We start from the raw sequence: 246,783 nt of genomic DNA on the forward strand, positions 1-246,783 counted from the left end.
GTACCAGAATAATATGTTTCAATTTCATTCAAGGTTAGTGTAATCAAACTCACTTAATGCTGTCACTTAACTCTCCTTGAACTATATGTTGATGTTTATAAATTGGAAGCTTATAATTGCTGAAGGATAATGATTTAATTTGTGGGAGATATTAGCAAAAGACTATTGTTGTGCCTAATCTTGAGCTGCCTGAATGAAAGATTTATTTACTCTAGTTACAGGAGGCAGTAGGCTTATATACCAGCAGATGGCTGGATAGGATGAGGAACATCTGCTAACGTCCATCATTTTCCAGTTCCAGTCTTTTGAAAATTCCTATTTATACTTAGATGCACTAGGGCCTCTTTTTGGGATCTGTGAGAGAGTCCAGAGACATTACCGGCTATAAACTCAGGTTTTAACACAGAATACAAGGTGGCTTGGCTGAAAATTCTTCCGTCCACCACTTTATCATGACCATTACCCCATTCAGCATTCCACTTCTGATGATCTTCCTGATGGGAACCGGGAGTTTGATTGACGGGACTCTTCCCAAAGGTTTGCTTCAATTGTCGAACTGTTCTGGTTAATAAAATTGCTTTTTAGTTAGGGCAGAATTTCATGTGCTGTTTCTCGACGCGCTTTCTTTGTAAACAGCTAGAAGTGATCATTTAATTATTCTGGTTAATTGTAAATTTACTTTGAATGAAACAAAATTCAACTGTTTGTGAAAACAACCCAAAACTATCAACGAGCATGACACTGGAGCAGGATTACTTAATAGCTCATATTTATTGCTCAGGTTTTGCTTTGTTAGAATTGTAGCGATTTATTATCGTTATGTCTATGCATTATTTATAGGGCAGGATGCCATTTCGTTTTTGCCACGAATGAGCCATATAATCATTCCTTTTAGCAATTAATCGCAAATCTAATAATTAAAAGAAACCGTCTTTGTTTTAGCTGACTGCTGATTGGATCAGGAAATGTCAGAGATGGGTGTCAGTGGAAACTGCCCATGGTGCAGCTATAGAAAAGCAAGTTTGTTGTTTATGATAGCTTGTCTTGCCTTGTTTAAATGTGATTCATTCAAAGTGAATGCTGAGTAATTACTGGGGCAATGAAGATGGGAGATAAAGCTGCTGAGGGGGTCTCTTGTGGTGCAGTGGTAGTGTTCCTACCTCTGGGCCAGAAGTTCAAGTCTCACCTGCTCCAGATGTGTGTCGTAATTTGTCTGACCAGGTTGGTTAAAAATATCTATAAATGAGCTGGATGAGGTTCCAGCCATTGACATTAATCCCCTGCATTCAATGAGATGGGACAGAGTCCAGGGGTGCTGATGAAAGCATTTAAAATGTGCTCCCAATCTACACACGTGTTGCTGTGGTTTTTATGACAATGGCTATCGTGGTTTCAGAGATTTCTGTGCTTTGGAGAGGCACAATACTTATAATATATTTAAATCAGAATCCCACGGAGTAGTTGGAATAAAACTCACTATCGGTAAGCAGCTTTCCTAGTAGTTAGCAGGGAATCAGAGGCAACACCTATCAATGCCACAAGTTAACAGCTGCTTTATAGCAATGCTCCTCTCTCCCTCAGCACTTCCCACCTCCCCATGCAGACTCTTCAAGTAAACTTCTGGTTTATTCCCAAGATGCAAGGTAGACTGGTTAGCAAGGTTAGATCACATGGAAAACAGGGACAACTAACCATTTGGATGCAGAACTGGATCGAAGGTAGAAGACAGAGGGTGGTGGTGGAGGGTTGATTTTCAAACTGGGGGACTGTGACCAGTGGAGTGCCACACGGATCGCTGCTGGGTCCGCTGCTTTTCATCATTTATAAAAATGATTTGGATGTGAATATAGGTGGTATGGTTCGTAAGTTTGCAGCTGACATCAAAATTGGAGGTGTAGTGGAGCATGAAGAAGATTACCTCAGGATGCAACAGGACCTTGATCTGATGGCTCAATGGGCCAAGAAATGGCAAATGGATTTTAATTTAGATAAATGTGAGGTGCTGCATTTTGGAAAGGCAAATCAGGGCAGGACTTATACACTTGTGGGCAGCACAGTGGTTAGCACTGCTGCCTCACAGCGCCAGAGACCCGGGTTCATTTCCCGCCTCAGGCAACTCTCTGTGTGGAGTTTGCACATTCTCCCCGTGTCTGTGTGGGTTTCCTCCAGGTGCTCCGGTTTCCTCCCACAGTCCAAAAATGTGCAGGTCAGGTGAATTGGCCATGCTAAATTGCCCGTAGTGTTAGGTGTCGGGGAATGGGTCTGGGTGGGCTGCGCTTCAGCGGGTCGGTGTGGACTTGTTGGGCCGAAGGGCCTGTTTCCACACTGTAAGTAATCTAATCTAAAAAAAAACTTAATGGTAAGGTGCTAGGGAGTGTTGCTGAACAAAGAGACCTTAGAATGCAGGTTCATAGTTCCTTGAAAGTGGAGTGACAGGTAGATAGGATAGTGAAGAAGGCATTTGATATGCTTTTCTTTATTGGTCAGTGCATTGAGTACAGGAGTTGGGAGGTCATGTTGTGGCTGTACAGGACATTGACTAGGTCACTTCTGGAATACTCTGTTCAGTTTTGGTCTCTCTGCTATAGGAAGAATGTTGTGAAACTTGAAAGGGTTCAGAAAAGATTTACAAGGATGTTGCCAGGTTTGGAGGGTCTGAGCTATAGGGAGAGGCTGAATAGGCTGGGGCTATATTCCTGCAGCATTGGACACTGAAATTTATAGAAATTTATAAAATCTTGGGGGCACGGATAGGGTAAACAGACAAGGTCTTTTCCCCAGGGTGATGGAGTCCAAAACTTAAGGACATAGGTTTAAGGTGAGAGGGGTAAGTTTTAAAAGGGACCTAAGAGGCAACTTTTTCATGCAGAGGTGGTGTGTGCATGGAATGAGCTGTCAGAGGAAGTGATGGAGGCTAATGAGACATTAATGTTACAACATTTAAAGGGCATCTAGATGGATATTTGAATAGGAAGGGTTTAGAGTGATATGGGCCAAAAGCTAGCAAGTGGGGCCAGATTAATTTCGGATACCTGATCGGCATAGACGATCAGGTGTGCTGTATATTTCTATGACTCTATGTCCTGATTCAGTGAATTGTAGAATTGTGGGGAAGTGATTGTCTCATAATATTATTGCTAGACCATTAATCCAGAAACTCAGCGAATGCTCTGGGAACCCGTGTTCGAATCTATGCCACAGTAGATGGTGGAATTTGAGTTCAATTAAAAATATAACTACTGATTAAGAAACTACTGATGACCATGAAATCATTTTTGATTGTTGGAAAACCCATTTGGTTTACTAATGGCCTTCAGGGAAGGAAATCTCCCATCCTCACCTGGTCTGACCTACATGTGACTACAAACCAACCACAATGTGGTTGGCTGTCAATTGCCCTCTTAACTGACCAAGCAAGTCATTCAGTTGTACCAATCCATAAAAAGTCTCTTCAGAGGCACCTAGGGATGAGCAATAAATGTTAACCAGTCAGTGGCGCCCACATCCCACAATTGAAAATCATTCAGTACAAAAGAGGCCTTCAACCCATCAGATCTGCTGTTGGGCCAAATGGCCTGATACTGCACTGGAAGATTCTATGCAACCCAAGCTGTGAAGAAACATTGCAATTTGAAGATTAAGTGGACAATTCTGCTGTGCAAATATTTTACACATATTCTGGAATGAAAGCCATGAAGCATGGAAATATTTCATTGTTTGTGCGTGGGGAGTGGAGGATTGGAAATGTTATTCTGATAAACTGAATAATGTGAGACATGAACCAAAAGCTGACTGGATGGGGATGGGGAGCTAGTAAGGGAGAAAAATGGATTAAATGAGGGGAAAATCTGTCAGGAGGTAAAGTTCAAAGTGGGGGAAGGTCATCCATGTTTTCTTCTAAGATAAGTAGCACAGCGTATTTTCTTAACGGTGATCTTGCAGGAGCTATGGGGCACCCAAAGGATTTTAATGTCTAGGTACAGTAATCACTAAAATCTGGTTCACAGGCAGAAGCAGTAATTAGAGTTAGAATTAGATTAGGTTTTTTTTATCATGTGTACTAAAGTACAGGAGTGCTGGTAAACTGTACAAAGTCACAATTCTCAGGTGCCATTTTAAAATACAAATTAAAGACAAAAGCAGAAGTAAAAGAAACAGAGCTAAAAGGAAAGGCTAAAAGATCACTCCCATCCCCTCTGTCAAGAGTCCTGACCCACCACTCCAACCATGGCCTCACTGCCAGAAACATAAAAAGTTTATTTTATCTCAATAAAGATCAGTGGTCTCTGAAACACTCAGCCCTGGACCTCCATCCTGCTGCCTCGAGTCCCTGCCCGCTGCTGCCAATGAAACGTTGCCACCTCCGCTATAGCCATGGTCAGGAGCCTTGGCTCAGCCTGCCAGTCTGGATCAGGTGACCTCGGGCTGAGATGGAGCCACATCCGCCTCATCCTGGCTTTGTATTGCTGCCACTGCCACCTCCTGGGACTTGCTCCTCATTCGCCAGGAGACCTCAAACTGAGGTGGAGCCTCACCCTGGCGTTGCTACTGATGCCAATTCTGCCTCAGTCTGCCATTACATTCAGGGCCTGGATATCATTGTCACGTTAGTACTACAACAGTGGGAATGTGCATTTGTAGAGCACCTTTAATATAGCAACTTAATATCGTTGCTGTTGCAGTATAATGGGAATTAGTACGTTAATAATGACAATGTAGATGAAGATATGACAGTTGTCAACAGTCAAATGCCATCAACACTCTGAGAAGCAAAGAATGGAAGAACTGTACTGGAGAATTACAGTCAGTATTCTGTACATTAGAATATAAGTAAGGAGTTTATAGGAACTCCTGAGAAGCACTCAATAGTCTTAGACAAGGTAGAGACAGAGAAGCTGTGATCAGAATAGGGACAATCTCACTACGCAGAGAGTATATTCAAATACTCAGCAGCCAGAACTCATGGTAGGCAGACACCATGAGGATAGAGTATTGCAGATGTGGGTTCAAAGGTTCAGCACACAGTCCATGGAAACAGTAGCCCTAGCACAACTCTATATTTGCTTCTGTGGTTTCTCACTGACATTGTGTGGATGCATTTGAAGAATCCTATCAGAAATCTCACTATGTGTGGAGTCCAAAAGATATTTTCCAGATTGTAACAGAGTCTTCACTGAAGTGGAGGGGATGTAGAAGTTGATGATGTTCTCCTGAGAACAGGAGGAAGTTGAGGAGGTTTTATGGAAGAGAAAATAATGAGGCACTTAGATTGAATTGTTTGCCTCACTGGCAGGATAGTCAGTAACCAAAAGGAACCGATACAAGGTAACAGGCAATTGAACTGATGTTTGATGTAATGCTTCTCAAAAGAATAATACAGTCTGCATTGAGGTAGACCCAATCTGATGATATCATAAGTACCCGAGTGGAAAAAGGCAGAATATCTTTATATAGCAAAATGGTCTATATAAGAGAAGACCTGTTGAAAGCACATGACCAGTAAGTTGTGCAAAGTCAGGAAAGAGTGAGACACAGCCCAACTGAGTATACAGTTCAGGAACTTTGGATGCAGCATGGGCATTCAGTGCAGAGGGGAAGAGATGCTTCTTGTTTATTTTGATGGGTCACAGTTTGTAAGGTTTTTGCATGGGATGAAGTCCAGGATTGGGGACCCAGCACAAAAGACAGAGTGACATCACAAGGAAACCATAAGTTCATCGGTTGCTAATAGTTGCTAATTTGACTATTATAGTTTACTTTCAGATTGAAGATAAATAGGGAAAATACTTATCGGTAATAAATTAAAAGACCTGTAGGAAATTTGACAAAATCAAATTAAGAACAAAGTTGATGAAATAGAGAAGCCTGTCAAGGTTGTGTTGTGTTGTACCTGAATGATATGGGAGCCCCATTGTTGTTCATAGTGACCACATCAGCAGCAAGTGTTGGTTGCTTACGAGTTGATGAGCTGGAGTGGGAGGGGGAAAGTTACCTAGATGCCATGTTTCAGGAGTCAGTCACACCCTTTATATTAACTACTCTAAATTCAGTCAGTGGGGAGGGACAGGAGGGTGTGAGTCTGACTATGAGTGAGGCAGGTAGAGGGATCTAGGAAGCAGTGCTGACTTGAACTTGTTTAACAGGTTTGAGATTCCTGCTCCCTGTGTGGATGTGAGCGTGGGCTGTAGGGAAGATGGGCAAGCTACCACAGCACCATGATACAGGGAGCATTCATGTAGAGGGGAGAAAGAGAAATTTAGTTGTAACTGGGGATAGTACAGTCAGGGGAAAGGATATTGTTCTCTGTGACTAGGATCATAAGTCCTGAAGGCTATATTGTTTGCCTGGTGCCCGGGTTCAGGGTAACTCATCTGGGCTGCAGAGAAAGTGTCTGAAAGTGGATTAATACAGCCAGACCAGATGGACTGCACACTAGGGTTCTGAAGGAGATAGCTGAAGAGATTGTGGAGGCATTAATGGTGGTCTTTCAGGAATCACTGGAGTCAGGGACAGTGCCAGAGGGCTGATAAATAGCTAATGTGACAGCCCTGGTTAGGAAGAGATGGCGACAGAAGACGGGAAATGAGAGGCCAGTTAGCCTGACCCCGTCATCGCTAAGATTTTAGAGAACATTATTAAAGATGAGATTGTGGAGGACTTGAAAGTGTATAATGAAATAGGGCCAAGTCAGTACGGCTTCATAATGGGGACGTCATGCCTGACAAATTTGATGGAATTGTTTGAGAAGATAATGAGCAATTTAGACAAAGGAGAAGCAGTGTAAAATGATCTGTTTCAAGTTTCACAATATTCCAAATGCAGTGTGACCAGACTCTTACACAACCTCAATAGTACATCCTGCTCTTGTATGCTAACCCTCTTAAAATGAAAGCTAATATTGCATTTGACAAGGTGCTGCATAGAAAGCTGCTAAATAAGAAAAGAACCCATTTTGTTCGGGGCAGGTTACTGGCATGGATAGAGGATTGGCTGACTGGCAGAAGGCAGAGAGTGCAGATAAAGGCATCTCTTTTAAAATGGCAACTGGTGACTCGTGGAGTTCTGCAGTGGTCAGCGTTATGACCACAGCTATTCACATTATACATTAATGATCTGGATGAAGGAACTGAGGGCATTGTTGCTAAATTTTCAGATGACACAAAGATAGGTGGATGGACAGGTAGTGTTGAGGAAGTGTGCAGGCTGCTGAGAGTGGGCAAAGAGAGTGAGCAGATGGAACACTAATGTTATATAGTTTGATAGGAAGAATTGAGCAGGAGACCATTTTATAATGGCAAAGACTTTGGAAATCTGAAGCACAAAGGAAATTAGGCATCCTAGTCAGGATTCTCTTAAGGTAAATATGCAGCTTCAGTGGGCAGTTAGGAAGGCATAAGCAATAGTAGCATTCATTTCAAGAGGGCTAGCATGCAACAGCAGGAATGTACTGTTGAAGCTGTAGTAGAGTCTGGTCAAACTGCATTCGGAATATTGTGAGGAGTTTTGTGCCCCCTATCTAAGAAAGGATGTGCTGACCTTGTAGGGGCTTCAGAGGAGGTTTACAAGAATGATCCCGAGAATGATGGGGTTTGTCATGAGGAGTGATCGAGGAATCTGGCTTTGTATTCGCTAAAGTTTAAAAAGGTGGGGGGGATATCTCATTGAAACTTGTAGAATACTGAGAAGACTGGATAACGTGGACATGAACAAGATGTTTCCACTAGTAAAAGAGACTAGGATCTGAGGGCCCATCCTCAGAGTGAAGGGGCAACCCTTTAGAACTGAGATAAGGACAAATTTCTTCAGCCAGAGGGTGGTGAATCTGTGGAACTGTTTGCTGCAGGAGGCTATGGAGGCCAAGTTATCGGGTATGTTTAAGACAGAGATGGGTAGGTTCTTGATTAATTAAAGAATCAAGGGTTATGAGGAGAAGGCAGGAAAATGGGTTTGAAGAACATCATTGAATGATGGAGCAAACTTGATAGTCTGAAAGGCCTCCTATATCCCACAGTCTTATGGGGCAGTTCTGTTATCCTAAATGCTCCAAATAATCTTATTAACAGTATCTGTTTTACCAACTTGTACCTGCTTGCTATCATGCATGAAACTACATCATTTTTAAGGAAGTAGCCTCTTCTCATTAAAATATCTAATGGTTTTCCTCTACCTCTGTAGATTAAATAGGCACCATAGACCCAGATAGAAAAGGAGTGTGGTGGCAGCTATCTGCTCAAGCACATTGGCATCCCATACTCAAATGACAAAATCTGTGGAATAGTTGAGGTGAATCCTTTTTGATGCAGTGTGGTGTTATGATCTGGAATGTACTGACCAAAAGGTTTGTTGAAACAGATTCCATCATATCTTTCTAACAAAGACAATTGGATCCATATGTAAAAATGAACACTTTGCAGGACTACAGTGACAAAGCAGATGAGAAGTTGTACTATTTATTTCCTAATCATTTCCCTTGCCGCAAATTCCATCTCTCTTGCTGCAACCCTGTGTCTGAACTGGGCAGTTCACACCCTTGGTGTCATACTTGATCCCAAAATGTGTTCCCAACCATATATTTGTGGCATCATTCAGAACACACATTTCCACCTCTGCAACATCATTCGACTTCATCACTGAATCAACTGCTTTGCGGCTAAAACCTTCACCCATGCTTCTGTTACCTCAAGGCGCAACTATTCCAATACACTTCTTGCCAAACATCCACCCTCCATAATTGCTGCTAATGTCTAAGTCAGAACAGTGGTGCCTATTACCTGGCTTCCCTGTGCTTGCTGACCTACATTAGGTTCCAGTTAAATAATGAGGAGAAAGTGAGATCTGCAGATGCTGGAGATCAGAGATGGAAATGTGTTGCTGGAAAAGCGCAGCAGGTCAGGCAGCATCTAGGGAACAGGAGAATCGACGTTTCGGGCATTAGCCCTTCTTCAGGAATCTGAAGAAGGGCTAATGCCTGAAACGTCAATTCTCCTGTACCCTAGATGCTGCCTGACCTGCTGCGCTTTTCCAGCAACACATTTCGATCCAGTTAAATAATGCCTCAATTTTAAAATTCTCATTTGTGTTTTCAACTAAATACATGTTCTTGTCTCCAAATGTAAGGAATGGCTGAAACCCCTAATCCTCTGAGATATCGGCTTTCCTCTAATTCTGACTGCTTGAGCATCCATGATTTCCATACTTCCACCATTGGTGACTGTATCTTCAATTAGCAAGGTCCCAAGATCCAGAATTCAATCTATACTCACCCCCCTCTCCACTTTGCTTTCCTCTTTTAAGACATAGCTTTAATCCTAACTCTATAACTAAACTTTTGGTCATTTGTCCTTGTATCTCTTTTTGAAGCTCAGTGTGAAATTTTACTCCATAAAGCTCCCATGAAGTGCCTTGATACTGGGGGTATTCTGGCTGAGTGTGCAGATGATACAGAGATAGGTCGAGGGACAGGGAGCATTGAGAAGTTGGGGAGGCTGCAGAAGGATTTGGACAGGTTAGGAGAGTGGGCAAAGAAGTGGCAGATGGAGTACAATGTGGGAAAGTGTGAGGTCATGCACTTTGGTAGGAAGAATAGAGGCATGGACTATTTTCTAACTGGGGAGAAAATTCAGAAATCTGAAGCGCAAAGAGACTTGTGAGTTCTAGTCCAGGATTCTCTCAAGGTAAACTTACAAGTTGAGTCAGTTTTTAGGAAGGCAAATGCAATGATGGTTTTTAATTTGAGAGGACTTGAAAATAAAAGCAGCGATATACTTCTGAGGAGCTATAACACGCTGGTCAGACCACATTTAAAATATTGTGCACTATTTAATATTGTGGGTCCCATATCTCAGGAAGGATGTACTGGCCTTGGAGCATGTTCAGAGGAGATTCACAGGAATGATCCCAGGGATGAAAAGCTTAACATATGAGGAGCATTTGAGGACTCTGGGTCTATACACAATGGAGTTTAAAAGGATGAGGGAGGGATCTAATTGAAATTTATAGAACACTGAATGGCCTGGACAGAGTGGATGTTAGGAAGATGTTTCCATTGGTAGACTGGGACCCGAAGGCACATCCTTAGAGTCATAGAGTCATAGAGATGTACAGCACGGAAACAGACCCTTCGGTCCAACTCATCCATGCTGACCAAATATCTCAACCTAATCTAGTTTTATTTGCCAGCAACCAGCCCATATCGCTCCAAATCCTTCCGATTCATATACCCATCCAGATATCTTTTAAACGTTGCAATTGTACCAGCCTCCACCACTTCCTCTGGCAGCTCATTCCATACACACACCACCCTCTGTGTGAAACATTTGCCTCTTAGGTCTCTTTTATATCTTTCCCCTCTCACCCTAAACCTATGACTCCCCCACCCCAGGGAAAAGACTTTGTCTATTTACCCTATCCATGCCACTCATAATTTTATAAAACTCCATAAGGTCACCCATCAGCCTCTGACGCTCTAGGGAAAATAGCCCTGGCCTATTCAATCTCTCCCTATAGCTCAAATCCTCCAACCCTGACAACATCCTTGCAAATCTTTTCTGAATCCTTTCATGTTTCACAACATCCTTGCAATAGGAAGGAGACCAGAATTGCACACAGTATTCCAACAGTGGCCTAACCAACATCCTGTATAGCCCCAACATGACCTCCCAACTCCTGTACTCAATACTCTGACCAATAAAGGAAAGCATACCAAACGCCTTCTTCTCTATCCTATCTACCTGCGACTCTAATTTTAAGGAGCTTTGAACCTGCACTCCAAGGTCTCTTTGTTCAGAAACACTCTCTAGGACCTTACACACATTAAGGTGTATCCGGACAGATGCATGAGTAGGTGGGGAGCAGAGGGACACAGATCCTTAGGAATTGGGCGATAGGTTTAGACAGTGGATTGGGGTTCGGCACAGGCTTGGAGTGCCGAAGGGTGGGTTCCTGAGCTGTAAATTTTCTTTGTTCTTTGTTCTTTGTGGTACAGCATGTTGGGCTTGGTGGTCTCCTTTCATGTTGCAAGTCCTGAAGAATGGCACTCGTATCTGATTTAAATAGCAAATATTGTGCAGGATATCTGACAATAAGACTACAGTTGATAGGTCCAACCTTTTCCTTCTGTAACTTCCTCAGGTGTATCCATTCACCGAACTGTGACTCCAGTTCTGATCAGATGTGGAAATTTGACTAGATTTTCCCAATTTTGAACTCAGATGCTGAAACCAAGCTTGATAAATGGGGCGCATTGGAGCTAGTCTTTGTTTGAAACAGCTATTGGAGGAACAATGGGGTCCACCTCCCAATATAACTGGCCAAAGCCAATGTTTAGCTTTATTAACAGATGTTTGAATATGTTGAATGCTGTTATATAAATGCAAGCAGTTGTTGTTTTAAATGCCACACAGTCAGTTCCCTGTCGAAAGAGAGGCTTGCATCTGCCCCTGACATATCACAATATCAGGACACCTCACATCTTTCCACATCCAGTAAAGTGCTCTGCACGTCTATCTAAACATCCCTCTAAGAACCAAAAGTTTGGATCTGATTTCAAAAGACAGCACTTCTGACAGTGCTACACTCCTTCAGACAGCACTCGGAGTTCTAGTTTGGACTATATGCTTAAGACCAGGAAATGGGATTAAATCATGAATGGCCAGCTGCAGGGTGAGACGGCCACACATCGAGTCATCGTGGTCAAAGGGCATTGGCTATTTGGTAGAATCATAGAATCCTACAATGTAGAAGCCAGCCATTCGGCCCATCAAGTCCACGTCGCATCCATCGAGTTTGGGAAGGCTGAGAACACAGTAGAATGGAGCTTACCTTTAAGCAGTTTACAGCCCCTGAAAGGGGCAATACATTTTCCCATCAGTTATCAGATAGTGTCCAAGATGCCATGATGCAGTCAGCAAGTATCTCCAAATCAGAGAGATGAGGATGTCAGCTCCATTTTTACCAGAAAAATCGCAAGAAGGAGCTTCATGCTGAAGAAAAAAACTGCATTGCTTGAACCCCCTTAAGAACTCAACAGAAGTGCATCAATGAGGGTTAGGGAAGGTGACGGTAGGATATTGAGAAAGAGGTTAGCTCATTCTTCAATGTACTGGCAGGGGTCTGGCCAAATTCCGTTTGATCTTCAATTGCTTTTAAGCCCAATTTTATGGCATGCAGTGAGAGTTAAACTAGTCTCAAAGGTGCTTTCCTTGAGCATTGTGAGAATGTGGAACACATTACCACAAGAAATCGTTCAGATAGATTCAAGTGAAAACTAGATAAACACTTAATGGAGAAAAGAATAGAATGTTTGGCTAATCGGGTTAGATGACGTGGCTTGTGAAGAGATTTGTGAGTGCTGTAAATACCAGCAAAGACCTGTCAAGGCTAATTGCCCATTTCTGCATTGTAAAATTCTATGGAAAACCTGAGACTTTGTTGTTCAGCTGCTCAGCAAGTGGGAATGATCACTAATCAATCCACTGAAGGACCTCTGACCCACTGAACTCGGTGAAGAAGCCAGGAATGACTTCCACATTTTTGTAGCAGGTCATCTATATTCCTGTCAAAAATCAAACAGCTCGTGTATCATCCTTTAATTGGAAGCAAGATGTGAGGCTAAAAAAAGTTTCATGAAAGTTGGACATCAATAACTATAGACTAGTCTAGGGATTTTGTTGGGAACTGTCTGATTTTTGTCTGCTTTCTTAAACCACTACAAGGCCTCACACAGGAACTTACCCCGAATACCATTTGTAAAATAAATAATTTGACATGTCAATGTGTCCCTCCCACAGAAAAAAAACCACTGTATTTTTATGTTGTTAGTATAATACTTTGTGAAAAAAATATATATGCTGTTAAATCATTTCTTCTTGCACTTATCAGGCTAGCTGACAGGAATACCAAATCTCAACAGGAATAACAATTTATACTGCATGAGAAAGGGGACAGATTTGTTGGCACGTTAAATCTGACTGGAGAGGTGATGCTATGGAGAATGCATCAGGGAACAGTTATTCCCCAGGCTTTTGTTTAAATTCAAGTCAGTTTACCTTCAAAGCATTATCATGGCGAATGTATTAAGGAAAAGTTGTCTGGCTTTTGTTTAAGTGAAAAAGGTTCAAAGCACGCACATGTTTTTTCTCTTGCAAAGAACAGCACTATGTATCTGAATCCATGTAGCTTCTAGCTGTCTGAACACATGCAGTTTGCTACTACATATGATACAAGGCCACCACTTTCGACCTTGAAAAGCGCCCAGTCTAGCTCAGATTTTCCTGGAAGGATAAAGTGTCTCAAAATATGAGGAACAGGTGAAACAAGCCATTTCACACTGATACCATGAAGTAGCAAAACAAATGATATTCTCCACAAACACGATGTTGTCATCAAACCAAAGACACACTGCCTACCACACAAATGAACATAGCGCTGTAAGAATTTTATTGTTCTAGGATATATGTGCCAATGCCTGTTGGACTGTCTCAAACGTCATGTTCCTTTGTCTGTTCACAACAGGCAGAATACTGATTGCATTCAACTGGATTGCACTTGCCAAACCTAAAACATAGTGTGCAATCTTAGATAGTACTCTAAGCTTAGACAACACTTACTAAACAATTTAAGATTATCATCTGTATATCTGAATGTGGCTCAATCACATGTGCTAGCAACTATATGTATTTATACACCAAGCTTTATCCTTTGCAGTCAGAGCATGTAACTTAGGATATAGAACAGTATACCATCAGAACAGACCCTTCAGCTCATTGTGTCTAGGCCGATCATGATGCCATTCTAAACTGATCTCATCTGGCTGCACATGGTCCGTACCCCTTTATTCTCTGTCTTTTCAGGTAATTGTCTAAATGCCAGTGTCCTGACTGATGAAGGCAAGCACAGCATTGGCCTTCTTTACTACCTTATCCACCTCTGGTGCCATTTTCAGGGAAATATGGACTTGTACCCCAAGATTCCTTTGTATATCAATTGTCCTAAAGGTCCTGCGATTTATTGTATACTTTCCTCTTGCATTCAACCTCCCAAAGTGCAACATTATCTCACACTTGTCTGGATTAAAGTCTATCTGCTATTTCTCTAGTGAACTATCCAACTGATCTATATCCTGTTGTATCCTTTGACAACCTTCCTCACTATCCACAACTCAACCAATTTTCATGTTGTTCCACAAACTTACTAATCAGACCACCTACGGTTTTCATATAAATCATTTATAAATATTACAAACGTTAGAAGTCCCAGCGCCTTGCGGAACGCCACTGGTCACCAACCTTCAGTCGAAAAAATTACCCCTCCACAACTACATTCTGTCTTCCATGATCAAGCCAAATTTGCATCCAACTTACTAACTCACTATAGATCTCATGTTTCTTAATTTTCTGGTCCAGCCTACCATGCCTATGTATTGTCATTTATTTCAACTAAACAAAATCTTGAGGAATAGCTATTCTCTGAAGTGTTTTTCATGGCAATCCATTGCCAAAGTTGGCTTGAAAGCTTTGAATATAAACAAAAGCCTGAGGTGTAGTTGCTTCTTGATGTATTTTCTATGGCAAGGCCTGTGCCAATCAGAGACTTTACCAACCAATCAATAACTTTCCTTGGTCATTAGAAATTGCTATTCCCTTGAAATTTGGTTTTCTTGTGATATGTCTTGATGAGTGCAGGAGAAAAAAAGTTGTTGCAATCTCTCTTTTTGCAACAGCATTCAAGTTCTATACTATTAAAAGATCATTTATATTTTTCTTTGTTCATGGGATGTGAATGTCAGTGGCAAAGCCTGCGAAGATTGTCCACCTCTAATTATTCTTGAGATGGTATTTTGAATGTTGCCAGGCATATCTTCTAAGTATATGGCTTCTTTAAGGCTTAAGTTGTATAGTGTTGGCCAGGATAGCCACCTCCTGTTCTAATGTGAAGTGTCTTGTAGAGTAAGCAAGTTGCTGCTTATCCCATGTCTGCAAACATTTGCAAGTTAAAAGAATAGATTTTACAGTAATGCAAAGACTATTAGGAATCCCTAGCTTCCATGACCCTACCTTTTTTATCCACTGAATTATATCCTGTTGTATCCTTTGACAATCTCCCTCACTATCCACAACTCTCCCCATTTTATGACATCATTGTGGATGGTTCTTATTGCACTCAAATTTCTTATTCTAACCAATCATAGGGGAGTCTGCTTTTTTGTTTAGGTTCCACCATGACTATAGAGCCCAGAAGAACCTTCTACTGCCTGTTTCTTGACAGGAAATGGACCCGCTGTTCCTAGACTTTTTGCTATTTAACTCCTTGCACTTTTGCATGAGACTGAGATCAATCTGCACCCTTGTACTCAGAAGTAAGAATTCCTTCTTGTGAAATATATATAAGCTTTCTAGTATTTGGTGCCCCCTATGTTGGAGTGTTGTCTGTGGCATACTTTTACCATTAAGTGCCATGCCTTTTGAACTATGAAGTCATGCATTTTGTCAACTGAGGCTTGCTATCTAGAAATATCGTGTTCCCATTTCTAACTTGAAATCCATGAAATGCCTACGGGCATAAATGGCAGCATGCCAAAATGTTTGGTTTGGGTCATGAATTTCCTCAGGAAAATCTTGGGCTTGTCTTCTGCTTCAGACTGTTCTAATTTATTTATTGCTTTATAAAGTGGTCTTTTGCTTCTCTCTGACTGTGTCCTACCATGCTTCGGAAGCTTTTCTGAAAGTGGCCTATTACTTTACAATAAAAACCTTCAGTTTTACTAACTGGACATTGCTCATATCTGTGGGATATTTTGCTCCACAATCTTGATGAAGAGTTTTAGTATCTGCTAACTATCTTAACTAACATGGTGGGTTATCACCTATCTCTTTTGGGGTTCAATACCATTAGAATTGACTGAATTTCAAACATCTCTGTGTGAAATTGATCTTATTCCCTTAGGATTGAACTATGTTGTTTCTTTGACCGCAGCTTCACCCATCTAAATAGCCATTTCCAGAATTATCTTCTTTGGACTGTAGCAAATCTGACAAAGTTTCAGCAGTAATAGCTATAATAATTCTGTCCCTTATGAATTCTAATATTAAGTCAACGTTGTTATATGGTTCCCTTTGTCTGCAGTGATAATGAAGGATCATCAATGGATTCTCCAGGATTTTCTGTTCTTCTATTAAATCTTGTTTATTCAAGAATTTTGTTAGTACTAAAGTTGAAATATTTCAAAAGCTTTCAGCATCACTTCACATCTCTTACTTCTTGGTGAACAGTAACTATTATCTGCTGTACTCCCAATTTACTTGTTTTGCTTCTGATTTAGTATCCAATTTAGAGTTTTTTTTAGATTAGATTAGATTACAGTGTGGAAACAGGCCCTTCGGCCCAACAAGTCCACACCGACCCGCCGAAGTGAAACCCACCCATACCCCTACATTTACCCCTTACCTAACACTACGGGCAATTTAGTAAGGCCAATTCACCTGACCCTGCACATCTTTGGACTGTGGGAGGAAACCGGAGCACCCGGAGGAAACCCACGCAGACACGGGGAGAACGTGCAAACTCCACACAGAGAGTCGCCTGAGGCGGGAATTGAACCCGGGTCTCTGGCGCTGTGAGGCAGCAGTGCTAACCACTGTGCCACCGTTATTCTACAATTGATTCCAGTCTTGGACAACTGTGTGTGTCGAGTTTGCACTTTCTCCCAGTGTCTACATGGGTTTCTTCTGGATGCACTGGTATCCTCCCACAGTCCAATGATGTGCAGGTCAGGTGCATTGGCCACACTAAATTGCCTATAGTGTCCAGGGATGTGCAGACTAGGAGCAGGAGTCATGGGAAGTACAGGTTTACATGGATAGGGTAGGGGGGTGGTTCTGGGTGGGATGCTCTTTGGAGGGGTGGTGTGGGCTCAATGGGCCGAATGGCCTGATTCCACACTGTAGGGATGTGATTATTCAGGAATTTTCTCCTGGATGTATTTTCTTTTTTCTAAACCGGTTACACGAGTTCGTCTTTTGGACCTGTTAATTATGTTCTAGCTGTACTTTGCAGACACTCAAAATGATGATGGCAAACAGAGTTACAACATAAACTATTTTGATTCTTATCTTTTATTCTGAATTACTGTGCCTTTTAAAGCTTTTGGTTGTGCCAAGGATTTTTGTACCATTGTACCATCTCATCCGCGCTGATCTCGCTCTCCTCTGCCCAGGTCTCGCTCTCCAACTTGCTGATCTTGCTGTCCAACATGCTGGGCTCACTCTTCTGCACGACACACTTAATCTCCTCAGTGCTGGTCCCATTCTCCTCCATGCTGCGCTCACTCTCCCCCACGCGGGTCCCATTCTCCTCCGTGCTGCACTCACTCTCCCCCATGCGGGTCCCATTCTCCCCCACACTGCGCTCACTCTCCCCGATGCGGGTCCCATTCTCCCCCACGCTGTGCTCACTCTCCCCCATGCGGGTCCCATTCTCCCCCACGTTGTGCTCACTCTCCCCCACACAGGTCCCATTCTCCCCCATGCTGCGCTCACTCTCCCCCACGCGGGTCCCATTCTCCTCCGTGCTGCACTCACTCTCCCCCACGCGGGTCCCATTCTCCTCCGTGCTGCACTCACTCTCCCCCATGCAGGTCCCATTCTCCCCCACACTGCGCTCACTCTCCCCGATGCGGGTCCCATTCTCCCCCACGCTGTGCTCACTCTCCCCCATGCGGGTCCCATTCTCCCCCATGTTGTGCTCACTCTCCCCCACACAGGTCCCATTCTCCCCCATGCTGCGCTCACTCTCCCCCACACGGGTCCCATTCTCCCCCATGCTGCGCTCACTCTCCCCCACACGGGTCCCATTCTCCTCCATGCTGCGCTCACTCTCCCCCACGCGGGTTCCATTCTCCTCTGTGCTGTGCTCACTCTCCCCCATGCGGGTCCCATTCTCCCCCACGCTGCGCTCACTCTCTCCCACGCGGGTCCCATTCTCCCCCACGCTGCACTCACTGTCCCCCACGCGGGTCCCATTCTTCTCCGTGCTGCGCTCACTCTCCCCCATGCGGATCCCATTCTCCCCCACGCTGTGCTCACTCTCCCCCACACGGGTCCCATTCTCCTCCGTGCTGCACTGATATACTGACCATGAGACATAATAACAGAAGACAATGTTGTTTCCTTTCATTCCTTTACAATATCAGTGAGTCCACACATTTCCTGATTTCCCAAAGGTCAAAGTTGTGATTTCAAAATTCAACTGCTGGCGAAATTGATTGTTTATGACAATAATATTAAATATTTGTTGTATCTGGTGTTCTACAATTAGATTCACTTAAGCCATATTTTTATTGAATGCATTAGTCTCCACGAAGGCAAAAAGGGTACTAAAACAAAGAAAGGCAGAGTCTCCAATTCATATGGCTAAGAATTTGCTGTAGTTTTTGTAAAATGATTTTGGGATTGTATTTCTTCAACCTGTGTTACTTTGCCAGCTCCTCAGATTACCAGCCCCTTGGAAACAGTGGACGCTCTGGTTGAAGATGAAGCTTCTTTCCTGTGTGGTGTGGAGTCATATCCAGCAGCTGAGATAACTTGGACTCGTAATAACATTCCAATAAGGTGAGAGCACCCTAAAGTTTGAAAGAAGCAGATTTTGGCCTCCATCACTGCAAAGATTCAAAAATAGGTCAAAATAATACAGTACATTAGAGCCATATTATGGCCATAGATTTTTGCCTTATATGAGATGGTACTGTGATCCAGTAGTTCACTGACAGGAGTATACACAAGACGATGAGAACATAAGTGCTAGGAGATGATATAGGCCATTTGGCCTCTCGCCCCTGCTGCCCCATTTAACAAGATCATGAGTGATATTCCACTCCCCTACCCTATCTCCACATCCCTCAATTCCCTCAGTGCTCAAGAATCTAACAATTTTGATCTTGAATAGATGCAAGGACTGAGCATCCACAGCTCATAATGATAGAGGATTGTTAGCAATTCATAATCGCTTAACTAGAAAAATTGTTCCTCATCTCAGCGCTAAATAGCCGTGATCTTTCACCCTCCTAATTCCAGACACTCCTGCTATGGGAAGAAAAGTGTCTCGGCACCAAACCTGTCAAAACATCCAGATTTGTATCCATTTCAATGAGATTTCATTATTCAAGCTCTAGAGAATGTAAGTTCTGTTGACTCAATCTCTCCTCGCAGGACAGTTGGTTCATTCTAGTGTGGATTATGCAATGACAAAAATATGGTGTTTTTAAAACTTCAGATTTTCTACTATATGCTCCTTTGTCTCATTATATATGACCCCACAAAAGGGAATGCTGTTAGCTTGGGCTTGCACACCAGTATCTCCCTAATAAGAAATGGGGGTGAGAAATAAAGAAACAAAAAACGTCCAGTGCAAACAAACACTTAGAAATTGAGGAGAAAAATGAGAACAGATAACCATCGAGCCACCCCTTGCGATCCAAAGGGACAGTCTCATGTGGTTCCAGCCTCCAATCACCAGCTACTCGTGTGAATATTGGCAGTCTATCTGACCACAGGAGAATATCCATACCCTTGTAGTAACATTCCTGTAAGGTGAGAACACCCAACTCCTCAGGTCACTGGATAATAGTCAAGTGTAGGAATTCTAGCCAATTTTCCTTTCTCCAATCCAGAGAAAAGAAAGGTTACCTCAGTGCAGGCTGGGATAAATGTTTTCATTGGAATTTCTACTGTCGAGTATTACCAATGAATGAAAAATGCCTTTACTTTTATGATTTTGAATCATGGATTTTCTAAACTTTTAGCATTTTTAAAAATATTACTGGTTCTTAATACCACACCGATCAGGGAGGTTGAAATCTTATTCTTCAAGTGCAGTGAATATACGCAGCACTCCCTACCTTTGTCCTCAACATTCCTATCTTAAGGAGAGAATCAATCAACCAGGGGCCTCACCACTGACTACCATGCAGAGAACCCTGTTGAAATATTCACATACATATCAGCCATCAGGTGAGCCCGGGTTGGATTTAGCTTCAATGACCACCCAAGATTAAGTAACATTCATATCAGGCAGGAGAGAGTGGGGATTGCAGATGCTGGAGATCAGAGTTGAGGGGTTCCTCGGATGCTGTCTGACCTCCTGTGCTTTTCCAGCACCATGCTCTCAACTCTAACATTCATACCACGCAGGATAGTGAAGAAGGCGTTTGGTATGCTTTCCTTTATTGGTCAGAGTATTGAGTACAGGAGTTGGGAGGTCATGTTACGGCTGTGGAATATTGTGGAAAGATGTTGTGAAATTTGAAAGGGTTCAGAAAAGATTTGCAAGGATGTTGCCAGGATTGGAGGATTTGAGCTATAGGGAGAGGCTGAACAGGCTGTGGTTGTTTTCCCTGGAGCGTCGGAGGCTGAGGGGTGACCTTATAGAGGTTTACAAAATTATGAGGGGCATGGATAGGATAAATAGACAAAGTATTTTTGCTGGGGTGGGGGAGTCCAGAACTAGAGGGCATAGGTTTAGGGTGAGAGGGGAAAGATATAAAAGAGACCTAAGGGGCAACTTTTTCACGCAGAGGGTGGTACGTGTATGGAATGAGCTGCCGGAGGAAGTGGTGGAGGCTGGTACAATTGCAACATTTAAAAGGCATTTGGATGGGTATATGAATAGGAAGGGTTGGAGGTGCTGGCAGGTGGGACTAGATTGGGTTGGGATATCTGGTCGGCATGGACAGTTGGACCAAAGGGTCTGTTTCCATGCTGTACATCTCTATGACTCTATGACTCTATAAGAGCCAAGCAATGCCCACCCCCAACAAGTGAATCTACCCTCTCGCCTGACGTTTATCAGAATCATCAGAATTAAAACCCTGCCAAACAGTATTAACCAGAATGGAACTGGGAGAGCGTGGAGAGGAGTGCTATTGCAACATTTGTTTGTAGCAGAGTAAATAGTAAGGCTCGAGGGACTTCAGAGAGCAGTGGTTCAGCAAAATGTACGGATAAGCTCAGGTAAAGTCCTTTTAACTTTTCTCTTTAGTCTTACAGCAGTTAAGATGGCAGTTAGAGCAGTTGCATATTCCTCCTGTAGGTTGTGGAAGCTCAGGGAGACTTCCATCATCCCTGATGACTACACCTGCGAGTAGTGCAACTCCTGGGAGACTGTGTTCTGGAGCTGGATGCACTCAGGATCATCCGAGATGCTGAGTGCTTCATTGATCAGAATTTTAGTAAGGTGGTTACACTGAAGGTGCAGGCAGAGAGTAGCTGGGTGACCACCAAGAAAGGCAAGCTGAGTAAGCAGAGAGTGTAGGAATCCCCTGTGGCCATTCCCCTTGAAAACAAATATACCATTATGGATATTGTTGAGGGGGGGTATGACCATTGAGGGGAAGGCAGCAGTAGCCAGATCGGTGGCACTACGACTGGCTCTGGGGCACAGTGAGAAAGGGTAAAGGTAAACAGCAGCTTAGTAATAGGATGCATGATAGTTAGGGAGACAGACAGGAGATTCTGTGGCCATAAACGGGAATCCCAGGTGCCAGGATTCAGGATGTCTCAGAGTGGCTGCCAAACATTCTGAAGGGGGAGGATGAGCAGCCAGAAGTCATTGTGCACTTTAGCACTAACGACATAGGTAGAAATAGGGATGAGGTCCTGCAGAATGATTACAGAGCACTAGGGAAAAAGTTTAAAACCAGATCCTCGTCAGTGGTCATCTCCACATTACTTCTAGTGCCATGTGCTAGTGAGGGTAAGAACAGCAGAATATGGCAGATGAATGCGTAGCTAAATAATTGGTGCAGGGGGCAGGGATTCAGATTTTTAGATAATTGGGATCTTTTCTGAGGTAGAGGCGACCTGTTCAAGAGGGACGGTTTGCATTTGAACTGGAGGGGAACCAATATCTTGGCGACCAGGTTTGCTAGGGCTGCAAGGGAGGGGTTAAACTAGATGGGCAGGGGGGTGGGATCCTCAACAGCAGAGAGGCAAGTGTGAGGCTCAAAGGAGATACAGTAATCAGAAATAGTAAAGTGAAAAGACAGGAGAGGCTAGAACATGGCAGGGAGCAAGGAATGCCTGTTGGATTAAATTGCATTTATTTCAATGCAAGAGGATTGACAGGTATGACTGATGAACTCAGGATGTAGCTAGGTACATGGGACTGGGGTATTATAGCCCTTAAAGAAACATGGCTAATGGAGGGACAGGACTGGCAACTTAATGTACCAGAGTACAGATGTTTTAGGGGGGACAGGTGGTGGAAAGAGGGGTGGGGGAATTATGTTTTTGATTAAGGTAACTGTCACAATAGTAATCAGAGATGAAATAACTGAAGAAAGAATCATCCAGTGAGGCTTTATGGGTGGAGCCAAGAAATAAGAAGGGGATGGTGACATCATTGGGGTTATACTACAGGTTCCCAAATAGTCAATGGGAATTAGGGGAACATATGTGCAGGGAGATTGGGGAACTTGCAGGAACAATTGGGTTGTCATAGTAGGAGATTTTAATTTTCCAAAAATACACTGGGATTGCCAGAGCATTAAGGGCTTAGGTGGGATGGAATTTGTTAAGTCTGTTCAGGAAAGTTTCCTCAAACAATATATAGAGGGTCTACTCAGGAAGGTGACAGTGAGGGAGCACTTTGGGACCAGTGACCATAGTTCTATTAATTTTAAAATAGTTATGGAGAGGGACAAAACTGGCCCACAGGTTCAAGTTTTAAACTGGGCCAAGGTGAATTTTGATGGAATTAGCCAGGAGCTTGCAGAGGTTGATTGGAGTAGTTTGTTTGCAGGCAAAGGAACCTCCAGCAAGTGGGGGGCCTTTAAAAGTGAGATAGCTAGAATTCAAGGCCTAAATGTTCCTGTGAGAGTGAAGGGCAAGGTTGACAGGAATAGAGAACCCTTGATGACAAGAGATTTTGAGACTTTGACCAGGAAAAAGGAAGTATGGCTCAGATACAGGCAGCTGGGATTAAGGGGAATGATATATCAAAGGAGATATATAGGGAATGCAGGAATTTATTGAAGAAGGAAATCAGGAGGGCGTAAAGGGGGCACAAGATAGTTTTTGCTGAGAAGATTAGGGTGAATCCAAAGAGGTTCCTTAAGTATATAAAAGGAAAAAGAACAACTAGAGAGAGACTAGGACCCCTCAAGGACCAAAGTAGACATGTATATGTAGAACCGTAGGAGATGGGTAAGGTCTTCAATGAATATTTCTCCTTTGTGTTTACTGTGGAGAAAGACATGAAGACTTGGGAACCTGGGGAAGTTCGTGGTCATATCTTGGGGACAATCCATATCACAGTAGAGGAGGTGTTGAATGTATTAGAATGTGTGAAGGTGGATAAATCTCCTGGTCCTGACCAGATATATCCAAGAACACAGCAAGAGGCTATAGAAGAAATTGCAGGGGCCCTGGCTGATATTTTTGCATCATCCTTAGCCACGTGTGAAGTCCCAGAAGACTGGAGGGTAGCGAATGCTGTGCACTTATTCAAGAAGGGCTGTAGTAGTCCTTTTTTTTAAAGAAAAGCTGTCCTTGGCTCAAGGATACTCTGTTCTTGATTTTTTCAGAGGAGTAATAAACTGGGCCGGGCTCTGATCAGTCTGGTTTGGTACAGAGATGAAAAAGATTTTGAGAGGCCTTTTGTTTATATGTAAACAGATGAGACTTTAGGCCAAAGTAGTCGTGTTTTAGAAGAGACCTGTATAATGAAAGAGAAGTGGTCAGCCCTCAAGCTGAGCTGAGCAGTTCAGTCCAGAACTGGTTGGGATTTCAGCAGTGAGCAGTTTGGAAACTCTCTCTCTCCTTCTAACTTCAACCTGTAAGCATGTGTTCTGTTTGTGTTGGTTTCTAAGGGGGTTTGCTTATTGGGACTGTTGTGTATATTCACAACAGTATAATTAAGTCTACTTTGGATAGACTGAGTTTTGTAGGGGTTCTTTATTCTGTTCTTTGTGTTTCATTGTGTAATTCTGTGAATATGTTTCTGTCTGTTTTAAAATTTAGTAGTCAACCTAGCTACCTTACTCTGGGTAACTTTCACTGTACACTTACCAAAACAAATTGCAAAGTTATGGTCTGGGTTGCCTGCTCAAGAATGTTTTGAGTGGTCTGACCTAACAAAAGAAAAACTTGGGAGTTATAGACCAGTAAACCTAACATCTGTGGTAAGTAGGTTACTTGAGAAGATCCTGAGAGATAAGATATGCATGCATTTGGAAAGATGGTTTGATTAGGAATAGTCAATGTGGCTTTGTGCATGGGGGATCATGCCTTACAAACGTATTAGAAGTGACTAAGAAGGTTGGCGAGGGCATGGCCGTAGATGTAGTCTATATGGATTGCAGAAAGGCCTTTGATAAGATTCCACATGGTAGGCAGCTCTGAAAGGATAGATTGCATGGAATCTAGGGCGAACTGGAAAATTGGATACACAGTTGGCTTGATGGTAGGAAGCAGAGGGCAATAGTGGAAGGATGCTTGTCGGACTGGAGGTCTATAACTAGGGGAGTGCCTCAGGGGTCGTTGCTGGGCCCATTATTGTTTGTTATCTATATCACTGGTTTGGATGAGAATGTACAAGGCATGATTAGTACATTTGTTGATGACACTAAAATAGGTGGTATCATGGACAGTGAGGAAGGTTCTCAGAAATTGCAGCAGGACCTTGATCAGCTGGGGAAGTGGGCTGGGAAATGGCAATGGAGTTTAATATAGATACGTGTGAGGTCTTGCATTTTGGGAAGTCAAATCAAGGTAGGAGTTTCGTGGCAAATGGTAGGGCCTTAAGGAGTGTAGTGGAACAGAGGGACCTTGGAGTTCAGGTACACGGTTCTCTGAAAGTGGAGTCACAGACAGACAGGGCAGTGAAGAAGGCTTTTGACACACTGACCTTCATCAGTCAGGGCATTGAGTATAGAAGTTGGGAAATTATGTTGCAGTTGTACAGATGTTGGTGCAGCTGCACTTGCAGTATGGTGCACAGTTTTAGTCACCTTCCTATAGGAACAATGCTGTTAAACTGGAAAGAGTGCAGAATAAATTTACAAAGACATTTCCAGGCCTCGATATTCTGAGTTAAAGGGAGAAGTTGGACAAGTGAGGATGTTTTTCTTTCGAGCGTAGGAGACTGAGGGGGTGACCTTATAGAGGTGAGTAAGATAATGAGAGGCATGGATAAAGTGAATGCACTTAGTCTTCCCAGGGTTGGGGAATCAAGGACTACGGGGCATCAGTTTAAGGTTAGAGGAGAAAGAATTAAACAGAACCTGAGGGGCAACTTTTTTATACAGAGGATGGTACCCACATAGAATGAGCTGCCAGCAGAAGTGGTTGAGGTGGGTATATTAACAATATTTAAAAGGCATTTGGACAAATACATGGATAGGATAGGTTTAGAAGGATATGGGCCAAGTGCAGGGAAATGAGGTTAGCATGAATGGACTTTTTGGTTGGCATGGACCAGTTTGGGCCAAAGGGCCTCTCTCCATGCTGTAGGAGTCTATGACTCCCTAGAACCAGCTCACATTGACAATATTCCCAAACTAAATTAGTCCCACTTGCTTGTGTTTGGCCTACATTACTCCAATTACTAATTATGCACATATCTAAATGTCTTTTAAATGTTGTAATTGTACCTGCATCCATCACTTTCTCTGGCAGACCATTCGACACACAAACCACTTTCTCTGTGTATAAAAGTTGCTTCTCGTGTTCTTTTCAAACTTTTCTTCTCTCAACTTGAAAATATGCCCCCTAATTTTGGACTCCCCACCCTAGGGAAAAGACCCTTGTCATTCACCTTAGCTATGGCCCTCATGATTTTATAAACCTCTATAAGATCACCCTTTAATCTCCTACACTCCAGTGAAAGAAGTCCCAGACTGTCCAAATTTTTATATCTCAAACCCTCTAGGCAACACTCTGGTAAATCTGTTCTCAACTGTGTCCAGATTTATAATAACTTTCCTATAACAGGACAATGAGAAATGCACAAAGAAATGCTCCATCAGATGCTTCACCAACATCCTGTGCAACTTCAACATGCTGTTCTTCCAACTCCTTGTCTGAGCCATGAAGGCAAACGTGCTAAACACCTTCTAAATCACCCTTTCTACCTGTGATGCAAATTTCAAAGAATTATGTACATGAACCCCCAGGGTCTCTCTGTTCTACAATCCTACCCAGGGCCATACCGTTAGCTGTATAAGTCCTGCCCTTGTTTGTATTACCAAAATTACTGAAATGTTTGCTTTGGAAGAGTCATACAGCCTGGAAACAGACCCTTCGATCCAACCAATCCATGCTGAACATAATCCTAAACTAAACTAGTCCCAGCAGCCTGCTTCTGACCCATTTCCCTCCAAACCTTTCCTATTCATGTATCCATCCAAATGCCTTTTAGACATTGTAATTGTACCCACATCCACCATTTCCTCAAGAATTTCATTCCACAAGCAAACCAACCACTGTGTAAAAAAATTTACCTCTCATGTCCTTTTAAAATCGTTCTCCTCCCTCCTTAAAAATGTGCCACTAGTCTTGAAATTCCCCATTCTAAGGAAAAGACAACTACTATTAACTCTACCTATACCCCTCATTATTTTATCAAATTCTATCAGGTCAACTCTCAACCTCCTCCACTCCAGTAAAAAAAGCTTCCAGTCTATCCAGCCTTTCTTCATAAATCAAACCTCCCATACCTGGCAACATCCTGGTAAATCTCTTCTGAACTCTCTCCAGTTTGATAATATCCTTCCTATAACTGGGTGACCATGATAATACACGATGAAAAAAACGTTTGAGGAAATATTAAAATCATATTACTCCAGAAATGCTATCACATATTATGTTCCTTGTCAAACAAACTGCCACATGGGGTACATGTTCTGTACAAAAATAAATATGTCTGAAGCAATTTGAGGCAGCACATGGCTCAGTGGTTAGCACTGCTGCCTCGCAACAACAGGGACCTGGGTTTGATTCCAGCCTCGGGTGACTGTCTGTGTGGAGTTTGCACATTCGCTCCATGTCTGCTTGGGTTTCCTCTGGGTGCTCTGGTTTCCTCATGTGATCCAAAGATGTGCAGGTGAGGTGAATTGGCCATGCTAAATTGCCCAGAGTGTTCAGGGATTTGTAGGTTGAGGTGTATTAGTCAGGGGTAAATATAGGATAATAGGGTAGGTGATTGGGTGCTGGTGGGTTACTCTTCGGAGGGTCAGTGTGGACTTGTTGGGTTTTGGGCCTATTTACACACTGTAGGGAGCCTATGATTCAATGTAAAACAGATTGAGAAAGGAAGTTATAAATATCAGAAAAGATTGAACAAGCTGTGCTCTAATTCTCGAGAAAATAAAAAAGCTTAGGAGTGAATTGATAGAGATTGATGAAGATATGATTGGGTGGATGTAAAGAAGATGTTTCCACTTGTGAAGAATTCAAAACTAAGAATTATCAGTGGAACTCATCAGCAATACATTCAAATAAAAATTTCAAGAGAAACTTCTTTACTCTGAGCAGTGAAAATGTGGAACTAGCTCCCGCACAGAGTAGTCAGGGAGAATTGAGGGTTGGTTAAAGTCAGAAGTCATTATGTTTCTGTGGACCAATGACATGGAAGGATATGGTCAGAAGTCACATGATAGCATGTTATAGTCCAACAGGTTTATTTGAAATCACAAGCTTTCGGAGTGCTGTCCCTTTGTCAGGTGAAATGAAGAGAGCATCCAGGCACAGACTTTATAATCAGACAGATCAAAAGATCATATAAATGTTGTGAGTGGAGTGTTGATGACTGAATAACAGGTCTCTGCAGGTCATCAAGGGTGTCAGACAGTGCGAGTAAAGTGTCAACAGCTGCCTAGCAAGACAAGGGATGACGTACAATCCCATTAATTGAGACAGAGAGATCATTACAAAAAAATTAAAAATAATATAGTGCTGGACACAAATCAAATGACTGGAATACCGTGCTACATCGAAGAGTCACATGCCAAGGGTCTAACCAAAGTAACAAGTAATCCAAAACTGTAAAAACTAATTAATGTAAAGAGATCATAACAAGTTATCAAGTGATAGTGTCAAAACAGGACCATAAGGAAGATATTACAAAACAGTGTGGTAGACAACACTACCTGGATCACATGAGTGGTCCCCATGGCTGTTCCGTGTGTCTGGATGAAGAGTTGGTTGTTGAAGGTGGCCCAGAGCAGGGAAACTATGCAATGTTTGTCACAGCCTTCAACATGCCATCAACGAAAACAAACATCCCATCAAGAGCATCCCTATACCTCCACTTCCTACCTTCAAACCTTAAACAAACCATCATTTGCAGCAAACTTCCAGGACTTCAGGACAGCATCAACCACAGCACCATACAACTCTGCCATGGCAACCACTGCAAGACATGCCAGATCATTGACATGGATACTACCATCACACATGCAAACATCACTTACCACGTACATGGCAGGCACTCATGTGACACGGCCAATATTGTCTATCTCATATGCTATGGGCAAGGATGCCCTGAGGCACAGTATATTGGCGAGACCAAGCAGATGCTATGACAACAGATGAATTTACATCGTTTAACAATCGCCAGACATGGATGTTCTCTTCCAGTCAGGGAACACTGCAGCGGTCAGGGACATCCAGCCTCCAATATTCGGGTAAGCACTCTCCAAGGCAGCCTTCAAGATACACAACAATGCAGAATCACTGAGCAGAAACTGATAGCCAACTTCCATACCCATAAAGGCAGCCTCAACCGTGATCTTGGGTTTGTGTCATTCTAAAGCTGACTGCACCATACTGTTCTATAAAATCTTCCCTACAGTCCTGTTTTGACACCATCACCTTGATAACATGTGATGGTTAATTAGTTTGTACAGTTTTGGATTACTTGTTCTTTTGGTTAGACCCTTGGCATATGACTCTGATGCCTAACATGTTATTCCAATCATTTGGTTTGTCTCCAACACCACTTTATTTTTATATTTTTTGTAATTATCTCTCTGCTTCAATCAATCAGATTATAGGTCATCCCTTCATGTGTTACTCAGCTGTTGACATTTTACTCACACGGTCTGATACTCTTGATCACCTGCAGAGACCTATTATTCAGCCTGTCAACACTCCACTCATACCATTTGTATAATCGTTTGATCGCTCTGTTTATAAAGTCTATGCCTGGGTGCTCTCTTCACTTCACCCGACAGAGGGGCAACATTTTGAAAGCTCGCGATTTCAAATAAACCTGTTGAACTATAACCTGATGTCATGTGACTTTTGACCTTGTCCACCCCACTCCAACACAGCACCTCCATATCATAAAAGGAAACGGAGTTTGTGTGTGGAAATGACATTGAAGAAATGATCATTCACAATCGCAAAAGGCAGGGCAGGCTCAAAGGCAGAATGGCTTATTCCTGATCCAACGTTCCAATCCTCCTAAAATGTAGATACATTTAAGGAAAAGTTAGCTACGTTTAGATGTGAAAGGAATGGAAGAATAAATGAAGTAAGGCAGGAGGAGGCTTGTGTGGAACAGAAACAATGGTACAAATCACTTGGGCTGAATGGTCATTGTTATGCTATGGTTGGATTGTACAAGAGGAATGATATTGAAACTTACTGTTTTCTGTCATCGTTCTTTTGAAGTTGACTATTTCCAGAGTCTGTACATATATTGTTAAACATGAAAATCCATAAGTTATTGCCAATAATTCTATGTTTCTTCCCAAGCTACACTGTTGAAGCCCATGCATACTGCAATCAATTATAAATCACTGAACTGACAAGAGATTATGTTTAATGCTATTAGTCTCTCTGTAAAACTCTTGATCGAAGTATAGCTAGATATTTACTTTCATAATCGTTCCTGAGCAACCTCTCTGCATTCAAAAATGGTAATCTCCTTCCACTCTACTGGTGCAGCAGGTCAGAGCCATTGATGCCATCAATGTTGTAATGATGCTGTCACTTTAATAAGGTTATTTTGTCCTTTTTTCAAGAGAGGTGGTAAAGGAAGCAGTGCCGAAATGTCTTGAAATGTCTACTTTAACAATGACAAGGGAGTGGCCAGTTCTCCCAGTTCAGGTTCTTCTAGTTTGGTTTAGTTGAAGCAAAGAAGCTGCTTGTAGCTGTAGCAGAAGCTACTAGAGTGCAAAAGGGTCCCACACTTCAGCAGATGATCGTTGGCTCACTTTTCTTTCTGAAATCTCTCGTGCCTGTAAGGACCTGTGTTTGAATTTACCTTTTCCCAAGGGGTGTGTTTATGGGATGTTACAGGAATTGGAACAGCTCCTTAGTTAAGTTGCTGTGTTGGGGTCAGTTGAGTTTTCTAATAGTTAAGTTATTCTAAATTCCGCTTTCTTTTGCTCATGTTTCAACTGTAGAGCTTAAATAAACTTTGTTTTGCTTAAAGCCGAGTGGTTTGACCAGCTGCATCAAACCTGGAACATCCACTTCACACCTGCCCATAAAATAAGAAAAAGTTAGGGTTTGGGCTATGTCCTGAAAATATTTTGAAGGGGTCTGGTCTGGTCCATAACAATGTGTAACTAGAACCAGAAGCTGGCATCAACACTGCCCTTCTGCACACACTACTGTCCCATTTCACTTAGTGATCATTCTTCCTTTTAACCCAGTCTCCTCTTCAGCTCACCACACACTTAGCGGTCCACTCCCCCATTTGGTACCCTACTCACCACCCACTCCTTGCTACCTCCATCACACCCCCACTCCCAAGGATGAAAATTACTTAATTCTGATGTTTTAAATAAGATGAGAAATTTGCTCACTGTCCCACTCCATTTAGGAGTAGTACCGTGGCTCAGTGGTTAGCATTACTGCCTAACAGTGCCAGTAATCTGGGTTCGATTCCGACCTTGGGTGACTGTCTGTATGGAGCTTGCATATTCTCCCCGTGTCTCCATGGGTTTCCTCCGGGTGCTCTGGTTTCTTCCCACAATCCAAAGATGTGCAGGTTAGGTGAATTGGCCATGCTAAATTGCTCATTGTGTTCAGGGATGTGTAGGTTAGGTGCATCAGTCAGGGGAAAATAGAGAATAACAGGGTAAAGGAATGGTTGTGTATGGGTTACACTTTGGAGGGTCAGCATGGACTTGTTGGGCTGAAGGGCCTGTTTCCACACTGTGGGGATTCTATGATTCATATACTTGTCTACCTACTCCCTCACTCCCAGGGATGATACACAGCACAGGAGCACAGTAGTAGTTGGGAGGATGGTAGCATAGTGTTGGGAACAGGACAGACAAGTTTTTGGTGTGGGGCAAATTGATTAGTTCATTCTAAATGTTTGCCAAAACACTGACATTATTGCTCCTATTCTCTGATGTAGCCAGTGTTGCTGTCAGTGATATCTAATGCATTTGTGACGACATGGATGGCAAGTATGTGATGGCAATAAACTCAGCCAATGAGAAAGCAATTTTATATTTGTGACATGACAATATTTTCCATCATGGAATAAAAAAAAATTATACTTTTAAAAAATGGTAAAGTTTGTTTATGATGTACCTTCATCCTATGTGTATGTTGCAATATTTTTGTCACATTTAAGTTAAAATGTGAAGGATAACTAGTGCATTCTACTTACTGTTTCGTTGTCCATGAGACTACTTCAATGCGATTAGCTGCTTAATGACATTAAGGCTCAGAGGTCCCTTTGGCTTGGCTCTAGATTCAACCTGGTGTCAAGAATGGGGGAAAAGCATGCCACACAGATCATTAAATCTCTGTGGGCATCTTTTCTTTTCAAATAGCAGTAAGCACAGTCAATTCACTTGAGACTGAAAGATCTGGGCAAATTTGATATCTAAATCTAGAGATTATGTTAAATGATCCACTTTAGAGGCATTTCTGTTTATGGGTTCATTAGTTGACAAATACATTGCCTTGATTTTTCTTGTCATAATTTACAGACCGTTTGACACACGCTACAGCACTAAAGAAAATGGCCAGATATTAACTATCCTCAGTGTTGAAGATACAGATAATGGAGTGTATTGCTGCACGGCAAACAATGGTGTAGGGAGCTCTGTGCAAAGCTGTGGAGCTCTGCAGGTGAAAATGAGTAAGTTGAACACTTAAAACAGCTCAGTTCCCATAATACAAAGACATCCATTTACATAGCATCTTTCAAAAAGGGCATCCCAGAAGTGATTTACAGTCATTGAAATACTTTTGAAGTTAAGACACTTACACCCGACATTGCACAATTGATTTGCAGTTGTTATCCAAAAGTACTGCAATAATAGACAGCATTCTGTGTTTAATTGATATTAATTAAGAGATAAATACTGGTCCACACACCAGTGTCGCTTCCTCTGGTCTTCTTTGAAATAGCATCATGGGTTTTTTTTTCTGTCTATTTGAGAAAGAAGGCAGGAATTCATTTTCACAGCTTGCTGATAGGACAGCCCCTCTGGCAGTGTAGCACTCCCTCCGGGACTTCAACGTTGATTTTGGGCACAAGTCTCTCGAGTGGGATTTGCCCACATAACCTGAATCAGAGGCAAGACTGCTAGCCAGCTGGTCACAGTAATAGGAAATTGCAAGGTTACCAGGTATAAACTCAGTTGTTTCCAAATGATATGCTTCAAAATTATTCTAACTATAGAACTTTTTTTTAAGATCTGAAGGGGTCAATGTTCACATTACATTGGCTCCACCCAGTTTTTTGATGTCACAGAGACAATGAATGGAGACAAGGAGTTCTCCTCTAGCTGTCAGAGGTAACAGTATATCTCTACTGTTTCTATAAGGTCCTATCAATTGTACATGACCAACTATGATTGTGCTTATTGCTACCTCCTTGTTCATTCTTCTGCCAGTCATCATTAGATAGCCACAATACAAAGGTAAGACAAAGGAGGGCTACTTTAAACAAGCCTTATCCAGTACCATGTACTGATCAAGATGGCAAATACCATTCAGTACCAAGGTGGTCATCTGGGAAACTACCTCTATCTTCTCTTCCCATTTTCATGGACATCCCACTCTACAACACAACATCACTAAATGTGAAGCTTAGCAATAAAACCTCATTTTCCAAAACAACACTCAAGACAGCCATTCATAATTAATCCTGGCTGAAAATGTGTTGCTGGAAAAGCGCAGCAGGTCGGACAGCATCCAAGGAACAGGAGAATCGACGTTTTGGGCATAAGCCCTTCTTCAGGAATTCCTGAAGAAGGGCTTATGCCCGAAACGTCGATTCTCCTGTTCCTTGGATGCTGTCTGACCTGCTGCGCTTTTCCAGCAACACATTTTCAGCTCTGATCTTCAGCATCTGCAGTCCTCACTTTCTCCTTGATAATTAATCCTGGCCCCGCTCTTTCTCTTCTTCTCGCTCTCACATTTTGCGATAGCTTGATTTTTGGAAGCTAGCATGCAGGATATTAGGGTTTGCTGTAGTTTCCAGTGATGCCAGTGCTTGGACAAAATAGAATTAAAAATATGAGCTATAAAGTTAATGTGTTTGAATACTTGATTCATTATACAATCACATCTGATATTTGATCAGAGGTTTAGCTGAAAACTTTTAATCCAGTTCTTTGAAACTAATTAACTGTTCTGTTAAAATAACAGCAGGCAAGTTAAATATTCATAAAGAGTTTATCAAAAAGTTGATCTATGTTAATCTAGTTGATTCCAGATGGTTGAGAAATATGAGTTGAGGAATGAGCAAGGAATCCCATTCATCACAAATGCAGGTCCGACTCTCAGATGAAAAGGCATCATAAGACTTCTACTTTTGAATGAGTTGTCAAATTTCACTATCTTAATTTACACACAAGAACAGTGAGTTGGGAAAGATATTGAAAGCTCCTGGCACAAATCCTCAAAGACTCAGTAGCTGTAGTTAAAGGGGAGCAAACGTTGGATGAATCAGCTTGTCATAAAATAGAGGAAAAGGAAGTGAATGTGGCCATTCAGCCCAACATACATGTACTGCTTCTCTGAAAGTTCTTCGAATTCGGCCCATTCCTCTTGCTCTTTCCCCATAGGCGTCAAACTTTTCTTTTTCAATTATATATCCAATTTGAGTTTGAAGTATGACATTGAATCTGCTTCCACCACTTTTCCAGGTAGCACACTCCAGGTTAGAATTGTACAAAATCATTTCCCTCCGAACATTTTCCAATCATTGTAATTCTACATTTGAGTACCAATTCTACTGCCAGTGGAAACAGTTTTATCCTTTCAAGTCTTTAAGCCTCTTTATAATTCAAACACTTTTATTAAATCTCCTGCTTGTCCTTTCTGCTTCAGAACAATGCGGCGACCCCAGTACCTCCAGCTCCACCATCTAATCCTGCTCTGATTCTGGCAAATACCATTCTGTAAACTGAACAATTATTGTTTTTTTTTCATAAAGCTATGTAAATGGAAGTTTGACTTCACTGGTGTGAAAGCCGCCACAGGCCCAGAAAGCTGCTCTCTTACTGGAGTGGTGAGTTTAACCTCAGAGTCAACATCCCTCAGATTAGGAGACAGGTCAAGAAGGCAAGGCCTTCATGGTAACCTCAATCCATGTGGGAATTGAACTTGTGTAGCTGGTATTACTCTGTGTTGCAAACCAACCATTCAGCCAACTGAGCTAACAGGTCCCACTCACTGACATACACCGTTGGTGAACTTATTAAGGCTTTAATTTAGATCAACAAATACATCAATCATTTCTAACAAATTTAGATCAACAAATACATCAATCATTTCTAACAATTTTGTAGTAATATTGCTCAAATGTCATTTTGTTTACTTTTTAATCCTCTCAGAACCAAAGATCACTCGACCACCCACTGATGTCAGAGTGTTGCTAGGATCAAAGGTTGTGTTACCTTGTAGTACAATGGGCAACCCAAAGCCAGCCATTTCATGGATTAAAGATGAAACTGCACTCAAAGTAAGTGAATAAATGTCCTCCATAGATATGAACAATTTATAAGGACCAGATTTTCTGTCATTGACTCAGAATTGATAGACAATAGGCTAGTTCAAGGATTGTCTTGATCAGAATTGTTCACGCAATATTTCTGTGTTACTACTCCATTTTATATGCAGTCTGAAAACTTCTAAAATACAGGGACATTTGAATTAAGTCATATTTAGGTTCTGGATCAGCTTCAATTGGAAAATAACTTTCCAACTCTCCGTTTAAACCAGAAGCAAAAAGAAGTTGCTGGAAAACTCAGCAGGTCTGGCAGCACCTGTGAAGAGAACTCAGAGTTAATATTTCAGATCCGGTGACCCTTCCTCAGGATCTTCTTTCAGTTACTATTTAAAACACTTGTACTTAAATAACACATTTTATGACCTGTGCGTTGTGTGGTCATTGGTTATAATATAGGAAAGGTGACAGCCATTTTGTGCACAGTTGGCTTCCAATAACAAAAAAATGGAATGGTCAGATTATCTCCTTTAATGATGTTTATTGAGAGAGAATTATTGGCCTGGATACTGTGTGAACTCCGGCAAGACTCTTCCGATAGCACCTTTCAAACACATGACCACTCCCAAATGGAAGGACAAGGGTAATAGGTATATGGGACCACCATCATCATGTGCAGGTTGCCTCCCAGCCACACACCATCCTGATTTGGAACCATGTCACCGTTCCTTCACTGTCACTGGTTCAAGTCCTCAAACTCCCTTCCTGACAACACTCTGGGTATCCCTACATCACAAGGATTGCAATGGTTCAAGAAGGCAGCTCACCACCACCTTCTCCCAGGTAATTAGAAACATGCAATAAATGTGGCCTAGCCAGTGATGTCCACATCCCATGAATGAAAAATAAACTCTTATGACATGCTTTGAAATATGCCATCAGACCATTGAGAGAGCAGCTTGGGCCTTTATTAAACAACTAAGATGAGAGATGACACCTCTGACAATAAGGTGCTCCCTCAGCAACGCACTGGGAACTCTGAATTCTCATTTAACTGTGGAAAACCTCCAAATCATTGATTTTAAACTTCCTATTAAAATTGTGCTTTGCAGAGCCCAGCTAATAATGAAATGTATTCTGCTCATAGAAAGATCGCCCTCGAACATCTGTCCTTGAGTCTGGGAACTTAAGAATTCGGAGTGTTCAAATTGAAGACGCAGGACAATATCGTTGCCTGGCACGGAACAGTCTGGGCTTGGAGTATTCCAGATCAGTAACTTTGGAAGTTCAGGGTAAGACAGGTACTTTGAGGAAGAAGTAGCCATATGAATACAGATATATTCAATAACATTCAGACTAATCTATAAAATGGAATTGATATCTTTCTGCAAACATCACCTATTAATGACCACATAAGAAATATGATTATCCCTTGTTTTAATGAAGATGTCAAATTACTTGAAATAAATACATTAATTCTTTGTTTAAAATGGAAGGACAAAGGAGTTTTGATGGTTTTGTTATTCACATGGTTCAGGGTCATTTCAATTTAAATAAGCCTAAATAATTAGTTCACAAACACACAGCTAATTACTCTGAGGATAGACGTTACATGACTGATCAAGACATTAACACATTGACAAGACTGGTTAAATAATCAATCTTTAACCTTTGGAAAGAGAACGCCAGGTTTGCCTGAAATGACGACTTAATTCTAAATCCCAAAAGGCAAATGAGAGATAACAGTTTTAACACAAGCCTCAAAGACTACATCATCTGATTGGGCTTTCTCAAACAATCAAATCCATTTGCAAAGCAATAAGCAAGAAGGCCATCACATCTATAAACTTCCAGATCAACACAGCATTTTTTTCTGCTAGTGTGATTATTTTGTTTGCATGTCAAATTATTTTCCGACACTTATTTGCTTTTCTCCCTCATTGTGCAGATTTTAATATGACAAATGCAACCGAGAGAGGTATTTTGCCAATTAAGATTGCTGCATGTGTGTTGTGAGTGGTGCTACTAATAACTGTGAGAACAACTTATTGAGAGACTTCTTAATAGATGGTCATTTTTTTCACTAAAATCTACTTTATGGAAATATCGTAGAAAGAATTGGATGAAAGAGGCATTTTTGTCATTACAGGGGCTCCTCTCAGTAAGAGGTTTTTGCTAAAGGCTGCTACAGCTCTTATAAATTGGAGGCACAGGGGTAGGGCTACTGTCTTTGTGCTGGAGCTCTGGGTGCAAATCCATTCCAGGATTTTATGGGGATGATGCATTTCTTACAGGGGTTGAGAAGCTTCAATATCAACCTGTACATCCCACCAAAGCACCTCAATGACAGCTGGTAAAAGCAGGAGAGATTCCTAGAAGTTGGAGCTTCTACCATCACTACCCACAATTCTGGAATACAACATGCATGGAAAAGTGCTTATTGCCAAAGTAACTTGGACTCCCTAAGAGGACTGTCATGCAGTTCCTATACTTATTGTGTTTGCTGTCACCTGCTATGTTGATGTGCAATTTGCAAGGGAGGCCATTAACAGTCTGGAGTTGTATAGTTTATGCATGATCGGAGATGTGTTGTTCATATTCTTGCGTATTCATTGTGGAAAATGCCTTTATTATAGAAGTTAATGTGTTCCACCCGACACCATTTTCTGTATCGTCCACAAATATGTTGCTTCTGAAAAAGTTTAAAAGCACAGAGTAATTGCTCTGGGTGTATGTAAGATCAGGTCAAGTACATCATGAGCTAGGGATGCATAAGAACAGTTACCTGACCACCGAAAATAAAATAATTATATTCAATTCACAGGACAGAGACACAATAATCTTTGGCCTAATTGCTCCATACAAGCCTTCTCTAACCTACATCATCCAATCTTATGAGGGCATCTTTCTATTCCTTTCTCCTCATGGCATTATCTAGTTCACCTTAAGTACATCAAAGACAATCACTTCGACCAATCCCAGTAGTAGCAAGTTCCATATTCTCACCATTCTCTGGATGTTGAAGTTTCTTCTGAATTTCTTATTGAGTTTAGTAGTGATTAACCTTTTGTAGCATGTAGTCTGAGATTCCCTCTGAGGTGGAAACATCTCTGTGGCTCCAGTCTATTTTGGACCCCTGCAAAATTATAATGAGCTCCATCAAGTCATCACTTTGCCTTCTCTTTGACAGAGGAATAGTATTCAGTAAAGCAATTTCGGGAAAACAGATGATTTCACAATGACATGAAATATTTCACTGTTTCAATGATGAATTTAGTCAGAAGTCTTTAATGGATATTGCAATCTTCTCAAGTAATGGGATGTAAGCATGGGACACATTTCAATGCTTTCTTAAAATTATCTCTGAAAAGAAAGCATTGAGGAAATAAATACACAATGTGGCTGAATGTGCTAATCTGTTGCATTGAATCTTAGGTACCTAACCATATGTCAGTAAATGGGTCATTTAGTCCAATAATTAGATGGCAATCTTTGGGAAGAGAAAACGTTCCGAAAGGTGCAGCCCTTTGGAATAGCAACACTCAGTATCATAAAATTAAAGGAAGCTAAAGCAAAATATTGCAAATGCTGAAGATCTAAAACAAAAACTGAGCATGCAGGAGAAATTCAGCTTGTTTGGCAGTATCCATGGACAAAGTGAGGTCTGCAGATGCTGGAGATCAGAGTCGAGAGTGTGGTGCTGGATAAATACAGTAGGTCAGGCAGCATCCGAGGAACAGGAGAATCGACATTTCGGGCCAGAGCCCTTCATTAGGAATTTGACTCCTGATAAAAGGCCCTGGCCTGAAACGTCGATTCTCCTGCTCCTCGGATGCTACCTGACCTGCTGTGCTTTTCCAGCAACACACTCTTGACCCAGCATACATGGACAGACAAAAACAAAGTTAACATTTTGAGTCTACTTCAGAACTCAGTTCAAAAGAAGAAGCACACCAGACTTGATGTTGCCAGACCTGCTGAGTTCCCCAGCATTTTCTGTTTTATTAAAGAACCAAGGGATGCAACCTGAATTTCAGCAGCATCTTCTTCACATGAGCATTAATCAATGTGAGGTAAAACTTCCCAATAGGGGCAAGCCAAAATCCTGGACGCATTTTAAAAAAGAATTGGATTTACAGTGGGGGAATACTAGAAACAGTTCCGGATTAGTAAATTAAGAGAGGCCGAATGTGCCTCATCTGTAATTATCTTGTGATTTAAGCCTCCATTAAAGTAATCACTAATGTACAGTTCTTAATCTTCATATTGAGCTGACCCTTCTCACTGACTTGGCCAGTTATACCTTCAGGTTCATCTTAAAATAACTGATCAGAATAGCTCACAGTGCAAGTTCTCATTTTCCACTGGATGTACTTTGACTGTCAGGCACCACTCATTGGCCCATTACTGAAAATTCTTACTATTTTGGACCTCTTAGACATTAATTCTGATCTGTGTCTCTGCACCTTCTCTGCAGCTGTAACATTGTATTCTGCATTCTGTTCTGTTACCCTGATGCTCGTTGTATTATACAATCTGCCTGCAGAGCATGCAAAACAACTTTTCATTGTATCTTGGTATATGTGACAACAATAAATCAAACTCAAATTGAAATGTTAAATCTGCTTGTTGTAATCATGGCTGTGTTCTGCAGCAGTTCTGATATTCCTGCTACATCTTAATTTTTGACAGTCACAGCAACATTAATCTCTGGCAGCTTAACCCCAAAGCTTTCACCATTGACAATTACGATAATCACCCTGTCAGTGACCTCCTCCACATCTGCAACTAGGAAAGCATGTGCCTCATGTTGGATAACTGGTACAAGTGGAGAGGCAGTTGGAACAATAGACCCACTGTGAGGAGGTTTTAACCATGATACAGCTATGGTTTGAGGTCAGACAGAGGATTAAAATTTTAATACCCTGAAAGCAGAATCTGAGCTACATTCGGTTATAAAGAAAGTGGGTCCGGGGGTGCATCCAACCAGCTATTTGTCTACATGTTAATCCTTGCTCCTCAGCCTCTTTTTCCCTATATCTTAGGCATCTGCCCCTTCAGAGTGGAAAAAAAACTGCACAAAGGTTTAAGGGAAGATGTGGTATAGGGGTAACGTTACCAGACTAGTAATCCAAGTACCCACGCTAATGTTTTGAAAACATTGGCGCAAATCCCACCACCACTACTGGTGAATTTTAATTAATTAATAACTCTGGAATATAAAGCTGGAGTCAGTAATGTTGACCATACTAACTATCATCAATTCTTTTAAAAATTAATTTGACTCACTAAAATCCTTCAGGGAAAGAAATCTGCCATCCTTGTATGGTGTTGCTTATATGTGACTCCAGACCCACAACAATGTTGATTAATTCTAAACTACACTCTGAAATTGCAAAGCAAACCATTCAGTTCAAAGGTAATTAGGTTTAGGCAACAATTGCTGGCCTGGCCAGCAAAGTCTATATCCTATGAAAGAATAAAAATAAAATACATGTTTGGGTGGCAGAGTGGATCAGTGGTTAGCACTACTGCCCCTTAGCACCAGGGACACGGGTTTGATTCCAGCCTTGGGTAGAGTTTGCGTGTTCTCCCCATATCTGTGTGGGTCAGCTGCTCTGATTTCCTCCCACAGACCAAAGATGTGCAGGTTAGGTGGATTGGTTATGCTAAATCTTTCCATAGTCTTCAGGAACATGTAGGTTAGACGGATTAGCCATGGTAAGTGCAGGGATTGAGTAAGATGCTCTTTGGAGAGTTGATGCAGACTTGGTGGGCCAAATGGCCTCTTTCTACATTGAGGGATTCTATGAAGTGTTCGAACTGTCAAAAATTTCATATCCAGCCTCGAATTATCCTTACTACTACAAACATTATTTATGTACAATTTTGCATGCCCACTTTTATGTTTCTATTCCACATCCCTGATCTACAATAAAATCTTTTTTTATAAATATTTTTATTGAAAAGCTTTTTAAAATCTTTTACAAAATATTTATATATAAAGAAAAAAAAACCATCAAAACAGAAAAAAAAGTACAAAGAACAAGGCCGTAACATAGTACCATTGTTACTAAACAACCCACTATTCTACCAAAACAAACCTATCTACTTAACTAAAACTAAACTACAAACATATTGACTAAATAGTAGCTTAAATTACATTCAAGTTACTTAAATTAGATAATGTCTTACTACTTTATTCTCTTACTCATCACACTTCCACTGAGGGTCCCATCCCTAGGAGTACCCCTACAGTATCCATATTCTTTTCCTTCCAGTCTCCTCCTCCCCGGGTCCCACAGGTGCCCATAAAGATTCCTACGGCTGTACCACAGCCCTGACTAATATTGCCGCCAGGTCCGTTTCAATATAATTTAAAAATGGATGCCAAGTCCAATAAAATTGTTCCATTTTATGCTCCATCACTAGCTTACACCACCCCATAAGACCTGATGGTTTTTCTGACGTCCAATTTAGTAAAATGTTCTTCCTCGCACAATGGGTAAGGATATTACACAGTCTCTTCCCATGTTCCCCCAGAAAGGGCAAGTTTGTCAGCCCCAAAAGAAGAATTACTGGATCCATGTTAATTCCAGTCCCCAGAATGTCCTTTAACTACAACAAAATCTGAACTTTATTTGTGGTTTTAAATCCCTCCATGGACTGATCCCCCTCTATTTCACACCACTCCTGCAGTTCCATTCTGGGTATTCTGAGTCCCTAGATAAACGAGTTGGTGACTGTTAAATTTAGATCAGGTTCCTAATTACGCCACTGGTGCTCAATTTAAATATGTTAATGAAGGGCCCTGCCTTTTCGAGATGTCCCACAAACCACTCAAACTCATGTCCTGTTGTTAAAACAGCAACAAAAGCTGCTGATGGAAATGTGTCGCCTAATGTCTTAAGGTTTATCCCATTGATGGGTGTGAAAGGATGGGAAAATGTGGTTGGTGGTTCATCTCTCTGCCATTATTAACATGCTGTCACTAACATTGCCTTGTGAAAATATTCATGTGTGATTTTTTAGCTTGACAAAGTGCTTGCTTGTTCTCCATCAACTCAAAGTGTCAGCATTGACTGCTTGACTACATGCTAACTGGCAAAGTTTGTGGCAAGAGGGGATCACAATCAGCATCACAACACTTAACATGATCAAAAGCTTCCTAAGAACATAAGAAATAGGAGCAGGAGTAGGCCAATTGGCTCATCAAACCTGCTCCACCATTCAATAAGATCATGGCTGATCTTTTCGGGAACTCAGCTCCACTGAGCCACCTGCTCACCATGACCCTTATTTCCTTTATAGTGGAGAAACAGAGCTGAGTCCACAAGGCGATCCACCATGAATCTATTGAATGGCGGAGCAAGGTCCAGATGACCTATTCCTGCTCCTATTTCTTATGTTCTTAAAACGCTAAGTGCTCTTCTACTCTGTCAAATTTAATTTAGACTGAGAACCATTATTGATTATGTGAGCTTCAGGACAGTATCAACTCCTCCAACATCACACACAAAAGGATTTTAACAACATGCTAGCAAGTCCCTGATGTCACTGACCAAGATCATCAGATCCTCCCACATTGTATACCAATCCCAAATTCTTAATGAGCATTGAGTCTTGCAGGCATTAGCAAACTACAGTCCCATCTCCTTAGTCCAAGTGTATATTGTAGTTACAGATGAATATCTATTAAAATAGTAGATGACGGTGTGTGATCTAATGTTCCATTTACTGATTTGCACATTGTTCCTGTGGTTTGATTAACAATATTGATTCTGATGCCCGCTGTTGAATTTTTGTTTTTTTGCCATCCTGGAAGCTTTTGTCATTTTAACGTGCTTCTTGTTTCTTTATGGTGATAGAAGGAAATGAAACTCAGCAGGACATCAAAGGTATCCTCACCTCCTCCGCTACAAATGTGTCTTGTGGAACTGGAATGTCATGACGGGTATAGCCCTCTAAATGAATTAGGATCTGTTTTCTCGGGACAGACATTCAGAGAAATCCCTCTTTCTTGATCTAAATCAGAATCATCAAAAAATTGGATATTTCAAAATAAATGATAGAAGTGAAAACGGGTACCAGAGCAGAGAGAACCCTTCAGTCAGGGAAGTGGCAAGGAACAGTGAGATACCTGCCATTGACAGAATTATTGCATTTTACGTGCACTTGCCACCAGGTGAAAGCTGTCTAAACGCACAGGATGAGGCCACTCAGCCACTTGAGCATGTTCCACCATTCAACTCATAGATGTTTACAGCACAAAATGTAGCCATTCAGCCCATCATGTCTGTACCAGTCAACAAAGGCTACACTAATCCCATTATCCAGCTCTTGGCCCATAGTCCTGGTGGCTGTGGCAATGCAAGTGAATCTAAATACTGCCTAAATGTTGCAAGAATTTCGGACTCACATGACCTTTCAGGCCATGAGCTCCTGGCTTTCATCATCTGGGTAAAAAATTATATATTTTGCCTTCCTCTTAGTCTTCCTCATCTTATCCTTAAATCTGTGTCTCCTGGTTATTGGCCCCTCCACCAATGAGGAAAAAAAAGTGCCTTCCTATCTTTGCTATTGATGTCCCTCATAAACTTATGCACCTCTTTCAGGCCTCCTCTCAACCTTGACAGCTCCAAGAAAAACAACTCCAGCCTATCCAATCTTTCTCAAAGCTCAGTCCCTCCAGCCCAGGCATCCTCAATGCAATTACTTCCTTCCTGTAATGTGGTAATCAGAACAGCACTCAGTACTCTGGCTGTGGCCGAACTAGAGTTTTGTGTCATTCCAGCATAACCTCCCTGTTCTTGTTTTCTAAGCCTCGGCTGATAAAGGAAAGCATCCTTTATGCCTTCCTAATCATTTAAACAAAAGACCTGTGTTATTAATTTGATTTCTCCACAACTTGCCTGCACACAGTCAATCTCAACTTGAAATGTTTTGGCTGCAATAGGTTTTTTTTGAGGAAGTGGTGGAGTGGTGCAGGGGGCATGGGGGTTGAAATAGTTCCAGATTTCCATGACCCTTTGGGTGAGGAAACACAGCCTGTTAATAGCATAGCTCTAACTTAAGCTCTGCTCCCTTGACCTGGTCTTTTTCCATGGGAGAAAGTAGTTTCTTTCTGTCTACCCAATCAAATTCTTTAAACATCTTAATCACTTCAATTAGATTACTTCCTATAGGCAAGGGCATACAAACCCAATCTAGGGGCTCTTGTGGTGCGGCACGGTGGCACAGTGGTTAGCACTGCTGCCTCACAGCGCCAGAGACCCGGGTTCAATTCCCGTCTCAGGCGACTGACTGTGTGGAGTTTGCACATTCTCCCCGTGTCTGCGTGGGTTTCCTCCGGGTGCTCCGGTTTCCTCCCACAGTCCAAAAATGTGCAGGTCAGGTGAATTGGCCATGCTAAATTGCCCGTAGTGTTAGGTGAAGGGGTAAATGTAGGGGAATGGGTTTGGGTGGGTTGCGCTTCGGCGGGTCGGTGTGGACTTGTTGGGCCGAAGGGCCTGTTTCCACACTGTAAGTAATCTAAAATAATTAGATTAGTAATCTAATCCCTACCTCCACAAGTATGTCATAATATGCCTGAACAGCTTTATTAAATTATCTACAAACCTAGTCCTTACAACTTGTGCTCATAATTGAACAATTACATCCCCAGTATATCATTCTGCATTCACTACATCCCATTCAAGGTCAATATCACTTACCTGAGACACAGTCCCTAGAACCAGAGGTACTCCAGATATAATGCAATTGCTATGGGTTATGACTCACGACGGTTACAAACAGGTCACTAGAATTTCAGGCATCAAAACAAATTTCAACAGGAAAGCAATATATATTCGTCTAAGATTAATTAAGGGAAAGGTTTTACTAGTAAATGCTGACACTTGCTTCAAAACCCATCTAATACGTATAGAACATATATGAGTGTCTAATCAAGGCACTTGTTTATCAGAGCTCATTCAGCCTCAGTAACATCTTGGAAAGTGTTTTCCAATTAGTCCTACGCTTCTTCGCTTCCTCACAGCCATTCCACTTTTGGAAGTTATTATTGAACCTGCTTCCACTAACTCTCCAAGCAGCTCATTCTAGATCACAACATCTCACTGTGCAAACAAAAGTGCCCCTGTCAATCCTCTGGCTCTTTTGCCAATTAACTTAAATCTCTGCTCTCCAGTTCCGAACCTCAGCCTTTTACCAGTGAAAACAGTTTCTCTTTGAGGGTTTGATTGAGGAAATAAATTTGAACATCTCTATTAAATGCCCCCTTATCCATCTTTGCTCTAATGAGATAATTTATTACTGATTCCAAAGACCTGTTTATTATTCAAGGTTTTCAACATCGGAGGTAGCTAAATTTGGCTTCTAGTTAACAGCTCACCTGAGTTGTTTCTGCCATTTCTGAAGAATCAATACAAAATATTTCCTTAAAAGTATGTGAATGGTAAAGGTTCTAAATTCTAGCCATGTAATGAGTGTGTTTATTTTCCCAGAGGGTGTGCACATTCTGTCCCTACGCTCTAACTATCAGTGTCTCACTTTGGGTCACTCACATGAGGTTAATTAGACATCAGTGGCTTGGAAGAGGATCTACCAGATACATAATTACACACAGAATGTGACCAACTGAAATTATACTCTTGGTATAGCACAAAATACATGACGTGTTTCACTGCCCAGGCTATAGCTTTGTAGAAACAATGGACTTAAGGGATATTGAAAATTATTATGATTTTGTTAATTTAATAGTAGGTTGAGATATTTAGCAGAAAAAAATAGTTGCTCGTTTTATCTTTTCAAGGAATAGAAAGTGTCAGTCACATCCTGGGGTCTTGGACATGGACCTTCTTACTCAGAAGCCAGGACACCACCAACTGATATGTTCATAATCTGGCAGAAAAGGTTGAGTTTTAACTTGTAATTTCCTCCAACATATGCCAGGTGGTAAGAGTGGAAGGTAGAGGTTCCATATGATGGATAGAGAAACAGAGCTCCTATCCATAGCTCTAGGCCTCAGCATGCAGGTTAAAGTGCATGTTCCACAGGAAACATGGTTAGGAGAAGGGAGATGTTGGTTTGCTGGATGGTTAGTCTGGATCAGATTGGTGCCAATAGCACATGATTCCATCCCTGTCCCATTTGGGATGGCTTTGGGATCTGCTTCCTTACCCTACCATCGGGATAGACCTGTACTCAGGCAGGGAAGTGAAGATGAAACTAAGCATGAATTTTTTTCACCTCCCTGGATCAGTCCATGGAGGATTTTTTTAACTTGCCAGAAATTAAAATCCTCAAGTGGTGCATTAGTGGCCATCTAAGGATAGTGTCACTCCCTCTATCTCCAGCTTACCTGGCGGGTGGGAAAGGTGACTAGTTTCCCAAATGGGAAACCATGGTGACCCCCCTGTTGAGTTGAGGGGGGAGCCTCCAATTCCCGAATGGGGGGGAGAATGGAAGCATAGATAGGGGATTATGGGTTGTCCCCGAAAGCCATACCTTTGCCCTGACCTCTGCCCATCTCTCCCAATCCCCATCTTGTGAAGCGAAGAATAAAAGATACTTATTTTCTTGGCCTTGGATTCCCCTAGGAGTTGGCCTCAATCCACAGACTTTAAAATGTACCTGCCATGCACCAAAAAGTACTTGCTTCTGATTGGATGGCAGTTTTAGGCAATCCAGGTCATTGGTGTCAAGACCTGCTCTACGGCCCAGTACTCACCCGTGCTGTCTGTCAGGTCTTAATGAGATGATTTGTGGAGTTGGCATGCTCATCATCACTGAACACACTCAGCCTCACACTTCGAAAAGAATGGGAAAATTCCACACACACTGTGTAATTCTGACAGTAGTTACATCAGCAAGAATTTAGAGAAGGGAGAAACAGCAGAAGAGACAACACCTTCAATTTACATAGGAAAAGAATGCCCTAAGGCACTGCAGAAAGATAGAATCATACAACTCTTACTGTGTGGAAGCACATTTCAGCCCATTGAGTCCACACCAATCCTGCAAAAAGCATCCCACCCTATCCCTGTACTTCCCATAGCCAATCCACTTAACCTGCACATCTTTGGACAGCAAAACAAAACCAGAGCACCTGGAGGAAACCTACACAGACACAGGGAGAATGTGCAAAATGCACACAGACAGTCGCCTGAGGGTGGAATTGAACCTGTGTCCCCAATGCAGTGAAGCAGCAGTACGAGCGACTGAGCCACTGTGCTGCACTGAAAGGGAAACCCATCCTGTGCTCAGGAGATTTTAGGAAGGCTGACTGCAAGCTGAGTCAAAAAGCTGGGCCTTGGAGGAAGGGATGGGGACTATTTGTTTGAATTTGCACAGAGTAACCAATATCTGAAGGTTGTGCCACAATGCCAAGCAGTCAATCTGTGTATCTGTGACAATCTGCTCAGGTGATGATGTAACCTTCCTGGTTGTGGTATTGTCTGGATTCAGTTTGCCAGTAATTCTTGTTTAATGTATTCCTGGAGGTTTCTTCAGGACTGTTCAGCCTTCATTCTCCATTCATTGGTTGCCTGACACATCCAATATTATATTAGCTTGCTTCCCTGCAGCCCATTGGACAACAAACAGCCTCTTGAGTACCTGATTGGATGATACTTGACTGCAGTTGGTCATCTGGTCATCTCCAACGTTTTTATGATTAGTCAATTGAAGTGTTCATAGAAAGTTAAAAGCGCATGTTTTTTTAAAATTCATGCCTCATAACAGTATCTTGGAGAGCAATTTTGAATTGGTGGAGAATCCAGATCAACTCCAAAGAGTTGCAAACCCTAGCCCATGACCTGTACTTAATATGACATGTTGAATCGACCAGTACCAGGCAATATTGATATCATCGAAACTAAGTTCAAAGTTAACCTGTCATCTCGTGGTATAAGGATTAAAATTGAGACACCAGTGTCATGAACCCATCCATTTACAAGCTGGGCTAGCATTAATCTATTCCTTTTTTCCTCTGGGAAATAAGTGAATCCTCTTTTGGTCCTAAGATCGGACAAAAATGTGGCTTGCAAGTATTTTGGATCAGTCTTCATTCTTGATGGTGAAGTGTAACCGATCATATTAAATATTGTTGATAATAATACAATTGTTAACATTGTGATAGTAGAGGATAAATCATTTGGAAAGAATTAGGAACCTTGAATAATTGGACCTGGATAATGTCCACTCAGAACTTCTTTTGCAAACCTACAATCAAATATAAGAAACCCTGCATCCATGTTCAGTTATTGGACTCCATCAATCAAACATAAGAAAAAGGAAAGGAGAAAATAGCATATCATATCAGGTTTCAGTGTTCTAAATTCTGTTCTAGGTTGGTCGCAGGTTGGTGATTAATTGTTAATTCCAGTTAATTGTGCAGTTCCACTCTCTGCATTTACAGAGAGGTATAGACCCCAGAAGGATTCAGCTCTCGTTCTAAATTGGCTCGACTCAGTTGAGGACATTTGTAGTACCCGGAAACTGATCTCAATGCCCCAAAAACTAGGGATAGGACAAAATTGGGCAGGATTTGTTCTTGTAGTCACTGACATCAGGCAGGATCTGGCTCAAGTTGTGATGCTCCCATTCATTGTTTTAAGAGCTTCCAGCAGTTTCTAGCTTCATACAAGAACTATTTAAATAAAGTACCACAAACAGTTGGAAATGCATACCAGCCTGAGTCAGTGCTTTCAGGAAATGGGAGGAGAAAATTGAATAGAAGTCAACTTGCTAAAACTTCAGCCATGAAATTATAGGGGATGATGAGCAATTTTTGTTTTATAATTCCCTCATGCTGTAACACAGTTATGACAAAATTGGCAGAATCTGAGACTCACAGCAGAGGCCAGGGAAATTAAAGGAAAGTCCCTTTGTATCGAGTGGAAAGAGTAGAACGGAAGATAAATAATGAAAAATGAGAGCGTGTTTGAGGGCTTGTTTGGAACATTGGACAGGTCAATGGGAGCAAATGGCTGGTTCCAGGAAGCAGATTAACTCAGCCTCACTCAGAAGGGAGGAGGAAGAAGAAAAGAGGGAGGGAACGGAAAACAAAACAAATCTCAACTTTGTCATTTATTTCAATGGCAGATGTGCAGCAGTATCTTAGCACTTGGCCCTTGGGAAATTGTACAGTGAAGATCTTGCAGATTGTTGGGATTGTTGTTGCTGTTTCAAAGTAGAAAACAAAGATTGAACTTTAAAAGTCTGCGACTTCAGCAGAAACAATATCTGATTTTCAGTGGACTGTTTATGATCAAATTCAAACGGGTGCCAAAGGACAGTTGTTTATACCACTTTGATTTAGTCAATCCCATCTTACATCCACACCCATCAAAGCTGCTGATTCAAAGTTGGGTTCATCCTTTATGTTGTGTTGACCCTGGGCAATATGTGAAATCAAGAACTTTTAGCGTTGAAATATTTTTTCAGTTTACTGACAACCTCAAATCAATGGCAATTTCTTTAGTACTGGACTGTACCAAAGCTGGAAAGAGTACAAGAAAAAGTAGATAAATAAACAAGTAGTAGTTTGACAATGCTAAGCTTGGGATTTGATCCCATGACGATAATAAGAGACACAAAAGACAGAGTAGTCATGAGTGTGAAGGTAATTAGGGAAGATAATGAGGGGGGGGGGGTGGGGGGTGGGGGATGGAGGTGGTTACGGTGGCTCAGTGGTTAGCACTGCTGCCTCACAGCACCAGGAACCAGGTTCAATTCCAGCCTCGGGTGACTGTCTGTGTGGAGTTTGCCCATTCTCCCCATGTATGCGTGGGTTTCCTCCAGGTGCTCCGGTTTCCTCTGACAGTCCAAAGACGTGTAGGTTAGGTGAATTGGCCATGCTAAATTGCCCACACTCTTCACAGATGCCTAGGTTGGGTGCATTGGTCAGGGTAACTCTTCAGAGGGCCAGTGTGGACTTGTTGGGCTGAAGGGCATGTTTCCACACTGTAGGGATTCTATGATTCGAAAAAGAATAAATGGACAAGGGTGTTGTCTAGACTTGAGAATTTTAATTTTGAGGAACAGTTGGACAGGTCAGGGTTATTTACTTTACAACAGAGGATGCTGACATCAGATTTGAAATGCATAAAATTCTGAGGGGTCTAAATAGAGTTGTTCAGAAGGAGATATTGCCTTTGGTTATGACCAAAGGAATAGATTTAGTATAATCGTTAGGAGGTTGAGGGGATTAAAGGAGAAATCCTTCCATGATGAATTTACTGCGTAAAAGGGTATAGTGGCAAACATCCTTCTGAATATACATTTGAAGTATCAAAATTTATAGCATTACAGTCCAAGAACTGGAAATTAGAGTCAGGATGGATGACTATGTACTGACTGGTCCTGACCTGATGGATGAATATGCTCCTTCTTTGCTGTAGGTTCCAAAGATTTCAATGAATGGTTTAAGAAACAACATAAAATCACTGGGACCTTAATTTCCAGGAGCAGGGAACTTCCTTATATAAATGTTGATTAAAAAGTAGAAAAACTGTTCCCTCTAGAGCATGGATCCAGATCAAGGACTTATAATCATTGACAAAAAAATTGAGAAAGAACATGGGGAGATTTCTTTCTAGTCATTTAGGGATGGTGGAAGTTAATTCTATAATTAATTGTAAAAGGTTGTTGGTCAGGGACTTGAGTGTGAAAGATTATAGCATTATCAACAAATAGTTGGGGTTTCAAAGAGCCAGCACAAACATGTTAGGCCAAATGGCCTCCTTCTGTGCTTTAAGCTTTTATTAGTCTATGACTAAATAAAGTATTTAGCAATTAAGACATATACTGATGTCCTCTCTTTGTGATCTCCAGCCCCACAACCCTCTGATGTCACTGTATGCCTCTTGAGCATCTCCAGTTGAAACACACCACTCACAGCGGCTGTGTCTTTAGCTGTCCGGAAGTTGCTCCATAAACCTTTCCATCGCTTGAACTCATTATCATTCTTTAAGACATTCTTTAAAACCCACCTCTTCAAACAAACTCTTGGCAATCTGCTCTAATATATTATTATGTGGTTCAGTATCATATCTTGCTTTATAATTTTCATGTGAAATGCCTTTGGATGCCTCATGTATAAAAGTTACCTATAAATATAAGTTGTTATTGTTGTGAAAAGTAATATATGAACAAGTTAAAATATGTGCACTTCAGCTTCAGGATAAGCTCATTCACTCTATCATTTTTGTGTAATCTGCAGAGTGTGCTGTCATGCTTGAGAAAAATACTCTTCCTGTACCATATTCAGTTTTCCCTTTCATCACTAGATTGGTAATTTATTGGAGGAAATTTCTGTTTACTGTTTGACCTGAAAGCAATTATCAGCCAATGCCATATTAGAGACAATATGGCATAGTAGACTTGTGTCTATTGGATTTGAAATTGTCCAAATTCATCCCAAAGGAATCTTTGAGCAAAAAGACAGGAAAGTCTTCATCCTATTAAGCTGGCAAGAATTGAACTCAGAGGGAGGGGATGTCGAGCTCATTGTGCAACTAAATATCTCCCCAGTCAAACCTCCGTCCACATTTTCAGTATAGCATTTTACATATAATGTCTATTGACAAATTATGTGACTTCGCATTAAGACTATCTGTTGTACTTAATATACCATGCAGTGTTAGAGAGCTACTTGTCCCCTGACAGCCCAGATTCCCTTTAATTGAGGAATAGTGAATGTGCTTTGTACATTTTCCTATCTTATGAGCACGCCAGCATTAGATAATTGGGATTCTTACTCACAAGTATCCTTCAGGGAAGATTGGGTCACCATCAGATGTCAGATATCATGTGAGAGATCCACATTTTTTTATTAAACCAATTACATTGCAAATTGATGGCAAATATGTACGCATGAAGCTGTGAAGTGAAGAAAGATCCACCTATGCCAACTACTACCTTGGCAAGAAGCAGCAAGATGATGCCACTTCCCATGAATGAATCAAAGAAAACTATTCAATCCCTTCTAAGTGGTGACACACATGACTAAACTCACTGTCAGATAGAAGAGAAAAAATGTTCCAAAGGGAATTGCAATCTCAGAATGCTGGTGTTAAGGGTTTGTTTACAGTATGTAGTCTCTCTTACTCATAGAGAATTGCCTGCCTTTCTATTAGGAACATTAATGAGCAATTAGATTAGGAACTGTGATAAGTATCTGAGCATCACTTTTGCTACTGTACCAATGCAGGCCCTTTAAATACAGCTGCATTTCCTCCAGCAAAATAATTAGCCACGGAGTGAAGGTTTGATATTACCATTCAGGTATTTGGTATAATCCTGTGACATCACCAAGCCCCTGTGTTTAAGAGTCAATGTTTCCATTAAATAGACACGGGTATGAATGTACAAACTAATAATATTCCCAAATGGTTATTGCCGTAAGCAATTCAGGTTTATGAAAGGATGAATGCTGTGGGTCAGGGAGGAGCACTTTCACCACCATATAAGAAGCTTTTGGATTCAATTCCCATTCCAGAGAATTGACCACAAAAGTCAAGGCTGACATTTCCCAATTCAGTTTTCATGATCATGAAATTAGGAGAGACATGGTGGTACTGCCATGTTTGAGGAGCTCGCTGCGCACAAATTAGCTGCTGTGCTTCCCATATTACTACAATAGTCACCCTTCAAAAGTACTGCTAGAAATTCTGAAGATGTGAAAGGTGGTATTTAAATGCAAGTTCCTTTTTCTCAGAAAGCAAAAATTGCAATAAAAATGAAGAGCTCTCTAGGGTATTTAGGAGGTGACTGTCATTGCTTCAGTGATAGATTTTTAAGGTCGGTGGTATTCTCTATGTCTGTTTTGTTTCTTCCTAGTCCCTGCCAGAATTGTGAAGGCTCCTACATCGCAGAATGTCAGTTTTGGGTCTGAGGTGACTCTGCAATGCAAAGCCACAGGTGTCCCTATTCCCACAATCAAGTGGTTAGAGAATGGAAAACCAGTGAGTATCATTCATGTATCTTTCAGTTGGATGGTCATGAAACTGAGGGATAACATGGTGTGACGGTGTTGTTATTGGACTAGAGATCTTGAGGCCTCTCATTGCCTCAAGACTATACCTCCATTCTAAGAGATCACGGCCGATCTATGACCTGACTAGATATGCTTTGAATTTTCCCATTCCCCTTGCTTCCTTTGGTTAAATAAATCTGTCAATCTCAGATTTTAAAGTAATAATACATCCAACATCAACTGACATTTGGGGAAGAATGTTTGAAATTTCTACAATCCCTTATTGCCTACCTTACACTTCATTGATTGTAAAGCAATTTGAGATGTCAAGTAATCATGATAAGTACCGTGTAAATGCATATTTGTTTTCTCATGTGCTTGCAGAAACGTTCCTAATTGCACTCGTGGCTTTAGTCCCTTAGGGTGGAATCACTGGGCCTAGATGTGGGACAGGAACTTATATAGGCTGGATCCTGCCACTATCACAGCTCTGCCCAAATTAAGATTTGAGTTGGAAGGCCTAAGTTCCACCTTCCCCAGCAGTTGGGACCTCCTCGTCCCAGATCCCCGTGCCAATCGAATAGCCAATCAGCTGCCTGAAGGCTGCAAGAGCTGGCAGGTTATTTCACACCAAGACAGGTTGTGGGGTCCTCTCCTTCAATCTTTCCTGCTTATGGGAAGATACTTTCAGTCTTCGACCACTGGAAACATGTTCACTCTTTTATGTTATCAGTTCCCCAAATCAATGCTTAAACTTCAAAATTCCATTGAATACAACAAGTAGTTGTAAACTCTCCATGCTATTTCATCCTTGCAATCCAGATACCATTTTGGGAAATCCATGATGCTGTTCTTCCAAGAGGCCACATTTAGCACAGTTAATCCAGACATTGTTATATGTAGTACATTGTAGAATTTAGGCACTCCCTTACCTTCCTCTGTTGCTTTTGTGTTGTTTATCCTTTCTGATTTCTCCTTTCTTCTCTTCTATCTCCTCCATCATTGTCTCCCATTAACATTTACTTTCATTTCTCTGTTTGCTTATTCTTTCTTTCCTTTCAAGTGGCAGGTGTTGGCTGTAAGGACATTATATAGGAAGGAGAAATGGCCACTCCATTCATTTTCTCAAATGTTAGTACTTCCAAACTCCTAGACCTTACTTATATCCTGTGACCTTGACTTTCACTAATTCTCCTACTGTGAAGTCTTGGGAGAGAAACTGGTTTATATTTAGCCAGAAACATTCAGAATTAGAACTGTGTGAGGTGTTGAATTTTAAACCTTTACTGTATCTTCTGACCAGACTCGTTGTGTTACACATATGGTTATAGTACCCTCCAATTGATAAAATGCACAATGATCTTTTCAATACTCTACTCACCAACCCTTCACATGCAACTCCTTTTCCTCCACACTTCTCCTTTGAACACAGAACATTACAACACAGTACAGGCCATTCGACCCTAGGTGTTGCGCTGACTGTGAATAACTCCATATTCTCCTCTTCCCCTTTTTTGACCAATAATCAGTTACTCTTAACCTTTCATCTAATCCTTGGAGTCTCAATCACTTCAGTCCCAAGTATTGGTACTGAGAAGTTGTAACAGTTTTTGAAATTCCTTTTCCCCTCATCCGTTCAGGTCTGGTTCCTTCAAAAGGGATTTCCTTACCAACTTCTGCATTAGGAGCAGAAGTAGGCCATTTGACCCATTCATCTTGTTCTGCCACTCAATATGATTGCAGCTAATTCCACATGCCTATTTATCACCAATAGCTCTGATTCTCTTGTCTAATGAGAATCTATCGAACTCTGCCTTGAAGATATTCAGTGATCTTGATCTAAAAAAGAACGCATAAAGGTGAATAAATTCCCAAGACCTGATCGGGTGTATCCTAAAACTTTGTGGGAAGCTAGGGAAGTGATTGCTGGGCCCCTTGCTGAGATATTTGGATCATTGATAGTGACAGGTGAAGTGCTGGAAGGCTAGAAGTTGGCTACCATGGTGCCACTATTTAAGAAACGTGGCAAGGAAAAGCCAGGGAACTATAGACCGGTGAGCCTGACTTCAGTGGTGGGCAAGTTGTTGGAGGGAAACCTGAGAGACAGAATTTATATATATTTTGAAAGGCAAGGATTGATTAGGGATAGTCAACATGCTTTGTGAGTGGGAAATCATGTCTCACTAACTTGATTGAGTTTATTGAAGCAGTAACAAGGAGGATTGATGAGGGCAGAGTGGTGGACATTATCTATATGGCCTTTAATAAGGCATTTGACAAGGTTCCTCATGGTAGACTGGTTAGCAAGGTTAGATCACATGGAATACAGGGAGAACCAGACATTTGGATACAGATCAGGCTCCAAGGTAGAAGACTGAGGGTGATGGTAGAGAGTTGCTTTTCAGATTGGAGGCCTGTGACCAGTGGAGTTCCACAAGGATCGGTGCTGGGTCCACTGCTTTTCATCATTTATATAAATGATTTGGAGGTGAACATAGGAGGTATATTTAGTAAGTTTGCAGATGACACCAAAATTGAAGATGTAGCGGACAGTGAAGAAGGTTACCTCAGAGTACAATTGGATCTGGATCAGATGGGCCAATGGGCCTAGGACTGGCAGATGGAGTTTAATTTAGGTAAATGAAGGTGCTGCATTTTGGGAAGGCAAATCAGGGCAGGACTTATACACTTAATGGTAAGGTTCTGGGGAGTGCGGTTGCACAAAGAGACCTTGGAGTGCACGTTCATAGTTCCTTGAAAGTGGAGTCACAGGTAGATAGGATAGTGAAGAAGGTGTTTAGCATACTTGCCTTTATCGGTCAGTGCATTAAGTGTAGGAGTTGGGAGGTCATGTTGTGGCTGAACAGAACATTAGTTTGGCCACTTTTGGAATATTGAGAACAATTCTGGTCTCCCGCCTCTCAGAAGGATGTTGTGAAATTTGAAAGGGTTCAGAAAAGATTTACAAGGATCTTGCCAGGATTGGAGATTGAGCTATAGGGAGAGGCTGAATAGACAAGGGGCTGTTTTCTCTGGAGCATTGGAGGCTGAGGGGTGACCTTATGGAGGTTTATAAAATCATGAGGGCCATTGTTAGGATAAATAAACAAGGTCTTTTCCCTGGGTTGGGGGAGTTCAGAACCAGAGAACATAGTTTTAGGGTGAGAGGGGAAAGATTTAAAAGGGACCTAAGGAGCAACTTTTTCACGCAAAGGGTGGTGTGTGCATGAAATGAGCTGCCAATAGGAGTGGTGGAGACTGGTACAATTACAACAATTAAAAGGCATCTGGATAGGTATATAAATAGAAAGGGTTAGAGAGATATGGGCAAAGTGCTGGCAAATGGGACTAGATCAATTTCGAATATCTGGTCAGCATGGACAAATCAAAGGGTTTGTTTCTGTACTGTACATCTCTATAGATTCTACAAATTGGTCAATGGGCTGAAAAATGGCAATTGGACTTCAATCTGGTTAAATGTGAGGTATTGCAGTTTGGAATAAGAAATAAGGGTAGGGCTTATACAATTAATGCTAGATCCATAGATAGTGTTGTAGAAGGGTGCTGCTACATAATTATTTGAAGTTTGTGTCACATATAGACAGGGTGGTTAAAAAGATGTTTGACACACTTGCGTTGGTTGCTTAGTCGTTTGAGTATAAGAGTTAGGAAGTCATGTTGAGGCTGTACAGGGCATTGGTGAGGCCTCTTCTGGAATACTGTGTCCAGTTCTAGTCACCCAGTTATAGGAAAGGTAGTATTAAGTTGGAGAGGATTCAGAAGAGATTTACCAGGATGATGCTGGGCATGGAAGATTTGAATTATAAAGAAAGGCTGAATAGGCTGGGAGTTTTTTCACTGGAATGTTGGAGGTTGAGAAGTGACCTGATAGAAGTTTATTAAATAATGAGAGGTATAGATAAAGTAAGTTGTACATGCATTTTCTCTAGTATGGGGGATTTGAAGACGAGGAGGCATATTTTCAAGATGAGAGGAAAGAGATTTTAAAAAGATATGAGAGGCAAATTTTTTTGCACAGAGGGTGGTTCACACGTGTAATGAACTTTCTGGGAAAGTGGTGAATGTGGGTGCAATTAACAGCATTTAAAAGACATTTGGATAGATACATCAATAGGAAGGGTTTGGAGGGATATGGTCCAAGACAAGGCAGGTGGGACTAGTTTAGTTTGGGATTATGTTCAGTATTGACTGGTTGGACCGAAGGGTCTATTTCCATGCCGTATGACTCTGTGACTTTATTCCCTATATTTGCGCTTGCCCACAAGTGTAAATATCCTTTCAGAGTCCACCTTGTCAAGACCATTCAAAATCTTAAAAACTTCAATTAAATCACTCCTTGCTCTTCTAAATTCTAGTGTAAACAAGCCCAGCCTATGCAACCCATTCTCATATGATATCGATTCTGGCTAAATATCAATCTAGTGAACCTTCTGTGACTTATGCATTGGAACAACAATATCCCTCTGCACCTCACAATTCTGCAGTCATTCTCCATTTAAGGAATACTCTACATGTATTCTTCTTGCCAAAATGAACAACTTTGCATTTTCAAATATAATATACTATCTGCCAGATTATTGAGCACTTGCTTAACCTATCTACAGTAGACCACTCCTTGTTACGTCTTCTTCACACCGAATGTTTCTACCTATCTTTGTATCATTTGCATATTTAGTCAACAGAACTTCAATCATAATTCATCTAAGTCACTGCTATAAATTGCAATGAGGGCCCAGCACAGACAAGTCAATTTGCTTTCTTCAGTTCAGTGAAGCTTGTTTAAGAATTAAAAATCCAAGAATGAAGAAGACTAAAAGAGACAATTGCCAAATGATTTCTAGTTCAGTCTTTCTCACTCATTCTCTCTTCAGCAATCTGTGGTGTTAGTAATTAAACTCCCCTAAGTTAAGCGATCAATGTTCCCCTCGTAGCTGTGTTGGAGACTTACACCCATCATTTAAACTTTCTCTAAAATACAAAATTAAAAACAATGCTACAATAAGAAATTAGAACTATGCCATTTTCTCATGTAGTCACAGACATTGTCTTAAAAAAACACTTTATCTATATTTTACCTCAGTTCACTTTTTGTGATACAGATCTGTTGCTTTCTTCAACAAATGGCCCCATCAATAAGAATCATAGAATCCCTGCAATGTGGAGGCAGGCCATTCAGCCCATTGTGTCCACACCAACCCTCCAAAGAGCATCCCACCCAGACCCAACCCCCCCCCAAACTATCCCTGTAACCCTGCATTTCCTGTGGCTAACCCACCTAGCCTACAAATCCTGGACTTTATGGGTAATTTAGGAGGGCCAATCCACGTAGTCTGGATATTTTTGGACTGTGGGAGGAAACCAGAGCACCTGGAGGAAACCCACACAGACACGGGGGAGCATGTGCAAACTCCACACAGCCAGTTACCCAAGGCTGGAATCAAACCTAGACTCCTGGCACTGTGAGGCAGCAGTGCTAACCACTGATATGTTTCAAGTAGTTTACACAAAGTTTTTGAACCCAGAGTGTTTTGGCAAAATGTGTGGCATCAACCCATGGTTTCCTTGGTGTTTTCTCCAGGTTTCCATGGTCTTGATTGAGAACCGCATTAAGGGGGAAGTGATGGAGTCGAGGTTGCGAGTGCATGTTACCAGGCCTTCACTGTTCACTTGCTTGACAACAAACAAACACAATGAAGGGAGTACAACGGCGAAAGCCACTGCTACACTCGGCATCACAGGTAAGTTAGGGACGTTACTAAGTTAGGAATTGCTGTCTTCCTGTTCTTCCTAACAATTTTCTTAATGCGAAATATTATGAGCATGTGAATCTTCAAAATAGGAGCAGAACTAAAATGGTGGACTGAGAGCAGCATGGATCTTGCAGCTGCTCCTGAGAGATTCAGGCTTATTTCTAGATTTACTTCTAGACTTTTTACAGTTATTACATTTCAGTCATATAAGATTTTTATTTTGATTCATTTTAGTTCTTTCATGAATAAGAAATGTTTGGAGGGATATGGATCAAGTGCAGGCAGCTGGGACTAGTTTAGTTTGGGATTATGGCTGGTTGGACCAAAGGGTCTATTTCCATGCTGTATGCCTCTTTTCCCCTATTACTAGCCCATTTAGTCACTCAGGCCTGCTCTGCCATTCATTAATATCATGCTGATCTCTTTGTATTTCAAATTCCACATTTACATCCACCTTTACGAACTCTTGATTCCCCAGCCGAACAAAAATCTATCCACCTCTGTCCTAAAAATATTCAATAACCCACTTCAATCGCCCTCTGAAATGAAGTTACACAACCTTCTGAGAGAAAAGAAATTCCCATTATCTCTGTTACAAAAGGTACTAATATTTCAAGTTGACCTTGTCAAAATAATTCAGGATCTTAAACACTTCAATAAAGCCACACTTACTCTTCTAAAGCCCACTGAAATCAAGCCTGGCCCGTCCAGCTTATACACAGCAGACAATCCACTCATTCCACATAGTATAGAATCCCTATAGCGTGGATTCAGACCCTTCAGCTCAGCAATTCCACATTGACCCTTCAAACAGTAACCCATCCAGACTCATTCCTCTATCCTATGTTTACCCCTGACTAATGCACCTAACCTGCACATCTTTGGCCTTTGGGAGGAAACCCACACAGACACAGGGAGAACATGCAAACCCCACACAGACAGTCACCCGAGGCTGGCATTAGACCCAGGTCCCTGGTGCTGTGAAGCAGCAGTGCTAACCACTGAGTTACCGTACCATCCCTGTTCTGAACCATCTCCAATGCGTTTACAACCTTTCTTAAATGAGACTAAAATTACATGCAGTATTTGAGTTATGGTCTTAACAACACCCTAAATAAATAAAACAATATTTTTACTTTGATGTTCGATTTTTCTTGTACTAAAGGATAGCATTCCATTGGTTCTCTTGATTAAATGCATACTAACCTCTTGTGTCCCAAGCACTAGAACACCTAAATCCCTCTGCATCTCAGAATTCTTCAATCATTCTTCGTTTAAGTAATACTCTGTTTTTATTATCTTCCTGCCAAAGTGAATAACTTCACATATTTCCCACATTAAACTCCATTGGCCAGAGTTTTGCTCACTCATTCAATCTATCTGTATCTGCTTTCAGCTTCCTTATGTCTTCTTCACAACACACATTCCTACCTATATCGGTGAGTTTAGCTACAATGTATTTGCTTCCCTCACTAAATTCATTGATGTAAACTGGAAAACTTGAGACACAGACCCAGATCTATGTGGGACTCTAGTTATCACTCCCTGCCAACCAGACAATGGCCCATTTATCAATACTGTCTGTTTTTTTGCCTGCCAGCTGGCCAATTCACTATCCTTGCTAATATATTATCCCCTAAACCTTGAGCTTTTATTTTCTTTAACCTATGTCTTTTGAACTAAAACCTTCCAGAAATACCATCATAGGTTCATCTTTATCTATGGACCAATTTCATAGAAAACACAGATCAGGTTTCTGTACTGAATAAGAATTACTATTTATTACAAGTAATTAGACTTTCGTAACAGCTAAGCAGTTATAAACCATCATTACTGACACTAATAATTATAACTTCAATCCCCTGATAACTGCCCCTTACACACAGACCAACAAACAAGGAAAGTGGGTTATAGTTGGAGAGGTAAAACAGGAAAAACAGCTCAGAAGTCTTTGTTCCCAGATTTTGTTGTTGAGATGGTCTTGATGACTCTTCAGCTGACCAATATGTTACTTCAGTTGTCTTTCTGTGGCTGCTTCTACTGGTTGGAGAGACACAAAAGGTGACTGGTTCCCTGATAAAAATTCTCTGACTTATCAGTTCAGTCACAGCATATAACAATTGTTGCACGAAGATAAACTGATTTCTCCAGATTTACAGTGAGTTTTGACAACGGAGAACAGAAAGACTGCTCCTCAGTCCGGAACAACTGTATACTCCTTTGTTTTCGTAATATGTTCCCAACTCCAAGCTGTTCAGTTAACTGAGAACCAATCACACAGTTGATAGCAGGCAAAAGGTCAATGATAACTGGTCACCAATCCATAGACCAATCAACATCTTGTTGCCAACAAAAACTGTGTCAGTACATCCCCTCAGCTTCAAATCATTTGCAACTTATGCTGCACTTAATGCTTGCTCAAACAATTGTCTATGGCACTTGTCATGGGTGCCAGGTGATCGGCCCCAAAACTGCAGTCACCCTTTCAAACACTGGGATTCTCAATCAGTAAAGAAATAAAAATAAGTTATGATTCAGGGGCATATTTGTAGTTTGGGTTATGATTCAGGGAGACTACTTTAATTTGGAACAGACATTGCTATCATTTTGATCATGAGTCGGAGACACTTTTTGTGGTAATGTGGGTCAGAGACACCATTTGCTGTAGTTTTGGTTATGATTCAGAGATGCTGTTTGCTGTAGTTTGGGTCATGAATCAGTGACGTTGTTTACTGCAGTTTGTTGTATATATCATATGCGCTGTTTACTCTACAGTGGGTTAAAATTCAGATCCACTGTTGCTGTTTGAGTCATGAGTCAGTGATGCTGTTTTGCTGCAGTTTGAGTTAAGATTCAGAGATACTGGATGCTGTGTTTGGGTCAACAATAAAGAACCACCGCAGTAGTCGATGTCGTGAATCAGAGACACTTTGTTCCATCCCTAGCTCCGTTGGTTGGTTAATGCATCTTTTCACTCTGAAAATAACAAACATTTTCTATCTCTGATAGCTGAGAAGGTGAACTGAAGTCTAACAGCTGGTAACGATTATCTGGGAGTTGAGAATGGCCATTGTCAATGCTTTTTCCATTTTGTTAGCAGCTTCATTAAACCTGACCTTCTTTCTGGCACTACTTCATGCTACATCATCATCTTTTCATGAAGACAGCCTAAGGATGAGTGCTTATAATGGAGAATTTACACCAATACAGAGTACTTTCCTGAGTATTTTCATCCATACTGGCCTAGTCTGAGCCTGAGAGTTGCATCTAAAGTACATATCTACATTATACAGTGTTTACAGCACAGATACTGTTCATACTCATTTTTATCTTCCACATGGGCGTCCACACTCATTTTCATCTGACCCTCGATTCCCCTGCCAAACCAAAATAAGTATCCAGCTTTGTCTTTAAAAAATCTTCAACAACCCCATTTCAATTGCCTTCTGAGGTGGAGAATTCCTAAGTCATCCTATCACCATAGCCCTGCAACTCTTTCTTGTATGTTTATCCAGTTTCCTCTTAAATGCATCCGTGCTATTGACCCCGACCACTCCCCATCGTAACGACAACCTGATTTTATAAAAAGATTCTTTTCAATTCTCTACTGGAATTTTTAGTGACTGTCTTATATTGACAGGCCTTAGTTCGGCCTCTCCCAAAATGGAAACTCCTTTCCCATGTCTGCCCTATCTATTCCTTCCAGCGTCTTAAATAATTTATGCTGTATCACCCCCATCACCATCTTCTAATATTTCTGATGAATACAGGCTCTCTCATTTCTGATATCTTCCTTGTAAATCTTCAGTGACCAGAAAGGAAATCGGATGCTCTCAAGGATCTATATATTAGCTTAGTGTGTGGCTTTATGATGGATTGTCCCCTTTAACATCATCTTAAAATTGTCCCAAAATACTCATGATTGTTGACACAAAAATTAAGAAGTTGTGTCCGTCAGGAATTATTCAACAGGCTGGGATTCTTCTGTCTGGAACAGGAGTCATCAAACTACAGTTCATTAAAAAATGCAAGTGTGTCTCTACACCAATCAGCTGAACAGCAAAAATCACTATAAAGTAACAATATCTTTCCCTTTCTGTTTTTTGCATTCATTTTCTTGTTTATACAAACATAATTACACCCAGCTTCTGTTGTATTCACAAATGATTTGCATTTTTAGCCACCATATTACCTTCAATTTTAATTAAATTTGCTTTAAAAATGAAATATTTGATGCTAATTCCAATCAAACTTGAACAAATAGATAACAAAATAGATACTACTATTTTTTTAAGGAACTAAAATACATTCATATATATAAAACTACTCAGGGAAAGACAAATTTTAGTATTTAGTTGCTTGGTAGGAGGTAACATAAGAGACATGTTTATCAGGACGGACCGTGAGACCATATGATAAAGGATCAGAATTAGGCCATTAGCCCACTGGGTCTGCTCCACCATTTGATCATGGCTGATATGTTTCTCAATCCCATTCTCCTACCTTCCCCCCATAGCCTTTGATCCCCTTCCTCATCAAGAACCTATCTAACCCTCTGTTAAAGAAACTCAATGATTTGGCCTCCACAGTCTTCAGTGGCAATGAGTTCTGCAGATTCTGGAATGACTTCTGTCTGAAGAAATTCCTTCTCATCCCTGTTCTAAAGGATTCTCCCTTCACTCTGAGGCTGTGCTCTCGGGTCCTAGTCTCTCCCATGAGTGGAAACATTTTCTCCACTTCCACTCTAGCCAGGCTTCTCAGTATTCTGTAGGTTTCAATGAGATCCCCCTCATCCTTCGAAACACCATCAAGTACAGACCAGGAGTTCTCAAATGTTGCTCATATGGTGAGCCCTTCATTCCCGGAATCATTCTTGTAAAACTCCTGTGGAATTCCTCCAATGCTAGCACATCCTTCCTTAGATATGGGGCCTAAAACTGCTCATAATATTCCAATTGCAATCTGACCAGAACCTTATACAGCCTCAGCAGTACATCCCTGCTCTCTATCCTTCTCAAAATAAATGCTACCATTGCATCTGCCTTCCTAACTACCAATTAAACCTGCATGTTACCCTGAATTAGGATTCCTAAGTCATTTTGTGCTTCAGATTTCTAAAGCCTTTCTCCATTTAGAGAATAGTCTATATCTCAATTCTTCCTAACAAAATGCAAGACTTCACTTTTTCCCACATTATATTCCATCAGCCACTTCTTTGCCCATTCTCCCAACCTGTCCAAGTCCTTCTGCAGCCTCCCCGCTTCCACAACATGACCTGCCCCTCCACGTATCTTTGTGTCATTCTGCAAACTTAGCAAAAATGCCCTCTGTTCCTCCATTTAGATCGTTGATGTATAACACAAATACTTGTGGTACCAACACTGACCCGTGCAGAACTCTACTAGTCACTGACTGCTCACCTGAAAAAGATCCTTTTATCCCCATTCTGGACATTTTGCCAGTCAGCCAATCTTGTAACCATGCCGAATGCCTTGCTTTTAACGCCATGAGCTCTTATTCTATTTAGCAGCCTCCTGTGCGGCACCTTGTCAAAGGACTTCTGTAAATCCAATTAGATTCTGTCCACTGGCTCTCCTTTGTCTAAATTGTTCGTTACCTCCTCAAAGAATTTTATCAAGTTTTTCAGGCATGACTTCCCCTTGACAAAGCCATGCTTACTTAGCCTATTTCACCATGCATTTTTCAGTACCCTGCAAGAACATCCTTAAAAATGAGCAAAGTCTGAAGTCAGGCTCACTTCTTAAACAGGGGTGTACATTAATTGTTTTCCAATCCTCTGGGATCCTCCCTGATGCTAGTGATTCCTGAAAGATCCACCACTGATGCTTCTACAACCTCCTCAGATATCTCCTTCACAAACCTGGAGTGTACTCCATCCAGCCTGAGTGATTTATCCACTTTCAGACGTTTGAGCTTCCCCAACACCTTCTCCTTAGTACACTCACCTCTGCCCCTGACTCTATGTTGAACTTCTATAATGCTACTGGTGTTTTCCAACTTGAAGACTGATGCAAAGTACCTATTCAGTTCCTCCACCATTTCTTTGCTCCCCATTATTATTTGTCCAGCCCCATTTTCCACCAATCCAATGTCCACTTTTGCCTCTCTCTTACCTTTTATATATTAAAAAAACACTCTTGCAATCTTCTGTTATATTACTAGCTAGCTTAACCTCATGCTTCATCTTCTTCCACATTATTGCTGTTTTAGTTGTCATCTGCTGATTTTTAAAGGGCTTCCCAATCCATGGCTTCCCACTGGTCTTCACCACTTTTTTCTTTTGCTTTTATGTTGTCCCTGACTTCCCTCATTAGCCATGATTGCCTCGTCCTTTCCTTAATATGTATCTTCTTCCTGGGGATGTGTTTCTGCCGTGCCTCCCATATTACCGCCATAAACTCTGGCTGTTGCTGCTCCACCATCTTCTCTGCGAAGCTGCCCTTCCAAACAACTCTGGCATACACAAGAATACCAAATTGCAAAGGGAGAAATTTTACAGGGGTCCAAGGAATGAAGGCTATGTCGAGACTTGTGGCAGAATCGGACAATGAGTACAGTGAGGCCGATCTCAACATCAGGAATATATCGCTTCAACTTTGATGCTTTTGTGGAGCTACGTGATGGGTTTCTCATGAGTTGCCAGTGAGGGACAGTTAAAGCTTGTTAAGCACTTTATTAATATTTAGCTTCCTATCTTACCAAACACGCCAAATAAACTAGACGTTGAGAAATCTTGAGAGAGATGTCAAGCTTACTGCTTGCTGGAGAGAAGCCCAGGGTTAGACACCAGGCACCAACATCTCAGGAACTGCTCGATAAGCACTGGCCACATATACCCCACATCCAAGACATTGGCATACAACATGGGCCAACCTGTAAAAATTCTCATGGCACGTCTCCAATCCACTTCCCATATGGACCATTAATAAGGTGCTTCTGCAATTCAATGTCGCACCTCAGGCTACAACAGCTACTAATGTTTTAATGCTGCAGCTAAGATACCATGTGCCCGTGGACGTATACCCAGCTCATAGACTGCATCAGACTGTATCTCAGAATTACCTGGATGCTCAAAGCATCCCTGTCTTGTATTGCCTTGCCTTGCCTGTTTGGACTTTACCTCTTCAGCAAGAGATACCTGGTTCATATTAATCCTGACTTGCCTTGCTTTTTGTTACAGGGAAGTTAAAGGAGATAATTTTCATACAGGGATCCTGGCATTGTAAGGGAAGGTGGTCAGTGTCAGAATGCTCTCCACATATAAAGTGAGGTGCTGAAATTCAGGCAGCCTATCTTGATTCTTTCTGTCCTCTTGAGGCGGGCAGGGTGGAGAGGATGCAGCTGTCTTCCTCCTGAAATGAGAGAGAGGCAGGTATTATAGGAGATGGCTGTTATTCTTGGTGCAAGTGTCCCGAGCTAGTGAATGGGCAACACAGAGGGCATGCAGGGTCAATGGAGTGAAGGATCGGGGTGGATGAGGGTGAGTAAGGAAATGCAGACAACAGTGAGAGTGACAGCACAGGGGCTTTGGTGGGAAGTGGGTTCAGGACCAGAGAGAGAGTCAGCGTGAGGTAATGGATAGAAGATAATGACACCTACCCTGGCAGACTGGAGAATAGCATTCACCTTCTTCCTACATCGCTCAGTAATCCTGAAGGAGGATGAAATTGCATTGACCCATATGACAACATTACATCAAGCTGCATGATGTGGTACTGTGGGCTCCATTGGTAGTCCTGGGTGATGAGGGAGTCTGACAGCTGTACCACCAATCCCACAAGGCCTCCAGATTCCTGCCTCAAGTTGGAATGTCAGTTTCCCCTTATCTGGTATGTCCGGGGTATGTCAGGAACCATGCAGAGGAGACAAAGAGTGGAGCTCGAAAAGTACAGCAGGTCAAGCAACATCAGAGGAGAAAGAGATCAACGTTTCAAATCACAACATTGCATTAGGACTAAACAGCAGCTCTGGACAGACCGTGCTTATATGATGCGTTTTTTAAGAGTGCCAGTGTTTTGGGAATATCGATGACTGTATCAGCGCTGCCTCGTGCTCCCATGAGGAGGTTGAACAGTCCATCCACTTTACCAACACCTTCCACCCCGACCTCAAATTCACCTGGACCGTCTCAGACTCCTCCCTCCCCTTCCTAGACCTTTCCATTTCTATCTTGGGCGACCGAATCAACACGGACATTTACTATAAACCGACCGACTCCCACAGCTACCTAGACTACACCTCCTCCCACCCTGCCCCCTGTAAAAACGCCATCCCATATTCCCAATTCCTTCGTCTCCGCCGCATCTGCTCCCAGGAGGACCAGTTCCAAATCCGTACAACCCAGATGGCCTCCTTCTTCAAGGACCGCAATATCCCCCCAGACGTGGTCGACGATGCCCTCCACCACATCTCTTCCACTTCCCGCTCCTCCGCCCTTGAGCCCCGCCCCTCCAACCGCCACAAGGACAGAACCCCACTGGTCCTCACCTACCACCCCACCAACCTCCATGTACAGCGTATCATCCACTGTCATTTCCGCCACCTCCAAATGGACCCCACCACCAGGGATGTATTTCCCTCCCCTCCCCTATCAGCATTCCGAAAAGACCACTCCCTCCGTGACTCCCTCGTCAGGTCCACACCCCCCACCAACCCAACCTCCACTCCCGGCACCTTCCCCTGCAACCGCAAGAAATGTAAAACGTGCGCCCACACCTCCCCCCTTACTTCCCTCCAAGGCCCCAAGGGATACTTCCATATCCACCACAAATTCACCTGCACCTCCACACACATCATCTATTGCATCCGCTGCACCCAATGTGGCCTCCTCTATATTGGGGAGACAGGCTGCCTACTTGCGGAACTTCAGAGAACACCTCTGGGACACCCGGACCAACCAACCCAACCACCCTGTGGCTCAACACTTCAACTCCCCCTCCCACTCCACCAAGGAATTGCAGGTCCTTGGACTCCTCCATCGCCAGACCATAGCAACATGACGGTTGGAGGAAGAGCGCCTCATCTTCCGCCTAGGAACCCTCCAACCACAAGGGATGAACTCAGATTTCTCCAGTTTCCTCATTTCCCCTCCCCCCACCTTGTCTCAGTCAAATCCCTCGAACTCAGCACCACCTTCCTAACCTGCAATCTTCTTCCTGACCTCTCCGCCCCCACCCCACTCTGGCCTATCACCCTCACCTTAACCTCCTTCCACCTATCGCATTTCCAACGCCCCTCCCCCAAGTCCCTCCTCCCTACCTTTTATCTTAGCCTGCTGGACCCACTTTCCTCATTCCTGAAGAAGGGCTTATGCCCGAAACGTCGATTCTCCTGTTCCTTGGATGTTGCCTGACCTGCTGCGCTTTTCCAGCAACACATTTTCAGCTCTGATTTCCAGCATCTGCAGTCCTCACTTTCTCCTTTTGGGAATATCTGTTGAGCACTGTGTTGTTCCAGAAATGTCCTGTGTTAATGTAAGTCATTTATGGGGGGTGCCATAGGAGTTGGGTGGCTACTTAATGGGGGCAGGCTTGGTGAAATAATGCAAAACATCTCACTGAGCCACACAGCAAGGATCCCTCCAAAAACCCTAACACCTAAACAAAAAACATAAGACTCAGCCCTGTGTGGCAATGAGAAAAAGGTGCTGATTGGTTAACAACTCAGCTCAGACTTGCTGAAGAGAATGCATTATGGAACTATTGTCATCCACAATTCACAAAAGGCCCAAAGCCTGATACATTCCTCTGCTGTTCAGTGGACAGCTTTCAGTGTACCAAAATCTGAAACTTCTATTAAGCATATTGTGAACCCTACAAATAACCTTAAATTGGTTGTTAGGTAAAAACAATGACTGCAGATGCTGGAAACCAGAGTTTAGATTAGAGTGGTGCTGGAAAAGCACAGCAGCTCAGGCAGCATCCGAGGAGCAGGAAAATCGACGTTTTGGGCAAAAGCTAGCACCACTCTAATCTTAAATTGGTTGTTATTCAACCAAGTGTCAGGAACAGAACTTACCTGTTTGCATGCATTGTGATCAGCATGTCTTGTGGCATTAGAGGTGTGTATCTCTCACACTGAAAATTAAATGCAGCACCTTGCACACATTCTTGTACAGGTGAATATTAGAACCAAGTGAAATAGTACAAGAGTGAAATATTACACAGTTGCTAATTACGCTTAATCCAGTCTATGGTTTACAGTCTAAGTCTCCCTCATGTCAGAAATGCAGTTTTTAAAAATAGTTTCTTAGACGATTTTGATGCTTTAAAGTTGAAATTAAGGTTATGTAAAGCAAAGGATTCACAGCAGCTTTTAAGGCTTCTTATAGTTGAATTATTTGGAGATTAGTTCACAAGTGAAGTCAGAACACATTGCTCTGTTAGAACCTCCTGCTTTCAAGGTATCACTGATAATTACCTTGTCTGCTTGAAATGCACATAGCCAATTTGATGGATTTTGGAGAAAGTCCTGTACGCAGCTGCGAGTTGATTTCCAAAGCAGACAAACGAAATCTTTCTCACTAAGTGACCTTTCACGAGTTCAGTGGTCTTTCCAAATATGGCAGGTAGTTATGTTGATTACACATTTTGTTGTGAGTCAACACTTCTAAGCATCTGAGACAGCTAATGATGCTTCTGAATGAACCATTCAGTCAGGTAACAAGCCCCTCCCCCATCCCCCCAACCAATTGGTTTGAGCTGAGGGCATTGACGCACATTAGATTGGAATGTTACTGTTATCCTTCCTGAGAGTGAGTGATTTCAGTTCACGAAAAAAGTCAGGTTACATGTCAGTTCCAGCCTTTTGTGTCCAGATTCAAAATATTAAAATTAGTTTGAAGTTCAAAATTGATATGGTGGTAATGGAATACTGCAGATATTGGAAATCCAAAATAGAAATAAAAAGAAAAACCCAGTGGATCTGACAGCATCTGGAGCGGTAAACATTTTGAGTTCAATATAACTTCTTCAGAGCTAAATTATGATGCGGTGAGGCACAACTTAGGATGCGTGGTTTGGAAAAGTAGGCTTCAAGGCATGGGCACAATTGATATGTGGAGCTTGTTCAAGGAGCAACTATTGAGTGTCATTCATAAGTATGTACCTGTCAGGCAGGGAGGAAAGAGTTGTGTGAGGGAGCTGTGCTTTAATAAGGAATTGGAATCCCTTGTTAAATGGAAGAGGGCGGCCTATGTAAAGATGAGGCGTGAAGGTTCACTTGGGGCAATTGAGAGTTATAAGGTAGCCAGGAAGGATCTGAAGAGAGAGCTAAGAGCAGCAAGGAGGGGACATGAAAGGTCCTTAGTTGGTAGGATTAGGGAAAACCCTAAGGCTTTCTATAGGTATGTCAGGAATAAAAGAATGACTAGGGTAGGAATAGGTCCAGTCAAGGATAGTAGTGGGAAGTTGCGTGTGGAGGCTGAAGAGATTGGGGAGACACTGAATGAATACTTTTCATCAGTATTCACTCAGGAACAGGACATTGTTGCCGATGTGAATATTGAGTCACAATTAATTAGAATGGACGGCTTTGAGGTATGTAGGGAAGAGGTGTTGGAAATTCTGGAAAGGGTGAAAATAGATAAGTCCCCTGGGCCTGATAGCATTTATCCTAAGATTCTCTGGGAAGCAAGGGAGGAGATTGCAGAGCCATTGCCCTTGATTTTTATGTCCTCGTTGTCTACAGGAATAGTGCCAGAAGACTGGAGGATAGCAAATGTGGTTCCCTTGTTCAAGAAGGGGAGTAGGGATAACCCTAGTAACTATAGGCCGGTGAGTCTCACTTCTGTTGTGGGCAAAGTCTTAGAGAGAATTGTAAGGGATAGGATTTATGAACATCTGGATAGGAATAATGTGATCAAGGATAGTCAGCATGGTTTTGTGAAGGGCAGGTCGTGCCTCACAAACCTTATTGAATTCTTTGAGAAGGTGACTAAGGAGGTAGACGAGGGTAAAGCGGTAGATGTGGTGTATATGGATTTTAGTAAGGCGTTTGATAAGGTTCCCCATGGTAGGCTACTGCAGAAAATACGGAGGTATGGCATTGAGGGTGAGTTGGAGGTTTGGATTAGGAATTGGCTGGCTGGAAGAAGACAGAGGGTAGTAGTTGATGGTAAAGGTTCATCTTGGAGTGTAGTTACTAGCGGTGTTCCGCAAGGATCTGTTTTGGGACCATTGCTGTTTGTCATTTTTATAAATGACCTGGAGGAGGGGCTAGAAGGTTGGGTGAGCAAGTTTGCGGATGATACGAAAGTCGGTGGAGTTGTTGACAATGAGGAAGGATGTGTCAGGTTACAGCGGGATATAGATAAGTTGCAGAGCTGGGCAGAAAGGTGGCAAATGGAGTTCAATGTAGGTAAGTGTGAGGTGATTCACTTTGGTAAGAGTAACAAAAAGATGGGGTACTGGGCTAATGGTCGGATACTTGATAGTGTGGATGAGCAGAGTACACAGATCTCTGAAAGTGTCCATGTACACAGATCTCTGAAAGTTGCCACCCAGGTAAATAGTGCGGTAATGAAGGCATATGGCGTACTAGCTTTTATTGGTAGAGGAATTGAGTTCCGGAGCCCTGAGGTCATGTTGCAGTTGTATAAGACTCTGGTCCAGCCGCATCTGGAGTATTGTGTGCAGTTTTGGTCACCATACTATAGGAAGGATGTGGAGGCACTGGAACAGGCGCAGAGGAGGTTTACCAGGATGTTGCCTGGTATGGTAGGAAGATCGTATGAGGAAAGGCTGAGGCACTTGGGGCTGTTTTCATTGGAGAAAAGAAGGTTTAGAAGTGACTTGATAGAGGTGTACAAGATGATTAGGGGTTTAGATAGGGTTGACCATGAGAACCTTTTTCCACGTATGGAGTCAGCTATTACGAGGGGGCATAGCTTTAAATTAAGGGGTGGTAGGTATAGGACAGATGTTAGGGGTAGATTCTTTACTCAGCGAGTCGTGAGTTCATGGAATGCTCTGCCAGTAGCAGTGGTGGACTCTCCCTCTTTATGGGCATTTAAACGGGCATTGGATAGGCATATGGAGGATAGTGGGCTAGTATAGGTTAGGTGGGCTTGGATCGGCGCAACATCGAGGCCAAAGGGCATGTACTGCGCTGTATTTTTCTATGTTCTATGTAAATGTTACTCAGCTGACTTGGTTTCTCCTGTAGTTTGTGTTTATATTATGAGCTGGTACTGGATTTTATATGAGAATATTGTAGTTTGAATTATTTCTCCTTTTGAAATTGAATGACCAACAGCATTATGGCTCTTCAGGTTCTGTGTTTTTGAATAAGTTTTAAAAATGGATCTTGTTTATTAACATTGCCAGTACCTAGTCTCTAAAAAGTAAAGGCTCTGGGCTGGCCTTGCTACCTCATGAGGGGTTGAAATGAATACCATAAGTATTTAAAGGGAATCTAAATGAACACACGAGAGAGAAAGAAATGGAAAGATAGCCTGATCGGGTTAGATGAAAAAGGATGAGTTGAGGCTCCCATAGGTTGTTTGGAGTGTGGGTTGGGTGTAGGTGATGGTGGCGGTGGTTGTGGTGTGGTGATAATGACACTTCGTTAGTAAATGAGAACATATGGGTTCAAATCTTACAATGGCACCTGGTGGAATTCAAATGCAATTAATAAATCTGGTATATAAAAGTAGTCTCCTTAATGGTCACTATGACAATTATCATTGATTATTGTAAATACTTACTTGGTTCGCTGATGTCCTTTGGGGAAGAAAATCTCCTATCTTTACCTGGTCTGTCCGAAATGTGACCCCAGACCTGTAGCAATGTGGCTGACTCTGAACTGTTTTCTGAAATAGTCAAGCCACTCACAGATTTCAAAACCATTTGGCTGTAGACAACAAATTGTGATCTTATCAGCAACACCCACATCCCACTGAAGCCATTTGAATAAAAATAAAACAACTTGGATCTTTGAGCTAAATAGTTTGCATTGCTTTTTGCTGTAAATTCTTTATCATGTCCTTGTCACATAAATGCCAGATAACAACCAGTTAAGTGAATCAAGATGGAGATAAATGAATTGCTGAAATTCATCCCAATTCTTACCCTGAGGCCTAAGTGTTTTTGAACAGGGCAACTTTTTTTTATAAAGTATTTTTTAATGGACTTTTTAAAAGAGTTTTGAAAACTTGTTTGGAGCCGCACATCCAAGGCCAAATTCCACAGCTAGGAGCAGTAGGGCTCAATTCCATGTCTCATAAATCTCAACACAACAAACACTTAGGAAGTGGAGACCAGAACATTTCAGGGCAGCTAAGAGAAATATTTAAATAAATTGAGCAATTCTTCCCCATCCCTTACAACAGTTGCTCTCACCTCATAAAAGGTCAATTCAGAAGTAACATTGGCTGAAGCCTGGGCTGAGATTGGCCTCCTGTATTATGTATATAGCAGTAATGACTCTGCCATAACATTAAATCATTTGGTGGGATGTATTATGGGACATGCTGTTAAGCGGCTGTAAAAACACATATTCTTGTCTTCTTGTTATGTTAGTTCAGGTTCATCTAAGGAAAAGAAAAGAATAAAATGTACTAATATGATATGAGGTATGGAACATTGTTCAGTTCCTTACCTGGGAAAATTTTATCCTTTTATTGGATATGAGGGTGCGCAGATTTGGCAGAACAACATCAGCTTGAGGACTTCAGTCGGTGGATAGACTGGAGAAATTGGCTTGACCTCCGGAGGTGGAGGAGCAGAAAATTAAGGCAAAGTTGATTTGGCTTTTGTTAGAGAACATGGCAAGAATCCGACTGGCAAGAGGGTCAATAATCAAAGAATGCCGATTCATGATAATTGACAAAAGAACCATGGGAAGATGTTTCATTTTTTTAAAAAAAATAAAGGAATTAAGGGATATGGTGGGAATGCAGGTAAGTGGAGTCCACAAAAAGATTAGCCATGACCCTATTGAATGGTGGAGCAGGCTCGAAGGGCCAGATGGCCTACTCCTGCTTCTAGATCTTATGTACTTATGTTCTTACAGAGTAGCTTGTTCGGATCTGTAATGGACTGCCTGAAGGTGTGGTGAAAGCAGGAAAGGGAATTGTATAAATATCTGTAAAGGAGAGATTTGTAGGACTATAATACCGTAAGCTATCGGGTCAGAATTAGGCCCCTTAGACCATTGAGTCTGCTCCATCATTTGATCTTGGCTAATGTGTTTCTCAACCCCATTGTCCTGCCTTCTCCCCATAACCTTTGATCTCCTTACTAATCAAGAAGTTATCTATCTCTGTCTTAAATATACTCAATGATTTGACCTCCACAGCCTTCTGTGGCAATCTGTTCCACAGATTCATCATTGTCTGGCAGAAGATATTTCTCCTTATCTCAGTTCTAAAGGGACATCCCTTCACCCTGAAGCTTTGCCCTCACGTCCTAGTTTGTCCTGCTAGTGGAAACATCTTCTCTATATCCACTTTAATTAGGCCTTTCAGTATTCTGTAAGTTTCAATGAGATCCACCTCATCCTTCTAAACTCATTGAGTCCTCAACCACTCCCCAACGACAAGCTCTTCATTCCTGGGATTATTCTTGTAAACCTCCCATGGACCACCTCTAAGGTCAGCACATCCCTGCTTAGATACGAGGCCCAAAACTGCTCACAATATTCCAAATGCGTTCTGGCCAGAGTCTTGTACAGCCTAAGCAGTACATCTCTGCATTTGCATTCTAGAACTCTCAAAACGAATACTAACATTGCATTTGTTTTCCTAACTGCTAATTGAGCCTGCATATTAACCTTAAGAGAATCCTGAGCTAGGACTCCCAATAGCGTTTGTGCTTCAGATTTCCTAAAGCACTATAGCAATACAGCAGAGTTAAGTTGGAAAAATTGGATAGTTCTTTCAAAGATCAGCACAGGCACAATGGAGCCAAATGGCTTCCTTCCTCACTGCACAAGCCTAAGATTTGGTTGTGAAGATATTAAAGCAAAGTTGAACTGCACAAATGTAATTGTCATACATGAAGAATTATAAGAGATCATACAAGCAAGAGGTCAAAGATTTGCAGCAAACCACATGAATGCACTACATGATGATAAACTAGCCTACGCCAGCCTCCAGTTGTACATCAAGCGCTGGATGACCCAGCAAGTAACTAGGTGCACAATGACTGTAATGAAATGGAGAGGTTACAACAATTAGGAAAGATGGATCAGGCTGGGACTCTTGTAAGAAATAGAACACTGAGAATGGGAATTGAGGGTCTCAAAATTAAGAATGGGTTTGATAGGAAAGCACATGGAGTTTTTTCGTGTTGTGGGGCAGACTTGAACCATGAACACATATATAAGATAGCCACTAGTAATTCCAATAGGAAACTCAAGATATGTGTCTTTACCAAGATAATGGTGAAAATGTGGAACTAGACTGATTGAAAAACACATGTTTGGATAAGAAAGAGATGATTATGATGATAGCAATAAATTAGGAACAGAGACTTGTGTGGAGTATAAATTCTAGCACGATCACTTTCTGTGCTTTGCTATAAATGGCAAATAGTGACCATCTCAAATAGGAGAAGAAGCAGCCATCTCCCATTGGATTTCAACAGCACTAACAACACTAGATTAGTCATCAACAACATGTTGGAGGGGGGCAGCATTAACCCGAAATATAACTGGACCAGGCACATCAAAGCATTAATACAAGAACAGAGTTTAGGATGAATACTCTGATGCATGATTCAGCTCAGGAATGTTCATAAAGTTCTCCATCATAAACAGGGTTCATCATTGAGTCATAGGGTTAGAGATGTAGAGTGTAGAAATAGACCCTTTTGTCCAACTCATCCATACCGACCAGATATTCTACATTAATCTACCTACTTTAGGAAAGATGTTATTAAACATGAAAGGGTGCAGAAAAATTTACAAGAATGTTGCCTGGGTTGAAGGTTTTGAGCTATTGGGAGAGGTTGAATAGGCTGCGGCTATGTTCCCTGGAGCCTCAGTGGCTGAGGGGTGACCTTATAGAGGTTTATTAAATTAAGAGGGGCATGAATAGGGTGAATAACCTTTTTCCCAGGCAAGGGGAGTCCACAACTACAGGGCATAGGTTTAAGGTGAAAGAAGAAAAGTATAAAAGGGACCTACAGGACAACTTTCTCATGCAGAGAGTGGTGCATGTATATAACGAGCTGCCAGAGGAAGTGGTGGAGGCTGGTACAAATACAACATTGGGTATATGAATAGAATGCTTTAGAGGGATATGGGCCAAATGCTGGCAAATGGGACGAGATCAGTTTAGGATAACTTGTCGGCATGGATGAGTTCGACCAAAGGACCTGCTTCTGTGCTGTACAACTCTATGACTTTATGAGTAAGAGACAACTTGATTGAAATGTGTAAAATGCTGAACAATCCTGGTAGAGTGGGTGTGGAGAGGATGTTTACCCTAGAATTAGGGGTTACTGGTTAAAAATAGGGTGGGATAGGGTGGCCCATTTAAGACAGAGATGAGGAGAAATCCTTTCTCAATGAGGGCCATGGGTTTTTGGAACCCTCTACCTCAAAAGGCTGAGTGTTTAAATACTTTTTAGGGCGGATGTAGATAGATTTTCTGAAGGAAGGTATGAAAGGTCATTGGAGATAGTGTGGAGGGATCAGATCGGTCACAACCTTACTGAAAGGCAGAACAGGATCAGGAGGAGGCTGAGTGGCCTGCTCCTATTTCATGTGATTGAGTTCCATTTTTGCTGAAGTTCAGTGCTCCCTCAAATACTGCATTAAAATGGCAGCCTAGATATTAAGCTCTACCACCTACTGGAGTGAGTCTGGACTTCACATACCTATTGCCTTGGAGGCACAATTGCTTCCCACTGACAATTAGCTCAGTGGACTTGAAAAAATGCCACATTATTTGCTCAGCAGAATTTTGCCAAGTAATGCCTCTTTGCTCCAATCTTCTCCTTACTTCAGTACTGAATCTGGATTATTTCCCATCGGATGTGTTGCCTAACTCTGGAATTTCCCGGCTCTCAAGTAAGATATCTGAATCACTTCCTCATCACATTCCTCGACATGAAAGCGACCGTTAAGACTTGTTGGCTGTACCAACTCTAACAGTTTAAAAGTCATTAAATGAACAAACCCCATTTGCCCAACGGTGGAGCACTAACAGGAAATTCACATGTAGTTCATCTCTTTTCTTTCTCCATTTCAAAGAAGCAACTGGATGTTTTCCTAAACCAGATCTGGGCAATGCTTTCACCTGAAGATTGCCAATTGGAAAATTTTTCAAATTATAAGGAATTTACTGCACAGAAACTGCTGAATGCCAATGTTCATTCCCCCTACACAGTTCCTGCCTCCCCAGCCTAGTTTACTTGCACGTCCTTCTCTTCCTTTTCACATCATGCACTCATCTGAACTCCAATCCCCTCTCAAATTCATCTTTGCTGATCACCTCAGCTACTTTTGAACTAATCTCAAGTGGCAGTTACAAGTGGTTTAATTTTCAGGTATCACTCCACACATACCTCCAGCCCAGGGTTGGAAAGGGAGGCTGGAATTTTCCAGTTTCCTGATGCAGACCAATGACTAGAGGTGGTAGGCCAGGGTCCCCCGTGCTTTACAGAGAAATGCATTAAAAGCCACCCACTACGATAAGGTCATGTGGAAATATGGGCAGAACAGCTTCGGGTCTCAAAGGAGTGAGTCTTAGTATCTGGTTCTCCTCAAAGTCTTGCAATAATGTCTATCATATCAATATAGCTTTGAACTTATTCCTAACATGCGATAAGCTATATTTTGGTATCCACAGGCAACTCTGATAGTTAGACCAGTTGGTCTGGTAGTGTTACTGCTAGACTATTAATTCGGAGACCTGGTAATATCCTGAGCACCCAGGTTTGAATCCGGCCATGGCAAATGATGGAATTTGAATTCAATTAAACAAAATCTGGAATTGAGACTCTACTAATAATAATGAATCTGTTGTTGATTGTCGGGGAAAGCCTCATCTAGTTCGTTAATGTTACTTACGGAAGGAAACTGCCTTTCTTACCTGGTCTGGCCTACATATGACTTCAGAGCCACAGCAATGTGGTTGACTCTTAAACTAACCTCTGGGCAGTTCGGGATGGGCCAGCCACACTGTCATCTCATGAAGGAAAAAGGCAAATGATTTCTACCAGACATTGTGATTTCCTTAATGGTAGAAGCAACTTTTACCCTATAACATTTGTTAACCTATACAATAGTTCTCCCTGCCTTCACGCTCAGCTCCCCACCTTGGTGGTTGTGTTGCTTTTTCAAATGTTTCTCAAAAATAGCTCAGCGGGCACCACCTTAACGAAGCACTGTGCACTGACTGAACTTGCATTGCCATCAGGTGTTCCCAACTGGAAGAAATCTCATCTACTACACTTAAGTAGGTGAGGAACCTGTCTCTATGCTCACTCAATTATATGCTCACCCATGTGAGGAATCCTTACTTTAGTCCATTTTGCCCTGGGTTTATGTTCTGAAAACAAGCCCAGTTCCTGTCACCAACCTTATGATGAAAAATCAGCCCAAGGAGTCTGAAGTTCTAGATTTGCCTTACTGGCTGACACGATAACAGTGTATGGATTCCTGTGGAAGTAACCACAGGTACCTAAATTATGAGGACGTGCTCAGTAAATCCTTGAGGTGAGCTATCATCATCGTTATAAGAACACTTCAGCATTGACCATCCCAACAAAAACCTATATCAGATTGAAGTAGAAGATCTGAGAAGAGTTCCCTCAGCCACAGACTAATTCCACAAAGTGAGCAGTGTGTACCCTCTCTGGAAGTCACCGTTCCCTCCAGGGTCACTCACTGACTCCCTCCTTCACTCTGGATGCTTTTATTAAAATTGATTTGGGTGTCACCAGATATATTGCCCATCTTGAACTGCCCTGGAAAAAAGGGCAGTGTCACTGGACATTGGTTCCACTGGATCTCAGAAGGCTGACTTTGGATTGAATTCCCTAAAAATGCACCCAGCTGCAGCTCCTCCCACCCGATGTCCGAAAGGGGGCACTGGGTCAACTCAAAGCCCATGTAATGGGGTTTTCCACTCTCCTACCAGAGTAGAGAGAGAGAGAGAGAGAGAGAGAGAAGAGGGGTGGTTTAACCTGAGGGTCACAACACCTCAAGCAAGGGGAGAGGTTGAGAATGAGAATTCTTTATGGAAACCTCAGCCAGTGCAGGAATTGAACTCATGCTGTCGATGTTCTTATACAGTAAACCAGCCATGCAGATGACAGGGCTAACTGACACACCTACCCCTCATGAGCAGCTCTTTTTCTTATTTAAAACATTCCACAATAATAATTTACATCTGTGTAAGATCTTTCAGGTTATGAACATCACATGGCACTTCACAGAGTCATTTTAAACCTAGATTTGACACCAAGCCACACAAGAAGCTGTTGGATCAGGTGACCAAGTGCTGGTGATAGGAGTTGCCTTTAGGAGTGTATTAAAGCAGGGTAAGGGTGAAGCAAGATAGAGGTGGGAAGGTGGAAGGAGACAATTCAAGATCTCAACAACTAAAGACCATCGGTGAGCAGTTAAAATCAAGGGACTGTCCAGAGGCTAGAATTAGAACAACCTTTGACAGTTAAGGAGTTGAAGGAGATAACAGAGAAAGGGAAGGATGATACCATAAAGGGATTTGAAAACAAGGATGAGAATTTTAAATTTGCAACATTGCTTGACTAGGAGCCAATGGAGATCAACAAGTATTAAGTAAACTGGACTTGGAGTAAAGACACTGGGGGCAACAGAACACTCCACAATATTTTCACCTTTAGTATATAATCCCACTGTTGGCAGGGATCAACATTGACAGAACGGGAAATATTCAGTGTCCAACCCTCTTTTTTAACCTTGTCAGGTAGGTAACTAATTCATTGCAAGATCACAAAATGCTTTGTTTTCCCAAGTAAGCAGCTTGACCAGATAATAGAAATCTGAATGTAAATTCTCGAGGCCCTGGCACTGGGTCTGTGCTTGTTAAGGGGCTGTCTGCGGCTAGACATAACAACGATTATTTGTTTTTCCTCCATTGTGTTTGATCTCTGGATTTTGTGCTACTTCAGCTCTTACAAGAGTTGAACTGCTCACAGACTCCATTGCAAAACAGATGCAGTGAAACCTTTTGTGTTGGCAGCTGTCAGCTCTGTTTAAGGGATTGTGGACTCGAAAGAAAGAGACCCAGATCTATTTTGATTTTAATACCAACCTCACAATGACCTTAACCTATGATATTGATGTAGTCTGTTCAAAACCCTGTCAAATTCCACTGCATCTTATCTTTAAATATCAGTAAAACAATGTCCAGTGTTGTCTTAACAGCACAGAGATTTGTATTAATTCCATTTGCAGTCACAATATGAATACTGATGGAGCTTTCTCTGGCAATGAAAATACACTTACTGCACTTTGCCACTCTTTCATTTCAAGTTTAAAGGACAGAAAAAGTCAATTTGGCCCCTCAGGTTCCATGCTTTGTCTTCTCGCTCTACTTAATATCAACATATTGATCCTGTGCTCCTATTGCTTTCTCCCGTATGTGTTAGTAAGGTACCCTAGTGCGATCATGCTCTCCCACTGATCTCATCCCAATATATTCATTATCACACCACATTCTTGTCCCCTGTCGATTGGGAAATTAATTAACCAATTGGATGATTCCTGACTATCAGTCAAACAACATCCTTCTTTTCTCCTGTTCCCTAGATGCTGCCTGACCTGCTGCGCTTTTCCAGCAACACATTTCCATCTCAACATCCTTCTTTCCCCATTTGGAACGTTTTTATTCCTGATAAACAAATGTGTTCAAAGATAATACTTCATTAAAACACAAGTCTTTAGCATGCCTCTGTTTTTCCCTCTCGGTTACTTGCACCTGGGTCTTGAAGATTAATCTTAGAACCCATACAGTGTGAAAGCTGGCCATTTGGCCCATCTAGTCCACACCAACCCTCTGAAGTGCATTATACCCAGACCCACTCCATCCCATCCCTGTAACCCTACATTTCCCATGGCCAATTCACCCAACCTGCACGTTTTTGGATTGTGGGAAGAAACCAGAGCAGCCAAAGGAAACCCACACAGACACAGGGGGATGGTGCAAACTCCAGACGGACAGTCACCTGAGGGTGGAATCGAGCCCGTATCCCTGGCAAAGTGAGGCAGCGGTGTTAGCCACTGAGCTGTCCCAGACCAACCCTAGTTCTAGAAAATCCTAGTTCTGACCCTGATCAGATAAAAAATTACCCACTTACCTTCTGATGTCTTCTGCATTGGTGATTTTGGGATAGGTACCTCCTGTTACAAATCCATCTGGGAATCCAACAGCAAAGGAAATCTTTGGAGAAGCCAATCCTCCTTTTGCAGCAGTCATTTGCTGTGTTCTGTGACTTAAACATTCAGCAGCACAGCCAGACACTCTGACACATCCTGTGAAAGTGTAAGTATGTGGTGTAAGTGTAAGGTTAGGCATGTAGTTGATTAATTAGTATACCAGTTGGGTGAGAGGTTAAGTGCACCAGGTCAATAAACTGGGAATTGTGCCCAGTGGGTGAGGTCAGAAGGGTGCCAGGTGGGTGAGGTCAGTAGGATGCCAAGTGAGTAAAGTCAATAGGATGCCAGGTGGGTAAGGTCATTAGGGTGCCAGGTGGGTGAGGTCAGTAGGGTGCCGAGTGGGTGAGGTCAGTAGAGTACCAGGATGATGTTGTGTCTGGCAAGTGGGAGGGGGGATTTCAGACCAGCATGGTCTGGTCAGATGGGTCTCGTCAGGGGTTGTTTGTCAGAGGGCAGGTGGTGTAAGGGATTGGTAGAGGTGTAGTTGGAGGGGAGGAGTCAGTAGTGAGTCAGGGGTCAGTTTAATAATTACCCAGGAATTAGAATAGTTTATAATCCTCCAACCTTTCCTCAGTAAATATTAAGCTTTACAGAGTCAGAACCCTCTGGAGTTTCTGACTTTAAAGGGTTTCTTGGCAGTTTCTACATAGAGGGGAATGGTCTGTCAGAACTTTAAATTCCCTGGACAATTGCAATAAAGTGAGCTGGTCAGGGATAACACCAGTACAAATGCACAATATCAGTATAGGCGACCAGTTTTCTGGTCATTGGTATATCTGCCCATTAATTCCTGCAGAGTTGGTAATTTTGACTTACCTTTCCCTTAAAGGCATCTATACTATTCATTTGAATCACTTCCAGTAGCAACTGCCAAATTCTCACTGCTCTCTGAGTAAGAGGCTTATTCTGTATTCCCTACATTCATATTATCCATACATTCACAGCTGACAGATTCGGACACTCTATAAGTGGAATCATTGGGCTAGATTTGACGCTTTCTTCTCACTGAGTTTGAAGGTGCAGGCACATTAAATCCTGTAGACAGCCTATTTGTCATCTAACCTTCTGCTCAAGCTTCCACTGCAGTTGTACCAGCGATATGTGGCTTTGAGCACCCCACCCACTGGTGTGCCATTTGAGACACTTCAGTCAGCAATTAAATTCTGTTGAAAACATTTAACCATGATGGAAGCAGTTGCTGTCAAATGACCTGCCCAGTACGTTCGTCTGTGTGGGATGATGGTGGGCTCCTGTACCTTTGTTGGCCCTCAGTATCTATTGAAGGCATCCCCAAGATAGGAATTTCCTCACCCTCACTCCCCCCACCACCCTCAGGTAGATTGCTGTCCACTCATATCTTTTCAAACCCCAGCCTCTCATAGATCTTGAAATGCTTAAAAGGTTCCAATCCATTGCATTAACCTCCCGTCATCAAAGGTTGGCACGGTGACTCAGTGGTGAGCACTGCTGCCTCACAGCACCAGGGACCTGAGTTTGATTCCACTCTTGGGCAACTGTCTGTGTGGAGTTTGCACATTCTCCCTGCGTCTGCGTGGGTTTTCTCCAGGAAAGGATAGAGGGGTGGGTCTGGATGGGATGCTCTTCAGAGGGTCAGTGTGGACTCGATGGCCTGCAGGGAATCTATGATCACCCAAGTGCAGTACTAGCATCGGCCACTACTCCCGTTGGTGCTGTCAATTATTTGAACAGCAGGTTAAGCATGCAATTTCATGCTGCTATTATGAAGTAATTATACGAGAACAACATTTATTACTAACTCGAGATTCTGCAATTAGTCCAACAAGCTGCCGTAGCACAGTTGATTAATGCTGTGTATGAATTTCAGTGCCAGTGTGAGGCTGGGTACAGAGGCCTTGCGTCTTGATAATTGGCTGATCGAATCTAACACCATGCTCCTTCGGTTTTTCATAAGAGGCAGAGAATGGACCATATTCAATAATTGATAAACTAACAAACATTGTCTGCTGTTAGACGTGATTCTGTGTCTGAGAAGCATGTACAGAATAATCCTGAGTGTGTTATTGACTGCAGTGATGACTGATTTAAAACATCAAACTAGTCATATGGCTCCTTTACTCCATTAGACGTGATCATGTGCAGGAGCTCATTCTCTCCATACAAAAGGAATGCAGCTTTTTTGAATTATCTGGAAGTCTGGTAGCTTGGGGAGTCTACAGTTTCCCATTTCCTTCTCAACGGCAGCCAAACAGAGTTGACTTGTCAGCCAATCAGCACCCTTTGCTCCTGCAGAGTCAGTTGTTGTGATTGTTTGGCACTTGGCATTCTCACGCCTGTCCTGGTGAGTGGAAGATAAAACTCTTCAGCAATGTGCCTTTCCTTTCAAGTTTGACCAAGCAGCTATTTCCTTTATCAAATCTCCCCCTAAGCTTTAAAAACATGGCAACTTCTCTGAGATAAGTTCAGCAAATATCAGACAGCATATTCATGGGGTAAACACAACCACGAAGTGAAGAAAAATAACTTTCCTGAAAACTTATTCACAGACCTGAATCAGAGAGATGGAGTGGTGCATGATCGTTTGATTGCCACCCCTCTGAATTCCCAGCTGGGCTACAGATGCAGTGAAACGAACGGTGAATGAGGGGAAAGATTAAAGAAAAAAGAAGCTTTTAATATAAATACAGAGGCCTCTGAGAATCTGTTATACCCAGTCATAAATCAGAACAGAATTCATTCTTTGAATCCAAAGCCGAAACCAGATTTTTTTATACAGCAAGATGGTGCAGGAACATTACTTTCATAGAACCCCTCAATTTCAAGTCCATGGCTTTCAGGAAAGTTATTTTTCTTCACCTCATTATCGTGTGTATCCCACGAGTATACTGTCAGATATTTACTGAACCTACACCACAGAAGCTGCCATGTTTTAAAGCAAGAAATTAAGGAGAGATTTGATAAAGGAAGTAGTCACTTGGTGGAACTTGAATACTCAAATCATGCTGAAAGACGTAGGCTCCTCCCAGCCCACCGTGTGAATTTATAGTGGGTGGGATTTTACTGCCCAGATCACCATGTGTCTGTATGGTTGACCATATTAAGAAATATTCATCGCTTGTGGTGTTACCTGATGCTTAATTGTAACTTGGCTTCTTTCCAAGTGAAAACTGCCAGCTTTCTCAGTCAATCCTTGGTCTGTGCCTGCAAACTGTAAACGCATTCTGAAATGATTGTTTGAGTGGTGTGCAAGTTATTGGAAACCTGATAATTCAACTCAAACAATATTTAATTTTTCTTCCCTTTAAATATTCCCTAACAATTTAAACTATTGCACTTGACCTTGCATTTCTTGGATAAATAAGAGCTGGGCAAATGATCTGTAATCAATAAAGTTAGCTGATAGCCGCAAGGTACAAAGGTGGAGGGGAATTGCCGGTTCTAATTGCCTTGGCCAAGAATAGACAGTAAAGGATGAAAGGATAGTTGCCTGGCGACAGATCAGAGAGGTGAGTATCCTGTAAATCATGTTGAGGACCTCAATTGAAAGATTTATTCATTTAGTCAGCCCTGAGAGGTGTGTTTTAAAAACTTTAATCTCATATTTTGAAACTACCTCATTGATTTCCAAAATAACCCAGCAAAATATCTGGTTCTGTCTGGTTTCAACGCAGCAACCAATCTGAAAAATGTTAAATTCTGATGAGGATTGGTGTTTCTAACTTTAAACCTCAATTTTGTCACCAGGCAGGACTTTCCTGTGAGATCTGTTTCATAATTATTTGCATGTTTAAGAAGTTGTTAAGATATTGCAAATCTGACACTTAGTTTTCTGTCTCTCAAGACTCAGCAATATTAAGGCTGTCTGATTTCCTGCACACCTGTCTAACCCAGAACTTGGGCCCCTCAGACACACACTGGGTTTTGACGATTGAGAGCAGTGAAAAACTCAGTCAAAAGAATCAGTTCGCAGTCTACACAACTCTCTCTCACACACACATATTCACACACACACTCTCACACAGCACAGCTGTTAAACAGATCCATGCTCAGGCTCACAGAAGCACCCACCCACATTGTGAAGTCTATCACAGCTTTTGCACACCCACAGATCTCAGTGGATTAGAGTGCAGACTATCATTGCTCTCCCTTTGTCTCACGTGCGCACTAGAAGATATGTACATTCACACGGCAAACACATAAGAGTTCAGGGGACAGTCTAACACGGCTCTCCCACACATTTGTAGGATTGGGGTACAGTCAAACCCGGTTCATAGACATACAGAAAGCTGAGCTGCAGTCACCACAGCTTCCTCACATTCAGAAACAGGATTGGGGAGCAGTTCCACACAACTCTGTCACACACTCTCCCTTACATTGATGGACAAATATCTAACTCTCCTCTTTTTTCTCTTTCTCTCTGATTCATTCCACCCGACCTCCAATGGAACCTGCTATTTCCCCATAGAGTGGAGGTAAGACATTTGAATTATTCTGAAAGGTTCACTTCAACCTTCTTGTTTTGTTTTATTCCTTGTCTAAACAGCGGCTATGTAAGTTTGCATTTACACAGTAAGCAACAAAAACGGCAAATGTTGTCTTTGTCAAAGGATAAAAGTTTAATTCTGGAAAGTGCTTATGTTTTTGAAATCAAAAAACAAGAGATAAAATATTACCCACCCAGATGCAATAAAAGTTAAGATTTTGCTAATGTTGCCTACTTTACATTCCCCAGCCTACCATATTACATGGGTTCACCTTGGTGACACACCTTTCTGCTGGCCTCATGGGACTTGGTGTTTTCCAGGGTTGGCCACAATAAAATAAATAATTTTTTAAGGGGAAATAAATCTTTGAGCCAGCGGTCACATGTGTTTTTTTGGTATATTCTCCTTGTTATTGTTCCACTTTTGGAATAAAGGTTATAGCCAGGGCAGGATGTTGCTGACACAACTACAACTTGTTCGAGCCGCCCGGAATGCTTTACCTCCCATAGCGTAGCTGGTGGGGGGTTACTAGCTCCTGAGTTTGCACATGGGTGTTTATTTGGTATGATTCTGGACTGTACAAGAGTAAACTTCAGGAGCAACTTATTCCAGATGCTGGAATCTGTACTGTAAACAAAAAAATGCTGGAAATCACAGGCTGCATCATAGGCAGAGAGCAAGCTAACGTTTCGAGTCGAGATGACTATTCATCAGAGCTGCCTTGAAGTGTGGACTCCAGTGGGACTGTCTGTTCTTTCCAGTCTGGCAGTTAGACACACCATTGTTCTTTATTCTCACCTGTCAACTGTCAACTTTAACTGTCAACACCTTTTCTCCCCCAGCATTCCACCCTTCCACTAATGCATAAATGCTGCCCCCTCCACACTTCCCATCAGCTCTGATGAGGAGTCATCTAGACTCAAAATGTCAGCTTGCTCTGTCTCCACAAATGCTGCCTGATCGACTGTGATCTCCAGCATTTTTTGTTTGCATGAGTAAACTTCAGCATGGGCATGGAAAAACTGATGGATCTGCTTTCACAATTTCAGTGGGATGGAGCACACCTTACCACTTTTTGTCCCACTCCCAATCAGATTGTATTCTAAAGTGCTGTGCCTTCCCTTAGGGGGCCAATTAATTTCTTAAACACCTTTTGCTCCTTTGGAGAGCCAGACATCACAGGCTGAATGGGTGATGTGCTGCAAACCATTCTATGATTCTGATAGAGGCATGAGATGCTTGAGGTCCCTCCATAGTCTTTCTACTCCCTATCTCCAAATCTATTGTCTAGCTCCACAACTCTCCAAATTCTCTGCTCTCCTCCTATTTAGCTTGCCCAATCATTTTCATTGCTCGATCATTGAACATAGTGTCCCCAGTTGCCTGGGCTCCTGGCTCTGATATTCTTTCTATAAACCTTCCTACGCCTCTCTACTCTGTTAAGATTAGTTTATATTCCCTACAGTATGGAAACAGGTCCCAACAAGTCCACATCAACCCTCTGAAAAATAGCCCACCCAGACTCATTCCTCTACCTTATATATACCCCTGACCAATGTACCTAACACTATGGGCAATTTAGCATGGCCAATTCACCTGACCTGCACATCTTTGGATTGTAGGAGAAAACTGGAGCACCTGGAGGAAACCCACGCAGACAGTCACCCGAGGCGGGAATTGAACCCGGGTCCCTGGTGCTGTGAGACAGCAATGCTAACCACTTTGCTGCCCAATGGTTGAGATGCTGGTTGAGAACAACCTCTCTGACCAAGCTTTTGGTTACCTGCCTTAATATTTCTTTATAAATGATCTAATGGCTTTGAAGACAATGTAAAACTGTAAAGAATGGGTGGTCTGTGCCACCCAACCACACTTCCTTTCCAACCAGCCACCGTAATTTCTCCACCCTGCATAATTGAAAAACTCTTTCAGAAAGCCAGTTTAGCCTAAAGGGACTGCATTGCCTCACAATTCTAATAACAGTATTGTGCATATGCCTTTACTGATAGAATAATTTTGTTTATCTTCTAACAATTCCTTTCTAGTTATTTCTCAAATTCATGTCAAGACAAGCAAAGAGACAAATTTCAATAGTTTTACCTAGGAAAATATTCTAGGAAGAGTGCATGTACGTATAAAGACAGCAGACATTGATAAGGCTCTTTTTGAAACTTTAATTTGTGTTTGATAAGTTCAGGGAGGATATTAAACAAAGAGAGAGAGACTTTCTTAATCATTTGTTCTCTTTACTTCAACAAAGGACTTTGGTTTTGATTTCAGACTGTACAAAGGTGACTTGGGCTATTGCAGTATCTATCGTGGTGAGGTATGCAAAGACATACTGGGCAAAGACAAACTCGTTTTCTTCAACTCTTCTCATGCTGACGCAGAGGGGACACAAGAGTCAATGACCAAGAGCACCTGGACGGAATTGGATGGTGTGAGCTTGCTGTGCAAACCAGCTGCTGAGGCATTGTTGTGTCACTACATTTACCAGGATTGCAATCCATCTGGTCTGGGGCCTGCTCCGAAACCGGTGTGTCGGTACGTCAGCTGCAGGACTGTTCTCAGCCTGGAAAGTTGCAGGGTTCCAGGGAAAGAGCTGCATAATTGAATAACTCGTTCAAAAAGCCAGTTTAGACTAAAGGGGCTGTATTGCCTCCCTCTAGGCACCAGATTTTATAATTCTAAATTACTTTTGCAGGTATTAAATGAACACAACAGACATTTTACTCCAGCAGTTTAAGGCAGCTAGAAACCCATTGCTTCAAAATAGATTAGTATCTCCACTAAAATAAATTAATGTAGGTATGGTATCACAAGTCCAAGTGACTATAAAGCATAGATTATCTGAAACTGGGTGTTTTAAAATCTTTTAAGAGCCTAAGCACAGTGTCTGTAGGTTGTTATCAGCAATGAAATATGTAAGCTAATAAACATTATGAAAATTAATCCGAAAAAACTAATCGGTCAAAGATAAAATTGTTGTGGAAGATAGGGCAATGACTTATTTTACTACCAAAATTAAACACTGTTGTGTTTGTGAACTGCAAGAAGAGATTAGCCATGGATTTAAGATACTTTCATAATTCAGATCAGAAAGTTTGAGAAAGCAGTCTACAGTTCCCAAGTATTGACACCAAATACTCAATTTGCATTGAACTATAAGACTATATGTCTTATAGACATAAGAATAAAAATAGGCCATTCAGCCCATTGAATCTGCTCCACCATTCAATGAGACCCTGGCTGATCTGATACTCCTCAACTCCACTTTCCTGTCTTTTCTCCACACCCTTACCTGATTAAAAATCTGTCTCTCTCAGCCTTGAATATACTTAATGGCTTGGCCTAAGCAGCTCTCTGTTACAAAGAATTCCACAGATTCACTGCCCTCTCAGAGAAAAAATTGCTCCTCATTTCTATCTTAACAATATGGGCCCTTAATCTGAGGTTATGTCCTCTGGTGCTGGACTCTCCCCCAAGGGAAACAGCCTTTCCACATCTGTCAAGCCCTCTAAGAATTTGATATGTTTCAATGAAGTCACCTTTCACTCATTTATAATCCAACAAGTACAGGCCCAAACCACTCAACCTCCCCTCTTGAGATGATTCCTGCACACCTGTTATAGACCTAATGAGCCTTACTTGTACTGACTCTTATGCCAGTGTCACTTTCCTTTGATAGCAAACCTGTTCACAGTACTCCACCTGTGGTCTGATTAAGGCCTTGTACAGTTATAGCAAAATATCTCTGCTTTTATACTCTGAGATAAAGTGCAACGTTCCATTTGCCTTCGCTGTTACCCACTGAACCTGGATGCTAGCTCTTTGTGATTCATGGATGAGGGCTCCTAAATCTGTTTGTTCTATAGTCTTTTTCCATTTAAATAATACTCGGCTGCTCTATTCTTCCTGCCAAAGTGCATAGCCTCACACTTCCTCACATTATATGTCATCTGCCAAGGTTTTTCCCACTTGCTTAACCTGTCCATATCCTTCTGCAGACTCTTTGAATCATCCTCACACTTGCCTTCTCACCTATTTTTGTGTCATCCACAAACTTGGCTGTTGTAAATTCACTTTCCTCATCTAAATAATTAACATTTATTGGAAATAACTATGGCTCCAGCACTAACCCTATGGCACATCAGTAATTTCATTTTGCCATCCTAAAAATGTCCTCTTATCATGCATCCCTGTTTTCTATTAGTTAGCCAACCCTCTGTCCATAATTATATATCCACCTCCAACAACATGGGGTCTTATCTTTTTCAGTGTGGTCCCTAATCAAATACCTTCTGAAAATCTACATATATTACATCCACTGCTTCCCCTGCATCTCTCCTGCTTGTTAACTCCTTGAAGAATTCTGCTAAATTTGTCAGGCATGATTTACCCTTCAGCAAGTTGTGCTGACTCTGCTTGACCATATTTATTTCTAAATGCTATTGACTTCTTTATTATAGACTTTAACATTTCTCAATATCAGATGTTTAGCTAACTAGCATATATGATTTGGAGATACCAGTGTTGGACTGGGGTGTACAAAATTAAAAATCACATGATACCAGGTTGTAGTCCAACAGGTTTAATTGGAAGCAGTAGCTTTCGGAGCACTGCTCCTTCATCAGGTGCTCCTTCATCCTTCATCATCCACCTGATGAACTATAACCTGATGTTGTGTGGTTTTTAATTGGCCCATAGTTAACTATTTTTGTCTCCTTTCCTTTCTTAAGTAAAAATATTACATTGACCGTTTTTGAATTCTCTGGGACTTCTCTAAAATCTAATGATACCTCAAAGATTATTAAGGAGAAAGTGAGGTCTGCAGATGCTGGAGATCAAAGTTGAAACTTTATTGCTGGAACAGCACAGCAGGTCAGGCAGCATCCAGGGAACAGGAGATTCGACGTTTCGGGCACAGGCCCTTCTTCAGGATTCCTGAAGAAGGGCCTGTGCCCGAAACGTCGAATCTCCTGTTCCCTGGATGCTGCCTGACCTGCTGTGCTGTTCCAGCAATAAAGTTTCAACTCAAAGATTATTACCAGAGTATCCACTATCTCTGTAGCTACTTCCTTTAGCATCCTAGGATGTATCCCATCAGATTTAGGAGCACATCAGTCTTTAGCCCAATTGGCTCCCCTAGCACCTTTTCTCTAATGATAGTTATTCTATTTATTTCCTGTCCTTGCGCCCCTTGAATATTTAATAATTTTGAAATGCTATCAATGTCTTCTACCATAAAGACTGATGCAAAGTATTTATTCAACTCCTCTAGCATTTTTTGGATCCTCCTTTATTATTTCACAAACCTCATTCTCTTAGGGGAGAATGTTCACTTTGGCTTCTCTCTTTTCTATATATTTAAAGGAGCACTTGTTTTTTTATCTTGATATTATTTGCAATTTTACCCCAAAGACTATTTTTTCATTATTATTTCCATTGTTGTTTGTTGGTTTTTAAAACTTTCACAATCATTTGGCTTACCACTAATCTTTGCCAAATTGTATGTTTTTTTCTTTTCATCTGATGCTGTGCTTAACTTTCCTGGTTAAACATAGTTGGCTTATTCCCTTTCTAGAATCCTTCTTCATCACGGGAATATGTCTTTGCTGTGAGTCATGAACAATTTTCTTAAATGCTTACTATTGATTCTCAACCACTTTTGCTGCTCAACTCCTTTCCCAGTCCATTCCAGCCAGCTCTGCCCTCAATTTGGCATAAGTACATCGTGTTGAAAGCAGTTATTAGTGCAGAGAAAGCAAATCTAGTTGTTCCAATGTATGACAAAACTATATCTGCCTGACCTAAAGTCCCATACAGTCGACAGTGCCAAATACATTGGATTTTGGATATCATTCCTGTAATTAAGTCTTAGCAACCTTAAGAACCTGCTGTGTTCTCCATCTTTTACCTGTTTGCAAATTCTTACTGAAAGAGAAAGAATTTATATTTCTATAGTATCTTTCGTGGCCTCAGGACATACCAAAATAGTTAACATTTGACAAAATACTTGGCCAGGGGTAACTGTAGTGTAGAAAATATAGCTGTTAACATATACATAGTCAGATCCCATGAATAGTAGTGAATTAACTGGACAGGCAATCTATTCTCATGATGATTCTTGGGTATGCCCAGAAAAATGAGGAGGACTAGCCTACTGTGCTTCAAAGATCACACTACAGGGTCTACTTAAGAGTGCAACTGTGGCCCTGGTTTAACATCTTGTCTGAAACATGGATCGGATCAGCACAGGTGGCCTTTAATTCCAAACTGCGATCCCATTTCCATCACATTATGGTTATGATGAGATGGGGATTGTCATCGCTAAAAATAGGATGATTGAGAAGGCAATTGGCTTCAGTACTGTGCATAACACAAGTCTGGTCTCCATGGAGCTAAGAGGCCTTTTGACCTGTGAAATTGTGAGGACTTACAGAGATCAGATTACCTATAAAATGTTGCTTGTAATTACCAAAGTCAACCATGTTTCATTAGGAATGGTGAAAGTTCATGAATTTTATGTTCAAGTTGAACTACGTCACCACTGAAGAACCAAACATTTTTCTACTTTTTACAGCCAGTCTCAGGCCAGTAAGACCATGAGCAATGTAGAACAACATTGCTCCAACCATGTACTATAGATAGGTGCTGTGGTAAAGCATTCTCTTGCTTTTTAGATCAGAAGATTATGGGTTGATCAAACAGGTACTGGGGGAGTGCAGAGCTGGCAAGGATGCCACCTTTCAGGTGAAACATCAAAGCTCCAACTACTCCGTTCAAGTAGATATAAAAGATCATATGACTCTATTTGAAGAAGAGCACTTCTGTTTTAGGGGTTTTTCGCAGTGTCCTGGTTAATATCATCCAGCCAACACTTAGAAACAGATAATCTGATGTTTGTCATATTGCTGTTTGTGGGATCTTGCTGCATCCAAAATGGCTGCTGTGTTTTCCACATTACCAGAAGGAGTAGGCTTTAAGTGTATTTCATTTGCTGCAAACCTCTCTGGATGTCCTGAGCTTCTGGAAGATTTGTTTCTTTAACACGCCTGTAGTTCATTGAAAGTTGCGTCACAGGTAGACAGAATGGTAAAGAAGGTATTTGCCTTCATTGCTCAGATCATTGAGTTTAGGAGTCAGGACGTCATGTTGTAGTTGTACAGGACATTGATGCGGCCATGTTTTGAGTACGGTGTACAGTTCTGGTTGCCCTGTTATAAAGAAGGATGTTATTACATTAGAGACGGTGCAGAACATATTTACAAGGATGTTACTGGGATTGGAGGGTTTGACTTATAAGGAGAGGCTGAATAGGTTGGGACTTAGGAGGTTGAAGGGTGAATCTATGGAGGTCTGTAAACTCACAAGGGGCATAAAAAAGGTGAATAGCAAAGGTCTTTTTCTCTCGCATTAAAGTGTTCAAAACGAGAGGACTAATTTTAAGGTGAGAGGAAAGGGATTTAAAAAGGGTCTGAGGGACAACATTTTCACATAGAGGGTGGAAGGAACTGCCAGAGGAAGTGATAGATGCAAGTACAGTTACAACATTTAAGAGACATTTGGATAGGTATATGAGTAGGAAAGATTTAGAAAGATATGGGTCAAGTGCAGGCAAATGAGACTAATTCAGTTTGGGAAACTTGGTCAGCACAGATGAGTTGGACCAAAGGGCCTTTTTCCATGCTTTATGGCTGTATGACCCTAAGAGCACATCCTCTCATTGATGCAGTAAGACCATGGAGGGGAAAGTGAGGACTGCAGATGCTGAAGATCAGAGTGGACAGTGTGATGCTGAAAAGCACAGCAGGTCAGGCAGCATCTGAGGAGCAGGAGAATCAACGTTTCAGCATAAGCAATCATTAGGAATCATGCCTGGTGTAGGGTTATGCCTGAAATGACAATTCTCCTGCTCTGAGGATGCTGCCTGACCTATTGTGCTTTTCCAGCACCACACTCTCAACTGCAATAAGAGTATGTTGATTTTCCACATCTACCATTCCCTCTGAATGTTATCACCAATTTACTGTCAAGTCTTCCCAATTAGGTTTTATTCCCTTTTGAATTGGACTGAAGACCAGATCAAAACTGCAACAGGCCTAATTTGAACTATGGCTCTTGTAGCTAACATGAAAGGAAAAAATGAGAGACACATCCCATCAGTCTGGATTACATTCATGTCTTGGTCCCAGAGGAGGAAACCACAAGCTTCAGTCCGCTATACCATCGAGGGCTTTGGCCACATCTGTTTCCCATTCATTACACACCAGCAGAATAATCTTCTCTAAATGTACAGCATGTACATTATTAAACTGTACTTCCGAGTGAATGAGATGTTTTTCCTGAATAAATGATATAAATTGTCTTTTGACTCTATTGGTTACAGCATATCAGACTGGAAGAATGGGGTTTTGTTGCTTTCCTTCCTAAGTATTTAGGTGGCTCAGTTACAGGTCCCATTCCAGGGACCAAAAACACACTACCTGGGCTGACACTCCAATGGCAGAGCTCAATAGGGCTGCCATTTGGGTGAAATGTTAAGGTATTAGCTCATTCAGATGGATGTAAAATCCCTCACAGTACTATCCATAGAGTGGGCTAATTCTCTCCAAAGACCTCGTTATAAAATTATGGCCTCAAATCAAATTATCTCATCCTTATCACACTGCTGTTTGTGGGATCTTGCTATACAAAAAAAGTGACTACCATGTGTCCTGCATTACAACAGTGACAGTAAGTATGTCATCAGCTATAATGAACATTGGGCTATCCTGATGTCTGAAAGATACTATGTAAATTCACTCCTTTTTATCCACCTATCTAGGAGTTGTGGAGGGTTTTTTTCCCACATGAATTCCAAACAAAACTTGTTCCTTTTTTAGGGTCACTTTTTTTCTGATGCAAAGATTAAACATTGGATATTTCTTTGTTACAGTGAACACTGTCTGGCAGTGAAAGAGCTTTATTGCTACAAAGAGTGGCTCTCTATGGAAGAACATTCACGCAAAAGAATTTACTCTGCAAGTCTGAAGCTACCTGACTGCGACAGGCTTCCTAGCCTACACCAAGATCCTGATGCATGCACCAAAGTCTCATTTCTTGGCAAGTATTATCTGTTTGGAGGGAAATAGTTGCCAAATATATCATTGCTAATTTTCAAGTTAATATCAAACATTAGATGAAGATTCTAGCTTGTTAATTATTTTTCCATTATGTTTGCAGACATAAAGCGAGGACTCATTACCAGTGAGTGAATGCCATTCTATTTTATACTGAACTACTTTCAAATTAATTTAAATGAATGTATTGAATAGTGTTAATTAACACATACAGTGCATTCTATTCATAGGTTTTCTTCCACCTTTCTTTTGTAGTGGGTTAATATAAGAAATTATTTATGAGCATATTTTGCAATTTTGCATTCCTGGCCCAAATCCTAGAGATTCAAGTTGCGAATTCATTGTGACCCAGAACTGTTTTGGTTGTGTTGCCATAACTTCACCAAAGTCGAAGTTCTGCTTCAGGTTTTACAGTGGGTTCCATCTTTTGTACATCAAAACGATGGTGTGGGAGAGAATTCGTGACCAATATTGTCTTCCGAATTGTGGAACTCAGGATGCAAACTAGCAGCATCTATTGTCGCTGTTTACAATCATAGAATCACAGAATTCCTACAGTATGGAAGCAAGTCATTCAGCCCATCAAGTCCACACCAACCCTCTGAAGACAATCTCAACCAGAGACAATCTCCACCCCATCCCTGTAACCCGGCATTTTCAATGGCTAACCCACCGAGCCTGCACATCCCTGGACACTATGGGCAATTTAGCACGGCCAATCTACCTAACATGAACAGCTTTTGGACTGTGGGAGGAAACCAGAGCACCCAGAGGAAACCCACGCAGACATGGGGAGAATGTGCAAACTCCAAACAGACAGTCACCTGAGGCTGGAATCGAACTTGGGTCCCTGGCAGTGGCAGACAGTAGTGCTAACCACTGAGCCACCAAAGTTTTACCACCAGAACTGACCTGCTTACAATTAAGCAATGCACACATTTACTAATGGGTTTGACTGCAAATGTTTCCCTCTCAACCATGAATGTTAATGTCACCATTTGAAGGAATCGTTTAGAAGGAGTGAGGTGTTGAATCAATATGCGTAGAGACAAGCATAGATAAATTCTTGGCAGTAATATCCTTGTGTATCCTTGCAAATTCAACTCAGAGTTTCAACTGTCTGGAATTTATGTGTGACTGATGTGTGTCATTCCAAATGGGTACTGTGCACTGGACCAAGGTCTTAGTTAGTACAGAAATATCTTGGATAAGTGAACTAAAGGCATAAGGCATTCCAATTAGCCTGAGTCCAAGTGCTTCTAAGATCAGCCACTTACAGACACAATCTGGACCCTTGGCTAGATCTCCCATTGCTTACTTAGATACCCGTCTTTACTCACTGGAGTTGCTCTTTCACACTGTTCCTCAGATGAAACCTTTTGGATTCAAATCCTACTTCCGAGAGATGATCCCAGGATTTTGTACACGGTGTAGTCTTTTGGATGAGATGTTAAAATAAGGGCATTTCTGTCTCTTGTCTAGTACATAAAACATTCCAAGACTATTGAGAAAAAGAGCAGAAGACTTCTTCTTTGTCTTAAAAAACATTTATTCCTCAAAATATATCACTGAGACCAATTTTCATAATTACAAAGGAATGAGGGCAGAGCTCGCTGCAGTAAACTGGGAAAGGAGTTTAGCAGCAAAAGCAGTTGAGAATAAATGGGAAATGTTTAAGAAAATTATTCATGACTTGCAGAAAAGATATATTTCAATGAGGACAAAGGATTCTAAAAAGGAGATAAGCCAATTATGGTTAACCAGTGAAGTTAAGCACAGCATCAGACTGAAAGAAAAAGCATACAATTTGGCAAAGGTTAGTGGTAAGCCAAACAATTTGAAAGGTTTAAAAACTAACAAAAGCCAATCAAAATAATAATAATATCATGGAAGCAAATAAACTTTGGGGATAAACTCAGAAGTAACATCAAGGTAGAAGGCAAATGCTTCTTTAACTACATAAAAAGAGAAGTGAACATTGACCCCTTAGAGAATCAAGCTGTAGAAATAATAATGGGGAACTAAGAAATGGCAGAAGAATTAAATAATATTTTGCACCAGTCTTCACAGTAGAAGACATTGATGGCATTTCAAAATTACTAAATAATCAAGGGGCAAAAGGAGGAGAGGAAAGAAATAGACTAACTAGCACTGGAGAAAAGTGCTGGGGATACATATTGGGATAAAGACTGTTAAGTCCCCTGGACATGATGGGATGCATCCAAGAATATTAAATGAAATAGGTACAGAGATAATGGATACACTGGTAATTTTTGAGCAATGCTCAGATTCTGGAGAAGTCACAGAGGATTGGAAAACTGCCATTGCCTTTATGGAAACAAGGGAAAGAGGCAAAAACAGATCACCATAGGCCAGTTAGTTTATTGTCTGATTTTGGAAAATGTTAGAGTCTATTAAAAAGATTGTAGTAGCAAAGCACTTAGAACTACAAAACTATGTATATAAACAAGTAGAGTCAGCGTAGCTTCATAAAAGAGAAATCATGCCAAACCAATTTATAAAAATCCTTTGAAGACATAACACACAGAATCAGTCAAGAGAAATTAGTGGATGTAATATATGTGGATTTCCAAAAAGTATTTGATAAAGGACCACATTTAATAAGATAAGAGTGTATGATGTTGGAGGTAGTATATAAGCATGGACAGAGCATTGACTAACTAATCAAAGACAAAAGAGGTACAATAAAGGAGCATTTTTAGGATGGCAAAGTGAAATTACTGGTGTACCACAGGGATTAGCATTGAAGCCATAATTACTTACAATATATGTTAATTGTTTGGATAAGGAACATGAATGTGCAATAACCTGGTTTGCAAAATAGGTGGGAAAGCAAGCGGTGAAGATGATACAAAGGGTCTGCCAAGGAATGTAAAGAAGTGAAGGAAGCAGATGTGGAGAAGTGTGAGATTATGTACTTTGACAGGATGAATAGAGGAGCTGAATATTATTTATATGATAAAAGAATGTTAGAAGCTACAGAAGAGAGGGATTTGGGTGACCATGTCTGTGAATCACACAAAGCTAGCAGTAAGTGTTGTTTGGTAACATGGAAGATAAATGGAATGTTAACCTTTATTTCAAAGAGAGTGGAATATAAAAGTAAGGAGATAATGCTAAAACTTTACAAGGCTCAGCTGGAATATTGGGAAAATGTTTGGCTCCCTTATCAAAGGAAAGACATCCTGGCATTGGAGGCAGTCCAGAGACGATTCACTCGGTTGATCCTGCCAATGGTGGAACTGTCTTTTAAGGAGAGTCGTAAAGAAATACAGCATGGGAATGTTCCAATTCATCCATGCTGACCAGATATTGTAAATTAATTTATTCCCATTTGCCCATATTTGGCCCATAACCCTCTAAACCCTTCCTATTCCTATACCCATCCAGATGCCTTTTAAATGCTGTAATTGTACCAGCCTCCACCACCCTCTGGCAACTTATTCTATACACATGCCAGCCTCTACCTGAGAAAGCTGCCCCTTGGGTACCTTTTATATCTTTCCATCTCACCCTAAACCTATGCCCTCTGGTTCTGGACTCCCCCACCCCAGGGAAAATACTTTGTCTATTTACCTTATCCATGCACCTCATGATCTTATAAACCTCTGTAAGGTCACCTCTCAGTCTTTGATGGTCCAGGGAAAATAGCTCCAGTCTATTCAACCTTTCCTCATAGCTCAAACCCTTCAACCCTGGCAACATCTTTGGAAATCATTTCTGAACCCTTTCAAGTTTCACAACATCCTTCCTATAGCAGGAAGATCAGAATTGCACACAGTATTCCAAAAGTGGCCCAACCAATGTCCTGTACAGCTGCAATATGACATCCCAACTCCTACACTCAATGCACTGATCAGTAAGGGCAAACATACCAAATGCCTTCTTCACTATTCTATCTACCTCCAACTCCACTTTCAAGGAGCTATGAACCAAGGTCTCTTTGTTCAGCAACATGTGATCTAACCTCGCTAACCAGTTTACCACTAGGAACCTTGTTGAATGCCTTACTGAAGTCCACATATATTATATCCACCGTTCTGCCCTCATCAATCCTCTTCATTACTTCTTCAAAAAACTCAATCAAGTTAGTGAGACACGATTTCACATACACAAAGCCATGCTGACTATCCCTAACCAACCCTTGCTTTTCCAAATATATGTAAATCCTGTTCATCAGGATTCCCTCCAACAATTTGCCCACCACCAATGTCAAGCCGTTTAGTAGATTTGGCCCGGTCTTGTTAGATTGTAGAAGAATGAGAGGCAACCTTATTGAAACATATAAGTTTCTTAGGGAAATTGACAAGGTTGGTGTGGAAAGGTTATTTTTCCTTGTAGGAGAATCTAGGACCAGAGGACATAATCTCAGAAAAACGGACCACACATATTTAAGACAGAGATCAGGAGGAATTTCTTCTTTCAGAGGTGAGTGAATCTTTACTGCAGAGGGTTGTTGATACCCAATCCTGAAATATGTTCAAGGCTGAGGTAAACAGATTATTAATCAGTGAGGGAATTGAGGATTAATGGGAAAAGACAGGAACATGGATTTTAGGATTATTAGATCAGCCATGATCATGTTGAATGGTGAAGCAGACTTGATGGGCTGAAAGGCCTACTTTTGCTGCTACATTGTATAGTCATTACCTTCATTACCATTTATGGTAGCTATTTGGGAGGTAGAAATAGACTGATATCTTGTCCATGTTACACCTCAAAAGTACTTTACTGACTTTAAAGGATATTGGAACATTCGGAGATCATAATAGATCCAATATGAATGCAGTCTTTCTTACCTTTCAACATGAAAATATATTTGCAATCTGCAGCAATAGAAAAGCAAGAATGAATATTGATCAGATATAAAGTAATTGCATTTGATTGGGGAACTTTCATTACAGAAACTATCTGCTCAACTAAACAATCAATTACTCATTGGGTATTGCAAAATGGCGAAGATGAAGGTGGATGGAAATCTGTTCAGAGTGAAGTGAGAATATGGAATTTGCTACCACCCAGTGTAGCATTGATGTGTTTAAAAGGAAGCTTGGTAAATGCACGATAGGGAAGAAAATAGAAGGCTTTGCTAATATGGGAATGAGAGGTTGTGCAGATCATGAACAACAACATGGACGAATTGGGCCAATGATCTGTTTCTGTGCTGTATAGTTCTACGTAATTGATGTAATGCCCACTCAAGTACCATTTGGGTTGTCACGTAACTTCCCTGAAATTAGGTGACTTCCCTGAAATTTATTCTCCAACATTACACTGATAGCAGCACCCACAAGTGCAGGACCTCATAGAAATGATGCATGGTTTCTCAGGGTCAATATATTACAGATGCTGTATTGCCAGCATAGAATGTGCTGCTGATTGTAGACAGACGTAGAAGTACTTGTACAATATCTATAAACATTTCTAAGGCTTACAACCAGTCCACAAAGACTTATAAAAAAGACAACTGCACTACATTCCACCTCTTCAAGTGCATTGGCCTCAAAACCAACCTCAATTTTGCCACTTTAATGGTCTCCCTCCCCACTTCTGCAAACTTCTCATGCTCCATCTTACACTCCATCTCTTATAATTCCATAAAATGTTCATTCCCCCATGTTGTAAGTAAACTGTGATTCCTGCTTTGATTTATTATTGTCACATGTACCTAAGTACATTGAAAAGTTTTGTTTTTGCATGAAGTACAGGCAGGTCATAACATTCAAAGACATACAAATCGTGGGATGATTGAACAGAGCAAGACACACAAAGTTACAGCTGCACAGATGCAAGATCAACATTAGATTTGAAAGTTGGGAGGTTCATTCAACAGTCTAATAACAGTGGGGAAGAAGCTGGTTGTGTACCTGTTGGTACATGTTTTTAAGCTTTTGTATCTTCTGCCCAAAGAAGAGCTTGGAAGAGAATATAACCGGGATGGGAGGGGTCTTTGATAATGTTAGCTGTCTTTCCACAGCAATGGGAAAGGTAGATAGATCCTTGCTTAGCCCAGGTTGACAATAGGCTGCATGGTTTTTTTTCCTCAAAGATATGTGTTAGCTGTTTGAGAAATGCTGCCTGATGTATACCAATTCATCCTTATCATGGCCAATTTAATTGACAACTGCACTACATTCCACTTCTTCAAGTGCATTGGCCTCAAAATCAACCTCAATGTTGCCACTTTAATGGTCTCCCTCCCCACTTCTGCAAACTTCTCATGCTCTATCTTACACTCCATCTCTTCTAAAATTGGATTACTCTGTGTTCCTCCCCTTCCCGTCACTTCATCTTAAGCAATGATAGTATGATGGTAATGCAATCTGAATCCTTTTTTGCCAGTGGATTACTAACCGTCAAAAACTTCCATGGAATCTCTCACATTGATTCTTTTCCAATTTCCTGCTCTCAATTCCTTCTTGGTATCTCTCTATCAATTTATTTGCGAAGTTTGATTCCACCAATGGCACTACACTTGTGTGAGTTGTCATTGTTACTTGAATATAAAATATAATAAAATAGGATCTTGGAAGCACTGCCTGACAGGAATACAATGATAGCTTTCAAAGGAGAATTGGATCAATGAAGAAGAAACATTTAGGGAGCTATGAGCAAAAGGAGGGAAGATGACTGAGGTGAGTCACTAAGGCAGAGAATCAGCAAAGATCTCATAGGCCAAATTATCTTCTTCTGGGCTACAATCATTCTTTGATTCTAGATTGTCAACAGAAAATCTGTGGGAATTTGACTGCGTGCATTTTATAATCAATTGCTTCATTCCCAGTTTCCTTTTGTGGGATGGGAATCTTGTTGGGCTGCTTCATACTGGGGATAGGAACTCATTAAACAACTTCAGAACAATAATTTCTTGTATATATTGTTGTTTTACAATTCTCGATCTTGTTTTCAATACCCCCTCCCGCCGTGGCTCTGCTCTGGTGGGTGGCACGGTGGCACAGTGGTTAGCACTGCTGCCTCACAGCGCCAGAGACCCGGGTTCAATTCCCGCCTCAGGCGACTAACTGTGTGGAGTTTGCACGTTCTTCCCGTGTCTGCGTGGGTTTCCTCCGGGTGCTCCGATTTCCTCCCACAGTCCCAAGATATGCAGGTCAGGTGAATTGGTCATGCTAAATTGTCCATAGTGTTAGGTAAGGGGTAAACATAAGGGTATGGGTGGGTTGCGCTTCGGCGGGGCGGTGTGGACTTGTTGGGCCGAAGGGCCTGTTTCCACACTGTAAGTAATCTAATCTCTTCCATGTATCTGTAACTGTATTCAGCTTGACAATATTCCAAGATATTTGGGTCTCTCCAGTTCTGGACTCTTGAACATCTGCAGTTTTCATCTCTGTACCATTGGTGGTCATATCTTCAGATATCATCACCCCAGGCTCTGAAAATCCCATGTTAAACTTTCTACCTGTCTCTGTTCCTTTAAGACTTATCTGAAATCCTTCTCTTTGACCAAGTTTTTGGTCACCTGTCATTCTATCTTCTTATGTGGATCAATGTGCTGTTTCCATTGAGACCCTTTATTGCATTAAAGGCACTATATAAATGCAAACTACTGTTTGCTTTGTAGCCTTGCTTTATATTCATTACATGGTGTGTAATAAATAGCAAAACTAGCAAAAAAGATAAACTCAACCGACTGGATACATTTGATCATGGAGAACTTGCCAAGCCTATAAATGGGACGAATTACATCAATTCAAACTATTTTTTCCAATTCAACTGCAGGAAATAATTGGACAAGTGAGGCAGGTCTTGAACCTAACCAGTTACTTTCCTGACACTGTTATAGGAATGATAGGATAGTATGTAGGGGCATGTGTATTCATCAAGGTATGGATGTCAGAACTGAGGGATAGAATATGTTTGTCCAAGACAGCAAGTGTTCCCAGACATCAATAGTCAGATGGACATAAAAATTAACTAACTCAAACAACATGGTAACCTCAGCCAGTGAGGATTTTAAAATAAGCCTCAAAGGAAAGAGAGAGAAATTAACTACAGATGACAAGCTGCAAAAGACACTGTGAAAACAAAATTGATGTATTCTAACGATGAGTACAATTTTAATCTAAGTAGTCCTAGAGGTATTTCTTTGGTAATTGAAATGTTAATATCTTTCTGTAATTTTAATTTGTAGTTCTGTGATTCTTATTTAGGGTGCAGCTTAGTTCACAATGTAATTTTATTTGTCTTGTCTTCATTTCTATGATCTGCCTGTTTTGCTCTGCCATTTTAATCCACTGCTTTTAGATTTTCCATATTTGCTTTAATCAATTATAATCAGGTCACATTTCAGGACCAGGTCTAAACAGAACTAACTTCTCAGCAAGAGAACTGAAACACAATAGAGATACTTTCTGTGTGTCGATTGTACACATACACTTAATTTTGGCTCCATGAAAATTTCAATTCATTTCAGCAATAAAACAAACAAATAAATTTTGAATTGACCTCAAGGTAGAAAACGAGAGATTGTTTGAACCAAAATATTTTTTTCACACTTTGTAGAAGCTACCCAATAGGATTGTGTCAAAATCTAGAACTTCCTTTCAAATTAAATAATGATGGGCATCTTTTCTAACCAGTCAACTAATGGTGATATAAAACAAAGAATGCGGATGCTGGAGATTGAAACAAAAATAGAAATTGTTGGAGAAACTCAGCACATTAGGTAGCATCTGTGGCAAGAAAACAGAATTAACATTTTTAGTTTGATGACTCCTCATCAGAACTGTTAACAGCTCGGAAAAAGTGGTATTTACGCTGAAGTGGAAAGGGTTTGGTGGGTAGAGGAGAGGTGAGCAGATAGGTGATGGACCAGAGACAGAGAGAGACATGAAAGGGGTAAGAAAATAAGAAGATTGTGGATAGCAGGTCAGGAGAAAAAAAGCTGAATAAATGATAATAACAGCTAAGAGTTAGATAATGGGTGAGCTGTGCTGAGTGCAGTACATATGATGTTATAATGGGCCTGATGGTACATAGAGTCAGAGTCATAGAGATGTACAGCACAGAAACAGACCCTTCAGTCCAACTTGTCCATGCTGACCAGATATCCCAACCCAATCTAGTCCTACTTGCTAGCACCCAGCACATATCCCTCCAATCCCTTCCTACTCGTATGCCCATCCAAATGCCTTTTAAATGTTGCAATTGTACCAGCCATAACCACTTCCTCTGGCAGTGTGAGAATGGGTGACTGTTCTAAAAGTACAGGAAAAAATGATCAATTTCACTTTCAATTTCCACCCTGCCCTCACCTTCAGTTGGTCTATCTCTGACTCCTCCCTTCCCTTCCTTGCCATCTCTGTTTCTATTTCTCAGGATAGGCTGGCCATCGATTTCCACTACAAACCCACTGACTCCCTAAGTTACCTCAACTATACCACTTCCTGTAATGACTCTATCCCACTCTCCCAATTTCTCTGCTTCTGTAACTTCTCTTCTGATGATGCCACTTTCCGCAAGGGGGCCTCAGAAATATCCACCTTTTCTCTCAACCAAGAATTTCCATTATCACGGCCGACAGGGTCCTTAGCCGTGTTTGACCTATCTCCCACACTTCTGCCCTCAGCCCTTCCCTTCCCTCCTGCAACAATGATAGGGTTTCCTGGTCCTTACTTGCCACCCCATCAGTCTCTGCATCAAAGGACTGTAAGCTGCCATTTCCATCACCTCCAACTGGATTCCACAACCAGACACACATTCCCCTCCTCTCCTTTGCCAGCTCTCTGTAGGGACTATTCGCTCTGGGACACTCTGATGCAGTCCTCTTCCATTCCTGCTACCACCTCACCGTCTCGCAACACCTTGCCATGCAATCGGAGAAGGTATAAAACCTGCCCGTTTCCCTCCTCCCTTTTCACTATCCAAGGTCCCAGACATAGCTTCCAGGTGACGCAGTGATCTACCTGTTTTTCATTTGATCTGATGTACCACATTCGCTGCTCACAGTGTGATCTCCTTTACAATGGGGAGACGCCATGCAGACTGGGTGACCACTTCGCCGAACACCCACGCTGTGCCCGCCAAAATGACCTTGATATTCCAGTTGCCTGCCACTTCAACACACCACCTTGCTTCCTGCCTAACATTTCTGTCTCAGGCTTGTTCCAGCGAACCTCCGCGCAAACTCAAAGAACAACATCTTATTTTGTACTTTGGGACCCTGCAGCTTCTAGGACTCAACATCAAGTTCAATCATTTTAGAGCCTGATTCCATCTTTCCATGTTTTTCATCCATCACATATAGTCATACGCCATGACATATGGATGTAGGTTTGCTCGCTGAGCTTGAAAGTTCATTTCCAGACATTTCGTCACCCTACCAGGTAACATCTTCAGTGGGCCTCAGGTGAAGCACTGCTGAAAATTTCTGCTTTCTATTTATATGTTTGGGTTTCTTTGGGTTGGTGATGTCATTTCCTGTGGTGATGTTATTTCCTGTGGTGAAGTCACTTCCTGTTTTTTTCTCAGGGGGGTGGTAGATGGTGTCTAATTCAATGTAGACCCCTTCTACCATCAACCTGAGCTATAAATCTTCTCAAAACTAGCTAAGATCATGACATATGTACTGTTAAGCCATGGGTTGCTTTTAGCACAGTCACCCATCTCCCACCTACCCCGAGGTCGTCTATATGAATTGCATTCAGTACAGCTCACCCATTTTTTTCACTCTTACTCTTATTATCACTTGTTCAGCTTTTCTTCTGTCCTGGCCAGCTATCCAAATTCTCTTTGTTTATCTGCTCCTTTCATATCTCTCTCTCTCTCTCGGTCTCTCTGGGCTCCATCTCCACCTATCTGCTCATCTCTCCCCATCCCTCCTCCCCACCCCACCTTCTCCACTCCCCCCACTTCACCTTCAGCATAAATTATACTTTCCCAGTTACTAACAGTTCTGATGAAGAGTCACTGGTTAACTCTACTTTCTCCCCACAGATGTTGCCAGAGCTTGCTAAGTAATAGTGATGGCCTTTGGGGCTTGATAGTAATCATGCAGGACTCAAAGATACATGTCCAGTTAGTTAAAGAGTTTATGCTTGCTTCTGCCTTCCAACCGTAACATTGAGACTCAGATAAATTTGACCATTGTAGAAACATTTCAATGACTGTACAGGTGTGTGAACATTAACGTTCTAATTTTTAAGTGATTGTTTTTGATTGATGTTAATGATTTGAGGGGTTTTTTTGTATTATTTTTATCTGTATCTTTGCAGAAGTGTGTTACAGTGACAACGGAAGGTTCTACCAAGGTATGGTAAATGTAACAGCATCTGGTATCCCTTGTCAGAAGTGGAGTGAACAGGTCAGTATTGGCAGGTACCAAGTTATTGCCATTTACAGATTTAAAATAAATAGTATTTAATATTCTTCAGTTTCCATCGTACCACTGACCCCTTTCTCTGTGATTAATGTCAACAACTTGTCCAGACTGTAGCATTCCCATTATTTATGTTGGCACCATGGCTCATGTTCTCCGAGGGGTATAAGGTTCTTAGTGCAGGTTCCACATCATGGATTGAGTGAAAACGTCAATGCTGAATGTAACATTAAATGCTGCATTGTAGGTGGTGCTGACTTTCGGAGGAGATTTCAATGAGGCTTCATCTCTCTGCTTGTCTGGAGGTACTCTTTCAAAGAAGTGCAGGGGAGTCCCTCCCTGGCCAACATTTTTCCCACCTTCAGAACAAGCACAGACTGGACATGAAAAGTGCTATCAAAATGCAACACGTTTTTTTTGTTGTCCAAATTGAACCCTATAATACACTGCAACATTATCCAACTAGCATCATGAATCTGCAATGTGTATCAAAAGGAAATAATAAGTTTCAGAGTCAATTAATTATATGGCAAATTAAGAAGGCCTTCTATGCTTGACTCAGATTGTATCCCATGCTGCTGTCCTTTCCCCTTTAACAATTTTTCCCAGTATTCCTGTTAAAAACTGTTCATGGATTCTGCTTCTATCACTCTTCCTGACTGAGCATTGGAGATAATTAACCAACCAGTGAAATCACACATAACTTATTGAAAACCATTCTAGTTCGAAACATTTCTATTAGCTATCAACAACTTGAATTTAAGTTTTAAAGAAACCTTGATATTGTAAAACACTTCATGTCACTTCACATGAGCATTATTTAACAAAGATTGACATCAAGCCATGACATGATTAGATTAGATTACTTTACAGTGTGGAAACAGGCCCTTCGGCCCAACAAGTCCACACCGACCCGCCGAAGCGCAACCCACCCATATCCCTACATTTACCCCTTACCTAACACTACGGTTAATTTAGCATGGCCAATTCACCTGACCTGCACATCTTTGGACTGTGGGAGGAAACCGGAGCACCCGGAGGAAACCCACGCAGACACGGGGAGAACGTGCAAACTCCACACAGTCAGTCGCCTGAGGCGGGAATCGAACCCGGGTCTCCAGCACTGTGAGGCAGCAGTGCTAACCACTGTGCCACCGTGCCGCCCACTGTCACCGTGCTGCCCACTGCCACCGTGCCGCCCACATGGGGAGATGTTAGGACAGATGACCAAAGTACTGGTCATGGGAACAGGTTTGGAAGAACACTTTAATGGAGAGAAAGGCTGAGAGGTGCAGGGAAGGAATTGAGAGCCTGAAACCTAGGCACCATTAAACACAACTGGGAATGTTGAAATGAAGGTAATCAGGGATGCACAAGAGGCCAGAATCGGATAAACACAGATACTTCAGAGGGATGTAGTTTTGGAAGAGATTAAAAACAAAAGATAGGGAGTGGCCGTGGAAGAATTTGAAACTAGGCAGAGAATTTACCTAAGTTATTCCTTTTAGTTGTTCTGTACGTCAAGTCTTTCATCTTCGGTCTCGACTTATCAGATCTCTTCTATTTCCTTCCCATGTCCCTAGACATCCTTCCCATTGTAAGACGCCCAGAATTGAATAAGATGCTCGAAATGTGACATGACCAACAATTTTTGTTGGCTCAGCATTTCAATCAGAACTTTGCTGGAGTCACTGTTAGGTCAGCTAGATGGGTTGAAGTCTAGAGCCATCATGTTTCAGGTTGCATTACTGCAAGATATTGAAACCAGCCTGATTATGTCTTGTGGATTTCCATGTAATTATTGGATCCTTAGCTTTCCAGTAGCAACCTGGCTGGTTTTATTTGTGTCAAATGCTCAGAAAGCAGGGATAGAAGAATTTACAGATACTTAGTCAGAAGAGGAAAAAAATGTCCAACTGCTATTGATGATTTGATTTTGTTTGATTTATTATTGTCACATGTACAGAGATACATTGAAAAGTATTATTTTGCATGCTAACCAGGCAAATCATACCTTATATAAGTACATCAGGGTAATAGAACAGAATGCAGAATATAGTGTTACAGCTACAGAGAAGGTGCAAGAAAGATCAGCTCTAATATATGAGAAGTCCATTTGTAAGTCTGATAACAGCAAGGATGATGCTGTTCTTGAATCTGTTGGCACAAGTTTTCAAACTTTTGTATCTTCTACCCAATGGGAGGGGCATTTGATTACGTTGGCTGCCTTCCTGAGGCAGCTGAATGTGTATGTTGAGCCAGTGGAAGGAAGGGCTGAATGATGGTGGTTAAGGGAGAGAAATTGCCAGTCAGTGGATACACTCAGATCTCTGGAAGACTAAGGACAATACCTTTTGCAATCACACACCTTTGAATATTTTGTTTATAAGATCTAAATTTGAAATGCGTTTAAAGATCAATAGTCACTGAATGGTCCTGGTTAACATGTATTATCGCTTTGGTATGTAGCATGGTCTCCATATCTGAGCAAAATTAAAAAGTAACAAGTACTGTAGTAAGAAGTATAGTAGCACCCACAATCTGTGCGCCTAGAAAGAAAAATGAGGTTCCATCTGTGGCCTGGGGGATATAGAGAGTAATGTGATCTCCAAGTGATGTGAGTGGATCATTTGGTTCTATCCCAAATGTGCCAGTCATTCCCATTCCATTGCTCAACTTTGACTGGCAGATTTTCCAATGACAGAAAGCTTTACCCATTGGAGATTGAGTGCACTTAGGCTCAATCAAAGACTGAGATAGTTAAAGACAAACTTGCATTTCTGTAGCACCTTTCCAGACCCAATAACATTTCAAAGCACTTGATGACCAATGAAGTGTTGACACTGCAGAATTTAGGAAGGGTAGCAGTCGATTAATGCACAGTAATCTCCCACAAGCACAAATGTGAGAACAAGCGTCTGTTTTTCAGTGATGTCTGAGGGATATATATTGATCAGGACACTGGGAAGAAATGCTCTGGCTTTCTTTGAGGTAGTGCAACAGGAAACTTTACATCCACCCAACAGGGCAGACAGGCCTGAAAGACATTGTCAAGCTGTTGAATCTGGCTGATTGGCTTTGCACTCCTCCTGCTTTTATACCAATTTGAAAGAAAATTCAAGATGAAAATCTTTGAAGGGGAAGGAACGTGATGAAAATAAAGCAATTGTGAGTGGGACACAAAGGCTTATTTTGTTTTATAACTCCACTCCCTCCTGCAGTCACTGCACTGTCGGGGACATGGGCATTTTTCCATCATCTACAGGTTGCATGGTTGAATATTTCTGAATTTTTTATGTCTTTTTGAGAAAATCTGGCATCGATGAATTTAAAAGCCAAATAAATACATGTCACAAAAAAAAGAAAGTAAATTGATAGAGTGAATGAAGTGGGATGGGAGGAGGCTCATAGAGACCTTAAACCTTGGCCCAGACATTTAGGCTAAAAGGCATGCTTTTTTTTAAACTGGAGACTCTTTATGAGAGTCTTTGTAACATATCCAATTTAATTGAAGTCTCCGTTCCCTCAGAAGCATTCCTCCAAGGAATTGCAAAACAATGGCATAAATATAATTGTTTTTGCACTTCAAAACTCCATGTCTGGTCCCATGAGAAGTACATATTCAATTCACAGACAATGCTATTCTTTACCTTTCCTAAGGCTCCCCATTTCCACAGGCGTATGCCAGAGTTATTCCCAGAGCTGACCAACTCGGACAACTACTGCCGTAACCCAGGAGGTGAGAGTGAGCGCCCTTGGTGTTATACCATGGATCAAACAGTCAGATGGGAATTCTGCAACGTGCCTCTCTGTACCAATGGTATGTATGTTGACATGTATCAGAGATTTGTGGGAGCCGTGATCATGATTGGAAACACATTTGAGTGTCAGCCAAGGACTTGGGCTAAGATCTGAGTAACCCTTTATTAGCTCATGGGAAACAATTTTGTATATTTGTTAAAATAAATAACCTTCACAAACATTTGCAATGAATTTTGCACAATGTGGAGATCTGGCCTTATCATCTCTGGGTCAAAAGCCTGATGGTTCATGTCCCCCTTGAAGATTTGAATACAAAATCTGGCATGATGCTCCGTGCAATATTAAAATGCTGCATATTTGGAGATGACAATTTGCAAATACAGCATCAAACCAAAGTTCTATCCATTCTCTCAGGTTGGATAAATGTGGCTCTATTTTGAAGAAAAGCCTGGTTTCGCTGATTCCCTGGACCACTACTTGTCCCTCAAACAGCATCACTAAAAAGACCTGTTTATCTAATGGGCTTTTCTGTATTGATTGTGGGATCTTGGCTTCACTGTTTCCACACACCATAAAAGTAACTAGACTTCAAAACTGCTTGAATAAAACAAAAAAACCATTGTGCTGTAGATCGGAAACATACAAAACCACAGAGCTGACAGAACTGCTGAGTTTTTCCAGCAATTTGTTTTTGATGTGTGTTTCAAAACTGCTTAATTGGCTAGAAAACGCTTTGGGATATAATGAGGTCATGAATTGTGCAACATGAATGCAAATATTCCTTTTCCTATGTTCTGTACAAACAGCCTTGGCCAAAGCAGTTAGCACTTTAGGGTAAGCTTTGGACAGCCCTCCTCATTTGCCTGTGGCAACAGCTCACAGCTCAGGTTGCCCTGTGGAGGTGTTCCCTCTACATCACGGTAGCTCAGCAGCTGCTGCCACCCTTTAAATTGGAAAGGTTTTAAAGTTGTTAAGAGATGCTTCAAGATAGAGGCACCCTCTCTCTCTTAGCATGTTGTAGCTTATTCCAGTTTCCCCATCAATCTTCCAGCATCCGCAGCTTGCCCACTAATCTTTAAACAAATGACAACCTTGTCTTCTGGCCACTAATTGGTCAATTAAAATAAAATTCACTGCTTGATGACAGTTCCCGAAACTTTATTTGACCCCAATTTCACAGTCTTGACTCAAAACATCCATTTACAAACAAACTCCTCACGTATAAATAAGCAACCCTCTGTTAGATATATACTGACATTATGGCGTGAGCTGAGTGCCTCAGGATTCATGTTGACAGCTCTGTAGTGAGTGAGCTCTGAGTGATATATTTAAATTAGTCAAGTTACTCAGTACAGGTGCATCAACTGTGGGCGGCGCGGTGGCATAGTGGTTAGCACTGCTGCCTCACAGCGTCTGAGACCCGGGTTCAGTTCCCGCCTCAGGCGACTGACTGTGTGGAGTTTGCACGTTCTCCCCGTGTCTGCGTGGGTTTCCTCCGGGTGCTCCGGTTTCCTCCCACTGTCCAAAGATGTGCAGGTCAGGTGAATTGGCCATGGGAAATTGCCCGTAGTGTTAGGTAAGGGGCAAATGTAGTGGTATGGGTGGGTTGCGCTTCGGCGGGTCGGTGTGGACTTGTTGGGCTGAAGGGCCTGTTTCCACACTGTAATGTAATCTAATCTTAAAAAAAAACTGCCAGTTTCCCATGTGGCAATGAACATTCCAGTCCTTTCACTAACGAGGACAGAAATAATCTGCAGTAATCATGTGTAAGTCATGTAATATGTTCTATTACTAAGCATTTTGAGTCAATCATAGTCAGTTCACTTGGGAAGTACCAAGATACTTGTCAAAAGGGCGGAAGGACTGGTCAAAACTAAGGAATGACCAGTTCTTACCAGTTGGCAGTACCATGAAAATACATCAAATTACTTCTTTACTCAAGGAAAAGAGCAAGTCTGCAATTCTCTTCTCCCAGAAAGCTACCACCGAGGATGTCAGTTGGAAAATTCAAAAACTGAGGTTTATACACATTTTAATCAACCTATTCAGCCATTTTACAACACACCTTATGGAGCACGTGGGACTTGAAACAGGCCTTCTGGCTCAGAGGGGTAAAAACAATGACTGCAGATTCTGGATTAGTGGTGCTGGAAGAGCACAGCAGTTCAGGCAGCATCCGAGGAGCAGTAAAATCCACTTCTGGCTCAGAGTTGAGACACTATTACTATTGGGTGTTAAGGGTAATGTAAGCAAGGCAGGTAGATGGAATTAAGTTGCAAATCTGCCACAATCTACTCACATGGTGGATCAGGCTCACGGGTTGCTTGGCGTCCTCTTGTGTCTAGATTAGAATGGTGTTGGAAAAGCACAGCAGGTCATGCAGCATCCGAGGAGCAGGAAAATCAATGTTTTGGGCAAAAGCCCTTCATCAGGAATGGGAGGCAGGGAGCCTCCAGGGTGGAGAGATAAATGGGGGGTGGGGGGCTGGGGCTGGGGAGAAGGTAGCAAAGAGTACAATAGGTGAATGGGGGTGGGGATGGAGATGATAGGTCAGAGAGGAGGGTGGAGCGGATAGGTGGGAAGGGAGATTGCCAGGTAGGACAGGTCATGGAGACAGTGCTGAGCTGGGAAGTTTGGAACTGGAGTAAGGTGGGGGGAGGGAAAATGAGGAAACTGGTAAAGTCCTGGTGTCCTCTTGTGCCTTTGAATTGGCATTTGAGTTAGTCCAACTTCTACTGGGAAATCATTCATGACAAATGTTCAGAACATTAAAGCATCAATGCTGTTGTTCCTTCCCATCCTTTTTTGAAGGCATTAATTTGCATTGGGCACCACCGCTGCTTTTGGTCTTTCTGTTCACTTGCAAGGCAGTGTTTATACTTTGGTTCAGAATGCCACCCTGTTCTGGTCCTCACTAACTGTCCAGAAACACACTGGAATGCAAATGGGGCAGAGTTTTTCTGTTTGTATGGCACACAATGCCATCAGAGGAGCTGTCATCACTAATTAATGGAGATGCACTTTTCTTGTATGTGCTCCAGGGATCCAGTTTAATGCAGTAGGTTTTAATCTTATCTTAAGTGTTTGAACATGGACAGTGTTGAAATAGTATTGTGTTAAGGGGATTTTTCAATGTCTTTTTCTCTTTCAGCTACCTCAGTAATGGGTGTGGAGCCTAAAGCAGGAACATTAGATACACCCACTCTCACTTCTGCAACCTATTCTATGACTATCATCATTTCCATAATCTCAAGCATCGCAGCTTCTGTTCTCTTGATAGTTATAATTTTTACTTGTCACCGTCGTCAAAAGGAATGGCAGAACAGGAAAAGGTAAAGATTGTCTTTTTATTTTGTTTCCTACATACTGTGATGGCAATGGGTACCTAATCTTGTAACCCCTAATAAAGGAAGTTACAGCAATTTTATACAAATCCCGAATCAGAGCTCAGATAGAATACTCTGCCCAATTCCAGGCACTGGACATCACAAAATATGCTAATATTTTCGGACGGGCACAGAGGAGATTTACCAGAATGCTAACAGGTATTAAGAAATAAAATGAAGCAGACAGATTGGAGAATTTGGAGAGCAGAGAAGCTGAGGCATGATTTAAATTGAGGTGTTGCAAATTATATGGTGTTTTGCAAGAGAAACAGTAACCAGAACACCTTGATTTAAGATAATTTGCAATAAAATAAAATTGCAGTAAAGTAAAAACAAATTGGGTTGAAGAGGCAAGAAGTATACAATTAAAAGTAGGGCCTAGTGTAGTGTTGTAGAATAGAGACCTAGGGGTCCAGGTACATGATTCTTTGAAATATGCATCACTTATAGGCAGGGTGGTTAAGAAGGCATTTAGTATGCTTGCCTTCATTGCTCAGACCTTTGAACATAGGCGTTGGGATATTATGGTGATGTTGTACAGGATGTTGGTGAAGCCTCTTCTGGAATACTGTGTGCAGTTCTGATCTCCGTATTATAGGATGGATTTTAGTAAGTTGGAGAGGGTTCAGAAGAGGTTTACCAGGATGTTGCCATAAGTGGATGGTTTGAGTTATAGGGAGAGACTGGATAAGCTGGGACTTTTTTTCACTGGAGCATAGGAGGTTAAGAGATGACCTTATAGAGGTTTATAAAATCATGGGGGGTATGGATAAGGTGAATGGTAGGTGTTTTCTCCCTAGGATGATGGATTTCAAGACCAAGGGGCATATTTTTAAGGTAAGAGGAGAAAACTTTTGAAAAGACACAAAGAGTATTTTTCTTACATGGAAAGTGGTTCGCGCGTGGAATAAATTTCCAGAGGAAGTGGTGGATGCAGGTACAGTTACAACATTTAAAAGACATTTGGATACGTACATGAACAAGGAATATTTGGAGAGAATAGGGCAAGTGCAGGCAAGTCAGATTAGTTTAGTTTGGGATTTTGCTTGGCATGAACTGGTTGGACCGAGGCATCTGTTTCCATGCTGTATGACTCTATGACTCTATAAAACACAGAGGGGAGATGAGGAGAATTTTTACTTTGCTGAGTGAGTGGTTATGATCTGAGATGTGCTGTTTGAAAAGTGCATGAGATTCAGTATTAACTTTAAAAAAGGGAATTGGACACATACTTAAAAAGGAAGTATTTGTACAGGTAATGTTCAGGTAAATCTTCTTTGTAACCACTCAATGATATTGACATCTTTTGTAATGGGTGATTCCAAGGACTGGATACAATATAATACTCTACCAGATATGACCATAGAGAAAGAGGAGGTATTGGGAATAATCAACACCTGCTTCTGAGAGGCAATGGACGCATTATGGGCTAAATGGTGATTCACTGAATGATTCAGTTTACCTTGATGACCTGGCACTTTCATGAAGAACAAAACAATATTAGAAAAATGTTATAGCCTTGACCTGCTGTAGGGGTGTAATGTCTTGGAGAATTGAACCACCTTCATGTGGGTTCTCCTCCACTAACTTTTGTTTTGTCCAGTAACTACCAAATATATTCTCACACTTTTTTTTTTAAATCTCCCAGCTACAGAGGAACTGAAACACCTACTCTGACAGCTCTTCCATCAGAGCTGCTACTGGATAGACTTCATCCCAACCCAATGTACCAGCGGCTTCCCCTCCTTCTAAACCCTAAACTGCTGAGCCTTGAGTATCCAAGAAATAATATCGAGTACGTGAGGGATATTGGAGAGGGAGCTTTTGGAAGAGTGTTCCAGGCCAGGTGAGCAAGCATTTGATCTCTGGAACAGTTATAGAGGAATATAATAACTATCAGGAATGTGGCTTCATTTATAGCTCTCTTGGCTCCAAGTCACAAGTTTCCAGGTTCATCCTCCACTCCAGGGCTTCAGTATAAAAGTTAAAGCCAGGATTTCAGTGCAGTACAGTGGATGCGCTGTACCATTGGAGGTGCTGTCTTTTGGATAGGATGTTAAAAGGAGGTCCTGTGTAATTTGTGATTTCTTGCGCTAATATTTATCTCTCCATTAACTCCACAAAAAAAGGGTCAGTGCCACATTATTAGCTGTGGGATGTTTGCTGACTGTACATTGGCTGCCATGTTTCCAACAATACAACCACAACAATACTTAAAGAAAATTCACAGTCTTTAAAATATAATATAAGGTGATTGTGAAAAATGCCTTGCAAAAGCTAGCCATTTTTAAACACTTAATGGAATGACATGTTTCTGTTGCCCCTTTAATAACTTCAGGATCTCTCAATGTGCTTTATGTTGAAAAAGGGTACGATGGTCTGAAAGGGTTAATGCTGAGGAATGCCTTAAGCACCACCCATTATGATGATGTTACATAAACCTGGTTGGAGAATAGCTTCGGATCTTGAAGGAGTAAGAACTACCATCCAGATCCTCCATAGTCTGTAATAATTTCCATAATATCAGTAAACATGCATTTAAATGCTAACAAGCAATAAACCACATCTTATTTAAGACAAGGGCCTATTCTCAACAGAAAGTACACTGGACCAAGAAGGACATTTGGATTTCAAGCCTAAAAGAAGGTGGAGAAAATAAGCCTACCCCAATGTAAGCCATAGCGCAGTCAGCTTGATAAGACACGGGAGTCAGCAGTGAAGATTGCTTATGGTGAGCAATGATATCAATCCTATTTAGCTGCCTTATACCACATGCTAGACAGGCAGGAGGCTGGAAGAACACAGCAGCATCAGAAGGGAGAGAAGTTGACATTTCAGGTGTAACCCTTCTTGAGGACTGTAAGGGTTATACCCGAAATGTCAACTTCTCCACCTCCTGATGCTGCCTGGCTTACGGTGTACTTCCAGCTTCCTGCCCTGTCTATTTTGGATTTTGGCATCTACAGTTTTTTTTTGTCTCTTATGCCGAATGCTGGCAGCAATGGAAGTCTGAAGATTTCTTTGGATACAGCTTAAAGCATCCTGCTCATGCAGTCAGTTAGCATCAGGAAGAGCTGATCATTCAAGAACCCTACAGAAGAAACCCCGGGGAACCATGAAAGATTATTATAAGAACCCAGACTGCAGAAACAAACCAGAACAATTAACTCAGATCTTGTTATTGAAGCTGCAGGCAATAGATTTCATTTAACAAACCCTTTAAGGAAATGGGAACCATTAATTTACATTGCAAATAGCAGGACTTATCTAGGGAACTTCGGAAAAGATGAGAGTCCTTTATTTCACTAATGAAAGCTGGAAATCCTCGATTTTAGCTGTAAGAGTTGGCCTTGCAGTTTAGCTGAGAAAAATGAACAATGAGACCCACTGATACCCACTCCATTCGCCATCAGATCATGACAGCATGTGGGCATAGAGCCATTCATATTTGATGGAAGTCTAACCTTATTGGTATAGACTATTTTCACTATGGCTTGAGGGGTGTATGAATGTCACTGTCAAGGTGTTTCAAGAGGGGACTGCAACACATGACATCTGTGATGTGGTCATATCAGGCTTACACCAAAATTTGTTCATCAGTACTTCAACTAGCTTGCAGCCAATTCTGGATTTGAACAAGTCACCAAGATACTGACAATTGAATGGGGACACCAAGTGTGGGTCAGACAGCTATAAAGAAGAATGCTGACTTTTAGACAACATTGCTAAATTACCAATCCACCTCACTCCAATGAAATCTATCACCATCAGAATTTCAGATAGGCAGAAAGCTGAAGAGTTAGCTTCCTACCCTATCAAAGAGGGGACTGCGCATCTGCAACCACAGGTTCAAGATGTATGTCAGAAGGAAGAACACAGCAGGCCATACACAATAATAAACTACATGTGCCATATGGTTGACACAATTGAATGAGGACAACAGGTCTGGATACTGGACGTTAAGAAGAAAGGTACGGTCACTTAAGGAGCTTCGGACTACCAGCAATCCTATATCGCTTGTCCAGCTAAAGGAACTGCAGGAACATTGTCCCATTGCAGATCAATCATCCTCCGCTGTTTGACTGGGCTGAACCTAATGAGGAATGTCATAACCACAGGGACTTTCAGACCTCACACAGTCACAAACCAAATCAAAGCCAGGAGCCTTCAACCCAGCGGTCTTGCAAGTCCAAAGAGAACACAAATTCCAGGGAATTGTACAAACTCCAGACTGCCTTAATTTGTGAACTCAAGGACCTGGATCACGTGGGGAGATAGCAGAGTTATAAATGTGATTTTATGCACAAATGCATATTAGTAACAGAAAAAAAAACCTCAGAGGAGATGTTATATGAAGGCATAAGGATCTAAAATGGTTAATCCTGAGGATTACCTTAAACAGCACCTTTTAAGTTAATATTGACCTGGTTAGAGAGCAGCTCAGGATCTTGAAGAAGTAAAATGTTCCATTCAGGTTCTCCTCATCGTCTCTGTAACAATGTCTATTACTTCAAAGTAAGTTGTGTCAAATTGTTATCATGCAATAAATTACATTTTGTTTAGGATCAGAGTTCCTCTTCTCATTAGATTAACAAGTATTTATCTCTAACTTACTAGACAAGTGGGCCCTGTAGATCCCTACTTTGTACATGGTGGCAGAAAATCTACCCCCTGGTGAACAATATTGCAGACAGCCACATGCAATGTCATGGACAATGGGGAAGATTGTTCATCCAATGCTTCCAGCCACTTCATTACTTTTGAAGTGGAGTCACCACGGTAATTTTGGCAACTCGGCATCGCCCTCTTGACCTGTTCATCTTCCTTCCCACCTATCCACTCTACCTTCCCACTGACCTATCACAATTACCCGCCATGTGCATCCACCTATCGCCATCCCATCTACTTTTCCCCCAGCTGCACACCCACCCCCTATTTATCTCTCATTCCCCTTCATCCCCCACATTCCTGATAAAGGGTTTATGCCCAGCCTGATGACTCTCCTGCTCCTCAGATGCAGCCTGACCTGCTGTGCTTTTCCAGTATCACACTTTTCAACTTTGGCAATGCAGCAGCCAATATACATACGGCAGGTTCCAATAAATAGCAATATGACAACGACCAGGTAATCTTTTTTTTTGCGATGTTGGTTGAGGGATAAATATCATCCAGGAGACCAGGGAGAGCACCTCTGCACTGCTTTGAAATAGTGGCCATAGAACTTTCTATATCTGCCTGAGAGAGGACATCAGATTAATGATTCATCTAAAAGCCGGCTCTTCTGACAGTGCAGAAGAGTATCAGTCTGTCAGGCAAGAATTTGTGCTCAAGTCTCTAAAGTGAGACTTGAATGCAGGACCTGCTGATCCAGAAGTGAGATGAGAGTGTTAAAAAACACAGGAAAGATCAATGCTTCCTCATGGCTTATTAAATGGAATAATGCCCCACTGAACTGGACTAAAATAATTGTGAATTAAATTACCATGTCACCGACAGAATAATTCGACTGGCTATCTGTTATGTCCGATCAACACTAGTCAAATATTCTTAGGCAATGACCCATCTTCCAGGGGCAGGTTGCCAATGAAGTCACTGAGTGCATCAACTGGTTTGCATTACAACTCAAGACATCATAACCTCTGGTGTTCATAGCTTTGCAGAAAATGAATCTACTCTGTCTGTCATACCCTGCTTCCAGTTACTGTGTCACTTCAAGAGATATCACTGTGCAATATTTAGTTATGATCTTCTTTCAATGTTGTTGATCCAATCCTGTGGCTGCAGTAATATTTAGGAAGACACTTAATTTCTCACCATTTATACTTCACTGCTTGTATTTATTCATCAGATTTGCTGGCTAGGCCAGCATGTATTGCATATTCTTATTTGGTCTTGAGAAGGCAGTGGTGAGTTGTCTTCTTGAAGCACTGCAAGTTATGAGAAGGGTAAGTCCTCACACAGTGCTGTTAAGGAGCAAACTCCAGGTTTTGACACAGTGACTCTGAAGGAACAGCAATATATTTCCAAGTCAAGATGGTAATTGACTTGGAGAGAAACCTGCAAGTGCTGGTGTCCACATGCATCCACTGTTCTTGTTCTTCTAGGTGATAGAGCTCAGAGTTTTGGAAAGTATTGACAAAACAGTCTTGGTGAGTTACTGCAGTACATTAAGTAGGTAGTTCACACTTCTGCTTCTGTGCATCACTGGTCAAGGAAGGAAATATTTAATGTGGTGAATGGGCTGCTTTATCCTGGATGGTGTTGATCTTCTTGAATGTTGTTGGAGCTGCATTCATCCAGACAATTGGGAAGTATTCCATCACTCTCTTGACTTGTGCCCTGTAGATGTTAGAGAGGTTATGGGGAATCAGGAGATGAGTTATTTGCTGCAGAATTCCTAGCCTCTGGCCTGATCTTGTAGCTACTGAATTTATATCAGTTTTTGGACAAAGGTTATCCCTATGGTGTTGACAGTGGAGGATTCCTTTGCTGTAATGTCAATTAACTTGAAGTAAAATGGCCAGATTCACTTTTGTTGAATATGATCATTGCTGATCTTTGCTTGACACAAATTTGACTTATGATTATTCAGCACAGGCTCGGAAATTGTCTAGTTCTTGCTGCAATGGGTATGGACAGCTTCAGAGTCCAAGGAGTTACAATGGTGTTGAACATGGAGAAAGTGAGGACTGCAGATGCTGGAGATCAGAGTTGAGAGCTGGAAAAGCACAGACGGTCAGGCAGCATCCAAGGAGCAGGAGAATCAGGAATGAGGCTTGTGAGCAGGGGGGCTACGAAATAAATGGGAGGAGGGGTGGGACTGAGGGAAGGTAGCTGGGTATGTGATAGATAGATGAAGATGGGTGGGAAAGGTGATAGGTCGGAGAGGAGGGTGGAGTGGATAGATGGGAAGGAAGATGGACAGGTCAAGAGGGCAGTGCCAAGTTGGAGGCTTGGGATTGGGATAAAGTGGGGTGAGGGGAAATGAAGAAACTGATGAAATCCACATGGATCCCGTGTGGTTGCAGGATCCCAAGGTGGAAGATGAGGCATTCTTCCTCCAGATGTCGGGTGGTTAGAGCTTGTCGATGTAAGAGGCCCAGGACCTGCATGCCCTTGATGGAGTGGGAGGGGGAGTTGAAGTGCTCAGTCATGGGGCGGTGGGTTTGGTTGGTGCAGGTGTCTCAGAGCTGTTCTCTGAAATGATCCGCAAGTTGGTGTCCTGTCTCCCCAATGTAGAGGAGACCACATTGGGTACAATGGATACAGTAGATGACATTAGTGGAGGTATGGTAAATTTCTGAGGTAAAAACAATGACTGCAGATGCTGGAAACCAGATTCTGGATCAGTGGTGCTGGAAGAGCACAGCAATTCAGGCAGCATCCGAGGACAGGCAAAATCGATGTTTCGGGCAAAAGCCCTTCATGGTAAATTTCTGTCAGACGTGGAAGGATCCTTTGGGCCCTTGGACACAGGTGATGGGGGAAGTGTGGGCGCAGATTTTGCACTTCTTGCATTGGCAGGGGAAGGTGCCAGGAGTGGTGTGTGGACTAATAGGGGGCATGGATCTGACAAGGGAGTCGTGGAGAGGATGGTCTCTCCGAAACACAGATAGGGGTGGGAAGGGAAATATATCCCAAGTGGAAGTATCCATTTGTAGATGGCGGAAGTGGTGGAGGAAATTGCGATGTATCCGGAGGTTGGTGGGGTCGAAGGTGAAGACTGGAGGGTTCTGTCCTTGTTGCGTTTGGAGAGGTGGGGTTCAAGGGCGGAGGTGCAGAAAGTGGAGGAGATACCCTGGAGGGCATTGTCGACCATGTGGGAGGGAAAATTGTGGTTTTTGAAGAAGGAGGCCATCTGGGATGTTCTATGGTGGAATTGGTCGTCCTGATAGCAGATGCAGCGGATCCCCACTTCCAGCATCAAGCTGGGTGTAAAGTCGTTGATGAAGCAGCTGAAGAAGGTTGAGCCTTGGACACTGCCCTGAGGAATTCTACCTTCAACAGATAGATCTTTAAGGGAAAATTCAAGTAAAATTACCACTCTTGCTCTTTTTCTCTTCCTTGTTGCCGGCCCAGTCTGTTCACTATATCCATGAGAACCTTTCCAACTCCATCAGTATTGGTGCTACTGAGCAATTCTTTGTTATGGACATTAATGTATCTCAGCCAAAATACACTCTGTAACTTCCCATGGCCTTCAACATGAAGGAACACTGATTCCATAAATATGATACCCTGACCAATCCCTCAACGTTTGCACAATCCCCACCAATGTTACTGAGCAGGAGTTTGCAGGCTAACTGAGCAGGAGTGCCATTGCTATTCCAAAGCTGAGGTCAGTGTCAGGGGAACTGCTCACTTTGTTTTCATTACACTTTACATCAGAGTTGGCACACAACTGGCTTGGCCATGTCAGAATCAACCATATCATTAGGTCTGGAGTTACCTATACACCATACCGGATATGTTCCTTCCTCAAGCGAGCAATATTGAAACTATTTTTTTGGCAATAATCAAGTAGTCACACAATCACCATTATTGATGTAAGTATTTTATTGCAAATTTGGTTAATTACCTAAATTTAAGTTTATCAACTGTAGTGACTGGATTTGAACTCCTATCTATAATCAGTCTAGAGTTCTAAATCATTGCACCAGCAACCAAACCACTATACCACTATCCCTTATTCCTCTGACTGACCTTCAGCTCACCTTATCAACATATAAACCAAAAAAATGTATGATGGCATCATTCATCTGCCACAGGTCACAGAATGCTGTAATTCAGTTTTATGACACATCCTGTTTATCTTTAACATTTTTTTGCATGAATATAATGGTAAATTGCCTTTCTGTAAGAATAAGATAACCCCTTACATTTAAATCAACAAATCTCTACAGGCCTCATGTTCTCTGAGACAGCTGACAGTTTCTGTGCAAATAGGTTGTGAACACAGATGTACAGTAAAAGTGTTTTGAGATACTTGTCATTTTGGAACAAACTCGAAGCTTCCTCCAGATTACAAATCTTCACTGTGGTTAGCACTGCTGCCTCACAGCGCCAGAGACCCGGGTTCAATTCCCGCCTCAGGCGACTCTCTGTGTGGAGTTTGCACGTTCTCCCCGTGTCTGCGTGGGTTTCCTCCAGGTGCTCCGGTTTCCTCCCACAATCCAAAAATGTGCGGGTTAGGTGAATCGACCATGCTAAATTGTCCGCAGTGTTAGGTGAAGGGGTAAATGTAGGAGTATGGGTCTGGGTGGTATACGCTTCGGCGGGTCGGTGTGGACTTGTTGGGCCGAAGGGCCTGTTTCCACACTGTAAGTAATCTAATCTAATCTAATCTAATCTTCACAAACCAGTTATTAGCATTGGCGGAACAGAAACAGGCCATTGGATCGATGCTGGTGTCTCTATTCTGCACGAACCTCCTCCTTCTCTGTTTACCTCCTTACACTATCCATCAATCATCTCTTATCTAGTTTCCAATTAAATGCATCCCTGCTCATTGGCACAACCACCTGAAGTGATAGCATGATGCACATTCTCACCACGTAAAATGTTCTCCTCAGTTCCATCTGTAGAGTAATGAAATTGTGTTGTGTGTGATAGATGGAACAATCACATTAGCAGTTATTGCTTGAGTCCAAGAAGAGAAGGAACAGTCTGCACAAGAGAGAGAGAACCTCATAGTAGAGCATGTGTAAACAAGAGGAGTGCTGCAAAGATCTACAGTAGTAAGACAACAGTCATTCTTAGGTAATATTTATCAGGCTGCACATTACCCAGGGTAACATAGAAGCCCTATAGTGTGGAAAGCAGTTGGCCCATCAAGTCCACACCAATCCTCCAAACAGCATCCCACCCAGACCCATCCGATTCTTGTAACTCTGCATTTCCCATGACGAATCCACCTAGCCAGCACACATATGGACTGTGGGAGCACCCAGAGGGCATCCACACAGACGAGGGGAGAATGTGCAAACTACACAAAGACAGTCGCCTAAGGGCGGAATCATACCCGGGTCCCTGGCATTGTGAGGAAGCAGTACTAACTGCTGAGCCACCATGCCACTCCATCTACATAGCGCCAGACGTAGAATGCAAATCACTATGACGACCAGATTCCACGCAAGGTTCCACAAATTATTATAGTGTCAGACAGATACTCTAAATTATAGTGTCAGACAGATACTCTCAGGTGAGGAGGGCTGAATTGGCTCCCCTTTCTCATTCAGCAGCTAGTTTATTTGGTTAAAACAAGGTTAATTTGAAAGGATCCCTCCCTTATCTCCCAGATAAGATGAATTTATTTTTCAAAACAAGCTAAATTAACCAGGCTCTCTTGAGTTAGCAAAACAGTGAGTCTTTTCATTGCTAAAGCAAAAATAAAAAGAAACACAATACAAGTAAATACAGATTTAAAATGAGAAGGGAGTCTAGAGAAAGGTAAAAGTTGAAAAATGTATAGATCAGTTTCTGTGAGCAGTTCATGAAGAGTAAATGGTGGAATGTAAGAAAACATTCCTATGAGCCAACAATTATTGAGCCTGAAATTAGGAACATCAGCCAGAATCTGATAATTGAACATGTGATTTTGGGATTCTTGGCTTTGCAATTAGTAGAAATTCTTTTATATTGTTTTCTTCGATGTTGGGTGGCTGACAGCAACCAGAATGAAAGGACTCTTCTGTTGTCCTGTTTCCTTCTGACTGGCTTACTGACCAGTTGGCTTGTAGAACTATGAACAAGAACATGTTTTTACCTGTAACACAGAATGACAAGTGGGTAGTTCTTTGACTGTAAACTTCACAGCTCACTCATGCTTGAATGGAAGCCAGTAAACAATAAGGCCTCAGTTCATTAGCACATCTTCTTCCACGAGCACGCATAGACCAGAGTTGAAGTTAATTTTTAATCACTTTTTTGTATATTCTTGGCAAGGCAAAGCAGAAAACAATGTCTATAAGAAGTGGTTTTCAGTTGAGAGGAGGGAGGCAGTCAGCCTGTCAATAGCTCTTCCTACCATGTCTCTGTCTATTTGAAACTTCCCTGACACTTTACTGGTGTAACATTTCATGTGTCCCACACAGGACTGAATTTACGCCTGCAATCTTTTTTGGTCCTTTTCCAAAGTATGTATTTCAAACAAAGTGAGTGCTTTGTTAAATGATTATTGGAGGGTATTTGCTAATGGATAGGTAGGGGAGACCAAAACTAGACAGTATAGTTTAAGGTGAGAGAGGAAAGTTTTAAAAGGGATCTGAGGAGTACCATTTTCACGCAGAATTTGGTGCATGTATAGAAGTGATGCAGGTCGTACAATTGCAATACTTATGAGGCATGTGGATGGGTATGTGAATAGGAAAGGTTTAGAGGAATCTGGGCCAAGTGCTCACAAATGAGACTAGATTGAATTAGGATATCTGGTCAGAAAGAGTGAGTTGGACCAAAGCGTCTGTTTCTGTGCGGTACAACTCCATGACTATGATTGTATAAATGGATGAGGCATAAATTCACCTCCTTCTAGTGATCCCAGATGACTGCTGTTTCCAGTCTGTGCTACATATGGTTTTACAGTTGGAAGTTCTACTGAACCCATGTGGACTACACAACATGCATGTTAAGTTATGCATTTGGAGTCTGGCTTTTAGATTGAAGAACATCAATTTGAAAGTGGTGAGTTTATGCAGTCTACCTCTACCATATATGCATCAGAACTGGCTGCAGAGTGACTGCACAACCTAGCCAGGCCTCACTATGAATAAACTACAGAAATGGTCCAGAATTCTGAGAAACTGTGTAGAATATGCAAAATCTTGAAAATAGGAGTCATAAGAAAACTAACTGAGTCACTCTAAATATTCAAGGCTGTAATGCAACTGTGTGGTTTGCCTGGTCAGTACCATGTGACCTGCTTCTTTAGATGGGCCATTAGAAGACAGAACAGCTATTTCTTTTGCAGAACTCTTCAGAGTCAGTAACTTGTTGGAAATCGTTGCAATCAAGTATTCCTACCTGGATTACGTTAAAAATCAAACAACACCAGGTTGTAGTCCAACAGGTTTATTTTGAAGTACTAGTGTTCGGAGCTTACTTCCAAATAAACCTGTTGGACTATAACCTGATGTTGTATGATTTTTAACTTTGTCCACACCAGTCCAACACTGGCACCTCCACATCATGGCTACCTGGATTATGTGATTGCAATGTAAATCTCAGATCTCAATTCAGATAAAGTAAATACAGGGGAATGGCTGATGGATCATAAAGCACCACATTTTTTTTCTGTTTTGTGAGCTCTTCACTACATCTAATATCTGATGAATTTTCTTCAAATTGGGGACAGCTCTTCCGAAACTCCAAATGTCTCACACCAAATTTCGAACAACTCTGTGTTCCTGGATCACTTGCTGAAAGTCACTTAGAAACTGGCATTTAGATTACGCAACATGAGGGTGGTGGAGATTTTGTGATTCATATCTTCGTTCCATAGAAAAACATCCTACCAGAATATTCATGCAGGAACCTGTGGAAAATAAACAGAAAGACGGCATAAAATAGTTGTACCAGATCTGTCACAGATAAATGGTGCCATATTACAGCTGGCTGCATTCTTAACAACAGTTACGGGTGCTCTAATGAATTAATGAGACATGAGTATTGAGCCAACTATTATTGAGCCTGGAATTAGGAACATTAAACTGAATCTGAAGGAGGGGAGACAGCTTGACACTGCCCCCCACCCCCCACCTCCCCCACCTCCTATGTCTGGTAGGCTGCAGATTGAGTTGCATAATCTGGGCAAACAGTCTCCATATGGCGAAGCATGTGGCCCATGACACTAATAAACTACATGAAGCAAGCAGATGGAAGTGAGTTCCAGCACCTTTATTATAATAAAACATCTCCATAAATGCCACCTCAATGTTGTCATCCAAATCTCACCAAGCAAGAAGGTATTCTGACAGGCAAGAAAAAAATCTGCTCAAAAAGATAGGTCTTACAAAGCACCTTAAACCAGGAGGAGAGAGAGTGGGCAGAGGGATTTAGGCAAGGAATTCCCGAGCTTTGGGTTTTAGTGACTGACGGGACAGCCAGTCAATGGAGACACAAAGGAATTGGGAGATGTTCAAGAGGCTTGGATCGGAGCAGCGCAGGGATCTCTCTAGGTTATAGGATTCAGAGAAAATTACAGCGATAGAAGAAGCCAGACTACTGCGTCATGCAGGGAAATAACAACTGAACAAAAGGAGGAAGGCATGAGGATAAGAAATGGAGGCACAGCAGCCAATGAAAGTTAGCGCAGAGTAAAATACACTGTTGCTGGCATTTTGCATTTATCATTGGCCTGAAATGGCAAACTGGTCAAAAGGAGCAGCCAGGAGTACCAGGAAATATTAGATTCTGGGCAAACTCACATGAGACTGGAGAGAGTAAAGAGCAAAATAATCTCTCGTTATTTTATTTTATAACACGCAGTGTTAATGTCCCTACTTCTGAAGCAGAAGGATATAGGTTCATGCCCAAGTCTAGGCTATGTGCAAAATGGAGCTAAAAATGTCAGTTAGCAACTTGCAAATCATTCCAATGACAGGCAGTAAGTACAGAAGAGATGTGTGGTTAGCCATGTGATACAAAGAAATTGTAGAAGCTCCCATCATTCTGCAAAGCTCTGAATTGTAACATGCATGTGAAAACGCATGTTGCAACAGCAACCTGGACTCCTTGGGGGCTGGATGGTGGCTCAATGCCTGGTATGAACCAGGTTGGTGTCAACTGCATGGGGTTCAGGCCTTGTTCTAGCTTGTATGGAAATGGCAATGCTGCTGGCCGGACCTGCAGTTGTGCAGAGACCTGATTAAGACAATGTATTCTTGTGCATGAAGTTGAATGCATTTTAAAAATAAAAGTAGAATCCCTAGGGTATTAGCATATTTGACTGATTTCAAGAGCAATTTACCTTAATGTTGTAAAATGTCCCAAGGTGTTTCACAGCAGCACTATCAAACAGTGCCACATAAAGTGATATCAGGACAGATGAGCAAAAGTTTATTCAGAAGTGATTTTTAAGGAGTATCTTAAAAGAGAGGCATTCAGAGGTTCAGGAAGGGAATTATGTGGCTGAGGGCCATCACAATTGATTGGGGCTCAAAGTAATAATGGAAGAACATCTGTTTAATTCTACAAAAGCGAGAAGTTGGCAACCTGCCACTCAGCAACAATGATAACATCAGCATCACTCTTTCCAAAGCAGAAGGCTTAGCTATTAATGGCTCAGTAACCATTTCCCCGGTTGCACAGACTCACTTTCCATTGATCCTGTGCTAATGTGCTCTCTCAATATTCCCATTTTCCAAAGTAAAACCCTCTAATTGTCTGGCACTTTGAAATGAGGTCAGTTTCACGTGCGAATCAAAGCTGAGAATGAACATTCAGGATCCCTGTGCCACTGATGAGATGGCCAAACACCATTCCTGACACTTTACCTTTATGAATTCTCTGGATTCAAATATATATTGCACAATTAAGATGGTATTGCACCTAGTTTTGGCAGATTGGATTTGTGCCCATTAAATAATTTGTTAAATATCTGATACTGCAGACACAGCAATGTTTTATATGAACTGTTCTAGTAGGAATATCCCTGCAGTCAGATTCCTGTCAACAGCCCTGAACACTTCTGCCAATTTAATTATTTATAACTATGTATGTAAACCAGAATCATTGACCTGACAATTATTTATTCTTGTGGAAGCTCCAGATCGAATTGCAAATACAGGAAGTTCTTCATTTTGACATTTTGTGAGTGAATGCCTCTTTTCATTCTCCCTGAATACTCCTCAGAAATTGTAAGCTCCACTTTCCAGGCCAGAGGTATATGAGTAAGCTACATTTTGTAAGCTTCTTACTGCAACACAAAACTGATCCATTGTACGTCAAGCAACAAATAGCCATTTTTTTCAATTTAGATTATTATCTTATTCCTCTTAAAAACCATGATTGAATCTGACTCCACCACCTTCTCAGAAAGAGCGTTCCGGATCCAAACTTGTTGCGTTAACAAGTTTTTCCATGTATTGCCATTGGCGCTTTGCAATAATTTTAAATCCGTGTGCTCTGTTTCTGCACTCTTCAACCAATGGGTGGAATATGATCAGATCTTGGTTGCTAATAGAAGATGGTCCAAACCCATATCAGTGAATATTAACAATCTTTATTAAATGTAAGTATATGCATTTACATATACACATGAAATAGGAAGAGACGATATCTCTGGAGTTCCTACACACTCAAGTCTCAGTTCTGTGTGACCTGAAATGTCTGTGGTATAGCTCTTAACACAGGATTCAGTAACAATTATTAGAGTTAAGAAATAGTTAACCCTTTGCTCTCTATCATTTCTGCCCAATCCATCAGGATTTTAAAAACTTCTATCAAATCATCTCTTGATCTTCTCTACTTTAAAGCAAACATCTCCATTCTATCCACATGACTGAAGTCTCTCATTTTTGGAGAAATCTTTTCTGCACCCTTTCTAATGTTCCCCTGTCAATGACACTAGTCATGGCCATATCTGGAAAGATCACTTTGCCTTTTTGAGAGTACAATGTTAGCAGTGCAATGTGTTCTAACTTTGTAATCCCAAAGATTCTCACCTGCTGATGCCATGCACTGGATATAATTTTCCATCCATACAGAATGGTATAGCATAGAAGGTGACCATTTGATCCATTATGCTCTCCTCATTCTGCACAACTGTCCGACCCAGCAGTAAACCTGCACAGCTGTGTGACCCAGCAGTAAATCTGCACAGCTGTGTGACCCAGCAGTAAATCTGCACAGCTGTCTGACCCAGCAGTAAATCTGTAAAGCTGACTGACCCAGCAGTAAATCTGTGCAGCTGTCTGACTCAGCTGTAAATCTGTACAGCTGTCTGAACCAGCAGTAAATCTGCAGAGCTGACTGACACAGCAGTAAATCTGCACAGCTGACTGACCCAGCAGTAAATCTGTACCGCTGTCTGAGCCAGCAGTAAATTTGTACAGCTGTCTGAACCAGCAGTAAACCTGTACAGCTGTGTGACCCAGCTGTAAATCTGCACAGCTGTCTGACAAAGCTGTAAATCTGACCAGCTGACTGACCCAGTAGTGAACCTGCACAGTTAACTGACCCAGCAGTAAATCTGCACAGCTGTGTGACCCAGCAGTAAATCTGTACAGTTGACTGACCCAGCAGTAAATCTGCACAGCTGTCTGACCCGGCAGTAAATCTGTACAGCTGTCTGACCCGGCAGTAAATCTGTACAGCTGTGTGACCCAACAGTAAATCTGTACAGCTGTGTGACCCAGCAGTAAATCTGCACAGCTGTCTGACCCAGCAGTAAATCTGCACAGCTGTCTGACCCGGCAGTAAATCTGTACAGCTGTCTGACCCAGCAGTAAATCTGCACAGCTGTCTGACCCAGCAGTAAATCTGTACAGCTGTGTGACCCAGCAGTAAATCTGCACAGCTGTCTGACCCAGCAGTAAATCTGCACAGCTGTCTGACCCGGCAGTAAATCTGTACAGCTGTCTGACCCAGCAGTAAATCTGCACAGCTGTCTGACCCAGCAGTAAATCTGCACAGCTGACTGACCCAGCAGTAAATCTGCACAGCTGTCTGACCCAGCAGTAAATCTGCACAGCTGTCTGACCCAGCTGAAAAATCTGCACAGCTGTCTGATGCAGTAGTAAATCTGCATAGCTGACTGACTCAGCTGTAAATCTGCACAGCTGACTGACCCAGTTGTAAATCTGTACAGCTGACTGACCCAGCAATAAATCTGCATAGTTGACTCACCCAGTGGTAAATCTGTACAGCTGTCTGACCCAGTAGTAAATCTGCACAGCTGTCTGACCCAGCAGAAAAATCTGCAAAGCTCTGTGACCCAGCAGGAAATCTGTAGAGCTATGTGACCCAGCTGTAAATCTTCACAGCTGACTGACCCAGCTGTAAATCTGTACAGCTGACTGACCCCGTTGTAAATCTGTACAGCTGTATGACCCAGCAGTAAATCTGCATAGTTGACTCACCCAGTGGTAAATCTGCACAGCTGTGTGACCCAGCAGTAAATCTGTACAATTGACTGACCCAGCAGAAAATCTGCACAGCTGTCTGACCCAGCAGTAAATCTGTACAGCTGTCTGACCCAGTAGTAAATCTGCACAGCTGTCTGACCCAGCAGTAAATCTGTACAGTTGACTGACCCAGCAGTAAATCTGTACAGCTGTCTGACCCAGCAGTAAATCTGCACAGCTGACTGAAATAGCAGTAAATCTGTAAAGCTGACTGACCCAGCTGTAAACCTGCACAGCTGTCTGACCCAGCAGAAAATCTGTACAGCTGTCTGACTCAGCTGTAAAACTGTACAGGTGCCTGCCCAGCAGTAAATCTGCACAATTGTGTGACCCAGCAGAAAAATCTGCACAGCTGTCTGACGCAGTCGTAAATCTGGACAGCTGTCTGAGCCAGCAGTAAATTTGTACAGCTGTCTGAACCAGCAGTAAATGTGTACAGCTGTGTGACCCAGCTGTAAATCTGCACAGCTGTCTGACACAGCTGTAAATCTGACCAGCTGACTGACCCAGTAGTGAACCTTCACAGTTAACTGACCCAGTAGTAAATCTGCACAGCTGTGTGACCCAGCAGTACATCTGTACAGCTGTCTGACCCAGCAGTAAATCTGCACAGCTGTCTGACCCAGCTGAAAAATCTGCACAGCTGTCTGACGCAGTCGTAAATCTGGACAGCTGACTGACATAACAGTAAATCTGTACAGCTGTCTGACCCAGCAGTAAATCTGCACAGATGTCTGACGCAGTAGTAAATCAGTACAGCTGACTGACCTAGAAGTAAACCTGCACAGCTGTCTGACCCAGCAGTAAATCTGCACAGCTGTCTGACCCAGTAGTATATCTGTACAGCTGATTGGAATAGCAGTAAATCTGTAAAGCTGACTGACCCAGCTGTAAACCTGCACAGCTGTCTGACCCAGCAGAAAATCTGTACAGCTGTCTGACTCAGCTGTAAAACTGTACAGGTGCCTGACCCAGCAGTAAATCTGCACAATTGTGTGACCCAGCAGAAAAATCTGCACAGCTGTATGACCTGGCAATAAATCTGTACAGCTGTCTGAGCCAGCAATAAATTTGTACAGCTGTCTGAACCAGCAGTAAACCTGTACAGCTGTGTGACCCAGCTGTAAATCTGCACAGCTGTCTGACACAGCTGTAAATCTGACCATCTGACTGACCCAGTAGTGAACCTGCACAGTTAACTGACCCAGTAGTAAATCTGCACAGCTGTGTGACCCAGCAGTAAATCTGTACAGCTGTCTGACCCAACAGTAAATCTGTACAGCTGTCTGACCCAACAGTAAATCTGCACAGCTGTCTGACCCAACAGTAAATCTGCACAGCTGTGTGACCCAGCAGTAAATCTGCATAGTTGACTCACCCAGTGGTAAATCTGTACAGCTGTCTGACCCAGTAGTAAATCTGCACAGCTGTCTGACCCAGCAGAAAAATCTGCAAAGCTCTGTGACCCAGCAGGAAATCTGTAGAACTGTCTGACCCAGCAGTAAACCTGCACAGCTGTGTGACCCAGCTGTAAATTTGCACAGCTGTCTGACCCAGCAGTAAACCTGCACAGCTGTGTGACCCAGCAGTAAATCTGCACAGCTGTCTGACCCAGCAGTAAATCTGCACACTGTGTGACTCAGCAGTAAATCTGCACAGCTGTGTGATCCAACAGTAAATCTGCACAGCTGACTGACCCAGCAGTAAATCTGCACAGTTGTGTGACCCAGCAGTAAATCTGTACAGCTGTGTGACCCAGCAGTAAATCTGCACAGCTGTCTGACCCAGCAGTAAATCTGCACAGCTGTGTGACCCAGCAGTAAATCTGCACAGCTGTGTGACCCAGCAGTAAATCTGTACAGCTGTGTGACCCAGCAGTAAATCTGCACAGCTGTCTGACCCAGCAGTAAATCTGCACAGCTGTCTGACCCAGCAGTAAATCTGTACAGCTGTGTGACCCAGCAGTAAATCTGCACAGCTGTCTGACCCAGCAGTAAATCTGTACAGCTGTGTGACCCAGCAGTAAATCTGTACAACTGTCTGACCCAACAGTAAATCTGCACAGCTGTGTGACCCAACAGTAAATCTGCACAGCTGTCTGACCCAGTCGTAAATCTGCACAGCTGTCTGACACAGCAGTAAATCTGCACAGCTGTCTGACACAGCAGTAAATCTGCATTGCTGACTGCCTCTGCTGTTCAGTTTCAAGTACCTCTGGACATCAGACTTCCTTTTAAGGAAATTAAACAAAGGGTTAAACTCAAATCTGCACTTTGACAAACCTATGTAGGGGAGTTCATATGAGGGAAGCAGCTTAGTGGTTTTTTAAAGTGTAACTTTACTCTGTTATTTTTTTGTAAATCTAAGTTGAGTGTTGTTTTCTTTTAATTATATGTTTTATTAAGATCTGTGTCTTGATGAAATTTTAAAAATATAAAACATAGATACTAAGTGATACTGGAGCAGTGTTTTTGGAGCAGTAAAACTGTGCTATTTTCTGGGTTTTTAGATTGTTAAGGTGCAAAGATGGCTTTTTCTAGAATGATGTGCTCTTCCTGTCGGATATGGGAGATTAGGGAGAATTTCAATATTCCTGATGTTTATTACCGCAGGCAGTGAATTTGGTTGCAAATCCTATTGGATCACATGGATAAGTTAGCACAGCAGTTAGAGGTAATGAGGAATTTACAGGAGCTAGTGGGTGTCATGGATGGCAATTATAGGAAGGGAGAAAAACTGCAGATACAGTCAAAGATAGGAGAGGGAAGTAGGTAGTGCAGGAATCTCCTGTGGCTATCTCCATCTCAAACAAGTACACTGTTGTGGAAAATATGGGGGGTATTGGAGTTTCTGGGGAATGTGGCACTGACAGCCAGGGTCTGGTACCGAGATTGGCTCAAAGGTATGAGGAGTATGTCAGGTTCCAAGCAATCAATTGTGATAAGGGACTGTCTAGTCCGAGGCACAGACAGACATTTCTGCAGCTGACAGCGAGAAATCAAAATGGTGCCAGGATCAAGGATACTTCAGAAAGGATGTGGAATATTTTCAAAGAGGAGATGGACCAGCAGAAGGTCATTGTACACATTGTAATTTTTATGCTAGGATGAGAAAAAGATGAGATTCTGAAGGTAAAATAAAAGAAATTAGGCAGGAATTGAAAAAGTCAGTTCTCGAGGGTAGTAATATCTGGATTACTCCTGATGCCACGAGCTAGTAAGAGTAGGAATAAGAGGATAGAGCAGATGAATGTGTGGCTGAGAAGCTGGTGTAGGGAAAAAGTGTTCACATTTTTGGATAATTAGAATCTGGGGTAAATGTGATCTGTATAAGAAGGACAGGTCGCACCTGATTTGGAAGTGGACTGATATACTGGCAGAGAGATTTGCTAGAATTGCTCAGGAAGACTTAAGATGGTAAGGTGAAGTATTGGAACCCAGGGAAATTGTGAGCAAAGTGATCAGTCTGAGACTGATACAGTTGAGAAAAGGAGCAACTCAAACAGTCAGGGAAGGCATGAACAAAGCAGAGAATGGGGTAAGACTGATAAATTAAATTGCATTTATTTCAATGCAAGAGGCCTAATAGATAAGGCAGATGAACTCAGGGCATAGAAACATGGGACTGGGATATCAGAGCAATTACAGAGACATGACTTAGGGATGTTCCGGGGATAGATGCTACAGGAAGGATAGAAAAGGGAGTAATAGAGGAGGGGGAGTAGTATGTTTGACTAGGGATAACATTATGGCTGTACCTAGGGAGGATATTCCTGGGAGTACATCCAGGGAAGTTATTTGGGTGGAACTGAGAAATAAGAAAGGGATGATCATCTTATTGGGATTGACTATACACCCCATCCTCAATAGTCACCAGGAAATTGAGAAGCAAATTTGTAAGGAGATCTCAGTTACCTGTAAGAATATTAGGGTGGTTGTGGTAGGGGATTTTAACTTTCCAAACATAGACTGGGACTGCCATAGTGTTAAGGCCTTGGACGGAGAGAAATTCATTAAGAGTGTACAAGAAAATTTTCTGATTCAGTATGTGGATGCACCTATTAGAGAAACTGCAAAACTTGACCTACTCTTGGGAAATAAGGCAGGGCAGGTGGCTGAGGTGTCAGTGGGGGAGCACTTTTGGGCCAGTGATCATAATTCTATTAGTTTTAAAATAGTGATGGAAAATGATATACTGGATCTAAAAGTCGAAGTCCTAAATTGGAGGAAGTCCAATGTTGACAGTATTCGGCAAGAACTTCCAAAAGTTGACTTGGGGGGAGATGTTTGCAGGTAAAGGGGTGGCTGGAAAATGGGAAGCCTTCAGAAATGAGATAACAAGAATCCATAGACTGTATGTTCCTGTTAGGGTGAAAGGAAAGGCTGGTAGGTATAGGGAATGCTGGATGACGAGAGAAATTGAGGTTTTGATTAAGAATAAGAAGGAAGCAAATGTCAGGTATAGAAAGGATAGATCAAGTGAATCCTTAGGAGAGTAGAAAGACAGTAGAAGCATATCTAAGAGGAAAATCAGGAGGGCAAAAAGGGAACATGAGATATCTTTGGCAAATAGGGTTGAGGAGAATCCAAATGCATTAAGGAAAAAAGGGTAACTCAGGAGAGAATAGGGCCACTTAAAGACCAGCAAGGCAGCCTATGTGTGGAACTGCATGAGATGGGGGAGATGCTAACTGAGTATTTTGCAAAAGTGTTTATTTGGAGAAGGATATGGAAGATAGAGAACTTGGGGAAATAAATAGCAACATCTTGAAAAATGTCCAAATTACAATGGAGGAGGTTCTGGATGTCTTAACACGTATAAAGGTGGATAAGTCGCTGGACCTGATGAGGTGTACCCTAGAACTCTATGGTGAGCTAGGGAAGTGATTGGTGAAATATTTGTATTATCGATAGCCACAGATGACGCGCTAGAAGACTGGAGGTAGGTTAACGGGTTGCTACTAATTAAGAAAGGTGGTAAGGAAAAGCCAGGGAACTAAAGATCGGTGAGCCTGACACCAGTGGTGGCCAAGTTGTTGGAGGGTATCCTGAAGGACCAGATTTCCATGTATTTAGAAAGACAAGGACTGATTAGGGATAGTCAGCATGGAAATCATTTCTCATTAACTTAATCAAGAAGTAACTTTTGAAGAAGTAACAAAGAGTATCGATGAAGGCAGAGTGGTGGATATGATCTATATGGACTTCATTAAGGCATTTGACAAGATTCTGCACAATAGATTAGTTAGCAAGATTAGATCACAAGGAATACAGGGAGAACTAGCCATTTGAATACAGAACTGGCTTGAAGTTGGGGGACAGAGGGTGGTGGTGGAAGGTGGTGGTGGAGGAGGCCTGTGACCAGTGTTGTGGTCACAAGGATTAGTGCTGGGTCTACTGCTTTTCATCACTTATGTAAATGATTTGGATGTGAACATAGGAGGCATGGTTAGTAAGTTTGCAGATGACACCAAAATTGGTGTTGTAATGAACAGCCAAGAAGACTACCTCAAAGTATAATGGGTCCTTGATCAGATGGGCCAGTGGGCTAAGGAGTGACAGATGGAGTTTAATCTAGATAAATGTGAGGTGTTGCATTTTGGAAAGGCAAATCAGGGCTGATCTTATACACTTAATGGTAAGGTCCTGGGCAGTGTTGCTGAACAAAAAACCTTGGAGTGCAGGTTCATAGTTCCCTGTAAATGGAGTCGTAGGTAGATGGGGTAGTGAAGAAGGTGTTTGGTATGCTTTCCTTTATTGGTCAGTGTATTGAATATAGGCCCTGGGAGGTCATGTTGTGGCTGTACAGGACTTTGGTTAGTGCACTTTTGGAATACTGCATTCATCTGATCTCCGTGCTATAGGAAGGATGATATGAAACTTGAGAGGATTCAGAAGAGATTTACAAGAATGTTGTCAGTGTTGGAAGGTTTGAGCTTTAGGGAGAGGCTGAATAGACTGAGGCTATTTTTCCCAGAGCATCAGAGGCTGAGGGGTGATCTTATAGAGGTTTATAAAATCATGAGAGGCGCAGATAGGTTGAATAGCTAAGGTCTTTTCCCCAAACTAGCAGAGTCCAAATCTAGAGGGCATAGGTTTATGGTGATAGAGGAAAGATTTAAAAGGGACCTAAGGAGCAATGTTTTCACACAGAGGGTGGTACGTGTATGAAATGAGCTGCCAGAGGAAGTGGTGGAGGCTGGTTCAACGACAGCATTTAAAAGACATCTGGATGGGTACATGATTAGGAAAGGTTTAGAGGATATGGGCCAAATGCTGGCAAATGGGACTAGATTAATTTAGGATATCTGGTCAGCATGGATGAGTTGAACTGAAGGGTCTATTTCCATGCTGTACAACTTATAACTCTTTGTGCTTTGCGGAAATATTGTAAGATACAAGTCCATCAGGGTAACAGAAAATGCAGGATACTATGTTACAGATGCAAGAAGATTCACTAATGTTCTTTTGGGAAGGAAATTTAGTGTCTTTAACTGGCTTGGCCTATGTGTAACTCTAAAACTACAGCAACTGACTCAACTGCCCTCTGAAATGGCTGAACAAGCTGCTTAGAGCAATTGTGGGTGAGCAATTAACAACGCTGTGGTCAGCAACACTCAAATTTTGAATGAATAAAAATGTCAGGAACAATACCAGGCATATCTAAAAATAAGGTGTCAACTTGGTAAAAATACAATACTGAACTGCCTGCGTACTACACAGCTTATGCTGTGAGTGATAGAGTAAAGCAATTCCACAGTCAACAGATCGGATGAGCAACAATCCTGCCACATCCAGTTATGAATGGTGGTGGACAATTAAACAATTCATTGGAGGAGGAGGCTCCACAAATATCCCCAACCTCAAGCCTGGTACAAATGATAAAGTTGATGTATTTGCAACAGTCTTCAGTCAGAAGTGCCGAGTGGATGATTTATCTTGGCCTCCTCCAATGGTTCCCAGTATCACCGATGCTAGTCTTCAGCCAATTTAGTTCACTCTTCATGATACAAAGAATTGCTTGAAGGCATTGGATCAGGCAAAGGCTGTGGTCCCTGACAACATTCTGGCAAGAGTACTAAAGACTGGTGCTCCAGGACTTGCTCCACTCCTAGCCAAGTCATTCTAGTACAGTTACAATGCTGGCGTGTAACCAACAATGTGGAAAAGTTCCCAGATGGTTCCTGTGCATTGGCAGCATTAAGACAAATCCAACCCAGCTAATTACTACCTGCCCCATCAGTTTACTCTCGATCATCAGTAAAGTGATGGAAGGTTCAACTACAGTGTTATCAAAATGCTATTCACTGATGCCCAATTTATCTTCTGCCAGGGCCCTCAGCTCCTGATGCCACTACAACTTTTCTTTGTCCAACCATCTTCAACTGCTTCATCAAGGACCTTTTCTCCAACATAAGGTCAGAGGTGGGAATGTTCACTGAAGATTACATAATGTTTAGCAGCATTTGTAACTCTTCAGACACTGAAGTAGTCCATCCACAAAAGCAGAATACATGAACAATATCCAGGCTTGGGTTAACACGTAACAACCAATAGTCACACCATGCAAATGCCAGGGAATTACCACATCCAAAAAGAGAGAATCTAACCATTGCACCTTGACATTCAATGGCATCACCGTCATTGAAGTTTGCATGATCAATATCCCGGGTTAGCACTGACCAGATGCTGGACTGGACTAGCTATATAAATACTGTGGCTCACCAGCAGGTCAGACTCTAGGAACCCTGCCATGAGTAACTCACTTCCTGACTTCCTAAAACATGTCCACCATCTACAAGGCTCAAGTCAGGAATGTGGTCAAAAACTATCCAAATTCATGGATGAGTGCTGTTCCAACAACATTCAAGAAGCTTGATACAGCCAGGATAAAGCAGCCCATTTGATTGCAACTTTATATATAATCAATCAATCCTTCTACCATCGACGCTCAGTAGTAGTAGTGTGTACCATCCACAAGGTGCACTGCAGAAATTCACCAAGGTTCCTTTGTCAGCACCTTGCAAACGCTGGATACAAAAGTTTAAAAGCACCTACCAACAGATTTAAGAACAGCTTCTTCCCTTCTGTTGTCAGACATTTGAATGGACCTCTCATATATTAGAGTTGATCTTTCTCTGCACCTTGTCTGTAGCTGTAATATATATTCTGCATTCTGTTCTATTACTCTGATGTACTTATGTAAGGTATGATTTGTCTGAATAGCACATAAAACGATACTTTTCACTGTATCGCAGTACATGTAACAATGATAAATCAAATCATATCACTCCCATTTTCAAGGATAAGAGCAGTAGACACATGGGAACAACACCATGTTCCCCTCCAAGCCACTCACCATCCTGACTTAGAAATGTATCACCGCTCCTTCAGTGTTATAACAATGCAAGAAGACAGCTCACCACACCTTCTCATTGGCAGCTCAGATTGGGTATTAAACACTAGCCCAGCCAATAATGCCCACATCCCATGAATTATTTTCTATAAAAATGTTGGTTAACACTGCACTGAAATGACATTAAATTGCAGTGCACGGTGTGTATCAATGAACCATTTTCTTTTTACATTTAGTTAAAAAGAGTTGTAGCTATTGTTTTATAATATCCAGTGTATAGCACAATAAAGGTGATTTGCCCAATCGATCTATGCTATAGTTTACTGCCACATGAGTTTCCACACATCCTACTTTGTCTCACCTTCCTAGCATATCCTTCAATCGCTCTCATTCATGCCTTTATCTAGCATCTCAATAAATGCCATTCATATGATATCAAATTCCACCTTCTACTCAAGCACTAAGTAAAGAAGTTTTTCCCTGATCCAGTACTGGATTTATTAGCAACTGTAAGATATTTACAGCCGTTAGTTTTGATCTGTCCTACAGGTAGAAACCTGTTCCTTACATTTATCCTATCAAATCCCTTCATAATCATACAGCCTTCTGCCAGATCACCCCTCAGTCTTCTAGAGAGAAAACAAATCACTGCCTCTTCTAAGACAGATGTATTCTAAGTTTGTGCTCATTTAAACTGACTAATAGCAGCTTTTATCCCCTTTATGGCTCTTACATCTCAATTTTTTTAAACCATCTTCACGTTTACATCATTGTCTGTGCATTCTCAAATAAGGCATTTTTCCACGTGGAAATATTGAACAACTGGAAAAATACTGAAAGCTTTAAGAACCTTTCTGGAAAAGCTAATCATAGGAGCAGGATCAAAAGGTGTGAAGGATGAAATGGTGTCAACAGAAAACATTGTCAATGTAATAGTCATATGGATCATTATGCTCAGCTGCGACTGCTCTTTGAAGTTACTCTAGTCGGGAGAACTGCTGCCATTCTGTATTACACATACCTGTCTAATGCCAATCACAATAGGTCATCTGCACCTACTCTCTGACATTCACCATCTATTTACATAACTCAGCCCCACTTCCTACTGACTTCCAATTTGCTCTTTAGAAGAGATCACTGTAGCTTTTTATCACTCATCAATTGGCCAAATTACTGACATTCCCTTGTCTGGATGTCACTTTTTAATGTTCCTTTTTAACTCTTCAAATTTCAAGCACCTCTTCATTTGTCTTATGTCTATATGTGGTGGTATAGTCTATGTCACAGCATTTACATTTTAAAGACTTTTATTTGCTTCCTTTGATCTTTACTTATTGTGCAGGACGCTGAGGCAAATGGGGAATGGAATTCGACATTGGCATTAGACAGGTAAGTGTAATACACTGTGACAGCAGCTCTCCTGGCGAGAGTAACTTCAAGGAGCAGCAGCAGCTGAGCATAATGATCCATAGACTATTACATTGACAAAGTTTTCTGTTGATACCATTTCATCCTTCATGCCTTTAAGTGTTTTGCTTGTTACCAAGCTTGAGTTTTCTTGTTAGCACATCTTCCAGCTTCCCTTCTGGCTATCCTTTTGACTTTGGTATTGCATCTACCATTTTCGGTTGTCATTTGTCCTATACAGACAAATTATGTACTTGATCCAGAGTGACACCATCCACTTTAATCTCCAGTCTCATTTATTCCAGTGGTGTGCCTCCAATTATTACCCATGAAAGCACATTTGACTGTGAATATCTGTTCCGTGTATAGGTTGAATAATTTTGACAATAGCATGCAGCCTATCATAGTTAGGATTATTGTTGTGATAGCCTGTGCCAAAGGGAGAATCAATTCACAGATCAGAACTCTGTGAAGAGGGATAAAATTAAAAAATTGTATTATAAGTGCTCATTGAGTCAAAATGTTACTCTGTAGAAACTAGCATGGCATTTCTGCTCAATAGGAGTGGTATTTAAGGTTGCCAGCAGGCTGAAATAGTGTCCACACCATACTCTGGACAAGCCCTATGCTAATTTAATCTGTTAATGCATCATATTAATTATTGGTTATTTTGAGTGACACCATGTTTGTCAGTATTCTGTTCCTGGGTCAATCAAGAACATTTTGTTAGACACACTTTGCTGTTTCTCCTTTAGTTCCCCATTGCCTACCCTCACTTGACATTAAGCAATGAAGCTTGACTTTGGATCTCAGAAGGAAATTCTGTGGATAGTTTTAATGAAAAGTCAATGTAAGCACAAAACAGGATTAGCTTTCTCTACTTTGGCAACGTTTTGGTGAAGGGTACCAAATGGAGGACGCACACTCCATGGGATAAAAGAACACTGAAGCAATGATTTAACCCAACTGTTTGGGGGTGTAAGAAAGTACCAGCAGAATTCTTACTTCATAAAGTGGTTTCAATGAAGGAATTTTGATGAAAGCTATTACTAGATTCGACAGCATCAGATCAAATGGTGCCAGATTTTGCAGCTGCAAATCAATTGGGAATCTGCAGCCCCTCATTGTCCCAACACCCTCCCCCACACACTTGATGTAAAATAGGATGAGACGTTGCAGAATTGGCATTAGCATTGCAAAACCTAGGTGGGAGAGGGAAGCTGAAGCCTGGCTGCCACTTTGAAGTATCTAAGTAAGAAACCATTGGGCTTGTCAGAGAGCCAATTATATGCAATTCCACATTTTGGTCAACAAGTGGGAAAAGTTTGAAGTGTTAGATGGCAGCAACAAGGAGGCGACACAATGTGCCACCAGGACCACAGCTGGGTGCAGCATCAAGATTCTGGTGGAGAAGGTGGCAACAACTTTATGCTTTTTCCACTTCATTTATTCATTTATTTTTTAAACTGACATAAGATATAAGATGGGAGTGAGAGGGCAGGAGTTCTTTAAATTGGCAGACACAACCAACTTCAGACTCAACCATTAGCTTTCTCTCCTATTTGACGTCTTGACTTAGGCACCTGATTGGGAGATAGAGCCTTTTCCACACCCACTGGCCTGCTTTGCATCAGGTGGCTGCCCAATGCTTGATGCTCCGAAATGAGATGGTGGCAGTGGGGGCAAATGGGACACTCACTGTCGGTTCTAGCCTCCCTATCCTCACCGAAAACCATTAAACCCAGCCACAGGCGATAAATGACCAGGAGCCTGCTGAGGCAACAAGGTTTTGAAAGCTTTTGGGGAGAATTTTATAGAGGTCTGAGGGATGTGGTCTACGTTGAGGTGTGAGGCAGAATCGGGTGATGATTGTGGAGCGGCCTATCTCAACATTGGGAGCAACCTGTGCCATCTTTTATACTTTTCACAAACTCTCTAGTGAGGTTCTCATTGGAGAAAAGAGAAATGGAAGGTTGCCATTTGATGCTGATTGTTATCTTTCAGAAGCCTTGTTACAACCTCATTAATATACTGCCTCGCATCTTAATAGACTCACCAAATTAGCTCAAGTCGAGAAACCACTACAAGGAAAGTGCAGATTAGTGCAGACACGAATCCAGGAACTTGTCATGGTTGTCAGCTGTCTTCTATCAGATAAGGGCCTTCTTGGGGCTGTCAGAGTCAGGATCACATCCTCATAAAGGGATGAGGAGATGAATGATGGACAGCCCAACACCCACCTTGAGTCTTTCTGCCCGCCTGTCGGATCCTCCTGAAATGAGAGCAAGGAGCATGTAATAAAGGAAATGAAAGTATGTGGCACAGCTGGTGCTGTTGGTGCAAGTGGATAGGTGTCCTGAGTGACTGAGTATGCAGCGCAGAGGCATGAGGGGTTAGTGGTGTCAGGGGTTGGGGCAACTGAGGGAAGATGTTGCAGGCAGTAGTGAGAGTGGTAGAACATGAGCCTTGGTAGGAGGTGGATACAGTAGTGGAGATAGAGTTAATGTGACGTATCAGAGAGAAAATGGTGGCACCAACCCTCGTAAGGTGGGGAAAGACACTGATCTTCTTCCAACAGTGCTAGGCATTCCACAAGGCAGCCGAGACTGCTTTAAGTAAGTGGAAACTATGGATCAGGTTGGTATGATCGGGTCCTGGTCTCTACCACTGGTCCTGGAGGTAAAGGAAAACAGGTGTTGGCACATCCCGCTGATTCCTCTCAGCCAAGAGTAAATGCAAACAACCATGAACAGCACCTCCGGACTGACAGTGTTCATCCAGGTCTGGCACGGCACATAGCGTGCCAGTATATTTGCAGATATCAAGCGAGTGGCAACTAGTTCTGGGATGCGGCAGAAATCAGACATAAGAGAGACATCACAGGTGCGTGGTAAGTATTTAATGAGGCAAGATAGTTAAGAAGTGGTGGGAAAACTTTTCAGGCCTTGCAGTGTCAAACCCTCCGGAAAAACTCGACATAACTGGAACTTCGCCAAAAAAAAGGTAAGGTTGAAAGGTTTAGGAGGCTGGATGATGGGTGGTTCACCAGGAGAGCTTTGGAATTATCAAATTTAACTCTGACAAGAGAGGCTGTGGCAACAGAACCAAAGAGAACAATATTTAGTTGAAGAAACTTTCCACTCGTCTCGTACTCAATGTCCGACCAGCAGCCTGGCAAATCAGAAACAGTGGAGTGACCGACAGAGTTACAGGGTAGTTAAGAATAGAGCAGGTGAGGGTGGAGGGGTATGTTTACTGCAAACCAACTGACGGAAAGTGAAAAATGAATTGGATTTGATTTAGTCTCTGCCATACAGAGGATGCTTCCATTGAAAGAGCAATTTGGCTTTTAAAAATGCAGCATTATTCGCTAAACTACTGCAATCCATTGTAACTTTGAAAAAGAAACCTCCTGGGAGATATATAAGCAGCTGCTAAGCTAAAACTTAAGCATATTTTAGTGACCGCAGCAAAGGGTTTGGAAAGGTTTCTCTTTATATTTCACACCTAGAAACATCTGTCTCCCTGGTCATGACCCAGATTAAATCAAACAAGATCAAATAAAGAAAAATGTGTCGGCCACGTTAGTCCTATTCTACTGTTCACTGAATGCAATTGGGCTCTTAAAACAGCTTCAAGGAACTTTGAGTCTGATACAACTCTTGTCACATACATTCTCACTTTGTTCCAAACACTGACCTGTTACGTGAACTCAGGCTTTTCCTGCACCTCTATCTCACTTCCTAAAATGTTTTTCATGTTTCTTAACGTTAATGTTACAGAGAGGAGCTGGACGTGGACTCCACTTTCAACATAGAGTGACACAATACAATTTCCCTCCTCAATTAGTATCCAGCAAACAATGTACAGCTTCATTATGTGAAACCTTTGAGAATGAGGTTTCATTTGAAGCCAATTAATTAGAGAGAATATCCAAAGTGTCCCTTGTAATTCATTAAAATTTCATGAGGGCAATGCTTGAATGAAGACAGTCCTTATATCCACCAAGTTGCTCCCTCTTCTATTTATAAGGTGCTGCGGCCAGCACTTGTTGCCATGGGAAGGCTGAAAATGTTGTGCGTATCTTCCAAACAGACAGCTGTGTTCTTTTGCTGAGCTGCAGAGTGAGCTGCCTGAGAGCATGGTACTCCCTTCCTTCTTTACAATCTCCAGCCACAGGAAGGATCTTGGCAGTGAGATCTATCTTTGAACACCACGCACTGAGCAGCCTGTTCCCCCAGTTACATACGGATTTTTGGATATCCTATTGCTTTGCGATCAGGGATCAGGAATTTCTTTTTAATGTGGATCATTTCTTGCCGCTTGATTTTCTTCTTGTATCAATCAGAGACTTCTAATTATGTCTTTTGCCAGGGGCAAGAAATGACAAAATCAGAGTGGGATCAAATAAAAAGCAGTCCAAACCCCATTGGCAAATAGCATAAATGTTTACGAGCTGATTTGACCCTCCACAATTTGCCCTTCACTGTACAATCACGGAAAGGTACAACAGAACAAGAACAGAATTCAGCCCATGATGTCTTTGCCAGTTGTCCAAATGAACAATGCACCTCCTTCCATTTTCCTACTTTCTCATCCTGACTCTGCACACAATCAGATTACTCTTCCCATTCAGATTACAATCCAGTTTCCTCTTGAAAACCTCAATTGAATAGTCTTCTACCACAATCTCAAGCAATCGTAGTCCAGATCTTTACCACTAACTCAGTGAAAAAGATTTTCCTCATGTCTCCATTGCATCTTGTGCTTGTTGCCTTAAAACTGTACCATCTTGTTCTCAACACTTCCACTGATTGGGACAGTTTCTCTCCAGTCACTCTGTCCAAACCCCGCATGATTCTGAATACCTCTATCAAATGGCTTAGGGATCATGAATTTATGATTGTCACTAAAAGATCCAAAGTGGAATTCAGGCAAAACACCTTTACCTAGAGAGTGGTGAAAATAAGGAACTCGGATGAAATGGAGTGCTTGAGGGTTGAGTCAAAGACAATCAGCACCTGATCAAAAGACTGGACATCAAGCATGGGGGAAACCACAGGGAGCCAAGCCCCTTTCATTGGTTCAAACCCACCTGCCCTCCCACCACCTGTGACAGCAATGATTTCCCCGGCGATGCTTCAGAGCGCAAGTACCATCAGCTTGTAATTGATTGACAGTGGTCACTCTGGGGCCTTCATTCCAGGACAGGGCATACCATTGCCTCACCATTGCCTGATTGCAAGTTGTTTCCCTGGAAGAGGTAGCACAGGTCCCTCAGCAGCTCTCAGACCTGCAGGGCCACACAATTCTGACCAATAGCCCAGATTTTGCAGCAGGAATGGCAGTAAGATTGTCGATGTTCATTGTCATTATTACTTTAAGACTGACTGCATTTCTGGCATTTACACATGCGTAGTTAAATGTGGAAATTCAGTCAGTGCTGTCAGTGATTTCCTTGCTGCTCCGTAGGGTGTGCTTTTCAAATTCCTGCAGACGATCTTTTAAAAACTATTTGCTTTGACATGAATTTCAACTTTGTACATATGGTACTAGTCTCACTTGATAAAACTTTGAAAAAAATTCAACATTGTTGACTGAGGTGTCACTCAGTTTTTAACAGTATATTAAGTCAGAATCACTACTAAAGATTCTTGAGTCTTGAACATTTAACTTTACATTTATGGAACGTCGTATTTCTCCGTTACGATGAAAACATTTCAAAGAAATATGAAGTCTTCTTCAAAGTTTGGTTTTAACATTACAGTTTCTACCTTACTGTCACTTGTAGGTCCCAGTCATAGACTCATGGAGTTAAAGAAACATGACAGAAACAAACTCTTCAGTCCATAAGACCATAAGACATAGGAGTGGAAGTAAGGCCATTTGGCCCATCGAGTCCAACCCGTGCATACCAACCAGATATCCTAAATTAATCTAGTCTCATTTGCCAGCACTTAACCCAGATCCCACTAAACCCTTCCTTTCATATACCCATCTAGATGTCTTTTAAATGTTGTAATTGTACCCACCTCCACCACTTGCTCTGGCAGCTCATTCTACACATGCACTACCCACTGCGTGAAAAGTTGCCCCTCAGGTCCTTTGTAAATCTTTCTCCTCTCACCTTAAACCTATGTCATCTAGTTTTAGATTCCCCCACCCTGGGGAAAAGACTTTGACTATTCACCCTTTCTATGGCCCTCACGATTCTATTAGGTCACCTCCCAGCCTCCATTGCTCCAGGGAAAATCATCCCAGCCTATTCAGCCTTTCCCAATAGCTCAAATCCTCCAATCCTGGCAACATCCTTATAAATATTTTCTGAACCTTTTCAAGTTTCACAACATCCTTCCTATAGCAGGGGGAGACCACAACTGAACACAGAATTCTAAAAGTGGCCTAACCAATGTCTTATACAGCCACAATATGACCTGCCAATTCCTGTACTCAGTGCAATAAAGGCAAGCACACCAAATGCCTTCTTCACTATCCTGTCTACCTGCAACTCCACTTTTAAGGAACTATGAATTTGCACTCCAAGGTCTCTTTGATCCGCAACACTCCCCAGGACCTTACCATTAAGTGTATAAGTCCTGTCCTGATTTACCTTTCCAAAATGCAGCACCTCACATTTGTCTAAATTAAATTCCATCATCCTTTCTCTAGCCCATCTGATCAAGGTCCTGTTTTCCTCTGAGCTAATCTTCTTCACTGTCCGCTACACCTCCAATTTTGGTGTCATGTACAAACTTACTAACCATATATCCTATGGTCACATCCAAATTGTAGAGATGCTGCTGTTAGACCAAGGTGGACAAAGTCAGAAGTCACATGACACCAGGTTATAGTCCAACAGATTTATGTGAAATCACAAGCTTTTGGAGCACTGGTCCTCCATCAGGTGAAGTGTGATTTCATCAAGTGACTTCACCTGACAAAGGAGCAGCGCTCCAAAAACTTGTGATTTCAAGTAAACCTGTTGGACTATATCCCGGTGTTGTGTGATTTCCGACTTTGTCCACATCCGAATCATTTAAATAAATGACAAAAAGCACCGATCCTTATGGCACACCACTGGTCACAGGCCTCCAGTCTGAAAAGCAATCCTCCACCACCACCCTCTGTCTCCTACCTTCAAGTCTGTTCTGCATCCAAAAGGCTAGCTCGCCCTGTATTCCAAGTGATCTAACCTTTTTAACCAGTCTATCATGAGGAACCTTATCAAATGCCTTACTGAAATCAAGATAGATCACGTCCACCGCTCTACCCTCTTTGTGAATTCTTCAAAACACTCAATCAAGTTAGTGAGACACGACTTCCCACGCACAAAGCAATGTTGACTCTTCATTTTTTTGTGTAAAATGATTGAAGAGTGCAAGTTATTCTGTGCTTTTCACTTCTTGGACTGTGGTCTATGAGCATTCTTCAACGTGATTGGCTTCTTGATGTCATCACTATTCCTGGAGAGCCAATATTCCCTTGAGCTGATAGCAGAATCAAATTGTAGGCAGGAGAAGGTGAGTACTGCAGATGCTGGAGATCAGAGTGGAGAGTATGGTGCTGGAAAAGCACAGCAGGTCAGTCAGCATTCGAAGAGCAGGAGAATTGACATTTTGGGCATAAGCCCTTCATTCTCCTATTCTTCAAATGCTGCCTGACCTGCTGTGCTTTTCCAGCACCACACTCTCCACTCAAATTGTAGGCAGCTTTCTAAAAATTCAGCACAGTCTATGCATTTTCTTTAATGTAATGTGAGCCCTGATTGAAATCTGAACCAAATTGTAGTATTCTGGTCCGAAATGCAGGCGCACTTGTTGTGATTGCCCATAGTGTAGCAAGTGGCTTTGCTAATTCTCAATATGGTAAGTGAAACCATTTTACCTGACTATGCTCCAGGCATACTGTGCCCTGAGGCCTTAGCTTTTTGGGTGTAGGTTTGCTCACTGAGCTGGAAGGTTCATTTTCAGATGTTTCGTCACCATACTAGGTAACATCTTCAGTGAGCCTCCGGACGAAGTACCACTCGTATTTCCTGCTTTCTATTTATATGTTTGGGTTTTCTTGGGTTGATGATATTATTTCATGTGGGGATGTCATTTCCTGTGGTGATGTCATTTCCTGTGGTGATGTCATTTCATGTTATTTTTCTCAGGGGGTGGTAAATGGGGTCCAAGTCAATGTGTTTGTTGATAGAGTTCCGGTTGGAATGCCATGCTTCTTGGAATTCTCGTGCATGAAGGTGTTACCTAGTATGGTGACGAAACATCTGAAAATGAACCTTCCAGCTCAGTGAGCAAACCTACATCCAGAATCTCAACCTGAGCTACAAATCTCAAAACTCGCCTTAGCTTTTATCACATTGAAATGGGGATCAGAAAATTCAGGGATGAAGTAGTTTGCTTGAGTCATTGTTAAAAGGGGGAAGCTGTGTGGGGCAAATGTGGAAAGATTAGCTGCACGGAGAGAGGTCAGTGCAGTCACAGAGCTCCTTTCAGCTTGGACATTTCCTCAAGAACTGTGCTGATATCAGGATCAAGATGTATTTGATACCATTATCTTACTTCCTTGGAGATATTTCCTGTGGAATCCTTGAGATTAATGTGGCCACCTACCAGGTTAGAGGTCTATGGGATGAGGTGGAAGACAAATTTTACATTACACCTAATATCACTCACTGACTTCACGAAATCAGATGAGGTGCCAAACGAACACTGCACGCAATTCCGTTTGTTTCCTGATTGACATGAGAGGTTAAATCAGCCCTCTGTGTTTTTCTCTAAAGTGACATGTAAAACTGCAGTACAGCACTCTAATCATAGGTTTGTACAAGTTTATCATTGCAGCCTTACAATTGTTCTGTTTATAAAACACAGAATGCTATTTTCCACTGTTGTTACTTTGGGTAACCTGCACTTGTGCTTTCAATTAATTATGGAAGTGAACTCTCAGAGTCTCTCCTTTTTTTCTTAAAACTTCATTAATTCTGCCCTTGTTCTGCAGTAGCGTTAAGCCTAGACAGCTCTCAATGCTTCCCATTCAATACCAGCTCTGTACTCCTCTGGTTAGCCTCGCAGTGGGTGTTCACTTTTAGTGAAGATTATCCTTTTGGTGTACTCTCCTTTGTCCAAGATTTGTCTTGAATGGCCAATGGCTCCCTTGTCCTCCCCCACCATCACATTTTCCCCTACTTAGTCTTCTCCATCTATTCAGCATAAGACAAAGGAAGTAATCAGGAGATTACCCTGCCTTGTTTATCAATCTAGAACCTCACTCTTTAAAGTCCCTCTGTTGTCCTTTCTTCATCATGGACCTCCACCTTAAGGGACTTTCTCCTCCTTTTCTAGAAGTTCTTCTACTCATTCTGTCATCTCTATCAATCTGGCACCAGGGAATCTGGCAGGAATTTCTTCGGACACTTGGTCGCAACAACATCAACATTTCCTTTCATACGCGAGGCGGAGGAACAACAGAATGCAGTTGGAAACAATTATCGGGACAGATGTCTGACAGATTTGACTCTGCGTGCTGCTAGGAACACAAAAGAAAGGCTTGGACAAACGAGGCTTCTGGAGAGATTCCAGCCATTTCCCATAGCCTAACGGAGTTCCAACAATCTTGACTCACCAGCCAATGGTTAATTTAAGCAATGTGTGCTTACAAACATTATAGCCTCGATTTTAGCTCACCCTCTTCAATGGGCAGGGTAGGTACCGAAAGCAGGCCTGAACCCATCCTCTATCTATTAAAACATAGACCTCCTGAAGCTAGATTCTGCTCCCATTTGCAGGAAAGGTAGTCAATCTGGTCTGCTATCCATCAGGAGTCAACACAAATTTATTAAATATATGTTGCAAGCCTTGCCTCACAACTTTCCCCTCTCCATGTTAATCGCGGGACAGGTTCCTGCGTTCCTTTACAAGACATTGTTGCATCAAGTATCATTAACCTTCAAATTGAAGAGACCAAGTTAGGGACATATTTTCAGGAACATTAATTCTGTTTCTGTCTCCACAAAAACCTCTTGACCTGCTAAGTGTTTTTATCCTTCTTTGAGATCTAGCTTCTGCAATATTTAGCCATTGTTAAGTAGCAACAAGTTTGTTATTGATCATCCTCGGAATAACTTCAGGATCTGATGTTTAAATTTGGCTGTTTTTGAAACCAAACCAAATACAATGTTCAGATCACTTGATAATGAGGCTGATGTACACAACTGAATCAGAGATGAAGAACAGATCCAATTTCCATTGAATAATTGGAAGCCAGATTCTGAAGGCAACCACCATTCCTATCATCACAACTTCTCATTTATTATTTCTCAAGATGTGGCAACACAGTTAAGCCCAAAATGTATTACATCTTAGCTGCCTGAGAATCTGAGAGTGGTACAGTTGAGAACAGAAGCAAGTCAAACAGTCAGGGCAGGCAGGGACAAGGTAGGACTAATAAAATAAACTGCATTTATTTCAATGCAAGGGGCCTAACAGGGAAGGCAGATGAACTCAGGGCATGGTTAGGAACATGGGATATCATAGCAATTACAGAGACATGGCTCAGGGATGGGTAGGACTGGCAGCTTAATGTTCCGGGATACAAATGCTACAGGAAGGATAGAAAGGGAGGCAAGAAGGGGAGGGGGGGGGTAGCATTTTTGATAAGGGATAGCATTACAGCTGTGCTGAGGGAGGATATTCCTGGAAATACATCCAGGGAAGTTATTTGGGTGGAACTGAGAAATAAGAAAGGGATGATCACCTTATTGGGATTGTATTATAGACCCCCTAATAGTCAGAGGGAAATTGAGAAACAAACTTGTAAGGAGATCTCAGCTGTCTGTAAGAATAATAGAGTGGTTATGGTAGGGGATTTTAACTTTCCAAACATAGACTGGAACTGCCATAGTGTAAAAGTTTTAGATGGAGAAGAATTTGTTAAGTGTGTACAAGACAACCTTCTGATTCAGTATGTGGATATAGCTACTAGAGAAGGTGCAAAACCTGACCTACTCTTGGGAAATAAGGCAGGGCAGGTGACTGAGGTGTCAGTGGGGGAGCACTTTGGGGCCAGCGACCATAATTCTATTAGATTTAAAATAATGATGGAAAAGGATAGACCAGATCTAAAAGTTGAAGTTCTAAATTGGAGTGAGGCCAATTTTGATAGTATTAGGCAAGAACTTTCAAAAGCTGATTAGGGACAGATGTTTGTAGGTAAAGGGACGGCTGGAAAATGGGAAGCCTTCAGAAATGAGAAAACGAGAATCCAGAGAAAGTATATTCCTGTCAGGGTGAAAGGAAAGACTGGTAGGTATAGGGAATGCTGGATGATGAAAGAAATTGAGGGTTTGGTTAAGAAAAAGGAAGAAAGCATATGTAAGGTGTAGACAGGATAGATTGAGTGAGTCCTTAGAAGAGTATAAAGAAAGTAGGAGTATACTTAAGAGGGAAATCAGGAGGGCAAAACGGTGACATGAGATAGCTTTGGCAAATACAATTAAGGAGAATCCAAAAGGTTTTTACAAATATATTAAGGACAAAAGGGTAACTCGGGAGAGAATAGGGCCCCTCAAAGATCAGCAAGGCGGCCTTTGTGTGGAGCCGCAGAAAAGGGGGGAGATACTAAACGAGTATTTTGCATCAGTATTTACTGTGGAAAAGGATATGGAAGATATAGACTGTAGGGAAATAGATTGTGACATCTTGCAAAATGTCCATATTACAGAGGAGGAAGTGCTGGATGTCTTGAAACGGGTAAAGGTGGATAAATCCCCAGGACCTGATCAGGTGTACCCCAGAATTCTGTGGGATGCTAGAGAAGTGATTGCTGGGCCTCTTGCTGAGATATTTGTATCATCGATAGTCACAGGTGAGGTGCCGGAAGACTGGAGGTTGGCTAACGTGGTACCACTGTTTAAGAAGGGTGGTACAAATGAGGGAACTATAGACCAGTGAGTCTGACCTCGGTGGTGGGCAAGTTGTTGGAGGGAATCCTGAGGGACAGGATGTACATGTATTTGGAAAGGCAAGGACTGATTAGGGATAGTCCACATGTCTTTGTGCATGGGAAATCATGTCTCACAAACTTGATTGAGTTTTTTGAAGAAGTAACAAAGAGGATTGACGAGGGCAGAGCAGTAGATGTGATCTATATGGGCTTCAGTAAGGCATTCGGCAAGGTTCCGCATGGGAGACTGATTAGCAAGGTTAGATCTCATGGAAAACAGGGAGAACTAGCCATTTGGATACAGAACTGGAACAAAGGTAGAAGACAGAGGATGGTGGTGGAGGGTTGTTTTTCAGACTGGAGGCCTGTGACCAGTGGAGTGCCACAAGGATCGGTGCTGGGTCCTCTACTTTTTGTCATTTACATAAATGATTTGGATGCGAGCCTAAGAGGTACAGTTACTAAGTTTGCAGATGACACCAAAATTGGGGGTGTAGAGGGTTACCTCAGATTACAATAGGATCTTGACCAGATGGGCCAATGGGCTGAGAAGTGGCAGATGGAGTTCAATTCAGACAAATGCGAGGTGCTGCATTTTGGGAAAGCAAATCTTAGCAGGACTTTTACACTTAATGATAAGGTCCGAAGGGAGTGTTACTGAACAAAGAGACCTTGGAGTGCAGGTTCATAGCTCCTTGAAAGTGGAGTCACAGGTAGATAGGATAGTGAAGAAGGCGTTTCCTTTATTGGTCAGAGTATTGAGTACAGAAGTTGGGAGGTCATGTTCCGGCTGTACAGGACCACGGTTAGGCCACTGTTGGAATATTGCGTGCAATTCTGGTCTCCTTCTTATCGGAAAGATGTTGTGAAACTTGAAAGGGTTCAGAACAGATTTACAAGGATGTTGCCCGGGTTGGAGGATTTGAGCTACAGGGAGAGGCTGAACAGGCTGGGGCTATTTTCCCTGGAGCATCGGAGGCTGAGGGGTGACCTTGAAGAGGTTTACAAAATTATGAGGGGCATGGATAGGATAAATAGACAAAGTCTTTTCCCTGGGGTCGGGGAGTCCAGAACTAGAGGGCATAGATATGAGAGGGGAAAGATATAAAAGAGAACTAAGGGGCAACATTTTCACACAGAGGATGGTGCGTCTATGGAATGAGCTGCCAGGGGAAGTGGTGGAGGCTGGTACAATTGCAACATTTAAGAGGCATTTTGATGGGTATATGAATAGGAAGGGTTTGGAGGGATATAGGCCGGGTGCTGGCAGGTGAGACTATATTGGGTTGGGACATCTGGTCGGCATGGACAGCTTGGACTGAAGGGTCTGTTTCCATGCTGTACCTCTCTATGACTCTATGACTCTGAGATAGCTGTGGGCCTTGCACTTGAATTGCTGATTGCAGTTTGACACAACTGTCCACTTCAAAAGGCAGTAAAGAATCAATGACTGGGTGAAAAAAAAAATGACTTGCACCTATGTAGCACTTTTCTCAACCACTGGACATCTCAAATTGCCTCATGTCCACTGAAAAATCTCTGAAGTTTATTGCATTGAAAGAAACATGGAAGCCAGATTGCGCATAGCAAACTCCCATAAACAGCAACTTGGTCATGACCAGATCATCTGTCCTTGTAATGATGAATGAGAGATAAACATTCGTCAGGACACTATGGAGAACTCCCCACTCTTCTTTGAAATCCCCTAAAGGATATTAGTGACCCACTTAATCATTTGAGTCTTAATGACAATTTTCCCTTTTGTTGGACTCCCTCAGTTGGCCAAAAGATTATTCTACATAATCCTCTACTATCTCTTCTACTTATAAATCTTCCTGGGTCACCAATACAGTTCTAAGAAGTACAGGAGAATGGTGAAATGCTGATTGATATTTCCTCACTCCCTCTGGGTACCAGATGGGGGATAATTGGTGCAAATCAATAGAATCAAGCTCTAAAGAACCAATGGTCCCAGCTACCAAATAAAAACATTTAGCTATCCAAACGTAAATCAGACTGCTCAACCAAAATTAAACCCCCAGAATGCTTGGATCTGTCGTTGAATTTTATTTCACGTTTCATTTCATGTAGAAAAAAATAAGTTAGTCTGAAATTATGGACTTTTTAGCTTGGTATTTATTGTCAGCAAAACACTCGAGTCTGTTTTAAAGGAAATATTTCATGGACACTTAACAAGTGCAAAATTGCAAAGTAACATGATTTATGCAACAAGTTTTGTTGAAGATATTTGTTGAAATTTCTTATGAGTGGAACAGAATATTTGTAATTCTAGGATGATATAATATATTTCATTATGTAAGGAAATTTGATTTGATTTGATTTATTATTGTCATATGTACTTAGGTACAGGGAAAAGTTCTGTTTTGAATGCAGTACAGGCCAGTCATACCACACAAAGTGCATTAGGGTAATAGAACAGAGCGAAGAATACAATGTTTTAGTTTCACAGAAGGTGCACAAAGAGCGAGATCAATTCTAAATTTGAAATTTGAGAAGTCCTTTCAGATGTCTAATAACAGCACCGTTGTGGGTGGCACGGTGGCACAGTGGTTAGTACTGCTGCCTCACAGCGCCTGAGACCCGGGTTCAATTCCCGCCTCAGGCGACTGACTGTGTGGAGTTTGCACGTTCTCCCCGTGTCTGCGTGGGTTTCATCGGGTGCTCCGGTTTCCTCCCACAGTCCAAAGATGTGCAGGTCAGGTGAATTGGCCATGCTAAATTGCCCGTAGTGTTAGGTAAGGGATAAATGTAGGGGTATGGGTGGGTTGCGCTTCGGCGGGTCGGTGTGGACTTGTTGGGCCGAAGGGCCTGGTTCCACGCTGTAATGTAACCTAATCTAATCTAAAGCAGGAAAGAAGCTGTTTTTGAATCTAGAGGCATTGTGCTTTCTTGACTGTCGCGTCAATTTAGGTGGACCAGGACAGGTTATTGGTGATTATCACTCCTCGGAACTTGACACTCTTGACCATCTCCACCTCAGCTCCATTGATGTAGAACGGGATATGTCCTCCACCTTGCTTCCTGAAGTCAATGACAGCTCTTTCATTCAACTGATGTTGAGGGAAAGATTGTTATCTCTACACCATGCCCCACCAAACACTCTGTCTCTTTCCTGCACTGTATCCCATCATTGTTTGAAATCCAGCCTACAACATTGGTGTAAATGGAGTTAAGAACGAATTTGGCCACACAGTCATGAGTGTACAGGGAGTATAGTAAGGGGCTGAGTACACAGCTTTGTGGGACGCTGATGTGGATTATCATGGAGGAGGTGTAGTTGCCTATTCTCACTGATTGCAGTCTGTGGGTCAGGAAATCAAGGTTACAGTTGTAGAGTTGGGAGATTATTTTAGTTGGAATCATGGTGTTGAAGGCGGAGCTGTAGTCAATAAGTAGGAGAAAGTGAGAATGGCAGATGCTGGAGATTAGAGTCGAGAGTGTGATGCTGGAAAAACACAGCAGGTCAGGCAGCATCCGAGAAGCAGGGAAATCAGGAATGAGGTTGGCAGCCTAGGGGGTGGAGAGATAAATGGGAGGGGGGTGAGGCTGGGGGGAAGGTAGCCAAGAGTGCAATAGGTGGATGGAGGTGGGGTAATGGTGATGGGTCAGAGAGGAGGGTGGAGCCAATAGGTGGGAAGGAAGATGGACAAGTGTGACAGGTCATGAGGGCGGTGTTGAGCTGGAAAGTTGGAACCAGGATAAGATAGGGGTGGGGGAAATGAGGAAACTGGTGAAATCCACATAAATGCCATTGGGTTGGATGATCCTGTGGTGGAAAATGAGGCATTTTTCCTCCAGGCATCGGGTGGTAAGGGAGTGGCAATAAAGGAGGCCCAGGACCTGTGTGTTCTCAGCAGAGTGGGAGGGGGTGTGGAAATGTTTGGCCACAGGGCAGTGGAGTTGGTTGATGCGGGTGTCCCAGAGATGTTCTCTGCAGCACTCTGCAAGTAGGCATCCTGTCTCCCCGATGTAGAGGAGACCGCATCAGGAGCAATGGATATAATAAATGACATACGTGGATGCAGGTGAAACTTTAATGGATGTGGAAGGCTCCTTTAAGGCCTTGAACAGAGGTGAGGTGGGAGGTGTGGATGCAGATTTTGCAATTCCTGCGGTGGCAGGGGAAGGTGCTGGGAGGGGAGAGTGAGTTGTTGGGAGGCGTGGACCTGACCAGGTAGTCGCAGAGGGAACGGTCTTTACAGAAAGTGGATAGGGGTGGGGTGGGAAATGTATCTCTAGTAGTGGAGTCTGTTTGTAGGTGGAGGAAATTGGGGAGGATGATGCAATGTATCTGGAGATTGGTGGGTGGAAGGTGAGGACCGGGTGGGGGGGGTGTTCTGTGCTTGTTACGGTTGGAGGGGTGGGGAACTGGATGAGATATACTGGAGGGCATCATCAACCATGTTGGGGGGGGGAGTTTGCAGTCTTTAAAGACAGAGGCTATCTGGTGTGTTCTGTGGTGGAACTGGTCCTCCTGGGAGCAGATGCGTCAGAGGCAAAGGAATTGGGAGTAAGGGATAATGGAAGGAGGTGTAATCCAGGCAGCTGTGGGAGTTGGTGGGTTTATAGAAAATATCAGTGTTGGGTCGGTCACCGTTCATGGAGATGGAGAGTTCCAGAAAGGGGAGGGGGGTGTCAGAGATGGTCCAGGTGAATTTTAGGTCAGAGTGGAATGTGTTGGTGAAGTTGATGAACAATTCAACCTCCTCATGGAGCACAAGGTGGCACCAATGCAGTCATCAATGTAGCAAAGGAAAACTTGGGGAATGGTGCCAGTGTGACTGCAGAAGATACACTGTTCCACATAGCTGACAAAGAGACAGGCATAGCTGGGGCCAATGTGGGTGCCCATGGCTATCCCTTTGTCTGGAAAAAGTGGGAGGATCCGAAGGAGAAATTATTGAGGGTGAGGACTAGTTCAGCCAAACGAATTAGATCGTCAGTGGAAGGGTACTGAGAGGAACGTCGGGAGAGGAAAAAACAGAGGGTTTGAAGGCCCTGGTCATGGCGGATGGAGGTGTATAGGGACTTGATGTCCATGGTGAAAATGAGGCATTGGGGACCAGGGAAACGTAAGTCTTGGAGGAGGTGGAGGACGAGGAGGGTGTCCCGAACAAATGTGGTGAGTTCCTGGACTGGGGGGATAGGACAGTGTCGAGGTAGGTAGAGATGAGTTCAGTGGGGCAGGAGCAGGCTGAGACAATGGGTCGGCCAGGGTAGTCAGGCTTGTGGATCTTGGGAAGGAGGTACATCCGGGCAGTGCGGGGTTCCCGAACTATAAGTTTGGAAGCTGCAGGTGGAAGATCCCCTGAGGTGATGATGGTTGGTGATGGGGGTGGGGTCACGGTCGAGGGGGTTGTAGAAGGAGGTGTCTTCAAGTTGGCACCTGGCTTCAGCAGTGTAGAGGTCAGTGCGCCAAACTACCACTGCATCCTCCCTTGTCTGCTGGTTTGATGGTGAGGTTGGGGTTGAAGCAGAGGGAGTGGAGGGGCTGCATATTGTGAGGGCGAGAGGTTGCAGTGGGTGGGGGGAGGTGGACAGGTTGAGGCGGTCAATGTCCCAGCAGAAGTTGAAAATAAAGAGATCGAGGGCAGGTAACAGACCGGCACGGGGTGTCCAGGTGGATGGAGTGTGTTGGAGGCGGGTGTAGGGGTCCTCAGAAGGTGGGTGGGAGTATTGATGGAAAAAGTAAGCTCAGAGGTGGAAGTGGCGGAAGATGTGTTTGATGTCACAACGCATGTTGAATTCGTTGATGCGTGGAGGGAGGGGGTTGATGATAAAGCCTTTGCTGAGGACTGATCGTTCGTCCTCAGTGAGGGGGAGGTCTGGGGGAATGGTGAAAACTCGGCAGGGCTGGGAGCTAGGGCCTAGTATAGGGCTGGTGCTGGGAGTGGGGGACGGATACTGTAACTGAAGTGGGCATGATAGTTGGGGGAAGGTGGGTAGCATCATTTACGGAAGTGATGTTCACCCGGGTATTGGAACATCAATAAGTAGGAGCCTGATGAAGGTATCCTTATTATCCAGACATACAAGGGATGGGTGTAGGGCCAGGGATATGGATTCTGCCGTGGACCTGATGCAATGGTAGGTGAATTGCAAGGGATCAAGGCAGGCTGGGAGGCTGGTGTGTGCTATAACCAACCTCTTGAAGCACTTCATAATTAGGAAGGTCAGAGTCTGCAGGTAGCAGTCATTGAGGTACGTTGCATGAGTTTTCTTTGGCACTGAGATAACAGTGGGCTTCTTGAAGCAGGTGGGGACTTTAGATCGTATTAAGGAGAATTTGCAGAAGTTACTTGATAAAGTCTGTAATAGAATAGAAATAAATGTATTGTCACATTACTTTTACATGAAAAATACAGTGAAAAGCTTTATGTTGCCCCACCACGGCACCAACGTTAAAGGCAGATGTCACACTTAATTTTATTAAAATGCAATATTAAGACAAAGTTCATCACAGTTCAGTTAATGAATGCTATGCTCAGGGAAAGCCAATTAGGAAATGATGGAATATCCTGAAGACACAGCAAGGACAGGATGGCTACACCAGGTCACAGGAATACTGGGCCAGAAGCCTCTGCTGAAGAAGGGTGCCATGCCACAAGGCTGCTGGAATACCTTGAAGCCGAAGTGCAGAAGACCTCCACACGGGGACGAGACCACCACGTCGGGCTGAGACCACCATGTCTCCTCCTTTGGGTGTCCAGGCTCAGCTACAGACCTGAAGCCTCAGCCTAGCCTGCAAGAATGGGCCGGGGGAGTCAGTCCAGGATCTGGTCCTCGCTGGCCTTGAGACCCCAGGCTGGGGTGGAGCAGTGTCCAGTTCATCCTGGCATTGCTGCCACTGCCACTGCAGACCTCCTCCTTCAGCTGCTACTCTCCAGTTTTAAAAGAAAAGAAAACAAAGAAAAAAGAAAAAGAAAAAAGAAAGAGAAAGAAGTTGTGTGATCAAAGTGAAGACTCTGAATAATGAAGACTGTCATGAGTAGGACAATGAATCAGTTTGTACTACAAAATAAGCACTGATATATTGTAATTAGTCATTGTAATTGGCCAGTTGTAAACAAAGAAGATGCCCATAAACCACAAGATTGCTTAAAAATGTTGTGAAAAAAAACAACCATAACCAGGGTTAATTAACACAAGAGTTATGAGATGTCTAAGCTTCTACTTGACTTTCAAACTCCATTTTCTGTTTATAGTGTGTTGAGCAGAGCCTCACTGAGCTTCTAACCTTACCATCGATCACTGAAGCAATTTATTTATATCTCACAGACACTGGCTACCTATTGTTTCACCTCACATCCATTGGCCATTAAAATGCTCATCCACATCATTCTCCATCTCCATACTCAACTGTTCATGCATCATCCTGTTCCTTCACTATCATTGAGTCAAAGTCCTGGAACTCCTTTCCCATTGCACAATGGAGTTACCTATACTAAATGGACTACAGCAGTTCAAGAATGCAGCTAACCACCATATTCTCAAGGGTAACTAGGGATGGGCAATAAATGTTGGTCCATCCAGCAATGCCCATAATAATGCAAATTAATTTTTAACAATTCTCGTATTAGGCATCCTCCCAACTCCACACTACACTAAACTGTAACTGTTCCTGAACTCCGCCAACTACATTCCTTCCAAAAAGGAGTTCAATTCATTCCTCTCTCTAGGTTTTGACAAACATAAAATCCCATCTGCCTGCTAAAGTTGATGTAAAAGATTCCATGGCACTACTTCAAGGAAGAGTGGTGGGATTCAACTGACTTTAAATGGTAGCAGAAGAACTGCAATACCCTCCCATCTCTATTAGACATTCACTGAATCCCCCACTATCAACCTCCTAGCCAAATGTCCTGTGACTTGTAGATGAAGGTAACGCCATTGAATATTTAAATGCAACAAAATCTGGACAATATCCAGGCTTGGGCTGACAAGCGGCAAATTATATTCATTCTACACAGGCAATGACCATCTCCAACAACAGAGAAACTAACCATTGCTACCTTGGCATTCAACAGTGTTACCCTCATTAAATCTCCCCACTGGCAACATCTTGGGATTTACCATTGACCAGGTAAAGAAATCAAAGTGGACTCGCCATTTAAATACAATGTCTACAAGAGCAGGTCAGAGGCTTGCAGGGAGTAACTGCCCTCTTGATATCCCAAACCCTGCTTACCATCTCCAAGACACAATTCAGATATATGATGGAATACTCTTTGATTGTCTGAACGAGTGTATCTCCAATGACACTCAAGAAGCTTGACACCTTCCAAAACACAGCAGCCTACTTTAAAAAAACCACATCCACAAACATCTATTCCCTCTCCCACTGATACTCAGTGGCAGCAGTGTGCATCATCTGTAAGATGCACTACAGAAAATCCTCAACAGTCCTTAAACTGTACCTTGCAAATCGAAGAACACTACCATCTAAATGGGCAAAGGCAGCAGATACTTGGGAACACCACCACCCACAAGTTCTGCTCTAATGCCCTCAGCTTCCTGACTTGGAAATATATTAGGAGGTAAAAAATGACTGCAGATGCTGGAAACCAGATTCTGGATCAGTGGTGCTGGAAGAGCACAGCAATTCAGGCAGCATCCGAGGAGCTTGGAAATATATTGCTGTTCCTTCAGAGTTGTGGGTCAAAATCTTGGAATTTCCTTCCTAATGGCATTGTGGGTATATCTGCAGCAAATGGACAATAGTTTTTCAGGAAGGCAGCTCACCACCACTTTCTGAAGGGTAACTAGAGATGACCAATAAATGCTGGCCCAGCCAGAAACGCATTCCATGGATGAATATATAAAAAAAACACTTTGACAGGACTTAATTACCTACAATGCATTTGGAGGCATCAGGTAACTGTGAGAACTGCTACATAAATGTATACCTTGCTTATGTTTTGAAACGCAATAAGACATTCTACAAGCTAATTGAAAAATTCAAAATAGTTTTAGATGAAGAGTTTGTACGAGGCTAGAATCATGCATGTATTGTTTACATGCACAAGAGGAGGTGGCAGTGGTGTCCTTTCTCTGCATTAGATTTAAGGAAATACAGATTAGGCATAAAGCAGTGACTGACCACAAATCAGTCAAACTCTCCACAGAGTCTGATCCCCTGAAACCACGGCATTTCGATGTCACAAAGTGATTTTGATGTTATTAATGGCTTAAAGATCAAGTGGAATATTACGGCTTGAGAGAATCTGACACAGTTAGTTATGGGCCACTGAGTGGTTTGAAGTCTGATCTATTTTTTATAGCTGACTTATTGCATTAAAGGAGTCCTACAGAGTGCAGAATTATTACCAGCGGAAAGAAACTTACAGCTTCAAGATAAGCTTTTGCATTGACAGTACGTTCAATCAATCTCAAGAATGTCAAATAAAGGGAATGTATGTCTATATTTTTATATACCTCATGGAACGGAACAGATCAAATTGGATATTAAACAGCTCTTCAAGGAGAGAATTAATGTTCCTTTTATTTTCAAGACTCCTCTGTCCTCCCTCCCCATCCCCATCAGAGGAAATCATTTCTCTCTATGTACACTGGCAAATTATCCTAAACACTTCAATTAGATCATTCCTTAATCTTCACTGTGTATAGGAATATATCCCTAGTCTATCCAATCAATCTTAGTGTTTTAACCCTTTTAATAGCTGCATAATTGTGTGTATCTAAGCTGCATATTTCTAAGATGAATCTATCTTTTGTGTGTTGCAGTATTCAGAAATGGGTCTCATAAGAATGTTGTATAAATGACAAGTAAATTCCAACCCTTTATTTTTCAGGATTCTTGAGATAAAAGTCAATATTTGATCAGTTTTTAAATATTCTTTCTGTCTGCCCAATTTCTTCTAGTGATTTCTGAAGATGAAACCCTAAGTGGCTGTATTCTTAATTTTCACTAATTAAGAAACATTCTGAACTACCTTTTGGGTCCAAACCTTTCATTATTCCACTTAAACTTCATGTGCCACTGTTTTGCCCAGCCACTTAGTCCATCCATGAACCTTTGTAACATTTTGCTCCTGTCTGCAGTATTTACTGTGTTCACTGCTGTCATGCAATTAGAAGGGCAGCAATGCTTGCGAAAATCTACCGATCAAAATTCCCTGCTGCCTTCCAACCAGGAACTGTTGCAAAATGAGCCAGCATGCACTGGGAAGTGGACACATCTGTCCCCACTAAAGCAATAATGGCAAACATTGAAGAATAGTGAAAAATAAACACCAGGGCCTGAATTTTCATCATGTCAGGAAGTACCTTCACCTAAGCTAGAATGGTGCCAGAGCCCCAGTTACAGAATTCCCATTCTGAATGGAGGCAGTGGGGACCAATTATATTTTTTGCATGTCCATAAAGTCTTAAAGTTCACAAGATCTTCACTCAGATCCACTGTTTCCTTGGGGGTAGCCCTAAACATTTTAGGTTTAAAATCTTTCAGGAATTTTCTATAGCTGCTAGATTTTTGGAGAGGTATGGTGAGGTGAGTTAACCTTTGAAAAGTCTTGTTCCCTTTCGAATTGTTAAAAGTCAACATAAGTGTGCATTAAAAAGCGGAGGAGTGCAGTGGAATTGCCAAGCTACCAACGCAACGGGCAAGACAGCTGTCAAGTTGTCAGGTGTTTAAATCTCCTGCCCTTTAACTGTTTGAAAAAAAAGTTTTAAAAAATCAGTTCCAGCTATTGTGCTCCATCTGTTGACTAAGCCTAAGGGCTCTAATTATTGATGGAGAAAGTGAGGACTGCAGATACTGGAGACCCTGTTAGCTGCATGACCTATAGCTCATGTCAGGCCTGATGCAGTTTTAATCTTGTCTTCAGTCCAATTCAAAAGAAAATAAAAACAAATTGGGAAGAATTGACAGTAAATTGGTGATAACATTGAGAGAGAATGGCTGATGTGCAAAATCAACATGGTCTTATTGCAGTCGAGAGTGTGCTGCTGGAAAAGCACAGCAGGTCAGGCAGCATCCAAACAGCAGGAGAATCAACGTTTCAGGCATAAGCCCTTCATCAGGAATGGACCCTGTAAGGGCAAAGAGTAGTGGGTATACAGAATAGGTTGGCACATTAAATTAGCATGGAACACTTAAAGTGCCATGCGGGTGGTTAGAGGGCTGTAGATTGACACAGAGACGATGTGGGGTGAGTAGGGGGTATGAGGTTGTGAAGGTCAGCATGAGGATTGGGAGGAAGTGGGTGCGTGCGAAGAGTGAGAGTTGTTTATTGTGTGGTTAAACTGCAACATATCACAGGAACTAGTGCATCAAAGTGTGCTATTACCACAGGCCTCTGCTGCACCCAGCAAGCTTTGTGGTAGCCTCTGAAATCTCCTCTGAGGCAAAGGGCCTAACGCCTTAAAAACCCTTCCCCGTGGAACTAAAATCAGAATATCCAAGGCACACGTTTTCCAGTTTAGATTTGCAGAGCTGGAAATGTTGTTGTCTCTTTAGTATCAACCTGGAAATGAAAAATCAGGCTCAGGTCAAGATTCACAGGTCCAATTATCAATGTTGTTTACAGCTAGAGAGCATTCTTTAACTTCACGATAGACGACACCAATGTCTATCAATTTGCTGAGTGTGTCACATGATCTACGAGCAGGAAGGGGAGACCTTATGGAAAAGATGGCATCTCTGTCAATACTGCACCAAGATATTAGTCTTGATTTCAAGTGGTGTACTGCCAGAGGTGTCATTTTTTACACGAGACAATAACTATTCCCATCAGCCTGCTTGGGTGAATGTGAAAGAACCTAGAGCACTATTTCAAAAAAGACCGTAGGAGGCTCCTCCCCTAACTCCATTACCACCCTCCGAGCCCCATGCCCTGGCTAATGTTTATCCCACACAACAACACAAAAGCAGACTATCTGGTAATTATCACACGGTTCATTGTTGGAGCTTGCCATAAGACATAGTAGCAGAAATTAGGCCATTCGGCCCATCAAGTTTGCCTTGCCATTCAATCATGGTTCATAAGTTTCTCCACCCCATTCTCTTGCTTTCTCCCTGTAACCCTTGATCCCCTTGACAATCAAGAACCTATCTATCTCCGTCTTAAATATCCTCAATGACCTGGTCACCACAGCCATCTGTGGCAGTGAATTCCACAGATTCACCACACTCTGGTTGAAGAAGTTTCTCCTTATCTCCGTTCTAAAAAGTCTTCCCTTTACTCTAAGGCTGTGTCCTTGGGTCCTGGTCACTCCTGCCAATGGAAATATCTTTGCAATGTCCAATCTGTCCAGGCTGTTCTGTATTCTGTACATTTCAATTAGATCCCCCCTCCCCCCATCCTTCTAAACTCCATCGAGTATAGACCTCAAAAGTTACTCAAATGTTAAGCTTTTCATTTCTGGGATCATTCTCGTGAACCTTCTCTGGATCTGCTCCATGGCCAGTACTTACTTCCTGAGATATGGGGCCCAACACTGCTCACAATACTCTCAATGTGGTCTGACCGGAGCTTTATAAAGCCTCAGAAATACACCCCTGCTTTTATATTCTAATCCTCTTGAAATAAATGCCAACCTTATATTTGCCTTCCTAACTGCTGACTCAACCTGCAAGTTTACTTCAAAGAAACCTGGACTGGAACTCCCAAGTCTCTTTGCATTTCAGATTTCTGAATTTTCTCCCCATTTAGAAAATAGTCTATGCCTCTATTCTTCTTACCAAAGTGCAGATTGCCATCCTTCCTATGTTATAACATTAACTATGGGCAAAATAGGAGACTGATTGACGTGAGCTATGGTGAGATTTTTGACAGAATCATGTGAGAAGTCCAGAGAGATCTATCTCAACATCTGGAGCAACTTGATATTTATGTAACTGGTGAGCATTGAGGCATATCTCTCACTAGACGATTGCAAGTTGCCAATTAAATGGGATAATGCTTATTAACAACCTCATTAATGGCTGTTCTCACCTCATTAATACACAGCTTTACAAACACAGTGAACAAACTGAACACTGAGAACTCTCAATGTGGAAGTCAAAGAGTGTTACCTAATGACTTCACCTTATTACTTCCTAATGTTGAACACTGAGCACCAAAATCTCAGGGCACACTCCATACGCATGGACCACATGCACCCCATGTCCATAGACATTGGTGTTGGACATGAGCTAACCTCTAAGAACGTCATGGCACATTTCCAATTCACTCTCAGGATGCGTCTGCAACACTGCACCTCATGCTGCACCAGCATCTATCATTGTACTATTGCAACAAGGAGTCTGTATACTCAGGGAAACACACCCAGCTCACAGACTGGACCAGGCTGCAGCTCCAGGCTCTTCACTTGTTCTCATTGCACTCACTTAGAGCTTATCTGAATGTTCACAGCATCCTTGCATTGCCTTTTTGCACATTGCCCCCTTAGCCACAGGTGCCAGGCTCCTGGTAGTGCTGTATTGTTATGCCATCTACTATATATACAAAAGAAGGAAGCTTCTCATGGGTCAGTTTAGGTTAAAGGATTCCGGCTCAGTGAATCAGGACGTCTCATACCAGTCTGGGGCTTGGACACAGTCAGTCACAGGAACATAGAAACATTAGGACAGGAGCAGGCCATTCAGCTCCTCGAGGGCATGACTGACCTATGTCCTAATTCCAGCTACCTGCCTTTGGCCTATGTCCCTTAATACCTGTGCTTAACAAAGGTTTATCTATCATGGCATTCAAATGAACAACTGATCCAGCATCCATTGCCTTTTATGGAAGAGAGTTCCATCTATCATCCTTGGTGTGTAGAAGTGCTTCCTAAATCTCTCCTGGTCCTAATTCTCAGACCATGCCCCCGAGTTCTAGAATCCCCAACCAGTGGAAACCGTTTCTTTATCTACATTGTCTTTTTCTTTTAGTACCTTGAAAACCTAGCCAGATTATGCCTCATTCTTCTAAATTTTAGAGAAAACAGACTTCATTTTTAAAATCTCTCCTCCTGACTTAACCCCTCAAGTTTGGGTTTCATTCTTGTAAACCTATGATGTAGTCCCTCCAAGGTCAATATGTCCTCCCTAAGATATGGTGTACAAATCTGCTCACAGTACTTCACAAGGGGTTGAACCAGGGTTTTGTAGAATTGCAGCATAACTTTGGCATCCTGCAGTCCCCTAGATACAAAATCAGTCAGTCATTTGGGTTGGTCATAGTCAGGATGTTCTCCTCATAGGAGATAAAGAGTTACATGTCAATAAGCCCACTACCTACCTTGTCTCTTTCTGTTCTCCTGTGGGCTATTTACCTCCAGGAATGAGAGAAAGAGAGAGAGAGAGACAGAGACAGAGCGACAGAAAGACAGAGAGACAGAGAGAGAGAGAGACAGAGAGAAGATAGTAAGGGAGTTGAAAGTGGGTGGTTCAGCTGCTGCTGTTAGTACTGGTGCAGGTAGAGGCATCCAGTGTGAGTGAGTAGGCAGTGCAGAGGGTATATAGGGTTAGGATGTGTAACAGCAAGTGAAGATATTACATTCTGTAGTGAGCCTTGGTGGGAGGTGGTTTTAGTAGCAGAGAAACAAGAAGCTGTGAGGTATTGGACAGAAGAGGGAGGTACAATCTATAATGCAATGGTTGCGGTCTTGTGTAACCCTGTGTTATAGACAAATCGTGCTGTAGAAACAGTGCTTAAAGTGTTGGCGATTCAATTGTGTTACAGCCAATGTACATTTTAAAACTACATTTTGTAGAAACAGCATCCCCAAGTCGTCAATCGCGTTACAATGATTTTGTGCTGATGAAATGCGCAATGCAGCAGAACGACCTGTACTCATACTGGTGGCGTGCAGAAGGTTACTGACCTTCTTTGTACAGTGCTGTGCATCCCATCAGATTGCTGAGGACCAGAGATCCCTGCAACAAAGTGTGGCACCAAATATCCCCCTGTCTGGGGCAAGTATCAGGAGTGTGCAGGGCAACTCCAAACTGTTAGTGCTTGGCTAAGTACACACGGTCTTATAAAGAGTGTGCTGGCACCGGGAATGCCAGTGAATTCTGGGATATCCCAGGACAACGTATAAAATGGGGTCACAATTGGATAAAAGAACACGATCGGGGTAGGTAGCTAATGAGGTCAGTTTGGTAAGACACTGTGAGAAAACTCACCAGGCTTCATGGCGAAAAACCTTCCAAAACATTTCGACACTGACAGTTGAGTCTGAGCCAAAGAAAATGTAAGATTCAGCTGCATAATTCAAAAAGTATTTTATTGGGTTTAAAGTGTTTTGAGGACAGAAAAGTCCCTTTATAGTCTTCCTTCTTACTTTCTGTTTTAATTAACAACAAATGACTGAATTTCTTGGGGGAGGGAGGTACTCCTTTCTATGAGGTTGCCTTTGAAACATTGATTTGATGACAACAATCATAAAGTAAACTACCATCGTCAATGGAAGGGTGTGGACTATGAGGGCACCCTTGTCACTTTGTCTGAACTGCCTGCAATGTACCTCAATCATTCGTCCACGTGTGGCACACTGTTTCCCCAGGGAAACTCAAGCAGCATTTGCCCAAATACCAAATATTCTTTGATGGATCAGGGAAGAAAGAATAAGGAGAGGCAGTACATTCTGTATTTAGTGGGCTGCAAGGTGGCTTAATGGTTAGCACTGCTGTCTCACAATGCCAGACACCCGCATCAATCCCAGCCTCAGGCGATTGTCCGTGTGGAGTTTGCACATTCTCCCTGTGTCTGCGTGGGTTTCCTCCAGGTGCTCCTGTTTCCTCCCACAGTCCAAAGGTGTGCAGGTTAGGTGAACTGGCCATGCTAAATTACCCATAGTGTTCAGGGATGTGTAGGTTAGGTGCATTAGTCAGGGAAAAATGTAAACAAAAAAATAGGATAAGGGAATGTGTCTGGGTGGGAAAGTCTTTGGAGGGTCAGTATGGACTTGTGGGGCTAAATGGCCTGTTTCCACACTGTAGAGATTCTATGATTCGACTCTATTCTAATGTAAACATTACAAATCTAAATGGCTAGCAGGAGTGGAGATTTTAGAGGTTTATGTACAGAAATCTTTGATGGTGGCAGGCCAGTTTGATATGGCAGTTAAAAAAAGATATGTGTGTGCATGGCTCATCACATTCTGGTCTATACAGAGAGCACCTGAGGAGGATAAGCAAAGATCCTGTTCACAAATTTCTTTATGGGTTTAAATGCAGCTATATTCCTCTAACTCCCAACTTGAGGCTGTACAGAATATATTTGTCTGTGCCTAGTTCATGCACCGGATTACAATCTACATGACCTCAGCCAGGCACTAAATAGAAACTCCATCCCTTCAATGATTATCTGAGGGTGTCTGGGTTTGAAACTGTCAAGCTGTCAGACAGCTGTGCAATATAGGTGACAGAGAACAGGGACTTCTCTGTGGTTCAACTTTATTAAAAGCTCATTAATGAAGTCGGGTCAGGAAGCATATAGGAGAATCTTGATGTAGCAAGAATTTATTTTATGAAACTATTAGAACAGCCTGTTGCTGAAAAATGATCCACTGGAGGAAATAAAATAATATGCAGGAGGTCATCGATATAATTACACTTCTGATGTGCAGTAAATGGCTGTAGCAATAACCCTCTCAAAGATGTTGCATTGAAAAGTTTCGCCTTTAAAATCCATCACCTGACACAAAATTGTGACCAGCTGAAATACCCACCATTTGTTAACTTATTGGATGTGTTTAGCTCTGCTGTTTCAAGTTACACATTAGCCTTGATTTTATGAACACTCCTGTCTCAAAGTCAAAAGGTTATAGGCTCAAGTTTCACTCCAAAACTTGAGCCAATGCTGCAGTTGCTGCACTGTGGATGGTGCCATCTTATTATAAGGATCTGTCTGGGCACTCATGTAGACATTAAAAATCCCATGCCGCTCACTTCACAGGGGCAATTCTCCAGCATCCTAACCATTCTTTGGTAACTGTGGGCACTTGTTGCATGTAAATTGATTGTTGCTGGTAATGGTGATGACACTTCCAACATACCTTGGCTACAGTTTGTGATGTTCTGCAATCCTAAAGGATGATATATAAATTCAAGCCTTTCGTAATCTCTTTTCAAAGAGTCAACTGCTGTGGAAGTGTCTAAAGTTATACTTATAATTTACAGCCTGATTGAATTGAATCTTTTTAACATCTGACCATTGACCATCATATAACAATCCACTTGTCCTCACAAGTGTTGGACTGCTGTAGCCAACAGAGAGTTGGTCCTACAGTGCGGGGGGGGGGGAGGCACATCCCACTCTCCGTGTCTTTCCCTGGTACCCCTACAGATCCTCTCCTCATCAAAGATTGATCCAATTCCCTCACAAAAGCCACAATTGAATTCACTACACTCTCAGGCAGTCCTGCTGTCACCATGGTAACTCTTCATTTTGTGTTTTCTCTTGAGCTTCTATATTCTTCCTAGCGTTCAGAAGTAAAATCTATCATTAGTTAATTAAACAGGGGAAGTAGGACATATGTCAGTAACAACTTTAAGATTTGACCATAAACTCCCTAAGGCTTTAGGCACTGCCTGTTTGTTAATGAGCTGCTCGAGGCCTTTCTTACAATGGTGTGCACTGTTTCCTTTAGAGCCCCTCAGCTGTTGGAACAGGAGACTTCCACCATGGTGGCCGTGAAGATGCTGAAAGAAGAGGCTTCGCCTGACATGCAAGCAGATTTCCAGAGAGAGGCAGCCCTCATGGCAGAGTTTGACCACCCAAACATTGTCAAATTATTAGGTAACTCCAGCTTTCAAAAGCAAAAGTGCAAGCTACAATAATAACTTACATTTTACCTTGTGCCACTCACAAAATATGACATAAAGGAGGGTTAGGTTTTAAGGAAAATCTCAAACTGGGAGAAAGTTGAAAAGGCGGAGAGATTTGAAGAAGCAATTGCAGAAAGTGCAGCCTGCAGGCTGCTGAAGGTACGACCACCAATGGGGGAGCCATTAAATTCTGGGATGTGCAAGTGGTCAAAATTGGAGGAGTCTGAAGAACTCTAAAAGCTGCAGAGGAGATTACAGAGGCAGGGAGGGGTGAGGATCTGACGTAATTTAAAACAAGAATGAGAATGTTAAAACTGGAGCACTGGGAAGGAATGTGGGTCAGTGTCATGGCCCACACAGGGAGGATAGCTGAATGGGACTTGGTGTCAGGGCACAGGACACAGATTTTTGCATGTTGCCATTCGGAGGGGAGAACATGGGATGTTGGCCAAGGCAGTGTTGGAATAGTTGGGTCTAGACTAACAATGACCTGCTCAAGGCCATCAGCAGTAGACAATGTCATAAGAAAGGGGTCAATGGGCTAAAATGCTATTCTGCTCTGCTAATTAAAGCCCATGACGTAGTACTTTGGAACATGGCCCAAAGCAACCCCAAACTGGGCCTTATCAATTTCGAAAGGTATTCAAAGTATTTGTCAGAGAAGTTGCTGATTTTATGTTGAGTAGCAGCTGTTCCATTCATGTGCAGAATACTTAGGGGGCCTAAAGCCAGGGATTAATTCAAAAGAGGCTGATGTTTTTTCTAGTATATACGCACAGGGAAGTAAAACATCAGCGAAACTAATATTTCTGCAATGGTGAACAAAGGCCAAGCATTTGCTAGTGATGAGCTCTGTGCATATGGCTAATGAAACCACTGTAGAGTCCAAAATAACTACAAAAGATTTGTAAAGTAACATTTCACATGCTATTAATGTTGCCTGAAATATTTCATTATAGCACACAACTGTGACATGCCCCAAGTGATCTTCTGTGAGTTTAATCTCCACCAGACCTGTGTCCTTGACCCCATGTCTATTTTTTCAGTTCACAATCTGTCCTCTGAGGTGGACGAAATTCAAGAAGGGGTCAGAAGGAATTCTCTCCCTGGTGCCATGACCCAGTGTGTACGTGAGCCTTTCAAAGCTGAGGATTCCGCACATTTTAACTGAGCAAGGAGGGGTAGGGGTCCAATCAGGCTGAATGGACTTACATTTCCTCAGGACATTTCATGAACTTAGAACATCCCAAAGTGATTTACAACTTTCGAAGTGTATCTTTTTCGGAATTGCAACAGCCAATTTGTGCATAGCAAGATCCCACAAACAGCAACCTGACAAAGACCAGATAACTCTGTTTATTTAAATAACATGGTTGAGCAATTAATATGACCAAACAGCAGGAAGACCTCCCCTTAGCTTCATGGGATCTTTACATGATGGCAGGCAGAAACTTGGGATTAGCATCTTGTTGGAAAGACAGCTTATTAAATAGACAATGTAAATTTTCAAGTTGATGTTCGATGCTTGAGAACTCAAACAGCAATCTGTAATTCCACAAGCTGACAATTTGAAACCATTTTATTTGACACATATTTTGGTGGTTAACTGTCCTAGAAGATTGTATCAGTTGCTTAAGTCACACATTTCACAATATAAATCCCACACAGTAATAATGGCTTGAAGTTCTCTTCAGTGTTTGTGAAGATCATAAAATGGGATTTTGAGGATCAACGTTTGGGAGATGCTAAACATTGAAACTGCCAGCAGTTTCAGGAAAATTCCTGTCAATACTGCACATCTGGTTTTGTTTGTTTTTAAGCCTGCCCTGCCTTTGTACTCTAACAAAAAAAAACTTGAGAATCACACAGGAACAAACTAGGCCAATCAAACAACAAAACATGAAGGAGAAGGAGGTCCATCATTCTTGTGTTAGCTGTGGAAATATCCCCAGAAAGGGCCTCGTTTTAACATCTCATCCAAATGAAGACAGAGGGTAGCAGTCCTTTAGTATTAGCCTCGGCAGGGCTAGGTTTATGTTTACGTTTGCGTTTATGTTTATGTTTATGTTCACGCTTAGGGTTAGGGTTAGAATTAGGGTAAGGGTTAGAGTTAGGCAGTGTATTCAAGTCTCTGCAAAGTAGGAGCTAACTACCCAATCGACCATGAATAGTGTACAGTGCCAAGAGTTCAATGATCTCTATGTGATTTTCATCATTGCACTCCAATCTGGTGATTCTCTGCACCCAAAGACCAGAACAAGAAAATAATCCCTTGTGGCTCTTCTTTATGATAGCATGTGAAGCTCAGTCAAGACTAGGTGCAGCCCTTCATTTTCCAGTTTTGCCCAAGCTTTATCCAAGACCTAAATTAGTTTAATTCCTGACTTTCCTCTCCTGAAGCAATGGCAAGGCAGAGCATGAAAGAGGATGCTTGGCTTGAACAGGAATTGGGTGAAGAGTAGTAAAAGGTGGGCCGATTTCAAGGACCGCCATCTTATGCCACAAGAATGCCAAATGAAATTGGACCTGACATTAGTTTGAGGTAGTCTTCACTCTTCTGCTCCTTAAACAGCTGTTAAGTCACTTTCATGCATTAATGAGCCTGTTTAAGGAAGATGTACTTAGATTGCCTCGAGGAGATATTGGAGAAAGTGAGGACTGCAGATACTGGAGATCAGAGTCTAGATTAGAGTCTAGATTAGAATGATTCCTGATTCCTGATGAAGGGCTTTTGCCCAAAACGTCGATTTTCCTGCTGCTCGGATACTGCCTGACCTGCTGTGCTTTTCCAGCACCACTCTAATCTAGAGGAGATGTTGGACCTGCTCAACTCTTCAGCCTTTCCAAGCATTGAGCTGGTCCAGCAAACAAGCATCACTTTGAAAGGTTTTGCTGTGAAGCCAGGAGAGGTGGTTAACATGAACTTTGAAATTGGTGCAACATGCTCTTTGAAGCTAGTGAATTGTTTGAGTGAATGGTAGAAAAAATTGCAGAAAGTGTGCAGCTAAGTCAGCATCTGTGGAGAGAAGAACAGAAGTAACAGGCTTAAACTTTTCACTTTGGGTAATGGCTAATGACTTAGAGCAGGTCAGGATTAACTTCTTAGAAATGCCATTGGAGAGTCTACCAATACTTACAATGAGAAGTAAAGTGAAGCAGGAGAGGAGAATTCAGATCTGGGGAGGGCTTTGGAGATAAGTCTAAAAGAAGGAGAATAAGCAGTCTAAAACAATAAGTTGAAGAGTATACGAAGGAAACTTCCTTTAGGGTTGGAAAGAAGATTAGAAAAAGGAAAGAATCAGAAAAATAGATAGGCATGGATAATGAATATGCCTCAGTCAGTGTTACATTGTGGATGTGCAATTGTGTGAAGCATTAGGAATTAGTAAACTAGAGACAACCTCTGGTGGCCTGATAAAGTCACATTGCTCCTGAGCTGTGTTGTTCATTATCAAAGTTGAGGAACAGGAGAGTCAAACTAGTGAGGCCTAAACCTGCCCTCATCTGATCATGATTCTTAGCAATAGAAATCTATTTTTTTGATCTCTTACACTAGAGGAGTTAGCATGCAAACTGGGAACTACCTGTTCTGAATGTTACAGTCGCACACTGCGGGGGTTACATTTACTGACTGCACCTTGCACATCCTACATACAAGAAGAAAAGGTAATGATGTCTTTCATCAGGACTATGATAGGTCATTCATTACAAAGGATAGAAAATACTTGGCTTTGAAATATTCCAATCCTGAATATTCTCAGTCATTCTCACTAGCCTTGGCTTGACTATAACAAAGTGATACAGTGATTCTGTCATTGTGCTTGTCCTGACTCTTTGTACAATCATCCAATTACTCCCATGTCCACTTGCCCTTGTACTGTGGCTCTGCATTTTTAGTTCCTTTATCTGATTCCCTCTCCTGAAAATTACTATTGATTCTGCTTCCTGTCACAGTACATACTCCAGATCGCAATTTAACATTTTTTAACAAATTGTTTTTTTTTTAGATTAGATACAGTGTGGAAACAGGCCCTTCGGCCCAACAAGTCCACACCGACCCGCTGTAGCGCAACCCACCCAGACCCATTCTCCTACATTTACCCCTTCACCTAACACTACGGGCAATTTAGCACGGCCAATTCACCTGACTTGCACATTTTTGGACTGTGGGAGAAAACCAGAGCACCCGGAGGAAACCCACGCAGACATGGGGAGAATGTGCAAACTCCACACAGACAGTTGCCTGAGGCGGGAATTGAACCTGGGTCTCTGGCGCTGTGAGGCAGCAATGCTAACCACTGTGCCACCGTAACCACCCCCACCCCCTCCTCATTATCTTCACTAATTACCTTCACCTTTGATTCATTTGTCAATTATGTTAGTCCCAGAAACCTCGAACAAACTGATAGCAATGTGAAGGTAGCCTGTAAAACGTTCACCGTGAATTGGTTCCACCACAGGACAGTTTGATTTTGTCTTGCCCTCTGCTCAGTGAACATCGATCTTCACATGGTAGAAATGTAATCCCTTTAAACAGCCCCAAAACAGAACCTGTAAACAGGAAGATGAATTTATTCGAGTTGCAGTAGCCATGACATTACAAGAGATAAACAAGACAAAAAGGTTGCCATGTGAAATGATGAACTACAGGAATATTTTGACAATGCCCCACTCCAGGATATCAGTTACTCCCAGGCTCACGTTCTCAAACCACAAGGGAAAGGCAGAGTGCCTCTCTCTTTCCAAAGAACTTTTTTTCATCAATTGGGATTGCAAGCCATGTAATCAATTGATGAATTCACCTCATGAGAAAATGACCATTTGAGGCTCGTGGGACTGGGGCCATGACCTGTGTCAGCTGTCGGGGCACCTTTAGGGTTGAATGTATTCCTGGACGTTTCATGATCTGGCTTCTCACTTTCAACTGGACCGCTTCCAAACTTGCATCATTGATTTCCTTTAGGATGTCTCCACTTGCCATGACCAACCAGAAAGCATGCTAAATCCTCTTCACCAATCAAGTAGACGTACCTTGATTGTCAATCAAACACATTCCCTCCACAATCCCAACATTCTTGTAACTAATAACCAGATGTTTAAAAACTAGGTGTGACAAAAATTAACCTTAAATTGTTTGATGCCACATTTATGATTGTTTTCCAGGATTTCCCACAGCAGTGTCCCGGAGATCAATCCTTCACTTCCTAGAAACCCCAGGACAAATCTGGAGAGTTGGGTAACCTTGTGAGAGACAGGGAAGTCACTGGACAAAAGAAAGCAGGCCCTAAATAGGTTTAAATGATTTAGTTTCCATCATTTGAGAAGATTGGAGCTGCATATTAGCAATAATCTGAAAATAGACTATTTGTTCCCAAGGTTTCTGTTTTGTTCTACTGGTGACAATGATGTGCTGCCAAGCAACATTAAAACAACACATAGTGATTTATCTGGCAATCAGGGTAGATTATCCCTTGGCTAATCATGTATCTAAATACAATCACATTACAATACATTCAGCAAGCCATGGGAGGCCTTTAAAAAGAACAGTATCTTCCATTTTTTTTAAATGACTGATTATGTGTCTTATCAACAAGCTACAAATAGCTGTAGTGAATGCCAGCAATGCCAAGCTGTTTTGTCTTTATTTTTCCATTAGCTCAGACTGGACCCAGACTCCAAGGTCCCATTTACAAAGATCATTTCCTCCAGGGTTACATTAAGAGTTGCCTCCCTCCAGTTTTTGAGTTATTGAATCGCTTACTGAGTCGCAAATTTGTTGTGAATTCTAAGCAATCTGAGGGCGTTGCTGTGATCCAGTGGGTATATTTCCATTTCTAATCAGAAAAATGTGTGTTCAAACTCCTACTCCTGAGACATTGGCCCCTAATCTAGGTGAGTGCTTCCCATAATGACTAAGGGAATGCTGCACTGTTGAGGGCGACGGTTTCAAGGTAGGATGTTAAACTGATGCACAGTCTGCTCCCTCAGGTGGATGTAAAATATCCTGTGGCATTATTTTTGAAGCAAGGCAAGGGAGTGCTTCCTGGGTCAATATGCATTTCCTTGGCCAACAACCTACCACAGATAAACTGGTCATTTATTTCATTGTTGTGTTAGGTGAGCTTGCTGTATGAAAATTGGCTTCTCTGTTTCTTATATTACAGTGTTGCTCCTGAACTCCAAGCTGGAAAGTGCTTTCGAATATTGTGTGGTTGTAAAAGACTCTTTCACATGAGCTGAGGGTATTACTGGCATTTGTTGTTCAACCCTAATTTCTCTTGAACTGAGTGGCCAGGTAGCCCATTCAAAGAGCAGTTAAGTGTCAAATACATTGTTGATGACTTTAATATCCAGAAATGCGATCACACACAAAGGAAAAGTTTCTCCACCATCAAATGACTGTGACATTTTTTGCTTGTTTTTAAGTATAAACCAGCACCATCAGTGGTTAGCACTACTGCCTCACAGTGCCAGGCAACTGGGTTCGATTCCACCCTCAGGTGACTGCCTGTGTGGAGTTTGCACATTCTCCCTGTGCCTGTTTGGGTTTCTTCCAGGTGCTCCAACTTCCTCCCCACAATCCAAAGATGCACAGGTTAGATGGATTGACCAAGTTAAATTACAGGGCTGAGCAGGCTAGGTGGGTTAACCACGATAAGTGCAGGGTTACGGGATACAGTCGGGTCGAAGGGGATGATCTTTGGAGGGCCAGTGCAGACCTAGTGGGCCGAATGGCCTTTATCAGGACTGTAGGGATTTCATGATCTTCTATGATCTACATCGCCCATACACCAATTGAATATTTACATGCAAAGCCCGTTATGGGCAATGCAAACCATCAAAAGGTAAGGGAGAAGTTGGGAGAGTTAGAAAGGGCTATACCAAAATGGAGTTGGAGCTGTAGATAAAGCACTGGGCGGCACAGTGGCACAGTGGTTAGCACTGCTGCCTCACAGCGCCAGAGACACGGGTTCAATTCCCGTCTCAGGCAATTGTCTGTGTGGAGTTTGCACATCCTCCCTGTGTCTGCGTGGGTTTCCTCCGGGTGCTCCGGTTTCCTCCCACAGTCCAAAAAATATGCAGGTTAGGTGAATTGGCTGTGCTAAATTGCCCGTAGTGTTAGGTGAAGGGGTAAATGTAGGGGAACAGGTCTGGGTGGGTTGCTCTTCGGAGGGTCTGTGTGGACTTGTTGGGCCGAATGGCCTGTTTCCACCCTGTAGGGAATCTAATCACTGTACCCACAGCGGTGCCCACCTCTCCCTAAAGGCATAGAGAGTATTGGTGCAGCCACTTTAAGGACACCCAGGCACCAATGTGTCTGCAGAAGAGGGACAGACGGTCGGCAGAAATGACTCCCTCCACAGCCTGTGACGGGTATATTCCAGATTTGTAAATTGGATCCAAATGTCATCAATTACTGTGATAATATTTGATCCCAGATCCCCAGACCATTAGCCTGGGCTTCTGGATTACCAGTTTGAGACATTATCACTATCTCCACTGGGTGAACACAAGTTCCATTTTTCCTATTGTATAAACCATTGCAGCAAATGTACATTCCAGCTGTTTCAATACGCCCATGGGGATCATCTGCATTCCGAAACTTACACTGCAAAACCTGTTCACTGAAAATAAGAACTAGGAGCAGAAGCAGGCAATTCAGCCTCTCAAGCCTGCCCAGACATTTAATACAATCCTGGCTGATCTCATCTCAGTCTCAACTCCTTCCAGTCCATTCCCAATAACCCTTCAATCCATTAATAATTAAGAATCTGTCAATCTCCTCCTTAAATTTACTCAATGTCCTGGAATCCACGACAGTCTGTGGAAGTGAATTCTACACATTGATGACCATTTGAGAGGAGTAATTTCTTCTCATCTGTCTTAAACCTGCTACCCCTTAGCCTTAAACAATGACTCCTCATTCTAGATTGCTCAATAAGAGGAAACATCCTTTCCATGTCTACTTTGTCAATCACCAATTCTAGGAATTCTTGTTCGTGTCTCTGTTTGGCTTGCCGTAGGATGGATGTGTTGTCAACAATACATGAGGACCAAATACCAAACCACAGAAGCAATCATCCCAATACCCAGAAATGAAGCAGCATTAGAACATTATTTCAATGAACCAGCACAAAGGAACTACAAAGAACAGAGGAAAATCACCTATATAGCATATTCAAAAAGAACGGGTACCCAATGAACACAGTGCGCCGATTTCTCAGCAACAAACCTAAACAAGCAGACAAAACACGTCCAGAAACCCTAGCCACACTCCCTTACATCAAATACATCTCGGAAATGACTGCCAGACTACTCAGACCTCCTGGCATCATGGTAGCCCACAAACCCACAAACACACTAAAACAGCAGCTAGGACAAACCAACAGAGACACGCATGAGAATTCCTAGAAACATGGCATTCCAACAGGAACTCTATCAATAAACACATCGACTTAGACCCTATTTACCACCCTCTGAGAAAAAGAATTGGAAATGACATTACCAGAGGAAATGACATCACCAACCCAAGGAAACCTAAACACATAAATAGAAATCGGGTCATAACACCGGTGCTTAATAGGAGGCTCACTGATGATGTTATGTAGTATGGTGATGAAATGTCTGAAAAAGAGCCTTCCAGCTCAGTGAGCAAACTTACATTCGTATAAATATTGTGACTACAAGAACAGGTCAAGGGCTGGGTATTCTGTGGAAAGTAACTTCTCAAAACCTGTCCACAATATAAAAGGCACAGAGCTATGACAACATCCAAGAAGTTCAACTCTATCTAGGACAGGAAGTGTCTCAAAAGTTCCATATCTTCCAATCTTCTGACTGTTTGTACACTTGTTGTATTCCCAATTCTGACAATTGTAAAATATGGCCCTAGCCTATTACAACCTGAAGCTGTACTTTAGTAACCATGATGGGGAGATGCCCGTGTTGGACTGGGATGGATAAAGTTAAAAATCACAAAACACCAGGTTATTGTCCAACAGGTTTATTTGGAAGGACTAGCTTTCGGAGTGCTGGTCCTTCATCAGGTAGCTAGTGGCACAGGATCATAGGACACAGAATTTATAGTAAAAGATCAAAGTGTCATACAGCTGCTGCCATGATCCTGTCTCACGAGCTACCTGACAAAGGAGCAGAGGTTTGAAAGCTTGTACATCCAAATAAACCTGTTGGACTACAACCTGGTATTGAGTGATTTTGAGCTATATTTTTAACTTTAGTAATATTGACCCTATTTGCTAATGGGATGTGAGTATCACAGGCTTTATTGCCCATCACTAATTGCCCAAAGGGCAGTTAAGAGTCAATCGCGTTGTTGTCAGTCTGGAGTCACATGTAGGCCACAGCAGATGAGGATGACAGAAACTTGGACAGTGCGGCACTCTCTCAGTACTGCAGTAAAGTGTCAACCTGGATTTTGAGTGGAACTCCCTGAAATGTAACTTGAACCCATAAGTATTTTTTTTACCTTGGGGAAGAATATTATAATTTGAACTATACTCCCTACAGTCTTCGGCACCCAATGGGCAAGGGGTTTTCACCTGAATTCCTTATTGGGTTTATTAGTGTCTGCCTTATTCATATTGCTCTTGCATCAAGTTTTACAAAACATTGCTTTTCAGGTTTAATAACCCTTCTTATTAATGCCTGATGCAGCACTTTCCAAAGCATTTTCATTCAACATGAAAAAGCATTAAGGACAAAATAATTGGAATACAGTGGGGTGCATTAATGTGAACCATCTGAAAAATTAACTTACGATACCAAGTTCAAATGTATGCGGTTGACAACGAATGCAGTGTACTCAATTCCTGTAAGCATTCTATTTATAGCCTGCATTGCACAAGTGTTTTTCATCATAAAATGGATCATATAAATGACAAATAGAGGAGACAGGATTAGGACAAAGAGCAGAATACTCAGGCCAATTCCAGTTGGATTCTGTCAATGAATTCACAATCTTTTAAAACTGGTCAATCTTGAGGTTTCAATTCAAAAAGGAAAGTTCATGTAATTCCAGACTAGGAAGCCCCACACCACAGCATTACAAATAGAGTCAAATTTCATATACTTCACAATCTGAAACCCTCCCAACACGCAGTGAGCAGAAGAAGGGCTGGGAGGGGCTCAGGACAAAATTCCTTCCCCCTCCCACCTCCTATTAAAATTAAGTTATAGCTGTTTAATTTGGACAACAATAAGAATAACCAAACAATAATGTTATTTTTATATTAATCCATCTTCTTGCTGAAGCTATTAGGAATACTGCTTGTTTAAATAAACATCAATGCACAAGTTTGTTTTTAGAGACCTGCTGACTTAAATGGTGGTCTTTTAGAATTAAAGTTTGGAATGGTGACTCATCAAATATTGGAATAATTAGGGACATATAGGGATAATCCAATGTGCTCCACAATAACAACATGAAACAAAATTAAACATTGAGCCATATGAGGAGACAGATGCGCAAATGCTCAGTTAAAGAGACATGTTTTTAAAGAGTGTTTTGAAGGATATAGTGAGGCACAAATGTTTAGAATGGGATTTCCAGATCTTGGCCATTTGGAAACGCTGTCCGCCAATGGTGGGGTGATTAAAAAGCAAAATTAGGTAAAAGATTAGAATTAGAAGAGAGTAAAGAACATGGACTGTTTTAGAAAAATTGATAATTTTGAAATCAAAATGTTGCCAAACATAAACCAATGTAGATCAGCGAGCATAGACAGTGATGTGTGAATGAGACTTGGTACAGGTTAGGAGAGGGGCAGCAGAGTTTACATTGATAACTGAGTGGTGTTTTCTGATATCTCTGAACAGGGGTGTGTGCAGTCGGAAAGCCAATGTGTCTGCTTTTCGAGTACATGGCCTACGGAGACCTGAACGAGTTCTTACGCACGAGGTCAGCCGTTAACATCCGCACCTTAAGTCAGGCCAGTTCCTCGCAGCGGAGTATCGGCTCAGGCATGGACCTGATGCCCCTCAGCTGCGCAGACCAGCTCAACATCGCCAAGCAAATCTCAGCTGGCATGACCTACCTGTCCGAACGCAAGTTTGTCCACCGGGACCTGGCCACACGCAACTGTTTGGTGGGAGAGAACCTGGTGGTGAAGATCGCAGACTTCGGACTCTCCAGGAATATCTACTCTGCGGACTATTACAAAGCCAATGAGAATGATGCCATCCCCATCAGGTGGATGCCTCCTGAATCTATATTCTTCAATCGTTACACGACTGAATCTGACGTCTGGGCTTACGGCGTGGTCCTCTGGGAAATCTTCTCCTCTGGCATGCAACCCTACTATGGTATGGCCCACGAGGAGGTGATTTACTACGTCCGAGATGGAAACATCCTGTCATGCCCAGAGAACTGCCCGCCTGAGCTGTACAACTTGATGCGCCTCTGCTGGAGTACCATGCCATCCGACAGGCCGAGATTTGCAAGCATTCATCGCATTCTGGAGCGCATGCACGAGAGAATGACTGTCGCAGTGCCCGTCTAATCCCCCTGTAACTCTCTATAACTCCAAGTCCTAGATTCCCTGTGAGAATGGCAAGCATTGTGTTGACTGGCCTGGTTGCCATGGACAACAAAAGTGGAGACATAATGTGCCACCAGAACTCACGGAAGCCAACGTTTAGACCACTGCAGAGCTCTCCCTCTCTGAATGTCGTGTTTTATACAGATAACTCATGATCACATAACATTTTAAAGATACCACCCCTCGTGTTCTTTATTCAGGAGTTGCAAATGATTTCATGAGTGATATGACAACATATTGCAAGGGTTTGTGATAGAATAGATAAGGAGAAACTGTTTCCACCAGCATTGGGTTAGTAACCAGTGGTCATAGATTCTAGATAATGTATTTAATCCTTGCTTGGGATGTGGGTGTGGCTCTCAAAGCCAGTTTTGGTTAGATATTCTTGATTGTCCCTGAACAGAGTTGCTTGTTGACCCACTTCAGAGCAGAGCAGAGACAAATCACACTGTTGTGGGTGTGAATACAAATGTCAGTCAGACCTGGTAAGGAAACCGGTCTTCGTTCTCGAAAGGAAATGAGTGAATCAAATGGGTTTTTACAACAATTAACTAGAGTAACATTGTCACCACTTGGCAAAACAAATTCAGCAGGAAAACAGATTTATTTTAACCACAGTCAATTATAATCAACATTGCCCTCAACCACATCTCCTCCACCTCCTACAACTCTGCCCTCTAACTCTGGGCGGCACGGTGGCACAGTGGTTAGCACTGCTGCCTCACAGCGCCAGAGACCCGGGTTCAATTCCCGCCTCAGGCGACTGACTGTGTGGAGTTTGCATGTTCTCCCCGTGTCTGCGTGGGTTTCCTCCGGGTGCTCCGGTTTCCTCCCACAGTCCAAAGATGTGCAGGTCAGGTGAATTGGCCATGCTAAATTGCCCGTAGTGTTAGGTAAGGGGTAAATGTAGGGGTATGGGTGGGTCGCGCTTCGGTGGGGCGGTGTGGACTTGTAGGGCCGAAGGGCCTGTTTCCACACTGTAAGTAATCTAATCTAATCTAATCTATCCCCCCTCAGCCAGAGCAAGGACAGAGTCCCCTGGTCCTCACATTCCACTCCACTAATCTCCAAATCCAACACATCATCCTCCGTCATTTTCACCACCTGCAGTCTGACCCCATCACCAAAAGATATTCCCTTCCTTATCCTAGGAATTGTTTCCTCCACGACTCCCTCATTAGGTCCACACTCCCCACCAACCCCTCCTCCACACCTGGCGGCTTTCCCTGCGGTCACAGGAGGTGCAACACCTACCCCAACACCTCCCCTCTCACCTCCGTCTAAGGCCCCAAAGCATCATTCCAAGCCTGGCAGAGATTCACCTGCATTTCCTCTAACCTGATTTATAGCATTCGTTGCTCCCGATATGGTCTCCTCTACATCGGACAGACAGAGGACAAAATCGGGACTGGTTCAGGGAACATCTATGGACCACACGCTCTAATCAACTGCACCTTCCTGTTGCCAGCCATTTCAACTCCCTTTTGCACTCTCCTGACAACAAGTCTATCCTGGGCCTCCTCCACCGTCAAAATAAGGCCACATGCAAACTGGAGGAAGAACACCTCATCTTCCACCTTGGGAGCTTACAACCATATGGCCTTAACATAGAATTCACCAGCTTCCAAATCTCCCCATTCCCCCACCTCATCCCAAGTCCAGCGCTCCCTCTCCACCCCACCCCACCCCCTTGACCTGACCTAACCTGTCCATCTTCCTTCCTACCTATCTGTTTAACTCTTCCCATCGGCCAATCATAATCACCTCCTACCTGAATCCATCTATCGCCATTCTTTCCACCTTTCCCCCAGCCCTATCCCCGCCCCCTATTTATTTCTCAGGACCCCTTCTCCTCCTCCCCCCCCCCCCATAACTGATGAAGGGTCCCAACACAAAGCATTGACTTTCATGCTTCTCTGATGCTGCTTGACCTGCTGTGCCTTTTCTAGCTCCACATTTTATTGGCTCTGACTTTCCAGCATTTGCAGTCCTCACTATCTCCAAATGGTAATTGCGGCAACTGAAAAGATGATGGAAACAGATCCTATGATCACTCTCAGAATAGAATTGGCACTGTGGTGGGAAAGAAAAATTTGTGTGGACTTGGGAGAGAGAACGGGGATGGGCAAGGGGCAGTCAGAGGGAATGGAGAGCTTTCCACAGAACCAGTAAAAGCATGGTCCACAGAATCACCTGCATCTGTGTTGCCTGTTCTGATTATTCTATTACCAAGACTTTAGCACAGAGTAAAACTGTTTTAATCAGTAACTACTGATGAGATATTTTTAATTTAAATCCATGCTGTTCTGGTAATTTGTCTTCTTGAGTATTAAGTATTGTAGAAAGCAAGCAGACAAATGTCAATAGCCACCATTGAAAACCTGAGTCCATCAGCAGAGAGGCAGCCCAATCCACATATTTGTAAGTAACTGCAGGGCAGAAATACACACAGCTGAGATGTTTGCTTTATTGAGCAAATTGGTGTATTGGGTACTCCGTACTGAAAATTTGGCTTAAATATCACAGAAAGAGAGGCAGTTTACCATTGTTCAGAACACTGGTGAAAAATATGGCAACACTGTAAACGTTTCACTGTACTCTGTACTTGAGTACACATGACAACAAAACCTAAATCAAAATCTAAATCTAAATCCCCACTGCATGATTCCAATGATGTTGGCGAGAGAGTCCCAGGAACACTGTAGACAACAGCAGCTGAGGTAACTGTTTAACCATTCAACAGGCTGCAACCCCCTGTACTTGAACAAATTGTAACTGAATAAGAACTTGTTCAGAAGAGCCTTGTTTTTTAAGGCTGAACCCCTTCTGGAACCTTTCTTCCAAACCTCTGCATTTCAGTACTGTCTCTCTAAAACAGTCTTTCAGATCTGCTGGTGATTTTCAGATTCTGGTTGTACTGAGTTGAATATCACCCAAGTGCTTCACGAATCCTACAAACTTAACCTCTGTCAGTAGACAGAGCATTTTCAAAAGAATGAATAGGCATAATGTAACACACGACACTTTAGATTTACCTATTGTTCAGCAGAACTTGTTCTTTCTCGTCTCATTTAAATGCAATCTGATGGAAATTTTGCACTCACAATGAAATATTGTCAACACAAAAGAGAGCTTGGAATTTGAGAAAATCAAAAAAAAAACCCACAACTCAACAGTTCCCATTGATTCCAGCCATGAATAGTTGTTCTTCTTTGTCGTCATTATAATTAGCATGAATGCCCCTCTCGCATCAAAATCTCTCAAGACTGTGACCGAGCAGAATATTTGGGTGAATGTCAGAACATTTTCTACAGATGGTGCGGTTGCAGTAAACTTAAGTAGAACTGGAAGGGCTGAGTCCCAACTCTTAGTTAAACACCAACCACTATAAAGAAATAGTCAATTAATGAAATGAAACTATAAGTTTCTAACACTCTTGACAATGTGGTATTCACATCATTGGGGCAGTCAGTATCTTATTAGATAGATGTCTGTATCACTTTTGTGAATGCTATTTTGATACTCTGCTTTTCAGTTATTTTGGAGCCCATTGGAGAGATAATGCATGCACCAGGGTACTTGATATTTTTTAAATAGTTTGATGCACAGTGATGCATTGTACCAGATTCAAATTACAATTTTTTTACCATACATCCTGTAATATACAGCACCAATTATTTAAGGGATTTTTTTTTGTCTCACCCACACCCCTTGCTCCAAGTCGCCTAAGTGTGAGGAATAAATATCATATTTATTTCCAGAGTTTGGATTTTATTCCTGTTATACATTATCAATATCTTTTCTTAAAATGTCCATGTATCGTGACCCCATTGCTGCTGGTATAAATGCAGTTGATTGGTTGGGTAAGTTAACCTGCTTGGAGACCGTACCACTGTAAGAGGTTGAGACTGATTTGCTTTGCTCAGGACTTGTAATAATCCTCCACTCTCTGCATCCTTGCTGGAGGAATATCTTGCTTTTTTCGGGAGGCACTGCTGGAATCTTGGTCATGACCTTTATGCTGCAGACCCTTTTTAAACAGACTCTGTAAATGATATTCTAAATGCAATATGCTTGTTGTAATTCCAAGCCCACGTTCAACATTTCAACCAACACAGCCATGCTAATAGATATTTATTAAAACAAAACACCAATTCTCAATTGGGAGTTTTACCATGCATTGCCTGTATACTAGGAGAAAGTGAGGACTGCAGATACTGGAGGTCAGAGTCGAAGATTATGGCACTGGAAAAGTACAACCAGTCAGGTAGTATCCGAGGTGCAGGAGAATTTACATTTCGGGCATAAGTCCTTCATCCTGATGAAGGGCTTATGCCCGAAATGTTGACTCTCTTGCTCCTCGGATGCTGCCTGACTGGCTGTGCCTTTCCAGTACTACGCTCTTCGACTCATTCACTGTGTACTGAAGGTTTAGAATATGACTTGTGACTTGAACTGGCAATGGATGTTAGTGAATCAGGGCATAAGGTTCTGTGAATACATGATTAACGATGGGACAGAATAAGAATATCAAGACAAATTAATCTATCCCACACATTGAGCCCAAAATTAGCTGAATTGCAATAGAGAGGCACTCATAAATTTCTCACCATAAATCCAACATGGAGATCATTCTGGGTTAAAGGGTGCTCAGACTGCTACTGCTTTTTAAAATATATCTTACTTCAATTTAAATGTTTTAGTAGCACACAGACCCACTCCTCTAAATGCCTTCAGCAACTCCATTTTGAACTGTTGAGCTCAATTCCAGTCAGGCAGGAGCCGAGCCATGTAAGTCTGGTATTACTGGCTGACATCCAACTTGCAGCTCTCAGTGTCAGACCCGTCTCAACTGCAGTGTAAAAGTACCCTTAGTATGAAATAAATCCACGGTACAGAACCGTGACTGCAGAACCATCTGTCCATTTAGTGTCTGGAAGGCTGAGGGAACATGGGGGTTTGTCACTTGTTGCGGAGCAGGATTGAGGATAGTGCAACTCAGTGTTGATGTTGACTATAAACTGCAACTTGAAGCAACAGACACAGGGCAAGGACAGAAATCTTAGGATGTACAAAAGCATCCTCCACTTCTGCTCTGTTTTTATTCCTAGAGCATTGGATTCCTTGAATGTTTTAATTTATCTTCAAAGGGTACTTGTTCAAGTTGGACATGCATTTTGCTGCCTTCACGTTTCAATTAGTGCACTCAAAGATGAACTTTGTATGTCCATTTAAAGTACTGAGATATGCCGCAGAATAATTCACTATTACCAAAGTGCTTGAATTATCTGAAATAATCATTCAATAACATTAATATGAAATTTTATAGTGGTACAACTACTGTATCCAGTGACAGTAAACAGGATAAGAGTAGGGCCCACTATTTTAACTCAACTGCAAACCATTCTACGTTATTGCAGCTGTTAGAATTTGTATGTGCCTTGATCACTCAATCATGAAATCCTTCTCTCCCACTTTGACTTCAAGATATTTCTTCAAATAATTGTAAGGATTTCTTCATTTCAGTTCTTTATAATAAATCCTTAATGTCTTTTGCATCATTACAAAATCGTTCATCAAATGTTTTGCCAAAATAAACTTTGTGATTTAAGTTAATTAATCCCTGCATGAATGATAGAGTTGTTACACCATTGAAATAGGCCTTTTGGCCCATAATGCCTGCACCTGTTCTCCCACATACACAATGACTTGTGCCATTTGCCTGATTTTTCCCAAGCCCTTGCACATTGTTTCTACTCAAATAATATCTAATGCCCTCTTAAATACCTCAATTGAAACTGTCACCATCACACGTCCAGATACTACATTCTGGACCCAGATCAGTCATTATTCAAAAATGCTTTTCTCCCATCACATTTGCAATGTTTGCAAATCATTTTAAATCTGTGCCCTCCTGTTCTCAATCCTTTTACGAGCTGAATCAGTTTCTCCCTATCTATCTATCCAGACATGATTTGGATGGCTTCTATCAGATCTCTTCTTAGCTTTCTTCAAGGGAGAACAGTCCCAATCTTTCCGACCTATCCCCATTACTGATGTTTCTCATCCTAGAGTTATTATTTGAAATCTGGTCCAATGTTTTCACATCCGTCCTATAATATGGCAATTAGTACACAATACTCCAGCTCAGATCTAACAAGAGCTTTACACAGGTCCAGCCTAACCTTCTTGCTCTTGTATTCTATGCTCCTAAACTAACGTGCAGGATAATGTATGCTTTATTAACTCTGTCTACCTGTCTTGTCATCTTCAATGATCTATGCACATACATTTGCAGATCCTTCTACGCTTGAACTTCTATTAGTATTGTACCCCTCATTTTTTATTGTCTGTCCATGTTCTGTTCCTAACCCTAACCTTGTTCAAGCTACTGACCCTTCCACAAACTGCAGTTTTTCTCACAAGTCTGGTGTGTAGCACTGTATTAAACACCTTCTGAAAATCCATGTATATCACATCAACAACATTACATTAATTGACCCTTTTTATTACCTCTTCAAAAACTCAAGCAAGTTAGTCATACATGATTTACCCTTTACAAATCTATGTTGATTCTTCCTAACCAACCTACCTTTTTCCATATGACTACTAATTCTATCCTAAATAATTGCTTTGAGGAGCTTCCCCGATTGAAGTTAAACAGACCAGTCTGTATTTGTTGAGCTTATCCTTTGCAATTGTATTTTTTGAAAAGGGGCATAATGTCTAGAATTCTTCACTCCTCCAGTCTGTCCCCCTGAGTTGAAGGAATACTGAAAGATTATGGCAAGTGCCCTCGCAATTTGCACTCTTGCTTCCTTTTCCTTCAAAGTCCTTGGATGCATCTCATCTGACTCCAGTGCCTTGGTAATTTTAAGTATCGATTGCCTATCCAGCACTTCCTACTTTGGAATGTTGTACCTTTCTAGTAAAAGGCCTCCTCCTCTGTCCCTAAAACCTGGGTAGCTGGGTAGCTAAAAGGGATAAACATTGAATAGATCCAGTAATCCAAGCCTGAGCATCCATGAGGTTCTCGGGCCATCAGCAGCAAGATTGTACTCCAACACAATCTTCAACCTAATGGCCTGGCATATTCCCTACTATACCTATTACCATCAGGAGAAAAGATCAACCCTGCTGTCATGAATACAGGAGGATATGCCAGGAGCAGGACCATGCATTCCTAAACAAGAGATGCCAATCTGGTGAAGCTACAACACAGAACTACAACAAGTAATACATAGGGATAGGCAGTTCCCCAACCAACAGATCAAATTTAGGTTCCTGCAGAACTGCCACTTGGAAGTGTCAAGTGATGATCCATCTCAGCCTCCTTAGAGACCCTCAGTATCACAGATGCCTACCCTCAGTCACTCTACATGATATAAAGAAGCAGCTGAAGGGCCCAAAAACTCTAAAAGCTACAGGCCCTTACATTATTCAGGCAATAGCACTGAAGACCTGTCCTTCAGAATATGCTGCTCCCCCAGCCAAGCTCTTTCAGTACAGCTACAACTCTGGCTTTTATCCAACCGTGTGGAAAATTGGACAGGTATGTCTTGTACACAGAAAGCAGCCAATTACGCTTGATCATCAGTAAATTGATGGAAGGGGTATTAACAATGCAATCAATCAGATTTGCTTAGCAATACATTGTTCACTGACACTCAGTTTGAGTTCCATCAGAGCCACTCACCACCTGACCTCATTACAGCCTTGATTCAAATATGGACAAAAGAACCGGATTTCAGAGGTGAGGTCAGAGTGACAGGACTGCCCTTGCCATCCAGGCTGCACATGAGAGGGTACAGCACCAAGGAGACCCAGCAAGACTATCTCAATGGGAATCAGAGGCAAAACTGTCTATGGATCGAGTCAGATCGGGCACATAGCAAAATTGCTGTGGTTGTTGGAAGTTCATCAACTTCACTTCAGGACATTGATGCAGGAATTCCTCAATGTATTCTTTCCTAATCAATCTGTTCAGATGTGTTTTTACACATCTCTGGAGCAGGATGAGAATTGAACCCAGACCTCCTGGCTCAGAGGTAGGAACACTACACTGTGCCAGAAGAGCCCCTTCCTTAGGGTAGTGGCCTAAGTCCGAACACCTTCAGCTGCTTTATCAATTACCTTGCTTTCATCATAAGGTCAGAAGTGAGGATGGTTGTTGATGGTTACACAGCGTTCAGCTCTCTTTGTGATTCCTCAGATGCTGAAGCAGTCTGTCCCTTTGACGAAAACTTTTTAATTCTGCCTGATTATCTTGAACTTTTTATAAGTGCCCTGATATAACACATTTAACAACAGTTTCTGACTTGTTCCCAACGACAGATATTAAGTTACTGAGCCTGTAGCTTTCTGTCTTCTGTCTCCCTTTTTGAACAGAAAAGTTACATCGGCTAATTTTCATTCTAATGGAACCATTCTAAAACCTAAGCGATTTTGGAAAACTAAAAGCATCATCCATTTGACTAACCATTTCTTTTATGACACGAAGGTGAAGTTCATCAGAACCCAATGATTTGTCAACGTTGGCGTTACATTGGAGTTTGCACATTCTCCCCACGTCTGCGTGGGTTTCCTCTGGGTGCTCCAGTTTCCTCCCACAGTCCAAAGATGTGCAGGTAAGGTGAATTGGCCATGCTAAGTTGCCCGTAGTGTTAGGTGAAGGGGTAAATGTAGGGGAATGGGTCTGGGTGGGTTGCTCTTCGGAGGGTTGGTGTGGACCTTTTGGGCCGAAGGGCCTGTTTCCAACTGTAGGGAATCTAATCTAATCTAATCTAAGTAGAACTAATTCTCAATCTGGATTCTGATGTTTCAGTGACTTCACAGTCTTGATTCTCTTTCCATGTCTCTGTTCAACTGAGGACAGAATTACTATCACCTGGTTGGCGCTTGCCTCTAACATCCTGAACCCCATTGTCCAATTCTTATTGTGCCAAGAAACCTTTTATTACAAAGAGTCTTTTAGGTACTCCAATCGGACTCTGCTGTGGTTGACTTGAGTTTTGCCACTTCAATCCAGTTTGAATAATAGATGACTAGGGCTAAATACATTTTCCTATTAAAATCAAACAAATCCATTGCCAGTTTTTCCAATTGCCTTTCTGGAGACAGTGATGAAAACATTGGTTCTGTAGGCACTTGGTTATTTCATAAAGTTAAATGTGAACCTTTATGTTTTTATACCTGGCTGCCACTGATTGTTAAGCTCTTGCTCTGCGCTTTGGTGTTACCAAAATATCCGGATATGATTTCACTTCACGTGGATTTTGGTATAATCGTTCTATAGTCATACCAATTAAATCTTCCATTATTGTCCAATTTTTTTTTTTCCTCATGGTACCTATTCAGCACTTGATCTTCTGGACTACATTGTGACTACCCTGACAGTCAGAGTTATCTGATCTTTTTGAACACCTTGTCAAATTTCTGAGTTGGGAAAGATTTATATGAGTTTTCTCTCAATTGCAGGTCAGAGTTTGTTACAGCCATTAAATAACACTACTTTATCAACAATAATAAGATCTTCCTATTGTGTGCAAACCACTGTTGCCTTCGAGACTGCATCTGCCACTATTTGAGCCTTGTCAGAAAAATAGACTATTCTGCTAACATAGCTTCTTACTTTAAATCTGAATCTTTCAATCCCAATAATGTTTCCAAAGGCTTGTAGTCTCCCACAACCTAAACTTTTAGTCCCTTGAGTTCATCTGCAAACTTTTCATATCCTTATGTAACTGCTTAATCTTTCTTCTATGTAGTTCAGTCACCATCAAAGCTCTCAATGGAAAATATTAACATTCAGGCAGCTTGCACTTGAATAAGGACTGCTCCTAGTCCTGTGAATGATTACATCTATGGCTACTATAATAAGCAAGCCTGGATTGGAATGGCTCGCACGTCAGCAAAATTAACTTTTTTTAAAATAAAAACTGAAAGTACCCCAGATACTGGAAATCAGAAATGTGTTCTGAGGAAGGGTCACTGGACCAGAAACATTAACCTTGATTTCTCTCCATAGATGCTGCCAGACCTGCGGAGCAGTTCCACCAATTTCTATTTTTGTATCTCCTTTATTTACACATCCCTACAGTGTGGGAACAGCCCTTTGCTCTACATTTACTCCTGACTAATGCACCTACCCTGAGCACAATGGGTAATTTAGCATAGCCAATTGACCTAAATTGCACATCTTTGGACTGTGGGAGGAAACCGGAGAACCCGGAGGAAACTCACGCAGACACAGGGAGAATGTGCATACTCCACACAGACAGTCGCCTAAGGCTGGAATCGAATCCGGATCCCTGGTACTGTGAGGCAGTAGTGCTAACCACTGAGCCACCATGCCACCCCAATCTTTTCAAAAGCTGCAGTCTGTTCCGAATTCCAATTCCATTGTTGGCTTTTGTTTCAAAAGCTCTCTTTTGGATTAAGAAATTTGATTAACTTGCGTATAAACATTTCCACTTGGGTATAAACAAGTTGCCCAACTGGTCACACACTCAGCTCCCCTTGCTGGCATTTGCTGCATTTGTAATTTTGTTTGAAGCTACGTCTTGAACAACCTAATATATAGATTCCTGTTCTTTTAACATTTTGGCAGGCTTTTGGGAGGGTGACGGGCCTATCATAGGAGTTGGCCATCCAACCTGATCAAAAGAATCCCCAATGTTTCCTCACAGTACTGACTAGGCCCTGATTTCTGCCTGCAGAGCAAATTGAGTTGTCTGTTCCACTTAAATCCTGCTTGACTTAAAAATAACTTCTCATCCCTTACATTAGTTCCTACATAATTCATCCTTGAAAGTTCAATACCCGCAATATCCTGAAAGAAATTATGAATCCATTACAAAGGCTTTATTGACTCTCCCCAAATATAGCGATTGCCGATTAAGTATTGCTAATTCTATGACTACATTCCTCGTGGAGGATAAAGTAACATGTTCAATACTTCATAGAGCTTTCTTCCACACTCTGGCTTCGCAAAGCATCATCAGAAAGAGGACCTACAATATATGACTTGACAATGTTGCTCCTTCTTGTGTAAGGTTGAAGCCATTCTATAGTGCTGAAGCTACCATTTCCTGAGGTTCCAGTTGTGGCCTTGTCATGGGGGTCTTTCACATCATCAAATAATTGAGTTAATGGCAGGATCTGAACCAAAGCTGTGATCCCTAGGGCATATGGTACCTGACTGATTAGGTGAATACTTGAATTTTATTTCTTACTTTTGAAATGGCTTGATCCTGTATATTTTTCTGTCCAATAGACTTTGGCTTATGCCCGAAACGTCGATTCTCCTGTTCCCTGGATGCTGCCTGATCTGCTGCGCTTTTCCAGCAACACATTTTCAGCTCTGATCTCCAGCATCTGCAGACCTCACTTTCTCCTCAAAGACTTCAAAGTCACCCAAGTATCCCAGGCCTGCATTTGATGCCTTCCCAGATTTTATTCAGCAGCATGTTTGAAGTCTCCTGAGTTCCTCCCTTGCATTTGGAGTCTTCCCTTCTCAGCAATGCCTCTTGGACTCTGCTTTTACCCTGAGGCCTTTGCCCCAAGCTGCCACCTCGCTTTATCTTGTGCTTTATGTCAGTACTGCTACCTGTGCATTGAGATACTGGGCCAGAGTATCTCTGGGCTGTGGGTGTCAACCTGAGGCTGCTTGGACCTTGTGTCTAAGTAAGACTCTTCAATTCTTGATGCACTGCAATACTCCTTTATTTAGGTCTGCACATGGCAGATTATCAAATACAGCTGTCCAGCGTACTGTCTTCATATGCTCATTTTAGGCTGGTCTCCTTTCTCTTTCCATTGTCAGGGTCATGTGATCATCATGACTTACACAAATATCATTGTACCCACAATATATTAGAAATCCCTCTCCTCCTGCCCCACCTTTCCAATTATACCCTTGATTTTGCATTGCCTTTCCACATTCTTCAAGGCAAAATGTATTACTTTACACTTTATCCATTAAACTTCAGCTGCCACACGTCCACCCCTTCATTCAGACCCTTTACATCCTCCTCACAGTTCCAAATATTTATAGCTTTTCTGCAAATTTGGAAGTCGTTCCCAGCATACACCAGTCTAGTCCATTAATATAGATGTGGTCCTGTTATTGACCCTTGGGGAACACCACTGTGTCCTTTCCTTCAGTCTGAAAAGGATTCATTCATAATCCTCCTCTCTAATTTCTGACACTTAGCCAACTTTACATCCTTATGTAAAATGTCTCTTTTCCATTTTTTGAAACAAGTTTGTTTTTTATTGATGAATAGTCTTTCATTATCGTTAAAGTTAATTAGTGAATAATTCCAATTAAAGACTACTCCAGCACTCTCTGTCCTACATCGGACAATATTATTTATTAACCTTCCATCAAACTGTTGTAAATAGTTTACATTGCAACTGATCATGACGAATGGTTCAAATATAACAATGAACAAATGAATAAAAGGAAGATATCTATAACAGTGCAGCTCTTCACAGGAGTTTCAGCCTGGTTTTTCTGCTCAAATCACAGGAGCTGGATTGAAACTCACAACTTTCAGATTCTGAACCAAAGAGTGTGAGTGACTAGGCAAAGTCAACAGATGGAAAGAGAGTAGCATGATGCATTTATCCTGCCTTATCACACAGGAAAACACACACAGACGTGTGGTAGTGTGTCCACTAACTGTTCATGTTGTACACCTGCTTTTTCTTAAAACTGGACTTGCTGTGGCAGTGTACGAGTCAAATCACTGTCGGCTAATACTTTAATCCTTTGCTTGGCAGAGCAAAATTAATTGAGAATACCTACATTAATTCCATGACATTTACTATCTGCTATGTAATTTTGTCTTAATAGCCTGCCAATAAAGGTGTCCCATTGGGGATATATGATGGAAAACTTGCAACGCTGCAAATGGAAAATGAATATTCCTGTAATACACAGCTGGTCTAGGACATAGGATCAGGAAGAGGCTATTCTTGCCCCTGAACTGTTCTATCATTCTAGTAAATCATAACTATCTGCATCCCAACTCAATTTATCTGCTCGTGCTCCATCTCCTTTGATGCCCTTACCCACAAAAATCTCTCAATCTCAGTCTTGAAATTTTTACTTGATCCAGCCTTGAAAGAGAGGAATTTCAGATTTCCACTGTTTTTGGTGTGAAGAATTGCTTCCTTGTTCCTTCCGAAATGGCCTGCCTCTAATTTTAATGTTTGGTCCCGGTATTTTCGACTCACTGCCTCTCCTCAGCCATTCCCCTTTGCTCTCCCTCCAGCCCACCACAGGACATTTTCTCTTTCAAATCCTTTAATCATTTTCAATATCCCAGGTAGATCATCTACCTATCTTCTAAACTCAAAAGAATAAAAACAAATTTGATGCAAGCAGACTTCATAATTTAACTTTATAAAGTCAAAGAGTCATAGAGATGTACAGCATGGAAACAGACCCTTTAGCCCAACTTGTCCATGACAACCAGATATCCCAATCCAATCTAATCCCACCTGCCAGCACCCAGCCCATATCCCTCCAAATTCTTTCCATTTATATACCCGTACAGTATGTTTAATGTTTTAAATGTTGCAATTGCACTGGCCTCCACTACTTCCTCTGGCAACTCATTCCACACACGTACCACCCTCTGTGTGAAACATTGCCCCTTAGGTCTCTTTTATATCTTTCCCCTCTCACCCTAAACCTACATAGAACATAGAACAATACAGCACAGAACAGGCCCTTCGGCCCACGATGTTGTGCCGAACATTTGTCCTAGCTTAAGCACCTATCCATGTACCTATCCAATCGCCGCTTAAAGGTCACCAATGATTCTGACTCTGCCACTCCCACAGGCAGCGCATTCCATGCCCCCACCACTCTCTGGGTAAAGAACCTACACCTGACATCCCCCCTATACCTTCCACCCTTCACCTTAAATTTATGTCCCCTTGTAACACTCTGTTGTACCCGGGGAAAAAGTCTCTGACTGTCTACTCTATCTATTCCCCTGATCATCTTATAAACCTCTATCAAGTCACCCCTTATCCTTTGCCATTCCAATGAGAAAAGGCCTAGCACTCTCAACCTATCCTAGTACAACCTATTCTCCATTCCAGGCAACATCCTGGTAAATCTCCTCTGCACCCTCTCCAAAGCACCCTCTCCAATGCCCTCTAGTTCTGGACTCCCCCACTCCAGGGAAAAGACTTTGTCTATTTATCCTATCCATGCCCATCATGATTTTATAAACCTCTATAGGGTTACCCCCTCTGCACACACACCCTCCACCCCCAAGCCTATGACGTTCCAGGAAAAACAGCCTCTCCCTAAGCTCAAATCCTCCAACTCCGACAATATCCTTGTAAATCTTTTCTGAACCCTTTCAAGTTTAACAACATCCTTCTGATAGGAAGGAGACCAGAATTGCACACAATATTCCAAAAATGGCCTAACCAACGTCCTGTACAGCTCCAACATGACCTCCCAACTTTTGTACTCAATACTCTGACCGATAAAGGAAAGCATACCAAACACCTTCTTCACTATCCTATCTACCTGCCACTCTACTTTCAAAGAGCTATGGACCTGCACTCCAAGGTCCCTTTGTTCAGCAACACTCCCTAGGACCTTACCATTAAGTGTATAAGTCCTGCTAAGATTTGCTTTCCCAAAATGCAGCACCTTGCATTTATTTGAATTGAACTCCATCTGCTACTTCTCAGCCCATTGACCCATCTGATCAAGATCATGTTGTAATCTGAGGTAACCCTCTTCGCTGCCCACTACACCTCCAATTTTGGGGTCATCTGCAAACTTACTAACTGTACCTCTTATGTTGGCATCCAAATCATTTATGTAAATGACAAAAAGTAGAGAACCCAGCACCAATCCTTGTGGCACTCCACTAGTCACAAGCCTCCAGTCTGAAAAACAACCCTCCACCACCACCCTCTGTCTTCTACCTTTGAGCCAGTTCTGTATCCACATGGCTAGTTCTCCCTGTATTCCTTGAGATCTAACCTTGCTAACCAGTCTCCCATGGGGAACCTCATTGAACGCCTTACTGAAGTCCATATGGATCATGTCTACTGCTCTGCCCTCAACAATCCTCCTTGTTATTTCTTCAAAAAACCCAATCAAGTTTGTGAGACATGATTTCCCACGCATAAAGCCATGTTGAACATCCCTAATCAGTCCTTGCCTTTCCAAATACATGTACATCCTGTCCCTTAGGATTCCTTCCAACAACTTGCCCACCACCAACGTCAGGCTCACTGGTCTATAGTTCCCTGACTTGTCCTTAACACCTCTCTGAAATAGTGACACCACATTAGCCAACTTCCAGTCTTCCGGAACCTCACCAGTGACTATCGATGATACAAATATCTCAGTAAGAGGCCCAGCAATCACTTCCCTAGCTTCCCACAGTGTTCGTGGGTACACCTAATCAGGTCCTGGGGATTTATCCACCTTTATACGTTTGAAGACATCCAGCACTTCCCCCTCTGTAATATGGACGTTTATATCTACATCTTCCATGTCTTTTTCCACAGTAAACACTGATTCAAAATACTCATTTAGTATCTTCCCCCATCTCCTGTGGCTCCACACAAAGGCCGCCTTGCTGATCTTTGAGGGACCCTATTCTCTCCCGAGTTACCCTCTTGTCCTTAATGTATTTGTAAAAGCTCTTTGGATTCTGCTTAACTCTATTTGCCAAAGCTATTTCATGTCCCCTTTTTGCCCCCCTGATTTCTCTCTTAAGTATACTCCTACTGCCTTTATACTCTTCTAAGGATTCACTCGATCTATCCTGTCTATACCTGACATATGCTTCCTTCTTTTTCTTAACCAAACCCTAAATTTCTTTAGTCATCCAGCATTCTCTATACCTACCAGACTTTCCTTTCACCCGAACAGGAATATACCTTCTCTGGGCTTTCATTACCTCATTTCTGAAGGCTTCCCATTTTCCAGCTGTCCCTTTACCTGTGAACCTCTGCCCCCAATCAGCTTTTGAAAGTTCTTGCCTAATACCATCAAAATTGGCCTTGCTCCAATTTAGAACTTCAACTTTTAGTTCTAGTCTATCTTTCTCCATCACTATTTTAAAACTAATATAATTATGGTTGCTGGCCCCAAAGTGCTCCCCCACTGAAGCATCAGTCACCTGCCTGCCTTATTTCCCAAGAGTAGGTCAGGTTTTGCACTTTCTCTAGTGGGTACACCCCAAAATCAGAAACTTTTCTTGTACACACTTAACAAATTCCTCTCCATCTAAACCCTTCACACTATGGCAGTCCCAGTCTATGTTTGGAAAGTTAAAATCCCCTACCATAACTGCCCTATTATTCTTACAGAAAACTGAGATCGCCTTAAAAATTTGTTTGTCAATTTCCTTCTGACTGTTCGGGGATCTATAATACAATCCCAATAAGGTGATTATCCCTTTCTTATTTCTCAGTTCCACCTAAATAACTTCCCTGGATGTATTTCCGAGAATATCCTCCCTCAGCACAGCTGTAATGCTGTCCCTTATCAAAAACGTCACTCGCCTCCTCCCTTGCCTCCCTTTCTGTTCTTCCATTTGTATTCTGGAACATTAAGCTGCCAGTCCTGTTCATACCTGAGCCCTGACTGTTTGATTCGCTCCATTTCCCAACTGTCCCAATCTCAGATTGATTTCTTTCCTCACTATCTCCCTGGGTCCCAACCCACCCCCACCTTACTAGTTTAAATCCTCCCGAGCAGTTCGAGCAAATCTTTCTGCCAGTATATTAGTCCCCTTCCAATTCAGGTACAATCCGTCCTTCTTGTACAGGTCACTCCTATCCCAAAAGAGATTCCAATGATCCAAAAATGTGAAGCCTTCTCCCATACACCAGCTCCTCAGCCATGCATTCATCTGCTCTATCCTCCTATTCCTGCCCTCACCAGCTCATAGCACCAGGAGTAATCCAGATATTACTACTCTAGAGGACCTCCTTTTTATTTATCTGCTTAGGCTCTCTGTATTCTCCCTTCAGAATCTCAACCTTTTCCCTTCCTATGTCATTGGTCCAATGCGTACAATGACCTCCTGCTGGTCCCTCTCCCCCTTGGGAACATTCTGCACCCTCTCAGAAACATCCTGGCACCAGGGAGGCAACACACCATTCTGATTTTTCGCTGCTGACCACAGAAACATTTGTCTATGCCTTAGACTAGAAAGTCCCCTAACACAATCAATCTCTTGGAATCCAACATACCCCTCATTGTATTAGAGCCAGTCTCAATACCAGAAACATGGCTGCTGATGCTATATTCCCCTGAGAATCCATCACCCCCAAAACAGTATACATGTTTGAAATGGGGGTAACCACAGAAGACTCCTGTACTATCTGCCTATCTCTCTTACCTTTCCTAGTGTTGACCCATCTATGTGACTGTGTCTGCAACTTTTCTCCCTTCCTATAACTGCCATCCATCACATCCCCTCACTCCAACCATTCAATTCGATCTGATAGGATTCGCGACCAATGACATTTATTGCAGATATAATCTTCAGTAACATGTAAACTCTCCCTAAAATCCCACATCCGACAAGAAGAGCAAATCACTCGACTAAGGGCCATTTTTGCTTCTTCCAATCTGCAGACCCAGAAAATAGCCCCATCTTATTCCTCTACAAAACACTGTTCCAAACTAACTTAATACTTATGGCTTATATTTTTAAGTTTAATCAAGAGGCATATCTCAATAAAACATATAATCAAGAAAGAATCCACTCCAGTCACTACTGCAGACTTACAGCAAGGCCGCTAGGCCATATTTAAAACTATTCATTTATCTGTTTCTGTGCTGTGACCTCTCCCAGACAGGTTCCTCCAAGATCAGTTGTGAATTTCACTGTTTGTTAATTTTCCCAGATGCACTCCAATGTCCAGCGATACATGCACTCAACGGCAAAGGCTGTAACAGCATAAGTTCACTGCTGTGTCGCTAGTAGTTTCTTTCTCTCTCTCCGACCTGCACTGACCTCACCATATGCTACCTTTGTCTGTCCCTCTCCCTTTTAAAAATGCCATTGTTTTGCCTTTTGCTTTCTCCAAAGTTCCAAAACAATGCAACAGCATATAACACAGTAACTGCTGCTCCTGGAATTCGAGGAAATCACCTCCAACACCCAAAATACCTCAAAAAAGGAGCAGCCTGTTATAGCCAGAAATCTTTTTCCCGTCCTCAATATTGGTTTGCTTTATTTCCTCCATTACATTTTCCCACCATATTAAATCCAAAAAATTCTTCCCTTTCACATGTTTTAGGTTCCTGTTTGCTACGAACATTTTGTGCATTAATTTGACAAGCTTGTTATTGTCCATTATAATCTCTTTTGCAGCTGAATTTAATAGGCCCACATTTCCTAGTAAAACTCACCTTCTTTCAGTTTATTTATAAATGTTTTCGTTGCAAGCTTTGTATGCTTTGCCATTGTTATTTTTCATGTTATCTCTTTATACCTTTTATGTGACATTGTTGCTTTTTTATAACTCACACAGTGCACTTGACATTTTCACTTTTCATCGCAGTTTTCCCTGGCTGTCTATCAAGTTTTATCCTGTCTCTTATCTCACTTGCTGACCTGGGTTGCTTCAACCACACAAGAGGAGCTCAGTCACCAGATGGAACAAAGAATAACATTTCAAATGGACTTTCTGAAGCAGTAATGGTGAAATGGTTGTTTCATTAGGCTGAATCTGAACTCCCAAAAACAGGGTCAGAGGTTAACATAGCCTGTTTAAATATGCAAATGATGCTAACATGACACTGACAGAACAGGATGTAAGTAAAGTCTCCATAGTCCCAGTGGACCATAGGGCTGTCCTCTCCTTAGAGGGAGATGACTGGTGGTGCTTTAACCTAAGGGTCACTATGGCTCCAGTGTGATATGTTTTTGAAATGGTGTCACTGTCGTACTGTAGGAAACACAGCCGGTTTTTTTTGCACAGCATGCTCTCATAAACAGCAACGCGATGATGATTCTATATGTTTCTAATATCAATTGAGGGATAAATATTCGCCAACACAGTGGGAAGGTCTCCTGTGTTCTTTTTCAATCTGGTGCCATGGAATTTTTATATCCGCCTGAGAGGGTAGACGCAGCCTTGGTCTGATGTCTCAGTTAGAAGAAGCTTAGCAAAGGTATTGCACTCCATTGTCAACTCAGGTCGAAGCCAGTTGGTGAAACAAAAATCAAGACTTCTATTTTTAGAATTCATTAAGTACTCAGTCTTACAGCTCCTTTATAGAATGCCTACAGTGTGGAAACAGGCTATTCGGCCCAACAAACCCTCTGAAGACTATCACACACAGATCCATTCCCCATACCCTATATTCCCCATGGCTAACACATCTAAACTACACATCCCTGAACACTATGGGGCAATTTACACAGCCAATCTACCTAACTTGCACATCTTTGGACTGTGGTTGGAAACCGGAGCACCTGGAGAAAAAACACGTTCTTTCTACACACCATCCTACCTGATTCCTCCTTTTGTTTTCAATTAACCTGGGCAGAGATGTTATTACACACCTATGGACCAGTGGTAGGTGCATTACCGTGGCACAATAAGAAACCTTCTACCTTTATATCTACTCAGTCAATTCATTAATCACAATGTGGAGGTGCAGGAGGTTGAACTGGGGTGGACAAAGTTAAAAATCACACAGCACCAAGGCTATAACCTGGTGTTGTGTGATTTTTAACTTAATTCATTCATCAATTAACCCCCTCATCTACTTAACTATTTGTTGTATTAACAGATTCCCATATTCTTTTCGAAATAAAACTTTTGAGACAAAGCTAATATAAATGAAATAAAATATTCTTTCATATTCTATACCTTGTCTTATCATTCAGCCAATCTGATTTTCTTTTCAGATTCCATTTAATACAATCAACCCAATTTCTTTTTTTAATTGAAAAATGTATTTATTTTTAATAAAATACTAAAAATACAAAAGATGCTTTAACAATCTTACGTTACAAAAAACATTAACAATAAACTACCTACTACTCTACAAAACAAACCAAAACTATCACAAAAGTACAGAACAATCTTTCCACATTACAATTCAATAAATAATTAACTTAGCAAATTAGTTTAAATTATCTTAAATTATGCTAGACTAACCTAACATAACTTAGATTAGGTCAGATTAGATAAAATCAATTTAAATGAACTTAAATTAGATTAAATTATACCACTCGACACATCTTCACCAAAGCTCCCATCACGAGACCATCAGTTATTATACCGTATTTAATCATGCTTCCTCCCTGCAAGGCCCCTGGACCACCAATTCCGGCCTTCACAGCTACATAAAGGCCCTGGTCAATATGGCTGACAAATCCATGTCTATATAATTTATAAAGGGTCGCCATGCCTTCTAGATTAGTTCCGTTTTCTGGTGTACCAGATTCGTAAGAAAATCCAGATATTCTGAGGACCCGCTCATTAAAATGTTCTTCCTTGCACAATACATGAGAGTGTTGAATAATGTCTTCCTGTGTTCATCTAGTGAAGGCAGACTTGGCAGTCCCAAAAGGAGGGATACTGGATCCGTCTTAACTTCAATTCACAGGATCTCCTCCACCTCATTAACCATGGCACCCCAGTACCTAATGACCTAATGACACGACCACAGACAATGTGTGAGGATGCCGATGCATGTTTTACATTTAGGGCACCCTGGAGATGCTCCTTTCTTGAATTTTGCTAATCGCTCCTTGGTCATATGGGCTCTGTGAAGAATCTTCAATTGCATTACCTGCGCTTTGTTGCATATCGAGATCTTTTTCACATTCTCCCATATGTCCTCCCATGTTTCAGATGAAATTTTTACCCCTACTTCCTGACTCCAGACTCCATAGAGTCTTTCCATATCTTCCATAGTGGCTCCTCTCTGTAAATGCTACAGAGTACTGAGCGAGTGAGTGCCTGTGCACCAGAGCACTCTTCTCTCCATGTCTGACTGGTAGGACTGAGCTAAAAGCATGGCCCTTCTCTCTATATATTCCCTAATCTGAAAATAACAGAAGAGATCCCTACTAGGTCGCCCATATTTGTGACTTGACCTGTCAAAAGACATCAGGACCTCTCCCTCAAATAGGTCTCCCAAACAGGAGACTCCCTTGACCTCCCATGTGTTAAAGCCAGAATCCATTGATCCTGGCCTGAATCCTGGGACTCCAACTAAGGGGGCAAATGCTGAGGTCTTATGCAGGTTGCCCTCACCCTGCTATATCATTCTCCATGCTATAAGGACCGCTGATATAGAGTCGTTATACAGCACTGCCACTTACCTAACAAAAGACCCCCCCAAGGCCAAAACAAGACACCAAAAAAATAGGGCCACTCCATCTGGTCAAATGCCTTTTCCACATCAAAGGAGACCACCAAGCCTGGAATTGGCCTCTGCTGGCAAACCTGTACTATATTCAACTCTCTCCTGATGTTATTGGAAGAGCTACGACCCTTTATAACACCCGTCTGGTCTTCCTTTATGATAGTGGGCAGTACCTTCTCCAATCTCAGAACTAGTGTTTTGGACGGGATTTTAAAATCTACATTCAGCAGCGAGATAAGTCTACACGAGGCACAGTCCTCAGAATCTTTTCCTTTCTTTAGAATAAGGGAGATATTGACTTCCCTAAGAGAGGGTGGAAGGCAGTCCTGGCTGGATGAGTGATTGTACATACCCAACTGTAGAGAGTACGACCTGGTTGGTCAATGGGTGGAATGAATCCGGTTGGTGGTAGGGAGGAGTGGAAAGGAAGGGGAGGGGCTGGGAAGTGAGTCAGGGGATGGGAAGGGAGGTTATTTGAAATTGGGGAACTCAATGTTGAGTCCTCTAGGCTGTAGGCTGCCCAGGCAGAAGATGAGGTGTTCCTCCAATCTGCAGTGTGGTTTGTTGTGGCAATGGAGGAGGCCAAGGATGGTCATATTGGAAACGGAATGGGAAGAGCAATTAAAATGTACGGTGACTGGGAGGTCTGGTCAGCCCCTGCAGGCCTGGCTGCGGTGAACCATCCCCTAAGTTTACGTTTGGTTGCCCCGATTGTAGAGAAGACCATATTGGGAGTACCAGATACAGTAAACTAGGTTGGAAGAGAGGCAGGTGAACCTCTGTCTCACCTGGAAGGACTGTTTGAGGCCCAGGACGGAGGTGATGGGGGGGTGAAGAGGAGGAGGAGGTGACACGAGGTTTTGCTTCTTTTCCGGTTGAAGGGAAGGTACCTAGGGTTCCGGGAGGTTGGTGAGGAGAGTGGCACAAACCAAGGATTGGCAAAGGTGACGGTCTTTGCGGAAGGCAGAGAGGAGTGGGGAGGAGAAGATGGTCTTGGTGGTAAAGTTGGCGGAAGTGTTTAAGGATGATGCGTTGGATGCAGAGACTGGTGGGGTGGTAGGTGAGGACAAGGGGTCTCTGTATTGAGTTGGGGGGGTTTAGAACACTGGAACAGGGAATAGAGGTGGTGCAACGGAGAGCTGTCTGGATGACAGAGGGAAGAAAAGCTCATTGTTTGAAATAGGTGGCTATTTTAATGAGTCCCTCTTCAGTACCTACACAGGCACTGAGCCCCAACTCTTCCGCCGTTACATTGATGACTGCATTGCTGCAGTGACCTGCACCCAGGCTGAACTGGAGCAGTTCATCGACTTCACCCACAACTGCCACCCTGCCCTCAAATTCACTTGATCCATCTTGGACATCTCTCTCCCCTTTCTTGACCTCACCATTTCAATCTCGGGCAACAAACTCCAGGCGGACGTTTACAACAAACCGACAGATTCCCATAGCTACCTGAACTACAGCTTCTCCCTGCAAGAACTCCACCCCATTCTCCCAATTCTTCTGCCTCCACCTCATCTGCTAGGACAAGGAGACATTCCACTCGCGAACATCCCAGAAGTCCATCTATTACAAACAACATACTTTTCCTCCCTCTGTCATCCAGACAGCCTTCCACCGCACCAACTTCATTCCCCGTTCCACTGTTCTAAAACCACTCCCTAACGAAATAAAGACAGAGTCCCCCTTGTGCTCACCTACCACCCTACCAGTCTCCGCATCAAATGCATCATCCTTAAATACTTGCGCCATCTCCACCACCAAGAACATCTTCCCTTGCCCATCCCTCTCTGCCTTCTGCAAGGACCATTCCCTTTGACAGTCCTTGGTCTGCGACACTCTCCCCACCAAACTTCTGAATTGATTAGTTTTTACTGTGGATGCAAAATCACCTTTCTGTGAGGACCTAGGCTGATTTACTGTGTTGCAACATTTACTTTCCAAGAAAGTGTTGACCCAAAATCACTGCTTAACTTCTAATCGTACGTAATGGAGGAACACTGAAGCCTGACCTCCAATTTTAAATTCCTTTTCTAATTTTCACCATCACATTGCTCAAATTCCATGTATATCCTCAAAGAAACTCATCAATATGCATCATAAAGATGCCTGCCAGTGTCCCTTTGTCATGCCATCAGACAAGTATGCTTTAAGTTGAATACAACTTACACTCAACAAGGCACACAATATCCTTATTGCATCATACAGCCCACAAACACATTTCTCTACCTTCTTTAGTTTCCCTTTTAAATCATCTGCTTCTTTAGGTGGCTAGGAAAGTACTACCCTTTGAAACCTTTCACCCCGCACAAATGTGGCTTTTTATACTGATTAATTTACATTCCCAGAAGTATATTGCCAAAAAAGCTAAGAAGATTTTCAAGATCACTTTTAGATTAGATTACATTACAGTGTGGAAACAGGCCCTTCGGCCCAACAAGTCCACACCGACCCGCCGAAGCGAAACCCACCCATACCCCTACATTTACCCCTTACCTAACACTACGGGCAATAGGGAATCCATTCTTACATCTTAATCATCCAATTTCTCTTCCAACCCCAAACCACTAGTTTGCCTTATCCTTATTTATTCCGTAAGTTAGTATCTTTTTCTCTGTACATCTTTGTCAACCTATTTTTAATTTCTAGCCACTAACACTTCTCGATCACCCTGCATGTGGAATTCCAAGTCTGTTCCATAATTCTTGTTCACGTCAAACCATGACTTCTACCTGCCCTCTGTTCCAGGTGGCTACTTCACAAGAGTATCCTCTTATGTTCAGAATTCCTTTTGCAAGTTTTTGATCTTTTCTGAGGGCCATGCTCACTTCCAGATCCACTGTCAGAACTCATACGACATTTGTTGACTTTTGTACATCTTTACCTCATTTTGCCAATCCATGGATCCCACCTCCTGTCCTTCCTCTTACACATTTAGCCAATGTTTGCTGGTGGCTTTCCCTGGTCTCCCTATGATGGCGGCAAACTGCATACACTTTCGTGCTAATTTTCTGTAGGTGTCCACTGCAGCAAACGCTCTTGTACTGTGTGTCTGTACCACCATGTCCATGTTCATTCAGCCCATAATCTGGTCCTCATAATGGTCCAACATGCAGGCGTGCAAAATGCATACTTCTTCACCACTTTCCATAACTTGGAATCATAGAATCCTTATAGTGTGGCCCACTGAATCCATATCGAACTTCTCAAGAGCATCCCTTCCAGACAAACCCGCGTACTCTATCCCAGTAATCCCCCATTTCCTATGGCGAATCCACCCAGCCTGCACACCCCTGGACACTATGGGCAATTTGGCATGGTCAATCCACCCAACCTGCACACCCCTGGACACTATGGGCAATTTGGCATGGCCAATCCACCCAGCCTGCACACCCCTGGACACTATGGGCAATTTGGCATGGTCAATCCACCCAGCCTGCGCACCCCTGGACACCATGGGCAATTTAGCATGGCCAATCCACCCAAACTGCACATCTTTGGACTACGGGAAGAAACTGGTGCACCTAGAGGAAACCCATGCAGACATGGGGAGAATGTGCAAACTCCACGCAGACATCGCCCGGGGGTGAAACCAAAGTTGTGTCCCTGGCATTGTGAAACAGCAGTGCTAACCACTGAGCCACCACGTCACCCCTACTGTTCAGATTCTGTAAGTGTGTAATCAGTGTCAATTAACCTCCAGGAATGCAGCTTTACACTTTGATTGCCATGCTGTAAAATTACTGTTTTTCACTAACCACCCATAAGCCTAACCAGACATTTCTACTCTTTCCATCCTTTTCTTTTATAATTACAATGTCTTCTTGATTAAAATGTATCTCTGATGGCCTTATACCATGCCATCAAGCTCTTAGAATTTTCTCTGAAGCCTCCCCTGTAATACATGCCTTTCTCCTTGCATGCGGGACTCAGAAAAAGTATTATTAATTATCAGCAATTTCAGAGGATGATCACTTATTACTGAAGGAATTTTTGGCTTTCTCCCAAAAACCAACTGATATGGATTGTAGTCACCAATCATTTAGAGTAAGCAATTCGCACGGCGTGTCCATGCCAGGAGAGGTATTAGTTACAACATTTCTGGTCTGCTCCATTTTCTGAATCATGTGATGGATTACCACATGATTCCTTTTCCACACTCCATTACAAACGGGACTTTCCACTGCCATATTCATTACCAGAATGTTTATATCTTTACATGTCTCCCTAAATTCATTACTGGCAAAGCTCCCACATTGCCAGCTAGGGATTTAGCAGCTGCCTCCAGTTCAGTCCTTATCTGTTTCTCCATTACCTTGTCCACTGTTACCCTTTTCTCTTTCCTATGACTTATTGTAGAATGACTAAATATAGTTGTTGTGTTTCCAAAGTGTAAAGTGAAAATTATCTTTGTTTTCTTTATTCCATGTCTTCAAGTCCATTGCTACAATTTCACCAAAGTGGCTTGTTAATGGTAGTTTCATTACAGTACATGATGATATCTCTCTATATTTTTAGATATATCACATTTATTACTTCTATAAGTTTACTGTCTTCATTGTCCCTTATGAGTATTTTGCATCAGTGTTTAATGTGGAGAAGGATATGGAAGATAGAGAACGAGGGGAAATAAATAGCAACATCTTGAAATATGCCCATATTACAGAGGAGGAGGTGCTGGATGTCTTAAAATGCATAAAGGTGGATAAATCCTCTCGGCCTGAACAGGTGTACCTTAGAACTCTGTGGAAAGCTTGGGAAGTGTTTGCAGAGCCCTTTGTTGAGATACTTGGATCATTGCTAGTCACAGATGACGTGCCAGGGGACTAAAGGTTGGCTAACCTGGTGCCAGTATTTAAGAAAGGTGATAAGGAAAAGCCAGGGAACGATAGGCTGGTGAGCCTGCCATCAGTGGTGGGCAAGTTGTGGGAGGGAAACCTGAGGGACAGGATTTACATGTATTTGGAAAGGCAAGGACTCATTTGGGATAGTAACCATGGTTTTGTGTGGGGAAATTATGTCTCACTAACTTAATTGAGTTTTTTGAAGAAGTAGCAAAGAGGATTGATGAGGGCAGAGCTCGTGATCTATATTGACTTCAGTAAGGCATCTGACCAGTGTCATGGCAGACTGATGGCAAGGTTAGATCACATGGAATACAGAAAGAACTAGTCATTTGGATACAGAACTGGCTCGAAGGTAGAAGATAGAGGGTGGTGGTGGAGGGTTGCTTTTCAGACTGGAGGACTGTGACCAGTGGTGTACCAGAAGGATTGGTGATGTGTCCAGTACTCATCATCATATATATAAATGATGTGGATGTGAACATAGGAGGTATAGTTAGTAAGTTTGCAGATAACACCAAAATTGGAAGTACAGTGGACAGCAAAGAAGGTTACTTCAGTGTATAATAGTGTCTCAAACAGATGGACCAATGGGCGAACGAGTGGCAGATGGAGTTTAATTTAGATAAATGTGAGGTGCTGCATTTTGGAAAGGCAAATCAGGGCAGGACTTATACACTTAATGATAAGGCCCTGGGCAGTGGTGCTGAACAAAAAGACTCTGGAGTGCAGGTTTATAGTTCCTTGAAAGTGGAGTCACAGGTAGACAAGATAGAGAAGAAAGTGTTTGGGATGCTTTCCTTTACTGGTCAGTTAATTGAGTATAGAAGCTGGGAGGTCAGGAATACTGTGTGCAATTCTGGTCTTGCTGCTATAGGAGGGATGTTGTGAAACTTGAGAGGGTTCAGAAAAGATTTACAAGGATATTGCCAGGGTTGGAGAGTTTAAGCTACAGGGCAAGGCTGAATAGTCTAGGGCTATTTTTCCTGGAACATCGGAGACTGAAGGGTGACCTAATACAGGTTTATAAAATCATGAGGGGCATGAATAGGGTAAGTAGACAAAGTCTTTTTCCAGAGATGGGGAGTCCAGAACGAGAGGGCATAGGTTTAAGATGTGAGGTGAAAGATTTAAAAGGGACCTAAAGGGTAACTTTTTCATGCAGAGGGAGTTGCGTGTATGGAATGAGTTGCCAGAGGAAGTGGTGGATGCTAATACAATTACAACATTTAAAAGCCATCTGGATGGATATATGAATAGGAAGGGTTTGGAGGGACATGGGCCAAGTGCTGGAAAATGGGGTTGGATTAATTTAGGATATCTGGTCGGCACAGATGAGCTAGACCAAAGAGTCTTATTTCCGTGCTGTATATCTCTATGACTCTCTGTGACTCTGCTCCTCCACTATTTAGTAGGGTTTTTGAGCTTTAAGAACCTGAATGGGAAAACAGCTGATGAGGTTTTAAGAAAATTAGCTGTCTTTTTTCCATTAAACTCCTTTCCACTGATGCCAATAACACGTCCTTAATATTTTGAATACAGAAGTTGTTAAAATGACACAATAATGTCTGGATTGTGTAAACTGTAAATCGACTGACTCACCAAAAACAATTGCTTCACCGTGTTCCATATACGCGTTCATTTGAATGGTTGCCCAAAAAGATCTCAAGTCTCAGCCGGTTTATGCAGCTATTGGTACTAAAGGTGATAGCAGCACTGACAGTTCTGACAAGCTCTGTTCCTCACAATTGTTCCTCATCATCTATCTAGGTTCAAAGCTGAAGTTAACAATCAAGAAGAAAGTGTTACAGCCTGTACTGAAGCACAATAACCTTCAATGGAGGAGAAGAGCTGCAGAACCTGAATCATTAAATATATTAAAGACTGAGATAGATTTTTAAGCAGCTTGGGAATCAAGGGTTATGGGAAAAGGCAGGAAAATGGAGTTGAGGATTATCAGATCAACTGCGAATTTGATGGGCTGAATAGCCTCCCTCTGCTCTTACATCTTGTGGTCTTATGGTTTTCTGATTCCTGTAGTAAACTGTCATTCAGCACTTTTAAAACTCCCATTTTTCAAATTGGATCAGCTGTGAAAAATGGGAGTTTTAAAAGTGCTGAATGACAGTTTACTACAGGAATCAGAAAACCATAAGACCACAAGATGTAAGAGCAGAGGGAGGCTATTCAGCCCATCAAATTCGCAGTTGATCTGATAATCCTCAACTCCATTTTCCTGCCTTTTCCCATAACCCTTGATTCCCAAGCTGCTTAAAAATCTATCTCAGTCTTTAATATATTTAATGATTCAGGTTCTGCAGCTCTTTTCAATAAAGAATTCAACAGATTCACTATCCTCTGAGTGAAAAGATTGCTCCGATGTCTAAAATGGGCAACCCCTGACTCTGGGTTTATGCCCTCTGGTCCTAGACTCTCCCACAGGGGAAAACAATCTCTCAGCATCGTCACTAATGTAACAGTTGCTGACATGTATACTATTATGTTCCTCAACAAGTTTTGACAATGGTCAACAGTAAACTAGCATGCCAATTCATGTCCGAAAATGGAACATTCAATATTTTACATTTTTCCTTCATTTCCCTTAATTGAACTGTCTCATATCTGAGGTGTGGTGGAGCCGATGTTGGACTGGGGTGGACAAAGTTAAAAATCACACAACACCAGGTTATAGTCCAACGGTTTGTTTGGAAGCACTAGCTTTCAGAGCGTCGCTCCTTCATCAGGTGGACTATAACCTGGTGTTGTGTGATGTTTAACTCATATCTGAGACAATGTACTGTTTGAAAGGTTCCAACTGGAAATGTCCACTCCCCTCCTCTTCTGATGCTGCTTGACCTACTGTGCTTTTTCCAGCTCCACTCTTTATCCACACTGTTTGTACAGTAAAACACATGATAATCAAGTGTAAAGCAACTTGTGAAGATTTGCAGACAGTTATGCGAAATCTACTTGTTAGTCCTCAAGGCAACAGTTTACCCTCATAGGCAGTTCTTATGTTTAGGAGACATAGCCACACAGTCCTTCCCTCCCACACTCTCACTATCCAACCAATTGTGTTTGGTTTGAAGCTAGATAAATTCATGAGGGATAGAGGAAAGGAAGGTTATGCAGATAGAATGAGATTAAGGAGGTTGTAAATATGCTTGCCTGGGCTTAAATACAGCTAGGATCGATAAGAACATAAAACATAGGAGCTGGAGTAGGCTATTTGGCCCCTGGAACTTTATCCTCTATTCAATGAGATCTTGGCTAATCAGATTACGGCCTTGACTCCGTGGTTGATCAAAAATCTGTCTAGTCAGCCTTGAGCATTGTTAATGACCCAGATACCGTGCACTGGGGAATGGCATTCCAAACTACTAACTTTGTGAGATAAGCAATTCCTCCTTCTCTCCATCATAATTAGGAGACCCTTTACTTCAAAACCGTGCCCTATAGTTCTAGATTTCCCAAGAGAGGAAATGCCTTCTTAGCATTTACTCTGTCAAGGCACCTCAGAATCTTATATGTTCCAACAAGATAGAGTTATAGAGTCAAACAACAAGGAAAAAGACCCTTCAGTCCAACACATCTGTACCAACCAGACACCCTAATCTGACCTAGTTTTTTTTAATTCATTTGTGGGACTTGGGTGTCGCTGGCTGGCCAGCATTGATAGCCCATCTCTATTTGCCCCTGAGAAGGTGGTGGTGAGCTGCCTTCATGAATTGCTGCAGTTGACCCACAATACCGGTAGGGAGCCAATATGAAGATTTTGACCCAACGACTGTGAAGGAACAGCAGTATATTTCCAAGTCAGGATGGTGAGTGGCTTGGAGGGGAATTTGCAGGTGGTCGTGTTTCCAAGTACCTGCTGCCCTTGTCCTTCTAGGTGGAAGTGGTCGTGGGTTTGGAAGGTGCTGTCTGAGGATCTTTGGTGAATTTCTGCAATGCATGTTGTAGATAGTACACACTGCTGCTACTGAGCACCAGTAGTGGAGGGATTGAATGTTTGTAGATATGGTGCCATCCCTCAAAGCCCTTCCCATTCATATACCCCTCCAGATGCCTTTCAAATTTTAACTCACCACTTCCTCTAGCAGCTTGATCCATACACACACTACACTCTGCATGAAAAATGTACCCCTCAAGTCCTTGTAAATCTTTATTCTCTCACTTTAAACATATGCCCTCTAGTTTTGGACTCCACTACCCGAGGAAAAAGACTTAGCTATTCACCCTATCCACACCCCTCACGATTTTATAAATCTCTATAAGGTCACCTGTCAGCTTCTGACCCTTCAGGAAAAGAAAGTCCCAGCCTATTCAGCGTCCCCCTGTAATTCAAACCCTCCAGTCCTGGCTACATTCTTGTAAATCTTTTTTGTACCCTTTCAAGTTTAACAACATCCTTCCTATAGAAGGTCCACCAGAATTGTGAGCAGTATTCCAAAGTGGCCTCACAAATGTCCTATATAACTACAATGTGACATCCGAACTCCTATACTCAATGTTCTGACCATTAAAGGCTAGCATACCAAATGCCTTCTTTGTCACCCTGTCTACCTGCAACTCCACTTTCAGTGATAACTTCCCAATCTTTAAATTGCAATGAACTGCTCAATGCTCTCTCAGAAGACAACCCCTTCATCCTGGGCATCAGCTAAATGAACGTTCTCTGATCTGCTTTTAGTGTAAGTCTAGCCCTCCTTAACCAAGGATACAAGTGTTGAATAGCCTGTTTCTGTGTTGTAAAATTGGAAATATTTCCAACAAAAATTTGTTGTGCACTTTTGCCACGAGTTCCATTTTTGCCACAGACAGCAGAGAAATTCCTTTTCTCAGAAATTCAACTTCTCTGGAACTATTTAACAGCTGTGGAAGTGCTTCCATGATGTCGTCATCTGAATTCAGGTTGTGCAAGATTAAACTGTTGTTCTTCAGAAAGTATATTTACTTCACATTGTTATGTTGTGACTGGGATCATATCCTGTTGCAATAATCATTATGTGTTATTCAGCTCAACATTAAACCTTCCAGTAGGATTGACAAGATGTAGGACCATGTTTCAAGGTGGAATTCACATTATGCTTAACTAGTAAAAAGCTCTAATTGAAACATTCCTTTTTTTTCTCATCCTCAGTAAATGAGCAAGATCCTTTATCCTTACATATTTAATGTTCTTTACCATTATCCTGAAGATTGAAGACAATTCCCTCAACTGTGACTGATGTTTCCATAGTAACAACACAAAATCTAAATTGTTTAAGTCCCACAGAGACATTTATAGCATGTGCTTCAAATGTTTCTATATTTATGGAAACAATGAAAAATTGAGAGATAATTGACTCCAGTATGTTGGGCATGCTTTTGGTCTGTCAGTTTATTTGTCCCATTTGATTTTCTTTAGAGACAAGTCACTTAAACTACATAGAGTTTGAAAGAGACCATTTGGCCTACACAGTTAATGCTGAGTGTTTACGCTCCACACAAGTTCCCTCCGCTCTTCATTTCATCCCATCACTGAAATGCGTCAAGGCTATTTGTTTCAAACGGTGGGCAGAAGCAACTTGATTCAATAGGCCAATAAATTCTATTATAAGTTCATGCAGCCTCTATTGCTGCCTGAACTCTCTCAAATTACTGCTTGGCAGAGTCCAAACTCATCTGTCCCAATAGGAGGAGGACTCATTGTTGTCAGCATCCGTGATGCACCATCTGTGGGAGTCACCAATATGGCTGACCCAGGGAGATGCAATGAAAACAGCATATTAAGTCACCCCTTCTGGACACCAAGTTCCTGGAAAGACCAAATTTCTGACTAAGATTCTTCACTAATTCTGATATTGTCTTGGTTTTAGCCCGTATCCCGAGTTCATATAGTTGTAGATACTGGCATTCACTGTATTCAACTTTCCAACAAAGGCTGTAAGGGTCTGCTGTAGCTTTTGAAACAGCAGCCATAGTATCTGCTTTTGGCTAATTTGTGCTCATTCGCTTTTAGCTTAGTGCATGGAATGGTCCACTTCAAGAGAAGTAGCATGTTGTTGTTAAATTAATTCCCTCAAAGCTCCATCTTGCATCTTACAAATCCTCATTTTTTTAGTCTGTTATTTTCTGTCGGTAAATCAATATTTTGTTCTAGTGTTCGGCCTACCATTTACCATATATAACGCGCATTATCATCTGCCTCCTATTTCAGTGTAATCAACAAAAGTGTAACAGAGTCCTAATGTTCTCCAGTCTGCCCTCACTTTCTTATTGGAATTTATCAACCCATTCTCTTAGCTCTGTGTACTTTTCATTCAACTGTAAGATGGACTTGGACATGTGCACCAGAGGCCAAATTATCTTTAATCTTATATTTTGATATGATTGTGGGGAAATTAATATCCAACTTTCATCATTTAACTTTAATACCTGAGACTTCCATGGACTGAAAATGGCTTTGGAGGGACACTATTGATCTAAAATTGCTATGATTATATGACAAAACCAGGCAATTAAATGAAATGTATGAAACTGGCTGCTTTGGAATTACTGTTTTAATAAAGAGGCACAACCAAGGCTCAAAAAATTCACCTTTTCTTTCAACACATTTGGAAAATAAATTTACATTTTAATGAAAAGCTACCTACCATGTGTTCAGTTTGGAAAAGGCAATGGAGCTAGACTTGGAATATACAAATGAAATATACTTCAATAGCAGTAAAAAAAAGAGAAAACAATATGGACAGATTACAACAAGAATGCTTTTCTCTCTCTCTTTCTCTCAATCTCAGTGAAAAACAACTTGTAATAACCATCAATCACCCAGAAAGCAAAGATTACATCTAAGCTTTGTCACTCCTAAGAAAACAGGACAACTGCTCAACTATTGGGACTCAGTTTTCACTTCAGCAACTCAAAAGCATTAAAAACTTTAAACTGTAACTAATTCTCCTTTCCTGTCTGTATAGATATCCTCCTCCATAAATCTTATTTTTACGCTTATTACCAGGGCTTTGTGATTATGTTCGTGCCACCAGAACCTTTAAGTAGTGTGGGCCTTTTTAACTTCTAACTCCAAAATTTAAAAGTGGACTATTGTAAACAAGAAAAAGACTAAAGATCTAAATTCAATGCTGTCTGAAAAGGCCTTATGCAAGACCCATAAAATGTTACACACCTGTATAGTTACAGGAGATTTTAAAATGGAGAAGGAGAGGTAATAGAAAGAGATAATATGGGGCTGACTATTTACCCTACTCGGCAGAAAGCCAACTCTTGCAGACTATTTTTGTGTTCTGACCTTCCAGGATTACACACAAAAAGGATTAGAAGTTCTATGAAAGTCAGCTAGAGAACCATCCACTAATCACCCCTGTATTGCAGGTAAAAGGACTTTAGGCTCTGAGCACTAGGAGCCAGTGCTAACAAGGCAGTCAAAAAGGAAGCAGAACAAAAGAAGCATTCTCTCACTCTGAGCACTGCCAGCTAATCACTTTAAAAATGATACAAGACTAAAAGAAAATTCAACTAGCTGCAGAGCCAAGAATCCCAAAGTTGGCTGTTCCAACAATCTATGTTCCATTCTCTAGTCTTCATTGACCACCCAGAAAGACTGATCAGTATTTGTTTTAATTTATATCTTTTTTTTGGACTCACTTCATGGTTCTAATCTGTGTGCTATGTAGTTAGTTCTTCTTGCGTCCAGTAACTGCCAAACGAACTCTTTTGTTAAGTCAAGAAAGTCTGATCAACTGTCTCCTTTTTAAAACATAAATTCATTTGATCTGGGAAAAGGGCATCCACAAGAAGGGATCCTTTCTAACCTTGCTACAGCTAAATGATGGGCCGGGTGAATAATGAAGGGAAGCTAATTCATCCACACACACTTGAGAGAAAACAATTTAGATAACCATCTGGAAGAGCTTCGCCCAGGATCTGGCTTGTTTTTGTATTGTTCTCAGGTTTAATAAGAAGAAAACTCCAATCTCTTTCACTCAATAAAAAAGCTGCAATTGGCTCTCAGCTTTCAATATAGTTTGCTAGGCTTAATTGAAGTGTGATACTGAGTGCTGAAGAAGTAAAATATTTGTGGTGACCCAACCAAGAGAGGGGTTAGAATGAGAAGAGCTGACCAGTCTGCCTGATCTGATAGTAGCATTTTCTGAAGCTCTTTAGAAAGTCTACCAAGAATACAACTATAATCTCCATCACACCTTTCTGCAGCCCCAGGATCTCTCTTACTGTCGGCATGCCTCTTTTCTCTGGCAGATTCTGTATTGGTCATTCTCCTGCATATGCCAATACCATCACAGTCATAGAGTCATAGAGATGTACAGCACAGAAACAGACCTTTCAGACAAATTCATTCATGCCGACCAGCTTACTTAAACTTATCTAGTCCCATTTGCCAGCATTTGGCCCACGTTCCTCTCAACACTTCCTATTCATGTATCCATCCAGATGCCTTTTAAATGCTGTTATTGTACCAGCCTGCACCACTTCCTCCAGCAGCTTGTTCCATACATGCACTACCCTCTGCATGAAAAGGTTGCCCCTTAGGTCCCTTTTAAAACTATCCCTCTCACCTTAAACCTATGCATTCTAGTTTTGGACTCACCTACTCTGGGAAAAATACCTTGGCTATTCACACTATCCATGTCTTTCATGATTTTATAAACCTCAAAATGTCACACACACACACACACCCTCCAATGCACCAGGGGAAATAGCCCTAGCTATTCCCCTGTAGCTCAAACCCTCCAACCCTAGCAATGTCCTTGTAAATCTTTTCTGTACATTTCAGGTTTAGCAACATTTTCCAATAGCAGGGAAACCAGAACTGCACACAATATTCCAAAAATGGCCTAACCAATATCCTGTACAGTCACGGCGTGACCTTCCAACTCCAAAACTCGATGCACTGGCCAACAAAGGCAATTGTATCAAACACTACCCTGTCAACCTGTGACTCCACGTTCAAGGAACTATGAGCGTGTACTCCAAGGTCTCTTTGCTAGGCAACACTTCCGAGGCCCCTACCATTACGTGTATAAGTGACTCCAGACTACGTCTGGTAACTACTCCATATGGAATTAACTATAATGTAAAGAGTTCCCTGCTAGTCATCATTCGCAACAGCAAGTGTCACTCACCACGTACAGGCAGAGTACACGGAAAACTGTGGCTCCTCAAGTTTCAAGCCAATGGTTTCTCAACCAGTGTGAATCTACAACTTATAACATTTAGCATTCCAGAATCACAGATCAGCTAAGATAGGTGGCTGAATACTTGCAAATTATCCTAAGAAAGTTTTCTTGTAAGTTAATTGAGAAGCAACAGTTTAGATACGTGCATTCGACAAGAAAAGTAAGTGACCTGTGACAGATGAGACTGGTCCAATGGTCCAGAGGACAAATGGATATGTAATACTGGTTTTGATTGGAGTAACTTATAATGGCAACAGTCTGCTCCCTAGCCAAAGTTTTTGAGAACTCCTCCCCTGGCCTCCCTCTACCTTTCCTGGGTCACCTTTTGTCTCAGGAAGGCATCTGCCTGATATGGATAATTCCCTGTCACTGAGCACTAATAAATATACTTTATCTTCAGGGTCTAGTAGTTTACCCAGTATCAATCACTTATTCTAACGCTTCGAACCAATGAATGGAAGACAGATACCCCAGATGACAGGGTACTCACCTCTGCCTAATCCGTCAATTTTAAGGTTACCTCATGCTGGGGACCATTTGCTTGTCCTTACCTGATACTTGTAGAGAATAAGGGTGCAAGATGTCCTCCATCAACATAGGAATGTCAGCATGTAAGCATGAATAAGGAGATTTTGCATTTTTAGGCATTGTTCATGTGTTCTTCCAGAGGGAGAAAGCAAAACATTTCCTATCAAGGTGGCCTTAAGCTATGTCTACCAATTCCATAATAACTGTATAATTATTTTGAACAGCATCATATGTCAATGGTCCCAAATCACATATGAATGTTCACGTACTTGTACCAAATTCCTCATCAATCCATGAGTCCCAACCACACCTCTATTCTCCAGTCTCTCAGTGCCACCCTTTGAAATATTAAGAAAGCCTGGCGACAGGCAGTCCATTTGCAGTCTGTTGCATTAGAAAGGTGGGAAATCTCAGGCGACCTCTTAACCTTAGCTTTTAACAAGTTCTAGCTGAGTTGACTAACCACTTTGTGAGGCTGGGGGGTGGGGAGAGGGGGGGTGGTGATAGCCCTGCTGGAATACTCTTCAACCAAAACAGAGATGACACTGGGAAAGGGGTCAGGAAACTGGAAGTAAGCGGTATTTTCAAATTCTGTCTGCTTCTGCTCCTGACATCAGCGCAGCCTGAAAACCATAGCCTAAGAATTTTACTGAAGAAACCCTGGAGCAAATAAACCAGAAGGCAGAAAGACAAAACAGAATAAATAAGCTAAGGTTTTTGTTTTAACTTTTCCACATTAACAAATTACATTTCGAAACCAGGATATTTGAGGTGATCAGAATAATTCACCCCATTGAATGGAAATGTTTTAAAAGTGAGATCCACTCAAGGCAATTATCATGCTGTGGAGAATTGCTTCCTGCAAAAGCAGTTTCTCATTTGGGGGTTTTCAGTTGTAAAGGACACCCGAGGTGAGGTAATGGTTTTGCATACTTACCACATGTTGCAATGTTCCCATTGCAGCTAATGCAACAGTAACAGCAATTACTGCTACTCCACTTCCTATTAAATCCAGATGTTTCAGAGGCTTATGTCTAAAATACCGTTTAGTAACAGACAAATGCAAGTTAAATGGTAAAAATTGTATCCTCTGACTTATGTACCTTCACCCTGCATGCGTAGGGTTTAACCCTACTTGACATACATTTAAATGGTGCCACTAGAACCACAATATCCCTCCCATCCCTGTTTGACATTCAATGGCATTCACTGAATCACCCATTATCAACATCCTGACAATGGCCACTGACCAGAAACAGAACATGACCAGCCATGTACATATTGAGGCTACCAGAGAAGGTTAGAAGCTGGGAATTCTGCAGTGTGTAACTCACCTCCTGATTCCGCAAAGCCTGTTCACCATCTATCAGGCACAAGTTAGGAGTGTAATTGAATACTCCCCGCTTGTCTAGATGGGTACAATTCCAAAAACAGTCAAGAGGTTTAACATCATCCAGGACAAAGCAGCCCACCTGATTGGCACCTCATCCATTGCCTTCAACATTGACTCTCTCCACCACTGTAGTAAATTACATGCACTGCACCATCTAATTGGTACTCCTTCAACAGTTCCTCACAATCTCAACCAAAAACAAGAACAAGGGCAGAAGATGCATGTGGAAACCACCCACCTGCAAGTCTCCCTCTAAGCCATGCACCATGACATGCAACTGGACATGTTTTCACTGCATCTGAGTCAAAATCCTAGAATCAAATAGAATTAAAAGGGGAAAGACTGCAGCACACGGGGATTTGAGGGTCCTTGTGCATGAATCACAAAAAAAACTAGCATTCAAGTTCAGCGGCTAATATGAAAGACAAATTATCTATTGGCCTTTATTTCAAAGGGAATATAAAAGTATGAGGGTAAAATAAATGCACAGAGTCCAGTATCCAATCACCAAGTCACCCTTTGTTCAAATGAACGTAATACATGGACTCTGACCAGCTAGCTCAGAGCCAGTCGCTAACATGATGAGACTCTTTGAGACTCCTGTTTATACCTGTCAGCCAGAGCTCCCTGATTGGCCTGGGTTAACAGCCCCAATTAGGGAACTCATACTCAACGTGATCGATCTGGCCAACCTTGTTCCAATCAGTACCTCCCTCCTCATCTATGTTATTTTTCTTGTAATTCCTCCTGGAACATTTTTGCCCCTGGTCCAGTTCCTCCGACTCAGACATCGGTCATGAGTGCCAGACCATAGCCGGTCTCTTGTGTCCAGAGCGCCTCGGGAGAGTTTCCTCCTCTTCTTCAGGCGGTAACGCAATCGAGCTGCACCCATCTTGGATGCTGAGGTTTCTTCGATGGTAGACCGAGAGGGAGAACCCACAATTTCTGACTGCCTTTCTGGCTGTTCTGAGGGGCCAGATATGTTTTGCTCCTACCCCATTTGGGAGGTATCAGTTTTCAGGTGATCCACATGTTTATTCAGGATCGCCTCACCTCCCTGAACTTTGTATGTCACAGGACCTGAGCTTGTGTCATCTTTGCCTCATACCCATACAGGCTCATTTCCATGGTTTAACCACCAAACCTCATTCCCTGAAAAAAGGCCCAGGCTGATAATACCCCAAATGGCAGTCTTACCCCCAGCTGCAAGAAACTGATTACTGTTTGTTTAAACTCCCTACAAAGGCGAACTGACCCATCAGACTTCACAATCGGTATGACTGGAATTGCCAATTCCACAAACTGGACTGGTTTGATGATTCCTTCACTTCCTAGCCTCCTGATTCCTGCCTCTACTTTTGCCCGTAAGACAAATGGCATTGTGTGGGCCATGGAAAATCGCAGAATGTTTCCTGGTCAATGTGTAAAGTGGCTTTGGCCCCTCAGATAGTCCCAAGCCCTTGTTGAAAATCTTCTGGTATTTAATTAGGACTTCACTACTCAGGCAGCCATTTCCTAATTGAAAAATGTTGAGCCAATCAATGTGAATCGTTCTCAACCAATTTCGACCCATCATGTTTGTGCCCAAACCTTTTACTCCAATCAGTAGTAACTGAAATAACTGCTTCTCATAAGAGCCTGGGACTGAAGTTTTCCCCTTAATCTATAACAGTTTAAGAGTGTGGTGTTGGAAAAGAACAGCAGGCCATGCAGCATCCGAGGAGCAGGAGAATCGACGTTTCGGGCATAAGCTCTTCATCAGGAATGAGGCTTGTGGGCCTGGAGACTGAGAGATAAATGGGATTGGGGGGGATGGGCTGGGGGCAAGATAGTTGTTCCCCAGTATACATTCTCAGTCTGGCAGAGGTCTTGGGCAAACTTAAGGATCGGAGCCAATCTTGTTAAAGGCTGTTTCTGCAAACAGTGATACAGCTGCACTGATATCAACTTCCATTTAGCCAGGCATTTAGTTTGATTGGTTCTGATTTGGGTGTTGCTAATCAACATAATTGTTCTAAACCACGTGTAGGTGGACTTTCCCAGGGTGTGGACTCTCCTGGACACCGGCCTATGAGTTGCCTCACTGAAATCAGGCCTCGTAGGACTCTCTTGCTGTCTCAAATCTGCTTACAGGCAGCAAATACAATAGCCTGCCAGCCCGGATCCTGAAGAACATTATAGCCACTTGGCTGAGGCTTGGCTTTGTTTTGGCATTATGCTGTGGTTTGACCTTGGGTCCCTTTGTTCACAATATGTCCTGCATGAGGCTCTGCAATTGCCTTCACTCAAGTGGTGCTCCCCAAGCTCGGTTGACCGTGTTGGAGTGTCCACTTTAATTGGGATGCCCTGTCGCTCCCATGCTCCACTTGCCATATTTTCTAATGAAAAAGCCAGCTGTAGCGCCTGTTTGAAGTCCAGTTGGGCTTCAGCTGATAAGTGCTTTTGCACGGTTACACCATTTATCCCACATACCAAATGGTCTTTCAGCATCTCATTCAGGATTAGCCCAAAATCACATGCCTCTGCCAGTCATCTTTACCACATAAAACCGATAGCGTTTCAGAATTAGAGGAGGCCCGGGGTCATAATATTTCTCAACTAAATCCATCAACTTTTGAAAGGTTTTAGTTTGTGGTACATCAGGCAAAGTTAGGTTCCGAATATCCAAAAATGCTGTGGCTCTGCAAGCAGTTAGAAGAATTTCTAGTTGCTTTTCCTCTGCTTCGATGTCATTTGCCCAGAACGAATAATACATTTTTCCACTTACTGAGCACAGCCTTCAAAGACAAGAAGGAATGAGTGAAGTTTCAGGCGACTGACTGTGTAGAGTTTGCACATTCTCCCCGTGTCTGCGTGGGTTTCCTCCGGGTGCTCCGGTTTCCTCCCACAGTCCAAAGATGTGCAGGTCAGGTGAATTGGCCATGCTAAATTGCCCGTAGTGTTAGGTAAAAAGGGGTACATGTAGGGGTATGGGTGTGTTGCGCTTCGGCGGGTCGGTGTGGACTTGTTGGACCGAAGGGCCTGTTTCCACACTGTAAGTAATCTAATCTAATCTAATTTAAAGGTATGATGCTAGAAATGCTTATCCCAACTCAAAGACAACTGTTGAGAGCGAACTTTCTTCAGGAGCGTAATGTTTTCTCTCGTCGCCACTGAACTAACTGCACAGAGGCTGCTATCCTGTCACTAAGTCACCTTTTATTTACATGTGCACAGTACATGGACTCTGACCAGCCAGCTTAGTGCCAGTCCCTAGAGTGAGGAGATTCTCTGAGACTCCGGTTTATATCTGTCAGCCAAAGCTCCCTGATTGCCCCAGGTTAACACCCCCAATCAAGGAACTCAAACTTAACAAGATCCACCTGGCCAACTTCATTCCAATCACTACAGAACAAGAAGGTTTTGTTAAAACAATACCAGGCATTGGTCAGATCATACTTAGAATAGTGTTTTAGTCCCCTTCTCGAAGGAAAGATTTCTTGGCATAGGAGGCAGCCCAGAAAAGGCTCATTTGGTTAATTCCAGATGTGAAGGAACATTTTAATGAGGAGGGGTTGAGTAGATTTGGCTTCTCATCACCGTGGGCGGCACGGTGGCACAGTGGTTAGCACTGCTGCCTCACAGCACCAGAGACCCGGGTTCAATTCCCGACTCAGGCGACTGACTGTGTGGAGTTTGCACATTCTCCCCGTGTCTGCGTGGGTTTCCGCCGGGTGCTCCGGTTTCCTCCCACAGTCCAAAGATGTGCAGGGTCAGGTGAATTGGCCATACTAAAATTGCCCGCAGTGTTAGGTAAGGGGTAAATGCAGGGGTATGGGTGGGTTTCGCTTCGGCGGGTCAGTGTGGACTTGTTGGGCCGAAGGGCCTGTTCCCACACTGTAATCTAATCTAATCTAATGTAATCTAATCTAAAGATTAAAAGAATGAATGGAGACCTTAAAATATACAATTTGAAGGGACCTTAACAAGGTGGATATCGAGAGGTTGTTTCCTCTTGTGGAAGAGTCTAGGACACAGAGTAGTGGAGTGTGGCATGTTCTTCCAGGAACAGCAGAGGGTATGATAGGACAGAAAAATGGTGTCATGCTCACTATTGGATTTGCAGCAGCAATTAAACAGTGACTTTGGTAAGATGCTGAGGGGGAAACGTGCTCAGCATGATGGTGAGCATCACTCCACTGACATATCTCGGACTTTGCCAAAAAAAAATTCCAACTTTGTGTCATCCTCATCAGCCTTCCCAACAATTTTTGTGTCTTCCACAAACTTGGCAACAGTACATTTCACTTTCCTCATCCAAGTCATTATTATATATTGTAAATAATGTGGCCCCAGCACTGATCCCTCTATTTGTCATCCTGTAAATGGCCCCTTATCCCAACTCCCTGTCTTCTATGAGTTAGCCAATCTCCTAACTATGCTAATTTTCTACCTCCAATACCACAGGCTCTTATCTTATTAAGTAGCTTAATGTGCAGTCCTTTATCAAACAACTTTTAGACCTCGAAATACACTACATCTACTGGTTCTTTTTATTTATCCTCCTTGTTGGTTGAGAGATAGATATTGGAAAGTATACCAGGGAGAAATCCCTTGTTCTTCTTTGAAATACTATGGGGATGTTTCATATTCACCTCCGTGAGCAGACAGTACTTCAGCTTAACATTTCATCAGAAAACAACACTTCCACCTGTGTGGAAATTAGAGTCACAGAGTCATAGAGATGTACAGCATGGAAACAGACCCTTCGTTCAAACCCATCCATGCCAACCAGATATCCCAACCCAATCTAGTCCCACCTGCCAACACTTGGTCCATATCCCTCCAAACCCTTCCTATTCATATATCCATCCAAATGCCTCTTAAATGTTGCAATTATATTGGCCTCCACCACCTCCTCTGGGAGCTCATTCCATACACGTACCACCCTCTGTGTGATAAAGTTGCCCCTTAGGTCTCTTTTATATCTTTCCCCTCTCACCCTAAACCTATGCCCTCTAGTTCTCGACTCCCTGACCCCAGGGAAAAGACTTTGTCTATTTATCCTATCCATGTCCCTCATAATTTTGTAAACCTCTATAAGGTCACCCTTCAGCCTCCGACGCTCCAGGGAAAACAGCCCCAGCCTGTTCACCCTCTCCTTATAGCTCAAATCCTCCAACCCTGGCAACATCCTTGTGATCTTTCCTTTCAAGTTTCACAAAATCCTTCCAATAGGAAGGAGAACAGAATTGCATGCAATATTCCAAAAGTGGCCTAACCAATGTCCTGTACAGGCACAACATGACCTCCCAACTCCTGTACTCAATACTCTGACCAATAAAGGAAAGCATACCAAACACCTTCTTCACTATCCTATCTACCTGAGACTCTAGTATCAAGGAGCTATGAACCTGCACTCCAAGATCTCTTTGTTCAGTAACACACCCCAGAAGCCTACCATAAAGTGTATAAGTCCTGCTAAGATTTGCTTTCCTCATGTTTATCTAAATTAAACTCCATCTGCCACTCCTCAGACCATTAACCCATCTGATCAAGATCCTATTGTAATCTGAGGTAACACTCTTCGCTGTCCACTACACCTCCAATTTTAGTGTCATCTGTAAACTTACTAACTATACCTCCTATGCTCACATCCAAATCATTTATGTAAATGACGAAAATTAGTGGACCCAGTACTGATTCTTGTGGAACTCCACTGGTCATCGGCCCCCATTCTGAAAAACAACCCTTCACCACCACCACCCTCTTTCTTCTACCTCTGAGCCAGTTCTGTATGCAAATTGCTAGTTCTCCCTTTATTTCATGAGCTCTAAACTTGCTAACAGTCTCCCATGGGGAACCTTGTCCAACGCCTTACTGAAGTCCATATAGATCACGTCCACCACTCTGCCCTCATCAATCCTCTTTGTTACTTCTTCAAAAAACTCAATCAAGTTTGTGACCAATGATTTCCCACACACAAAGTCATGTTGACTATCCCTAATCAGTCTTTGCCTTTCCAAATTTATCTACATCCTGTTCCTCAGGATTCCCTCCAACAACTTGCCCACCACCGACATCAGTCTCACCGGTCAAGAGGCTTTTCCTTACCACCTTTCTTAAACAGTGGCATCACGTTAGCCAACCTCCAGTCTTCCAACACCTCAACTGTGACTATCAATGATACAAGTATCTCAGCAAGGGGCCCAGCAATCATGTCCCTGCTTCCCAGAGAGTTCTAAGGTACACCTGATCAGGTCCTGGGGATTTATCCAATTTTATGTGTTTCAAGACATCCAGCACTTCCTTCTCTGTAATATGGACATTTTTCAAGACCATCTATTTCCCTACAGTCTATATCTTCCATATCCTTCTCCACAGTAAACACTGATGTAAAATACTCATTTAGTATCTCTCTCATCTCCTGTGGCTCCACATAAAGAGCGCCTTGCAGATTTTTGAGGGGCCCTATTATCTCCCTAGTTACCCTTTTGTCCTTAATGTATTTGTAAACTCCCATTGGATTCTCCTTAACTCTATTTGCCAAAGCTATCGTATGTCCCCTTTTTGCCCTCCTGATTTCCCTCTTCTGTACAGAAGAACCTTGATTACCTGAACGAGATGGGCAGGCACTATTTTGTTCTGATAATTGATTATTCGGTTAACTGATTTCCTCTGGGGATCAGCGTTTTCAGTGAAGTCTGCTCCCCGTTCAGGAGACTAGGCACCAGCCCACTGCACGTGAGTCCCCACCCCCTGTCTGCCTGCAAACCCCGTCCAACGCCACCCCATCCCCAAACGCCTGCCCTCAAAACCCATCCGCCCCTCTGCCCGCACGCCCAACCCCACCCGCCACCACCCTGGCCCCCAACCCCATCCGCCTCCAAACCCAGCCCCCCATCCACCCCCACCCACTATCCAATACCCACACACAGACACAGACACACACAGACATACACAAACACACACACACAACTTTTTACTGCAATATTTTGACAGGTTCCACCTTTGTCCTATACAGGACAATGTTGGAAAGATTTTCTAGGAATGTGGCCTGAGGGTACACCCCTATGTAGAACTCCAGGGAAAATGTGGGGAAAGAGACAGAGGGCGGGAGGTCAGTCATTTGGAGACAGTAACTGGACTGTCCAGGACTGTTCTCGGCAGCATTTCAGTGAGCCGAGTTCATTTTTAATCATTGTACCTGTAAACAAAAGATGTGATCAGGGTTGAAACAGCTCTTTGACAGAATGTTCCTATTGGGACCTCTAATCGAGGTCCCTCTGTTTACTCCTACTGCCTTGATACTCTTCTACAGATTCATTCGATCTCTCCTGTCTATACCTGACATATGCTTCCTTCTTTTTCTTAACCAAACCCTCAATTTCTTTAGTCATCTAGCATTCCCTATACCTACCAGCCTTTCCTTTCACCCTGACAGGAATATACTGTCTCTGGACTCTCTTTATCTCATTTCTGAAGGCTTCTCATTTTCCAGCCTTCCCTTTACCTCCGAACATCTGTCCCCAATCAGCTTTTGAAAGTTCTTGTCTAATATCATCAAAAGTGGCCTTTCTCCAATTTAGAACTCCAACTTTTAGATCTGGTCTATCCTTTTCCAACACTATTTTAAACTAATAGAATTATAGTCGCTGACCTCAAAGTGCTCCCTCACTGACACCTCAGTCACCTGCCCTGCCTTATTTCCCAAGAGTTTAGCACCTTCTCTAGCACTTCCTCAATCAGTCTTGATGTTTGAAGCTCAGGTTCTGGAATAGAACTTGAAATCACATCTTACTCATTGCAAAGCAAATACAATTCCCTCAGAATCAAACTCACCCCAAAACTGAATCCTGATCTAGGTTTGACTAATTACAATCATGACATCTCCCTGGAAAACATCAGCAGTGGATTAATGTTGGTTTTATATCATTGCTGTCGAGCCTATTTGGGCTAAGTTGATACTTTTTATGGTGTTAAATTGGAAACACAACCAGCTACTTACAAAAGTGGCCTCATCAAACATACTAACAACATCTAACATACTCTGAATAATTTTACAATTCGCCAATTTATAAAATTGTACAGTGTATAAATGATAAAGGAATTTTATCAATTTAGCCATGTGAATTGTCGAAATAAACATTACATGAACTTCATTTTCTTAATGAACAAAACATATCAGTGGTCCTCTCTTTGCTCATGGGAATTAATTGACTCTCACTGATAGCAAACACACTGCAGTGAACTGATACAAACATAGGACAAGGCAGGGAAGGTCAGATTGAATTGACAAGTCCATAAATCAAACAGAAAATAAAAATAAATTCTGGGCAACAGCTGCTGGACTCCTTGTTGCTCATCATTTAACAGGGCATGTGTTGTGGGTTCATTTCATTCTCTGCATCAATGAGCTTCAGTGCGTGGGACCTGATAGCAGGAATGTTGTTTCTATTACTGGGAACGGCAGAGAATGAATTACCATCTGGTGTTGGGGCAGATGAAGTGTAAATATGTGAATCGTATAGATCTGGTGGTAAGAAGAAGATCAGATGATATGGGGAAGATACTGGCTTTATCTGCTGTTTCTCTTGAAGCTGAAATATAATGCTTTCTGGTGACATATTGTAAATGAAGGGTTTTGGCTGACCTGGTTGACTCAACATTAAAGCTGATATTTGCTCTGGAGAGAGTATTGCAATAACACAAGTGGAGACTTAGCTCTGTGTGGCTTTTCTAGGTTCTGACCAATACTTCTTAAATGGTTCTCAAACTTCACAACCATACAGTAAGCACCCCCACATCTTAAATAACACAAGTTTCATTTACAATTTTAGCCAAAATATCTATTTTATACTAAGTTTGATGTGCATAAATAAAAATGTTAACAATAATAATTTACAGACAGGACTTCTAATAAGTAGTATCTATATAGCGTTGGCATAATGGGCAGAAAAAGATATGTACAGCAAGAACAACACAAAGAAGGAAAAAGGAAACAGAGGCTTCTGGAAAAGTAAGAAGTTTGATTTAAAAGCGCGTACCTCCGAGGTTTCGACCTCAGTGCTACAGCGGGCGCACAGAGAGGGGAGCCGGAAGGTAAGGGGAGACCAGTTTAAATTAAAAGAAATTTTTCTTTTCGCAGTATGTGTTTTTTTTTCAACTAGGAACGGGAACCCGGAAGTCGTCAACAGAGGCTTCTGGAAAAGTAAGAAGTTTGAGTGGAGAAGGAACTCGAGACACTACACGTGTAGTGTCTCCCACCCTCCCTCCTCCTCTAACCTAAAAAAAAAGGACTCAGTCGGCTGAACAGGTAAGCTACTTAGTGTTCTTGTTTTGGAGACTAAGTGTAGAGTTATGGCAGCACAGGCAGTGGAATGCTCCTCCTGCAGGATGTTTGAGGTAGGGGTGACCACCAATGCTCCTGCCAACTTCACCTGCAGGAAGTGCAGCCAGCTCCAGCTCCTCACAGACCGCGTTAGGGAACGGAGCTGGAGTTGGATGAACTGAGCACAATCCGAGAGGCTGAGAGAATGATAGATAGAAGCTACAGGGACATAGTTACGCCAGAGAACAGAGGTAGCTGGGTAACAGTTGGAGGTGGGAAGGGGAGGAAGCAGGCAGTGCAGGGATCCCCTGTGGTCATTCCCCTCAACAATAAGTATACCGCTTTGGATACTGTTAGGGGGGACGGCCTAGCAGGGGTAAGCTGCAGTGACCAGGTCTCTGGCACGAGGTCCAGCTCTGAGGCCCAGAAGGGAAAGGGGGAGAGGTGGAGAGCGCTAGTTATAGGAGACTCTATAATTAGAGGGACAGACAGGCGGTTCTGTGGACATGGGCGAGACTCTCAGATGGTTTATTGCCTCCCGGGTGCCAGGGTCCGAGACGTCTCGGACTGTGTCTTTAGAGTCCTTAAGGGGGAGGGTGTGCAGCCAGAAGTCGTGGTGCACATTGGCGCCAACGACATAGGTAAGAAGAGGGGTGGGGAGGTCATTCAGGAGCTCAGGGAGTTAGGCTGGAAGCTAAAAGCTAGGACGGACAGAGTTGTCATCTCTGGGTTGTTGCCGGTGCCACGTGACAGTGAGGCAAGGAATAGGGAGAGAGTGCAGTTGAACACGTAGTTGCAAGGATGGTGTAGGAGGGAGGGCTTCAGATATTTGGACGATTGGACTGCATTCTGGGGAAGGTGGGACCTGTACAAGCAGGACGGGTTGCACCTGAACCAGAAGGGCACCAATATCCTGGGAGGTAGGTTTGCTAGCACTCTTCGGGGGGGAATTTAAACTAATTTGGCAGAGGGATGGGATCCGGACTTGTAGTCCAGCAAGTAGGTTAGCTGTTTTTCAGGATGTCCAAGAATGTAGGGATGCTGTGGAGAAGGTAGCACTGACAGGGAATACTTGCGGACACAGAGATGAGCTCAAGTGTGAATACTTCAACGCAATGAGTATCAGAAATAAGGTCGGTGAACTTAAGGCGTGGATCGGTACTTGGGACTATGATGTTGTGGCCATCACGGAAACATGGATAGAAGAGGGACAGGAATGGTTGTTGGAGGTTCTTGGTTATAGATGTTTCAGTAAGATTAGAGGGGGTGGTAAAAAAGGAGGGGGGGGTGGCATTGCTAATTAGAAATGGTATAACGGCTGCAGATAGGCAGTTCGAGGGGAATCTGCCTTTGGAGGTAGTATGGGCTGAAGTCAGAAATAGGAAAGGAGCAGTCACCTTGTTGGGTGTTTACTATAGACCCCCCAATAGCAACAGAGATGTGGAGAAACAGATTGGGAAACATGATTTTGGAAAGATACAGCAGCCACAGGGTAGTAGTTATGGGTGATTTCAACTTCCCAAACATTGATTGGAAGCTTTAGATTAGATTAGATTATTTACAGTGTGGAAACAGGCCCTTCGGCCCAACAAGTCCACACCGACCCGCCGAAGCATAACCCACCCATACCCCTACATTTACCCCTTACCTAACACTACGGGCAATTTAGCACGGCCAATTCACCTGACCTGCACATCTTTTGGACTGTGGGAGGAAACCGGAGCACCCGGAGGAAACCCATGCAGGCACGGGGAGAACGTGCAAACTCCACACAGTCAGTCGCCTGAGGCAGGAATTGAACCCAGGTCTCTGGCGCTGTGAGGCAGCAGTGATAACCACTGTGCCACCGTGCCGCCCATTAAGCTCTTTAGATCAAGTAGATTGGATGGGGCGGCGTTTGTGCAGTGTGTCCAGGAAGCTTTTCTAACTCAGTATGTAGATTGTCCGACCAGATTGGATTTGGTAAGCTTGAGGAGATACTCGTTAGGAAGGAAGATGTGTTGGGCATTTTGAAAAACCTGAGAATAGACAAGTCCCCCGGGCCTGACGGGATATATCCTAGGATTATATGGGAAGCAAGAGAGGAAATTGCAGAACCGTTGGCAATGATCTTTTCATCTTCATTGTCAATGGGGGTGGTGCCAGGGGACTGGAGAGTGGCGAATGTTGTGCCCCTGTTCAAAAAAGGGAATAGGGATAACCCCAGGAATTACAGGCCAGTTAGTCTTACTTTGGTGGTAGGCAAAGTAATGGAAAGGGTACTGAGGGATAGGATTTATGAGTATCTGGAAAGACACTGCTTGATTAGGGACAGCCAGCACGGATTTGTGAGGGGTAGGTCTTGCCTTACAAGTCTTATTGAATTCTTTGAGGAGGTGACCAAGCATGTGGATGAGGGTAGAGCAGTGGATGTAGTATACATGGATTTTAGTAAGGCATTTGATAAGGTTCCCCATGGTAGGCTTATGCGGAAAGTCAGGAGGCATGGGATAGTGGGAAGTTTGGCCACCTGGAAAGAGAACTGGCTAACCGGTTGAAGTCAGAGAGTGGTGGTAGATGGTAGATATTCAGCCTGGAGCCCAGTTACAAGTGAAGTTCCACAGGGATCAGTTCTGGGTCCTCTGCTGTTTGTAATTTTTATTAATGACTTGAAAGAGCGAGTCAAAGGGTGGGTCAGTAAATTTGCAGACGATATGAAGATTGGTGGAGTTGTGAATAATGAGGAGGGCTGTTGTTGGCTGCAAAGGGACTTTTAGATATGATGCAGAGCTGGGCTGAGGAGTGGCAGATGGAGTTCAATCCTGTCAAGTGTGAGGTTGTCCATTTTGGACAGACAAATAAGAATGCGGAATACAGGATTAACAGTAGAGTTCTTAGTAAGGTGGAGGAGCAAAGGGATCTTGGGGTCTATGTTCATAGATCTTTGAAAGTTGCCACTCAGGTGGATAGAGCTTGTAAGAAGGCCTATTGTATATTAGCGTTCATTAGCAAAGGGATTGAATTCAAGAGTCGTGAGGTGATGTTGCAGCTGTATAGGACCTTGGTAAGGCCACATTTGGAGTACTGTGTGCAGTTCTGGTCGCCTTATTTTAGGAAAGATGTGGAAGCTTTGGAGAGGGTGCAGAGGAGATTTACCAGGATGTTGCCTGGAATGGAGAACAGGTCGTACGAGGATAGGTTGAGAGTGCTAGGCCTTTTCTCATTGGAACGGCGAAGGATGAGGGGTGACTTGATAGAGGTTTATAAGATGATCAGGGGAATAGATAGAGTAGACAGTCAGAGACTTTTTCCCCAGGTACAACAGAGTGTTACAAGGGGACATAAATTTAAGGTGAAGGGTGGAAGGTATGGGGGGATGTCAGGGGTAGGTTCTTTACCCAGAGAGTGGTGGGGGCATGGAATGCGCTGCCTGTGGGAGTGGCAGAGTCAGAATCATTGGTGACCTTTAAGCGGCAATTGGATAGGTACATGGAAAATTGTTTAAGCTAGGACAAATATTCGGCACAACATCGCGGGCCGAAGGGCCTGTTCTGTGCTGTATTGTTCTATGTTCTGTGTTCTATGTTCTAAAGACAGTTTCTTTCTTTATTCTTTTTAATTTCTTTTTAAATGAATTTTGTAAGTTAAACAATGCATCTTTGAGGGAAACAGATAGGAAGAGCAGCGAGGGAAGAAAGATTGAGGGAGGTGGGCCTCTGACCTTGTCAACTATCCTTGGAATGGAGTGACTCATCTAAGGATAGTTGATAAAGGACTAGGGTGGGTATGGGAAAGGGAAGAAGAAAGGCACTAATCAGGTTTTCAATGTGGAAGGGATAATAAGATTTAATAGGAGTGAGGAGTTATGGGAAGTGAAATCTCTTGCAAGCAAATTAATGATGAAGAGCTAATGACAAGGGAATGGATGAGACAGAAACTTTGCAGAGGCCACATTTACTTCACAAATCCAGCTCAAGTAAAGTAAGGAAAGCACAATAGAGAAAGAGAGAGACTGAAATTAAAGAGACCGTGACGCCTCAATACAAAGGCCTCAATGTTCTCATATCTGATTCCAGATCCACCTTATCATGTACCATTCTCCAAACAACTCATCTAGCCACAGGGCAACCTGAAGTTCATCGGCACCCCTGTGCCCACAACTCCTTCAAAAGTCCATTGTGCACAAGGACAAGAACTATTGGTTTGAAGCTGCCCTTCACAGTTCCTGACTTTTATTTGGGACAGGGAGATAAGGGAAGTCGTGGCTCTGCTTTGCAGCAGGAACCTGGAGGTCCTGCTGGATGGGATGGTTCAGAGGCAGGACACAGCCCAGTCCATCACACAAACCAACCTTCTGTCCACTGACTCCATCTATACTTCTCATTGCCTCGGGAAGGCAGCCAACATCATCAAAGATCCCTCCCACTCTAATTATAATCTCTTCCAACCTCATCCATCGGGTAGAAGATACAACAGCTTAAACACACGTACCAACAGATTGACCAATTCTGCTACAAATCTCAGCTTAGTTCATGTTGTTCAGACTGTGACAAGATTCCACCCAGTACCTCCAAGTGTATGCTTGACTGCGTGTACTGGAATGCACACCACCCACTCTCACACACACACACACAGGCACACCCACTCTCACATAGAGATACACACAGACACACACAGTCGCACCCACTTTCACCCACAAACACACACACACGCAGATGCACCCACTCACACACAGACACACATACGGGCACACCCACTCTCACATAGAGATACATACAGACACACATAGTCGCACCCACTTTCACCCACAAACACACACACACGCAGATGCACCCACTCTCACACACAGACACACATACGGGTGCACCCATTCTCACATAGAGATACACACAGACACACACAGTCGCACCCACTTTCACCCACAAACACACACACACGCAGATGCACCCACTCACACACAGACACACATACGGGCACACCCACTCTCACATAGAGATACACACAGACACACACAGTCGCACCCACTTTCACCCACAAACACACACACACACGCAGATGCACCCACTCTCACACACAGACACACATACGGGTGCACCCATTCTCACACACAGACACATGCTTTCAAATGCAGGCGCACACACTCTCGCACACAGACACACACGGGTACACCCGTTCTCTCTCTCACACACACACACACACACATTCATGAATCTGTCAAGGTCATCACTGATAAATTTTAAAACAACTCCAACAAAGTGCTTTCAAACTGCAATCACTGTATTCATGTGGGACATGGATAGCCAATTTATGCATGGAAAGATCCCACACACTGAAATAAAATAATGAACAGATATCCTGCTTTTATGATGCCGATTGAGAGATAACTATTGACTCAGTATAAAGGGGGAGATCTCCTAGCTTTCCTTTGAAATAATGCCACTGAATCTATCAAATGGACAGAGTCAGCATGCATATGGTATCGTTGAATCTACACGTACTGAATGATTTAACTCCTCCCTTTTCTAAGAAGCTGCCCAACTATTTTCAATTAAAAAGAAAACATCACTTTTTTTAAAATTAAAAAGAAACTGCTTAAAAGAGCTATCTTATAGGCGCATGGAGCAGGAGAGGTTTACATCCTTAGGCGAGTGTCAGCTATGTTTCCTTGGCAACTGCTCTCATCCTCCAGTATAAGCAGGAATGGTTGTGCAATTCTGATGGTGAAACCTCAAATGAACAAGAAGAGACTATGTACTGTAAATCAAGCATAAAATATGTCATATTGAAAATATTGGAACTAGGCAAGGGGAATATACAGGGTAAATTCTCAAGAACAATCTCTTGCCAAGACTGTTCGAGTAAACATGCTAGGGAAATGATATGAATTGGGACGTTATGTTGAGATTGTACAGGCCATTGGTGAGGCCTCTCCTGGCGCATTGTGTCCAGTCCTAATCATCCTGTTATTGGAAGGATATTATTAAAATGGAGAAGATTCCGAAGAGATTTACTAGCATTTTGACAGGAATGGAAGGTTTGAGTGACAAGGAGAGGCTGAATAGGCTGGGACTTTCTTCGCTGGAGCTTAGGAGGTTGAGGGGGTAATCTTAAAGAGGTTTATAAAATCACGCAGGCGTAGGTAAGATGAATGGCGTCTTTTTCCCTCGGGTGGAGGATTTCAAGATAGGGGGCATATTTTTAAGGTGAGAAGAAAGATTTTAAAAAGACATGAGGGGCAATCTTTTTTACAGAGACAGTGGTTCATGTTACAACGTTTAAAAGACATTTGGATAAGTACATGGATAAGAAATGTTTGGAAGGATGTGGGCCAAGCACAGGCAGGTGGGACTAGTTTGGGATGTCTGGTTGGACCGAAGGGTATGTTTCTGTGCCGCATGACTCGATGACTCTATAAAGGGAACAAGCTGAAATAACAGCAACTTGGAGGAGCTGTAAAAATTTGCAAATGAGGAAAAATTCAAAGTCAAGAATTCATCCAAAATTCCTTACCTTCTACCTCAGAATCTCTATTAATACATTAAGCCTGATCATGACTGTATTTAGTGTATATAAGGATGACCTGGAGTGAATGCAGTCATTTGGGATTTCTGAATGAACGCTGCAATCAACTTAATTCACAAAGCTATGGAGATATTAAATTAGCAGCCTGAGGCATGTACTCAGTCCACATTTCCCAAACAGCCAGGATGAGAAAGCCATATGACATCTGTGGGATTAAATAATGTATTAAAACTTAGCAGTGATGACTTGAACTGACTCATGCATTAATGTCTAAAATATAGGGGTGGGGTAAGTGATATTCCACATGTACATTCAAGCACACACTTGCACAGGTTTTCAGACATTTATTTGTTTTTCAAAGGGCACAACCATCATGGATAATACTTAGGAAACCATTTCTGGTTTCAAAGTTTAAAAAGCTGGCATGTTTATTTGCCCTTATCTTGATAATCCATCTTGAAATGGCACCAACAAATCCAAATAACACTTTGTTTTTAATGAAGGCAATAAACTAAATGACTACAATAAAATCTTCCAGTGACTGTCGTTGACATCAGCTAGACATTATTTTAAAGTTAACATTAGCATTCTTTCCAAATTCAGTTATCATTCATCAGCTCCTAAATGCACTCAAACTGAAAGAGATTCTGTTCCTTACGTTAGTGAGGATTTAGCTCATTGGTGGTGATCTAACCAAAGCTCTAATGCATTTAAGCAATTTGTGTGGACAACACATGTTCATGTTCAATTTGTAATATAGACAACACCTTGTTAGATGTGCTACCATTTTATCACATCACTGTCTGATAGTTACCAACATCTTTAAGAAGTTGGAATTCAGCCCTCTAAAAGTTTGTCTTCCAATTCTATCCAGGCCAACCTCCCACCTTCGACCTGTTATCAGCTTGTTTATGCAAAACTCTGCTTCGTGTAGGTTAACTTGTACCTCGCCCCACTCACCCATCAACCCCTGATGTTTGCTGATCTACATTAGCTCCTGGTTAAATTTCTTAATGTTAAAAATGTTTTCTCTGGATTCAATTCTCGCCTTAGCCTTTTCCCACTCCCCAGCCCTTCATGCTCCTCCGTCTCGGAAACCCTCTATGATCTCCGCAGTTCTCCAATCTCTTGTGCTTTGCTGATTTTCAACCCCAATCAATGGTGGCTGTGCCTTCAATTACCGTGTCTCTAAGACTTGGAACTTGCCCCCATCATCTCCCAGTCTTTTAATCCCCTCTCCTCCTTTAAAATGCTCCTTACAATTCACTTAATGGTGTAAGACTTTTGTCCCATGTCCCAATATCTCCTTCTGTGACTCGGTGTACAATTTTGTTTGACATTGCTCTGTGAAGCATGTTGGGATGTTTTAAAATGTTAAAGATTCTATATAAGTGCAAGTCATTATTGGACTATCCCAAGGTATATTTACGTGTCTGGCTTGATCATGGGATGATTTGGAATATTCAGTCCAGTGAAATGGTGCCCCATGTTATAATGAAGATAGGAATGCAGGTATTTGATGGCAATCCAAACAGATGGGGTATACGTGTCACACATCTGATTTCATGGGATACTGGGGACCTGGTGAGATTGGTCCTACTCACTCACTATTGACTCACTGGCTGTTCATATATTTCAGGACCACAGATGGTCAGTCCCAGAAGCTGCCCTTTGCCTGTGGATACCACGAAACCTTCACAGGCAGGGAACAGGTTTTCAGGAAAACCAGCCAGTTTCTTTGATGAAGCCCTGCTTCAGACAGTGGGCAGGGGAGGAAAGAGCCTGTTACATAAACCCACAGAGAGAACTATCTCCTTCAAGCAACACAATCACTGCCAGTGGAGAGTTGTTTAGAGAATTAATGTTCCCAGCTGTAATCCGATCATTTTGTTTCTGTATGTGATTTGGCTTTTGACGAGATTAACTGTAACAAATTTAAGGCTGTAAGACTGGACAGAGGAAAAGAATTAGCTGGTGATAAGGATTTGAGGAAAGTTAGTTTTTTGGGAATGAGAGAAATGGTCCACATGAACTGCCCTCTGAGAGATCTTACAGTCAGGGCAAGGGCATTAATGGTTAATGTTGTTCTTGATCTTCCTTCTACTGTACAGCTTGCAGTCCAGCTGGTTATAATGGGATTGTGATATCAGTTTAGCTCAGTTAGCAAAGCAGTGAGGTGATAACAGCGTAGGTTCAATTCCCATCACTGAATAATGTTACCATGACAGACTCTCCTTCTCAACTTTTCCCATCGTCTGAGGTGTGGTGGCCCTCAGGTTAAATCACCACCAGTCATCTCTCTCTAATGAGACAGCAGCCCTATGGTCTGATAAGACTATGGCACATTTTATTGCACTGATGTCACCACGCTCCGACTCCAAATGCGAGTTTACATTCAGGGTTGTATTGCTGACCCCCTTACAGTGGACGTGTCTCTCGATAATCAGGATTACCCTTATCTCATGACAGCGTGGTTCTCATTGCACTGCTGACTCTGCACCTTTGACCTGGTTCCTGATATGAGCCATGACTGAAGTGATTGGCTCATCACCTGACTGACAGTATGGGATTTAACATCCTGGTAGGAATAAAAACCAGTACTGAGGGTTGGCACAGCTCCAATGAATTATGACAGTCAAGAAACCAGCACAAAATACTCTGAACATTTAAAGGACCAACTATTTGACCAAGGTGGTTCTTCTAGAAACGAATACCCAGTGTTTTGTTTAGCCTTTTATTAAAGTCCTAACTAACTGTCTAGAGTATCCTGTTGCCTTGAAAAGTGATATATAAATGTATTTCTGTTTTCTTAGAATGAGAGGGCAGTGGCTCTTCATCCTTTTTTTGTATCTGAGCCTCATACGTCTGTTTTGCAATCCTTAAACATTCTGTTGCTGTTAAAGATAAAATCAGTAATGACAATTGTATATTGGAAAGAACTTGCTTCTGTCCTTATTCCAAACAACACTTAGCTAAATCCATGACCCTGTGAAGAATGGGGATATGAATCATGTACATGGCTTTCAACCAGCTCGGCAGAGGACACAATTCAGTTGGAGACTGCTTGGTCAAGCAAAAGTACCTAACACATTGCTCCTCAGTCAAGTTCATGTCAAGAGACCAGTTCCATTGAGACTCATTGTAGTTGTTATCTCCTGAATAGACCCTTTCCTCTCTCTGAGCTGTTCTTGTTCTCGTAAATCTTCTTGGGTGCTCCTTGTTCTCTTGGTCTGAATAGCTCCTCCATGTGAAGCCAATCAGTAACATAAATAGTTGGTACATCACAATTCAGTGGTGGAGAGCAGAAAACCAAGCCAAAAATAAAAGAAAATAGCCAGCAGTTAATCAGAATCAGAATAAAATCATTATTTAGCAGATGGCCTTTTAAATATCACTGCGTTAGAATCTTTGTTGGACTGTTAGTACTATGCATTTTGGGCAAACTCATCACCAGTCCATAATTTCTCAAAATGGTCCTGTAGCAAGCCTCATTGAGATCTGATAGATCAAGTGGTTCCAGAAGACACCTTAACGGAGCCAGTCCAAAATGGCAGATAATGTACAACAGAGTGGAATGAAGGTCTGCTTAATTCCTGAAAAACAGGCACAGCAGAATTGGATTTCCCTGACAAAGAGTTACCATTGAAACCAGAGCTGCCCACTCACTGGCTTGAGCCTGTTCCCAATATCCAATGACATCATGATTGATCTGTGATCTAATTCCATACCCCTAGTGCCTTTGATTAACAAGTTTATCTCTATATGAGTTTTAAAATTAACTGTTTATTGATCAAAAAAAATTGCTGTTTGAACAAATAAGCTCCAAATTTCTGCCATGCTCTATGCAGCAGGCATTATGAAGAACAATATCTTAATATTACCAAGGACAGATTATTCATGGCATCACTGGCTATGAATGGACTTCATCCCAGGATGCTTAAAGGAATGGCTGGTGAGGCCATTGATGAATTGATTTTAATTTTCCAAAAGGGCCTAGATTCAGGAAAGTTTCCATTAGACTGGAAAATAATAAGTGTATCTACTTTATTCAAAAGGGAAGGAGATATAAGCTTACTGGTCTGTAGTTCCCTGTCATATGGAAGATGTTAGGAGCTATTAGAGTCATAGAGTCAAAGAAGTGTACAGCATGGAAACAGACCCTTTGGTCCAACCCGTCCATGCCAATCAGATATCCCAACCCAATCTAGTCCCACCTGCCAGCACCCGGCCCATATCCCTCCAAACCCTTCCCATTCATATACCCATCCAAATGCCTCTTAAATGTTGCAATTGTACCAGCCTTCACCACTTCCTCTGGCAGCTCATTCCATTCACGTACCACCCTCTGCGTGAAAAAGTTGCCCATTGGATCTCTTTTATATCTTTCCCCTCTCACCCTAAACCTATGCCCTCTAGTTCTCGACTCCCCGACCCCAGGGAAAAGACTTTGCCTATTTATCCTATCCATGCCCCTCATAATTTTGTAAACCTCTATAAAGTCACCCCTCAGCCTCCAACGCTCCAGGGAAAACAGCCCCAGTCTGTTCAGCCTCTCCCTATAGCTCAAATCCTCCAACCCTGGCAACATCCTTGTGAGTTTTTTCTGAACCCTTTCAAGTTTCACATCATCTTTCAGATAGGAAGGAGACCAGAATTCCATGCAACATTCCAATGCAACATGGCCTAACCAATGTCCTGTACAGCCGCAACATGACCTCCCAACTCCTGTACTCAATACTCTGACCAATAAACTTCAGGTGCTAGATGATGAGTCAGAGCCAACATAGTTTATTAAAAGGGAAATTATGCTTAACCAAATACGTCAAAGGAATACCAAATATCCCACTATCAACATCCAGGTGGTTACCATTGCTCACAAACTGAACTGGGCCAGCTAGGTAAATATCGTGACTACCAGGTAGGTCAGAGGCTGGGAAATCTGCGGCAAGTTCTTCACCTCTTGCGTCCACTATCTACAAGCAAAAGTCAGCATTGTGAAGGCACACACTTGACCATTTGGAAAAATGCAGTTCCAACAATGCTCACACCGTTCAGGATAATGCAGCACACTTGATACCATATCCACCATCTTCAATGTTCACAACCTTTACCACTAATGCACAGTGGCAGCAGTGAGTACTATCTACAAGATTCAATGCAGCAACTTACCACAGCTCCTCCAACAGCACCCTCCAAACCCATGACCTCTACCACTTAATGCAGCAGATGGATGGAAACACCACCAACTGCAAGCTCCTCTCCAAATCACAGACCATCCTGACTTGATCATCAAGCTGCTTTTTTTTCCCTGGGCAGTCACTGGCCTCATCTCCTCAGGAGATCTTATCTCCACAGCTTTCACCTTAAAGTCCCCAAATCCCACACTGACCACTTTAACTTTCCTTGTAAAAATCCCAAACAGGACTGCCTTGGTGGACCCATTGCTTCAGCCTGTTCCTGCCCCACTGAGCTAATTTTTAACTATCTTGACTCTATGTTTTTTTTCCCTTATTCAGACATTTCCAATCAAAATTCAGGAGTCTTCTGTTACTTTCTATCAGTTCCACAATTTCCAGTTTCTACCTGCTCTTCAGCATGGATCTGCATATCCATCCTTAAACAGGATGCTCTGAAGGTTGTCTGCTTCTTCCTTGAAAGGAGGCCTGAACTATCCCTATCCACCATCTACCTCTTCCACCTGGCTGAACCAATTCTCACTTTGAATAATTTCACCATTAACTCGTATCATTTCCTCCAGCTTAAAGGTATGGCTCTGGGTATCAGCAGGTCCAAGTTATGCCTGTCTTTTTGTAGGGTATGTGGAACATTCACGTTCCTGTCCTTCTCAGGGGTCCCTTCTACAACTCTTTCTCAAGAGACCTTGGTGTACAGGTTCATAGCTCCTTGAAAGTGGAGTTGCAGGTAGATAGGATAGTGAAGAAGGCATTTGGTATGCTTTCCTTTATTGGTCAGAGCATTGAGTATAGGAGTTGGGAGGTCATGTTGCGGCTGTAAAGGCCACTTTTGGAATATTGCACGCAATTCTGGTCTCCTTCCAATCAGAAAGATGTTGTGAAACTCGAAAGGATTTACAAGGATGTTGCAGTTGGAGGATTTGAACTATAGGGAGAGGCTGAACAGGCTGGGGCGGTTTTCCCTGGAGCGTCAGAGGCTGAGGGGTGACCTTATAGAGGTTTATAAAATCATGAGGGGCATGGATAGGATAAATAGACAAGATATTTTCCCTGGGATGGGAGAGTCCAGTACTAGAGGGCAAAGGTTTAGGGTGAGAGGGGAAAGATATAAAAGGGACCTAGGGGCAACATTTTCACACAGAGGATGGAACGTATATGGAATGACCTGCCAGAGGAAATGGTGGAGGCTAGTACAATTACAGCATTTAAAAGGCATCTGGATGGGTATTTGGGTAGGAAGGGTTTAGAGGGATATGGGGCAAGTGATGGCAAATGAGACTAGATTGGGTTGGGATATCTGGTCAGCATGGACGAGTTGGACCGAAAGGTCTGTTTCTGTGCTATACATCTCTATGACGTTATTGGTGCTGCTTTCTGCTCTCATCTGGAATTGGAAAAAAATCATCAATTTTGCTTCTAATTTTCATCCTTCACTCACCTTCATCTGGTATATCTCTGCTTCTTTCCTTCAACTTCCTTGATTTCTTTGTTTCCACTTCGGGGCCTAGGCTGTCCACTAATATCCATTGGAAAAAACTACTGATTCCCAACGTTACCTCAACTACGCCTAGAGTCATAGAGCTGTACGGCATGGAAATAGACTCATTGGTCCAACTTATCCATGCCTACCAGGCACCCTAAATTACATTAGTTCCATTTCTCATCATTTGGTCCACATCCCCCTAAACCCTTCCTATTCACATACACATTCAGATGCCTCTTAAGTGTTGTAGTTGTGACAGCCTCCTTGCTTCTTGAAAGAAGTTCATTACATTGCCCCAGTTTTACCATCTCTGTCGCATCTCTTCTGGTGATGACACAATTCACGGGAATACTTCTGACTTGACCTCCTTTTGCCTCAGCTGAGGATCACCCTCTCAAACAAACCCAACCAAAATCCATGACTCAGTTAATGGCAAATGTTACTTCCTTTTTCTCACTGACTCATGGGATCTGGGTGTCACTGGCTGGGCCAGCATTTATTTCCCAGCCCTCAATGCCATTGAAAAGTCAGTGGTGAGCCGCCTTTTTGAACTACAAAGTTAAAAATCACACACCAGGTTCTAGTCCAACAGGTTTATTTGGAAGCACTAGCTTTCGGAGTGTTGCTCCGTCATCAGGTGGTTGTGAAGAATAAGATCGTAAGACACAGAATTTATAGCAAAAGTTTACAGTGATGCAAATGAAATTATATATTGAAAAAGACCTGGATTGTTTGTTAAGTCTCTCATCTTTTAGAATGATCATGTTGGTTTCAGTTCTTTTATATGTAAATCGCAAAACTTTTTAAAAGCTACATTCTCAAGTGAACTTTAACAATTGGTATCATGTCAGCCCAGCTAATGTATTAAAGGTGAGTTTCTCTGTATGAGACAGTCTGTGCCACAATGGTCAGTCTGATTCTAATCTAAAAAATGGATTTACAGAATCTTACATGGATTCATGCAGTTTTTGAGCAAAGTAAAACATAATTCTGCAAGTACAAATTCACCCCCCAAACTTGTATGTGTATGTGTGCCTGTGGGTGTGTATGTGCATGGGGTGGTGAGTGTGTGTATGTGGAAGAGAGTGTGAGTGAGAATGTAAAGGGGTATAAGTCTGTGAGAGGTCATGTGTGTGGGAGTGTACGTGAGAGTGTTTGAGAGAGGGTCTGCATGAGCGTGTGTGTCAGTGGATGGGGGGGGGGGAAGGGGAAAGAGTGTGTAGTGCAATGGGGTCACCTGTAGTGTCACAGGAACCCAAGGTCCTGGTTGAGGCCATTCCCATGGGTACCGAACTTGGCTATCAGCCTCTGCTTGCCCACTTTTTGTTGCTGCCTGTCCCGAAGTCCGCCTTGGAGGATGGTCACCCAAAGGTCTGAGGTTGAATGTCCCAGACCACTGAAGTGTTCTCCGACTAGGAGGGAACACTCCCGTCTCTTGATTGTTGCGCGGTGTCCATTCATCCATTGCCATAGCTTCTGCTTGGTCTCGCCAATGTATCATGGCTCAGGGCATCCTTGCCTGCAGCGTACAAGATAGACAGCATTGGCTGATTCGCATGAGTACTTGCCACATACATGGTGGGAGGTGTTCCCAGGTGTAATGGTGGTATCCGTGTCAACATTGATTAGATTAGATTACTTACAGTGTAGAAACAAGCCCTTCGGCCCAACAAGTCCACACCGATGCACAACCCACCCAGACCCATTCCCCTACATTTATCCCTAACACTACGGGCAATTTAGCATGGCCAATTCACCTAACCTGCACATTTTTGGACTGTGGGAGGAAACCGGAGCACCCGGAGGAAACCCATGCAGACACGGGGAGAATGTACAAACTCCACACAGTCAGTCGCCTGAGGCGGGAATTGAACCCGGGTCTCTGGCGCTGTGAGGCAGCAGTGCTAACCACTGTGCCACCATGCTGCCCATCTTGTAGACACATCTTGCAGTGTCTACAAATCATTTTTGAACTACAGCACACTATTTGTTGTAGGTAGATCCACAGTGCTTTCAGTGAAGGAATAGCAGGATTTGACCCGGCAATAGTGAAGGAACAGCAACATATTTCCAAAGCAGCATGGTGAGTGACTTGAAGGGGAACTTGCAGATGGTGGTGTTCCCACATATCTGCTGTCCTTGTCCTTCTAGATGGAAGTGGGTCATGCTCCTGTAAACAAGCAATGAAAGGATCAATGCAACAATTAACTGACTGTATTTCACTAACTATCTGTTAAAAAGAAGGGTTAAAGATCACAAACTAAAACAGAGAAAGCATAGGATTTTGCTAAAAATGAGGTTGGTAGAAGGAACAGAATTTTTGTTTTTACAAATCAAGAGAAATTATAGTATGAGAAAGCTAGTTGGAAATATAAAAATTATAGCAAATGTTCTAGAAATAATTACAGAAAAGAGCAATGATGCTATAGAAAGAGTAGAGAATTAATAATGGAAAATAAGGAAATGGCAGATGAATTGAACAGGTATTTTGCATTAGTCTTCACTGCAGAGGATGAAAGTAACATCGCAGAAGCAAGACAAAAGAGGAATTGGTAGGAAGGCAGGAACTCAGGAAGATTACTATTACCAGAGAAGTGATACTGAGTTGAATGGTTGGAACTCTGGGCTGACAAGTTCTCAGATGTAGTTGGACTTCAACTTAAAATGTAATGACTAGTGAGATAGTTAAATGCATTGGCTTTAATATTCCAAAATTTCCTTGATTTGGAAATGGCCCCATTAAACTGGAAGATAGCCAATATAATTATCTCATTCAAAAAGGAAGACAGGAAAGAGGAAAACTAAAGGCCAGATAACTTAACATTAGGCATAGGGGAAAAAGTCAGAAACTGCTAATACCCTTATTGCAGGGCATTTAGATAAGTTCAAGGTAAGCAGGCACACTCAACATGGTTTTGTGAAAGTAAGATCATGTTTGATCAATCTATTTGCAGTTCTTTGAGGAGCCAACACATCCTATGGATAAAGGAAACCCAGTTGGTGTACTGTATTTGGATTTCTGGAAGGTATTTGATAAAGTGCCACATCAAAGATTATTTACAAAATAAAAAGCTCATTATGTAGGAGATAGCATACTGGCTGGCTAAGAGGAAGCTGCAGTAGGTATAAAGTGGTTCTTTTTCAGGTTGGGAGATGAAATGAGAAATGTTCCACAGGGATTAGTGCTGTGACCACAACTGTTTACAATTTATATAAACAATTTGGGTGAAAAGACAGAGGGTATGGTTGTCAAATTCACTGATGACACAAAGATGATTAGGGGTTTAGATAGGGTCGACAGTGAGAATCTTTTTCCATGTATGGAGTCAGCTATTACAAGGGGGCATAGCTTTAAATTAAGGGGTGGTAGGTTTAGGACAGATGTTAGGGGTAGGTTCTTTACTCAGCGAGTTGTGAGTTCATGGAATGCCCTGCCAGTAGCAGTGGTGGACTCTCCCTCATTATGGGCATTTAAGCGGGCATTGGATAGGCATATGGAGGATAGTGGGCTAGTGTAGGTTAAGTGGGCTTGGATCGGCGCAACATCGAGGGCCGAAGGGCCTGTACTGCGCTGTATTCTTCTATGTTCTAAAGAAAGGTAAGGAAAGTAAGTTGTAAAGAGGATGTAAGATGATAAGTAAATGGACAAAGATGTGGTAAATGGAGCATAATATGGAAAAGTAAAATTGTCCATTTTTTGTGGGAAGAATAAGAAAACAATACCTAAACTGAGAGATTACAGAGCTTGGAGATGCAGAGGAATCTGGGTATCCTTATAAAAGGCTCACAAAAGATAAGTGTGCAGGTACATCAAGTAATCAGGAAAGCTAATAGAATGTAATCATTTATCATGAGGGGAATTGAATACAAATGTAGGGAGGTTTGCTTCAGTTATACAGGGCACTTGTGAGACTGCATTTGGAGTACTGTGCATACTGTTCACCACCTTATTTATATAAAAAAATGTAAATGCTTTGGAAGTATTTCAGAGATGATTTTAGACCAATACAAGGAAAGAGAGGGGGACGTTGGGGTTTGGCTTATGATGAAAGGTAGGACAGGCTAGGATTGTATCTGCTGGAATTTAGAATAATAGATGATTTGGTTGAAACATCCAAAATTCTAAATGACTTTGACAGGGTGGATGTGGAGAGGGTGTTACCTCTTATGGGAGAATAGAGAACAAGAGATAGAGTCATAGAGATGTACAGCACGGAAACAGACCCTTCAGTCCAACCTGTCCATGCCAACCAGATATCCCAATCCAATCTAGTCCCACCTGCCAGCACCCGGCCCAAACCCTTCCTATTCATATACCCATCCAAATGCCTCTTTAAATGTTGCAATTGTACCAGCCTCCACCACCTCATTTCACACACGTACCACCGTGTGTGTGAAAAGGTTGCCCCTTAGGTCTCTTTTATATCTTTCCCTTCTCAGCCTAAACCTTTGCCCTCTAGTTCTGGACTCCCCAACCCCAGGGAAAAGACTTTGTCTATTTATCCAAACCATGCCCCTCATAATTTTGTAAACCTCTATAAAGTCACTCCTCAACCTCTGACACTCCAGGGAAAACAGCCCCAGCCTGTTCAGCCTCTCCTTATAGCTCAAATCCTCCAACCCTAGCAACATCCTTGTAAATCTTTTCTGAACCCTTTCAAGTTTCACAAAATCTTTCTGATAGGAAGATGATCAGAATTGCAAGCAATTTTCCAACAGTGGCCTAACCAATGACCTGTACAGCCGCAACATGACTTCCCAACTCCTGTACTCAATACTCTGACCAATAAAGGAAAGCATACCAAACGCCTTCTTCACTATCCTATGTACCTGCGACTCCACTTTCAAGGAGCTATGAACCTGCACTCTAAAGGTCTCTTTGTTCAGCAACACTCCCTAGGACCTTACCATTAAGTGTATAAGTCCGGCTAAGGTTTGCTTTCCCAAAATGCAACACGTCGCATTTATCGGAATTAAACTCCATCTGCCACTTCTCTGCCCATTGGCCCATCTGATCAAGATCCTGTTGTAATCTGAAGTAACCTTCTTCGCTGTCCACTACACCTCCAATTTTGGGGTCATCTGCAAACTTACTAACCATACCGCTTATGCTCGCACCCAAATCATTTATATAAATGACAATAAGTCGAGGACCCAGGACCGATCCTTGTGGCACTCCACTGGTCATAGTCTGAAAAACAACCCTCCACCACCACCCTCTGTCTTCTACCTTTGAGCCAGTTCTGTATCCACATGGCTAGATCTCCAAGTATTCCGTGAGATCTAATCTTGCTAACCAGTCTCCCATGGGGAATCTGGTCGAATGCCTTACTAAAGTCCACATAGATCACATCTACCGCACTGCCCTCATCAATCCTTTGTTACTCCTTCAAAAAACTTGATTAAGTTTGTGAGACATGATTTCCCACGCACAAAGCCATGTTGACTATCCCGAATCAGTCCTTGCCTTTCCAAATACATGTACATCCTGTCCCTCAGGATTCCCTCCAACAACTTGCCCACCACCGATATCAGGCTCACTTGTCTATAGTTCCCTGGCTTGTCCTTACCACCCTTCTTAAACAGTGGTATCACGT

General features: G+C 42.3%; 1 protein-coding gene across 1 annotated transcript; it reads left to right on the forward strand.

Moving 5' to 3' along the window:
- Positions 1 to 391: 391 nt before the first annotated feature.
- musk (muscle, skeletal, receptor tyrosine kinase) lies at positions 392 to 185,589 on the forward strand. Its single transcript, XM_043716207.2, has 17 exons — positions 392 to 537; positions 18,479 to 18,605; positions 31,952 to 32,103; positions 34,811 to 34,938; positions 36,071 to 36,215; positions 52,765 to 52,889; positions 58,500 to 58,659; positions 85,508 to 85,514; positions 87,807 to 88,070; positions 94,465 to 94,631; positions 94,752 to 94,775; positions 105,901 to 105,989; positions 109,665 to 109,824; positions 112,918 to 113,098; positions 114,801 to 114,998; positions 169,603 to 169,751; positions 180,617 to 185,589. Exons 1-17 carry the CDS (start codon positions 453 to 455, stop codon positions 181,297 to 181,299), a joined length of 2,844 nt encoding a protein of 947 aa, XP_043572142.2. The 5' UTR covers positions 392 to 452; the 3' UTR covers positions 181,300 to 185,589.
- Positions 185,590 to 246,783: the final 61,194 nt, after the last annotated feature.

The sequence above is a fragment of the Chiloscyllium plagiosum genome, unplaced genomic scaffold (assembly GCF_037043375.1).
Source record: "Chiloscyllium plagiosum isolate Xiang-an unplaced genomic scaffold, Cpla_swu_hap1 HiC_scaffold_2, whole genome shotgun sequence".
Taxonomy (NCBI): domain Eukaryota; kingdom Metazoa; phylum Chordata; class Chondrichthyes; order Orectolobiformes; family Hemiscylliidae; genus Chiloscyllium; species Chiloscyllium plagiosum.

What these genes read in the sequence shown, in the direction of transcription:
- musk (XM_043716207.2), top strand. Translation starts at nt 453, where the DNA reads ATGACCATTACCCCATTCAGCATTCCACTTCTGATGATCTTCCTGATG. An exon ending in AAGATGAAACTGCACTCAAA is followed by an intron (nt 34,939 to 36,070) that starts GTAAGTGAATAA and finishes TTCTGCTCATAG; the next exon opens with AAAGATCGCCCTCGAACATC. An exon ending in GAATGGCAGAACAGGAAAAG is followed by an intron (nt 113,099 to 114,800) that starts GTAAAGATTGTC and finishes TAAATCTCCCAG; the next exon opens with CTACAGAGGAACTGAAACAC.